We start from the raw sequence: 249,699 nt of genomic DNA, 5'->3' as shown, positions 1-249,699 counted from the left end.
TGCCATTGAGTATCATTGAAGCTCTAATGTAAGTCTATACCAGAGGGGAGCTGAAACAATGTATCTGTTTGTGCAGAGCTTCTCCACTCCACCCCTCCCACTAAAATGTTCTAGTCTAGCTAAAAGCAGAGCAGTCAGAGCCCCTAGTGTTCACAAGTTAGGGACCAGTGCTTGGAGCAGAAGACTCATACCAGCCTGCTTGAGTGACCAGAAGAAGACCCTGAGATGGGGATGCTGAGCCACAGACCATGGGTCACTAGCCCTGTGACTAAGGAGCCACCCGGACTACTGAGCTACAGACCATGGGCCCTTGACCAGGATGTCAGCTTGAGAGAGAGAGAGGGACAGCTAGCTCGGGCCTTTCCTTAGCATCAAACCCTTCTTCTGCCAGGGAGAAGACTCTGCCAGACTACTGAGTGACCAGAAGAAGACTCTGAGACCAGGATCACCAGCCCTGGAACAGGGTACCAGCCTTCTGGGAGAGAGAGGAACAGCTATCTCAGGCCTTTCCTCAGCATCAAACCCTTCTTCTGCCAGGGAGGTGACTGGAGAAGCTAGCCCAATGCCTCACCTGTATTGTTTTGTACCTGAATTCCTCCAATAAAGAACCCCCCTGGTTTACTGCAGACCCTGACTCTCTGGACTTAGATCCCATTGGGGTGCCATCCCTTCCGGAGAGCAGCAATACGTGGTGACACCTCGACGGTGTCTGGGGGACCCAGCGTAGCTTTGGGGCCACCCAAACCCGGCCACTGCATACTACTTGGACTTTTCTTTATTATTTCGCTTTCAATTCGTATAATTTTATAGTCAGCTATCATGAGATTGTAAAATATTGTCTAGGCTTGTTTATTGCCATAGATGCTGTGCTCTACAAAGCAATTTTGACTTATCATAAAAGTCTTGTGATGGCGCCTTCTTGTGTCTTCTTGGGTGGATACAAACTGAAAAGAATGGCATGGCATTAACCAAGCAGGAAATGCTCAAACCCACATGCAGTTGTGCATATATATAGGGGAGCAAATCCTGCACTTGTGGCCCGTTGCTAATGACGATCCCCAGCAAAAATGCATACAGTGGAGGATGCCCGCAGCGAACCGCAAGTACCACAATAGACATCATACACAAGATAGCAATTATGTGGATGTGGTAATCAATATAGCAATATAACAAAATAATAGCAAAGACAGGTGCACTCTGCGGTCTTACTAAACCCTCAAACTGATGTTAAAATTGAGAGATTAGCCAACATATCCTACGGTGTAGGACATGTCTGAGCCCGAGCACCGCGCCAAGGTCTGCTGCAATATATTTATTGTCATTTTGTATTAAGAATTTACTACTAAAGATGCATTTCTATAATTTGTTACAAGGTGTCTTTTTGGTTACTTTAGCCTGACTCTACTAATGGCAGGTCTTATAACGGCACTGCAGCACGAAAGAGACTCCTGTTAGGCCTCTTTCACATGAACGATACGGATTGTGTCAGGGTGCGTTTAGTGAAACTCGCACCATTTTGCAAGCAAGTTCAGTCAGTTTTGTCTGTGATTGCGTTCAGTTGTTCAGTTTCATGCGTTTTTCACGTGCATGAAAAAAATGGAAGGTTTACAAACAACATTTCCTAGCAACCATCAGTGAAAAACCCATTGCACTGCATTCGGATTACATATGGATGTAATGCGTTTTTTCACTGAAGCCCCATTCACTTCTATGGGGTCAGGGCTGCGTGAAAAACGCAGAATATATAACATGCTGTGATTTTCACGCAACGCAAAACTGATGTACACAGACCCATTGAAATTAATTGGTTAGGATTCAGTGCGGGTGCTATGCGTTCACTTTACGCAACGCACCGGTGGGGACAACTCACGTGCGTGAAAGATGCCTTAGAGAGGGACACTTTGAAAGTCTTTTGAACATTGAGAGGGAAATCCACATTTTATAACTACAACCATGTGTATTTAGAACTACTGCAGCCATCTGTGTCAAGAACCACTACAGAAAGGGGCAATGCTAGGGCTTCAAAAGATCCGGGGCCTAAGCCCCAATGAATATGGCCCAGTTCTCTAAATCGACCCTCCACCCGCACTTTCCTGTACTTGCTATACAGCAGCACCTACCTCTCACATCTAGAGCCTCCCAGGTGACGTCTCCTCCGATGTAGATCCTGTAGAGCAGGATAATGCACCATGTCACAAAGCTCGAATCATTTCAAATTGGTTTCTTGAACACGACAATGAGTTCACTGTACTAAAATGGCCCCACAGTCACCAGATCTCAACCCAATATAGCATCTTTGGGATGTGGTGGAACGGGAGCTTCGTGCCCTGGATGTGCATCCCTCAAATCTCCATCAACTGCAAGATGCTATCCTATCAATATGGGCCAACATTTCTAAAGAATGCTATCAGCACCTTGTGGAATCAATGCCACGTAGAATTAAGGCAGTTCTGAAGGCAAAAGGGGGTCCAACACCGTATTAGTATGGTGTTCCTAATAATTCTTTAGGTGAGTGTATGTCTACGTACTCTTGTTTTAATTGAATTGGATGTACATCCTACATATTGGAGATTACACGCTGTACATGTGATAAGATAAACGGCATATTCTGTATTACAATTTAGGTATGACTTGATGTTATAAATCTTTTCACTAGCCGTAGAGGTGTAAGTTTTACCCATTAGCATGTGATTGCAGCAAATACATTTATTATGACCGCATTTATAGCTGCCTTTATGTTTTAACCAGGTTGTTCCTTTTGTTTCTTTGATGATGTCTCATTAGGGAAAACTAGGGAGCGTCTATTTAGGGGAAGTATCCAATCTATCGCCCCCTGTACAGACTGTGCGGTATATTTTCTCAGGCATAATCTCTTTTTGATGCTCTCTGCCTCCAATAGAACGGTATCCCTGCCAGAGCAGTTCCGTCTCGCCCTAATTAATTCCCCCTTGGGTTTATTACGTGTGACATTAGGTGGATGGCAAGATGTTGCCAGAAGTGTAGTATTACCTGCTGTCTCCTTTCTATACGTTATGGAGCATACTCTTGAATTTAAATCATCACCTGTCAACCTGAGACCCAAAAAGGAGATAGTACTAACATCAAAATGTAGGCTAAAGGAGAGGAAGCTTAAGCAACTATTGAGGTAGTTTTTAAAACCCGATATATGTGAAATATCATCTGCCCAAACAAACAGCAAGTCATTAATATATCTTCCATACCATTTAATGGCATGGAAATAAGGGTTAGAATCAACAAACAGGAACTGTTTTTCCCACCACGCCATGTAGATGTTAGCAATGGATGGGGAGAATTTTGCTAAAATTGATCGTTAAACTATAAAAAATTATGTTTCATAAGAAAATCTACAGACATAAATAAATTCCTGGAGTATCGATGTATAGTTACTGTACACCTGAAGGAACCATTGAAGGGCTATTATGGCTTGATCATGTGGTATATTGGTATATAAGGAGACTACATCCGCAGTAATCCAAATATAACCACTATTCCACAGAAAATTTGTGAACGGATTGCAAGACCCTTCTGGTGTCTTTCATATAACCAGGGATAGATGGAACAAGGGGTTGGAGGAGGGAGTCCACCCACTCACAGAATCTCTCAGAGTAAGCACCAATACCGGCGACAATTGGTCTCATGAGTAGTGGGAATCCCTCCTTATGCACCTTCCGTAACGAGTGGAAAATAGCAATCACTGGATGTTTAACATATATGTCATCCATCTCTTTCTGACTCAAGATACCCAATGAGAAACCTTTTTGCAACATCTGCAATAGTTTGCTTTGAAAAGAGGGGAGAAGGTTGCATGTTAGTGGATGGTAGGTAGACATATCATCATCCAACATATGAAGAACCTGCATTTTATACACCTGACTGTCCAACACCACAACTGCGCCCCCCTTATCAGCCCTTTTTATTACCAAGTCAGATCTCTGCATCAGGTTTTTAAAAGCGAGATGTTCCTTGAGGCTCATGTTATTCAAAATTTTAGACTGTTTATCCGTCATTTCCTGAGGAATTTTTCTTTGTAAAGCACTCAGATCTTTCTCAATTAGATCTTGAAATCTATCTAATGCTGGAGACCTGGATTGCACAGGATAAAAATCCTTGTTGGTAATTCTGAAAAAGATGGATGAATTGACGCATTCCTCAGGTTCTTGCTCACATTGCAAATGCTGAAGGTTGGGAGACTTGCATTATTTCTTTAAAATCCATTGAAAAATTTTATTCACCTTGTTCTCCGCTATTGGTTTCTTGTTGAAAGTCCACATTTTCTTCCAATGCCATTTGAAAGAGTTTTTTCACTGTTAGGTTCCGTGCAAGGCAGTGAACATCAATAATAGTTTGATATAGATCGAAGTGGTGGGTTGGAGAAAAGGAAAGGCCTCTTTTCAGCACTTTTTATTGTTCCTGAGATAGTATAGTTGTTGTTAGATTTATGACTTGTAGATCTTCTCTTCCTTCCTGTGGCGGGACGGGTACCGACTATTTCCTTCAGTGTTTTTTGAAGAAGATCTTTTATATTGAGAATTTGTTGATAACGAGGCATTAGTAGTTACACTTTGCTGGTGTATCCTTCTGGTGTACAGTAACTATACATCGATACTACAGGAATTTATTTATATGTCTGTAGATTTTCTTATGAAACTTTTTTTTATCTTTAATGATCAATTTTATTTACAAGTTTCTGGAGTATCGATGAGAGCAAAATTCTCCTCATCCACAGCTAAAATCTACATGGCGTGGTGGGAAAAACAGTTCCTGTTTGTTGATTCTAACCCTTATTTCCATGCCATTAAATGGTATGGAAGATATATTGATGACTTGCTGTTTGTTTGGGCAGATGATATTTCACATATATCGGGTTTTAAAAACTACCTCAATAGTTCCTTAAGCTTCCTCTCCTTTAGCCTACATTTTGATGTCAGTACTATCTCCTTTTTGGATCTCAGGTTGACAGGTGATGATTTAAATTCAAAAGTATGCTCCATAACGTATGGAAAGGAGACAGCAGGTAATACTACACTTCTGGCAACATCTTGCCATCCACCTAATGTCCCACGTAATAAACCCAAGGGGGAATTAATTAGGGCGCAACGGAACTGCTCTGGCAGGGATACCGTTCTATTGGAGGCAGAGAGCATCAAAAAGAGATTATGCCTGAGAAAATATACCGCACAGTCTGTACAGGGAGCGATAGATTGAATATTTCCCCTAGATAGACGCTCCCTAGTTACCAGTGGAGTACCTCAGGGATCTGTTCTGGGACCCATATTGTTTAATATCTTTATCAGCGAAATTGCAGAAGGCCTCGATGGTAAGGTGTGTCTTTTTGCTGATGACACAAAGATTTGTAACAGGGTTGATCAACAGGGTTGATGTTCCTGGAGGGATACAACAAATGGAAAAGGATTTAGGAAAACTAGAGGAATAGTCAAAAATCTGGCAACTAAAATTTAATGTTGATAAGTGCAAGATAATGCACCAGGGGCGTAAAAACCCAAGAGCAGAATATAAAATCAGTGATACAGTCCTAACCTCAGTATCTGAGGAAAGGGATTTAGGGGTCATTATTTCAGAAGACTTAAAGGTAGGCAGACAATGTCATACAGCAGCAGGAAATGCTAGCAGAATGCTTGGGTGTATAGGGAGAGGCATTACCAGTAGAAAGAGGGAGGTGCTCATGCCGCTCTACAGAGCACTAGTGAGACCTCATTTGGAGTACTGTGCGCAGTACTGGAGACCATATCTCCAGAAGGATATTGATACTTTGGAGAGAGTTCAGAGAAGAGCTACTAAACTAGTACATGGATTGCAGGATAAAACTTACCAGGAAAGATTAAAGGACCTTAACATGTATAGCTTGGAAGAAAGATGAGACAGAGGGGATATGATAGAAACTTTTAAATACATAAAGGGAATCAACAATGTAAAAGAGGAGAGAATATTTAAAAGAAGAAAAACTACCACAAGAGGACATAGTTTTAAATTAGAGGGGCAAAGGTTTAAAAGTAATATCAGGAAGTATTACTTTACTGAGAGAGTAGTGGATGCATGGAATAGCCTTCCTGCAGAAGTGGTAGCTGCAAATACAGTGGAGGAGTTTAAGCATGCATGGGATAGGCATAAGGCTATCCTTCATATAAGATAGGGCCAAGGGCTACTCATAGTATTCAGTATATTGGGCAGACTAGATGGGCCAAATGGTTCTTATCTGCCGACACATTCTATGTTTCTATGTTACCTAGACAACTTCTTTAAGCTGCACCTCGTCTCTGCAGAGTGTGACACATGGATATCTTAGCTTCCTCACATTTCTATCATCATCCCCCAACCTGGAGTCCCAACAGTGTTATCCTGCTGATCACTGTGCCCCCCCCCCCCCCCCCCAATACACCAAATACTATCTTGAAGGAAAATGAGTGCCCCCCATAGTAATAGTGCTCCTCAAAGTCCCACCAATAGTAATCCCCTTCTAGAATTCCCCCACTACTAATACTGTCCCCTACAGTGCCCCTAACAGTGATAACGCTCCCCAATAGTGCCTCCATTAGTAGAAGAGCCCTCCGCTATTAACAACACCCTCACAGAGCCCCCAGTAGAAATAAGGCCCCCTATTGTTCCCCCAGTGGTAATAAAGCTCTCTACAGATACCTCAGATCCCAATAAGGCCCCCATAGTGCTCTTAGTAGAAATAAGGCGGAGTCCCTCCTATAGAGCACTCAGTAGAAATAAGAATGCCTATAATGTCCCCTGGATTTATAATACCCCTACAGTTCCCCCAGTATTTATACTGCCCCCTACTGTTATAATGCTCACCCTGAAGTGCCCCCAGTATTTATAATGCCCCCTGCAGTGCCCCCTGTAGTTATATTCCTCCCTCCACCATACAGTCCTATGTAAATAACATCACACCATCTCTCCTGCCCCCTCCAAAATACAGTCCCATGTAAATAACACTATTTACCTCCCTCCGCCATAGAGTCCCATGTAAATAACATCACACCATCTCTCCAGCCCCTCCAATATATAGTCCCATGTAAATAACATCCCTCTCTATCTACAGCCCCCTCCAAAATACAGTCCCATGTAAGTAACATCACCTCCTCCCCAGCCAACTTCAACATACAATCCCATGTAAATAATATCACCCCCTCCCCAGCCGCCTGCAACATGCAATCCCATATAAACATCCCCCCCTCAACATTAAGTCCCATGTAAATAACCTCACTCCCTTTGAATGTTTTAACCTAGCAATGCCCCTGACTACTCTATATATTACCATTGTGTGTCTCTGGATGGAGACGGGCTCTCTTTATCACTGATAACCCTTTGATGGCCGACCTGTTTTTGCAACATTTAAAGTGTACCTAAACTTTTATAAAGTTTTTTTTTTATAAATTATTACAAATGCAATAAAAAATACTTTTTGTGATATATTTTATTAATTAATTTCAAGGTTTTACTAGTAAAATGGGCTGGCAAAGTTTGGGCCTTTCTCTGGCACTCTCCCCGTAGCCATGTATGTGTTGTATGGATTCTGTGTTCTACAATAGGCACTGCAGTGAGCACCATACGCAGGAGCACACATAAGGCCCCTTTCACACGGCGTTGCGGGAAAAGGTGCGGGTGCGTTGCGGGAACACCCGCGTTTTTCCGCACGAGTGCAAAACATTGTAATGCGTTTTGCACTCGCGTGAGAAAAATCACGCATGTTTGGTACCCAAACCCGAACTTCTTCACAGAAGTTCAGGTTTGGGATCGGTGTTCTGTAGATGTTATTATTTTCCCTTATAACATGGTTATAAGGGAAAATAATAGCATTCTGAATACAGAATGCTTAGTAGGTGATCAATTGAGGGTTAAAAAAAAAAAAAATTATTAACTCACCTTCTCCTCTTGTTCGCGTAGTTCCCGTTCTCTTTTTTACTTCTTTAATGATGAGCTATGTGCTAAAGGACCTTTGGTGACGTCAGATCACATGCTCCAATCACATGGTCCATCACCGTGGTGATGGACCATGTGATTGGAGCATGTGATCTGACGTCACCACAGGTCCTAGCCGGTAGTTCATCATTAAAGAAGTAAAGAAGAGACCGGGAACTACGCGAACAAGAGGAGAAGGTGAGTTAATTTTTTTATTTTTTTTTTAACCCTCAATTGATCACCTACTAAGCATTCTGTATTCAGAATGCTATTATTTTCCCTTATAACCATGTTATAAGGGAAAATAATACAGTGAATAGACTGTCACCTAGCAACCATGCGTGAAAATCGCACCGCATCCGCACTTGCTTGAGGATGCTTGCGATTTTCACGCAACCCCATTCACTTCTATGGGGCCTGCGTTGCGTGAAAAACGCTGAATATAGAGCATGCTGCGATTTTCGCGCAACGCACAAGTGATGCGTGACAATCACCGCTCATGTGAACAGCCCCATAGAAATGAATGGGTCGGTATTCAGTGCGGGTGCAATGCGTTCACCTCACGCATCGCATCCGCGCGGAATACTCGCCCATGTGAAAAGGGGCCTAACTGTCCCAGTAGCAAGGACACACCTTCCGCTGTCCTCCTCTTCCCAGCGGGTCCAGATGTCGGGTTTGCTCTGTCGCTCCACGCAGACTGCCGACGGCTTGCCAGCAAGGCCTCTTCTCCAATCCTGTGGGAAGGTGTCTGAGCAATAGGTTCCTAGCTTGCTAATATCCTGCAAGGGTGTGCTGTATTTGATGTCTTCCCATGTACGAACTGTGGGGTTTCGCTCTGGTAGATATGGTAAGCGGGCGCAGTACAGAGGCAAAATACAAGTTCTTAACTCAAAACGTCAGTGTTTATTCACACTTGAAGCAATTGCACAAAACAGCACGTAACTTTGCAGTCTTGGTGTTAATTCACATACAATGGAAAGTTCATATAACATAAGTCACCTTGCTGGCAGTTCTGTCTCCAGTAGTCCACAGCAGGCTTTAGGGGGCCTGTTTCACCAGCAAATAACTGAAGTATCAACCCAGCCTTACAGGTCGATGTTAGCGCCAAGAAGAAGTGCACTCCTTTTACACCGTCATCAGCTGATTCCACATAGATGTCTACAGAACCTGTTCTATTAAATTATTATAAAAGTACAGCCCCCCCCCCCCCCCCCCCCCCTGGACAGAGTGGAGAGGGTGTCAGAAGTAAGTTTGTGTTGACGTCACTGATTATTTTGCCCTTCCTCTGATCCGTCACAACAATAACCCCTCAAAAAATGGATCCTGTCTGTTGAGCATTTGTCTTCACTCGGTCAGCATTTGGTCAGTAATCCATCAGTATTGCTAATGCCCAAAAAAACCAGGAGTGGATCTAAAACAGAGATGACACGTGAACCGAATATTTGCATGTCTTCTGTGTTTTGTACCCACTCCTTCTTTTGGCTGCCAATTCATAAGCCAATTCTGATGGGACCATACAGGCCTTAAAGCTGCTACAGACAGGATCCGTTATGGGTCTCTTTTTTCCTTCCTTCTGACAGATCAGAAGAAGTGTCTGTCACGGATGATGTTGCAGATAGCTGGAAGTTATGAACAAACGTCCGACTGGCTTGATCCCAAACTAAGGAGCATATAGGTGACCCCTATAAAACTCTAAGAGCTCACCCTGACTGCTAAGCACATACAAGGGTCTCAAAGGTAGACGATTGTATGCCCCCGTACCTAGATTGTGTGACACCTGAAAACCCTATAATAGTGAGGGGACACGACCACCGGCTCCCTGCACTTCATACGGAGGGAGTCAGGGTCACCTAGAATCAAGCTAGCAAGGAAACACAATACATGAAAGGACTTATCTGAACAAGCAGCAGAAGCCTCCAGCAGTGAACACTTCAATCCAGGAAGTAGTATAAACCGCAAAGTGAGGCAGTATGGGAGGGAATATAAAGGAAAGAGGATTAGTCTGAATAGGTGACACCTGGGAGAAGAAAATGAGATGAGAAAGTGAAACCAAAACAAAGAACATCATGCAAGAGGAAGAGAATGACGTCTGTCAGACCTTCTCACAGAAGTGGCGGTGACAGTGTCAAATAAATGATGATATCCTCCAGGCCGAAAGACAAAATAGTGGACCAGTCATGAAGTGGGGAAGGGTGGGAACAGCATGAGAAGTCCACAGAGTGGACCTATGACATAGTGGTGAGGTGGAAGCAGTATGAGGAGGCCACTGGGTGGCACAATGACTGAATCTGGAGGTGGCAGCAGCATGAGTAGGCCACAGAGTGGCACAATGAAAGAGTCTGGAGGTGGCAGCAGCAGCATCAGGAGGAGGCCACAGAGTGGCACAATGACCAAGTCTGGAGGTGGCAGCAGCATGAGTAGGCCACAGAGTGGCACAACAACAGATTCTGGAGGTGGCAGCAGCATGAGAAGGCCACAGAGTGGCATAATGACCGAGTCTGGATGTGGAAGCAGCATGAGTAGGCCAAAGAGTGGCACACCGACAGAGTATGAAGATGGCAGAAGCATGAGTAGGCCACAGAGTGGCACAATGACAGAGTCTGGAGGTGGCAGCAGCATGAGTAGGCCAAATCACAGTTTCAGAGAATTAAACGGATCATTTCTGACCCACTTATGCAGGACCACAGACTACATGTAATGGTTGAGAGGTTTAGTGAAAGAGGTTACCCAAGGTCCATTTTGGAGAAAGTTAGATCTGACCCTCCATCTCAGGGTACTATAGGGACTAAACAGCAACGAGTGTGAATATAGACAATGTAGTCAGGAAACATTGGTGCATTTTAACTAAAGCGTGGAGGAGTTTAAAAATCCACCTCTGATCTGCAATAAAAAGAATCCCAGTCTTAGAGATAAACTGGTGCATGCAGACCTAGGGAGTAAAAAAGAAATATTGAGACAGAGTACATTGAGGACTGTGGAAAAAGGCACATTTCCGTGCCTGCATTGTATTCAATGTTCCCATATAATTAAAGGTTCTAAGGTTTATCATCCCCAAACAGGAAAAGCTATTAAAATAGAAGTTTTTTTCAAAGGTGAGTCAAAAAACGTGATTTATTTGATCAAATGCCCATGTGGGCTTGCATATGTGGGAGAAACGATGCAAATGGTGAGGGAGAGGATATGTAACCATAAGTCCACAATAAGGACAAATCATTTATTATTGCCGTTACCATATCATTTTGACAGATGTAAACATTCTGTGTCTCAGCTGAGGTTTCAGAACAGGTCATGAGACCAAGGAGAGGAGGAGATATAAAAAAAACTCCTACTCCGTAGAGAAGCTTTTTGGATACACACTCTTAACACATTACATCCCAGAGGTCTGAATCGCAACTATGAGGTTGCAAGGTTATAAGATTGTTAGCATATATATATATATATATATATATATAGCTTTACTTAAGTGCCTTTTTCTTTTTTTTTTTATTATAGACACTATCAGCTCGTTGATCTTCTACTTTCGATTTGTGATATCCTTTCTGTTTATGTGTCCTGGGGCTTGGTGCTGGTTTGCTCCCGCCCATAGGGGGGTGGATGATGTCACTTGTGTTTGATCAGATATACCTTATATAAAGTCGGTGTGAATCATATTATGTATCTATTGACAAAGGCTGTATGCCGAAAAGCATAAATTACTATTGAGTTATGAAATAAAGAAGAATATATTTGAAACATATTGGTGGCTTGCTGGAATCTCTTACTTGTTCACGTGGAGCGACGCTCCTTTCCGCTGCAACGCCAGGTAATATAGCGAGTGCCGCTTGAACTTATTTCCACAGAGTGGCACAACAACAGTGTCTGGAGGTGGCAGCAGCATGAGTAGGCCACAGAGTGGCACAATGACAGAGTCTGGAGGTGGCAGCAGAATCAGGATACCACAGAGTGGCACAATGACAGAGTGTGGAGGTGGCAGCAGCAGCATGAGGAAGCCACAGAATGGCATAATGACAAAGTGTTGATGAACTAACATACCTCTGGGGGAACCTGCCTGGCATGAACAGGCCTCTAGCAGCTACAGACAATGACAAGACAAAGGGTCAAGATAGCTTTGAGCCCGGAAGAGTCGCAAAGATCATCAAGATACATCGCTAAAGATTTTACCGCATTTAACCGCAGCGCTGACCACAGAATAAATTTTGTTTTTCAACCGAAATACTTCAATAAAGATTTTACCGCATATAACCGCAGAGCTGACCACTGAATTAATTTAGTTTTTTCGACCGACATACTTCAATAAAGATTTTACCACATATTACTACAGCGCTGAACGCTGAATAAATTTTGTTTTTCCACCAAAATAAGTCACAAAAGATTTTACCGCATATATCTGCAGTGCTGACCTCTGATTAAAATTAGTTTTTTCACCATAATTACATCACAAAAGATTTTACCGCATATTACTCCAGCACTGAACGCTAAATAAGATTTGTTTTTCCACCGAAATACGTCACAAAAGATTTTACCACAGAGAACTGCAGCGCTGAACGCTGAATAAAATTAATTTTTACACCGAAATGTCACAAAAGATTTTACCGCATATAATGGAGCACAGAGATGGAGAGGGTGTTCGGATTCCCCCACACACTATACGGACGTCTCAGAAATGAAACGTTGGCACCCGACAGCAGTTCCTGGGAAGGTCAGGAAGCGTCCCAGTCATCCGCCATTTATTCGCTCCGCTGACGGATGTTTTTGAAAGTCTGTAGAAGCCACACGGGACAGATTTATCATGGAGACATCATGGAGATTTTACCGCATATAACTGCAGCGCTGACCGCTGAATAAATTTAGTTTTTTGACCAAAATACTTCAATAAAGATTTTACCACATATAACCGCCGCACTGACTGTCTGCTACCGCCGCTACTTCTGTGAACCCCTGCACCACTACTTCCCGGGTAGGCTGCTGCTAACCAGGTGGTCTACCATGGGCAGGTTTGGCTCCCGGCCTCCCACTGCTGCCACCCTGCTGACTCCCAGCCATGCTTTCAACACATATAACCGCCAACGTGAACTGAGAATATATATATATATATATATTTTTTTTTATGTACTGAAATAGGCCAGTAAACGCTTCAGCAGAAATAAATGCACCAGTGAAGTGCGTATATATTTTTCTTTCTGTACTGAAATAGGCCACTGAACGCTTTTGCCACAAATAAGTGCACCAGTGAAGTGCGTATATATTTTTCTTTTTTTACTGTAACACGCCCATATAAGCTTTCAACATAAATAACTGCAGAAGTGAACTGAGAATATATTTATCTTGTTGGACTGAAATAGGCCACTAAACGCTTTGACCAGAAAAAACTTAAAGAGTGAAGTGCGTATATACACTGCCTGTCCAAAAAAAAAGTTGCCACCTGGATTTAACTAGGCAAATAGTTATGAGCCTCCTATTGGATAATTACTGCATGGGCGATTATCTTTCAGCTGGCAATAAGTTATTTAACCCCAACTGGTGCAATGAATTGCTTCTCATTTCTTAAACAACCATGTTGTAGATTGGAGGCTTGGGCAGATAAGTGGCAGATGAGGTTTAACACTGACAAATGTAAAGTTATGCACATGGGAAGGAATAATGCAAGTCACCCGTACATACTAAATGGTAAAACACTCGGTAACACTGACATGGAAAAGGATCTAGGAATTTTTATATACAGCAAACTAAGCTGCAAAAAACTGTGTCAGGCAGCTGCTGCCAAGGCCAATAAGATAATGGGTTGCATCAAAAGGGGCATAGATGCCCGTGATAAGAACATAGTCCTACCACTTTACAAATCGCTAGTCAGACCACACATGGAGTACTGTGTACAGTTCTGGGCTCCTGTAAACAAGGCAGACATAGCAGAGCTGGAGAGGAGGGCAACTAAAGTAATAACTGGAATGGGTGGACTACAGTACCCAGAAAGATTATCAAAATTAGGGTTATTCACTTTAGAAAAAAGACGACTAAGGGGAGATCTAATTAATATGTATAAATATATCAGGGGTCAGTACAGAGATCTATCCCGTCATCTATTTATCCCCAGGACTGTGACTGTGACGAGGGGACATCCTCTGTGTCTGGAGGAAAGAAGGTTTGTACACAAACATAGAAGAGGATTCTTTACGGTAAGAGCAGTGAGACTATGGAACTCTCTGCCTGAGGAGGGGGTGATGGTGAGTTCACTAAAGGAATTCAAGAGGGGCCTGGATGTATTTCTGGAGCGTTATAATATTACAGGCTATAGCTACTAGTGAGGGGTCGTTGATCCAGGGAATTATTCTGATTGCCTGATTGGAGTCGGGAAGGAATTTTTTATTCCCCTAAAGTGGGGAAAATTGGCTTCTACCTCACAGGGTTTTTTTTGCCTTCCTCTGGATCAATTTGCAGGATGACAGGCCGAACTGGATGGACAGATGTCTTTTTTCGGCCTTATGTACTATGTTACTATGTTACTATGTTACATGTCGAAAGACACATCTCGTGGTCGTGGAAAAGATGTTAGTCTGTTTGAGAAGGGTCAAATCATTGGCATGCATCAAGCAGAGAAAACATCTAAGGAGATTGCAGAAACTACTAAAATTGGGTTAAGAACTGTCTAATGCATTATTTAAAACTGGATTGTGGGGACTTATCGTATTCGAAGAAATGTGGCGGGAAAAAAATCCTGAATGATCGTGATCAGCGATCACTTAAACGTTTGGTGAAATCAAATCGAAGCAAAAGAACAGTAGAACTCAGGGTTATGTTTAATAGTGAAAGTAAGAGCATTTCCACACGCACAATGCAAAGGGAACTCAAGGGATTGGGACCGAACAGCTATGTAGCTGTAAGAAAACCACTAAAATCAGAGGCAAACTAGAAAAAAAGGCTTCAATTTGCTAGGGAGCATAAAGATTGGACTCTGGAGCAATGGAAGAAGGTCATGTGGTCTGATGAGTCCAGATTTACCCTGTTCCAGAGTGATGGGTGCATCAGGGTAAGAAGAGAGGCAGATGAAGTGATGCACCCATCATGCCTAGTGCCTACTGTACAAGTCTGTGGGGGCAGTGCTATGATCTGGGGTTGCTGCAGTTGGTTAGGTCTATGTTCAGCAACAGTATGTGCTCCAATAATGAGGTCAGATGACTACCTGAACATACTGAATGACCAGGTTATTCCATCAATGGATTTTTTCTTCCCTGATGGCATGGGCATATTCCAGGATGACAATGCCAGGATTCATCGGGCTCAAATTGTGAAAGAGTGGTTCAGGGAGCATGATGCATCATTTTCACACATGGATTGGCCACCACAGAGTCCAGACCTTAACCCCATTGAGAATCTTTGGGATGTGCTGGAGAAGGCTTTGCGCAGCAGTCAGACTCTACCATCATCAATGCAAGATCTTGGTGAAAAATGAATGCAAAACTGGATGGAAATAAATCTTGTGACATTGCAGAAGCTTATCGAAGCAATGCCACAGCGAATGCGTGCCGTAATCAAAGCTAAAGGCATTTTTTTTGTGGCGACTTTTTTTTTGGACAGGCAATGTATTATTCTTGTAGTACTAAAATATGCTCCTATACACTTTCACCAAAAAACTTAAAGAGTGAAGTGCGTATATATTTTTCTTGTAGTACTGAAATACAACCTATACGCTTTCACCAGAAATAACTGCAACAGTGCAGTGTGTATATATTTTTCTTTTCTTTTTCTGTAATACGCCCCTATACGCTTTCAACAGAAATAACTGCAGAAGTGAACTGAGAATATATATCTTGTTGGACTGAAATAGGCCACTATACGCTTTGAACAGGAAAAACTTAAAGAGTAAAGTGCATATATATTTTTCTTGTAGTACTGAAATACGCCCCTATACGCTTTCACCCCAAAAACTTATAGAGTGAAGTGCGTTAGAGATGGCCTTGCGGTTTGCCCGGCGGTCGTTTCGCGGCAAACTTTGCTTGTTCGCGGTTCACCGAACAGGCGAACATATGGCGAAGAACTTTGACCCATGACACATCCATCAGGTGGGACAAGACAGCCAATTAAGACGTTTCAGGACATGGACACCCCCCCCCCCCCCTACCCTATAAATAAACCCGATCTGGCAGCCATTTTACATTCTGTTTTTTGCCAGTGTAGGGAGAGGTTGCTGTGTGGAGCAGGGACAGACTGTTAGGGACACCAAATGCTAGCTAATAGGACCACAAAAGTCCTTTTAAGGACTGGTATAGGTGTGCTATTGATAGGTGTGACATACAGAGGGGTGTGATATACTTATAATATATTTCGAACATAGAAAGTATATTATAGTGCATTTGTATTATGCCGCAGTTGTGTGCGGTTCTGCTGAGATACCGCAGCTATATAGAGGGACAAAAGCTATTCGAAAAACTAATTGCAACTGATGTGATATACCTGTTGCCGCCCCCAAAAAAAAAAATTATTAAGGGGTGTGATATACCTATAATATACCTTCTAACATAGAAAGTATATTATAGAGCATTTGTATTGTGCAGCAGTTGTGTGTGTTCTGCTGAGATACCGCAGCTAGATAGAGGGACAAACTCTATTGGAATAAGTAATTGCAACAGGTGTGATATACCTGTTGCCCCCAAAAAAAACTGATAGAGGGGTGTGATATACCTATAATATACCTTCTAACATAGAAAGTATACTATAGTGCATTTGTAATGTGCAGCAGTCGTGTGCGGTTCTGCTGAGATACCGCAGCTTTATAGAGGGACAAACGCTATTCGAATAACTAATTGCAACTGGTGTGATATACCTGTTGCCCCCAAAATAACAGATTAAGAGGTGCGATATACCTGTTTCGACAAAATACTGATTGAGCGGTGTGATACACTGGCTTCCACAAAATATTGATTTAGGCCTGCAATACACCAGCTTCCACAAATATTGTTTAAGGGGGTTTGATATACCAACTTCCAGCAAATACTCATTATTGGGTTCTATATACCTGTTTCCACAAAATACTGATACAGGGTATTGATATACCGGCTTCCACCAATTATGGATTGAGGCCTGCAATACACCAGCTTCCACCAAATATCGATTAAGGGGTTTGATTTGCTGGCTTCCTGCAAATACTCATTATTGGGTTCTTTATACCAGTTTCCCCAAAATACTAGTAGAGTGGATTGATATTGATTAAGGCCTGCGATATACCTGCTTCCACAAATACTGCTTTTCTATAGGGACTTTGTCACAGGGTCATTTTGAAAATGACAGGTAGAGGAAGAGGCAGGCTATTCCGCAGGGGTGGTAGGGATTGGACAGGTGCAGCAGGCCGGAGCCTAAGTGGGAAGTTGAAGAAGGTGCGTGCAATTATGTCAAAAGACGCACCATACTTGGTTGAGTGGCTCACTCAGCCTTCCGCTTCTGCAGCATCTTCATCCTCTGTATCCGCACCCTCCTCACTCTCTGCTTTGTGCACCCCCAAAGACACCACTACCACCACCATAGCCCCTCCACTCGAGTCAGAGGAATTATTTTCCTATCCATTCCCAGACCTTACCGATGCGCAGCCATTCTTCGCATCGGATCAGGAAGAGGAGGAAGCAACGGCCGCCACCCAGCGGTCTGACGACAATACCCAGATCAGCCCAAGGAGGGTGGTTCCCACTGTTGCTGCCTACTCCGAGATCTCTAATGTCAGTGGTGGTGAAGGTGACGATGATGACGTGTCGATGGATGTCACGTGGGTGCCCACAAGAGGGGGGACTTCAGAGGGAGAGACGGAGCAGCAGATAGGGAGGAAAAGGTGGAGAAGCAGGCAGAACTCGCAGTGCACAGGAGGCAAAAAGCAGACTGCAAATGTATCTGGAGCCATCCACCATGCACGGTCACATCTGGCGCTCCCAGGACGACGGCACATGGCTCCGCAGTGTGGGCTTTTTTTAACGTGTCAGCTGCTGACAATAATGTTGCCATCTGCAGCCTGTGCTGTCAACGCATAAGTCGCGGTAAGCCCAACACTCACCTAGGGCCAACCTTAAGAAGGCACTTAGCCTCCCATCATTGTGTCCAGTGGGAGCAACACCGTCAGAACCCACAAAACCACACTCCAGGCACTCAACGTCCTGCCTCTTCTCCTCTCTCCTCCCATTTGTCCTCCAGTCCACCTTCCACCGTGCCGTCATCGCGTTCATAACCCTCTTGCCGGATAACCCTCTTGCCCAATGGCTAACCGCTGGCTTGTCGGAACTGCTAGTCTGCCAACTACTGCCATATAAACTGGTGGACTCGGAGGCCTTTTGAAAATTTGTGCATCGCAAGGTCCCTTGAAGGAAATATTTCTCCCAGAAGGGCATCCCAGAGCTATATGGCCATGTTCAGTGGCAAGTGAATGTATCTCTAGCACACAGTGTTGGTGCCAAGATACATCTGACCACAGACACGTGGTCTAGCAAACACGGGCAGGGAAGGTACATAACTTTTACTGCCCACTGGCTGAACCTTCTGACGGCTGTCAAGCATGCAAACCGTGGCACCCGTGTAGATTTAGTGTTACCGCCACGGATTGCATGCAGGCCTGCCTCTTCTTCTCCTCCTCCTACTCCATCCTCCGTTTCGTCCTCGGCTGACTCCTCCTTTTCCACTGCTAACGCTTCTTCCGCTGCACCCCCGACCTAGCTCCCCAGAACCTATTCGACTTGCCAGGTGAGACGTTGCCATGCTGTGCTGCGGCTGTTGTGCCTGGAAGCCAAGAGCCACACCGCTCCTGCACTCCTTTCAGCTCTGAATTCACAGGCTGATCAGTGGCTAACACCGCTCAATTTGACAGTTGGTAAAGTGATGTGCGACAACGGTGCCAATCTGCTAAGCGCACTGAGACAGGGCAAAATGACCCACGTGCCGTGCATGGCACATGTCCTGAACTTAGTCGTGCAGCGATTTGTTGTCAAATACCCTGGGGTCCAGGACGTCTTGCGGCAGGCCAGGAAAATCTCTGGCCATTTTAGAAGATCTTACACTGCCACTGATTTGTGACTGCCCGACGCGCTGGAACTCCACATTGTATATGCTTGATAGGCTGCTCCGGCAGAAACGTGCCATTAACGACTACCTGTACGAACTCTGCGGCAGGACAGGTTCTGGGAGCTTGGTTTTTTTCACTGTGCCAGTGGCTGCTCATGCGCGATGCATACAGACTTCTGCGACCATTTGAAGAGATCTCCAAACTGGTCAGTCGCAGCAAGGCCGCCATCAGTGACATTGTACCTTACGCCTTCTTTCTGGAGCGTGCATGCCGTCGTGTCATTGATCAACCCATCGAGGAGCAGGAGCAGGAAGATAAGGAAGTCGCAATGCTGGACAGAGTGGAGAGGGTGTCAGAAGTAAGTTTGTGTTGACGTCACTGATTATTTTGCCCTTCCTCTGATCCGTCACAACAATAACCCCTCAAAAAATGGATCCTGTCTGTTGAGCATTTGTCTTCACTCGGTCAGCATTTGGTCAGTAATCCATCAGTATTGCTAATGCCCAAAAAAACCAGGAGTGGATCTAAAACAGAGATGACACGTGAACCGAATATTTGCATGTCTTCTGTGTTTTGTACCCACTCCTTCTTTTGGCTGCCAATTCATAAGCCAATTCTGATGGGACCATACAGGCCTTAAAGCTGCTACAGACAGGATCCGTTATGGGTCTCTTTTTTCCTTCCTTCTGACAGATCAGAAGAAGTGTCTGTCACGGATGATGTTGCAGATAGCTGGAAGTTATGAACAAACGTCCGACTGGCTTGATCCCAAACTAAGGAGCATATAGGTGACCCCTATAAAACTCTAAGAGCTCACCCTGACTGCTAAGCACATACAAGGGTCTCAAAGGTAGACGATTGTATGCCCCCGTACCTAGATTGTGTGACACCTGAAAACCCTATAATAGTGAGGGGACACGACCACCGGCTCCCTGCACTTCATACGGAGGGAGTCAGGGTCACCTAGAATCAAGCTAGCAAGGAAACACAATACATGAAAGGACTTATCTGAACAAGCAGCAGAAGCCTCCAGCAGTGAACACTTCAATCCAGGAAGTAGTATAAACCGCAAAGTGAGGCAGTATGGGAGGGAATATAAAGGAAAGAGGATTAGTCTGAATAGGTGACACCTGGGAGAAGAAAATGAGATGAGAAAGTGAAACCAAAACAAAGAACATCATGCAAGAGGAAGAGAATGACGTCTGTCAGACCTTCTCACAGAAGTGGCGGTGACAGTGTCAAATAAATGATGATATCCTCCAGGCCGAAAGACAAAATAGTGGACCAGTCATGAAGTGGGGAAGGGTGGGAACAGCATGAGAAGTCCACAGAGTGGACCTATGACATAGTGGTGAGGTGGAAGCAGTATGAGGAGGCCACTGGGTGGCACAATGACTGAATCTGGAGGTGGCAGCAGCATGAGTAGGCCACAGAGTGGCACAATGAAAGAGTCTGGAGGTGGCAGCAGCAGCATCAGGAGGAGGCCACAGAGTGGCACAATGACCAAGTCTGGAGGTGGCAGCAGCATGAGTAGGCCACAGAGTGGCACAACAACAGATTCTGGAGGTGGCAGCAGCATGAGAAGGCCACAGAGTGGCATAATGACCGAGTCTGGATGTGGAAGCAGCATGAGTAGGCCAAAGAGTGGCACACCGACAGAGTATGAAGATGGCAGAAGCATGAGTAGGCCACAGAGTGGCACAATGACAGAGTCTGGAGGTGGCAGCAGCATGAGTAGGCCAAATCACAGTTTCAGAGAATTAAACGGATCATTTCTGACCCACTTATGCAGGACCACAGACTACATGTAATGGTTGAGAGGTTTAGTGAAAGAGGTTACCCAAGGTCCATTTTGGAGAAAGTTAGATCTGACCCTCCATCTCAGGGTACTATAGGGACTAAACAGCAACGAGTGTGAATATAGACAATGTAGTCAGGAAACATTGGTGCATTTTAACTAAAGCGTGGAGGAGTTTAAAAATCCACCTCTGATCTGCAATAAAAAGAATCCCAGTCTTAGAGATAAACTGGTGCATGCAGACCTAGGGAGTAAAAAAGAAATATTGAGACAGAGTACATTGAGGACTGTGGAAAAAGGCACATTTCCGTGCCTGCATTGTATTCAATGTTCCCATATAATTAAAGGTTCTAAGGTTTATCATCCCCAAACAGGAAAAGCTATTAAAATAGAAGTTTTTTTCAAAGGTGAGTCAAAAAACGTGATTTATTTGATCAAATGCCCATGTGGGCTTGCATATGTGGGAGAAACGATGCAAATGGTGAGGGAGAGGATATGTAACCATAAGTCCACAATAAGGACAAATCATTTATTATTGCCGTTACCATATCATTTTGACAGATGTAAACATTCTGTGTCTCAGCTGAGGTTTCAGAACAGGTCATGAGACCAAGGAGAGGAGGAGATATAAAAAAAACTCCTACTCCGTAGAGAAGCTTTTTGGATACACACTCTTAACACATTACATCCCAGAGGTCTGAATCGCAACTATGAGGTTGCAAGGTTATAAGATTGTTAGCATATATATATATATATATATATATATAGCTTTACTTAAGTGCCTTTTTCTTTTTTTTTTTATTATAGACACTATCAGCTCGTTGATCTTCTACTTTCGATTTGTGATATCCTTTCTGTTTATGTGTCCTGGGGCTTGGTGCTGGTTTGCTCCCGCCCATAGGGGGGTGGATGATGTCACTTGTGTTTGATCAGATATACCTTATATAAAGTCGGTGTGAATCATATTATGTATCTATTGACAAAGGCTGTATGCCGAAAAGCATAAATTACTATTGAGTTATGAAATAAAGAAGAATATATTTGAAACATATTGGTGGCTTGCTGGAATCTCTTACTTGTTCACGTGGAGCGACGCTCCTTTCCGCTGCAACGCCAGGTAATATAGCGAGTGCCGCTTGAACTTATTTCCACAGAGTGGCACAACAACAGTGTCTGGAGGTGGCAGCAGCATGAGTAGGCCACAGAGTGGCACAATGACAGAGTCTGGAGGTGGCAGCAGAATCAGGATACCACAGAGTGGCACAATGACAGAGTGTGGAGGTGGCAGCAGCAGCATGAGGAAGCCACAGAATGGCATAATGACAAAGTGTTGATGAACTAACATACCTCTGGGGGAACCTGCCTGGCATGAACAGGCCTCTAGCAGCTACAGACAATGACAAGACAAAGGGTCAAGATAGCTTTGAGCCCGGAAGAGTCGCAAAGATCATCAAGATACATCGCTAAAGATTTTACCGCATTTAACCGCAGCGCTGACCACAGAATAAATTTTGTTTTTCAACCGAAATACTTCAATAAAGATTTTACCGCATATAACCGCAGAGCTGACCACTGAATTAATTTAGTTTTTCGACCGACATACTTCAATAAAGATTTTACCACATATTACTACAGCGCTGAACGCTGAATAAATTTTGTTTTTCCACCAAAATAAGTCACAAAAGATTTTACCGCATATATCTGCAGTGCTGACCTCTGATTAAAATTAGTTTTTTCACCATAATTACATCACAAAAGATTTTACCGCATATTACTCCAGCACTGAACGCTAAATAAGATTTGTTTTTCCACCGAAATACGTCACAAAAGATTTTACCACAGAGAACTGCAGCGCTGAACGCTGAATAAAATTAATTTTTACACCGAAATGTCACAAAAGATTTTACCGCATATAATGGAGCACAGAGATGGAGAGGGTGTTCGGATTCCCCCACACACTATACGGACGTCTCAGAAATGAAACGTTGGCACCCGACAGCAGTTCCTGGGAAGGTCAGGAAGCGTCCCAGTCATCCGCCATTTATTCGCTCCGCTGACGGATGTTTTTGAAAGTCTGTAGAAGCCACACGGGACAGATTTATCATGGAGACATCATGGAGATTTTACCGCATATAACTGCAGCGCTGACCGCTGAATAAATTTAGTTTTTTGACCAAAATACTTCAATAAAGATTTTACCACATATAACCGCCGCACTGACTGTCTGCTACCGCCGCTACTTCTGAGAACCCCTGCACCACTACTTCCCGGGTAGGCTGCTGCTAACCAGGTGGTCTACCCTGGGCAGGTTTGGCTCCCGGCCTCCCACTGCTGCCACCCTGCTGACTCCCAGCCATGCTTTCAACACATATAACCGCCCACGTGAACTGAGAATATATATATATATATATTTTTTTTTTTATGTACTGAAATAGGCCAGTAAACGCTTCAGCAGAAATAAATGCACCAGTGAAGTGCGTATATATTTTTCTTTCTGTACTGAAATAGGCCACTGAACGCTTTTGCCACAAATAAGTGCACCAGTGAAGTGCGTATATATTTTTCTTTTTTTACTGTAACACGCCCATATAAGCTTTCAACATAAATAACTGCAGAAGTGAACTGAGAATATATTTATCTTGTTGGACTGAAATAGGCCACTAAACGCTTTGACCAGAAAAAACTTAAAGAGTGAAGTGCGTATATACACTGCCTGTCCAAAAAAAAAGTTGCCACCTGGATTTAACTAGGCAAATAGTTATGAGCCTCCTATTGGATAATTACTGCATGGGCGATTATCTTTCAGCTGGCAATAAGTTATTTAACCCCAACTGGTGCAATGAATTGCTTCTCATTTCTTAAACAACCATGTTGTAGATTGGAGGCTTGGGCAGATAAGTGGCAGATGAGGTTTAACACTGACAAATGTAAAGTTATGCACATGGGAAGGAATAATGCAAGTCACCCGTACATACTAAATGGTAAAACACTCGGTAACACTGACATGGAAAAGGATCTAGGAATTTTTATATACAGCAAACTAAGCTGCAAAAAACTGTGTCAGGCAGCTGCTGCCAAGGCCAATAAGATAATGGGTTGCATCAAAAGGGGCATAGATGCCCGTGATAAGAACATAGTCCTACCACTTTACAAATCGCTAGTCAGACCACACATGGAGTACTGTGTACAGTTCTGGGCTCCTGTAAACAAGGCAGACATAGCAGAGCTGGAGAGGAGGGCAACTAAAGTAATAACTGGAATGGGTGGACTACAGTACCCAGAAAGATTATCAAAATTAGGGTTATTCACTTTAGAAAAAAGACGACTAAGGGGAGATCTAATTAATATGTATAAATATATCAGGGGTCAGTACAGAGATCTATCCCGTCATCTATTTATCCCCAGGACTGTGACTGTGACGAGGGGACATCCTCTGCGTCTGGAGGAAAGAAGGTTTGTACACAAACATAGAAGAGGATTCTTTACGGTAAGAGCAGTGAGACTATGGAACTCTCTGCCTGAGGAGGGGGTGATGGTGAGTTCACTAAAGGAATTCAAGAGGGGCCTGGATGTATTTCTGGAGCGTTATAATATTACAGGCTATAGCTACTAGTGAGGGGTCGTTGATCCAGGGAATTATTCTGATTGCCTGATTGGAGTCGGGAAGGAATTTTTTATTCCCCTAAAGTGGGGAAAATTGGCTTCTACCTCACAGGGTTTTTTTTGCCTTCCTCTGGATCAATTTGCAGGATGACAGGCCGAACTGGATGGACAGATGTCTTTTTTCGGCCTTATGTACTATGTTACTATGTTACTATGTTACATGTCGAAAGACACATCTCGTGGTCGTGGAAAAGATGTTAGTCTGTTTGAGAAGGGTCAAATCATTGGCATGCATCAAGCAGAGAAAACATCTAAGGAGATTGCAGAAACTACTAAAATTGGGTTAAGAACTGTCTAATGCATTATTTAAAACTGGATTGTGGGGACTTATCGTATTCGAAGAAATGTGGCGGGAAAAAAATCCTGAATGATCGTGATCAGCGATCACTTAAACGTTTGGTGAAATCAAATCGAAGCAAAAGAACAGTAGAACTCAGGGTTATGTTTAATAGTGAAAGTAAGAGCATTTCCACACGCACAATGCAAAGGGAACTCAAGGGATTGGGACCGAACAGCTATGTAGCTGTAAGAAAACCACTAAAATCAGAGGCAAACTAGAAAAAAAGGCTTCAATTTGCTAGGGAGCATAAAGATTGGACTCTGGAGCAATGGAAGAAGGTCATGTGGTCTGATGAGTCCAGATTTACCCTGTTCCAGAGTGATGGGTGCATCAGGGTAAGAAGAGAGGCAGATGAAGTGATGCACCCATCATGCCTAGTGCCTACTGTACAAGTCTGTGGGGGCAGTGCTATGATCTGGGGTTGCTGCAGTTGGTTAGGTCTATGTTCAGCAACAGTATGTGCTCCAATAATGAGGTCAGATGACTACCTGAACATACTGAATGACCAGGTTATTCCATCAATGGATTTTTTCTTCCCTGATGGCATGGGCATATTCCAGGATGACAATGCCAGGATTCATCGGGCTCAAATTGTGAAAGAGTGGTTCAGGGAGCATGATACATCATTTTCACACATGGATTGGCCACCACAGAGTCCAGACCTTAACCCCATTGAGAATCTTTGGGATGTGCTGGAGAAGGCTTTGCGCAGCAGTCAGACTCTACCATCATCAATGCAAGATCTTGGTGAAAAATGAATGCAAAACTGGATGGAAATAAATCTTGTGACATTGCAGAAGCTTATCGAAGCAATGCCACAGCGAATGCGTGCCGTAATCAAAGCTAAAGGCATTTTTTTTGTGGCGACTTTTTTTTTGGACAGGCAATGTATTATTCTTGTAGTACTAAAATATGCTCCTATACACTTTCACCAAAAAACTTAAAGAGTGAAGTGCGTATATATTTTTCTTGTAGTACTGAAATACAACCTATACGCTTTCACCAGAAATAACTGCAACAGTGCAGTGTGTATATATTTTTCTTTTCTTTTTCTGTAATACGCCCCTATACGCTTTCAACAGAAATAACTGCAGAAGTGAACTGAGAATATATATCTTGTTGGACTGAAATAGGCCACTATACGCTTTGAACAGGAAAAACTTAAAGAGTAAAGTGCATATATATTTTTCTTGTAGTACTGAAATACGCCCCTATACGCTTTCACCCAAAAAACTTATAGAGTGAAGTGCGTTAGAGATGGCCTTGCGGTTTGCCCGGCGGTCGTTTCGCGGCAAACTTTGCTTGTTCGCGGTTCACCGAACAGGCGAACATATGGCGAAGAACTTTGACCCATGACACATCCACCAGGGGGGACAAGACAGCCAATTAAGACGTTTCAGGACATGGCCCCCCCCCCCCCCCCCCTACCCTATAAATAAACCCGATCTGGCAGCCATTTTACATTCTGTTTTTTGCCAGTGTAGGGAGAGGTTGCTGTGTGGAGCAGGGACAGACTGTTAGGGACACCAAATGCTAGCTAATAGGACCACAAAAGTCCTTTTAAGGACTGGTATAGGTGTGCTATTGATAGGTGTGACATACAGAGGGGTGTGATATACTTATAATATATTTCGAACATAGAAAGTATATTATAGTGCATTTGTATTATGCCGCAGTTGTGTGCGGTTCTGCTGAGATACCGCAGCTATATAGAGGGACAAAAGCTATTCGAAAAACTAATTGCAACTGATGTGATATACCTGTTGCCGCCCCCAAAAAAAAAAATTATTAAGGGGTGTGATATACCTATAATATACCTTCTAACATAGAAAGTATATTATAGAGCATTTGTATTGTGCAGCAGTTGTGTGTGTTCTGCTGAGATACCGCAGCTAGATAGAGGGACAAACTCTATTGGAATAAGTAATTGCAACAGGTGTGATATACCTGTTGCCCCCAAAAAAAACTGATAGAGGGGTGTGATATACCTATAATATACCTTCTAACATAGAAAGTATACTATAGTGCATTTGTAATGTGCAGCAGTCGTGTGCGGTTCTGCTGAGATACCGCAGCTTTATAGAGGGACAAACGCTATTCGAATAACTAATTGCAACTGGTGTGATATACCTGTTGCCCCCAAAATAACAGATTAAGAGGTGCGATATACCTGTTTCGACAAAATACTGATTGAGCGGTGTGATACACTGGCTTCCACAAAATATTGATTTAGGCCTGCAATACACCAGCTTCCACAAATATTGTTTAAGGGGGTTTGATATACCAGCTTCCAGCAAATACTCATTATTGGGTTCTATATACCTGTTTCCACAAAATACTGATACAGGGTATTGATATACCGGCTTCCACCAATTATGGATTGAGGCCTGCAATACACCAGCTTCCACCAAATATCGATTAAGGGGTTTGATTTGCTGGCTTCCTGCAAATACTCATTATTGGGTTCTTTATACCAGTTTCCCCAAAATACTAGTAGAGTGGATTGATATTGATTAAGGCCTGCGATATACCTGCTTCCACAAATACTGCTTTTCTATAGGGACTTTGTCACAGGGTCATTTTGAAAATGACAGGTAGAGGAAGAGGCAGGCTATTCCGCAGGGGTGGTAGGGATTGGACAGGTGCAGCAGGCCGGAGCCTAAGTGGGAAGTTGAAGAAGGTGCGTGCAATTATGTCAAAAGACGCACCATACTTGGTTGAGTGGCTCACTCAGCCTTCCGCTTCTGCAGCATCTTCATCCTCTGTATCCGCACCCTCCTCACTCTCTGCTTTGTGCACCCCCAAAGACACCACTACCACCACCATAGCCCCTCCACTCGAGTCAGAGGAATTATTTTCCTATCCATTCCCAGACCTTACCGATGCGCAGCCATTCTTCGCATCGGATCAGGAAGAGGAGGAAGCAACGGCCGCCACCCAGCGGTCTGACGACAATACCCAGATCAGCCCAAGGAGGGTGGTTCCCACTGTTGCTGCCTACTCCGAGATCTCTAATGTCAGTGGTGGTGAAGGTGACGATGATGACGTGTCGATGGATGTCACGTGGGTGCCCACAAGAGGGGGGACTTCAGAGGGAGAGACGGAGCAGCAGATAGGGAGGAAAAGGTGGAGAAGCAGGCAGAACTCGCAGTGCACAGGAGGCAAAAAGCAGACTGCAAATGTATCTGGAGCCATCCACCATGCACGGTCACATCTGGCGCTCCCAGGACGACGGCACATGGCTCCGCAGTGTGGGCTTTTTTTAACGTGTCAGCTGCTGACAATAATGTTGCCATCTGCAGCCTGTGCTGTCAACGCATAAGTCGCGGTAAGCCCAACACTCACCTAGGGCCAACCTTAAGAAGGCACCTAGCCTCCCATCATTGTGTCCAGTGGGAGCAACACCGTCAGAACCCACAAAACCACACTCCAGGCACTCAACGTCCTGCCTCTTCTCCTCTCTCCTCCCATTTGTCCTCCAGTCCACCTTCCACCGTGCCGTCATCGCGTTCATAACCCTCTTGCCGGATAACCCTCTTGCCCAATGGCTAACCGCTGGCTTGTCGGAACTGCTAGTCTGCCAACTACTGCCATATAAACTGGTGGACTCGGAGGCCTTTTGAAAATTTGTGCATCGCAAGGTCCCTTGAAGGAAATATTTCTCCCAGAAGGGCATCCCAGAGCTATATGGCCATGTTCAGTGGCAAGTGAATGTATCTCTAGCACACAGTGTTGGTGCCAAGATACATCTGACCACAGACACGTGGTCTAGCAAACACGGGCAGGGAAGGTACATAACTTTTACTGCCCACTGGCTGAACCTTCTGACGGCTGTCAAGCATGCAAACCGTGGCACCCGTGTAGATTTAGTGTTACCGCCACGGATTGCATGCAGGCCTGCCTCTTCTTCTCCTCCTCCTACTCCATCCTCCGTTTCGTCCTCGGCTGACTCCTCCTTTTCCACTGCTAACGCTTCTTCCGCTGCACCCCCGACCTAGCTCCCCAGAACCTATTCGACTTGCCAGGTGAGACGTTGCCATGCTGTGCTGCGGCTGTTGTGCCTGGAAGCCAAGAGCCACACCGCTCCTGCACTCCTTTCAGCTCTGAATTCACAGGCTGATCAGTGGCTAACACCGCTCAATTTGACAGTTGGTAAAGTGATGTGCGACAACGGTGCCAATCTGCTAAGCGCACTGAGACAGGGCAAAATGACCCACGTGCCGTGCATGGCACATGTCCTGAACTTAGTCGTGCAGCGATTTGTTGTCAAATACCCTGGGGTCCAGGACGTCTTGCGGCAGGCCAGGAAAATCTCTGGCCATTTTAGAAGATCTTACACTGCCACTGATTTGTGACTGCCCGACGCGCTGGAACTCCACATTGTATATGCTTGATAGGCTGCTCCGGCAGAAACGTGCCATTAACGACTACCTGTACGAACTCTGCGGCAGGACAGGTTCTGGGAGCTTGGTTTTTTTCACTGTGCCAGTGGCTGCTCATGCGCGATGCATACAGACTTCTGCGACCATTTGAAGAGATCTCCAAACTGGTCAGTCGCAGCAAGGCCGCCATCAGTGACATTGTACCTTACGCCTTCTTTCTGGAGCGTGCATGCCGTCGTGTCATTGATCAACCCATCGAGGAGCAGGAGCAGGAAGATAAGGAAGTCGCAATGCTGGACAGAGTGGAGAGGGTGTCAGAAGTAAGTTTGTGTTGACGTCACTGATTATTTTGCCCTTCCTCTGATCCGTCACAACAATAACCCCTCAAAAAATGGATCCTGTCTGTTGAGCATTTGTCTTCACTCGGTCAGCATTTGGTCAGTAATCCATCAGTATTGCTAATGCCCAAAAAAACCAGGAGTGGATCTAAAACAGAGATGACACGTGAACCGAATATTTGCATGTCTTCTGTGTTTTGTACCCACTCCTTCTTTTGGCTGCCAATTCATAAGCCAATTCTGATGGGACCATACAGGCCTTAAAGCTGCTACAGACAGGATCCGTTATGGGTCTCTTTTTTCCTTCCTTCTGACAGATCAGAAGAAGTGTCTGTCACGGATGATGTTGCAGATAGCTGGAAGTTATGAACAAACGTCCGACTGGCTTGATCCCAAACTAAGGAGCATATAGGTGACCCCTATAAAACTCTAAGAGCTCACCCTGACTGCTAAGCACATACAAGGGTCTCAAAGGTAGACGATTGTATGCCCCCGTACCTAGATTGTGTGACACCTGAAAACCCTATAATAGTGAGGGGACACGACCACCGGCTCCCTGCACTTCATACGGAGGGAGTCAGGGTCACCTAGAATCAAGCTAGCAAGGAAACACAATACATGAAAGGACTTATCTGAACAAGCAGCAGAAGCCTCCAGCAGTGAACACTTCAATCCAGGAAGTAGTATAAACCGCAAAGTGAGGCAGTATGGGAGGGAATATAAAGGAAAGAGGATTAGTCTGAATAGGTGACACCTGGGAGAAGAAAATGAGATGAGAAAGTGAAACCAAAACAAAGAACATCATGCAAGAGGAAGAGAATGACGTCTGTCAGACCTTCTCACAGAAGTGGCGGTGACAGTGTCAAATAAATGATGATATCCTCCAGGCCGAAAGACAAAATAGTGGACCAGTCATGAAGTGGGGAAGGGTGGGAACAGCATGAGAAGTCCACAGAGTGGACCTATGACATAGTGGTGAGGTGGAAGCAGTATGAGGAGGCCACTGGGTGGCACAATGACTGAATCTGGAGGTGGCAGCAGCATGAGTAGGCCACAGAGTGGCACAATGAAAGAGTCTGGAGGTGGCAGCAGCAGCATCAGGAGGAGGCCACAGAGTGGCACAATGACCAAGTCTGGAGGTGGCAGCAGCATGAGTAGGCCACAGAGTGGCACAACAACAGATTCTGGAGGTGGCAGCAGCATGAGAAGGCCACAGAGTGGCATAATGACCGAGTCTGGATGTGGAAGCAGCATGAGTAGGCCAAAGAGTGGCACACCGACAGAGTATGAAGATGGCAGAAGCATGAGTAGGCCACAGAGTGGCACAATGACAGAGTCTGGAGGTGGCAGCAGCATGAGTAGGCCAAATCACAGTTTCAGAGAATTAAACGGATCATTTCTGACCCACTTATGCAGGACCACAGACTACATGTAATGGTTGAGAGGTTTAGTGAAAGAGGTTACCCAAGGTCCATTTTGGAGAAAGTTAGATCTGACCCTCCATCTCAGGGTACTATAGGGACTAAACAGCAACGAGTGTGAATATAGACAATGTAGTCAGGAAACATTGGTGCATTTTAACTAAAGCGTGGAGGAGTTTAAAAATCCACCTCTGATCTGCAATAAAAAGAATCCCAGTCTTAGAGATAAACTGGTGCATGCAGACCTAGGGAGTAAAAAAGAAATATTGAGACAGAGTACATTGAGGACTGTGGAAAAAGGCACATTTCCGTGCCTGCATTGTATTCAATGTTCCCATATAATTAAAGGTTCTAAGGTTTATCATCCCCAAACAGGAAAAGCTATTAAAATAGAAGTTTTTTTCAAAGGTGAGTCAAAAAACGTGATTTATTTGATCAAATGCCCATGTGGGCTTGCATATGTGGGAGAAACGATGCAAATGGTGAGGGAGAGGATATGTAACCATAAGTCCACAATAAGGACAAATCATTTATTATTGCCGTTACCATATCATTTTGACAGATGTAAACATTCTGTGTCTCAGCTGAGGTTTCAGAACAGGTCATGAGACCAAGGAGAGGAGGAGATATAAAAAAAACTCCTACTCCGTAGAGAAGCTTTTTGGATACACACTCTTAACACATTACATCCCAGAGGTCTGAATCGCAACTATGAGGTTGCAAGGTTATAAGATTGTTAGCATATATATATATATATATATATATATATAGCTTTACTTAAGTGCCTTTTTCTTTTTTTTTTTATTATAGACACTATCAGCTCGTTGATCTTCTACTTTCGATTTGTGATATCCTTTCTGTTTATGTGTCCTGGGGCTTGGTGCTGGTTTGCTCCCGCCCATAGGGGGGTGGATGATGTCACTTGTGTTTGATCAGATATACCTTATATAAAGTCGGTGTGAATCATATTATGTATCTATTGACAAAGGCTGTATGCCGAAAAGCATAAATTACTATTGAGTTATGAAATAAAGAAGAATATATTTGAAACATATTGGTGGCTTGCTGGAATCTCTTACTTGTTCACGTGGAGCGACGCTCCTTTCCGCTGCAACGCCAGGTAATATAGCGAGTGCCGCTTGAACTTATTTCCACAGAGTGGCACAACAACAGTGTCTGGAGGTGGCAGCAGCATGAGTAGGCCACAGAGTGGCACAATGACAGAGTCTGGAGGTGGCAGCAGAATCAGGATACCACAGAGTGGCACAATGACAGAGTGTGGAGGTGGCAGCAGCAGCATGAGGAAGCCACAGAATGGCATAATGACAAAGTGTTGATGAACTAACATACCTCTGGGGGAACCTGCCTGGCATGAACAGGCCTCTAGCAGCTACAGACAATGACAAGACAAAGGGTCAAGATAGCTTTGAGCCCGGAAGAGTCGCAAAGATCATCAAGATACATCGCTAAAGATTTTACCGCATTTAACCGCAGCGCTGACCACAGAATAAATTTTGTTTTTCAACCGAAATACTTCAATAAAGATTTTACCGCATATAACCGCAGAGCTGACCACTGAATTAATTTAGTTTTTCGACCGACATACTTCAATAAAGATTTTACCACATATTACTACAGCGCTGAACGCTGAATAAATTTTGTTTTTCCACCAAAATAAGTCACAAAAGATTTTACCGCATATATCTGCAGTGCTGACCTCTGATTAAAATTAGTTTTTTCACCATAATTACATCACAAAAGATTTTACCGCATATTACTCCAGCACTGAACGCTAAATAAGATTTGTTTTTCCACCGAAATATGTCACAAAAGATTTTACCACAGAGAACTGCAGCGCTGAACGCTGAATAAAATTAATTTTTACACCGAAATGTCACAAAAGATTTTACCGCATATAATGGAGCACAGAGATGGAGAGGGTGTTCGGATTCCCCCACACACTATACGGACGTCTCAGAAATGAAACGTTGGCACCCGACAGCAGTTCCTGGGAAGGTCAGGAAGCGTCCCAGTCATCCGCCATTTATTCGCTCCGCTGACGGATGTTTTTGAAAGTCTGTAGAAGCCACACGGGACAGATTTATCATGGAGACATCATGGAGATTTTACCGCATATAACTGCAGCGCTGACCGCTGAATAAATTTAGTTTTTTGACCAAAATACTTCAATAAAGATTTTACCACATATAACCGCCGCACTGACTGTCTGCTACCGCCGCTACTTCTGTGAACCCCTGCACCACTACTTCCCGGGTAGGCTGCTGCTAACCAGGTGGTCTACCATGGGCAGGTTTGGCTCCCGGCCTCCCACTGCTGCCACCCTGCTGACTCCCAGCCATGCTTTCAACACATATAACCGCCAACGTGAACTGAGAATATATATATATATATATATTTTTTTTTATGTACTGAAATAGGCCAGTAAACGCTTCAGCAGAAATAAATGCACCAGTGAAGTGCGTATATATTTTTCTTTCTGTACTGAAATAGGCCACTGAACGCTTTTGCCACAAATAAGTGCACCAGTGAAGTGCGTATATATTTTTCTTTTTTTACTGTAACACGCCCATATAAGCTTTCAACATAAATAACTGCAGAAGTGAACTGAGAATATATTTATCTTGTTGGACTGAAATAGGCCACTAAACGCTTTGACCAGAAAAAACTTAAAGAGTGAAGTGCGTATATACACTGCCTGTCCAAAAAAAAAGTTGCCACCTGGATTTAACTAGGCAAATAGTTATGAGCCTCCTATTGGATAATTACTGCATGGGCGATTATCTTTCAGCTGGCAATAAGTTATTTAACCCCAACTGGTGCAATGAATTGCTTCTCATTTCTTAAACAACCATGTTGGCTGTCCCCTAACTCCCTATGCAACCTCCCGCATGCCCAATCTGATATGCTCCTCCCTACTTTAGCAGCCTCATGGATAAAGTTTGCACCTAAACTGAATTTGGCTAAGATCCCAGGTCCCCTCTCAATGCTCACTGACCATCCAGATTTACCTATGGGTCTAAGACAGGTGCCCGCCTTCCGAACTACCCACACATCTACTGTCAGACTGAGAGACGTCTGTTCTTCTACTGGGATACGCCCTCTTGAGGACCTATCGCACATATTCCCATCATCTCCTGGAAGATGGTTCCTCTATTTTCAACTCAGGGGATTTGTTGGATCTCTGATGCCTGGTTTGCGGTCCCATACATCTCTAACAGATTTTGAAAAGCTATGTGTTGCTCAGGCTGCCCCTGGCCATGCTATTTCCTTGCTTTACATCATGCTGAACACCGAGGTCACTGAGGGCAGCCAATCAGGAGATTCCTACCCCAAACTCAAGTTTATGCTTGATTGGGAGACGGAATTAGGTGATACTTTTACTGGGGATCAATGGAAACGCTCTTTGCTTTTCACGCATAAGATCTCTATATCGTGTAATTTACAAGAACTCAACTATAAAATACTTACCAGATGGTATCGGACACCGGAGAAACTGCATCGGTTCTACCCCTCGGTTTCTGAACTATGTTGGCGATGCCATGGTGCTAGGGGGACTATGACCCATATATGGTGGGATTGTCCGAGGCTTAACCCATTATGGAAAGATGTCTTCAAGCTTTATAATTTTCTATTCCGGGCCTCCATTGCATTTTCCCCTTCCATCGCTCTGCTTTCTATTTTCCCGGGGCGAATCTCACATGTTAAGAAAGGTTCATTGCGGCTCTTTATGCTGGCCATGAGGCAAATTATCCCACGCAATTGGAAGTCAACCGAGAGTTTGAAAAGGATCACTTGGGCCTCTGCACTGGATGAGCTGTTACACAGGGAAGAGATGTATGCCTCTGATCACAACAAGATTCCGGCGTTTCTTAGGAGTTGGGAGCCATGGTCCAGGTTTAGATCATCTATGTCGTTTTCGGTTTGGTTGGCATCTGGGGTTCTCCCTGATTCTCCTCCTTAATAGTACCTAGCTATTCTCTAGATATGACCTATGATTTCACCCCCCCCCTCCCCTCCTCTTGTGTGTCACCCTGTCTTCCCCCCTTTTATGTCAAGTTTGTCTAGAATTATTGGCCTATACATCATTTGTTTGAGGCCTTATTAAGCCCTTTAGGGCCTTTGTTTCCTCTGACTTTTTGTCAGCTGACTGTTTGTTATACAGATACAGATACATGCTTATACCTTGTCCTTTATGCTGTACTGCTGTTCATGATGGCATGTCGCAATGTATCTTTGTATGCGGTATGTATACTGCAATTTGGGATGTTCTCTTATGATTGTATTTGATAATAATAATAATAAAATCTTATTGAACCATTAAACAACCATGTTGTAGATTGGAGGCTTGGGCAGATAAGTGGCAGATGAGGTTTAACACTGACAAATGTAAAGTTATGCACATGGGAAGGAATAATGCAAGTCACCCGTACATACTAAATGGTAAAACACTCGGTAACACTGACATGGAAAAGGATCTAGGAATTTTTATATACAGCAAACTAAGCTGCAAAAAACTGTGTCAGGCAGCTGCTGCCAAGGCCAATAAGATAATGGGTTGCATCAAAAGGGGCATAGATGCCCGTGATAAGAACATAGTCCTACCACTTTACAAATCGCTAGTCAGACCACACATGGAGTACTGTGTACAGTTCTGGGCTCCTGTAAACAAGGCAGACATAGCAGAGCTGGAGAGGAGGGCAACTAAAGTAATAACTGGAATGGGTGGACTACAGTACCCAGAAAGATTATCAAAATTAGGGTTATTCACTTTAGAAAAAAGACGACTAAGGGGAGATCTAATTAATATGTATAAATATATCAGGGGTCAGTACAGAGATCTATCCCGTCATCTATTTATCCCCAGGACTGTGACTGTGACGAGGGGACATCCTCTGTGTCTGGAGGAAAGAAGGTTTGTACACAAACATAGAAGAGGATTCTTTACGGTAAGAGCAGTGAGACTATGGAACTCTCTGCCTGAGGAGGGGGTGATGGTGAGTTCACTAAAGGAATTCAAGAGGGGCCTGGATGTATTTCTGGAGCGTTATAATATTACAGGCTATAGCTACTAGAGAGGGGTCGTTGATCCAGGGAATTATTCTGATTGCCTGATTGGAGTCGGGAAGGAATTTTTTATTCCCCTAAAGTGGGGAAAATTGGCTTCTACCTCACAGGGTTTTTTTTGCCTTCCTCTGGATCAATTTGCAGGATGACAGGCCGAACTGGATGGACAGATGTCTTTTTTCGGCCTTATGTACTATGTTACTATGTTACTATGTTACATGTCGAAAGACACATCTCGTGGTCGTGGAAAAGATGTTAGTCTGTTTGAGAAGGGTCAAATCATTGGCATGCATCAAGCAGAGAAAACATCTAAGGAGATTGCAGAAACTACTAAAATTGGGTTAAGAACTGTCTAATGCATTATTTAAAACTGGATTGTGGGGACTTATCGTATTCGAAGAAATGTGGCGGGAAAAAAATCCTGAATGATCGTGATCAGCGATCACTTAAACGTTTGGTGAAATCAAATCGAAGCAAAAGAACAGTAGAACTCAGGGTTATGTTTAATAGTGAAAGTAAGAGCATTTCCACACGCACAATGCAAAGGGAACTCAAGGGATTGGGACCGAACAGCTATGTAGCTGTAAGAAAACCACTAAAATCAGAGGCAAACTAGAAAAAAAGGCTTCAATTTGCTAGGGAGCATAAAGATTGGACTCTGGAGCAATGGAAGAAGGTCATGTGGTCTGATGAGTCCAGATTTACCCTGTTCCAGAGTGATGGGTGCATCAGGGTAAGAAGAGAGGCAGATGAAGTGATGCACCCATCATGCCTAGTGCCTACTGTACAAGTCTGTGGGGGCAGTGCTATGATCTGGGGTTGCTGCAGTTGGTTAGGTCTATGTTCAGCAACAGTATGTGCTCCAATAATGAGGTCAGCTGACTACCTGAACATACTGAATGACCAGGTTATTCCATCAATGGATTTTTTCTTCCCTGATGGCATGGGCATATTCCAGGATGACAATGCCAGGATTCATCGGGCTCAAATTGTGAAAGAGTGGTTCAGGGAGCATGATACATCATTTTCACACATGGATTGGCCACCACAGAGTCCAGACCTTAACCCCATTGAGAATCTTTGGGATGTGCTGGAGAAGGCTTTGCGCAGCAGTCAGACTCTACCATCATCAATGCAAGATCTTGGTGAAAAATGAATGCAAAACTGGATGGAAATAAATCTTGTGACATTGCAGAAGCTTATCGAAGCAATGCCACAGCGAATGCGTGCCGTAATCAAAGCTAAAGGCATTTTTTTTGTGGCGACTTTTTTTTTGGACAGGCAATGTATTATTCTTGTAGTACTAAAATATGCTCCTATACACTTTCACCAAAAAACTTAAAGAGTGAAGTGCGTATATATTTTTCTTGTAGTACTGAAATACAACCTATACGCTTTCACCAGAAATAACTGCAACAGTGCAGTGTGTATATATTTTTCTTTTCTTTTTCTGTAATACGCCCCTATACGCTTTCAACAGAAATAACTGCAGAAGTGAACTGAGAATATATATCTTGTTGGACTGAAATAGGCCACTATACGCTTTGAACAGGAAAAACTTAAAGAGTAAAGTGCATATATATTTTTCTTGTAGTACTGAAATACGCCCCTATACGCTTTCACCCAAAAAACTTATAGAGTGAAGTGCGTTAGAGATGGCCTTGCGGTTTGCCCGGCGGTCGTTTCGCGGCAAACTTTGCTTGTTCGCGGTTCACCGAACAGGCGAACATATGGCGAAGAACTTTGACCCATGACACATCCATCAGGTGGGACAAGACAGCCAATTAAGACGTTTCAGGACATGGACACCCCCCCCCCCCCTACCCTATAAATAAACCCGATCTGGCAGCCATTTTACATTCTGTTTTTTGCCAGTGTAGGGAGAGGTTGCTGTGTGGAGCAGGGACAGACTGTTAGGGACACCAAATGCTAGCTAATAGGACCACAAAAGTCCTTTTAAGGACTGGTATAGGTGTGCTATTGATAGGTGTGACATACAGAGGGGTGTGATATACTTATAATATATTTCGAACATAGAAAGTATATTATAGTGCATTTGTATTATGCCGCAGTTGTGTGCGGTTCTGCTGAGATACCGCAGCTATATAGAGGGACAAAAGCTATTCGAAAAACTAATTGCAACTGATGTGATATACCTGTTGCCGCCCCCAAAAAAAAAAATGATTAAGGGGTGTGATATACCTATAATATACCTTCTAACATAGAAAGTATATTATAGAGCATTTGTATTGTGCAGCAGTTGTGTGTGTTCTGCTGAGATACCGCAGCTAGATAGAGGGACAAACTCTATTGGAATAAGTAATTACAACTGGTGAGATATACCTGTTGCCCCCAAAAAAAACTGATAGAGGGGTGTGATATACCTATAATATACCTTCTAACATAGAAAGTATACTATAGTGCATTTGTAATGTGCAGCAGTCGTGTGCGGTTCTGCTGAGATACCGCAGCTTTATAGAGGGACAAACGCTATTCGAATAACTAATTGCAACTGGTGTGATATACCTGTTGCCCCCAAAATAACAGATTAAGAGGTACGATATACCTGTTTCGACAAAATACTGATTGAGCGGTGTGATACACTGGCTTCCACAAAATATTGATTTAGGCCTGCAATACACCAGCTTCCACAAATATTGTTTAAGGGGGTTTGATATACCAACTTCCAGCAAATACTCATTATTGGGTTCTATATACCTGTTTCCACAAAATACTGATACAGGGTATTGATATACCGGCTTCCACCAATTATGGATTGAGGCCTGCAATACACCAGCTTCCACCAAATATCGATTAAGGGGTTTGATTTGCTGGCTTCCAGCAAATACTCATTATTGGGTTCTATATACCTGTTTCCCCAAAATACTAGTAGAGTGGATTGATATTGATTAAGGCCTGCGATATACCTGCTTCCACAAATACTGCTTTTCTATAGGGACTTTGTCACAGGGTCATTTTGAAAATGACAGGTAGAGGAAGAGGCAGGCTATTCCGCAGGGGTGGTAGGGATTGGACAGGTGCAGCAGGCCGGAGCCTAAGTGGGAAGTTGAAGAAGGTGCGTGCAATTATGTCAAAAGACGCACCATACTTGGTTGAGTGGCTCACTCAGCCTTCCGCTTCTGCAGCATCTTCATCCTCTGTATCCGCACCCTCCTCACTCTCTGCTTTGTGCACCCCCAAAGACACCACTACCACCACCATAGCCCCTCCACTCGAGTCAGAGGAATTATTTTCCTATCCATTCCCAGACCTTACCGATGCGCAGCCATTCTTCGCATCGGATCAGGAAGAGGAGGAAGCAACGGCCGCCACCCAGCGGTCTGACGACAATACCCAGATCATCCCAAGGAGGGTGGTTCCCACTGTTGCTGCCTACTCCGAGATCTCTAATGTCAGTGGTGGTGAAGGTGACGATGATGACGTGTCGATGGATGTCACGTGGGTGCCCACAAGAGGGGGGACTTCAGAGGGAGAGACGGAGCAGCAGATAGGGAGGAAAAGGTGGAGAAGCAGGCAGAACTCGCAGTGCACAGGAGGCAAAATGCAGACTGCAAATGTATCTGGAGCCATCCACCATGCACGGTCACATCTGGCGCTCCCAGGACGACGGCACATGGCTCCGCAGTGTGGGCTTTTTTTAACGTGTCAGCTGCTGACAATAATGTTGCCATCTGCAGCCTGTGCTGTCAACGCATAAGTCGCGGTAAGCCCAACACTCACCTAGGGCCAACCTTAAGAAGGCACCTAGCCTCCCATCATTGTGTCCAGTGGGAGCAACACCGTCAGAACCCACAAAACCACACTCCAGGCACTCAACGTCCTGCCTCTTCTCCTCTCTCCTCCCATTTGTCCTCCAGTCCACCTTCCACCGTGCCGTCATCACGTTCATAACCCTCTTGCCGGATAACCCTCTTGCCCAATGGCTAACCGCCGGCTTGTCGGAACTGCTAGTCTGCCAACTACTGCCATATAAACTGGTGGACTCGGAGGCCTTTTGAAAATTTGTGCATCGCAAGGTCCCTTGAAGGAAATATTTCTCCCAGAAGGGCATCCCAGAGCTATATGGCCATGTTCAGTGGCAAGTGAATGTATCTCTAGCACACAGTGTTGGTGCCAAGATACATCTGACCACAGACACGTGGTCTAGCAAACACGGGCAGGGAAGGTACATAACTTTTACTGCCCACTGGCTGAACCTTCTGACGGCTGTCAAGCATGCAAACCGTGGCACCCGTGTAGATTTAGTGTTACCGCCACGGATTGCATGCAGGCCTGCCTCTTCTTCTCCTCCTCCTACTCCATCCTCCGTTTCGTCCTCGGCTGACTCCTCCTTTTCCACTGCTAACGCTTCTTCCGCTGCACCCCCGACCTAGCTCCCCAGAACCTATTCGACTTGCCAGGTGAGACGTTGCCATGCTGTGCTGCGGCTGTTGTGCCTGGAAGCCAAGAGCCACACCGCTCCTGCACTCCTTTCAGCTCTGAATTCACAGGCTGATCAGTGGCTAACCCTGCTCAATTTGACAGTTGGTAAAGTGATGTGCGACAACGGTGCCAATCTGCTAAGCGCACTGAGACAGGGCAAAATGACCCACGTGCCGTGCATGGCACATGTCCTGAACTTAGTCGTGCAGCGATTTGTTGTCAAATACCCTGGGGTCCAGGACGTCTTGCGGCAGGCCAGGAAAATCTCTGGCCATTTTAGAAGATCTTACACTGCCACTGATTTGTGACTGCCCGACGCGCTGGAACTCCACATTGTATATGCTTGATAGGCTGCTCCGGCAGAAACGTGCCATTAACGACTACCTGTACGAACTCTGCGGCAGGACAGGTTCTGGGAGCTTGGTTTTTTTCACTGTGCCAGTGGCTGCTCATGCGCGATGCATACAGACTTCTGCGACCATTTGAAGAGATCTCCAAACTGGTCAGTCGCAGCAAGGCCGCCATCAGTGACATTGTACCTTACGCCTTCTTTCTGGAGCGTGCATGCCGTCGTGTCATTGATCAACCCATCGAGGAGCAGGAGCAGGAAGATAAGGAAGTCGCAATGCTGAATGAATTCCCAGGGGGAACAACTCCATCTGAGACAAGTCAGCAGGAGACTGAAGAGGAGTCACAGGAGGATGGTGCCTGGGGGGAGGAGGAGAAGGAGAAGCAATAAGAGCAGGCTTTAAACCTTTCTGGGATCTCTGGTGTTGTCCGTGGCTGGGGGGAAGAGACCGAGGACGACATTATCCTGGGCGATGAGCAGGAGCCAGGCTTCTCCACCGCTTCCAATTTAGTGCAAATGGGGGCCTTCATGCTCCGGTGTTTGAAGAGCGACCCAGGTATAAAAAGCATAAAGGGTACAAACCAGCACTTGGTGGCAACGTACTTAGACCCCCCGGTACAAGCACAAAATGGCGGACATGTTACCAGCATCACAGAGGGCTGTTAGAATGCAGCATTTCCAGGCCTTGCTTTGAGAGATGTAGCATTCTGCTGTTGCGGGCGCCGGCAGAGGAATTTTTACCCACAGAGAAACAGTTGCGGGTACCAATCCTACAGCGCACGCAAGAAGAGGGCAGTTTGAAGATGTGTGGGTCACTTCAGATATGAGATCATACTTGCAGCCAACCCATCGACAGCCGCCCTCCGCATCCAGCCTCACGGGAACGCCTAGACCGACAGGTGTCTGACTACATCGGGTTAACGGCCAATGTGGATGCTCTGAGAAGCGAGGAACCCCTTGACTACTGGGTGTGCAGGCTTAACCTGTGGCCACAGCTGGCACAATTTGCCATGGAGTAGTACAGGGAAGCAGGGAAAGGAAAAATGCAGCGGCACTACGTACATACACCTATGTATCTGTAAGTCCGTATCAAACCCAGGGGAGGCAGCCGTTGATAAAGACCAAGCGGGAGATGGTGCTCAGCGTGACAAAGTGGTATGTAGGTGAAAATAGAGAGAGACGCGGCACTCACCAAACTTCTTATTGCTGGTTGCTGTTTATTGCAGGTGGAGGAGCATACTGCGCAGGCAGGGGGGCGGGATAGCCACAGTGTGCCGGATATTCTTCTTATCCGGCCAGAAGAAGCGCTATCCCTGCGCGAAACGGCCGTCGCCGCCGACGCACACTGTGGCTATCCCGCCCCCCTGCCTGCGCAGTATGCTCCTCCACCTGCAATAAACAGCAACCAGCAATAAGAAGTTTGGTGAGTGCCGCGTCTCTCTCTATTTTCACCTACAATTTGCCATGGAACTCTTGGCTTGCCCCTAGTCCAGTGTCCTGTCCGAAAGGACATTCAGCTCAGCAGGGGGGATCGTGACCGATAAGCGTACTCGCCTAGCTCACGACAGTGTGGACTACCTCGCATTTCTAAAAATGAATGAGGCATGAATCTCGGAGGAACTAAACACCTGTGACACCCACGTTTAATTGAATTTCCTTATGCTAGCCAACACATATCCGCCACCACCCAGAACAAAGAATGGTCACTGTCTTATGTAAATACAGCGGCATAAAAGGCTTTTTCTATCCGGTGAATGCCTAATGTTTGGGGCCACGGAGGAATTCAACACTTGTGACGACCACGTGTTATTGAATTTCAACTATTATCATTTGGGTTTTTTTCAAGAGAGGGGATTTTGTTAGCCATGCTTTTAATCCAATTTTATATTTTTAGTTATTTTAAACATACCGTATGTATTTGACATGTATTTGTACTGGCCTGCAGTAAAATTGATATCCAATGACCTAATATACCTCCAACTACATAATCATTTGATCTTTTATGTAAGTTGAATGCATAATTTTTGGGGCCTGTAATCTAATTGTTATACAGTGACCACCTAATGTACCTCCAGCTACATAATCACTTGATGTTTTCTGTCCGATGAATGAATAATTTATGGGGCCTGTAGTCCACTGGCCTGCAGTAAAATTAATATCCTTTGACCGTCTAATATACCTCCAGCCACATAATCACTTGATCTTTTCTGTGCAGTGAATGCATAATGTTTGGGGCCTGTAATGTAACTGGCCAACAGTAAAATTGTTATACAATGATTGCCTAATGTACCTCCAGCCACATTATCAATTGATCTTTTCTGTACGTGAATGCCTAATGTTTGGGGCCTGTACTCCACTGGCCTGCATTAAAATTGATATCCAATGACCGTCTAATATACCTTCAGTCCAGGCACATAATCACTTGATGTTTTCTGTACGGTGAATGCATAATGTTTAAGGCCTGTACTCCACTAGCCTGCAGTAATGTCACGGGGTTCCGAAGGTGCACTCGGTCCCCCATTGCCTGCAGAACTGTTGCTTAGCTTTTGGAATGAGGTTCTGTGTTTGACCTCATTCCCAGGGCGGCTTGACTAGCTGGGTGGCTCCCTGCTCCTAGTCTGCCTTGAGCGCCGAGCTGATCACTCGGTGTTCGACTGGTTGGTCTGTCGGTCATGTGACGCTGGCCACGTCACATGACCCTCACTCCCCACTATAAATACAGGCAGCCTGCTGGCTACAGGTTGCCTGTTAATTTCTAGGTTCCTGGCTATTTGTTGGACTGCTGAATACTTACCTGATCCTGTTCCCTGACCATCCTTTTGCCTGCTCCTCCTGTACTGTGCATCCATCCTGGTATTGTGACCTCGGCTCCCACCTGACTACTCTCTTAGGACTCCTCTTGTACTTCTCTGCTCTCCTGGTATTTATGACCCCGGCTTCTCCTGACAATTCTCTGCTTGCTCCATTTGTACTTGCAGCTTTCCTGGTATTGACTCGGTCCGTTCACGTCCTGTTGTTTGTCTGTCTGTCATCCCTGCACTTATTCCAAGTTAGGGATTGCCGTCCAGTTGTCCCCTGTCATTAGGACTCGCGAGGCAAGTAGGCAGGGCCAGGGGTAAGGGTGGAGCGCAGTGGTCACTTCCCTCCCCCCTGTGTGTGTGTGTACGGGACCGTTACAGATTAACAGGCCCAATAACCACTGTATTATGAATCCTCTGGTGACCCTGACTGACCATGTCTCTAATCTGACGCAGAGGGTGCAGGAGTTAGGGGGAAAACTCAGTTCTTTTGAGTTAGGGCAAGGTTCTTCCACTCCTCAGGCCTCCAGTCCGCATTTTGAGCCCCAGATTAAGCTCCCAGAACCCTTTTCTGGAGACCAGAGGAAGTTTCTCTCTTTTAAGGAGAGTTGCAAACTTTACTTCCGTTTGCGCCCCGTGTCCTCTGGCCCCGAGAGTCAACGCGTGGGCATTATCATTTCCCGATTACAGGGTGATCCCCAGGACTGGGCGTTCTCTTTACCTGCTGGCACCAGTTGTTTATATTCTGTGGAGGGGTTCTTTCAGGCCTTGGGTACCCTCTATAAAGAACCAGACAGGGCTCTAGTAGCCGAGACGGCTCTAAAGGCACTGGTTCAGGGCAATTTACCAGCGGAGGATTATTGCACCCAATTCAGAAGGTGGTGTGTCCCCTCAGGATGGAACGAACCAGCCCTGAAGAGTCAGTTCAGGTCAGGTCTGTCTGATAAATTAAAGGATCTTCTGGTCAGTTATCAACTTCCAGAGACCTTAGAGGAGATGATGACCCTTTTTGTCCAACTTGACCGACGGCTTAGAGAGAGACGACAGGAACAACAGTTCTCTTCCCAGATGGTGGTCCAGCCAGAGGCCTATCCCAGAGACAATGCTGAGGTCTCCACCGAGGAACCCATGCAGGTTGGCATGACCCGAGGGAATCTTCGCCGCAGACGTGGAGAATGCTTTTACTGTGGAGATCCTGACCATTGGATCAACCAGTGTCCTAAGAAGGTCCTCTCTGTCAAGTCTCCTAAGACAAGGCAACCTAAAGACCAGGTACACCCTGAATTTTCTAAATGTAAGCTTTCGGTACCCATTACGATTTCTCTGGGAGTAGATAAATGGCCGGGTAAGGCCTTTATTGATTCTGGCTCAGCGGCTAGCTTTATTGACTCTGAGTATGCTGTAAGATTGGGTATTCCTATGTTTGCCTTACCAACTCCTATCCATGTCATGGCTATTGATGCTACTCCTCTTATTGGTGGTACGGTGAGCTTATGTACCTCAGAGATTTCTCTAACCGTGGGTGTGTGCCACTCAGAGAGATGTTCGCTTCTAGTCCTGGAGAACCTACCTGCTGAGGTGGTACTAGGGTTGCCTTGGCTCCGACTACATAACCCCACTATAGATTGGTCCAATGGGGAGTTGGTGAGATGGGGGCCTAAGTGTGACTCGTGCTTGTCCGTGGTACAGGCTGGGGTCTCAGTAAAGTCTGATACTTTACCCTCTGTTGTTAGAGAATATTCTGATGTATTCTCATCACCAACCCCGGAGGTTCTACCCCCCCATAGACCTTATGATTGTACCATAGAGCTAGTAGAGGGGGCCAAGTTTCCTAAAGGACGAATTTATAATCTTCCTATGCCTGAACGCAAGGCCATGGAAGATTATATTAAGGAGAGCCTTGGTAAAGGGCATATTAGACCTTCTGTCTCTCCTATGGGGGCGGGGGTTTTCTTCGTTAAGAAAAAAGATGGTGGTCTTAGGCCATGTATCGATTACCGGAGATTAAATAAAATCACTGTCCAGAATAGATACTCCCTCCCATTGATTCCGGATTTATTTAACCAGGTTCTGGAGGCAACCTGGTTTTCCAAAATTGACGTGAAAGGGGCATACAATCTAATCCGAATCAAGGAGGGAGACGAATGGAAGACGGCGTTCAATACTCCGGTAGGACACTTTGAATATCAAGTGATGCCTTTTGGACTCAGCAATGCCCCAGCTGTGTTCCAAAACTTCATGAATGACATTCTTAGGGAGTACTTAGGTAAATTTGTTATTGTCTATCTTGACGACATTTTGATATTCTCTCCTGATTTCGAATCCCATGTGTCTCATGTTAAACAAGTATTAGAGGTGTTGACGGAGAATCAGCTATCAGCTAAACAAGAGAAATGTGTCTTTGGTGTACAGGAGATTCTGTTTCTAGGGCATGTTCTGACTCCTCACGCCTTCAAGATGGATCCTGGTAAGGTACTAGCAATTAAGGAATGGGTAAGACCTTCATCCTTAAAGGCCTTACAACGGTTCTTAGGTTTCGGCAATTACTATCGTAAATTTATTATGAATTTCTCCATAATTGCTAAACCGTTGACCGACCTTACTAAGAAAGGGGCGGATTTGGAGAATTGGTCTACTGAGGCCATTTCTTCATTTGAAAAATTAAAAAAGGCATTCAGTAGCGCTCCCATTCTGATCCAGCCTGATCAGGAGAAACCTTTTATTGTGGAGGTGGATGCGTCCGAGGACGGCGTGCAGGGCCGGTACAAGGCAGGGGCCGAAGGAGCGGGTGCCCTGGGCGCTACCATTTGCGGACAGGAGGGGGGCGCAGGTGAAGTGCCAGCAGCAGTGGCGTCGCCAGGGGGGGGCCAGAGGGGGCCACGGCCCCCCCTACATCATGCTGTGCCCCCCCATGTGCCCCCCCAACTAAAATGACCCCCCCCCCAAGTGAGCAGCCGCCGCCGGGCACAGGGAGATGAGCGCTTCCATTGCGCTCATCTCCATTGTAAACTGTCTGTGCCAGCGGAGGTGCAGGGGAGGGAGAGGTGTGTCCCTTCCCTTTCCTCTGATAGGCTGCAGGCAGGCACCGAAGTGGAGGAGAGGCCCCGCCCCCTAATTACTCCTGTTTACCTTTCTAAAGCTAAAGGACCTTTGATGATGTCATCACAGGTCCTGTAAGGGAACTGCACAGTGTAAAGTGTAGTTCCCAGGTTAGAACAGTGCATCTGCCAGGACCTGTGATGACATCATCTTCAACATCACAGGTCCTGCAGAATCTAGCAAAGGAACTGCACCAAAAATGGTGTAGTTCCTAGGTTTCAAAGGTACATCTGCCAGGACCTGTGATGACATCATCACAGGTCCTTCAACCCCTAACAGCAAGTATTAAAAGTTCACAAGCAGCTCTGTATTGATCCATACAGACTGGAATGGAGAGGTAAGAGGAGGTCCTCCACTTTTCATCATTTACCCCCCCCCCCCTTCCTCCATGCCCTGTTTTTACTCATTGCTCACTTATGTATACTACTTCAGACAGTTACCACTACCTCATGTACCTCACAGTGACTATAATGCATAACTGACCACATATTTCTATAAACACTGCATCTACAGTATTATACCTTCTATGTGTCACATCAATACACTGCTCTGTATATATATATATATATATATATATATATATACACACACATACATGCACACACACTGCATATATTACACAGTATTATACATGCAATATGTACAGATATATAGTATATACCGCAGTGCACTGATATGTGAGGTATGAGGTATAATAGATGCTGTGTGTACAGATATCAGTACACTTCTGTATATACTATATATGTGAGGTACGAGGTATAATAGATGCAGTGTGTACAGATATATAGTATATACAGCAGTGTACTGATATGTGAGGTACGAGGTGTCAATACACTGCTGTATTTACTATATACCTGTACACACTGCATCTATTATACCTCGTACCTCACATATTACACTACTGTATATACTGTATACACTGCATATATTATACCCCGTACCTCACATATCAGTACACTGCTGTATATACTATATACCTGTACACACTGCATCTATTATACCCTGTACCTCACATATCAGAACACTAGGGAATATACTATATACCTGTACACACTGCATCTATTATACCGCGTACCTCACATAACTGTACACTGCTGTATATAATATACATCTGCATCTATTATACCTCTTTTGTGTGCCAGGGCTGTTTTGTAATCCCATTCCGGCCCTGATGGCATAAATTATAAAACGCAGCAGCAAGAATAGTTCATGGAACAAAGGGAGGGGCTATAAAAGGGGAATGGGGGCCCAATTTAGATTCCTGCTATGGGGCCCAGTGATTTTTATGTACGCCCCTGGCTGCAGGCACTAGGCCGGCAGCCTATCAGAGGCCGGCGCAATGACGTCATCGTGCCGCCTGAGCCTTACATTACAGCGTGGGACACAGGAAGAGGCTGCATCGCATCGCTGACACTTAGGTAAGTATAAGTGTTTTTTTTTTTTTTACAATAGTGTTACTGGCACATTGGGGGGGCTTATTACAAAACTGGCACATGATGATGGGGGGGACTTTATACTGGCACATGATGATGGGGGGGAACTTTATAGTGTCTGTGACTTTCAAAGTCCCACAGTCCTTTGTTCTATTGCTTTAAGTATATTCTTGTTTTGAAACAACATTGATTCTTTCTTAAAAACGGGGGGGGGGGGGGGGGGGGGCGCAGTTTGCCATCTTCGCCCTGGGCACCAAATGGCCTTGTCCCAGCCCTGCGTAGGAGCAGTCCTTTCACAAGGTCCTGCTAGCCTCACTAATCTGAGACCATGTGCCTTCTTCTCCAGGAAATTCTCTCCCACGGAGAGAAACTACAACATAGGGAATAGGGAGCTGCTGGCCATTAAATGGGCATTTGAGGAGTGGAGGCATTTCCTGGAGGGGGCAAGACATTGTGTAACTGTTGTCACTGACCATAAAAACCTTATGTTTCTCGAGTCGGCTAAGAGGTTGAATCCCCATCAAGCCAGATGGGCTCTGTTTTTTACTCGTTTTGATTTTTCCATCACGTTCAGGCCGGGAAGTAAAAATGTGAAGGCGGACGCATTATCTCGGAGCTTCCAGGCTTTTCAACCTACTGAGGTACCACCTGAATCCATCCTACCAGCAAAAATCTTCTTAGCAGCTCTTACCCAGGATATCTCAGCTCGCATTAGGTCTGAACAACATCTGGCACCGGTATCCACCCCAACAGATAAGTTGTTTGTTCCCGTACAATTTCGTCTCCAGCTGTTGGGTGAGTGTCACGATTCTGCCTTTTGTGGACATCCGGGTGTTGAGGGCACTAAGGATCTGGTTTCTAGATCTTATTGGTGGCCCACTCTAACTAGGGATGTCAAGTCCTATGTGTCAGCCTGTGAGGTTTGTGCCAGGTCCAAGACACCTAGGACTCGCCCTGCTGGTAACCTACGACCCCTACCCATTCCCAGTAGACCCTGGTCCCATATCTCAATGGACTTTATAACTGACCTACCGCTGGCGGAGGGTAAGACTGTGGTTTGGGTAGTGGTAGATAGGTTTAGCAAGATGGTTCATTTCATTCCCCTGTCTAAACTTCCGAATGCTAAAACCCTGGCATCTATTTTTGTGAGAGAGATTGTTCGTTTACATGGCATCCCGGAAAATATTGTTTCTGACAGGGGTGTGCAGTTTGTGTCCAAATTCTGGAGGGCCTTCTGTCAAAGATGTAAAATTTCATTGTCTTTTTCTTCCGCCTACCATCCTGAGAGTAATGGGCAGACTGAACGCCTTAATCAGTCTGTGGAACAATTCTTGAGGTTGTATGTTGCTGATGACCAGCAATTATGGGTCAAATTCCTTCCGTTGGCTGAATTTGCTTTGAATAACCGTGTCAATTCTTCTGCTGGGGTCTCCCCTTTCTTTTGTAACCATGGTTTTCATCCCCGTTTTCATTCTGGGTCGTCCGTCTCCTCCTCTAACCCTGAAGCGGATAAACTCTCCTCCGAACTGTGCACAGTTTGGGCCCGGGTTCAATCGAACCTAGAAAAGGCTCAATGTTCTCAAAAACTCAAGGCCGATAGGAGACGTTCAAGGGGGGTAAACTTTCAGGTTGGGAATAAAGTATGGTTGTCCTCCAAGAATCTATCTCTCAAGGTAACTTCTAAAAAATTTGCTCCTCGTTTTATTGGACCATATAAGATCACGGAAGTGATTAACCCGGTATCTTTTAGGTTGGAGCTGCCTGAGTCATTCCACATTCATAATGTGTTCCATAAATCTCTGCTAAAAAAATATTTTGAACCGGTAGTACCATCAAAAGCCTCGCCTCCGCCGGTTCTTGTTAATGATGCTGTCGAGTATGTGGTGTCTAAAATAGTGGATGTCAGGAAGGTGCGTAATTCCTTGCAGTACCTGATTCACTGGAAGGGGTATGGACCTGAAGAGAGATCTTGGGTACCTGCCAGGGAGGTTCATGCTGCTAGACTTGTTCGTAAATTTCATTTAGAACACCCTGAAAAGCCATCGCCTGAAGTCTTGGGTCCGGTGGCCCCTCGTAAAAGGGGGGGTACTGTCACAGGGTTCCGAAGGTGCACTCGGTCCCCCATTGCCCGCAGAACTGTTGCTTAGCTTTTGGAATGAGGTTCTGTGTTTGACCTCATTCCCAGGGCGGCTTTACTAGCTGGGTGGCTCCCTGCTCCTAGTCTGCCTTGAGCGCCGAGCTGATCACTCGGTGTTCGACTGGTTGGTCTGTCGGTCATGTGACGCTGGCCACGTCACATGACCCTCACTCCCCACTATAAATACAGGCAGCCTGCTGGCTACAGGTTGCCTGTTAATTTCTAGGTTCCTGGCTATTTGTTGGACTGCTGAATACTTACCTGATCCTGTTCCCTGACCATCCTTTTGCATGCTCCTCCTGTACTGTGCATCCATCCTGGTATTGTGACCTCGGCTCCCACCTGACTACTCTCTTAGGACTCCTCTTGTACTTCTCTGCTCTCCTGGTATTTATGACCCCGGCTTCTCCTGACAATTCTCTGCTTGCTCCATTTGTACTTTGCAGCTTTCCTGGTATTGACTCGGTCCGTTCACATCCTGTTGTTTGTCTGTCTGTCATCCCTGCACATATTCCAAGTTAGGGATTGCCGTCCAGTTGTCCCCTGTCATTAGGACTCGCGAGGCAAGTAGGCAGGGCCAGGGGTAAGGGTGGAGCGCAGTGGTCACTTCCCTCCCCCCTGTGTGTGTGTGTACGCGACCGTTACAAGTAAAATTGATATTTAATGACCATCTAATATACCTCCAGCCACATAATCACTTTATATTTTCTGTACGGTGAATGCATAATTTTTGGGTCCTTTAATCTAACTGGCCAACAGTAAAATCGTTATACGGTGACCACATAATGTATCTCCAGCCACATTATCAATTGTTCTTTTCTGTACGGCGAATTAATAATTTGTGGGGCCTGTAGTCCACTGGCCTGCAGTAAAATTGATATCCATCGACAGTCTAATATATCTCCAGCCACATAAACACTTGATTTTTTATGTACGGTGAATGCATAATTTTTGGGGCCTGTAATCTTACTGGCCAACAGTAAAATTGTTACATGGTGACCGCCTAATGTATCTCCAGCCACATTATCAATTGTTCTTTTCTCTGCGGTGAATGAATACTTTTTGGGGCCTGTAGTCCACTGGCCTGCAGTAAAATTGATATTCATTGACCGTCTAATATACCTCCAGTCCCATTATCACTTGATGTTTTCTGTCCGGTGAATGCCTAATGTTTAGGGCCTGTACTACACTGGCCTGCAGTAAAATTGATATCCAATGACCATCTAATATACCTCCAGCCACATAATCACTTGATGTTTTCTGTCCGGTGAATGAATAATTTTTGGAGCCTGTAGTCCACTGGCCTGCAGTAAAATTGATATCCATCGACCGTCTAATATACCTTCAGCCACATAATCACTTTATCTTTTATGTACGGTGAATGCATAATTTTTGGGGCCTGTAATCTAACTGGCCAACAGTAAAATTGTTATATGGTGACTGTGGCAAACCCAGCCACTGTATATTGTCATTCCTGTATGTACGATGTTATTGCATATGTGTATGCCACTTTAAAGAACCAAGCGTATATATGTTTTGTGTAAAAATGGTTCAGGTGGGCTGTAACGTTCCTATGCTGGCTGCATGAAAACCGCCAGCATTCATGCAATTGTATGTTGTTATGTGAGGGGACCCAGATAGCTAATTGTATTGTATTTGTGTATTCTGAGCGGCATTCACCTAATGATATGCCCTCAGACTGGAGCTATCTGGGATATGTTAATGTCTGTGTTTGCTGGGAGGGTGTGACATTGTGTGTTTGGGTGGGGATTCCCGTCCTGTTGTCTGCACATGTGTATTGGCGATTTGCCTTTGTCCTGAGAGATAATTGGATTGCTCCTCGGTTGTCTCCGGGACAGAGAGGAGGAAACCATGATGCATTGTGGGGATATGTTGTATCTGTCCTGTGTCGCAGTCTCCCTTCTGGTCCTCTGGGGGCGTGAACGATTGGTTGCTGTACTTACATTGTATGTGTTGTAACATATTGATTGGTTGTATTTCAAAACCCTGTGGGCAGTACTATGTTTTTGGTTTGTGAATAAAAGAGGCTGTACGTGAAGTACAGTCAGTTCCTGTTTTACACTCAACATAGAGCCTCGTCTCATGTGTATGGGGATTGCTATACGCTGTATACTCCCCTGGCTATAACTCCTAGCTCTTGTAAGAGCTTGCTCCTGGTTCCTGTCTCTGGATTTAGGAGAGGTTCACCCACTTGAGCCTTGTCATAGGTCCAGGGTGGGTAGGAGACAGCGAGACATCCACCAAGCTTCGGCGGTTCGTGGGGTCTGCAGTGCTGACGGGGTCAAGTGGAGTGCTTGGAGTCCTCTGGAAGCACTAGGAGCATCCATCGACGGAGGTACCCGGTCGGGGTGCTAGGCGTTCCGTTACAGTTCTTGGGAGGGAAGGATTGTATGCTGTACCGGCCTATTTGGATCATTGCCTGCTTTTCCTGTCTACCAGCGGAGACCTTGTGGATCGTGCTACCCCTCCGCTACAGTGACCACCTAATGTACTTACAGCCACATTATCAATTGTTTCTTTCTGTATGGTGAATGAATAATTTTTGGATCCTGTAGTCCACTGGCCTGCAGTAAAATTGATATTCATTGACTGTCTAATATACCTTCAGCCACATTATCACTTGATGTTTTCTGTCCGGTGAATGCCTAATGTTTGGGGCCTGCACTCCACTGGCTTGCAGTAAAATAGATATCCAATGACTGTCTAATATACCTACAGCCACATAATCACTTGATGTTTTTTGTCCGGTGAATGCCTAATGTTTGGGACCTGTACTCCTGTGGTCTAAAATAAAAATGTTCTAGGCTCCAGCAGGACACAATTTTTACAGTTTCCCTTTAAGACGCATAAAAATGGCCCTGACAATTTCACCAAAAAAACTTGGTGCGTATATATTTTTCTTGTAGTACTGAAATATGCCCCTATACGCTTTCGACAGAAATAACTGCAGCAGTGCAGTGTGTATATATTTTTCTTGTTGTACTAAAATATGCCCCTATACACTTTCTACAGAAATAACTACAACAGTGCATTGCGCATATATTTTTCTTTTTTTACTGTAATACGCCCATATATGCTTTCAACAGAAATAACTGCAGAAGTGAACTGAGAATATATTTATCTTGTTGGACTGAAATAGGCCACTATACTCTTTGACCAAAACAAACTTAAAGAGTGAAGTGTGTATATATTTTTCTTGTAGTACTGAACTACGCCCCTATACGCTTTCACCAGAAATAACTGCAACAGTGCAGTGCGTATATATTTTTCTTGTTGTACTGAAATATGCCCCTATCGCTTTCAACAGAAATAACTGCAGAAGAGAAATGTGTATATATTTCTCTTGTCGTACTGAATAAGATACTAAGATATAAACCACTAAAGGCTTTTCAACATAACACTTGCAGCCCAATAACAAAAAGCTTGAATGACAGAGCTGTCTAATGACAATTTGGATCCCCAAATAATATTTCCCTGCACTTGTAAATCACTTTCCTATCAATGTCCTTAGCACCTTCTGACGTCTCTCCCTGCACTAAGATGCTGTGAAATTATTCCTATCCTTTCCCTGCACTTGTAAATCGTTTTTTCTGTATTTTTTTTCTTGGTGTCCCTAGCACCTTCACAAGTCTGTCCCTGCACTCTGAACGCTGGAAAATGGCAAAATCTAAAATGGCTGCCGTATTTATAGGGCTGTGACATCACAGGGCTGGCTGCTGATTGGCTGCATGCAGGCATGTGAATCTGGGTGATCCCGCCTTCCTAGAGTTCCTTGCCCCATGTCCTCAGTCCTCACACGTGTAGCCGTCATTTTAGGAAATTGCAATTCATTACCAGGAAGCACGAGGAAATTTGCATTCGTTGCGAATAGAATTTTTCCTGAAATTCGGATCGAATTCCACTTCGTCAACTTTGATTCGCTCATCTCTAGTGACAATCTTCTGGCTGACCTGACCTATGCCTGACCTCTATATTGACCCTTTGCAACACGCCCTGACCTGTCCCTGACTATGATTTATCCTGACCCTTCGGTGCTCGGCACTGGTGTCTCTGAACCCTGTGGGTCAGCTGTCAGTCAGACAGAGACTATTCCAGGAGGTAGCGGCCTGGCAGTTCCCCTGCAGTGAAAAGGGTGAAGACCAGGGGACTGCCAGGATAACGCCCTTAGAGTAGCCCAAAGTCAAATCTGTTGCTTGACACAGTGGTTCTACACCCACTGCTGTAACAATCATCTGTTGCGGTAGAGAAGCATTGGATCGGGTCAGAGGCGTGTGGCAGCATCTTTCTTCTCTCTCCATTGAAAACACATATTTGCTTGGCCAAACCATACACAATGTGTATGTGAGAGTCGGCAGAAATAGCTCAGCTGTACAAGCTATTATTGTGTTGATTGCCACTGTTGTTCTGGGACATTAACAACTATATTCATGCCTGATGCTTTCTCTGAAGTTGTCTGGATTCTCTTCCTCAGACATCATACAAGATACAAGTGCTCTTACTACTGGTATGTTTAAGACATTCAGCACCATAAAGACAGACACTGTATTGTATAACATCATTTATGGAGAGGAAACTTTTAAAGAACCAAATAAATAATTTTTTTTCTCCATATTATGTGTGTCAAACCAGTGGATGCATAATATAGACCTGGTTTTGTGTAGTAAGTGTGATAACCATAATCAAGAAGCCATGGCTCTATTCATACTGGTATGTCAGCTGAGATTTTGAGGATTTAGCAGAATCGTCCTCTATAAAGTGATATGGTGGTTACATAAAGTTATTCCAATAAAAAAGAGAAATTGGACGTTATAGATCTATTTTTTAAAAAATACAGAATTTCTGTAAACTGTGTTTCAAAAATTTCTGACAATATTGTCCTATGGCCCCAGGCTTATAGGCATTGTTGGCCCCTGCAAACCATACAGCCTTTAAAATAAAATATTCGCACATTGGGGTTGTACCCTATGGTTGAAAACAAGAGGTCTGCTGCTGGAAAGCCCTATTACCACCTGAACCCCCAACAAAGTGAATACAGGGATGTCGGAAAAACGAAATATCTTAGAGCATCCATTGACACCACGTCGCACAGCATGAGGTCACAGAGCGCGCCTACTTCTTCACGCTGTGTGCAGGTCACAGCATAGTGCGGCACCTGCAGGAGAAGACCAGGGAGCGCTAAATGCAGAGCCTGCACAGGAGTGCTACATTAACCGCTCCCCGGTCCTTCTGGACTAATGAGCACTTCTATAATGAGAGTATTCACCCTATAAGACGCACTAATATTTTTCCCCCACTTTGGGGGATAAAACTGCGATTTATAGCACAAAAAATATGGCATATAAATATAAATATTAATATAAAAATACAATATTAACTACTTCCTGGGGCAGCAACTGTCCATTTTTTTATTTTCTTAACTTTTTTATATTTTCCTCTGTGAAGCTATGTGAAGGCTCATTTTTTTTAAGGGCAATCTGTATTTTCCTTTGATACCATGGGGTGTGTATGAATTTTTTGTTCACTTTTTTTTATGTTTTTGTTGCAAAAAATTGTGAATCGGCCATTATTATTTTTGTAAAATGATGGTGATTTCAATATTTAATTTTTATTTTATACCTTTTTTTTTTTTACACTTATTGTTAGGGGTCTTTATCATGCAATCATCTTATCACTTCTCCCATTCCAGTCTATGAAAGAATTGCTGCCTTCCTATCAAGCATAGGAACTTCACTATGGCAGGCCTCAGAGCCTAGTAGTAGATGTCACCTGCATGTCTGAGTACAGATAATGTAGTAGATGACACCTGCAGTGCTATGTAACACCACAGATAACACAGTGATACTTCTCCTCCATGCCCCGCAAATCCCACTCCTGCGCCGTCCATTTTAGTATTAGGCGCAGTGAGTGAAAAACAGTAGCAGGCGAGCTTCCCAGGTGGAAAAGGACCTGTGGTGACGTGTTATAAGGGAAAATAATAATGATCGGGTCCCCATCCCAATCGTCTCCTAGCAACCATTCGTGAAAATCGCACCGCATCCGCACTTGCTTGCGCATGCTGCGATTTTCACGCAACGCACAAGTGAAAATCACCGCTCATGTGCACAGCCCCATAGAAATGAATAGGTCGGGATTCAGTACGGGTGTAATGCATTCACCTCACGCATTGCACCCGCCCGTGAATCTCGCCCGTGTGAAAGAGGCCTTAGAGTTGCCATGTCAACCCGGGATGCTTACTAGTATAGACATCTGTTAAGATCAACTTAAAACAACAGCAATATATAGCAAAAACAAAGACAATCTTTTCCTTATATAAATACACTCAGATCGTTCCTGTCATTAAAACCCAGAGGGCCCATCGCTCTCGCACTTATGATCCACTTAGCTTCTTTTTGTAATAGGAGGTGATGTCTATCGCCCCCTTGTGGTGGATTTGGTACCAGTTCAATGCCTGCAAACCTGAGGGACTTGGAATCACCTCTATGCTCTCGCCTCACATGTTCTTGGGCAACCGTTCCCTGTCCTGACTAAATTAACATGCTCTCTAAATCTCTCGTACATACATCTAATTGTTTTGCCTATGTAAAAAAACGCCCACATTGGCATAGTACTATATAGACTACGTATGTACTTCTACATGTACTCAATTGTGTCACTTTGTGATGTATGCCCCCAAATTCCAGGGTTTTTCCGTGAAGGTTCTGTTTGCAAAAGGAGCAGGTCTCACATTTATAATTACCTCTCGATCTAGCCAATTCTTACTCTTCTCTTCTACATACCGACTACTCACTAACTTGTCTTTGATAGTATGATTTCTTCTAAAGGATATTAAGGGTCTTTGTTCTACATACTCCGATAAACTGGTCTCATCTTTTAGTATGTCCCATTTATAAAAATTTTTTTTTTTTTACGAGTTCTGCTTCAGGGCTGAATTTAAAGGAGAATGCAAACCTTTATTTTTAACATATTTTTTGATTTTTTAAATAATTCACTCTGTTCATATTCCCATGCTTTCGCCATGGCTCTCTCCAAGATTTTCTCTGGCTAACCCCTATCTAAAAGGCTTACCTTCAGATCTAAGGTTTGTTTACTGTCACCCTCCTCAGTCTTGTTAATCCTCCTTAGGCCTCGTGCACACAAATGTTGTTTTGGTCCGCATCCGTTGCTCCGTTCCGTGGTCCGCAAAAAAAAATAACCTGTCCTATTCTTGTCCATTTGGTTGAGTGCATGTAGCCTTAATCTCACAAATTGTCCATATGGTACTGATTCCTTTACACTATGGGGATGAAAGCTGTCGTAATGCAGTAAGGAGTTGGTCACCGTGGGCTTACGATAGACCTCCGTGACCAGCCCCCCCACCAGTCACCCAGACAGCCACATCCAAAAACTCGAGGGTAGTACCCCCAAAATTGATAGTGAACTTTATATTCATATCATTATTATCGTTCAAATACATAACAAATTCCTCACATGGCAGATGGATTATTGCCATATGGGAGGAGTGTCATTGGTTATTGGAATGAACCACACAAATCATTTCCCCCAACTTGACCCAAATTCATCATAGCTAATAGGTCCTTTTAGAGAAATAATTACGGTAGTCTGAGTCGTTATTGCAATTGTTTATAGTTGGAACTACAACAGTATTACCAGACAAATCGCTCCACCAAATGGACCCAAATTTATCATTCCTAGCTAACATGTTCTGTTACCGAAAATTTTATTCTGTGCCACTCTGATAGCACAAATTTGTGCAGTGCAATGTAATTTTAGACCATGTAGATCCCTCCTTAGGGTCTGGGATCCCTCCACACTATAAACTTAAAGGGGTCGTCCGGGTGCAGAGCTGAACCAGGACATAGCCCTTTCTTCACCCATTCAGCCCATAAGAGTGGAGCTACAAGAAAATTTTGACTAGAACATTCAGAATCACAGGTGCATATCCATCAAGCAAACATGATTGATAAAAAAGAAAATAGCTGCACACCATTATTGCAACGTGCCAGTCCGCAGGGGTAGAACGCGCAAGGTTCACGGTGGGCCAAAGTGTACAAACAGTTCATTGGTTACTCACGGTTTAGCAGACGCCTCCCTGGGCCAGCAGTGCAGTGAAGGGGAGTTTCTGAGTGCTTGGGCTTCTGAGTGCTTGTGCGGCTGGGCCATTGACTTGGGTAGTGTCGTGACGCCAGCACCTTGATGGTGCAAAATGTTGAGAATGGTGGTGGTATGAAGTTAGAAGAACGAGGCAGGTTTAAATCCAACTGAGAGCTTTACTATAACCAGGTTCTTGATAACAGTTTACATTCAGTAATAAAGCAGTCTCTGATACACATGCAAGTTGGATGTGATTAATCCCAGTAACAGGCTGTGCTGGTGGTAATGTGTCAGGCTAGGGTAGTTAGTTATGTACTCACTGATATTCAGCTCTTTGACTGGTTCTGTTTTCTCCAGCTCTTTAATGGTGAGGCTGCCGGAAGCTAATAGGTCCTTCACCTTGAATCCAAAGGTCCTTAAAGCCTGATAAAATGGCTGTTATCCTTTGTGTCTTTATCCACTCTTTTTCCCTTGAATTGGCTTCCATTAAATACAGCTAGCAGCTGCACTCCAACTCCTACTCTTCCTCTCAACTGACTAACTAGGCCTGAAAACTGAGGTATATATATCCTAGTGCTATCCCCATCCAGTGGTGAAATGTATGTACTGTACCTTACCAGCCTGTTAACAGGGATTAAGAAGCAAATATATGCAGTATACAATACAACAACTTGGCAGTCCCCACGTTCACTTGTGGGACACTGCATAACCCCCTAGTTTAATCTGTTTTGCCCTCGACACATTTTTGACTCAATGTTTTCGTCCTGAAATACATAAAAACAGAGAAAGCATGCATGCATAGAAAACAAAACCATAACCCCATTCTCGTACTTCTTTGACTGCAAGAGAAATGGGTTAGGCACAAATATCTCAGGCAACATCAAAATGTGACAGTAGGTGACAAGAGGACATAGTTTTCCTTTGAAGACTGGTGTTCTGGGGCACTGACCTGGCACAGCGAACAGTCAAAACCAGGATAGTCCATAATGAGACCCAACAACAATCTTACCGGAGGCTCACAGGGCATGAGTCCATTCCCTGAGCAAAATGTCAATAGTGGAATATCACGGAGGCTCAGGTACATTAACCCCTTAGGGAGCCATGACGTACCGGTACGGCATGGATCCCGAGTCCTTAAAGGGACACTGACAGGCCCAAAAAGCATATTTAGGTATATATATGACAGTACAGGTCTTATAAGTGTATTAGAATCATCTAAGTATCCCCCCTGTCCACCTTATAAATACAGTAAAATGAAGTTTTATAACCTGCTTGAATCGTGTTCAATCTGCCCAAGGGGCGGCGTTTCATCTCCACTTGCGCCCAGCCAGCCTCTCCCCAACTGCCGTTTGAAGCGCCACCCAGCTCATCAATATTCACTTCGCTGGGCGGCTACTAGTGTCCCCGACGTAAGATCCGGCGCATGCGCAATTAACCCCTTTTGAGATATAACAGAGCAGCGCTCTGAAGCGCTGCTATGAACTGTGCCCGACGCATGCGCATAAAGCAGAGGCTGCATCGGCCTCTGAGAATCAGACTGTGCGCAGGCGCGATGTGATCCCGGCCAGTGAGGGTGCCGGGCGCATGCGCTGAAGATGAGCCGGGGGCCGATGCCCATAGTATTGTATTGGGCATGCGCCGGATCTTGCGTCGGGGACACTAGTAGCCGCCCAGCGAAGTGAATATTGATGAGCTGGGCGGCACTTCAAACGGCAGTTGGGGAGAGGCTGACTGGGCGCAAGTGGAGATGAAACGCCGCCCCTTGGGCAGATTGAACACGATTCAAGCAGGTTATAAAACTTCATTTTACTGTATTTATAAGGTGGACAGGGGGGATACTTAGATGATTCTAATACACTTTATAAGACCTGTACTGTCATATATATATACCTAAATATGCTTTTTGGGCCTGTCAGTGTCCCTTTAAGGACCCATGACGTACCGGTACGTCATGTATAGTTCCGATCACCGCCGCCCGGCGGGCGGTGATCGGAACCTGATTCCTGCTCAAATCATTGAGCAGGCACCTAGGCTAAATGCCCGGGGGGGTCTCGTAACCCCCCCGTGTCCGCGATCGCCGCAAACCGCAGGTCAATTCAGACCTGCGGTTTGCGGCTTTTTATTGTGCGGCGGCGGCTGGCGGAGGTGCCATCGGGTCCCCATGGGGCTGTGGGGGGGACCCGATGGCATGGAAGGCAGCGCGATGTCTAAGGAAGGCATTGCGCTGCCTTCCAGTGAAGAGCCTGTGAGATCCAGCCCCCTGGATCTCACAGGCCGGAAGCTGTATGAGTAATACACACAGTATTACTCATACAGCCAATGCATTCCAATACAGAAGTATTGGAATGCATTGTAAAGGATTATACCCCCAAAAGTTCAAGTCCCAAAGTGGGATAAAAAAATTAAGTGAAAAAAGAAGTTGAAAAAATAAAGTTTTCCCCCCAAAAAATTAAGTTTCAAGAAAAAATAAACAAAAACGTCATTTTCCCCAAATAAAGTAAAAAAAATTGGTAAGAAATAGGGGGGGGAAAAAGTATACATATTAGGTATCGACGCGTCCGTATCGACCGGCTCTATAAAAATATCACATAACCTAACCCCTCAGATGAACACCGTAAAAAAATTAAAATAAAAACTGTGCTAAATAAACCATTTTTTGTCACCTTACATCACAAAAAGTGTAATAGCAAGCGATCAAAAAGTCACATGCACCCCAAAATAGTGCCAATAAAACCGTCATCTCATCCCGCAAAAATCATACCCTACCCAAGGTAATCGCCCAAAAAATGAAAAAATTATGGCTCTCAGACGATGGAAACACTAAAACATGATTTTTTTTGCTTCAAAAATGAAATCATTGTGTAAAACTTACATAAATAAAAAAAAAGTATACATATTAGGTATAGCCGCATCTGTGACAACCTGGTCTATAAAAATATCACATGATCTAACCTATCAGATGAATGTTGTAAATAACAAAAAATAAAAACGGTGCCAAAACAGCTATTTCTTGTTATCTTGCCTCACAAAAAGTATAATATAGAGCAACCAAAAATCATATGTACCCTAAACTAGTACCCACAATACTGCCACCCTATCCCGTAGTTTCTAAAATGGGGCCACTTTTTTGGAGTTTCTACTCTAGGGGTGCATCAGGGGGCTTCAAATGGGACATGGTGTCAAAAACCGTATGGCATTACGGGAATTTTACAAACGTCGTTAACCCTTTAGGTGTTCCACAAGAATTAATGGAAAATAGAGATACAATTTCAAAATTTCACTTTTTTGGCAGATTTTCCATTTTAATAATTTTTTTCCGGTCATACGGCAGGGCGCAGAAGGAAATTCTGCGCCCTGCCATGTGACCAGAATATTTTTTTTTAAATGGAAAATCTGCCAAAAAAGTGAAATTTTGAAATTGTATCTCTATTTTCCATTAATTCTTGTGGAACACCTAAAGGGTTAACGACGCTATGGGTTAGGGTGATGCTGGGGAATTTTACTTAATCGAAGGGTCCATTCACACGTCGGTAGTTCTGGGTCTGTATCATTCATTTCAATAGGGGCCGCAAAAGATGCGGACAGTTACGTTCCGCGGCCCCGCAAAAAATATTGAGCATGTCCTATTCTAGACATTTCTAGCCATGTGTGGTCCGCAAAATGTGGAAAGCTCATGGACAGCATCCGTGTTTTGCGGATCCACAATTTGTGGACCGCAAAGCACTCACGGACGTGTGAATGGACCCTTAATATGTATGGCACTCTTACAGGAGCTCCAGATGCCCTGCTCCCTATTTGCCTCTGCCTGCCACGAGAGGGAGCTCCCAACATAGGGATTTATAGGCTCCAACTGACCGTCCTTATGTCCGTTCTGCAAAGAGATAAAACATGTCCTATACCAGGCGGCAAATTCCGGACCACAGACCTATTGAAGTCAATGGGTTAAAAAAAACAGTGGGTGCAACAAGGACATCACATGGACGTCATCCCTATTTTGCAGGTCCGCATTTTGGCGTGTGAATGCCCCCTATATCAAAGGCACCCCATATAATACCAGCTCCAGGGAGTTCTCCAAGGGATGAAAGAATATGCCCTCCATTCACTGCATGGTCCAGAGACAGGGTAAGAATTGCCAATGTGAACTGAGAGTACTACAACCACCAGTATAGCCACAAGCACCCCTCCCATCTTCCTTGCCTCCCCTGTGGGTCAATGTAATGGCAAATACAATGGATCTCCCTGCTCTTTAGGGACCAACTTAGTCACCTGTTGGTGCTGCATGTAAGGGGGTATGCATGGTTCTCGCCTCTAGGATGGCATAAGAAATCAGTTTTTACTGGACTCCGGGGCCTGGGATGTAGGTGTACGTGATGTTATCATTGCGCCACCCAGGGCCGTTTGAAGGAATTTGGGGGCCCCAAGCAAAATAGACATGGAGGCCCCCCCCTCCAGGCCCTCCCCACCTTACGCACGCAAAGCCTACAGGAACCACAGTATAGCCATACAGTTTAAGTTCACCCACAGATCCCCCCCTAAACAGTGCCATCCACAGATCCCCCCTAAACAGTGCCATCCACAGATCCCCCCCCTCATAACAGTGCCATCCACAGATCCCCCCCTAAACAGTGCAATCCATAGATCCCCCCCTAAACAGTGCCATCCACAGATCCCCCCCCCTCATAACAGTGCCATACACAGATCCCCCCCTAAACAGTGCCATCCACAGATCCCCCTCCACGCCGCTCACAGCAGTATAATTATAAACTAATCAGTAACTACTTTAACTTTAATCATTGCTCATTGCTGAGCTCTTTACTTGGATTTTTTTGATATCTTACTCTGTAGGCTCCTCCGGTAACAGCAAGCAGTGCGGGGGGCGGCGCTCACTCACTGACGTCACGCGCCTGCGCCGCCTAGTGGGAGGAGCAGGCGCGTGACATCAGTGAGTGAGCGCCGCCCCCCGCACTGCCTGCTGTTACCGGAGGAGCCTACAGAGTAAGATATCAAAAAAATCCAAGTAAAGAGCTCAGCAATGAGCAATGATTAAAGTTAAAGTAGTTACTGATTAGTTTATAAATATACTGCTGTGAGCGGCGTGGCCCTGTATATTCTAACCCCCAGGCAAGCGTCCCTGTCACCATGGGAACGCCTGGGGGTTAGAATATACCATCGGATTTGAGTTCTTACAATCTCACTGAGCTCGTGAAAACTCAGATCCGATGGTATATTCTTAGAATATACTATCGGATCTTCTGAGTTCTCAGTGGCCTGGCTGGAGCCTCTCAGCCTCTGTGTCGGCCGGGCCCTGCGTGCACCCTGCTCCAGTCCTGACTCCTCCCCAGCCAGGCCCGAGCCTCGGACCGCCCGCGTCCCGCCCACTAAACTAGTCTAGTGTAGTGGGCGGGTGGTCCGCGGCTCGGGCCTGGCTGCCTGTGTGTAGTGTGTGTGGAAATTAAAAAAAAAAAAACGGCTCTGCTTGGGGCCCCGGGCCAGCTCGGGGCCCCAAGCAATTGCTTGTTTTGCCTGTCTGTTAGCGACGGGCCTGGCGCCACCTAGAGGTAGCAATGATGTAATTGCAACCGGCTACTCATCACGCCTCGTTCCAAATGCAGCCCTGCTGGTCTCTCATAACACAAACTTAAAGGGGTTATCCCATGGATAATGTAAGAAATGAAGATCAGATCTCCTTCTAACAAAGCTAGAACCAGCCCTGTGCCTCACATGGATCCAGAGATCTCCCCATTTATTGGTCTGCTAGGTTTATATCAAGCAGCGCAGGGGCGTGTCCTTTCAAAGAGGGTGTGTCCTTTCTGCTGTTGAGGGACAGAACTGAGCATATGCAGTCCACCTTAGTGAGCTGGACAAAGAATTTTGAAAAAGAGCAAACAGAAGGTGGCGCTATACAGATAGATTTCAGTGAAGACATTTTTAATTACATGCGATTGCAAAAGTATTCAGATCCAGGTGCTGGTTTGAAAAATGTAAAATATTTTTTACTTACAATAGGGCAACAGAGAAGGCCTAAACATACCTTCCAACCTTTTGGAGGGTTAAAGAGGGATGCTTATGGTTTATTGTGTGAAAGTCCATTTTTCATGTATCTACAGTCGTGGCCAAAAGTTTTGAGAATGACATAAATATTGGAAATTGGAAAAGTTGCTGCTTAAAGGGAACCTGTCACCTCAAAATCGCATATAAAACTGCCAGCATTACCTTATAGTAGCCCCCAGTCTGTTATTAATGATGTGTTTGATCCGGTAATCTGATGCTCCATACATGCCAAAAACGATGTTTTAATCGCCGTCAGCGCTATCTCGCCGGTCAGTTTGAAGTCAAGGGGGCAGCGGCCTCCTTGCTGCAAGTCAAGATAAGCACGCCCCCTAACCGTCCCCTCTTCTGTGTGATTGACATCCTGCAGTGCGGCCAGGGATCGCATTAGTCTCACGCATGCGCGGTGCGCTCCTTGTTACTGCGCGATCCCGGCTCCCGCAGTTAGCCGGGTTTCATCAGCACACCGCGCATGCGCGAGACTAATGCGATTCCCGGCCGCACTGCAGGATGTCAATCACACAGAAGAGGGGACGGTTAAGGGGCGTGCTTATCTTGACTTGCAGCAAGGAGGCCGCTGCCCCCTTGACTTCAAACTGACCGGCGAGATAGCGCTGACGGCGATTAAAACATCGTTTTTGGCATGTATGGAGCATCAGATTACCGGATCAAACACATCATTAATAACAGACTGGGGGCTACTATAAGGTAATGCTGGCAGTTTTATATGCGATTTTGAGGTGACAGGTTCCCTTTAAATTTTTAGAATAGCAATTTGCATATACTCCAGAATGTTATGAAGAGTGATTAGATGAATTGCATAGTCCTTCTTTGCCATGAAAATTAACTTAATCCCAAAAAAACCTTTCCACTGCATTTCATTGCTGCCATTAAAGGACCTGCTGAGATCATTTTAGTAATCGTCTTGTTAACTCAGGTGAGAATGCTGACGAGCACAAGGCTGGAGATCATTATGTCAGGCTGATTGGGTTAAAATGGCAGACTTGACATGTTAAAAGGAGGGTGATGCTTGAAATCATTGTTCTTCCATTGTTAACCATGGTGACCTGCAAAGAAACGCGTGCAGCCATCATTGCGTTGCATAAAAATGGCTTTACAGGCAAGGATATTGTGGCTACTAAGATTGCACCTCAATCAACAATTTATAGGATCATCAAGAACTTCAAGGAAAGAGGTTCAATTCTTGTTAAGAAGGCTTCAGGGCATCCAAGAAAGTACAGCAAGCGCCAGGATCGTCTCCTAAAGAGGATTCAGCTGCGGGATCGGAGTGCCACCAGTGCAGAGCTTGCTCAGGAATGGCAGCAGGCAGGTGTGAGCGCATCTGCACGCACAGTGAGGGGAAGACTTTTGGAAGATGGCCTGGTGTCAAGAAGGGCAGCAAAGAAGCCACTTCTCTCCAAAAAAAAAAAGTCATATTCTCCGATGAAGCCTCTTTCCGATTGTTTGGGGCATCTGGAAAAAGGCTTGTCCGGAGAAGAAAAGGTGAGCGCTACCATCAGTCCTGTGTCATGCCAACAGTAAAGCATCCTGAGACCATTCATGTGTGGGGTTGCTTCTCATCCAAGGGAGTGGGCTCACTCACAATTTTGCCCAAAAACACAGCAATGAATAAAGAATGGGACCAAAACACCCTCCAACAGCAACTTCTTCCAACAATTGACATTTTGGGTCCATGGCCTGGAAACTCCCCAGATCTTAATCCAATTGAGAACTTGTGGTCAATCCTCAAGAGGCGGGTGGACAAACAAAAACCCACTAATTCTGACAAACTCCAAGAAGTGATTATGAAAGAATGGGTTGCTATCAGTCAGGAATTGGCCCAGAAGTTGATTGAGAGCATGCCCAGTCGAATTGCAGAGGTCCTGAAAAAGAAGGGCCAACACTGCAAATACTGACTCTTTGCATAAATGTCATGTAATTGTCGATAAAAGCCTTTGAAACGTATGAAGTGCGTGTAATTATATTTCACTACATCACAGAAACAACTGAAACAAAGATCTAAAAGCAGTTTAGCAGCAAACTTTGTGAAAACTAATATTTGTGTCATTCTCAAAACTTTTGGCCACGACTGTATACACTTTAGGCTACTTTCACACTAGCGTTCGGAGCGGATCCGTCTGATGTTTCATCAGACGGATCCGCTCCGATAATGCAGACGTTCGCATCCGTTCAGAACGGATGCGTCTGCATTAAAACTTAGAAAATTTTCTAAGTGTGAAAGTAGCCTGAGCGGATCCGTTCAGACTTTACATTGAAAGTCAATGGGGAACGGATCCGTTTGAAGATTGAGCCATATTGTGTCATTTTCAAGCGGATCCGTCCCCATTGACTTACATTGTAAGTCTGGACGGATCCGCTCGCCTCCGCACGGCCAGGCGGACAACCGAACGCTGCAAGCAGCGTTCAGGTGTCCGCTCACTGAGCGGAGCGGAGGCTGAGCGCTGGCAGGCGGATGCATTCTCAGCGGATCCGCCTCCATTGAGAATGCATTGGGGCCAGACGGATGCGTTCGGGACCGCTCGTGAGCCCCTTCAAACGGTGCGCACGAGCGGACACCCGAACGCTAGTGTGAAAGTAGCCTTAATAGTTTTCTTAGTGCACAATAGGGCAAAAAATAATCTGAATACAAAAATGTCTAAAATCCAAATTGCATCAAATAATGAAATAATATACAAGACGGGCTATAATATGCAGAGTGGAACCAGACCAACACTTTCTGGATCAATCAAATCTATACCTTAGATCAGGGATGCCCAACCTGCGGCCCTCCAGCTGTTATAAAACTATAGGGCCTCTTTCACACACGGGCGGGATTTCCGCGAGGATGCAATGCGTGAGTTGAATCCGGACCCATTCATTTCAATGGGGCTGTGCAGATGAGCGGTGATTTTCACGCATCACTTGTGCGTTGCGTGAAAATCGCAGCATGCTCTATATTGTGCGTTTTTCACGCAACGCAGGCCCCATAGAAGTGAATGGGGCTGCGTGAAAATCGCGAGCAATTGCGGATGCAGTGCGATTTTCACGCACGGTTGCTAGGAGATGATCGGGATGGGGACCCGATCATTATTATTTTCCCTTATAACATGGTTATAAGGGGAAATAATAGCATTCTGAATACGGAATGCTTAGTAAAATAGGGATAGAGGGGTTAAAAAATAAAATAAAAAATAATTTAACTCGCCTCATCCACTTGTTTGCGCAGCCCGGCTTCTCTTCTGTCTTCTTCTTTGATGACCAGGAGGAAAAGGACCTGTGGTGACATCACTGCGCTCGTCACATGGTCCGTCACATGATCCATCACCATGTTATAAGGGAAAATAATAAAATCTACACAACACCTAACCCAAACCTGAACTTCTGTGAAGAAGTCCGGGTTCGAGTTTGGGTACCAAACATGACGATTTTTCTCACGCGCGTGCAAAACGCTTTTCACTCGCGCGGAAAAATCGCACATTTTCCTGCGACGCACCCGCATCTTAGCTGGCCCTCACACGCGACGCCCGTGTGACAGAGGCCTAACTCCCAGTATGCTTGGACAGCCTACAGCTGTTAGGGCATGCTAGGAATTGAAGTTTTGCAACAGCTGGAGGGCCGCAGGTTGGGCATCCCCGCCTTAGATAAAAAAAAGAGGGACATTTAAAGGGGTATTCCCATTTCAGACAATAGGGCATATCGCTATGATATGTCCCTATTGTACGATAGGTGCGGACCTGCACCTATCTCATAAAAGCAGCCGGCAAAGTCCCAGAGGGCGCACTGCGCATGTGCAGCCCTCCATTCATTTCTATGGGGCCGCCGAAAATAGCCGAGCGCTGGTTCAGCTATTTCCATCGGCCCCATAGATATGAATAGAAGCCGTGGCTGCGCAAGCGTGGTGTGTTCCCATTCACTACTATGAGGAGAGCGCTTGGCGGTGGCCTAACCTGGTGAAACCCGGGGTCCTCCAGCCACCACCTTCCCCGCTCCGTTCTCAATATAGAGACCCGCACCTATCAGACAATGGGGACATATCCTAGCGATTTGCCCCCATTGTCTCAGATGGGAATACCCCTTTAAGTAGAAAAGAGGGACTTGGGTCCAAAACAGGGACACTTGGGAGCGGAGGTCTGCCTAAAGTAAATAAGCACCCGTCCTATCTGTGGAGGACAGGGACTGCACACCTCTGGGATTTTACATTACAGTTTTTACGTCACCACATGGGGTTAACTAGTGACGTCAGTGAGGAGAAGTTGCTGGGAGCCAATCAGAGCCCGGCGCTGCTGACAATCCCCCTGACGTGCACCTGCCGTGTGAGAGATCCGGGCAGCAGAGCAGAGCGCCGCACCGCAGCATGCAGAACGGAGACGTCGTGAGGCAGCGGCCCCCCCGGGTCATCCAGATCTCCCGCACCGCGGCCTTCAGTGCCTGCCACCGGCTGCACTGGTGAGTGGGCTGTGTGGCATCACCGCGATGTGTCCTCGGCCAGCAGGACCAACCCTACTTACTGCATTGGACGAGCCCGTACTACAGGATGTTATCATTACAGGAGCAGTGGTGTGACATGGCATTATTTATCACACTGCAATAGGACATGTAATGCTGCTCAAGTGATATAATGTGACCCAATAAACTAAATAATAATATACCAGATATTACATTATATCAATATAGTACAGTGCACTGTGTTATATAATAGCATTTTGGACCACACTGTATTAATTATAGCATATAATAGTACTTTGCCAGCCGTTACATTATAGCATTATTATAATAGGGTATTGCACTAAATATTACAGCATGGCAGTATTATATTTCATAGCATTATAATAGTATATTGCATTAAATGATATTATAGCAGTATTATATTGCATTATTATAATAGTATGTTATAGCATTATTATATTATATTGCATTATTATAATAGTATGTTATAGCATTATTATATTATATTGCATTAAATGATATTGCAGCATAGTAGTGTTATGTTTCATAAAATATTATAGCATTATTATTCCACACTATGCAGTGATCTACTGTAATATGATATAGAGCAGTGGTATAATATGGAATGCAATGTAAAGCTGCTATATATTCTATTTGTAATATACAATAATGTAATATCTAATAGATAATTTTCTAGATATTACATTGTATTAGAAAATATTATAATACAGTGCCTTGCATTATGGTATGTAACAGTATATAAATATTACACTGCATTATCTATTGTAGCAGTTTTATACTACACAGTATATTATAATAGTTGCATTAGTGATATCAATTATAATCTTTTATATTTTATAATAATACTAGCTGATGACCTGGCGTTGCTGGGGTATTTATTCATTGCAATTTTATATTAAATAGCAGTGACTTTCACAATGGCCGCCCCTTTACCGGTGACCACCCCTTTAACAGTGACTTTCACAGTGGCCGGTCCTTTAACGGTGACCACCGTCCTTTCAATAGTGGCCCCTGCCCCCCATGCATGTAGCAGTGTAGTTGTGCCGTCATATGACTGAATATTTCAGGTCCTGCGAACTGCTAAAACCTGTGATCAGTTGTTATGGCAACTTGGAGTAGGACCTGCGAGCTTCTATTGGCGGATAAGGGACATGTGACCGTGTGTATGGCAGTTAGGATTTAAGTGAAAGGCTGGCAGGCTTGTATTGGCTAATATATATATATATATATATATATATATATATATATATATATATATATATATATATATATATATATATACTGCTCAAAAAAATAAAGGGAACACAAAAAAAAAACACATCCTAGATTTGAATTAATTTAATATTCTTCTGAAATACTTTGTTCTTTACATAGTTGAATGTGCTGACAACAAAATCACACAAAAATTTAAAAATGGAAATCAAATTTTTCAACCCATGGAGGTCTGGATTTGGAGTCACACTCAAAATTAAAGTGGAAAAACACACTACAGGCTGATCCAACTTTGATGTAATGTCCTTAAAACAAGTCAAAATGAGGCTCAGTAGTGTGTGTGGCCTCCACGTGCCTGTATGACCTCCCTACAACGCCTGTGCATGCTCCTGATGAGGTGGCGGACGGTCTCCTGAGGGATCTCCTCCCAGACCTGGACTAAAGCATCTGCCAACTCCTGGACAGTCTGTGGTGCAACGTGACGTTGGTGGATAGAGCGAGACATGATGTCCCAGATATGCTCAATTGGATTAAGGTCTGGGAAAAGGGCGGGCCGGTCAATAGCATCAATGCCTTCGTCTTGCAGGAACTGCTGACACACTCCAGCCACATGAGGTCTAGCATTGTCTTGCATTAGGAGGAACCCAGGGCCAACCGCACCAGCATATGGTCTGACAAGGGGTCTGAGGTACCTATCTCGGTACCTAATGGCAGTCAGGCTACCTCTGGCGAGCACATGGAGGGCTGTGCGGCCCTCCAAAGAAATGCCACCCCACGCCATTACTGACCCAATGCCAAACCGGTCATGCTGGAGGATGTTGCAGGCAGCAGAATGTTCTCCACGCCGTCTCCAGACTCTGTCACGTCTGTCACATGTGCTCAGTGTGAACCTGCTTTCATCTGTGAAGAGCACAGGGCTCCAGTGGCGAATTTGCCAATCTTGGTGTTCTCTGGCAAATGCCAAACATCCTGCACGGTGTTGGGCTGTAAGCACAACCCCCACCTGTGGACGTCGGGCCCTCATATCACCCTCATGGAGTCTGTTTCTGACCGTTTGAGCAGACACATGCACATTTGTGGCCTGCTGGAGGTCATTTTGCAGGGCTCTGGCAGTGCTCCTCCTGTTCCTCCTTGCACAAAGGCGGAGGTAGCGGTCCTGCTGCTGGGTTGTTGCCCTCCTACGGCCTCCTCCACGTCTCCTGATGTACTGGCCTGTCTCCTGGTAGCGCCTCTATGCTCTAGACACTACGCTGACAGACACAGCAAACCTTCTTGCCACAGCTCGCATTGATGTGCCATCCTGGATAAGCTGCACTACCTGAGCCACTTGTGTGGGTTGTAGACTCCGTCTCATGCTACCACTAGAGTGAAAGCACCGCCAGCATTCAAAAGTGACCAAAACATCAGCCAGGAAGCATAGGAACTGAGAAGTGCAGAACCACTCCTTTATTGGGGGTGTATTGCTAATTGCCTATAATTTCCACCTGTTGTCTATCCCATTTGCACAACAGCATGTGAAATTGATTGTCACTCAGTGTTGCTTCCTAAGTGGACAGTTTGATTTCACAGAAGTGTGATTGACTTGGAGTTACATTGTGTTGTTTAAGTGTTCCCTTTATTTTTTTGAGCAGTGTATATATATATATATATATATATATATATATTAGATTGCACTACAGTATATTATAGTATAGTAGCATTACATTGCATTATTATATTGCACTGTATAGTGGTAGATTAAGGGGATTATTCAAGAATTAAAAAGACCCCAGAGAGTTACTGACCTGTGTTGGGATTCACACTTACCTGGTCTCCACCACAGCGGTTCCGGCTCCATTGCTCCCCGGGCATCTCTGCAGCTCCGCGATGCTCAGCCATCAACATCCTGTTAACGAGTGCCCATAACTGCTGCAGTCAATCATTGGCTGCAGAGGTGACCTGTCACCCATTGGGGAATGTTGACACAGTGACGTGCTGCATGGGTAATAGGTCACCTCTGAGGCCAGTGATTGGCTGCAGCAGTCATGTGGCGCCCTTTAACAGGATGGTGATGCCAGAGTGTCACGGAGCTGCAGAGACAGCCGAGGAGCAATGGAGCCGAAACCCAGCGACGGGGACCAGGTCAATATGAACTCCACCACAAGTCCTGGATAACCCCTTTACTATTAAATGATGTGTAAGGCTAGCTGTTTCCATTGTTCTACAGAAATGCCAGATCCGGCACAAAACTGAAACTAAGGCCGAATGCACGCGGCCGTGTTCCGCGGCCGAGAGCGGTCCGTGGTATGCCGGGCTGGATTCCTGTTCAGAGCAGGAGCGCACGGTGTCATTGGTTGCTATGACGCCATGCGCTTCATGCCGCCGCTGCTGTACAGTAATACACTCGTATAGTGTATTACTGTAGTGCAGCGGCGGCATGAAGCGCACGGCGTCATAGCAACCAATGACACCGTGCGCTCCTGCTGTGAGCAGGAATCCCGGCCGGGTTACCACGGACCGCTCTCGGCCACGGAACACGGCCGTGTGCATTCGGCCTTAGAGTGATGGATGGTCCTGATTGATTTTAAAAGGGGTTTTCTGACTGTATTATACTGAAGACCTATGCTCAGGACAGTATCGGTGGCACCCAGGACCCCCTCTGATCAGCTGTTTGAGGAGGCCACAGCCTTAGCACAGCTTTTCCTAGGCCAGTGATGTCACGTTCATCGGTCACATGGCCTAGGCGCAGCTCAAAATAAATGTGGCTGAGCTGCAATACCAAGCACAGCCACTATACAATGTACGGCGCTGTGCTTAATAAGCTGTGAGGAGGCAGCGGCCCTCACCGGAGTGCTGTGGCCTCCTAAAACAGCTATTCAGCAGGGTCCCTGGTGTCGGATCCCCTTCCTCAATCACGTACTAGGTCAGTTAGAAGACCACTTTAATGGGGTCCATTGAGTTTGTCTTAGGGCATCCGGCCAAACAAGTGCACTATTCTGCTTCTATTTTGATGCATATGAGACCAAGCCCCATTATTAGGGTGCATTTACACGACCGTAAGTGTTTTGCGGTCCGCAAATTGCGGATACCAGCCGTGTGTGTTTTCCACGTTTTGCGGACCGCACATGTCCCGTGCTATATAGAAAACGCCTATTCTTGTCCAGGACTGAACAACGGATGCAGACAGCACACAGTGTGCTGTCCACATCTTTTGCGTCCCTATTGAAATGAATGGATCCGCACCCGTTCCGCAAAATTGCGGAGCGGATGCAGACCCAGAATTACGGTCATGTGAATGCGCCCTTAGGTTGTTTCAGGAACTGTTCCTTTCATGTGACTGGTGCAAAGTAAAACTGGCTTAGTTGCCCATAACAACCAATCAGATTCCACCTTTCATCTTTCAGAGTTCCTTTGGAAAATGAAAGGTGGGATCTGATTGGTTGCTATGGACAACTAAACCAGTTCTACTTTACACCAGTTTGATAAATCTCCCCCAGTGACTGACAGAACAGTGTCCATATGATTAAATTGCTGGAGAGTGCAGCTCCTCTTGTGGATTGGGTCTGGCTCTATTTTGGATCTTGTTAATTAGATTAGTCCATTATTTTAGGTTAGACATTATTGGGGGAGATTTATCAAAATTGATGTAAAGGAAAACTAAAGCAACCAATCAGATTCCACCTTATAGTTTTCAGAGCGCCTTTGGAATATAAAAGGTGAAATCTGATTGGTTGCTATGGGCAATTGAGCCAGTTCTGCTTTACACCAGTTTAATAATTCTCTCTCTTATTATCTTAAAGGGGATGTTCAGCTTTCAAACCCCCCTTCCCCTGGCCTGAGTCCACCAGAGCAACAGCTGCTTTATTAGGCAGCTCTCTGTTTGGATAACAGGGGTCCTGAGTGGACAAAATAGGGCATCTAGAAAGGTGTTGTAGCTGCCACAGACAGAAGAAATGTACCCTTACATGGCATCTATTGAAGTTCTTTAGAGTAGAAATTGCCTTTTGCTATAATTTGGAGACAGGGCTGGCCTTAGGTGTTCAGGCGCCCTGTGCGAGCTAATCTTGTGCCCCCCCCCCTTCCCAAGTGCAAACAAGTACAATCATATCCAGTGTCACCCAGAGCCAGTCCCCTGCCCCCCCTTAATCATACCCTGTCACCTTTGCTTAGTCCCCTGCCCTTCTTAATCATACCCAGTGTCACCCTTACCCAGTCCCCTGCCCCCTCAATTAGACAGGGGACTGGCTTTGGTTGACACTGGGTATGATTAAGGGGGGCAGGGGGGCAGGGGACTTGGTAAAGGTGACAGGGTATGATTAAGGGGGGCAGGGGACTGGCTCTGGGTGACACTGGGTATGATTAAGGGGGGCAGGGGGCTGGGCAAAGGTGACAAAGTATGATTAAGAAGGGCAGGAGACTGGCTATGGGTGACACTGGGTATGATTAAGGGCCTTATAATGTGCCTGTAAAAGAGGGACCCCCATAATGCCCCCCAATAATGTGCCAGTAAGTGTCCCCATAGATGCCCCCCTATCATGTGCCAGTATCAAGTGCCTCTCTCCTCCCCCCCACATGTCCCAGTATCATAGTGCCAACCCCCCCATGTGCAAGTATCAAGTGCCAAACCCCCCAATGTGCCAGTATCAAGTGCCTCTCTCCTCCCCCCCATGTCCCAGTATCATAGTGCCATCTCGAGCCCCCCCCCAAAAGTGCCAGTATCAAGTGCCTCTCCCCCCCCCCCCCCCATGTCCCAGTATCATAGTGCCATCTTCCCCCTCAAAAGTGCCAGTATCAAGTGCCTCTCTCCTCCCCCCTATGTGCCGGTATCAGGTGCCACCATCCTCCCCCATGTGCCAGTATCAAGTGCCTCCCGCTCCCCTCATGTGGCAGTAACAGTCGGGTATTTAAAAAAAACATTTATACTTACCTCCATGTCAGCGATGTGATGCAGGCCTCTTACGGCCTGTGTCCCAGTGCTGTTTGTCCATATATGGAGTCAGTGCTTGTGTATTTCAGAAAAGTTTCTGCAGGGACTCGAACCCACGACCTTCTGTATCAGAGGTAAGGCACTTAAACACACAGCTATAAGAGCTGCATAGCCACTGACTGAAGAAATATGAGACTTCTACTGTAGACTTGTTTAAAGCTTTAATAGCTAGTGTAAATCCATACACATGACAGCTGCCCCAGCGCACTCAGCTCTGCTATATCTCTATATATGACAGCTGCCCCAGCACACCCAGCTCTGCTACATCTATACACATAACAGCTGCCCCAGCACACCCAGCTCTACTACATCTATAACACATGACAGCTGCCCCAGCGCACTCAGCTCTGCTATATCTCTATATATGATAGCTGCCCCAGCACTGCTACATCTATACACATGACAGCTGCCCCTGCACACCCAGCTCTGCTACATCTATACACATGACAGCTGCCCCAGCACACTCCGCTCTGCTATATCTATATAAATATATCTACTGTATAGTAATACTTAGAGATATATAGATATAGCAGAGCTGAGTGTGCAGGGAAAGCTGTCATGTGTATAGATGTAGCAGAGCTGGGTGTGCTGGGGCAGCTGTCATATTTAGAGATATAGTAGAGCTGAGTGTGCTGGGGCAGCTGTCATGTGTATTAGATGTAGCAGAGCTGGGTGTGCTGAGGCAGCTATCATATATAGAGATGTAGCAAAGCTGAGTGTGCTGGGGCATTTGTCATATTGAGATATATCAGTGCTGGGTGTGTATAGATGTACACTGGCTATAACAGCTATAACAGAGTCTACAGTGGAAGTCTCATATTTTTTCTGTCAGTGGCTGGCTATGCAGCTCTTATAGCTGTGCGGGTAAGTGCTTTGCCTCTGATACAGAAGGTCATGAGTTTGAATCCCAGCAGAAACATCCTCTCCTGAGGACGGATTAGAATCAACGTGCAAGTTGTGACAAAGGCAGGGCGTCTATAAAGTATTAAGGGCGCCCCTGTTGCCATGGCGCCCTGTGCGGCCGCACAGCTCGCACACCCCAAAGGCCGGCCCTGGTTGGAGAGAGGAGCGTAGCTAAAAGCTTTGTGGCCAGGGGCAGGAAAGCACATAGCCTTCATGTTGCGTGGGGCAAAAACTTTAACGCCATAATTCTCAACCTATAAACGGGCCACAATAAAATGGAACGGACACGGAAAAAGCATATGTTCGTGTGCCTGAGCCCTAAGACCAAAAGGACCGAACCTGTTGAAATCCAACAGCCCGATCCTGATCTCCCCTAACATCTGCCCTCAGGGTGAGAGTTAAAAAGCCCACCCATACCAACCCTGAGTAAGCTTGTTAATGGACTTATGTAATAACTCTGTAAACATTGGATTGTATACAATGTATATGTCTTAAATTAATCAAAAATAAAAAAGTTTGGTTTAAAAAAAAAAAAAAAGCCCACCCATACACATTAGATGGTCAGCCAGTCCTGCCAAAAGCAGACCATACACAATAGATGTGACGTGTAGATATGTGCTTACGTGACGTGTCCCATGTCAGTATGCCAGCAGCAGCGACACTAGATCACCTGTTCGCCTCGGAAACTGGAAGCTCATTATCCCAGCAGTTGTAAATCCGTACTCGGTGCCAAGTCAAAACTTGGTAGCTTTCTCTTAACTAGGTGCAAAGCTATAGAGGTGCGGAGGTAGCAGTCACACCCAGGCCCTGGTGCCTAGGAGGGTTCACAGACCAGCTACTGCAGCACTCCATTTATTTTGCAATATTTCGGGCAACTGAACCCTTCATCAGTATAGGAGCCAGGCAGATTATTGCTCCAATTATCAAGAAGACACATTTATTAACAAACCCATAGGCAGAGGGTTTCCTTCTGAAAACTTGCACTCATCCAAAATAGTATGCGGGGTCCAAGTATATATAATGGCGGGTTTACACTGCCCGATTGTGGGGCAGATTATCAGGAACAAACCTTAGTACAAAGGCCTGTTCCTGATAATCGGCCCGTGAAGAGATGCCGCAGATCACCTTATGAACGAGCAAAATGCTCATTCATCTTTCACCTCAATCTGTGTTTCTGGGCAGCAGATCGTGCTGTGTGAACAGCGAGCTGCAGCCCAGAAACCAGGAATCTGTACGAGGATGAGCGACGGCTGTACCCATAGCTCATCCCCATACGGTGGAAGTGATTGATGCAATGCTACATGCACATGCAGCTCTTACCTCCACTGAGGAGCGAGCTGTTATTGGGAAGAAACAGTCCCTTCCCAAGGATTGCCTGCTCCATCGGGCTGTCTAAATCCACCTAAAATAAGGCGTATGGAAACTGGGCGACTGACAGACGGCCCTTTAAACAGGAACATCTGTCGCATCAGATAAGGATGTTTGCCGTAATTGATGCTCTGAGTAATGTGCACACGTAGAATAAATATCTGTTCACTACACTGGAGAATCATATAGGTTATTGTATGTTCATGGAAATATAAGCGATATTTACATGGTCACTTGAACACATTTGTCTTGGGGCTACTTCTAAGGGTGTTATCTAAGTGGCCCCTGGTCTTTACCCTTCTTAAGGACTCGGCCCTATTTCACCTTAAGGACTTGGCCATTTTTTGCAAATCTGACCAGTGTCACTTTAAGTGGTGATAACTTTAAAACGCTTTGACTTATTCAGACCATTCTGAGATAGTTTTTTCGTCACATATTGTACTTCATGACACTGGGAAAATGAAGTAAAAAAAAAATAATTTTTAATTACCTAAAATTTGTAAAAAATTGCAAATTTCCAAGTTTCAATTTCTCTACTTCTATAATACATAGTAATACCTCCAAAAATAGTTATTACTTTACATTCCCCATATGTCTACTTCATGCTTGGATCATTTTGGGAATGATATTTTATTTTTGGGGGATGTTACAAGGCTTAGAAGTTTAGAAGAAATTTTCAAAAACCCAATTTTTAGGGACCAGTTCAGGTCTGAAGTCACTTTGCGAGGCTTAAATAATAGAAACCACCCAAAAATTACCCCATTCTTTAAACTACACCCCTCAAGGTATTCAAAACTGATTTTACTAACTTTGTTAACCCTTTAAGTGTTCCACAAGAATTAATGGAAAATAGAGATACAATTTCCAAATGTCACTTTTTTGGCAGATTTTCCATTTAAAGCGAACCTGTCACCAGGATTTTGTGCATAGAGCTGAGGACATGGGCTGCTAGATGGCCGCTAGCACATCTCTGCGCTTTTATTGTGTTAAACCTTTTTGATCAATATGCAAATGACCTGATATGAGTCCTGTATCCGGAGATGAGTCAAGCGGAAAGGAGCCCAGCACCGCCCCGCGTCTTCCGAATCTCCTCCTTGCTGGCTGACGTCACAGAGCTGGAGCGCCGAAATCTCGCGATGCGCGAGCTAGCGCATGCGCAGTGTCGGCATCATGTTCATTCCCTGTGCTGTCATCAGCACAGGGAACGAACTACGCATGCGCTAGCTCACGCATCGCGAGATTTCGGCGCTCCAGCTTTGTGACGTCAGCCAGCAAGGAGGAGATTCGGAGGACGCGGGGCGGTGCTGGGCTCCTTTCCGCTGGACTCATCTCCGGATACAGGACTCCATATCAGGTCATTTGCATATTGATCAAAAAGGTTTAACACAATAAAAGCACACAGAGCTATGGGGACTGGGTATTGCAGATGTGCTAGCGGCCATCTAGCAGCCCATGTCCCCAGCTCTATGCACAAAATCCTGGTGACAGGTTTCCTTTAAAAAAAAATCTTCCAGTTACAAAGCAAGGGTTCACGTCGTTAACCCTTTAGGTGTTCCACAAGAGTTATTGGCAAATGGAGATGAAATTTCAGAATTTCAATTTTTTGGCAGATTTTCCATTTTAATCCATTTTTCCCAGTAACAAAGCAAGGGTTAACAGCCAAACAAAACTCAATATTTATGGCCCTGATTCTGTAGTTTACAGAAACACCCCATATGTGGTCGTAAACAGCTGTACGGGCACACGGCAGGGCGCAGAAGGAAAGGAATGCCATAGGGTTTTTGGAAGGCAGATTTTGCTGGACTGTTTCTTTTTTACACCATGTCCCATTTGAAGCCCCCCTGATGCACTCCTAGAGTAGAAACTCCAAAAAAGTGGCCCCATTTTAGAAACTACATAGGCAAGATAACAAGAAATAGCTGTTTTGGCACCGTTTTTATTTTTTGTTATTTACAACATTCATCTGACAGGTTAGATCATGTGGTATTTTTATAGACCAGGTTGTCACGGATGCGGCGATACCTAATATGTATACTATTTTTTTCTATTTATGTAAGTTTTACACAATGATTTCATTTTTGAAGCAAAAAAAATCATGTTTTAGTGTTTCCATAGTCTGAGAGCCATAATTTTTTCAGTTTTTGGGCAATTACCTTGGGTAGGGTATGATTTTTGCGGTATGAGATGACGGTTGTATTGGCACTATTTTGGGGTGCATGTGACTTTTTGATCGCTTGCTATTACACTTTTTGTGATGTAAGGTGACAAAAAATGGTTTATTTAGCACAGTTTTTATTTTAAATTTCTTACGGTGTTCATCTGAGGGGTTAGGTCATGTGATATTTTTATAGAGCCGGTCGATACGGACGCGGCGATACCAAATATGTATACTTTTTTTAAATTTATGTAAGTTTTACACTAACAGCTTTTTTAAAACAAAAAAAATTATGTTTTAGTGTCTCCATATTCTGAGCCATAGTTTTTATATTTTTTTGGGCGATTTTCTCAGGTAGGGGCTCATTTTTTGCGGGATGAGGTGACGGTTAGATTAGTACTATTTTGGTGGGCAAACGCCTTTTTGATCGCTTGCTGTTGTACTTTTTGTGATGTAAGGTGAAAAAAAAATGGTTTATTTAGCACAGTTTTTATTTTTTATTTTTTACGGTGTTCATCTGAGGGGTTAGATCATGTAATATTTTTATAGAGCCGGTCGATATGGACGCAGCGATACCTAATATGTATACTTTCCCCCCCCCACCCCTATTTTTTACCAATTTTTTTTTTTTTACTTTATTTGGGGAAAATTACGTTTTTGTTTATTTTTACTTGAAACTTTAAATTTTTTGGGGGGGAAACTTTATTTTTTCAACTTTTTTTTTCACTTTTTTCTTTTTTGTCCCACTTTGGGACTTGAACTTTTGGGGGTCTAATCCTTTACAATGCATTCCAATACTTCTGTATTGGAATGCATTGGCTGTATAAGTAATACTGTGTGTATTACTCATACAGCTTCCGGGGGGGTGGATCTCACAGGCTCGTCACCGGAAGGCAGCGCGATGCCTTCCTTAGGCATTGCGCTGCCTTCCATGCCATCGGGTCCCCCCTACAGCCGCATGGGGACCCGATGGCACCGCCACACGCTGCCGCAAACCGCAGGTCTGAATTGACCTGCGGTTTGCGACGATCGCCGACACGGGGGTTTCACGGGACCCCCCCGCCCATTTAGCCAAGGTGCCTGCTGAATGATTTGAGCAGGCACCGGGTTCCGATCACCGCCCGCTGGAAATAATGGCTGTAGTGTCCACTACTGGATACAGGTCTTAGGGGCTTGTCTGGCCAGGACATTAAATGTGATGGGTGTCTTAACTGTAATCCCTCACAAGCAGCAAAGTCTGTATAGCTGTAGTAGCAGCTTTGCTTGCTGCCTCCTATGCTTGGCCAGGCAAATTCTGAGTTCTTGTCTTTCCTTCTGTCTCTCTACTAGTTTTTCTGTGGCAGAAGCAGTAACTTGCACAGAGATCAATTGGTCTCTGGATCCTGAGCCGTAGGGATCAGGAGCACATGGACTTGCTTTCTCCCTCCAAAGGGAGCGTGAATGAGCTCTACAGCCAGTGAGAGGAAGTACCAGGAAGAAGCAAGCATCAAACTGCATGGGAGGCCATCAACGCCACTCTGGCAGCCTGGCCCACTGGGCATGAGAAGGGGGGCGCCAGCGGAACTGGACCGCTGGAGAACCAGAGACTGGGAGCAAGTGAGCAAAGTGCCAACTGTGTCCACTAGGAGGAGTGGAGTGGCTGTGGGCACAGACTGTTGCCATATTATAAGTCCTCTACCAACAGGAAGTTACAAAAATTGTACCCATCCATTTCTGAGAAAGCTAGGTGACTACCACCATTGGTAGTCACCTAGCTTTCTCAGAAATGGATGGGTACAATTTTTGTAACTTCCTGTTGGTAGGTTATCCAGAATCTAGCTAATTATACAGAGATGCATTCCCAGTTCAGGCATCTGGGAAAGCTGTGTGGAGCTGAGCGCACTGGAGGATTTTCTAATTGATTCGTTACCCGAAAGAATGAGAGAAATTGGCTAGGTCCACATGAGACAAAAATGCTTTCCATTTGGATTTGCAGATGGGAAATGCACAGCAGGATAAAGTAGCAGTTCTCATCCACATGTTGCAGAAATTTTCTTTTTGCCTAGAAATTGACCAGCATGCAGATTTTAGCATTTGAATTGAGTGGAAAGTCAAAATCTGAGAGTAAAAAATTCTGTTATGGATTCCTCTACCACGGACCATAACTTATGGTCCATGGTAGCTGAATCCATAACAGAATTCTTAGATAATCCGAACCTTGTACGCCGAACTTGAAAACACAAGTTCGCTTATCCCTAATTGTGAGCCAAAACCAGGACTGGAGCCTCCACAGACATAAGATACAGTAGCAAGAAAAAGTATGTGAACCCTTTGGAATGATGTGGATTTCTGCACAAATTGGTCATAAAATGTGATCTGATCTTCATCTAAATCACAACAATAGACAATCACAGTCTGCTTAAACTAATACACAAGTTCGCTTATCCCTACTCTCAATCACTGACCAAAACACTGACATGTGAATGAGGCTTAAAGGGATCCTGTCATGTGGATATTTGATTATAATCTAACTAATTATATACAATCATTAACTACTAAAAATTACCTTAGATGTATTCACTTACTGGTGTGACAGATGGTTACCTCATAATATACACACAAAGATGCCGCATGCTAATGAGCTGATTTGAGTCCAGCGTGATGTCAGTGAGTCCAGCATTTTTTTAATTCAGAGCTATAGCCACTCCCCCGCCCACCTGCTGCTGATTCATATGGAAAAAAACTGTCAATCAGCAGCAGGTAGGCGGGGAGAGTCAGGAGCTCATGAATATTCATGACTCATCATTATCAGCTGGAGCTTTTTAATACAAGATGTTGGCAGATTGACTGGGTTAATTAAAGAAAGTGACGCAGCATTTTGCTAAGAGAATCGGTCACTTATTTATGTTGCCCTTAGTTAGGACACCATAAAACTGGTGACAGGTTCCCTTTAAAGAGGACTTTTCACCACTCCTGACATGCCTGTTTTAATAGCGTCTTATGTTCCCCATGTAATAACCATTCTGGAGCATCTATTCTTGTGACTCTATACTATGCCATTCCTTTATTATTTCTACTAGAAGTTATGATTGAATTGCTAGCAGTCTGCAGTAAGGGTACAGAGGGTTTGTAATAAATTGGGGGGGGGGGGGTACCTGCACAGTCTGAAAATGGCAGCACTGATTGGATAGAGAAAGACTATGCAGGTACACCCCCCCCCCCCCCAACTGGTTACCACCCCTCTGTACCCTTACTGCAGACTGCTAGCAATTCATTCATAACTTCTAGTAGAAATAATAAACAAATGGCACAACATAGTCATAAGAATAGATTAAAACAGGCATGTCAGGAGTGGTAATAGGTCCTCTTTAAAGGGGTTCTCCGGGAATTTAGAGAGTGAAAATACTTAAATATTACTTTATTGCAAATATATTCCCATATACCTTTCATTATTTATAATGGCTCATTTTGTTTAGGGAGCAATCATTTGTAAAAACAAAATGGCTGCCGTCCTATTAATTCGCTCAAAACCTGTCCTAATCACACAGCAGGACAAGTTACTTCCGAGCACTGAGGTAAAGAGCTGCCTCATCCTCCTCTCTGCTTTGCTTGTCAGAGGTTACGATCCTGAATACAGATTATAAAAACTTTAACTAAATCTCTATGGGAATGGAGTTCATGAGTAGACATGAAGTATAGAGAGGATGGTCAGGACAGACTGTGGTAATGGAGACTGCATACAAGTTCTGCTGCTCATTATCCACATCCACACCATCCCCCTCTCTACTTCATGCCTCCTCATAAACTCCATTTCTACAGAGTTTAGCTGAAGATGATATTAAACTGTATTCATGGTCATAGAAGAAGATGAGGCAGCTCTTTGGCTCACTGCTCTGAAGTAACTTGTCTTCCTGTGTGATTAGGACAGGTTTTGTGTGTACTAATAGGACGATTGCTCCCTAGACAAAACGAGCCATCATAACTAATTAAAGGTATTTGGGAATATATTTATACTAAAGTAATATTTAAGTATTTTCATTTTCCAAATTCCCGGAGAACCTTTTAAAGAAAGCTCTCTTTCTCAGGAGAAGCCTCTATCATTGCCAATAAGTCTCCATAACATGGAACATTTTTAGTAATTCTCCATACAGGACTGATCTCTTAAAAAAGATTCAGCACCCTGCTCGAGCTATATCCAAGGCATTGCACCCAGCCAGCCAAAATCCTACTCTGTACTGATGAAGGGCAAGAACCCAGGAACAGCTGTCTACGGATGGTTATCTGCCTTGGCATTTACCCTTGTCTTATAACAAGGCTTGTTTATAGAGACAGATTTTGACTCCTAGGGAGCCACCTCCACAAGGTGATTCTAGCAAAATGGTTCTCTTTTAGGCTTCAGCGAATCGACCTTTGCATCATAGATCCGAAGTCGATTTGTTCGCATTCTTCCATTTTAATGCTGTTTCTGTACGACATTAAATTGTATTAGTTCCAAGGAGCCAACGTTCTTAAAGTCTTGCGAGACTTTGGTGATTTCCTAGTGTATTCATATCTGCGTCTTTAAAAACAATTTAAAATAGGAAGTGGGCTTTGGTATCGAGATACCAGCAAGTACCAAAGCCCAATTCAGATTGCTATTTTAAATTGTTTTTCAATGCACAGATAGGAATACAGAAGAAATTCACCAAAGTCTCGGGAGAGACTAACTTTGGCTCCACAGAGCCGACAGCATTAAAATGGAAGTATTTGAATGAATCGACTTTGGATTTATGATCCAAAGGTCTATTTATTTATTTTTTCCCTTGTGAGACACATCTTTGTGTATTTTTCCTATGGGGCAAAGTCTTAATACACAGTTGGTGTCTGTGTGTATATCTCAGATTCCCCACCAGGCACGTTACCTCCATTGAAGTCACTTTCTTCCTGACACTTGGCAAACTTTAAAGTTTGAGATAATCTGTTGGTGGCAAAGGACCTGCTCCAGGAGACCATCAGCATGTCTGCAGGGAAGATATGAAGGGAGACTGCATCACTGGGGCTCTCCGCAGTCTGGGTGAGGACCACAAGATATTTGAGCATTGATATTTGTGGACCAGTCTAGTCCTTCTAGTTCGTCTAATGAGATAATCTCTAGACTAGATGAGGTGTTGGACATAGCTGGGGTCATTTCCAGCCCTTGGCACAGATTTGATCAGGTTATCTGTGAACCAGGCTTATGTGATATGCATCATTTTTTTGATCATCTGTCGTCTTATCTCATTTTACAGCAATTCTCTCAGTGACGAGGACAATAAAAAAATCTTCGGCAAGTGTAACCACCCTAACGGACACGGTCACAATTACCGAGGTGAGGAGATGCAAACAACTGACCAGTGTGAACAGACCCCCTTGATGCATATACACTTACACCACTGACTTGGCTATTTCCTGAAGTGCTATTAAAGTGAATGGAGAGCGCCACCTCACCATTCCTGGCTGAATGCATTGAGGCCCTGATCATTGAATGGGAGCGAGTCCCAGAGGCCGGACCCTTAACTTTCAGGTATTTAACGGGTTATTCCCATCTCCTACATTGATAGTATATCGCTAGGATATGCAACCAATGTCAGTTAGGTGCAGGTCTCGCCTCTGGGACCCACTCCTGTATCCATAACCGGGCCCTCAAAATGAAGAAGAGCGCACCATGCGTGCACGGAGTGCTCTCCATTCACTGCTATGGGAGTTCTGAAAAAGTCAAGATCTTGCTCGGCCATTTCCAGTGATCCTATAAAGGTGAATGGAGAGGTGGTCGTGCAACTATTTTTGGAACTTCCATAAAATTGACTGGAGCACGTGTGCGGTGTGCTCTTATTTAACTTGGAGGGCCCTGTTCAAGAGACAGTGCAGGTCCCACAGGTAACGATATGCCACGAACGTCTCGGATGACACAACTCCTTGAATAAAAGTTAGTCAACAAGTTGTGTTTACCCCAAAATGTTGCCATTAAAAACCTACAACTTGTCCGGCAAAAAAAGAACACAGAAAGAAAATATGTTTGTGTGCATGAGGAATAATGGGTTAAAAAAAGGGCTAGCTTATCTAATAAATGGAATTTATTGCTGTAATGAACAATTAATGTAGTAGCATTGATCTGAGAAGGGTTGCACATGATAGAGCCGTGATTTTTTTTGTTTTTGTTTTTTTTGTAACTACCGGTATATGTGACTGCCCCTGTGTGAGGCTGAACAAACATCTCTATTGAACCCAACTGTGTAACATCTGCCGTAGTCAAGGCTCATTATAGAGCATCATGTGGTTTGGCTTAGATGACCACCTCCTACGTCATGGCTTGAAGGTCATGAAGCCAAAGAGAAGATAAAAGAATTCTGGTGGAACTGTAGATGAAGGGTTTGTGAAATGAGAAATGTCAATAACTCAGGTTATCGGGAGGAGTGGTAAATTGGTGTGAATAAAGCCATTTTGTTTTGGACTATTAGTGGTCAGAGAAGGAAACAAGGACATTTTCCTCTGAAGGTAGAGAGACAGCGAGTCTGGAACAAATGTTTGAAGAAGGAAACGGCGATGTTCCACTTGGAATGCAGAGAGACAGCGAGTCTGGAACAGGCTCCGGGGCCTGAATGTTCCGTTTTTAGACTATTGGCAGGAAGGAATGTAGACTGCATCTGGTAGCAATAATCCTATAGGAATTGTGCAACCGACTAAAATAATTACTTATTTCTGTTTTTTTTTTTCTTCTAGTGATCGTCACTGTACGAGGAGAAGTAAGTGATCCATTTTTTTTCTTTTTGCGAGTAGAATCGTGTATCTACCAGTATAGACACAACCATGGGATTTTCTACCTTGTGGAACCATTACATTGTTAAACGGGTTGTCCCACAAAAAGAATATTGTATATTTTTCAAGCCAGCACCTGGATCTGAATAATTTTGTAATTGCATGTAATTAAAAATGTATTATAGCCCAGGGGAAATAAAATAAAAAAAACTACTTGTTGAAGGACTAAAGCAGGGGCTCGATCTACTTGTTCCTCATGACAATCTACTTGTCCTGATACAAAAAATAATTTTAAATCAAAACCATATTTCAATGCACCGCCACGCTTCCTTATGCAGGGAGGTGGCTGGCTTGCGTACTAGTCTTTGTGGTGTGAAATGACTCTAAGTTTAGTCCTCGTTCACACCAGATGATTCTGTCCAGAATGCACTACATCGCGGCCGGCTCACTATGTTGTGGGGCAGGAGGGGGCATGACGATCCATTGAAGTGAAAGGCACCGTAGCCACAGCCGCAGGCAATCGGATGCACGGGATCGCAAGGCACAATTATGCCTGAGGTCCGGTCAAAATGCAGCTTGCAGCATTTTGTTTGGACTGGACCGCAGGCATAATATGCCTTGCGATCCTGTGCAGCCGATCGCGTTGCAGCCGTTTGGCATGGTTATGGTGCCAATCACTTCCACAGACCACTACGCCCCCTCCTGCCCCACAATATAGTTAGCCGGCCACAATGCGGTGCAGTGCATTCTGGACAGAATTGGGCCGGAACGCACTGCCTGGTGTGAACGAGGCCTTAATGTGATCACAGCAATTAGTTTAGTGCCGACTCTTGCTCTTAGCACATTACTACCTGTACCTTTAGGTGATTTAGGCAAATTAGCTGCTGATGTGGCATGGAAAGAACCCCCCTCACCTTCCCAGTTTGACAACACCTGCAGAAAGGGGGTCCTCTGAGGGACGCTGGCAGAGTTGAGAGTTCTATCAATGCCCCTGGCTCTGTAACGGCTCTGTCACTGCTCCTCCCCCTGAGCCGGAGACATGACAGAACCTTTCATTGCTCCAGCTCTGTCATTTCTTCTTCCCCACGATGTCACTACACCACGCGCCCCCCCCCCCTTCCCCGCTCTGTCACCGCGACTGCGTCACTGCTCTACGCCTACTGCTCGCTGTCAGAGGTCGGGTGCCGGGAATGTTTCTACAATGTCTGCATTGGTGGGCAGTGCTTATAGCAATGCGCCGCACAGACCTGTAAGTTACAAGAAGAAGGAGCGCCGGGCGGCCACAGCGCATGTAAGTATAATGCTGCTGAGTAACTGACCATGGCAGACAGGACTTCAGTAGCGTCCTGGCTGCCGTGGTAACCGATCGGAGCCCCAGCATTACACTGCTGGGACTCCGATCGGAACTGCCGCTGCCACCAATGATGGAGGGGGGAGGGCGCACTGCCCACCAATGATTTTAATACTGGGGGGGGGGATAACGTCGGCCCGATATCCACTTTTCATGTCCGCTGTTTGGAAGAGCTGAATCCTCTGTGTAAATCCAGTTACTCAAATCACTGAATGGAATCGACGGTTTAAAAGTAAAATAACAAAACTTTATTAATATACTGGTTAAAAATGACTAATTCGGGGGGGGGGGGGGGGAGCTGGACGCAGATAACAAGAGCTCCGCGGCCAAGGCTATATTTCAGGACAAATCCTGCTGTTACTACACCATTTTAGCACAGTACCACCCTTCAAAGAGCACAGCTGAAGTACTGACTGATCGCCAGTGTCTCTCATCTTGTGGAGCACACGAGGCAGCAGCGCTGTGAGCCGCACTGAGAGATCGGCTGGAGAACCGAGCGATCCTCCTGCACAGAGGACCGGGAGGTCCAAAAGGAATCCGGAGCCGGTAAGAGGCAGAAGTGAGGTCCGGGAGTCAGTGGGGAAAGTTGGAAGACGAGGGAGCGGGAATCGGCGCATCACAGGGGCTCTTCCACTTTCCCGCCAGTCAGCCATCTTGACCTCGCTGCCACAGCGCGGTGAGGAGAGAAGAAAGACAGACAGCGATACGCTCCTGCACAAGATAGGAGCACAAGTCTCCCACTGTTTAAAACAACCTCTGTTTATACCAGCTAAGAGATAGCATATATATCCTGATGTAACAATGGGGCCGGAAAAAGCGCAGAATGCTGCCGAAAAACTGTGTGAATTTGCCAGACAACCAGATGATGGAACGAGGTCACCATTGCCGCAGCGAAATGTTCACACAGGGGAAAGTACAGCGTCGGATTTATCAGCGCCTACACTCCCCTCTGAGAAGGACCAAGAAGAACTCACGCTCAAACAAGTCTTTGCACAAGTTTTAGAAGCCATATCAGCATGTAAAACCTCTCTCGCAGGGAAACTAGATGAAGTTAAAATTGACCTAGGACTGTTACGTCAAGATATAGAAAATCTCTGGGAGAGAGTCCAACATGCTGAAGAATGTATTTCACTCATAGAAGATGTTACGGCTACAGTCCCACGGTCCATATCTGATCTAAATACTAAAGCAGAAACATGGAAGCAGAAAGCAGATGACTTAGAAAACAGGCTTCGTAGAAACAACATCAGAATTATTGGTCACCCTGGAAGAGTAGAAGGACGCAAGCCAGGCGAGTTCATAGAAAACTGGATAAAATAACTTTTCCCAGAGGCAGAATTCTCCTCAGCCTACGCTGTAGAACGGGCGCATAGAATACCGGCAAAACCTCCACCGCCAGGGGCCCCGCCTCGACCCACGCTCGCCAGGCTTCTCAATTGCACAGATAGAGACAGAATATTAGCCCTGGCCAGAAGAAAACAAGAAATTAAATACGACTGTGCAAAGGTTTCCATATTCCCAGACTTCTCTATGGAATTACAAAAACAACGAGACACATTCATGGATGTAAAGAGGCACCTGAAAGAAGCAAGCATCCCGTATTCTATGGGCTATCCAGCAAGACTCAGAGTGGCGGACGGAGACAGAGCGAACTTCTTCACCTCCCCTGCAGAAGTTCAGGAATGGCTGGCCCTACGGAGAAGATCCCCAAGACGCTGAGAATCTAGCCACATCTGGAGACTGGTCGTCGGCTGAAGATATCGACTGGGTTCGATTTATTTGATATGTGCCAGACAGTTTAATGACTATATTTAGTTGCATCCTAAGTAAGGGCTCTTTCACACTTGCGTTCTTGTCTTCCGGCATAGAGTTCCGTCGTCGGGGCTCTATGCCGGAAGAATCCTGATCAGGATTATCCTAATGCATTCTGAATGGAGAGAAATCCGTTCAGGATGCATCAGGATGTCTTCAGTTCCGGAACGGAACGTTTTTTGGCCGGAGAAAATACCGCAGCATGCTGCGCTTTTTGCTCCAGCCAAAAATCCGGAACACTTGCCGCAAGGCCGGATCCGGAATTAATGCCCATTGAAAGGCATTGATCCGGATCCGGCCTTAAGCTAAACGTCGTTTCGGCGCATTGCCGGAGCCGACATTTAGCTTTTTCAGAGTGGTTACCATGGCTGCCAAGACGCTAAAGTCCTGGCAGCCATGGTAAAGTGTAGCGGGGAGCGGGGGAGCAGCATACTTACCGTCCGTGCGGCTCCCCGGGCGCTCCAGAGTGACGTCAGGGCGCCCCAAGCGCATGGATCATGTGATCACATGGATCACGTCATCCATGCGCATGGGGCGCTCTGACGTCACTCTGGAGCGCCCCGGGAGCCGCACGGACTGTAAGTATACTGCTCCCCCGCTCCCCGCTCCTACTATGGCAACCAGGACTTTAATAGCGTCCTGGGTGCCATAGTAACACTGAACGCATTTGGAAGACTGTTCCGTCTTCAAATGCTTTCAGTACACTTGCGTTTTTCCGGATCCGGCGTGTAATTCCGGCAAGTGGAGTACACGCCGGATCCGGACAACGCAAGTGTGAAAGAGGCCTTAATGATATAGGGCTGTAATATTTGCATATACAGTCAATAGCTAAATGGACATGCCATTATAGTAGCCTGCATGCTTCTGCCAAACAGTTATTGTAGGCAAAGGCATCCCGGTATCACTGGCCTATAATCTGAGGTGGGGCCTGACTTCAGAGCAATACCTATATGTAAGGAAAGTTTAACATTAATCTTTCCGGATTGTGTTCTAATGTTAAATTTACAATCTTTCATTGGTTAAATGCAATTATTAATGTTGCACTGTTGCATATAATTACACCCATAGAAACATTGCACTAAGCTCCACATATGTCAACACATGCCTGCCTTGGAATCCATGGCTGAGTTAAAAATATTATCTTGGAATGTCAGGGGTTTGGGTACACCGCAGAAACGATCTATGGTCCTTGCCTTTATTAGAAATTCTAGTCCACAAATTCTGTTTCTCCAAGAGACACATCTCACTGGTACTACTTCCAGGATCTTGCTAAAACACTGGGTCCAGTGGGCAGCACATACATGCCATATATGTGCCAAATACATAAATATTATCTACAGCAGAAACACATTATAATAATAAAAACACACACCCAGAGAGTGGAGGTAAATGGCCTGTTTATTAAACAAAATAACAACTTTAACTTTAAACTTACAACATGAGCCTAGTCATAAACTCAGACTCCACTAGATATTAAAGAGGACCTTTCACCAGAAGAAAGCCTCTAAACTGACTATACAGAAGTGTAGAGCGGCGCCCAGGGATCCCGCTGCACTTACTGTTATCCCCGGGCGCCGCTCCGTTCTCCCGTTATAGCCTCCGGTATCTTCATAGTTAGGCTCCACCCACTTGATCCTGCTGGCGTCTTCTTCTCCTATGCTGTAGCGCTGGCCAATCGCAGCGCTCAGCTCATAGCCTGGCTATGAGCTGAGCGCTGCGATTGGCCAGCGCTACAGCATAGGAGAAGAAGACGCCGGCAGGATCAAGTGGGTGGAGCCTAACTACTTACATACCGGAGGCTATAACCGGAGAACGGAGCGGCGCCCGGGGATAACAGTAAGTGCAGCGGGATCCCTGGGCGCCGCTCTACACTTCTGTATAGTCAGTTTAGAGGCTTTCTTCTGGTGAAAGGTCCTCTTTAACTGTACATCCGAGTCCATCCCATCACGGGATGACTATTAAAAATCACCTTTACAACAAAACCATGGGCTTTTTTTTTTTTTTAACATATAAACCATATGTATAACAAAACCACAACTTGAGGGATGGGCCGGCGGGGCACGAATTATCCAGCTCCACCGGCAGGATGCACATAACAGGCACCCTGACCCGTGGAGCATGACTTCTTATAGCCTAGACCCCTCCAGACCAACCAATCATAATATTGTCTCCAGGGTTCGGGCAAACTTACCCAGACCCTGGGTACAAGATTGGTCAGTTTATCTGGCCTATCAAACAGCTGATCACCAGGCAGAGCAAATTCTGCCCAGAGATCTTGAAAAAGGCGGGAAGAATTTTCCCTCCAAAACGTCAGGCTAATAATAGCCAGACAGTCACTGGGCAGAAAAACCTTCTCACCCAGTGAGGGTCAAAAGGAGGTCAGCAGCAATGTCAGTATTGCCATGTTTCCCCCTCATAAATGTCTGCGGGCTATTTATTCTTACCACATCTCTTCTTCACAAGGAGTGTCCTTATTAATCCATAAACAATTGCGCTGGGAGGTAAAAGACTTGACCATTGATTCGGAAGGCAGATATGTCTTGGTCCCTGCTCTTATTGACAATGTACAATACACACTATTAGGTATCTATAACCCTCCCCCCGGTTCTATGTAAGTACTACATCTAGCAGCCACTTATCCGCATTCCAGACTAATTTGCATGGGGATCTAAATATGATGCTGGACTCCTCACTAGATCGATTTTATGGACATGGCAGACCCAATAAGTGCAGGGGTCCGTCTAGACTTAATCAGTTCTTGTCTGAGTTAAGATGGACTGACCTCTGGAGGACCAAACATCCTAGAGACAGGGTCTATTCCTGCCATAGCGGGGGTCACAACTCCCTAACTCGAATTGACTATATGTTAGGCAATGAGACAGCGATGTTAAACCTCCGCTCCATAATGTAACTACCTAGGGAGATATCGGACCACTCCCCAATGCTAGGCATTCTATTACGTGGCACGTCTTCAGTAATGTATCGAATGAATATACATCCGTTTTTTTGGCTGAATCTGACGGGATACCTTACCAGCTAAAAGAGTTCCGGAAAATACATGCGAATGAGCCCAATAAGGCTCTGGTTTGGGATACTTTAAAAGCTTTCCTCCACGGGTCATTACATTCTAGCATTTCATACATTAAAAAAAGATACCAACCGGCTGGAGCTGAAGCTGAAATCTCAGTGTAATACACTGGAACAGCAATATATCCATCACCCGACAGACTTTAATAGAAATGCCTGGCTCCAAGCGGCCAGGAAATACTTAATGATACTCAGGGACAAAGCTGACAGGAAAATGTTTTTTCTAAAACAGACAGCCTTTGAGCTGGGGAATCAATCAGCTAAATTGCTGGCTCAATGAATCCGTCATAGTTTGCCCTCCCTCAACAATATTTAGCAATCAAGAACCCTACTGGTCAAGAATCCCGCACCCAAGAAACTATTCTTCAAACCTTCACACAATTCTACCAATAGTTTTATAGATCTAGTAAAACTAAATCAGAATCAGAGATTGCCACGTACCTAGAGAATATATCCCTTCCTACACTCACTACATCACAAAGAGCCCAATTAGATCAACCAATTAGGCTGGAAGAAATAACACCGGCCATATTAGACCTCAACAACGGGAAGTCGCCCGGCCCGGATGGGCTTCCTAAAGAAGTCTATGCCAAATATGCGGAAGAATTAGCCACACAACTATTATCCACCCTTAATGCAGCCCTGAAAGCAGGACGCTTGCCGGAGTCTTTTTTATGGAAACTACAATCCTACTACTACTCAAACCTGACAAGGACCCCCTAGAATGTGGCTCTTATAGACCCATCACATTATTAAACATAGACTACAAAATCCTGACTAGGGTCTTTGCTACACGTTTGAACCGGGTGATTCTGTCACTGGTTCACCCGGACCAGACAGGATTTAAGCGTGGAAAGTCCACTACTGAAAACATCAGAAAGGTTCAAGTGGTCACACAATTGGGGTATTCCCTGAATGTAGATTGGGCCTTGGCTTCGTTAGACGCAGCCAAGGCATTTGACTCCTATAGAATGGGCTTATTTGCTTCAAAGCCTGAAGAGGTATGGCTTTGGTCCACTGTTTATCAGATGGATCAATCTTTTATATAGCAATCCGAGAAGCAGTTTATTAATAAACGGGGAATTATCAGAAACCTTCCATCTACATAGAGGCACAAGACAAGGATGCCCTCTATCACCACTCCTGTTTGCCCTGGCGTTTGAAACATTGGCGATTAGGGTAAGAAGCAGCAATAACATAATTGGAGTGACCATGGGAGACAAAGAAGCCCGCATAGGATTATGCACAGACGACATGATTCTATACCTTTCTTCGCCCAATACATCTCTCAGAGGTGCAATAGACTTGATAGATGAATTTGGGAACTTCTCCGGCCTTAGGATTAATCGGTGTATATGCCACTGGGCAAAGCAAATTGGTCAGGCCCTTCTCATGTAGAGAGATTGAAGGTAGTGGACACTTTCAAATATCTTGGGGTAAATATCACTTGTCACTTAATATTTATCCCCTGATTGGTCATATACGGTATAAACTTCAAAACTGGAAGACTCTGCCTATTTCGGTGAAAGTCAAAATGATTATACTCCCCAAGACCCTCTACGCTCTGCAACATTCAGAGGTACGTATACCCAAATCAATATTTAGAGAATTAGACTCCCTGACCAGGGTTTTTATCTGGGGCAGATCCCGAGCTAAGTGAAGTCTTGACACATTAAAACGTCCTAAAACAGAGGGGGCATGGCACTGCCGGATTATTATACATATTATCTGGCAGGTCAGCTAAGGCTCATTAGCACCTGGTACTCATCTGATGATCTACCCATTTCAGAATACTTTCTAAAACATTACCTTAAATGTTGCACACTATGATCAGTTTTGGAAGTACCCCGTAAATGCCAAAGACCGTTGCTGCCACTGCACAAGTTGGCGCAAATGACATGGAGGGACACCAAATCACTAACCTGTTTCACAGAGGTGGTTTCTGACATACCTCTATGGGCTAATCAATCGCTGCCGCAGATGCAGGCGTCATGGGAGCAGAGAGATGGCATACAGCTGGAGTTAAAATCTTAAGAGATCTATATGACCAGGGAGTATTTATGACGTTTGAAGCACTGTCCCAGAAATACCACATCCCCTGAACTCAACTTTTCTCCTATTTGCAGCTTCGCTCAGCTATACAGAGTAAATTTCCAAGTAACAACATCACAATTACTAAATACCCACTTACAGGGGTTGTTAGAACCCAGAGGACTGGTATCAGCAATTTATTCCCATCTCATGCAAGCAAAGGTCAGTGCCAATCCCCTTATGATAATAGATAAATGAAAAAGACAGATACCAACTCACAGAAGAATTAATAACAGATTTATTAGAATCGCAATTACAGGTGTCGCCAGCAGCTAATAACAAAATAATACAACTATACATCAAGCATATCTCACACCAACTTGGCTCTACAGAATGGGCAGGACGTCATCTACGGCATGCCCGAGGTGTGGGGAGTTGGAGGCGGACTTCTGGCATATGATGTGGAGGTGTGGTCCGATTGCTACTTTTTGGGAAGAGGTGACGTCCTTCCTGTCAGGCTTTTTGCCGGTTTGGGTGGCATGCAATCCAGAGATCTGCCTACTGGGAATATTAAAGGAGGATAGTTAGGACCATTATCCCCCAACAAACACTGTAGACAATCGGCAAACTGTTTATGGTGTGTACATTGAGCCACAAATAATCCACAGTGGAAAAATCCCACCAAGAGGGTGGTGGCAGTCACTAATCTGGGACTATTATATTGTGCAGTCCCAGCGCTGTCATCACTACAAAACACATCTAGGGTCCATGGTGTATCCTTCGAGACCTAATCTAGGGTATCAAGATATTAGACCTCCCAGGACCCTAAACTACCATTATGCTCAAGTCTGGCTAATAACAAATCCCCCTGCTCAACGCGTTTCTAGTGGCCCTGTGGCGGGCACTTCATCAGGAGCTATTAGGGCACAGGTACTGAAAGTTATATACATAGCCTAAAAGACAGAAAGAGCTTGCGATGAATACTGCACGTGAACCGTGCAGCAGCACCGGCACTAGTATGCTCATACCAAACTCATGTAACGTATGGTTAAGGCCGAGTTCACACTTCAGTTATTTTGTCCATTATTTCCATCAGTGATTGTGAGCCAAAACCTGGAGTGAAGCCTACTCAGAGATAAGGTATAGGGATGTGATGGCTAACCTTCGGCACTCCAGCTGTGGTAAAACTGCAACTCCCAAGATGCACATTTGCTTGGCTGTTCTCAGAACTTCACAAAAATGAATGGTGCATGCTGGAAGTCGTAGTTTCACCACAGCTGGAGTCCCGGAGGTTAGCCATCACTGGTATAGGGGAAAGATCTGCACCTGTTCTGTATTTAGACCCGCACCTGGTTTTGGCTCCCAATAACTGATGGAAATAACAGACCAAATAAGTGAAGTGTGAACTCGGCCTAAGGCCTCTTTCACACTTGCGTTGTCCGGATCCGGCGTGTACTCCACTTGCCGGAATTACACGCCGGATCCAGAAAAACGCAAGTGTACTGAAAGCATTTGAAGACGGAGCCGTCTTCAAATTGCGTTCAGTGTTACTATGGCAGCCAGGACGCTATTAAAGTCCTGGTTGCCATAGTAGGAGCGGGGGAGCGGTATACTTACAGTCCTTGCGGCTCCCGGGGCGCTCCAGAATGACGTCAGAGCGCCCCATGCGCATGGATGACGTGATCCATGCGATCACGTGATCCATGCGCTTGGGGTGCCCTGACGTCACTCTGGAGCGCCCTGGGAGCCGCACGGATGGTAAGTATACTGCTCCCCCGCTCCCCACTACACTTTACCATGGCTGCCAGGACTTTAGCGTCCCGGCAGCCATGGTAACCATTCAGAAAAAGCTAAATGTCGGGTCCGGCAATGCGCCGAAACGACGTTTAGCTTAAGGCCGGATCCGGATCAATGCCTTTCAATGGGCATTAATTCCGGATCTGGCCTTGCGGCAAGTCTTCAGGATTTTTGGCCGGAGCAAAAAGCGCAGCATGCTGCGGTATTTTCTCCGGCCAAAAAACGTTCCGTTCCAGAACTGAAGACATCCTGATGCATCCTGAACGGATTTCACTCCATTCAGAATGCATTAGGATAATCCTGATCAGGATTCTTCCGGCATAGAGCCCCGACGACGGAACTCTATGCCGGAAGAAAAGAACGCAGGTGTGAAAGAGCCCTAAGAAGTATTTTACTATACTGACTTGATAACGTGTTGTAGAAGAAATGTCGTGTATTGTACAGTACTTTGCGCTATTTTTGAGAACTAATCAGTTTTAGTGTATTTTATTTTATTTTTTTTTAACATTTCTTGCACCTACAGTATATAAGAAAGGTGTGGGTCCCACTTCTAGGACCCACTACTATCTCTAGAACAGGACTCCCGAAATAAATGGAGAGCAATCACCCCTCTATTCACTGCTATGGGAGTTCTGAAAATAGTCATGCGCTGGCTCGCTTGGCTATCTTCTGAACTTCCGTAACGATGAATGGAGAGCGCATGCGCAATGTGCTCTCCTTTACTTCAGGGGTTCCGTTCTGGACATAGGTGCGGGTCCCACCTCTGGGACCTGCTCCTATATGACATTTGTGGAATATCTTTTCAATATGCTACCAATGTCCTAGATGGGCCGAATCCCTTAAAGAGGTTTTCTCACTAGAGACATTGGTGGCATATGTCTAGGATATGCCACCAATGTCAGATAGGTGCTGGTACCCACAACTATCTCTGGAACGGAGTCAAAATGAAGGAGAGCACACTGCGTGTGTGTGTCCACCCTCCATTTCTTTAGGAGTGCGGAAAATAGATGAGCAGCATGCTCACCTATCTTCTGAAGTCCCATAGAAATGAAAATGTATTGCAATACATTGAGTCTATCCTGTTAAAGTCTCTTGCCAACCTCTGAACTTCCTGTTTTACATTGATCCCTAGAGCTTTCTTTTTGATCTCTTGGTCTGATATATTTTTATGTTCTTTCATTTGTAGATTGACCCGATCACTGGGATGGTCATGAACCTGACAGATCTGAAGAAATACATGGAGGTAATGGTCTCCTAGGGTTGTCAATAAGATTCTATAGCTTACTCTATATGTGCAGGTTTAACTGGGCGGCTAAGGCTAGATGACCTCTGGGGCCACTTTTTATATAGTCAGGGTTTGATCAGTGATTTCCACTTTGGGGGCCCCGTTCTAAAGAAAGGTGCGAATTCCACAGGTAGGACCCGGGATTCCATAGGTAGGACCCGCTCCTATCTGACATTGGTGGCATATCCTAGCGATATGCCACCTATGCGGGAGACGGGTCAACCCCTTTAAAGTCAACTTGATCTACAGGACATGTGGGGTAATGGAAGCATTGGTCGTCGATTTAGCTCTTGGAGAATCGGCATTATCTTCAAGGGATGAAGATCCATCTAGGTTTTAGCATTTGTGGGTGTGGCCACCCAGATGGCCCTTTATGGCAAGCTGCCAACAATTGATTCAGAAATTCTAGCAGGAATAATAAAGGAATGGCTTAACTTAGTCATAAGAACAGATGCTCCAGAATTGATATTACAAGAGGAATGCAAGTACCGTATTTTTACCCATAAAATGCACCTAGGTTTTAGAGGAGGACAGACCTCATCAAGCCCCTTAATCAGACCTCAGATCAGACCCCCATGCCATTTATTAGCCCCCATGGCAGTTATGAGCCCCAGTGCCATTTAATATGCCCCCAGTGCCACAGAGCAAATAAAAAAAAAAAAACACTTACCTCTCCTGCTCCTGGACGACGACGCTCCTCACCTCCAGCGCACTCTCTCTTCTTCGTGCTGTGACCCGGTGTGCACAGCGTGAGGTCACAGCGTGCCCTCACACTGTGCGCAGCCTTCACAGCCAACAGCCGAGGACCAGGAAGCGGTGAGTACAGAGCCTTAACCGCTTCCCGGTCCTCCGGTACTAATGAGCGCTTCAAAAATGGAAGCACACCATTAGTATTCGCTCCATAAGACGCAGGGGGGGGGGGGGAAATGCGGTAGTTACTAAAACAGACATGTCAGGAGAGGGGACAGGTCCTCCTTAAGATGTCCTCTACCATAACATCTTCACATAAGGTGCCCTAATATGATGTAATGGGCACCTTGACAGGTTCAAAAAATAGTATAGTTCCCAAATTTGCAATTTCCTGGGACAAAATTGTGCGGCACTTACCCAAACCCTGAGTCCAAGGCATCCCCGGGGCTTAGATGCCCCAATTTTGCCAACTGAGATGTTGAGAAGTATGAAATGGGTTGGGCTTGTTGGATTATATATGGTCAGCTCTGTGGGCCAGGTTCTGTTTACGCCTCATGAATGAAAGAAATAATGCTACTCCCTCTACAGGAGGCCATTATGATTCCTTTGGATCATAAAAATTTGGACCTTGACGTTCCTTTCTTCCAATCCGTTGTAAGGTGAGTGCCTGAGTTAGAAGTATTATTTCATAATGGATTAGGTTATGTAAGTTGCTGGAGATAATTCAGATGTGTACATTATGGGGGGAGATTTATCAAAAGTGGCTTACTTGCCTATAGCAACCAATCACATTCCACCTAACATTTTCCAGAGCTCTTTTTGAAAATGAAAGGTGGAATCTGATTGGTTGCTGTAGGCCACTAAGCCAGTTTTCCTTCATGCCAGGTTTGATAAATCTCCCCCATACTTTTCTATCACACTGCGTTATAACAAATGCAGGGTCTGAAGAGTTTCAAACCACCATCTTTTCTCATTTTTCCATCCAGTTCCGTAGAGAACGTAGCTGTATTTATTTGGGACAGCCTTAAGAAGAAGCTTCCGCCCGGACTACTTTATGAAGTGTGCGTGCACGAGACAGACTGCAACAGTGCCACGTACAGAGGGGAGTGAATCTGCACCTGCAGAAATCCAGAGTGCCAGAGGCTTCCTCTGACTGAATGGAGTTTAGCCCCAACTGTATGACTGCGCACAAAATACAACCTCTAGCCATAAAACTACGAGCTTCTCAATGTGTTGAGATACAACTTCAAAGGTCCAAATAGTTTTAGTGCCCTCTATAGCTAATTTTTTGAGCATACATTGCTACCAGTGAGTATTTTCAAGGTAAAATTCTATTTTGCAGAGAAAAAATATATTTAAAAAAAATTTTTAAAAAAATTCTATATTTCTGAAACTGTTTTAACATACTCTTTATATTTAATATGAGACAGAACCAGTAAGCTGTGTCTCCCACCAGGCGTCATATCATATGTAGGTAGATCTTCAGTATTATGGGCATGCAGGATATTTCATGAGATAGCACCGGTTCCTCGATCTTGCAGTATTTCAGAGTGAACATATAGTTATAATCATTGTATGTATTGGATAAGGCTAATGTGAACAGTAGCGTATGTCCTGGGGTAATATTAGCTCAGAGATATATACTATGCATCTCATTAGCATGTATCATTGGCATATCTTTAAAGGGAATTTGTCCCCAGCGACCTCCCTATCCAACTGTTGCATAGACACATAGCTGTGGTTCCTGATTAACCCCTTTGCTACCAGCGCCGTACATGTATGAAGTGCAAACATGGCATCATGGCCGGCGGCTCTCCGCTGTTTTCAAACAGCAGAGACCTGCAGCTAATGACCGCGACCGGCAATAATGCCAATCGTTGTCATTAAAGCCTTTTAGATGCCGTGATCAAGTGAGGTCACGGCATCTAAAGGGTGAAAAACGCGGAAGTTCGCGTTTCCTGGCTTCTAATAATCGGCAGCTTCTGCAGCCAATGAGGATGCCGGTAATTGAATTAAATGCACTGGGTATCTCTGAAGAGACCCAGGGTATTGAAGCTGCAATTCTTATTTTGGCCAGCAGGTGGTTGGCCAGCATAAGAAATGAACAATTCTGTACAAATAATGGATCTAAAAGATCCATGGTTGTTCAGAATACAAAAAATATATAAAATTTTGTAGGCTCAAAATTAAAAATATAAAAGTTTAAATCACCCCCCTTTCTGTAGAATAAATTTAAAAAAATATAAACATCATGGGCATTACCGCACCCGTACTATTAAAATCTAAAAATATTTTTCCAATACGGCGAATGGCGTAATGGGGAAAAAAAGGTCAAAATTTGCCTTTTTTTTTTCATTGCTTCACTTCCCAAATTTTTTTTATACATTTTGTGATCAAAAAGTCACACACACTCCAAAATAGTATCCATAAAAACTACGGATTGTTCTGCAAAAAAATAAGCCCCCACACAGCTCAGTATATGTAACTATAAAAAAAAGTTATTGGGGTCAGAATATGGTGATGTAAAAAAAAAGTTTTTACACTATTTAGACATAAAAAAACCTATACATATGTGGTATTGTTCTAATCGTACTGACCCAGAGAATGAAGGGCGCAAGTTTTGCCGCAAAGGGAACGCTGTGGGAGCAAAACCCATAAAACGGTGGAATTGGGCTTTTTTCACATTCCACCCCATTTGGAATTTTTCTTCCTGCTTCCCACTACATTGTATGGCATGTTAAATGGTGGCATTAGAAAGTACAACTTGTCCCACAAATAAATAAGCCCTGATACAGCTATGTGAATGGAAATGTTAAAAAGTTATGGCTCGGGGAAGAAAAATCAAAACGAAAAACCTCCAGTATCCTAAGGGTTAATACGCTGTTTTTCTTTAGTTGATCCGAGGTTCCATTTCTGAGTTATAATTTTCTTAATATGCAAATTAAGCCTTTGGTGCAAAGAGGGCATTATCATAGCTGCTGTTGCACCTAAGCTCCGCTCTTTTCTGTGGCCTGCTCCTCCCTCACTGCTTTGCCAATCCCTGACCCTAAGCAGCCAGGGAGGGGCTGGCCACAAAAAGGAGCAAAGCTTGGGCTCAACAGCAGCTATGGTGACTCCCTCATTGCACCTAAATTACAAATTAGGAAAGAGCATTATAAATCAAAAACAGAGCCTCAGATCAATTAAAAGAAAACAGCGTTTTAATCAGGTGAACCACAGCTACGTGTCTATGTAATAGCTGGATATGGAGGTCGCTGGTGACAGATTCCCTTCAAGGGTTGATGGTAGGGGTTGTCCAGGCTTGGGTAACTAAACCCTCAAGGAAAACTCCAGGAAATCCAGGTATGTTGTGTTATCCATCGGGCAAAGTATGAGGCCTGACACTGGGATTCAGGGAGCACCAAAGTGGGAGTCTGTCATTTACCGCCCCCTACGTCCTGCATAAGGCGGTAAATATCTTTTGTTTGCAGTGTTCCAGTAATTAATGTATAATGAAGTTTTACAAGCATGTTATAGTTGCTGGGTGTTTGTTACAATGTGTCCAGTCTTGGCAGTTTAAAGGGAACCTGTGCCTTAGTTTGAGGATCCTAAACTACCACCATGGCATTACACTGCTTGTCTGGGGATGATGCCTTTGTATAAACCGTCCCTTTCAACATTATGTATAAAATGTACATATGGGGGTGGCGTCACAATCCTGAAGAGTCACACAGTCCAGGCTCCAAAGCCTTTCTTTGATTGCCACCCCCCATCTTGCAGATTGGCCATGTTATGGAATATAATGGACATTTGCTTATCACTAACAAAATGGTGTCTGTCCGAGAGACAACTCCCAGTATGCATTCTATGATTGAAACTATTTGCAGCAAAAACTTGAAACTGTCAGGAATTCCTCTAAGTCTATTATACATATGCCTTAAACGTATTTCCTGTTTACATTCCTTCTTGCTAAAAGACCAATCATGTGAGCCCACTCCTCCCACTTATATGGAGGGTATATAATGTGAAGCCCCCACCTAATAAATTAGAGTTATGCTTTGACCTTATCTAGTTTCAGTGTTATTTCTCTCGCCGTGCATGCACGTATCTATCTATCTAATTTGGAGCAGTGTATCAACCTACCTGACCATTGATCAAAACCAGAACATTTTGGCGCCCAACGTGGGGCTCAAAGGTTGGACCCCCTGTTCCCGTACCCCCGGAGATCAGACGTAGGAGGGGTGCACCAACGGACACCGGGATTGCTACCCGTGATATGAGGTAAGAAAACAGAGTAATCTTGCCTATACTGTGTCCCCTGGTGTAGCCTCTTGTCATCTGTCTGAGGAAGTGGTGCGGAAGCAGTTGGGGCGCCTTTGAGGGCACGTAAGTAAGAACCCCACAGTAATTGATGATATTTTGATACACTGTGTTTTATGTGTTGTGCTCTGACGTCGTTATGACCTTGAGCACCTGTGTATAAACTACCGAGTTACAAAATAAGGAAGCCTACCTCATTAGCCTACATCGCAGTACAGCCAGAGGCGTCTGTCCGGAGAGTAGAAGGGGAGGAGGCAGTTAGAACTGGTCCAAAGGTGTACTACGTGTCTGACTCATAGAAGAACTCAGGTAGTTCAGGAACACAGGGTGCAAACACAGGTTACGGACTAGACTGCTCCAGGAGATATTACATTATGGGAAATGTTGAAAGTGTCCTGAAGGGAATGCTGCTCACCTGAGCAGTACTTGGCGGACAAGAGAGAAAAACGCTTCGTAAAGTGTTTACCCAGGTTGGAGAAACATTATGAGATGTGTAAAGGTGGCACTCTTTGTGTTGATACATGGAGAGCATTGTTAAATGGAAAAAAAAAAAGGCAAACTTGCTGATAATAAGATAGTAAATGCAGTGGAGGAGTGGCTCGACTGTAGCAAAGAATTTGAACGGACGGGGGGAGAACAGAAATATAATGAAAAGACAGGAAGATATTACTGTATGCCCAGGCAGCAGCCACCTTATAATTATGGTGTTATCAAGAAGAAGGGGGGGGTGGACCTGTGCCATATGTGGGCAACAGAATCCTCCCCCCAGTGTTATGTGCCTCACATGTGGTGCTTTACGCCCACATAGCCACATTCCTGTAGCTCCCCGCCACCTCCCACCCACAGCTCTGCATGAGACACCGCCATATTCCCAGCCGATGCCCACGGCTGGACTGTTAACCCCCGGTAACCCAGATCCCTTCGTCCTGCCTGTAAGCCCACAAGTTCAAGCACTCTATCCCATGATAAATCCTGATGGCACATTCAGTCTGCCACCGCAGGTTGTTCAAGTCATGGTCGGGAAAAAGGAGGAGGAGGATATGTGTCATTCACACCAAATCAGCTGTATTCAATTGTCAGTCAGTTGCCGGACCCCGAGACCCACCCCATGCCGTTTTACTGTAAATTAGCTCAATTATACAAGACATATGGGTGTACGCGGTCAGATCTACAAAGTATAGTAAAGAAAAAAACTGGAGAATACTCGGCTCTCATTCTGGAGAAACTCAAAAAGCATTGTGTGCCCCGCACAGTGTATGTCTCTGTTGATCAGTGAATATAGCGTGAGAGACATGGGGCCATAGCTGGAAGGGGGGAGTGACGTCATGACATTGGCATGTGTGATAAGTGAGAACACTGTCTGCAAGGCCAAAGAGAATTAAAAGAAGATTGTCGCATTCACACATGCAGGCAAGCAATACACTTGGACTGTGATGCCTCAGGGAGCACAGAATAGCCCCTCATGCTTTAGCAAAGCCCTGTCCTCCATGCTCCTACTATGGCAGGCAGACAACCCGGAGGTTGAACTCCTACAATACGTGGATGACCTCCTCCTTTTTGCTTCAAGCTTTCAGGAATGTCTGTCCAGCTCAATCTATCTCCTACAGTTCCTGGCCGAATCGGGCTGCAAAGTATCTCAAACCAAACTCCAATTGTGTTTACCCAAGGTAGTCTTTCTTGGCCACTGTATTGCCTAAGGTAGTAAACACTTGATGGATTCCAGGAAAAAGGCAGTTTCAAACATACGAATACCAGACACTCCACACCAATTGCAGACCTTCCTAGGCCTCATTTCCTACTGCCGACCCTGGATTCCTGATGCCTCAGTGCTGATGCAGCCCCTATATGACTGTATTCCCTGGAATGCAACCTCTCCGTTACAGTTAACAAGGGAGGCTAATGAGTCCTTTGACAAGTTGAAGACAGCAATTGCAACTGCTCCGGCCCTTGGGATTCCTAACTACAGCCTTCCCTTTAGGCTGTATGTCATGGAACGTCAAGGTCACGCTACTGGAGTTCTTGCCCAAACTCATGGTGGACGCAACAGACCGCTGGGCTACTACTCTAAGCGCCTTGACCCTGTAGCCAGAGCTGCCCCTTCCTGTGTCAGAGCTGTCCATGCTGCCAGCTCTCTTCTGGACGTCACATCTGACGTTGTGCTTGGGCACCCTCTCACTATTTTGGCTCCGCATGACATCTCTGCCATCCTCCAGCAGACACAACCCAAACACCTCACTGCACAACACCACCTCCGGCTCCAGTGTAGTCTGCTCCTGCCAGATAATGTCACCATTCAGAAATGTCACATCCTTAACCCTGCTGCACTCCTTCCTCTTCCAAGTGGGGAGTATACTAGAGATTCAGGAGAAGCTTCTGAAGATTTTATTGATCTGCATGCTGAAGAAGATCTTTAGGAAGAAGAACTATGGACCTCAACTGACTCTCTTTACCAGGAACAGGATCATGATTGCATCACAATGATGGAAGCTGAAGTAGGGACACCACCATCGGTCCAAGACACTCCTCTGACAAACCCTCATTGGATTCCCTTTGTGGATGGCTCAAGGTACGCCGATGACAAAGGGAAATTTCATACAGGCATGGCAGTCACTAGTGAGCATGACGTGCTGTGTGCAAAACAATTGTGCCCAGACCAGTCAGCACAGGAGTCTGAACTCATTGCTCTCACTGAAGCCTGCCTCATGGCAAAAGATTCCACCGCTAATATCTACACGGATTCCAGATATGCCTTTGGAGTGGTTCGTGACTTTGGACTAATATGGAAGGCAAGGGATTACATCACAGCCACAGGAACCCCAATCAAAAATGCCTCAGCAGTAGCGGCCCTAATGGCAGCAGTACTCCTGCCCACTCAAGTGGCAGTGATCATAGTAAAGGCCCATACACGAACTGACACTCCTGAGGCCAGAAGAAATGCCCTAGCTGATCAAACAGCGAAGAGAGCAGCAATGGAAGAGGAAGGAGCCCAGACAGAACAGACTTTCGAGTCACCGGGAGTGCGGTCACCGGGAGCAGGCAGTTCCGAGAACAGCCCGATGAAGGCCCCCGGTGGCTGTTCTCGGAACTGCCTGCTCCCGCTAACCGCACTTGTTTTCAGACCAGCTCGCGCAGAGGCACAGGTAAGGGCTTACCTGTGCCTTCGCTGGACTTGTGAAAAAAGATGGCAGCCCGCTTATGTTCACGGGCGAACAATGCGAACTGACCATCACTAATCCCTGGTATGCGATAAATAGGCCCAACACCGTAGTATGAGAAATATCCCCATATCATGATGCTTGCGCCACCATGCTTCACTGTCTTCACAGTGTACTGAGGCTTGAATTCAGTGTTTGGGGGTCGTCTGACACACTGTCTCCGGCCACTGGACCCAAAAAAAACAATCTTACTTTCATCAGTCCACAAAATGTCTCTTTAGGCCAGTCAATGTGCTCTTTGGCAAATTGTAACCTCTTCAGCACATGTCTTTTTTTCAACAGTGGGACTTTGCGGGGGCTTCTTGCAGATAGCTTGGCTTCACATAGGTGTCTTCTAATTGTAACAGTACTCACAGGTAACTTCAGACCTTCTTTGGTCTTCCTGGAGCTGATTGATGGCAGAGTCCTTGCCATTTTGGCTATTCTTCTATCCAATCGAATGGTAGTTTTTCGCTTTCTTCCACGTCTTTCTGGTTTTGGTTGCCATTTTAAAGCATTTGCGATCATTTTAGCTGAGCAGCCTATCATTTTCTGCACTTCTTTATATGTTTTCCCCTCTCCAATTAAGTTTTTAATCAAGGCACGCTGTTCTTCTGAACAATGTCTGGAACGACCCATATTCCTCAGAATTTCAGAGAGAAATGCACTGTAACCAGCATGTACAACATTTGCTGCCTTCCTTCCTTAAATAAGGGTAATAATTGCCACCTGTTTTTCAAAGAATAAATGACCTGAACAATGCGAACTGGCGAACAATGCGAACTGCCCAGGGATCATGGATCAGTTTGAATACATCAGAATACTTGAAGAGGTCATGCTTCCTTATGCTGAAGAGGAAATGCCCTTGAAATGGTTGTTCCAACAAGACAACAACCCCAAACACATGGGTTCTGCCTCTGCTCTGCAGCTGCTGCACAGCGCAGCGCCGCAGAGTGAGGAGCGGTATCTATCAGGAGCATGCACGCGCCCTAATGAATCACCAGGGCCGGGCGCGCACGGCAGTACGAAGCTCCGCCCACCTTCCGGGCGGGAAAGACATTGCGGAGCCGGAGCAAGAAGAAGAGCTGCCCGCAGTGTGCCGGCCGCTTCAGGACTCCACAACCACAGGCAGCCTGAATGAATGAGCGAGAGCGACACTAACACAGTGAGCGACAGTCAGTGTCACAGACCAGTCAGTGTGACAGTACTCCCTGAGTATTAGGTGTGGGGTGACCAGGCGGTATATGAAGGGGCAATACTGCCTGGTATTATATGGACAGCAGATATGGCATCCTCTGGGCAGTACTGTCTATGGTCAATTCATCCTTCACAAGCACCCTGACTGCCACCTGCTTGGGTATCAGTAAATGACAGTCAGTTAGTGTCACAGTGTGACTACCGAGTCACTCCCTGACCCTGAGTGTTAGGTGTGGGGTGAGTCACTGATAGCCAAGCAGCAGGCAGGGAAGTGCCATGAGAGCCAGGCCAAGCAGGTGGCAGTCAGGGTGCTGGTGAAGGATGACCATAGACTGCCCAGAGGATGCCATCTCTGCTGTCCATATACCAGGCAGTATTGCCCCTTCAATCATATACCGCCTGCCCGCCTGGTCAGGGTGACCAGGCAGGCAGGCGGTATATGAAGGGGTAATACTGGTGGTAGGCCTGGTATTCTGCAGACCATCTGTTTTGTAAGTTACCGTATTTTTCGCCCTATAAGACGCACTGGCCCATAAGACGCACCTAGGTTTTTGGGGAGGAAAATAAGAAAAAAAATTTTTTTAACCTGAAGGTGTGCTTTTGGTGGGTTTGGAACTAATGGTGGTCTGTGGATGACGGACACTGTTATGGGGGGGATCTGTGGATGACGGACACTGTTATGGGGGGATCTGTGGATGACGGACACTGTTATGGGGGGATCTGTGGATGACTGACACTGTTATGGGGGGATCTGTGGATGACGGACACTGTTATGGGGGGATCTGTGGATGACGGACACTGTTATGGGGGGATCTGTGGATGACGGACACTGTTATGGGGGGGATCTGTGGATGACGGACACTGTTATGGGGGGATCTGTGGATGACGGACACTTATGGGGGGGATCTGTGGATGACAGACACTGTTACAGGGGGGGGGATCTGTGGCTGGCACTGTTACAGGGGGGGGGATCTGTGGCTGGCACTGTTACAGGGGGGGGGGGGGTCTGTGGATGGCAGTGTTATATATGTGCTATCCACAGACCCCCCACCCCATAACAGTGCCATCCACAGACCCCCACCCCTTAACTGTGCCATCCACAGATTCCGTGTAAACACCCCCCCCCCCCCCCGCCGCCGCCGCAGTATACAAATATAAAATGTATTATTGAATTAAAAGTTATTAAACATGCCCCCCTCACTCCTAATTGTACCGTATATCCTAATTGCTTGTGTATAATGCCGGCAGGCAGGACGGGCGGCCGGCGCGTCACTCACTGATGTCACTTGCCTGCGCTGCCTGCTTCATTCATAAAGGAGGCAGTGCAGGCATGTGACATCAGGGAGTTACGCTGCCGCCCGCCCGTCCTGCCTGCCGGCATTATACACAAGCAATTAGGATATACGGTACTATTAGGAGTGAGGGGGGCATGTTTAATAACGTTTAATTCAATAATACATTTTATATTACAATACCGGAGCGGTGGGGCGGGGCTATAGTACAGTGACCGCCCCGCCCCACCGCTATTGCCATCCCCCAGCTCCTCCTCCCAGTCCCTCCCCCGACCCCCCTCCATACATCGCATCCAGCGATGTAAAACTGCCAGCATTCGCCCCATAAGACGCATGGGGCATTTTCCTCCCATTTTTGGGGAGGAAAAAGTGCGTCTTATGGGGCGAAAAATACGGTACATATGACAAAAGCCTGGAAGCGTTCAGGTACAGAACACAACATTTCATTTGTTGGCGACAAAATGCAAATTAACATATTGCTGAATGCTGAGACTATAACAAAGGGGTGCAAAAATAATATAGAATTAATAGATGCAAGTGAAATAAGAAGAATTGGTCTTTCCTTTTGTGGTGGCTTCCTATTTTAAAGTTTAGTCCCTGTACACAAACGGGGTTCCGTTCCACCCTCTGCAGTTAGGCTTCATATCTGCAGTTAGGCTTCATACATGTGCCCGTTTTATAATTCCATGTAGGAGGTTGCATTCTGCATGAAAGTTTTTTTTCCCCAAAGCTCGTTTTTGGAAACCATTTTTTGGTTCCACTTATAGTATAGGAAAGCATTATCGGTAATTAAGAAATATCTACTGTAGCTATCTATCAAATAAATTATGGGAAATGATCATGGGTGTATGTTGTGCACTGAATAATGTTTACATTAAAGGCACACTATAGTCACCAGGTCCAGAACAACTACAGCTTATTATATTAGTTCTGGTGAGTATAATCAGCCCCTTCAAGCTTTTTGGAGTAAACCCTTTGTTTTCAGAGAAAATCCAGTGTTTCCATTACTGCCTAGGAATACATCCACTGACCACTCCTCATATGGCAGCTAGAGGTACTTCCTAGGGCAGTGCTGCCCACTGTGACTGCAGACTGGAATAAAAGTACCATTTTATTATATACGAGGGGGCAAGGAGGGAGAGGGGAGGCAGAGGGAGCTATAGAACCAGGGATACAACTTTGTATTCCTGGCACTTATAATATACATCTAAGCTTTTCATCACGTTGCACAGCTCATGTGTTATTATACTTTGTGATAAAGAATATGCCCCTTCCCTTTATTACATTCTCAGAAACAAGCAGAGCATGGATGTCAAAAAAATTTCTGCGGACGCCCATGCCCAAGCACACCAGTAAACGTGGAACATCTTGGTTCCAGACCAACAAGATTGACGTTACGGAGCCGCCGGCCCAATCCCCGGATCTTAATCCAATAGAAAACTTGTGGGGTGACATCCAAAATGCCGTTTCTGAGGCAAAACCAAGAAATATAGAAGAACTGTGGAATGTAGTCCAATCCTCCTGGGCTGGAATACCTGCTCACAGGGGCCAGAAGTTGGTTGACTCCGAGCAACACGGATGTCCAGCAGTTCTCAGAAACAGCGGTTATACAACTAATTAGTTAAGTGATTCAAAGGAAAGCTACATCTTCAAACATGTTTCAGTTTATATAGTGAATGTTTGAGTTTGTAAAGAAGAATACAAACACTGCTATTTTTTTTAAACAGTCTAATATTCACTTTTCTTAAATTTTTTTAGAGGAACAACACAAATTTCATATATTTTTCTTCATGTTTTGATTTGGAATAGAATGTGTAGTGTTCCCAATGCATTTGTGTGTATGGAAATAGAAGCTATTAGAAGGATTTTGAGATTTATTCACTTTTTTAAACACACTGCTATTATTTTGAACACAACTGTAGATGATATTCTCATCATATGGCAGGGCGCACGGTCTGGATTCAGTCAATTTGTGGATACCCTGAATAACAACAATCTTAATATCAAATTGACTTAGGCTACTTTCACACTAGCGTTTCTATTTTCCGGTATTGAGATCTGTCATAGGGTCTCAATACCGGGGGGAAAAAAACGCTTTCGTTTTGTCCACATTTATTGTCAATGGGGACAAAACCTAACTGAACAGAACAGAGTGCTCCAAAATGCATTCCGTTCCGTTCTCATACCGGATAGCAAACCGCAGCAAGCAAGTCAATGGGGACGGATCCGTTTTCTCTGACAATCGAAAACGGATCCGTCCCCCATTTACTTTCAGTGGAGTTTATGACGGATCCGTCTTGGGAATGTTAAAGATAATACAACCGGATCTGTCCATAACAGATGCAGATAGTTGTATTATCAGTAACTGAAACGTTTTTGCTGAGCCCTCAGGATCTTGGTAATGATGATGGATTATGGAAATGCTCATTAGCACCAGAGGACCAGGAAGCGGTGAATGCAGCACTACCCGGGCCCTGTACTCACCTCTTCCTGCTCCTTTGCTGTTGGCTGTGCAATGACTGCGCACAGCGTGAGGGCGCTCTGTGACCTGATGCTATGCATGTTGAGTCACAGCACAGCCAAAGGCAGGAAGAAGAGAGAGGTAAGGAGCAGCGGCGACTGTAGCAGGAGAGGTAAGTGGAATTTTTATTTTAGGTAAAGCTGGGGGCCTGATATGAAGTATGGGGGTCTCATCTGAGGTCTGAATGGGGGGGGGTCTTATTTATATTGGGGCTGTTATCTGAGGTCTGATTGGGGGTCTGATCTGAGGTCTAATGAAAAATATTTATTGATTTTTTCTTATTAGCAGAAGGACCCGGCTTCGCACGGGTATATTTCATTTAATAGTAGAAAACAAGATGCGAAGATAAGCCGCACTCACCATTCGTGTTCACGCTTCTTTATTGCAGGGTATGTTTCGGGGGCAGACTCACATGGAGTATCAATCTACAGCGTATATTTCATTTAATGTTTGTGTGTATCGTTAAAAGATAGACAGTATCCCTCATAACAGTGACCTCTACAGCACCCCGCCCCTTTAACAGTGAACTCCACAGTCCCCCACCCCCCAACACTGACCCCCCCACTTTAAAATGGGACCTCCACAGCAGCCTGCCCCTTTAACAGTGAGTTTCGCAGCACACCACTCCCTTGACAGTGACCTCACGGTACCCTGCTGCCTTAACAGTGACCGCCACAGCAGTTGCCCCCTTAACAGTGACCTCCACAGCAGTTGCCCCCTTAAGTGACCTCCACAGTGTCCGCCCCTTTTACAGTGACCTCCACAGCGGCCTGCCCCCTTAACAGTAACATCCACAGTGAACGCCTCTTTAACAATGACCTCCACAGTGCCCACCACTTTAACAGTGACCTCCACAGCACCCTGCCCCTTTAATTTTAGGGCTACACGACATGTGTTGTGCGATATTTTGTCTCAACAATTTTTATAATGATAGGCTATGGTGTCGCACTGCTATATGCTGCGACTGTGACACAACAATCGAAAAAAATCCATTCCAAGACGGATTTTCTGCGACTGTCGCAGTATGTCACGTGTCGCAGTGCAACACCATAGACTATCATTATAAAAATTGTCGCGCGACACATGTCGTCGTGTACCCCTAGCCTAAAGCTGACCCACAGCAGTGAAAAAAATGGCTGGGTTGTTATGGAAACCTGGAGTAAAACTGTGTGTATGTGGAGACTAAGAGCCTGCGAGCTTCTATTGGCTGATAAGGGACATGTGACCGTGTGTATGGCAGTTGGGATATGAAGAGAAAGACTTGCAGGCTTGTATTGGCTAATGCAGGTAAGTTTTGGGAATATCTTACGAACGGTACGTCCTAGAGAGCTGAGACCCCCACAAAATTTATTTTCAGGTAGCAACGGATGTGTATACCAAGTTTCTTTGAAATCGATGGTTGAGTTTTTGAGTGATCGCGGAACATACATACATACATACATATATACGGTACGTCTTTCTTTATATATATAAATATATATAGATTGTCCTTCTCTAAAACCTAGGTGTGGAAAATACGGTATATATGGTTATATATATATGGTTTAGTATGTTTATATTGGCATAGGTTATCACTATGAACTGACCTTTTCATTTTTTTTTTACATTTTTTCCAATAACACTTTATTTTTCACTTATTTTAAACAAGGTTCCAATTAATTAATTGTCATATGAAATTTTGCACCTTATGTATAGCATATGGATTTTCTAACATATTTATGATTTGATATATGATCACTGCACTGATTATACTATGTATGATGCTAAAATTATGCACTTTATTGTTTACTTATATGAATACACTATATATGTGATCATAAGGTTTTGTTTTTAATTGGTTTCAGAATATATATGGGTCTAATCCCCATTGGCATCATATGTACTTTAGATGGAGACAGATCTGTATTCATTGTGAATGCTCTCAAATTCTGATGCATCCAGTTGCTCTTTTGAGCTTGGACGCACCATCACATTTGGTGCCGAAGCCAGACTTCCGCTGGAACACAAGTGACGTGGGCGTCAGGTCTCTTTTTGGCTCCTGGGACGCACGTCTTGGCGGGATTTCTTTTGATGTCCGACTTCCTTTTTCCGGCACTAGTTGATAATACACCGGATGCGATCAGAGTCTCCATCTCCTCCTCTTCACATGTGCGATTAGGGTAGGTTCATTATAAAGACTATCTACTATTGGTTGGCCTAGATTTTTACCATATAAAAAGGAGTGACGTTACACAGTTACCATTAACCCCCAGAGGAAGCCTAAGGGCTGACATATCTGTCGGTAATCTATTTATTTTCTCTTTGCACTGCTTTGCACTCCTACAGGCGTTTATTTATATATTCAATATTTTGTCTTTTTACTATATATTTGTTTGATGTCAGTTATTATGACCTGATATCTCAGCGCTCTCTTTGGGTAACTATATGTAGCCACTGTTCATGACGTTTTATATTGATATTATTTGGACTCCATTTTTCCTTTTTGGCAGACCCATTATCAGGTAATGGAATATTTTTTGAAGCCAGATACGCCACACACGAGTCCAAACTATTTAGGTCTTATCCCCATGCATCTGTCCGTTTTGCAGATCATCTGCAAAGGTCCACTTTCAGGATGTGAAAAAAAACAAACCGCAACTATTTACATACTTTATCCATTTTTTATACGCAATGGATCGGTGAAAGACTGACCACACAGGGATGGCATCTGTGTACGGTACGTAGTTTTACCTGACCCTTTCCATAGAACCGACGCATTCTGCATGCAAAATGGACTTCTCCCGCAATGTCTGAATACACATAGAATTCAATGACTCCATGTGCTGTCGGCTTTCTACAGATCAGGCCTCTTTCACACGTCAGTGAATCACAGATGTGTGACGTCCATGCCCTCCACTGACCGCTCACATATCCATTGACTTTAATGTGTGTATTCACATATCATGGATTTCCATGAACCTGAGAGCTGATTCAAAGAATGATGGCCACATCTCTAAGAAAGCTCCCATATACTCCAGCTCTCAGACAACACCTTATCCTCTGCAAAGCACGAAGGTTTCATTCTACCGAAGAGGACATGCCTCCTTACTACGTCATATATGCTTTTCGTGAAGACTCCATTACAAGAGGGCGAAAAATGGACACATGGATTCTTCAGACATCTTCATGATGAACCACTGACCATCTTGCCATAGATGTCATCATGGACGTGTCAATGCCCTTATAAAATAAATGGAGGCACATTATGAATATTTAAAAATTTTATTTAAATAGAAATTGCCAGATATATACACACTCTACAACTGTGCTTCCTACCAATCTGCTAGGAGTTTGCTCATTTAAATTAAAAAAATAATAAAAATATCTCGGATAATTCATCAGTCCAAGCTGCTGCTGCTGAAGAAAAGTGTAAAGTGCCAAGATCCTCTTCAGCTTTAAATCAAGCCAAAGACCCCTCCCCGCCTATGGGTCACTGGGTGTCTGTACATAATCAATGTCTTTAGGTTAATGTCCATCACGTGCTGGCGCGTGACACGAGATAATATAGAACAATGAAGAGTCCGACAAGACCGGCTGACACGTAGCACAAGAGCTTACGATTATCCCGTCCAGAACGAGCCATTCCTGTGAATCGTTTCACGCTCCCGCTCAGAAGGCCAGTCACACTCATAAAGTCTGAGTCCTAGAGGAGGAGAAAACTGAATAGAATTAGAAATGAGCAAATCTACTTCGGATGAAACATCCGAAGTCGATTCGCATAAAATTTCGTTTCAATACTGTACGGAGTGAGTTATCCATACAGTATTAGAATGTATTGGCTCAGATGAGCCGAAGTTATTACTTCGGGTAATAACTTCAAAAATTAATTTCTACTGTTAAAAACCTCTTCCCGAACACTGGTTTGGTTCCAAGTTGGTACCGAACCAGAGTTCGGGAAAAGGTTTTTAACAGTAGAAGTTATTTTCAAAGTTAATTACCCGAAGTAATAATAACTTCGGCTCATCTGAGCCAATACATTCTAATACTGTACGGATAACTCACTCCGTACAGTATTGAAACGAAATTTTATGCGAATCGACTTCGGATGTTTCATCCGAAGTAGATTTGCTCATCCCTAAATAGAATATACAAGCCTGTATAAAAATAATAGTAGTAATAATACGGGGCACATTTACAATTGTGGAAAATTCTGAATTGTACTTTGTGTCAGATGGTGGGACCTGCACCAATCTCCTGAACGGGGGCCCCCCTAGAGTGAAAGAGTACACTGCGCAAGCATGGCCACCCTCTGTTCACCGCTGTGGGAGTTTAGAAAATAGCTGAGCGCTGGGTCGACTATTTCCAGCAGTCCTATAGCGGAGAATGGAGAGGTTGCCGCTACTGCGTGGTGTGCTCTCCTTCAATTTGGGGGGGGGGGGCGTTCAGGAGACAGGAGCGGTCCCAGAGGTTAAACCCGCAACTATAGGACATTGATGGCATATCCTAACGATATGACATCAATGACTGAGATGGGAATACCCCTTTAAGGACATTTCAGACCTGGTCATTAAGGGGTTAACGTGAGCTAGAAAGTGTCTAACCATACACCAAATTGATCACCCAGACTGAGCACATAACTTTTTATTTTCAGTCGAACATAACAGAGTTTTACTTTTTTACAGAACCATTCTATAGTATAACTGTCCCTATGTACAGTAGAAGAGCTTCCCCTGCAGTGAACACTTACCGCTCACACAGGCATCACCCCCAGCGGCTGCTTCCTTACTCAGCGCGCCAGGAGTACAGAAGAGGAGTTCACTGACAGCGCTGGCCACGCTGATCAGTGAGCAGGAACGAAGTGTATATATTTAATCTAGTTATGACTGTATGGTCCCCACTATATGAGAGCACAGTGAGGGCAGACACCCAGCCCCTCTTCCTAGTCAGCACAGCTCTGCGCTGTTAGGGCTCATGCACACGAACATGTGCCGGCTGTGCCAGTACTGCAGTCCACAAACAGCGGGTCCGCAATATACAGGCACTGGCCAGGCGCGCACCCATTCCCTTGAATGGGTCCGCAATCTGGAAGACACGGTGCAATGCCGAACGGAGGCACGGATCAGAAGCACTACAGAGTGCGGCCTGTCGGATGCGGAACGCGGACCCCATTCAAGTGAATGGGTCCGCAGGCACGTTCAGTGTCCTTGCATTGCGGTCTGCAGCACAGGCACGGCCTGCACACGTCCGTGTGCATGAGCCCTTGGGAAGACGGATGTCCCTTAGCAGCGCTCTGAAAAAGATGACTGCTAAGGGACATTTCAGCCCCAGTTTTCTAAAATATATATATTTATTTAAGATTACACTAATTTATATTAGTTTTGTATCTTAGAAAATGAAGGAAAAAAGCAATTCCGTCATCATAACCTGTACATGTTGTTACAGTTATGAGGACTGGCTTCTTCAATGGACACTGGGCTGTGTGCCCACATGTGGTATGGAAATCGGTCTGGTCACAGTGAACTAAAAGGGACGGGGCCTCCTATTTGGTTCCAAACTGTGCTGCAATCCACCAACTCTCACCCATAATGAGCACTCTGGTCATAAGTCAGGGAGTTTTTAAAGGGGCTGTCCAGAATCAGAAAGAAATTCCCTGAACAGCACCACCTCTGTCCACGGACTGTGTCTGGTATTGCAGCACATCCCAATCTATTTATATTGATTCCCCCCTTAAAGGGGTTGTCCCACCAAAAAATATTCTACAGTTTTCGAACCAGCACCTGGATCTGAATACTTTTATAATGGCATGTAATTGGAAATTTATTGAAGCTACTGGGGCTCATGCACACAACCGTTGCCTGTTTTGTGGTCTGCAAATTGCGGATCCACAAAACACGGATACCGGCCGTGTGCGTTCCGCATTTTGCGGAATGAAACGTCCGGCCCATAACGGAATTGTCCTATCCTTGTCCATAATGCTAGCAAGAATAGGACATGTTCTATTATTTTGCGGGGCCATGGAAGGGACATACGGATGCGAACAGCACGCGGTGCGCTGTCCGCCTCTTTTGCGCCCATATTGAAGTGCGGACAAAAAAAAAAATTATATATATATATATATGCTTGTGTGCATGAGCCCTTATTCAATGAACTCTATCTGTATAGCGCCATCTGCTGTTTGCTCTTTTTCCAATTTCTATGTCCTGCTCACTGAGACAAACACATGCTCGGTTCCATCAACTGCAGAAGGCAGGACACGCTCCCTGATCTGCCATCCCAAAATAAATCTAGCAGAGCAATGAATGGGGCGATCTCTGGATCCATGTGAGGTACAGGGCTGGTTCTAGCTTTGTTAGAAAGAGCTTGTCATGTCCTATATCATGTCTGATTTTACATCTATCATGGGATAACCCCATTAAAGGGAGTCTGTCACCACATTTGGGCATATTAGACTGATCAAATAGTGTTATATGTGCCACCCAGAACTTAAAAACAGTACCTTTGTTGTGGAAAACGGACCTTTCTTTTAGCCGAAAATCAACTTTTAACATTATGTTAATGAGCCCTCTCAAGTGCCCAGGGCGGCGTCTCAATCCTCCGAGCCCCAGGCAGCACCTCCTCAACGGCTCATAACCCCGCCCTCCGTGTGCCTCTCCCCGCCCGTTTACTCCCCTCCTCTGTCCTTTTCCACTGCAGCTGCGCGGTCAAATTCGTAGCGGGCGCATGCGCAATGCGATGCCCGCTCCTGGCAGGGCATCGCAATACCTACTGCGCATGCGCCCGCTACGAATTTGACCGCGCAGCTGCAGTGGAAAAGGATAGAGGAGGGGAGTAAACGGGCGGGCAGAGGCACACGGAGGCCGGGGTCATGAGCCGTTGAGGAGGTGCTGCCTGGGGCTCGGAGGATTGAGACGCCGCCCTGGGCACTTGAGAGGGCTCATTAACATAATGTTAAAAGTTTATTTTCGGCTAAAAGAAAGGTCCATTTTCTACAACAAAGGTACTGTTTTTAAGTTCTGGGTGGCACATATAACACTATTTGATCAGTCTAATATGCCCAAATGTGGTGACAGACTCCCTTTAAGGATGCCTATAAGAAACACACATGATGACAAATGTACCTTGGCTCTCAAGATCTATTCACATCTCACTTTATGCTTCTATCGGAGGTATGTGTTAGAGGTGTTCCTTGGCATCTACCTCTGATGGAAGCCTCCGACCTATGCCACTATATAGAAGTACGTTGGACAATGACTTCCATCGTCCATGATATACGGACAGTCTTATATTCTACACTCTCATATGCTGGCTGCATGGGGAACAAACTGAACATGTGACCAGTGCCCAAGTCTGCACAATACATCACTGGTTAGATAGTGGACAGCGGAACCTCACCATTCCATCCAGATATTGGTTTTGGTCGTCCGCTTCTCTGTCAATGTCCAGAGCGAGCTGCAGAAAGCACAAGAGTCTGTTATCAATGTGCAACCAACGCAGTGACTATGTAGAATACAAAATTATATGCATAAAACTGGCCAGAGAAATGCAGTAACTATTGGCTGTAAGATCTTCATTTGAGAAAAAAAAAAAATATAAACATCTACCTTCTCCTGTCAAAAGGATTTGCCTCCAGAAACAGCGCCACTCTTGTCCACTGGCCAAGCCTGGTATTGAAGCACCGCACTTTGCAGTTGAAAGGGACTGGGCGGCCATACCAGACTCCGTCCACAGACAGAATGGTGCCTTTTCTGGACACTTTGTGTTCTCACACAGTCTTTTGCAGGTAAAATAAATCTGGCACAGAAGCCATGTTATAAAAAATAATAATAATAATAAAATAAATAAATAGCACCTGTTTTTATGTGGCTTTTAACACAAGGCACTTACTAATGTATTGTGATTGTCCATATTGCCTCCTTTGCTGGCTTCATTCATTTGTCCATCGCATTATACACTGCTCGTTTCCATGGTTACAACCACTCGGCAATCCAGCAATGCTGGTCGTGCTCGCGCGCTATAGGAAAAAGCGCTGACCTCTCTGGTGGCCGGGACCATGGGCTAGTGCTTTTTCCTATATAGTGTGCAAGCACGACCACCATTGCTGGATTGCAGGAAACATGCATGGAAATGAGCGGTGCATAATGTGAACTAATGCAGCCAGTGAAGGAAGCCATATGGACAATCACAATACATTGCTAAGTGGTTTGTATTAAATTTCTCTACATGATGAATTCCACTTGCTGAAGTGACACAACCCCTTTAAGTGCCCCGTCTGGGACTTCTGGCATTTCCTTTGTTCTGTTCATCAGAAATAAATAGTAGTAGTGTGAACGCACCCTCCCATCATTTTTTTTCCAACATACAGGCCCATGTAAATAACCACCCCCTCACATCATACAGTCCCATGTAATAATTGCTCTCCTCCCTCCAGCATAGGGTTACTAAGCCCCTGGGGGGTCTGGAGTGAAAGCACTGCAGGCAATTATAGCCAAGTCCAATATAGTGGCTCTTCCCTGTATCTTATCACTTGGCTATAATAACCTGCCTGCATTCACTCCAGACCCCCACTACCAGGGGCCGAGAAACTCCAGGCAGCCACCTGTCCAGCATTAAAAAGTAAGTACACTTTTTTGGGTGTCATAGGGACATATCAAAAGTGCTGATAGCGGGGGTCCCAGCTCTGAGACCCCCGCTGATCTCTATAATGAGCAGTCCGAAGTGCTCAGTTGAGCACTGCTTCTCCTCTCTGGTCCCATAGAATTTCTATTGAGGCCGTCTTCACTACAGCACTCCGCTCCAGACTGCTCATTACAGAGATCAGAGGGGGTCTCAGAGCTGGGATCCCCACTGCCCACCAGGGACCCCTGCTCAAGTCCCCTGCCCAGCAAGCAAGGCCGCTTACCCTGCCGGGAACCCCCCGCTGAAGATCCTGTGCCGCTGCAGGAGCCCCCCCACTCCACATCTTCAAAGCGGTGTGCCGAATGGTCCAGCATCACGCCCAAACCAACCAATAACAAAGCTCCCTGCTGTAAGGAGCTTTGTTATTGGTTACTGCAGGCGCAAGACGCATTGCTGCGCTCTCTCTGCACCATTGACATTGCGCCCTGCGCTGATGAATGGCAGGAAAAGTCGCAGGCGTATTGGTACGTGTTAGTCTTGTTCTTAAGGCGTAAAATAGCCTGAACAGGTGTCTATGAAGTTTTCCCCCCCCCCCCCCCCCCCCCCCACAACATTTAAAGCCAAAGTGCGGTGGATTGGAAGCGGTTTCCGAGCGCAGAAACTGCACTGAAATCCGCTCTGAAAAAAAATTCCATGTAAACATCCCCTTGGCGCCCATGGATATGTATAGACACAGCAAATGATTTCTAATAAGGACACTTCAGGATTGGCGCAATCACAGCTTCCATGTCCCGCGTTCACTGCACTTACTGACTTCAGCCGCGTCACTTTGTTGGTGAGATTTTCCGCAAGGCGTTTATTCTCGGCGTCCAGCATCTCATCCACTGCTCCTGTATTGGAACCTGCAGACAAAGAAAGGGTTAAAGAGAAAATGAGAGTTATGGTATCGGCACTAGAGTCAGAGTTCAGCACATTAGCTATCCCTCTGCAGACAATGTATGAGGATTTCCGTTCTCCCTCCCTCCCCCCCTAGACAAGGATGATGGGTTCGGCTGAGCATGCACATGCTCTAAATTGGGAGAGGGGAGTAGGCTGCTGCCAGACACCTCTGTAAACAAAGGATCGGGCCTTCTGAAACCCAACCGCCCGATCCTTTTCTCCCCAACATCTGTCAGCAGTTTTGTCCCTATGACACTGGCTGACCTGTTACATGTGCACTTGGCAGCTGAAGACATCTGTGTTGGTCCCATGTTCCTATGTGTCCGCATTGCTGAGAAAATGATGTTTTATTATATGCAAATGAGCCTCTAGGAGAAACGGGGGCGTTGTCATTACACCTAGAGGTTCAGTTTCCTCTGCAACTGCCACTGCTTCACACTGTGATTGACAAGAGGGCCGGGCCTGAAGACATTTTCCTTGCCTGGCCCTGTCAATCAAAATGGAGAGGGCGTGAGAGTTTCAGAGAGAGCAGAGCCTCTAGGTGTAATGGTAACGCCCCCGTTGCTCCTAGAGGCTCATTTGCATATATTAAAATATCATTTTTCTCAGCAATGCGGCCACATAGGAACATGGGACCATCACAGATGCCTTCAGCTGCCAAGCGCACATGTAACAGGTCAGCCAGTGTCATAGGGACAGAACTGCTGACAGATGCTTTTTCTTTTCCCCCCCTTTATTAATCATTTATTTTATTTAACAAATAGAATAGACAGCTAATTACTGCCAAATAAGACCATTTCATAAAACATTAACCCCATATTACCCCTGGTGGAGAGAGGTTAAAAAAAAAATAAAAAATTATAATAATAATCTGATTTATTTTGGGAAGTGTATCTTCGGGTACTTTCACACTAGTGTTTTTCTTTTCCGGTGTTGAGTTCCGTAACAGGAGCTCAATACAGGGAAAAAAACTGATCAGTTTTACCCTAATGTATTCTGAATGGAGAGCAATCCGTTCAGGATGCATCAATTCAGTTCCTCTTACGTTTTTTTGGCCGGAGAAAATACCGCAGCGTGCTGCAGTTCTCTCTTTGGCCAAAAATCCTGAACACTTGCCGGAATGCCGGATCCGACAATAATTTCCATTGAAATGTATTAGTGCCGGATCATTAAGTGTTTCAGCAAAATGGATCTAGTATTCTGCGCAAAGATGGATCCGGTATTTCAATGCATTTGTCAGACGGATCCGCATCCGGATCCATCTGACAAATGCCATCCGTTTGCGTCCGGATTGCCGGAATCCTCTGCCGCAAGTGTGAAAGTACCGTAATCTTTTCATATGCCTTCACTTTGTTGACCAAGCTGAGCCAGTTGTTAATGTCAGGAGCGGCTCTGGCCGTCCACCCACGAGCTATAATCACTCTAGGCCGATGCCTCTTAATACAGGGTGTATGGTCAGTTTAACAAGTCTTGCCCCAAAACCGATGTCTTAAAGGGTTTCTATCACCCCTTCCTGGCCAGAGGTAGGAGACCTGAACCTGTCAATCTAGCGTGGCCACAGGTGGGAAAACAGAGTCTCTCGGAGCAGGAACACCCCCCCCCCCCCCCCCCCTCAGATTTCTGGCGTAACGGGGGCATAGTTCAAAGTAGGAATAGGCTAGTTAGGTTCAGCAGACATTAGCACAGCGCTGATGTCACCTAGCTTAATAGGGGAGATTTATCAAAAGTAGTATAGTAGGATTGGCTTAGTTGCCCATAACAGCCAATCAGATTCCACCTTTCATATCTCAGAGCCGTTATGGAAAATGAAAGGCAGAATCCGATTGGTTGCTATGGGCAACTAAGCCAGTTTTCCCTCTATGCCAGTTTTGATGTGATCTGAAGGACCAGGAGATAGTCGGTGCTGGTATCCTACATGACCAAACCAACTGAATGAGGGCACCAGATACATCCAGAGGCACAGACAGACGAGATTTAAATAGGAAACCGGACATAAGTCTTGTTCTGGTGAGAAACTACAAATCCCAGCATGCTTTTACAGCCACAGACTGCCAGGGCATGTCGGGAGCTGTAGTTCCAAAGAAACCACTCTGAATATGGGAACCAGTAGTAGGGCTCCCACCTCACATGACGTCATCCCATGTAAAGTGCGACGACAGCTCAGGAAGTTATTTCGCACAGATACAGAGTCAGACCAAACAACAGACAAGTCTCCCGTCCGTCCGTATAAACCTACAGCCAGGTAATAAGGCCAGTCCAACAGAACGGACAGGCAGCGCAGACACCACGTACCTCGGCCCCAGTCCGCCATCTTTGTTTCTTTCCACTCACTGAGCTGGCAGGATCTGAAGCGTCACACTCCCAATCCCTCCCCCTTTGACGTCAGCGTGAATCTAAAAGCCACGCCTCGTATGCAAAGAGCCTCGCTTCGCGTTGCTATGGTTACTCATAAGCTGGCTGTGTATTATAGAGGGCGCCCTCTGCTGTCCATTCCCCAAGAATATGCCTCAATTATTTCAAATCACTGGGATGAAGAGAAACAATAAAAAAAAAAATTAACTATTAAATCCACCGAAAGTTGACAACAAAATCTCAAGCAAACAAGGACAATTCAACAGCGCCCAACTACACAGTTTGGTTAAAGAATTCTATACAGTTTTTGCTGCTCCTTTACGGTGCACTTAAAGGGGTTGTCCAGGTTCAGAGCTGAACCCGGACATTCCTCCATTTTCACCCCGGCAGCTAAATCGCGCAGGGCAAAGGCATTTTCAGGAGTTTCGGTGATGTACCGGGCTCTCCATGGGGCTGCCAAGAAGCCTGGTGACGTCACCGGCACTGATGGGCGGGCTTTAGCGCTGCCCTAGCCATACTGGCTAGGGCAGCGCTAAAGCATGCCCATCAGAGCCTGGCTAAAGCACACTGCCGTGCGGAAGCTCCTGCCCAGCAGTGTGTTATTGTGAACAAAAGAGCCCTTGCCCTGCGCGATGAAGCGTATCAGAACATGAGATGCTCCGATGCCAACATCAGGGGGGCTGCCTGGGTGAAAATGAGGGTATGTCCGGGTTCAGCTCTGAACCCGGACAACCCCTTTAAAGGTGGAATGCAATGACTAGATAACGAGTGGCATAGTGTGCCCTTTGATTACATTCACATGACTGTGAAAAAAACACCAGTTAAAAACACATAAAGGGCTCATGCACACGGCAATAAAAAATTTAAAAATAAATACTCACCTCTCTTCATCACCTCTTGTAGCCTTTGCTTGGGCGTCCCGGCGCAGGCAGTCAGGAACACATCACCATGCCCTCCGGCGCCGCGTCATCACGTCATCTCACGAGACCCGGCGCAGGAGGTCGCGGTGATATAATCATGATCTCCTGCGCCATTCTATTGATTCATAGGCTTCAGGCCTGGCCTGAAGCTTATGAGGCAGAACGGAGGGGATGGGAGCCATAGGCTTCCATCACCCTCATTATACTGCTTGCTGCCTGGCACCCCCTGCAATTTGGCGCCCGGGGCAACTGCCCCACACACACACACACACGCTACGACACTGCCCTCTTGAACTCTTTTAGTGAACTCCCCATCACCACCTCCTCAGGCAGAGAGCTCCATAGTCTCACTGCTCTTACCGTAAAGAATCCTCTTCTATGTTTGTGTACAAACCTTCTTTCCTCCAGACGCAGAGGATGTCCCCTCGTCACAGTCACACTCCTGGGGATAAATAGATGATGGGATAGATCTCTGTACTGACCCCTGATATATTTATACATAGTAATTAGATCTCCCCTCAGTCGTCTTTTTTCTAAAGTGAATAACCCTAATGTTGATAATCTTTCAGGATACTGTAGGTGCCCCATTCCAGTTATTACTTTAGTTACCCTCCTCTGAACCCTCTCCAGCTCTGCTATGTCTGCCTTGTTCACAGGAGCCCAGAACTGTACACAGTACTCCATGTGTGGTCTGACTAGTGATTTGTAAAGTGGTAGGACTATGTTCTCATCACGGGCATCTATGCCCCTTTTGATGCAACCCATTATCTTATTGGCCTTGGCAGCAGCTGCCTGACACTTTTTTACAGCTTAGTTTGCGGTTCACAAAAATCCCTAGATCCTTTTCCATGTCAGTGTTACCGAGTGTTTTACCATTTAGTATGTACGGGTGACTTGCATTATTCCTTCCCATGTGCATAACTTTACATTTGTCAGTGTTAAACTTCATCTGCCACTTATCTGCCCAAGCCTGCAATCTATCCAGATCCCTCTGTAGTAGTATACTGTCCTCTTCAGTGTTAATTACTTTACACAGTTTAGTGTCATCTGCAAAAATTTATATTTTTCTATGCAAGCCTTCTACAAGATCATTAATAAATATATTGAAGAGAATAGGGCCCAATACTGACCCCTGAGGTACTCCGCTAGTGACAGTGACCCAATCTGAGTATGTACCATTAATAACCACCCTGTTTTCTATCACTCAGCCAGTTACTTACCCACATACAGACGTTTTCTCCCAGTCCCAGCATTCTCATTTTATATACTAACATTTATGTGGTACAGTGTCAAATGCTTTGGAGAAGTCCAGATATACGACATCCATTGATTCGCCGCTGTCAAGTCTAGAACTTACCTCCTCATAGAAACTGATTAAATTAGTTTGACATGACCGATCCCTCATGAAGCCATGATGATATGGGGTTATTTGCTTATTTTCATTGAGGTACTCCAAGATAGCATCTCTTAGAAAACCTTCAAACAGTTTACCCACAACAGAAGGTAAACCTACTGGCCTATAGTTTCCGGGCTCTGTTTTTGGACCCTTTTTTTAATATTGGCACCATATTTGCTATGCGCCAATCCTGTGAAACACTCCCTGTCAGTATAGAGTCCTTAAATATCAGAAATAAGGGTCTGGCTATGACATAACTTAATTCTCTTAGGATACAGGGGTGTATGCCATCTGGTCCTGGCGGTTTGTCTAGTTTAATCTTTTTAAGACTCCGCTGTACTTCTTCCTGGATCAGACAGGACACCTTTAATGGCGAATTTACTTTTACAATCTGCATTTCATCAGACAGTTTATTTTCCTCAGTGAATACATTGGAGAAAAAAATATTTAATAGCTTTGCTTTCTCCTCATCGCTCTCTGCAACTCCCCCCTCATTACTCTGTAGAGGGCCGACACCTTCAGATTTATACTTTTTACTATTTATATAATTGAAGAACATTTTAGGGTTAGTTTTGCTCTCTTTGGCAATTAATCTCTCAGTCTCTAGTTTGGCTGTTTTTTTTTTTTTTACATAATCTATTTTTTTCCTATAGTTTTTCAATGCTTCCCCGCTACCCTCCTGTTTTAGTGATTTAAATGCTTTCTTTTTGTCATTTATTGCTTTCTTTACCATTTACGTTCTATTTATCCACATTTTTCTTGTTCTTTAACGTTTATTCCCATAAGGTATGTATAGGGCTGGCGTCAGCACCCAGCATACCTGGGCAAGTTCCGGGGTCCACTGCTCCTTGGGGGGCCCACTGTGGAAGCCACTGCTTTGGGCCCTGAGGGCAGAAAGGGCCCAGGAGCAGTAGCAGGGCTGTAGCGTCAGAATGGAGCAAAGGAACATCAACAGCATGCAGAAGCCGGCTGCTGCTGTCCCCCTTACAAGCTCCTGTGCTGCGGAGCTCCAGACACACCCCCTCTTCACTCTTTCCAGCAGAGCAGGACATTTTGCTTTACAAGCTATAGACACGCTTCCTCTACACAGGACTGCTGCCTGAGGAGGAGAGACCGCAGGGCTGGAGCAGCAGTGTGAAGACAGTCTGTGAGTGAGTCTGTACTGTGACTGTCTCTTCTCTGTGGCTGTCTTTTCTCTGTGAGACAGGAGGGGGAGGTCAGGGAACTCTTTAAGCTGCTGCTGGATGCTGTAAACCAGCAGCTTCATGCTATTTAGTTGTTTTACTGCCTCATTAAGCAGTTTGCCTCCATGACACCTGCCCCTACCTCCCCTATATCCTGTCCTATCTCATCCTCATGGAGCCCTTGCTGTCTCCTTTCCTCCCTCATGTATTCAGAGCTCCTGTTCCACCCTCCGATCTCCTATTGCTTCCCTGCACAGACCTCCTGCCACTACTTCTTGTATGACCCCCCTTAGAGCCCCTTCCACCTACTTTCTGTGTCCACCGCTTCTGTCCATCCAGGACCCCGGGCCCCTGTCTCACTCCTCTGCCTCTCATTATGGTAGTTTGTAAACTGCATGCACCAAGGACCTTTGACGTCACAGGGTCACGTGACTGTGCCCCCCACCCCGTACTGTGCCCCCTTATACCCTGCATTCTACCCTCTTACCATACCCTGTACAGTGCCCCTTGACATTCCCTGTACTGTGCCCTCTTATACCCTTTTATCCAGTTACTGTATGGTGGTGCTATCCAGTTACTGCATAGCATAGTTATCCAGTTAATGTATGGCGGTTTTATCCGGTCACTGTATGGAAGTATCCAGTCACTGTATGGAGGTGTTATCCAATAACTGTATGGCAATAACTGTATCCCCTTCCCTGCCCACACCACCTTTTTTAGACCTGGCATGAGTGGGGAAAAGTTGCAGATTGCGGGGCAAAGGACCCTTGCGCCACAATCTTTGTCAGAAATACGCTTAATATAGGCGCGATGTGATGTGAACCCACCAGGGGGGGGGACGTACAAAAATTTGCTGTGGGGCCCAGTCAGTTCTAGCTAGTGAGGTCCTCTTATACAGTATAATGCCCCCAGTGCCCCCCAATTAGTATAATGATCCCCAATGACCCTCCATTCAGTATAATGACCCTCAGTGACCCCATTCAGTATAATGACCCTCAGTGACCCCATACAGTATAATGACGCCCAGTGCCCCCTCCATCCAGTATAACCCCCAGTGTGAGGGCCACTGGAGGTCATTATTCTAATTGGTAGTGACTGAGGGACATTATTCTGAATGGAGGGCCACTGTGGGGTCATTATACTGTGTGTGGGGCCACTGGGGGGTCATTATACTGTGTGGGGTACCACTGGGGGTTATTATACTGTGTGTGTGGGCATTGGGGGGTCATTATACTGTATGGGGGCCACTGGGGGTCTTTATATGGTGTGGGAGCCACAGGGGTACATGTAAATGTAAAAAAAATGCCACAAAGAGGCCCACTGCGATTTATCGCCCAAGGGTCCGCATGAACCTGGAGCCGGCCCTAGGTATGTACCTCTCACAATGAGATTTTAGGATGCTTTTAAAAATATCCCATTTTGTGGATGTATTTTTATTTTTGAGGACTTTGTCCCAGTTAGTTAGGCCTATGGCCTCTCTTAGTTGGCTAAATTTAGCTGTTTTGAAGTTTGGTATTTTTGTTCCTCCCTGAAGAAACGCTCTTTATGAAAATTGGAAGGTTATTACTTTATGGTCACTATTTCCCAGGTGTCCCCCAACCTGCACATCTGTTGTTCTGTCAGGTCTATTGGTTAATACTAAGTCCAGTATAGCCGTCCCTCTAGTCGGGTCCTGAACCAGTTGGGAAAGGTAATTGTCTTTGGTTATTGCCAAGAACCTGTTTCCTTTATGAGATATACAGGTTTCAGTTTCCCAGTCTATATCTGGGTAGTTGAAGTCTCCCATAATAACCACCTCATTATGATCTCCTGCCTCGTCTATCTCATTTAGTAGCAGATTTTCTGTTGACTCTGGTATATTAGGTGGTTTATAGTAAACTCCTATTAGTAATTTATTATTGTTTTTGCCTCCATGTATTTCTACCCACAGTGACTTCACATGTTCATGTCCCTCACTTATATCTTCTCAGACTGTGGGCTTTAGACAGGACTTTACATAAAGGCAGACCCCTCCCCCTCTCCGGTTTTGGCGATCCAGAGGCAGCTCTACCTCACTGTTCTGAAGTAACTTGTCCTGCTTTGTGATTAGGACAGGTTTTGTGTTAACTAATAGGACGGAGGCCATTTTGTTTCTCCTAATGATTGCTTCCTAGACAAAATGAACCATTATAGCTAATGAAATGCATGTGGGAATATATTTATACAAAATTAATATTTAAGTATTTTCATTTTCTTAATTCCCGAAGAACCCCATTAAGACCTGCGTTTTAGACGCTAGTCTTAATACCCCTTTGCGCTGGTGCATGATGCACCTAAGCTATGTAGAGGCGCCGGCTGACCTAAATCTAGATTTAGATAATGTTTATACGCCTAAAACAGCCAGCTGGCCCCTTTCCCCTCCCACACAACACCCCTTTGTTAGACCTGGCGCGAACTGGGAAAAGTCGCATATTCAGCTGCCAATCCCCTTTGTGACCGAATCTGCAACAGATATACGCCAAAAATTGGCATACCGTATATCTAATAATAAATGACCCTCATAGTTGCCAACTGTCCTGAATTTGACAGGACTGTCCCTGATTGTCAGAGACAGTCCCAGCAAATTCATAATGTCCCGGGCCCAAAATGGGATAGGCTTATACAAACCACTCCCACAAGTGGGTGTTCTTGGATGGGTCAAGGCATTCACAGGGGCGGAGCTTATATGCCCCTATTTTACAAAATGAAATGTTGGTAAGTATGCAATAAATAGCGCCTTGTAGTGCTCATATAGTGCCATAAAGTGTTTCTAAATGCATAATTACAAGCAGATAGAGAGCTTGGCAAGATACCAATCTTGTGGGCAGCAGGGTGGCTCAGTGGTGAGCACTGGTGCCTTGCAGTACTGAGATCCTAGGTTTGGATCCGACCAAGAACAACATCTGCATGGACTTTGTATGTCCTCCCTGAGTTTGCGCGGGTTTCCTCTCGGTACTTCAGTTTCCTCCCACACTCCAAAGACATACTGATAGGAAACTAAGATTGTTAACTCGATTGAAGCCAGCCAGCGATGATAATGTCTGACATGTCCTATCATTTTGCGGAATGGACATACGGAGGCATAAAGTACACGGATCATCCTTGTGCTTTCTGCATCCATATGTCCGTTCCACAAAAAGATAGAACATGTCCGCAAAATGTGGAACACGGACGCTTTGAAAACAATGTGTCTGCAAATAAAATGTGGACGGCATACGGACCGCATCTGTATTTTGTGGATCTAAGATTTGCAGACACAATAGGGATACAGTAGTGTGCATGAGGCCTAAGAGCGTGCACCCGCGGTAGATGCCTTCCTCCCCAAAACTTGCATTATCAAAGAATAAAGGTATCATACTATTATTACTGCATGGTAAATGGTGTAAATAAAATGGCAACAAAACAAATGGCAGAATTGTTTTTTTTCCATCCACCCCCCTCAAAAAAATAAATAAATTATTATATATGTAGCCCAAAATGGTTCCAATAAAAGCTGCAACTCATTGTGGAAAAAAATAGCAGGCCATCGTACAACTAGGCCAATGAAAAAAAGTTTTAAAAATAATGGTTTTTGGAATGCGACGATCAAAAAAACTAAGTTTGCTTCGTCCTGAAAGCCTAAAATAGGTCAGTCCTCTGGGTTCTCCTGGAATAAAGCATTGATGACCTATTCTTAGTCATCTTGATTGAAGATCCCGCGTGAAATATTGCATGGTTTGTGATGACGTCCTCACGGTGGCAGGCGTGGTACCATCATACGTCACTGCGCATGAGATTTCGCGCGGGATCTTCATTCAAGATGGCCTCTCTGAGCTCAAATGGATAAGGTGAATAGTTGTTTTTTTTACGCCATTTCATGAAAAATCAATACGTTACCATGAAGCATGAGGAATTCCGGCTTCACGGCGAATCAAATTTTCCCTGAAATTTGGATTGAAGTCCACCTCGGATACTAAGATTCGCTCAACCCTAAATATAACTTTCAGAAAGTTCAGAATCTCAGCACATCTGCTTCTGGCTTTCTTCTCTCTCAGCTCTCTGTCTGTACATGTGCAGCAAGGCTCCGCCCCTTCCTGCCTTTTCTTTTTAGCAGTACTTCATTAACAACATAACACTGTGTCTGGAAACAGGCAATCACATAATGTAGTTGTTGCAATACGCAGAATAACTAGACTTTTGTACTTACCGTAAAATCTGTTTCTCTTCCGTTCATTGGGGGACACAGGCATTGGCCATGGGTATAGCTGTTGCCGCTAGGAGGCGGACACTAAGCGCACACAGTGTAAGCTCCTCTATACCCTTTCTGCAGGGACCAAGCTAATCAGTTTTATCTTAGTGTCTAAGTGTAAGATCCTCCCTCTTCAGCTATACCCTTCCTACAGGGACTAAGCTAAATCAGTTAGTGCAAGAGCAGTAGGAGAAGCCAGACACAAGAAAAGCACACTATGTACAAACCCAGAACCACACAGGCCCAAAAAGGCCCTTAAACAAAAGAATGGGTGGGAGCTGTGTCCCCCAATGAACAGTAGAGAAACAGATTTTATGGTACGAACAAAAATCTAGCTTTCTCATCCGTCTCATTGGGGGACACAGGCTTTGACCATGGGACGTTACAGAGCAGTCCCCAAGGGTGGGCATAACAAGCAACCCTCCCGTCAATCAGAGAACCGCCGTCTGCAAAACTCCACTCCACTCCTCCAAAGACGCGTCAGCAGACGCAACGGTGTGCACTCTATAAAACTTGGGGAAAGTATGCAAAGACGACCAATTAGCCGCCTTGCACACAAGGAGGGCCGAAGCCCGATGATGCACCGCCCAAGAGGCCCCCACTGCCCGAGCCGAATGAGCAGTCACCCGGAAGGGTGGGGCCCGGTCCTTAACGCGGTACACTTACACAATAGCCAAATGAATCCATCGGGAAATGGAAGTCTTCGACACTGCCAGCCCTCGTCTCAGCCTCTCTGGAATCACGAACAGATCTGAACGGCTCGTACCAAATCCAGGGTATGGAGCAACTGCTCCTGAGGATAAGACAGGTCCGGACAAAATGAAGGGAGAATAATCTCCTCATTTAGATGGAATGCCGACACCACCTTCGGCAGGAAGTTGGGCACAGGGCGAAGGACCACCTTATCCTGATGGAGGATCAGAAAGGGCGACCGACATGACAGAGCAGCGAGTTGTGACACTAAGCTAAAACTGATTTAGCTTGGTCCCTGTAGGAAGGATATAACTGAAGAGGGAGGAGCTTACACTGTGCGCTTAGTGTCCGCCTCCTAGCGGCAACAGCTATACCCATGGTCAAGGCCTGTGTCCCCCAATGAGACGGATGAGAAAATGAGCATTATTCCAACAATAACAGAGTCATAAAATACTAAGGAATCCACAACTTTATTGTAAAAAGTGCATTTGTGCTTTTTACATTTAAAACATACCTTTGAGGTAGAAGTTACAGCATCCACCATTGAGTCACAGTATATTGGCACAAGCACAGAGGCGTTATTTAAAGGGATTCTCCAGTATTATTGTGGGTTTTATCGGATCTGATCATGTAGCTTCTTGTACATCTTTTCCAGCCTTTTTTTTTACAATTTGAGCTTTCCTGACCTTTGAACATGTAAACAATTTACTCTGGTTTGTTTCCATCCAATATGTAGCATTTCCTGTTGCTGTATCCAACCAAACCCATGATGCACTTCTCCTTTCTCTGCCACGGCTCCAGCACCGCCCCTAACAACACCCAGCTAGTTTATAGCTCCTCCCACAAGCTAGTTACATAGACACTCCCCTATCACTGCACCTAACAATGTGCAGCTAGTTTATAGCTCCTCCCACCAATCTATTTTCATAAACACTCCCCTATCACTGCAAGCCCATGGACATGACATCACAGGAAATAAGAAAGAGCTGCATGGACATGGTCATGTGACCACAGCCCAGAACGGGAGATAAGCAGTAATAACTGTATAAGAAATACATTACAAAGTTACTGCTATCGTCAGAAATGATGCAAACTGGAAAACACCTTTAAAGCTCCTGTGTGAAAATGAAAAATCTTTAATAGGGCACCCACCTACCAAGTCCTATTTATAATAATGGTGGCCCTTGGGCCCCCTCAGGCACCAGGAAGACAACAATGTCTGTGGCTTAAACTCCTTTCCTCTCTTTGTGACTCTATATATTTGAACCCTACAAATACGTCTGGACATGTCATGGTGTATCTTATCCTCAGCAGGCTGGTCTCAGATTCATGCCGAGGTCAGGGATGAAGGTCTTCAGTTGTATTATCAAAGTTCTGAAATGAAAAGAAGACGCCCAGTATCATATAATGTGTGAACGGTTTGTGGCGGTTGACGTTGGTATCAGTATAGTGTATTATTATCAGATGAATTTTTTTTTTTTTTTTTTACATACCTTGGTATTTTTTTCTAGTTCTTCCAGTTCACGTTCCCAACCCAGTAGATGCACAAGGCGCTTCACCCCACTGGTGACATCTCCTAGCTCCATCACATTGAGCCCATCTGATTTGTCCAGAAAAGGTCCAACAGGGTCACGATTGATAAGGACTCGTGGTGTAGAGCTACGAACTGCGTACACCAGACTGGCAAATGGTTCCACCTACAAAATCATATATATATTTTACATACTTGATGGTAATATGCTTCAAAGTAGACCTTAACTGTCTGATCTTCCATTAAAGGGAACCAGTCACCAGGGTCATTCTTCCCTGAGTGACCAATCAGCTTCCAGTGGGTGCAAGAGCCCACTGCTCATGAATGTGAGGACTTCATGATTGGCTTCTGCTGCACCTAATTAAAGGGGTCATCTCACTTCAGCAAATGGAAATGATCATGTAGAGAAAGTTACTACAAGGCACTTACTAATGTTTTGTGATTCTCCATATTGCCCCCTTTGCTGACTTGATTAATTTTTCCATCACATTATACACTGCTTGTTTCCAGGGGTCAAAACCACCATCGGTGGTCGTGCCTGCATACTATAGGAAAAAGCGCCAGCCAATGCGCACTCCCACGGGTCTTTTCATATCATGTGCAAGCACGACCACCACTGCTGGATAGCAGGGTGGTCGCAAGCCCTGGATATGAGCAGTGCATAATGTGATGGAAAAATGAATCCAGCCAGCAAAGGAGGCAATATGGACAATCACAATACATTAGTAAGTGCCTTGTATTAACTTTCTCTACATGATAAATGCCATTTGCTGAGGTGGGCAACTGTTAACCTGATGAAGGGGGTTGTCTGCCCCCGAAACGCGTTGTTTTTACTACTCTGAATAAACAAGAAGATCCACCTTATCACGTCGTGTTCCTCTGTTTTTTGCACCAAGGGGTCCTTTTTTATTTTATTTTACTTACTAAAGTTAGACAACCCATTTAAGCGTGATTTAATAAATAAAAACTACTGCAAGAAAACAAGTAAGTGACACAATGCTATAATCAGGGTGTCTGTTACTACTGTACATCATACTCAATTTACCAATCCCACACCAATCGTCCTGGTCCCCCACCAGGCTCTACTTCCTGCAGCGTTGACTCACCTCACCAAATGATTGGCCAAGAGGGTTTTTCCTGTGTATTTTCCAATAAGTGGAGACAGGAGGAGGGAGCAGGGCGATTAGGACTTATTTTACTATTTTACACCATTCGGAGCTTTTTTTAAAAAGTGTTTATCAGCCAGACAACCCTGTGAACATGAAACTTGGAAATATTCCATAAGGTATGCTGTACAGAATTGTACTAGAAGTGTAGCAGGATTAGTTATTATACTTTCTACTTTGTCTATATAACCTCAAGTGAGGTGCCCATGACAAACAGGAGATCCGCCCTGGGAAAATCAGTCAGGTGGAGAAAGAATCGGGCAGGTAGCTGCTCTCCAAAAAATACGATGTCGGGTTTGATGAGACCGCCACAAGCTGAACAGCGAGGAACTTGAGACTTTGTTACAGCGTCCTATAAAAATGCAAAATAAATACATAAAATAATTAGTGATGAGCAAAGTTTTCAAAAATTCAATTCAGCTGCTTCGCCAAACTTTGACAAGAAATTTGATTCATTACAAAGTATTTAATCACGAATTGCATTTAATTGTAGGTAGCCCCCGTCATGGAACGCCTCAGATTCCATGTTCAATGCTGATCGTGGCATCTGAGAGTCACATTTAGGCCTTTCAGGGGTTAAAAAAAAAATACTAACTCACCTCATCTATTCGATGGCGGAGAGGCCATCGTGGCCATCTTGATTAAAGAAAATGCACCAAATCTCTCTTGCGCTGAATTGATGATGTCACCACGTCATCACTGATGACATCACGCCTCATCGGCAGCCTCTCCGCGAACAAATGGATGAGGTAAGTATTTTTTTTAACCGCCATTTCAAGAAAAATTGATTCATTACCACGAAGCGCCGAATTCGTGGTGAATTGAATGTTTCCTGAAATTCACAAAGAATTCCACTTCGTTAACTTTGATTCGCTCAACACTACAAATAAAAAACAATAAAAATGTCATAATGTGATGTGAACCAGTAAAGACAAAGAAGGAGATTTGGTTGCTCTGGGCAACTAAGCCAATTATCCTTTACACCAGTTTTGATCAATCTCCCCCATAACATCCAAAAATACGCATTGCCAACCCCTTCATCATTAACCACTTACACAGAAGGTTTCTCCAGGATACTCTTTAAGGCACATGGTACACGTGGATGATGCAAATGTGCCATGGGCTTCTACCAACTTCTCAGCAGGAATGCCGGCAGCTGAAAAACCAAAACCTAAGATAAGAGTATAATCCATAACCACTGAGGCTGACATTTTGTAAAATCCATTGACATGTAGAGAACTGACAAGAGTCCTTCAACCCAGAAACATTGTGATAATATAGATTGTGTTTTGAATTTTTTAAACTTTTAGATACCATGATCAAGTGTGATCACGGCATCTAAACAGTGAAAAACCCGGAATCGCACACTTCCAGGTTATTACTGGATTCCCCGTCCGACCAGAGGGGATGCCGGCAATTTACTTTAATACGCTGGGTCTCTGTGAAGATTCCTATGTTGGCCAGCAGGTGCCAGGCCAATATAAGAAATCTGCAGTTCACATATTGCCATGCTCCTATGTGTGGAGTGTGGTAATATTGAATATAAAAAAAAATTGTGAAAAAAGTAAAAAAAAAAAAATTATATATATATATATATATTAGTCAGGTCCATAAATATTGGGACATCGACACAATTCTAACATTTTTGGCTCTATACACCACCACAATGGATTTGAAATGAAACAAACAAGATGTGCTTTAACTGCAGACTGTCAGCTTTAAATTTGAGGGTATTTACATCCAAATTAGGTGAACGGTGTAGGAATTACAACAGTTTGCATATGTGCCTCCCACTTGTTAACCACTTCCCATCTGGGCCATTTGCCCCCTTCCTGACCAGGCCAAATTTTGCAAAACTGACATATCTCACTTTATGTGGTAATAACTTTGGAACGCCTTTATTTATCCAAGTCATTCAGAGATTGTTTTCTCGTGACACATTGTACTTCATGATAGTCATAAATTTGAGTCAAAATATTTCACCTTTATTTATGAAAAAATCCCAAATTTACCCAAAAATTTGAAAAATTCGCAATTTTCTAAATTTCAATTTCTCTGCTTTTAAAACAGAAAGTGATACCTCATAAAATATTTATTATTTAACATTCCCCATATGTCTACTTTATGTTGGCATCATTTTGGAAATGTCATTTTATTTTTTTAGGACGTTAGAAGGCTTAGAAGTTTAGAAGCAATTCTTCAAATTTATAAGAAAATTGCCAAAACCCACTTTATAAGGACCAGTTCAGGTCTGAAGTCACTTTGTGGGGCCTACATAGTGGATACCCCCATAAATGACCCCATTGTAGAAACTACACCCCTCAAGGTATTCAAAACCGATTTTACAAACTTTGTTAACCCTTTAGGCGTTCCACAAGAATTAAAGGAAAATGGAGATCAAATTTTTAAATTTCACTTTTTTGGCAGATTTTCCATTTTAATCAATTTTTTTCTTTAACACATCGATGGTTAACAGCCAAACAAAACTCAATATTTATTACCCAGATTCTGCGGTTTACAGAAACACCCCACATGTGGTCGTAAACTGCTGTATGGGCACACGGCAGGGCGCAGAAGAAAAGGAACTCCACATGGTTTTTAGATGCCATGTCCCATTTGAAGCCCCCTGATGCACCCTTACAGTAGAAACTCCCAAGAAGTGACCCCATTTTGGAAACTAGGGGATAAGGTGCCAGTTTTATTAGTACTATTTTTGGGTACATATGATTTTTTGATCATTCATTATAACACTTTATGGGGCAAGGTGACCAAAAAATTGGTTGTTTTAGCACAGTTTCTATTTATTTATTTTTACAGCGTTCACCTGAGGGGTTCAGTCAAGTGACATTTTTATAGAGAAGATCGTTACGGACGTGGCGATACCTAATATGTATACTTTTTCTCATTTATTAAAGTTTTACACAATAATAGCATTTTTGAAACAAAAAAATTATGTTTTAATGTGTCCATGTTCTGAGAGCTATAGTTTTTTTATTTTTTGAGAGATTTTCTTATGTAGGGGCTCATTTTTTGCGGAATGAGGTGACGGTTTTATTGGTACTATTTTGTGGGACATACGCATTTTTGATCACTTGGTGTTGCACCTTTTGTGATGCAAGGTGACAAAAATTGCTTGTTTTGACACAGTTTTTTTTTTTTTTTTTTACGGTGTTCACCCGAGGGGTTAGGTCATGTGATATTTTTATAGAGCTGGTTTTTACGGACGCGGCAATACCTAATATGTATACTTTTTTTTATTTGTTTCACTTTAACACAATAATAGCATTTTTGAAACCAAAAAAATGATGTTTTAGTGTCTCCATGTTCTAAGAGCTATATTTTTTTTTATTTTTTGAGAGATTTTCTTATGTAGGGGCTCATTTTTTCGGGATGAGGTGACGGTTATATTGGTACTATTTTGTGGGACATACGCGTTTTTGATCACTTGGTGTTGCACCTTTTGTGATGCAAGGTGACAAAAATTGCTTGTTTTGACAGTTTTCTTTTTATTTATTTTTTTACGGTGTTCACCCGAGGGGTTAGGTCATGTAATATTTTTATAGAGCTGGTTTTTACGGACGCGGCAATACCAAATATGTCTATTTTATTTTATTTTTTCTATTTTAAATTTTTTTTTTTATTCCTAACTTGGGAACTTTTTTTTTTTTTACATGTGAAACTTTATTTTATTTTATTTTTTCAACCCTTTATTTTTTTTATTTTTTTTTTACACTTTTCGTCCCCCATAAGGTCATACAAGACCTCTGGGGGACATTTGCTTCACTTTTTCTTTTTTTTTTTCAGAGTTGATTTCTCCTGTAACTGGGGCTGACATAGTAGCCCCAGTTACAGGACAAATGCACCCCTAGAGAGGCTGTACAGCAGCAATCCAGCGCTGTACAGCCTCAGTGCAGGGCTGATCGAGGTCTCTGAGAGACCTCACACAGCTCCTGCACACTCCGGTCACGGCGGTCACATGACCGCCAGGCCGGAACAGGAACAGGAAGCGCACAGCGCTTCCTGCTCTGCAGACACAGCGCTCGGTGAGCGCTGTGTCTGCAGCGATCGTGAAGGCAGGGACACCTGGGAACTGTCCCTGCCTTGTCTTAGGGTTGCCCTGCTGTCACTGACAGTGGGCAACCCGATCAGCAGCTGCACGATTAGCGTGCAGCTGCTATTTCTGACAGGACGTTTTAAAACGTGCTGTCAGAAATAGACGTCCACCCATAGGACGTTTATAGTCTATGGGCGGACGTGAGGCGGTTAAGGGACCAAAACTAATGAGACAATTTGCTTCTCAGTTGTTCCATGGCCAGGTATGTGTTATTCCCTCATTATCCCAATTACAATTAGCAGATAAAAGGTCCAGAGTTTATTTTTGAAGTGTGATATTTGCATTTGGAATCTGTTGCTGACAACTCTCAAGATGAGATCCAAAGAGCTGTGACTATCAGTGAAGCAAGCCATAATTAGGCTGAAAAAACAAAACAAACCCATCAGAGAGATAGCAAAAACATTAGGTGTGGCCAAAACAACTGTTTGGAACATTCTTAAAAAGAAGGAATGCACCGGTGAGCTCAGAAACACCAAAAGACCTGGAAGACCACGGAAAACCACTGTGGTGGATGACCAAAGAATTCTTTCCCTGGTGAAGAAAACACCCTTCACAACAGTTGGCCAGATCAAGAACACTCTCCAGGAGGTAGGTGTATGTGTGTCAAAGTCAACAATCAAGAGAAGACTTCACCAAAGTGAATACAGAGGGTTCACCACAAGATGTAAACCATTGGGGAGTCTCAAAAACAGGAAGGCCAGATTAGAGTTTGCCAAACGACATCTAAAAAAGCCTTCACAGTTCTGGAACAACATCCTATGGACAGATGAGACCAAGATCAACTTGTACCAGAGTGATGGGAAGAGAAGAGTATGGAGAAGGAAAGGAACTGCTCATGATCCTAAGCATACCACCTCATCAGTGAAGCATGGTGGTGGTAGTGTCATGGCGTGAGCATGTATGGCTGCCAATGGAACTGGTTCTCTTGCATTTATTCATGATGTGACTGCTGACAAAAGCAGCAGGATGAATTCTGAAGTGTTTCGGGCAATATTATCTGCTCATATTCAGCCAAATGCTTCAGAACTCATTGGACAGCGCTTCACAGTGCAGATGGACAATGACCCAAAGCATAGTGCAAAAGCAACCAAAGAGTTTTTTAAGGGAAAGAAGTGGAATGTTATGCAATGGCCAAGTCAATCACCTGACCTGAATCCGATTGATCATGCATTTCACTTGCTGAAGACAAAACTAAAGGGAAAATGCCCCAAGAACAAGCAGGAACTGAAGACAGTTGCAGTAGAGGCCTGGCAGAGCATCACCAGGGATGATACCCAGCGTCTGGTGATCTCTATGCGTTCCAGACTTCGGGCTGTAATTGACTGCAAAGGATTTGCAACCAAGTATTAAAAAGTGAAAGTTTGATTTATGATTATTATTATGTCCCATTACTTTTGGTCCCTTAACAAGTGGGAGGCACATATGCAAACTGTTGTAATTCCTACACCGTTCACCTGATTTGGATGTAAATACCCTCAAATTAAAGCTGGCAGTCTGCAGTTAAAGCACATCTTGTTGGTTTCATTTGAAATCCATTGTGGTGGTGTATAGAGCCAAAAATGTTAGAATTGTGTCGATGTCCCAATATTTATGGACCTGACTGTATATAAAAATTAAAAAAAATCTCAAAAATTTAAATCACCCCCCTTAGAATAAAAAAATAAATACATAAATAATAAAGAATGTAAACATCATGGGCATCACCGTGTCCGAAAACACCCGTACTATTAAAATATTTTTCCAATACGGCTAATGGCATAACGGAAAAAAGGATTCATATGGCTGATTCGCCATTATTTTTCATTGCTTCTCTTACGCCAAAAATGTAATAAAATGTGATCAAAAAGTCACACACACTCCAAAATAGTATCAATAAAAACTACAGATCGTCCCGCAAAAAATGAGCCCCCACACAGCTCAGTAGACATAACTATAGTATGTATTACAGTATTTAGACATATAAAACCTACACATATGTGGTATCGTTCTAATCGTACTAACCCAGAGAATAAAGGGCGCAGGTCAGTTTTGCCACAAAGGGAACGCCGTAGAGACAAAAACCGCAAAACTACATTTTATGCCATATTAAATGGTGGCATTAGAAAGTACAATTTGTCCCACAAAAAAAAAAAAAAACAGCCCTTATATGGATATGTGAACGGAAAAATTAAAAAGTTATGGCTCCAGGAAGATAGGGAAGAAAAATGAAAACAAAACCTCGGTATCCTAAGTGTTAATGGCGGTTGTCCGAGTTAAATAAAAACTCAGGCAACCCCTGTAAACCGCCTAACATAACAAATAAATGAAGACTTATCTCCTCTGCTTCTTCCTGCGCTGTGCTCCGGCCTTTAGTTTTTTCTGGCTGCAGCGGTGACGTTCTGTGCAGACAGGTCACTGCTGCAGCCAATCACTGGCTTCAGCAGAGACGTCCCATACACGGCTGAGGCCAGCGATTGGTTGCAGCTGTGACTTGTGCGCCGAACATCAATGCCGCTTTCAAGAAGATGATGCAGCAGCGGGAGGACTGGAGCACACTGCTCGAAGGGCAGAGAAACCAGGTGAGTATCCATTCATTTGTTATATTAGGACATTTACAGGGGTTGCCCGAGTTGTTATACAACTCGGACGACACCTTTAAAGATTCCCGTCATCATAAATCTTCCCCCTTGAGTATTAATGCAAAACAAGATGCAATGTTGTCACAAAAAGACAAAGTGTAAACCCAGCTTTCCAAGTCACTTTTAGAGTGCTTTCACACCTAGGTTTTTTGTGGCCTTTTTTTTTTTGCACTTTTTTCATTTTCAATGGCTTTTTTGCACTGGCAGGTTTCGTTGTGTTTTTTTTTTTTTTGCTGTAAAAAATACCAGCTTTAGATGTTATCCTTTGAAAAATATGAAACGTAGGACACGCAAGTTTTTTTTGTTCCTGATACTTTTGTTCATTAGATGGCATTTTTTGTCTTTCCTGCTTCTCTTCAAAAAAACAAAACATGGAGCTCTTGGTAATAAAACGCTGGTGCTAAATTCATGCGTTGTAAGGATCCGAAACCACCTCACCTCTCTCCAGTCCATCAATGTTCTGCGTGTAGAGACGTAGCAATATTCCTTTGTCATGGAGAAGGCGTAGAAAGTAATGCGCTGAATTGGGAGGATGACGCCCTGGGAGCAGCTCTTGGGAAAGGCGTAAAAAGGGACTGGGTTCATGTAAAAAGTAGCTTAGATCAAATATAGCTTCAGGGTATGGGAGGGAATAATCCTGCAATTTACTGTACAGTCCACTAGTAGGAGACCTGGAGCAAGACGGGAGCAAAGGAGATAAAAGGTCAGTTAGATCCACTATAGGTCATCTACAAGCTATCAATGATCTAAACAACCACACGTGTAATACATTTATATAGACAGCCAGAATAATTTCTCAGAGCTCAGCGATCAGTTACTTTATGTAGAGGACAAAATATTAAAGGGCATCTGTCAGCAGTTTTGTACCTATGACACCGGCTGACCTGTTACATGTGCGCTTGGCAGCTGAAGACATCTGTGTTGGTCCCATGTTCATATGTGACCGCATTGCTGAGAAATATGATGTTTTAATATATGCAAATGATCCTATAGGAGCAATAGGGGCGTTGTCATTACACCTAGCGGCTCTGCTCTCTCTGCAACTGCTGAGCCCTCTTCGCTTTGATTGACAGGGCCAAGCAGTGATCATGTGTACACTGTTTGGTCCTGTCAATCAAAGTGCATGGGGTGCGGCAGTTGCAGAGACAGCAAAGCCTCTAGGTGTAACGGCAACGCCCCCGTTGCTCCTAGAGGCTCATTTGCATATATTAAAACTTCATTTTTCTAAGCAATGCGGCCACATATGAACATGGGACCAACACAGATGTCTTCAGCTGCCAAGCGCACATGTAACAGGTCAGCCGGTGTCATAGGTACAAATCTGCCGACAGTATTCATTTATATGTTTATTAGATATTACTTATATTGTGCTGACGTGGGGGAAGTTATAAAGACTGGTGTTTCTTTCACGCATGACTCTTTAAGGAGTTGTCAAATCAAGTCCGTGTTTATTTTTCACCCAGCGTGCAACGTTTCGACTCCACTGAGTCTTTATCAAGTCGAAACATTGCACGCTGGGTGAAAAATAAACACGGACTTGATTTGAGAAGTTGGAGTGTCGCGGTTTTTCCTTCTATTTCTACATCCTGGGATCCGACACCACAGGCACCGCCACCGAATGGACTCACTGAGACAACTCAGAAGGTAGTGCTGTTCTACTTTATTTTTTCTATCTTAAAGGAGTTGACCCTTTAAATATATTTTAACAGTTTTCAAACCACTACCTGGATCTGAATACTTTTGTAATTCCATGTGATTAAAAATGTTTTTTTTTTATTTATTATAGTCATATTTATTCAAGAACATCAATCTGTATAGCGCCACCTGCTGTCTATTGTTTTTCCAAATTCTCTGCCCACCTCACTGAATTGGATCCACATGCTCAGTTCCATCCTTCAACTGTCAGCAGCCCTACTTCCTGTTAGAAGCTGTGAAGTTATAGGGTGAAAGTTGTAGCAGAAAGGACACACCCCCTGACAAAGGACACACCCCCTGAGAAAGGACACACCTCCTGAGCTGCCAGCTTGAAATAAATCTAGCAGAGCCACTGGAGCAATGAATGGGGAGATCTCTGGATCCATGTGAGGTACAGGGCTGGTTCTAGCTTTGTTAGAAAGAGATTGTCATGTCCTATATGATGTCTTTTATTACATTAATCAGGGGATAACTTCTTTAATAATTTTGGCACAGCTCAGGAGGTCCATGCGCTAGAAACTGACATCTGCGCTCCTAGAGTGGTGAAAACCATCAAAAATTTGTAAATTTCTGCTCAAGAGGAGCTTGATAATGTCCCCTCACTATGTAGCACAGGGTGCGGTTTCCCATTCCCTAGGAGGATCAGAATCTTATGTCTATATCAAACTTGCACCAGGCTCCATATTTTCTTATATTTACCTGAAATCTGGAATCCCACTGTCCGTACTGATACCAGCGCCAGCCATGACTAATATACGGCGGTAAAAGCCCTCCTTTATTTTCTCGGCCACATCAGTGATGGACAGAGAGCTGCTCTTTGTGCTGTGAGCCCGCACCCAGCTGTGAGAAAGCACAGACTGAAATGAATTCTGGTAAAATATACACTTCACATAATATACATTCTGTATTTGTATAGCGCCACCTGCTGTTTGCTTTTTCTTATTTCTTTGACCTGCTCACTGAGATGGCCGCACATGCTCAGTTTCCTCTTTCAACAGCCTCCTGAGCTGTGATAGGGTGAGCATGGACACGCCCCCTGAGCTGCAGCAGAAAAGACACACCCCTGAGCTGCCAGCTTGATATAAATGTAGCAGAGCAATGAATGAGGAGATCTCTGGATCCATGTGAGGTACAGGGCTGGTTCTAGGTTTGTTAGAAAAAGATTGCCATGTCCTATATGATGTCAGATTTTCATTTTTACATCAATTATGGGATAACCCTTTTAAGTATCAAGGTAAATTTATCAAAGCTTTGACGCCAAAGTCTCAAGTTTGAGACTTAATTTGCAACTTTTTATGTTTCTCGACCCTTTTCTAAAGTAGATAGAAATGGGGTGGGGGGGGGGGGGAGCCCCAGACCTCTGAATTTAGTATCATTTACGCCAGAAACTGTTGTAGATTTTAATGTCTTGCTTATGGAGGGCAACAGATGTGCCCTGAGGATAGGTCATCAATATTAAATTGGCGGGGGGTTCGGCTCCCATCCTGATGATCAGATGTTTGAAGAGGTTGTGGAGCTCCATAAGCGCTGTGCCCTCCTTTTAGGCCAGTGACATCACGTTTTTCAGTCACATGGCCTAGGCGCAGCTCGGTCCTTTTCAAGTGAATGGGGCTGAGCTGCAATAGCGAGCACAGCTGCTATTCAATGAAGCTGCAGCGCTCACCAGAGTGCCGCTACCTCTTCAAACAGCTCATCAGCAGGGGTATCGGGAGTCAGACCCTCACCAATAAGATATTGATGAACCATCCTGAGGATAGGCCATCAATATCAAAATCCCAGACAGCCCCTTAAAAGGAGTAAGGTTAGCACTTTTAGATCCAGCAGGCTGCTGGATCTCTCTGCATTCCGGCATTGCCGTCCGGACCGATTAACTATGATGAAGACCGGTGGAGATTCGGCCACAACCTGGAAAATATGCCTAGAATCAGCCAGTCCGGCCAATTCTCGGCATGTCTGTAGGCTTGTGGCCGGACCTCCCCTGGTCCCCATTATAGTGAACAGGGCCGTGGTTGGGTATCAGGTAGCGTCTGGCAGTGCCGCATCCAGATATCTAACACTAGTGTGAAATTAGCCTAATCCCATCTCAGTCATTCATAACGGACATGGAGCGCTGTGTCCGCTTTTTTTAAAACAAAAATATGGGCACCCTAGTTATTTTATATTTTATGGCGATTAAGATCTTATTTCTGGACCCTTTAAGATATGGACCCCCCCCACCTTCCAAGTAAGTTTTATATTCGATAATCCAGAACATTTGATAATCCAGCATCTGGATTGATGGAATTTTACAGTACATGCTACTTGCCTTGGGCGTGATTGAAGTCTAGATTCGCATCCATTGAGCAGCGATGTTCTGTGCCCACTAGTATGTGACGGCAGCTGGAATGGGCTGTCATTGATCCTTCGCACTGAATGAAAGAGTTAAAGATTAAAACGGTGCTGAAGTAACAACCTAAGGACCTGGCTGGTCTCTGTAACACGCTGGGGGTCATTTATTATAGTGCTTTGCACCTATTTTAGTCTATTTTTTTCTATTTTACACGGTCTAGTTTTTTTTAGGCGCATTTACTAATGAAAGTAAGAGTGTTTTGGAGGCATTTGCTTTTTTTTTTTTTTTTTTTTAATCAATTTTCAGTTTTAGATGAATTCTGGTGGCATTTTTTCCCCGATTCTCTTTCGGCCTATTTATGTAGGTGCCTTTTACACATGCATTAGGAGCAAAAACATTCACATTTTTTTACTCCACTCAAGGGATGGGGTATTCCTATGCGTCTGCTTTGTGTTAGGCAGGTAGATGTGCGCCTTTTCACAAACACACGCATATAACTATGCCTTTTTTTATATACCGGTAAGATGCAACTTTTGAAATACAACTGCAACTTTTTATATCTAATTTGCAATTTTTTTTATGTCTAATTTCCAACTTTTTATATCGAATATGCAACTCTTTATGTCCAATATGCAACTCTTTATGTCCAATATGCAACTCTTTATGTCCAATATGCAACTCTTTATGTCCAATATGCAACTTTTTATATCTAATATGCAACCTTTTTATATCTAATATGAAACTTTTTATATCCAATATTCAACCTTTTTATATCTAATATGAAACTTTTTATATCTAATATAAAACTTTTTATATCTAATATGCAACCTTTTTATATCTAATATGAAACTTTTTATATCTAATATGCAACCTTTTTATATCTAATATGAAACTTTTTATATCCAATATTCAACCTTTTTATATCTAATATGAAACTTTTTATATCTAATATAAAACTTTTTATATCTAATATGCAACCTTTTTATATCTAATATGAAACTTTTTATATCTAATATGCAACCTTTTTATATCTAATATGCAACCTTTTTATATCTAATATGAAACTTTTTTATGTGTAATATGCAACTTTTTATATCTAATTTCAAATTATATATAAAAAGTTGCATATTAGATGTAAAAAAATAAAATAAAAACATTATATCTAGTGTTGAGCGAACTTGTGTTTTAAGTTCGGCGTCTAAAGTTCGGGTTATCGAAGAATCGCGTTATGGATTCCGCTACCACGGACCATAACGGAATTTAGAATCCATAACGCGATTCTTCGATAACCTGAAACCGAACTTTAGACGCCGAACTTAAAACACAAGTTCGCTCAACACTATTTATATCTAATATGCAACTTTTTGGCTGCACTTTTGCACCTAATTCATGAGCCGACCAATGAACAGTCTAACTGCACAAGATCCGCCTGCGCCCTGACAAATGCAACGATGCATCACCTCATTCATCGCCTGCTGTGTGACTCCTTATAAATACCACCGCACCGATCTGATCGCACTCTTAAAAAACAGATGAGCGTGATAAATAACCCCCCCCCCCCCCCCCCCACTGTCTTCAGGTACTTCAGGAATACTGGGAATCGCCCTTACCTCTCTGTAGTTGTGATGATGCCACCAGAACCATCTTCTTAATGGACGATTGGTAGGAAACACAAAGCAGAGCCATGTTATCTCACCCCGAGACTGTGCACTATACCCTAAACTGCGTATATTACTGCAAAATAGAGCCCTATAGCTGCTTGCTGTGAATATAAGTACATATAACGGTGCCTAGCAGGTGACGGGCATCAGCCACTGCGGGGGACACCTATGCATGGAGCTGGTACATGTTCTGTGCTCTGTATGCTTCCTATGCTGGGTTGTGGTGTGTCAGCCGCCCGGGTCCTCCTCCTTGTGTACACACCCCAATAGGCTCCCAGTCCAGTCAGTCTGGTGGGCGTGTCCTCTGGAAGCTCTAACCTTGACTGCAGGCTGCCTTGTTTAACCTCTGTGCTGCTGGAAGAAAACAACCAGACAGATAGCTGCCATAGCTCCTGGGCACGTCTGTCAAGCCAACTTAAATATGGAGGAGATTGATCAAAACTGGTGTGAAGTAAAACTGGCTTAGTTGCCCATAGCAACCAATCAGATTTCACCTTTCATTTTCCAAAGGAGCTGTGAAAAATGAAAGGTGGAATCTGATTGGTTGCTATGGGCAACTAAGCCAGTTCTTCTTCACACCAGTTTTGATAAATCTACCCCAGTCTGTGTGAGCGAGGCCTTTAAGTTCACTTACCTGTAGGCTGATATATGTTTCTGTTCAATGACAGTAAGTGCAGAAATGAGATGTAAAGTAAGGCTACTTTTACACTTGCGTTGTTGTTTTCCGGTACTGAGATCCGGCAGAGGATCTCAATACTGGAAAAAAAATGTTTCCGTTTAGTCCTCATAAATAGTGAATGGAGAGAGATCCGTTCAGGATGCATCAGGATGTCTTCTGTTCCGGCAGCATTCCGTTTTGTGACCGGACATAGAACCTCTGCAAGCTGCGGTTTTGTGTCCGGTCATAAAAACGGGAAAAAAAACGATCAGTCACTGAAAACATTGTAAGTCAATGGTGACGGATCCGTTTTTTTAGGAGCCTAAAAAAACTGATCCGTCACCGATTGACTTTCAATGTATTTAGTGTTGGATCCGTTTTTTTTCCATTTTGATTTCACACAATCGCATACTAACGGAACGGATGCATTCACATGGTCAGGTTTCCTGATGTAGTTATGGAAACCTATACCAGGAGTGAATTCAAAAAAGAGGAGAAGTTGTATCTGTCCTTTATACTTTCTCTCCTTTTATGATCCACTCCTGATTTTGGCTTTTAAAACTGCATCAGGACACCTGACCGCGTGGTCGTACGCTTAGACTATGCCCTTAGTCTTTCATTGCATCACACGTGTCTGTAAACAGAGTCCACTGCCATTTGTTGTTCCAGGTTTCAGACAATGTTCACACAGCGAAATCCACAACATATTTTGGTATGTAGAACAGCGGTTATAACCGTATTAAGCTTCAAAATCTCTATTGCTTTCAATGGGAAATACGCTCTACAGTTCACACAGGAGCATATTGACAGCAGTTTTTGAAGCTTTCTGTTATTGTGATCCATGAGAAGAACAGAAAAATAATTAAAATAAAAAAAAGATGCTTCCCCATTTGTTTGACACAGTTATTTTGAGCATCTACACTGAACAAAAATATAAACGTAACCCTTTCGGTTTTGCTCCCATTTTGCATGAGCTGAACTCAAAGATCTGAAACATTTTCTACATACACAAAAGACCCATTACTCTCAAATATTGTTCACAAATCTGTCTAAATCTGTGTTAGTGAGCACTTCTCCTTTGCCGAGATAATCCATCCCACCTCACAGGTGTGGCATATCAAGGTGCTGATTAGACAGCATGAATATTGCACAGGTGTGCCTTAGACTGCCCACAATAAAAGACCACTCTGAAATGTGCAGTTTGATCACATAGCACAAATGCCACAGATGTCGCAACGTTTGAGGGAGCGTTCAATAGGCATGCTGACTGCAGGAATGTCTACCAGAGCTGTTGCACGTGCAATGAATGTTAATTTCTCTACCATAAGCCGTCTCCAAAGGCGTTTCAGAGAATTTGGCAGTACATCCAACCGGCCTCACAATCGCAGACCATGTGTAACCACACCAGCCCAGGACCTCCACATCCAGCATGTTCACCTCAATGATCGTCTGAGACCAGCCACCCGGACAGCTGCAGCAACAATCGGTTTGCATAACCAAAGAATTTCTGCACAAACTATTCGGGAACCGTCTCAGGGAAGCTCATCTGCATGCTCGTCGTCCTCATCGGGGTCTGGACCTAACTGCAGTTCATCGTTGTAACCGACTTGAGTGGGAAAATGCTCACATTCGATGGCGTCTGGCACGTTGGGGAGGCGTTCTGTTCACGGATGAGTCCCGGTTTTCACTGTTCAGGGTAGATGGCAGACAGCGTGTGTGGCGTCGTGTGGATGAGCGGTTTGCTGACGTCAACGTTGTGGATCGAGTGGCCCATGGTGGCGGTGGGGTTATGGTATGGGCAGGCGTATGTTATGGACAACGAACACAGGTGCATTTTATTGATGGCATTTTGAATGCACAGAGATACCGTGACGAGATCCTGAGGCCCATTGTTGTGCCATTCATCCACGACCATCATCTCATATTGCAGCATGATAATGCACGGCCCCATATTGCAAGGATCTGTACACAATTCCTGGAAGCTGAAACCATCCCAGTTCTTGCATGGCCAGCATACTCACCAGACGTGTCACCCATTGAGCATGTTTGGGATGCTCTGGATCGGCATATACGACAGCGTGTTCCAGTTCCTGCCAATATTCTGCAACTTCGCACAGCTATTGAAGAAGGGGGGGACCAACAATCCACAGGCCACAATCAACAACCTGATCAACTCTATGTGACGGAGATGTGTTGCACTGCGTGAGGCAAATGGTGCCCCCCCCCCCTAAGGCAAAACTGTGCACATTTCAGAGTGGCCTTCTATTGTGGGCAGTCTAAGGCACACCTGTGCAATATTCATGCTGTCTAATCAGCACCTTGATATGCCACACCTGTGAGGTGGGATGGATTATCTCGGCAAAGGAGAAGTGCTCACTAACACAGATTTAGACAGATTTGTTAACAATATTTGAGAGTAATGGGTCTTTTGTGTATGTAGAAAATGTTTCAGATCTTTGAGTTCAGCTCATGCAAAATGGGAGCAAAACCGAAAGTGTTGTGTTTATATTTTTTGTTCAGTGTATTTACCTATCGATCTAAAAAAGCTGCAGCACATCAATTTTTCTGTAAAAAAAAGCGTAGTGTCCTTTATTCACCCATATAGCGATGTTCCAGTCCTCTTGCTGGGACTGTTCTCAAGTTGCAGCAGGAGGACTGAAACGTCGCTGGCACTCCATCCACTTCAATACTTACAGTGCTGCCCCGATTCCTCTATCTATCTAATCTAAGCTCTGCTGCAGTTAACAATCTGACCGGACAATATTACATTGTGGACAGACCACAGCATTTACAGCAATCAATGTACATATCTTTATATACACACACATCTGTAAATTCCTAAAGCCTACTATTTGTCAGGAAAGAGGTCCTTGCCTTAAAGGGGTTCTCCGGTCCCTTCTTTAAAATTTGTCCTTAAAAATAATCTGTGTAGAGAACATTATTACAATTAGGCCTCATGCACACGACCGTATGTATTTTGCGCTCCACAAAAAAACGGATCAGCAAAAAATACGGATGACATCCGTGTGCATTCCGTATTTTGCGGAACAGAACAGCTGGCCCCTAATAGAACAGTCCTATCCTTGTCCGTGATGCGGACAATAATAGGACATGTTCTATTTTTTTGCGGAACGGAAATATGGACATACGGAAACGGAATGCACACGGAGCAACTTCCGTTTTTTTTTGCGGACCCATTGAAATGAATAGTTCTGCATACGGTCTACAAAAAAAAATGAACGGACACGGAATGTAAATACCGTATTTATCGGCGTATAACACGCACTTTTTCCCCCTGAAAATAGGGGGCAAATCATGTATGCGTGTTATACGCCGATATTCATTGCGCTGTATGAGCCGGGAGAGAGGAGGGGCTGGAGTCCGTAACTAGGGGCGGGGCCCGGTGCAGTCACTGTACTCTTACACCGGGCCCCGCCGCTCACCAAAGTATTTATAAACGTGAATCCTTATCCTGTTATTAAGCTGCCCTCTCCCATGTTCCCATGTTCCCCCTGTATCCCCATAGCACTTACTTAAGCTTCAATAGCAGGCAGAGCAGACGGCAGCAGTAACGTCACTCACTGACGTTGAGCGCCTGCTCCGCCCACTTTATGAATGAAGCAGGCGGAGCAGACGCGCGACGTCAGTGAGTGACATTCCTGCTGCCGTCCGCCCTGCCTGCTATGGTAGCGTGTGAATCGTAAGTGCTGTGGGGATACAGGGGAACATGGGAAAATGGGAGAGGGCAGCTTAATAACAGGATAAGGATTCACGTTTATAAATACTTCGGTGAGCAGAGGCCCGGTGTATTGGGGGACACTGTTATGAGGGGGATCTGTGGATGACATATAGCAGTGTCATCCACAGATCCCCCCCATAACAGTTCCATCCACAGATCCCCCCACCCCATAGCAGTACAATTTGAAATTTAATTTTTTTTCCTGAAATTTCCCTTAAAATGAAGGGTGCGTGTTATACGCCAGTGCGTGTTATACGCCGATAAATACGGTACGTTTGTGTGCATGAGCCTTAATACTCTCTACAGCTCTTATGTTTCCACGATCCTCTTCACGGTTATGTGACCGCTCCTACAGTGTTTCCAGCGCTTCTGCTCCAGCACGGCCTTCTTCTTTTCAACACTGACATTGCTGCCTCCTGCCAACCTTCCTTGATCCCGACGCCTGAACACTAGTACGCATGCGCCAGGACTGCCGGGCTGTCTTCTGAGTGTACAGACTTCTATGTGAAACCTGTACTGACTCATACACAGCACAATGTAAGCGCTGGGTATGAGTCACAGCATAGCGATCAGCCACAGAGGCTGATCGCTATGCTGTGCATGTCAGTTGGGGGGCACTGTGCATGTCAGTTGGGGGGCACTGTGAATGGCACTTGGGGGGCACTGTGAATGGCACTTGGGGGCACTGTGGATGGCACTTGGGGGGCACTGTGGATGGCACTGTTATTGGAGCACTGTGGATGTCACTGTAATGAGGGGCACTGTGGATGTCAGTGTTATAGGTGCACTCACCTCATCAAGTATACATATCCCCCAATTATGGTATGGGGGCACTACTGTAATGAGGGACATTGTGGATGGCACTGTTATTGGAGCACTGTGGATGTCACTGTAATGAGGAGCACTGTGGATGTCAGTGTTATAGATGCACTCACCTCATCAAGTATACATATCCCCCAATTAGAGAGAGACTGGCTGTATCATAAATTACTGCCATACAGTCAGTTTGGGTCAGAAGAGCGTGGTTGGCCTGATCACGGTCGTATCACACATGATAGGCCAAAATAAACCCTTCAGCAGGACCAAATAAAGATAGAATAGGCCTCATGCACAGGACCATATCTGTTTTGTGGTCTGCAAGTTGTGGATCCAGAGTAGGACATGTTCTATCCTTTGCAGAACTGACATACGGATGCATTTAGTACACTAATGACATCCATGTGTTTTCCAAGACAGGATTAGGTACACAGCTCAGCAGGCAGTATCACACATGAGAAGTGATATAGGAACAGTAGACTGTATCGCAGACCATAAGTTTAGATACAAAGGCACAGCAGACAGTATCTGACATGATAAGCTTAGATACACACCACACCAGACAGTATAGTACAAGAGGGGGTTAGAGACACAGTCAGAGTTGCCAACCAGAATTTTTGTTTTTTTCTGGACAACTTGCCAATATTTTTTACGGACAATTTGGAAAACCGTAATAAATAATAAAGATTATAAGCAATACATGTGTATAGCTCAGTGTACTGATACGATCTCATTACCAGCATTTACTGTGATCTGTAAAATGATGTTAATTACCACCAAAATATCTAGTCAAGTACCACCAGCCTGAAAAAAATCATGGACGCATCTATTTTTTTTCACGGACACAGGAAAAGAGTGGCCTATTTTTGTTCAGAAATTTCTGGAGGATTAGATACACAGCTCAGCAGGCAGTATAGTACAAGATAGGATTAGCTACACAGCTCAGCAGGCAGTATAGTACAAGATAGGATTAGATACACCGCTCAGCAGGCAGCATCGCACACAGCAGGCTTTGCATTAGGCACAGCAGGCTGTTTCGTACATAAGATTAGATACAGATGTGTTTGGATGTGCTTGCTGTTTATTGCACTCCTAGATGGTGAGGGAAGAGCCTGTGGATTGTCAGTGATGTGATGTAGAGACACTAGCAGGATTCATGTGTGGGTGTAGTAAGATGGCCACAGGAGGTGTAGTGGGTGTAGCTCCTGCATACTGATCAGTGTGGGGACGGGGCCAGCCTGTGACTCATCACTGCAGTGGAGCCAGGCTTGTTTTATCAATAAAGTTAGGTATTCAACAAAACAGGAAGTGAAGAATATAAATAGATCTTCCAGGATAGTCTGAAGCCCAGACAGGGGGAAAGAAATCACAGACATGAAAAACAGGTATTGGGGGCATATATATGCATGATGAGGGGTGTTAGGAACCCCTCTTTAAAGGGACTGCCCAACCAATGAAAAATCTGTAATACTCAATAAAACTGTAATGTGCTTTAAAGGGGATCTGTCGCCACATTTATGGATTATTATCTGCAGTATTATATACGTAGTACTACAGATAAGGAGTTCAGATAACCATTTTTTTTTCTCCTACTACCCCCTTGTTACGGCAGTAGGTGTGGATAGGTCATCGATATTAAAATCCTGGATAACCCCTTTGAACGCTAATAGCAGGGGAGCACCTATAATGGAAGCAGGAGAAGCAGCTGCTACTGGGCCCAGTCAGTTCTAGTTATGCCACTGACTGATCGCTATGAAATGGGAGCAGTAGGGTAACAAAAAGTAGCAATCTGGACTCCTTGGGGGGTCATTTACCAACCTTTTACGCCCTTGGTGTAAAAATGTCACCCGTCCCCCTTTCTTTTTTTTCCAACTTTTTGAATATTTTATTGCATGAGTTATTTGTCGTACTCAGTGCAAATACAGAGTGTTGATGCTGGGGGCCAGGCCGGAAGCGACAAATTTACCAACATTTATGCCTGGAAACAGAAGTAAATGTTGGCAAAAAACTACTCCAGCCAGGGCTGGTCTAGTTTTTCCAACGGGCAAACAGTCTGCTGAAGCTGCACCTAATTTATGACGAGGCACACGCCTCATCATAAATTAGGCATTCCCTCTAGCCAAGCTAGCACAAAAGGGGAGGAAGATACTGGTGTAAAAAGTCAGTATTTGTAAATGACCCCCTTTGCGTGCAGTACTAGTCATTTATTACTGCACATAATAGTCCAGGATCCTGGTGACAGATTCCCTTTAAGTCTTGGTGCTACTGAGTGCAGTTTTGTTGCTTTTTCTGCCACAATGAGTATGTCTGTATGTTTCCATAAAGTGTTTGGGCATCACCCAGCGTATCCATATTATAATCCACCATTGCTAACCACATCACCACATAGACTGACCACATCAATTACCACTCAAGACCAGGAGCTGATAAGTCATGGTGAATTTATGACTTATCTTTTCTTTTTATATTTTTCAGTGTGGGAGGAAACCGGAGTACCCAGGGAAAACCCACGCAAACACGGGAAGAACATAGAAACTCCATGCAGATGTTGTCCTGGGCAGATTGAATCGAGGACCCCAACGATGCAAGGCCACAGTGCAGTAAACCGAGCCACCGTGTTGCCCATCAGACCAAGATGGATGATGGTCAAAGTGATGAGGATTCTTGAGAATCGTGATGATTAGATCTTCATAACTGAGGATTATGATGATGAGGGCGATGTTTTGGATGAGAAGGAAGATATTGATGATGAGGACGAAGATGAAGAAGTGGAGGACGATGATGAGGATGATGTCGATGACATCTGCTGTGAGGAAATGAACTGAGGTCTAAGAGCTTCAAGTGTCTACTTTATATCTGTATATTGTGTCAAGAAGCGATCTCCAACTTGTGGTCTTCCAGTTGGTGCGAAACAGTAACTCTCAGAATGCCACAACATCCACATTCTTAGAGTAAGGGTACGGCTACATGGCGATTTAGGGTGGGACATGTGTCACGCTCCCAAGTATCACAGTGTACCGGGGCAGCCATAGAAATGAATGAGGTTGCAGCGTGACTTGCTCGCTTGCCACAACTGCGACCCTAGAATTGCAAAAAAATCCAACACTGCTGGAATTTTTGCAATTCTGGGGTCGAAGTGGCAGCAAACGTGACAGTTACGCTGCGACCCCACTCATTTCTGTGACTGCCCTGCTACACTGCGATACTTGGGTGTGCAACAAACAATATCACCGGACCCAAGAGAGTCACAAGAACCACCCCATATATGCACATCCGACAATAAGTCAATATAAACCTCAATCCACTTGGGTGTGCAACACATCGTGCCCAAAATGAATGTGCCCTTACAGTTTTACTAAAGCCACAGGTTGGAGACCATTGCTATAAAGAGGAATATGTTCCTCACAAGATCTGGATGTGACATGAGCACTACTAGATGTCATACTAGGCATTAAGGTTCAAGAGAACTCACCCGGACTTCCAGGACTCTTATCTTTCTGGGTGGTACGATGGACTGGGAAGCTGATCTTACTTGATGTTGGAGCTGTCTCCACCTGTCGCTGGTGTATGAGAAGCCCCAGAAAATCTTCTGACTTTCAGGCATTATGGGAGGTTTCTGAGCTTCTCTTTGTGACAGGAAATGCCCCAAAGGAATGGAGTAACTGGGATCCATGACCGTTGTATATGACCCTCATATTGTTATGGACTGTATATGGGATTCTATAGTACACATGGGTAATGGGCTGTGAGGAATCCATAATGCATGAGGGCTGATCACTTACAGCTGTCTGGAAGGTGGCGTACGAGAAGGTCAGGAATGGGCTACCCCCGGCCAGCTCCAGCACCCTTTTTTCATTCATCGCTTGTTCTATGCGGTTGTTTTTCAGAACTGGACGCTTTTTCACCACTTTCACTGCCACTTGATGTCCTCTGGCGCAATCTGAGGCCAGAAACACCTAAGGGCTCGTTCACACGAACGTTTTTTGCGTTCCGTATACAAGACGTTTTTTGAGTTCCGTATACGGTACCATTAATTTCAATGGATCCGCAAAAGAACGGAATGTACTCCATATGCATTCCGTTTCCGTATTTCTGTTCTGTTCAAAGATAGAACATGTCCTATTATTGCCCACAAATCCCGTTTCCGTGGATCCATTTAAGTCAATGGGTCCGCAAAAAAACGGAACACATACGGAATGTACTCCATATGTCTTCCGTATCCGTTCCGTTTTCGCGAAACCATCTATTAAAAATTGTATGCCCACCCCAATTTTTTCTATGTAATTACTGTATATTCCATACGGGAAAACGGAACGGAACCGGAAACACTACTGAAACAAAAAACATCCGTTAAAAAACGGCCCGCAAAACACTGAAAAATCCATATGGTTGTGTGAACGAGCCCTAAAAAAGATACAGAAGCAAGACACATGAGAAAATATTCACTATTGGATAGGGTGGGGGGGCAAACAGCTCCATATACAAAGCAGATCACCAGTAAAAAAAAAAGATGGATTACCTAAGCTACATTTCAGCAATCTTTAGCACCCCAGCTGTTGTGAAACTTCAACTCCCAAGATGCTCCTTTCACTTCAACAGGAGTTGCAAGAACAACTGAACAAGTGTGCATGCTGGGAGTTGTAGTCACACGACTTTGGAGTGATGGTGGTTGCTGATCTTTTATCTAAGGAGATGAACACACAAACCTTCCCAAAAGATCCTTGTCCAAGTTTCTTGTGGAAAATGAAGCTATCCAAGGACAGTGGCTTTAAGACGTTATGTAGAAGGGTGGTTGACTGGACTGTGCCTCCTCCAGAAGCTGGTGTTGGCTTAGAGGGTGAATCTTGGATCTCTCTCCTAACCTTTCTTGATTATTTTATAGGATAGACTGAACCTTTCAACTCTGGAGGTGCAATGAGCAGGACCGTGGTACAGTTACATGGACGCCAAATTATGCAGGATCAGGATATGTGTATTATAGTCTATTGTTTGTTCGTGAAGCCAATTGCTCACGTACCAGGTTAGGAATGCCAGAGTGGTGTAATGTCTCTGTGTGGTAGTGGCAATAGTGTCAACGGTGTCTCCTACCTGGGTACGGCTGGACTCCTGGATCCTGGCTCACTTGCAATAAAATGAGTGTTGTGCTAGTAGGAGTAATAGAGGAACTGGTAGCAGAAATTGAGATCCAGACTTTGGGTGAAGTACAAACTTGTCTTTACTGGTTGTAGCTTTCATCCAAACAAGGTACAGCAATAGTCTTTGGTCCCAGCAGGTATTGGCAATGTGTGGCAGGAATATATCTTCTGCTCTATCATGTACCTGGAGATTTTGCAGGAAAAGGACGTCTGCTTGTTAGCTCTGTAATGTGGCAGGAATTTGGCTTCTGCACTTACTACCTTCTGCTGAATTGGGACTGACTAGCTGAGGAGGAATAAGGCTTCTCCTGGGGTCTCTGACTCACAGTTATTGTCTCAGGGTATGCTTCTTCCTGTAACTGGAGGTGGCTGCTTGCTTCTACCAGCTGAGGCTGCAAGGCTTAGGCTGGGGATGATGATCAATTGTCTCAGCCGAGACAAGATCCTGACTTTGGATCCCTATATCTGGCAGCTCCTACTCGCACAGCCTTCCCCTAGCAGGGGTGGCTGGCACACTAACTTTAACTTCCTTCTCCACCCATGAGGCAGGATGTGGGCGAGCCCATTTCTGCTCACAGAGGGGGGAGCTAAACTGGAATGTACTATTCCAGTTCAGAAACACTAAACTGGCTTACGTCCCTGCTAACATTGCTGTCACCTGCTGGTGAACATGAAGAATGACAACAATATACTGTATATTTACAAGGCTTAGAATGCACATTTGTGAGAATATGATGTGAAATTACATTAGATGACAAAGTTAATGCCCTTAACAGGTTGTAGCGGGGTAAAAGAGTTTCATAACACAACTCTGGGGTGTTACAGAGGCACAATCTTGATGTTTTATCTCCTCTAATTTGTCTCTTTTCCTTTTGATTTTATTATTCATCTCCTCATTGGTTTTTCTGGGTTTCTTTGTGGCCAAGATTTGAGATTTCGCCAAACCCTCTTCTTCGATGTTACACTTCCTCTTCCTACTTGGAGTCTAATCCCTTATCCTCTGATCCTCATTATTTCCCTTTCATTTCTGAAGGGATTCGAGGCCACCACATTAAGCCCATTAGTTGTTTCACTGGGCCGGTGCCTCTTTCTGTTGAGGTCCTTTCTGATGTTATGAGGGACAATGTCCTCTCTGCTATCATGAGGGACACATAGAAGACTCAAAAATTCTAGTTTGAGCACTCATGTTCAACAGAAAATGCCAGACAAAAATTTGCCAAGCGCAAGAGAGAAAACCTACTACACACTTCAGTTGGCGTAGACACACAAGTGAGATTCTAGCCAGTGGACAATGACAGGGAGCCTAAAACCGGATGTCTGGCCACCCTATGTGGCATAGTCTGGGGCCATGAGGGTGAGGAGCTTTAGGGGGTGTAAATCTGTGAGGGAGCGCCAGAATCGACAGAATGTAACTGTGATTATTATTACAAGATTTGGGGCCCTACTTTTGATTTTGCCATGGGCCACATTTTGTCTAAAACCGACCCTGCATGTTCTAGCCCCAGGGACCATACAATGGAGCCATTGAACACCTAGAACCTTATCTATCACACTGCCAAAGCTTTATTGTTCAGATGGAATACAAACATAACACACGAGCTCAGGTAATTTGTCCCACAACAGCCCCTGTAGTTACCAGACGTCCCCTCCGACGTCGCATAGTAACAGTCGCTATGGCCGCGGAGAGGCTTGCCGCACAGAACGCCGGGAAATGTAGTTTATCGCTGATGCTTTACGACTCTGTGCAGCGGAAGTGAGTGTGCAGGTTGCTCTGACACTTCCGGTAGTGGCGGCCGGTGTTTCTTGCACGCTCTTTTTTTCCCTCACCTTTATCCAGATTTGTCTTCATTCAGCGAAATGAAGGACGTGACCGCCTTCCTCCAGCAGCAGCAGAGTCAGAGCTCAACGCCCGAGACGGCGGCAATATGGCACCGAATGGAGGAGCTGTACAACAAGAAGTGAGTGCAGGGTGACAGAGGCTTACGGCACAATGGCACTCGCACACTGAGCTCGTTTATAAACGCAGACTAATGGTTTCCTTACCTAGCAGCCAATCAGAATCCACCTTTTATATTTCCAGCTCAGGTTAAGAGATGATAGCAGTGATCTGATTGGCTGCTGGGGGCCCTCCGTTTGCCCTCAGTAATGAGACCTGTTGGCTGTATTTACACTGCCTCCCTGTCTTCTCTTTGTAAGGTAGAACATGGCGCGGGGCCCCAAGCCTCTGCTGGGCCCCTCATGGACATATCATGAGGTGTGGTGGGTTTCCAGTGAGGTTTCGATCATTTTGACAGCAAGAAGAGCTCTGCTCAGAAGTGACAAGAAACCCTGCAGCACCCAAACTGTGGTAGAACTACAACTCCCAACATGCGGCAGAACTACAACTCCCAACATGCACACTTGCTTAACTGTTCTTAGAACTTTTATAGAAATGCATGGAGCATGCTGGGAGTTGTAGTTTCACAATGGCTGACCCCTGGCCGTGTCCAGGTAACCCTAAGTCTATAGTGTTCTGGGTCACAACACAGCAAATCAATGTATTTAATGTTGTTAAAGGGGTAATGTCATAGTGACATATCAAATCTTTTGATTGGTGGGTGCCGGAGAGCTGAGACCCCCACTGATCGCTAGAACGAGGAGAGAGAAGCGCTCACATAGAGCGGCAGGAGACAGACTGGACAGAATCATACACTTTCTAGTGAGTCTGTCTCCTGCAATGAGGAGACGACGCTCTTCTATCGATCAGTGGGGGTCTCAGCGCTCAGACCTTCACTGATTAAAGGGAAGCTGTCACCGGGAATTTGTGTATAGAGCTGAGGACATGGGTTGCTAGATGACCGCTAGCACATCCGCAATACCCAGTCCCCATAGCTCTGTGTGCTTTTATTGTGGGGAAAAAAAACTATTTGATACATATGCAAATGAACCTGAGAGGAGTCCTGTCCCCGACTCTTGTCACATACAGGACTCATCTCAGGTTCATTTGCATATGTATCAAATCGTTGTTTTTCCCCCCCCCCCCACAATAAAAGCACACAGAGCTATGGGGACTGGGTATTGCGGATGTGCTAGCGGCCATCTAGCAACCCATGTCCTCGGCTCTATACACAAAATCCCGGTGACAGGTTCCCTTTAAAACCTCTGATGTGTTGCTATAACACGTTAAAGGGGTTGTGCAAGAATGGGGGTGGGTTTGGCAACCCCCCTCCCCTTCCCGGCGCTGGCTCCCCGCTCTTTCTCCTCCAGGTCGGCGATGCTCCTTAGGCTCCATCCATGTCAACATCATTGGCAGAGGCTGCATCCTATGATTGGAGCCCAGCCGAGCACCGCAGGCCTGGAGGAGCGGGGAAGCAGGTAAGTAATCTTCCCTTACAGGTCCGACCCAATGGGAGACCCATTCTTTCACAACTCCTTTTAAAGGGGTTTTCTAACTCCATGAAATTTCTGACAAATCTCTTAAAATGATAAAACAAAAGGAGTCGGATGAGTGAATCGATTTGTGTGTTTAGCAAGAGCTCTTCAGGCTGTCCCCACCGGTGAAGAAACGCCCGGACGTCTCGCCAGTCCCTGACAATCTTGCGGTGTTCCTCAACTCCAGTCCTTAGGGCTCATTGACACGACCGTATATGAATGGGGTCCACATCCATGCCGCAGTTTTGCAGAACGTGTGCGGACCCATTCATTTCAGTGGGGCTGCAAAAGATGCGGACAGCACACCGTGGCATCCGTATGGTCGTGGTTGTGTGAATGCACCCTTAAGCAGGTGATATAATTACTGTCCCTGCATCAAGACTTACCGCAGGTATTCATTTTGTGGGATATTCACAAATCCTGACCGCCAGGTGGGCCCTGAGGAACGCTGCTATACAGGACAAATGACTGTGGATGAACCACCACACTTCCCGGTAGCCGCGCCTGAACAGTCGCTGCTCAGGAAACAGAGGCGCAAGATGTCTATTCCTGTCTATCAACAAGCAGGCGAGCGATTCTTCACCTGTGGGTCCTCACCGGTGAAGAACACCTGCTAATGAGACAAATTTATTTGAATTGATTTGCTCATCCCTACCACCCTTTTGCCAACACATCCATCACCCCCCTGCTGGTCTCCGTTTACTGGTCTGCAGTGATTACATCAAGTTTTTAGCACCACCGAGGCCGCTGGTTGGCTGCAGTGGTCATGTCGTAATGATAGAAATCAGCAGAGGATCCAAGTGTCAGCATATGAGTGGCAGGGGACTGGAAAGGTGGGTTTTGTGGCTTTTATTATAAGCAGTTTGTAAAAAAAAAAAAAAAAAAAGTCATGGGTTGTAAAAACCCTTTAGGTTTAGGACCACAACCATTGCAACTGGGGTCTAGCTTTCCAAAGATATCCCGGTAGCGATGGACGTTTTAGCATTATATTGTAAAATAATTTCTCTCTTACCTGAGATGGGTTGGGCACTTGCACAGGCGAAGCAGAGAACAGAGTACCTGCGCAGTGTAAAGCCTATATTACACCTGCCATCTTTTCGGGAGATGATCGCTAGCGAGCGTTCGTATGATCCCTCGTTGGCGATCATCTTGCAATGTAATACTGCCGCCGATTGGGCAATCCAAATGTTAAAAAAAATATTCATTTGCAAGCGGCAGATCGTGATGTCTAATAATGATCTGGCAAACCACTATACAGCAATGGGGACAAGCGATGGCATAGTGATCATTACTCGTCATGCTGTGGAGGAGATCGCTGCATGTAATAGCACTGGTCTCCTCCACTAGCGAGCGGACGATTGCTGGGAAGGAACACTTCCCTCTCGACAATCGTCTGCCACATCGGGCTGTGTACTACAGCCTTAAGGCTAGGTCTACATGACGACATTTCTCGCGCAACATTTTGTCGCACCAATGTAGCGCAGCAATTTTTATAATGGTAGTCTATGGTGTCGCACTGCAACATGCAACTGCGACACGACAGTCGCCAAAAAGCCATTCAAGATGGATTTTTCTGTGACTGTCGCAGCATGTCGCAGTGCGACAACATAGACTACCATTATAAAAATTGCCGCGCGACACATGTTGCAGTGTAGTTGTGCCCTATGTGTCGCGCAGACCTAGCCTAAGGAGATGCGCTGTCCTCAGCTTCATCTGCACATGCGTCTGAAGTTGCCAGACTCCTTTCAGGTAATAATTGTTCTGGCAATTGGCAGGGTAATAACCAGGGGCCGGCCTCCAAACCAACCAAGCATTGTCGCACATCCAGTGGATAGGATCTGCCTGTGCCCATACAGGGTTAGCTTGTCAGCAAAATGACAGGATGCTTATGGGAGATGTAGAGATCTCGATTCAGTATCCTTTGTGGATCTCGTTCACAGGCTCTGGCATCAGTTGACTCTTCAGCTTCTGGATTTTGTAGAGGATCCTGAATGTGCAAAAGGAGATGGACTTATCAAAGTAAGTGTATACCTGTCGGGGGGGCCCCTGGCACCATGAAACCAAATCCATGCTTAGTAACAAGTCTGTGATGCCATCAGTGACAAAATGGTCGGTGATTCATCCATGACGATGTCCGTGAAGGACCTGTGTGTCTGTTTTTCCTTTTCGTCCTCCATGACGGCATTACTATGAGTGACACCTTCCTCCAACCAGGCGGGGACAGGAAGAAGACTACGTTTGACTCTCCTTGACGACTCCTCAGTGTCGTCCTGTCCCTCGTGGCTGGGGAGGTCATTTGCTGTGAAGGTGTTCTCTGTGTGGGCAGCAGGAGCGTTTGTTGGATACAGCCCTAAGAGAACACGTGGGGCTGATATGTACCTGGTCCATGGACACAAATAAGAGTTTTCTGAGACTTTTAGGTCATCAGTATCTGATCGGTGGGGGTCCCACACCCGGGATCCCCAGGGATCAGCTGTTTGAGAAGGCACCGGCGCTCGCAGTATTGCCACGGCCTTCTCTCTGCTCACCAAGCACAGCGCTGTACATTGTAAAGTGGCTGTGCTTGGTATCAATATCACATTCTCGGAAAATCCCTCTTAATTTCAGTGGCCAGCATATAATTTTACATTTGGCTGTAGGCCTGGGCGAGGCAAACCCCAGTTAGAAAGAAAATATTAGCAATTTCTTGGGTAGGGTCTTTAAAGGGAACCTGTCACCTGGATTTTAGATATAAAGCTGAGGACATGGGTTGCTAGATCGCTGCTAGCACATCCGCAATACCCAGTCCCCATAGCTCTGTGTGCTTTTATTGTGGGGGGAAAAAAACAACGATTTGATACATATGCAAATTAACCTGAGATGAGTCCTGTATGTGACAAGAGTCGGGGACAGGACTCATCTCAGGTTAATTTGCATGCTTGAGAGACGAGTCCTGTCTCCTCCATGCTTGAGAGACGAGTCCTGTCTCCTCCATGCTTGAGAGACGAGTCCTGTCTCCTCCATGCTTGAGAGACGAGTCCTGTCTCCTCCATGCTTGAGAGACAAGTCCTGTCTCCTCCATGCTTGAGAGACGAGTCCTGTCTCCTCCATGCTTGAGAGACGAGTCCTGTCTCCTCCATGCTTGAGAGACGAGTCCTGTCTCCTCCATGCTTGAGAGACGAGTCCTGTCTCCTCCATGCTTGAGAGACGAGTCCTGTCTCCTCCATGCTTGAGAGACGAGTCCTGTCTCCTCCATGCTTGAGAGACGAGTCCTGTCTCCTCCATGCTTGAGAGACGAGTCCTGTCTCCTCCATGCTTGAGAGACGAGTCCTGTCTCCTCCATGCTTGAGAGACGAGTCCTGTCTCCTCCATGCTTGAGAGACGAGTCCTGTCTCCTCCATGCTTGAGAGACGAGTCCTGTCTCCTCCATGCTTGAGAGACGAGTCCTGTCTCCTCCATGCTTGAGAGACGAGTCCTGTCTCCTCCATGCTTGAGAGACGAGTCCTGTCTCCTCCATGCTTGAGAGACGAGTCCAGCGTTCTTTGACTCTGAGCCCAGCACCGCCCCGCATCCTCCGAATCTCCTTCTTGCTCCCTGACATCTCAAAGCTAGAGCGCCGTAATCTCGCGATGCGCGAGCTAGCGCATGCACAGTTCGTTCCCTGAGGCTGTTGCCAGCACAAGGAAGGAACTCTATGCCGACACTGCGCATGTGGAGCAAGGAGGAGATTCGTAAGATGCGGGGCGGTGCTGGGCTCCTTCACACTGGACGTGGCTGGGCTCCGTAAATGTTAGTAGCCTCATTTACATATATAAAATCTTTTTTTTACACAATAAAAGCACACAGAGCTATGGGGACTGGGTATTGCGAATGTGCTAGCGGCCATCTAGCAACCCATGTCCTCGGCTCTATACACATTCCAGGTGACAGGTTCCCTTTAAAATAGTGACATCATTTAGTTGTTGTTTTTTTTACGTCATTAGAGAGTATAATGATTGTGTTTGTTTCTTGCTTTACAGCTTTATGAGAACTTCATCAATGATTTCGAGCACAGGTAAAAATAGGTTTTTATTTCTGTTTCTTTTCCTGCTCAGATGAGCTGTGATTTTCTGTTCAGTTTATTTGGTGTTTTTGAAGCATATGGAAAAAAAAATACCAGAGATGGCCACAGCTATTGCAAGCAGCATTTGGAAATAAAACTCCTGTCTTGAAAAAAAATACACAGGTATATAGATTTTACAGTATCTCTGATGATAAAAAAAACTACCATAAATCAGTGGCACAAGCAAAGACAAAAAACTATGTCATAAATCTTAATAAAATGGCGCTGTCTTTTTTTCCTCCTCATCTCCTTCACTTCACTGAGAGATCAGGTAACACTTGCCTATGGAGAAGGGACAGGGAAACAGTGGACTGTCATGTCTCCCATACACCGCCCATAGAGAAGAGGACATTCTTCTCCCCCTTCTCTCTGTAGCTCACTCATGAGCAGCAGCATCCAGAACTTTATACAGCAGTACTGGGGAGTGTATCTGTGAATCCAGCTCTGGGGTGAGAGAGAACTTACCAGAGCCTTTAGTGTCCTCTCTGTGTCTCGGCCTCCATCTCACTGCAGTTGATTCTCCCTCCCCTCTCCATTGTCATATATCTTCTATATGAAAAAGAATCTTCATATAAAAGAGAGGATAAAAAATAATAATAATTATATTATTCTTCAGGCGGACGTAAAAAAAACGCCTCTAAGTTCTTTTTATCAAGTATCTTAATTTGATTTGTGCAAGCAGTGAAACAAAGGGACAATTGTATATGCAAAAATATATAATCGTTTATTATAAAAACAAAGAATATAAAAACAATACAATTGCAAAATAAATGATGAAGTTACAAAGTAACACCCAAAATGTACCACACGGTGGTGTTCACACACCCCTATCTGATCAGCACAGTATGATTTAATGATTTATGACAACCAGTGTCATACTTTTAACAAACGGACTCATATACCAAGAGAAACTTAGGATCTTCTGTTATCAAACAGGCTATAACAATAAAACACGGATTTACAGGAAAATAACTGTTATCCCTTGACTCTGTTTTCCTTTGACCAATCAGAAATATATGATATTAATATGATAAAATATTCAGCTCTGCAATCAGACTAGGGAAAATAACTTTCCAAGGGTTTAGTCCTCTTTTCAAATAATGTCAGATCTTCCATTAACAATATGCATCTTTGCTAAGAGAATAATCAGCATTATGGAGGCGCCTAACACTATATATTCCCACAATATGGGAACTCTTGGCTATATACCGAGAGAAATATCTTATTAATATCACGAGTAGTAGACAAAATATACGTTACCGGGTCAAAGGTAGACAGAGTTCAGATGGGACCAGTTCTGAAGAACTTTCCTAGTAATACAAAAGGAATAATCCAAGTTTCTTCTGGTAAAGTTTTTCTTTTTTGATTGAATGGATGGATCAATGGATATATGGATCTTTTTCTCTAGCTCCCCTTATGCTACTCCGCACACGAGTAATTATTCCCCCCCTTATCTAAGAATCATCCCCTTTAGATTAGGGATTCCCAATCAGGTAAGGTGGGTGTATTCGCATGCTAATAACATCATGATGTCATATCAAACTCCTAATATGGTATAGAACAAATAATATAATATTGTCCATCTGCCTCCAGATGGCACTGCGGTACTGTAGATGAACATCACAACTTTTAAGCATTAAAATTAAATACCTAATACGTTCTCAGGACCTCGTTGACCTTTCTATATAAATCATTGAGGAAGGTCTTTCCCTGACACTTTTAATTACCTATATCCTGGACTTGTTGGAGTTGACTGTCTTCTCCTATCTTTTTGAAATATAGGTTGACTTGATGAAAATTTTATATAGCGGCTTTGATGCTTGGCATCGGAACTTGTACATTTCACTTATTTACATCCATGAATAACTATTGTTTTTTTCAAACTGTAGTATTTCCTGGGAATGGATTTTTTTCAGGCTTTTTCCTATAGAAGTCATTATTGGGGGGGTTTCTGAAAAAAATACCTAAAGCACTTGGTGTTTTTAAAACGCCAAAAATGTGTGGCTGTGCCTCCTATATTACTTTTCCTCTAACTCAAGTTTTTCATTTCAGAATTAACCCTTTATCTCTGGTTGAAATAGTCCTCCATGTGGTGCGGCAGATGACAGGTAGGGATGGTTGGATGTGGTGATGATGAGATGGGAGGCTTGTATGTTTTGGTTTTTTTTGTTTTGTTTTTGAGTGTCTGAACTTTTCTTTTTGATTTTGCTTTCCTTCATAGATCCCACCGTGGCTCTCAACTTTCTAGAGAAAACTCGGGAGAAGGTGGCATTTTAATCTAAGTGATGTGATTGAGCTCAGGCCATCACCCTAACTACACTGTTGCATGTCATTGATTGATTGCCCCCCCTTCCCCTCATAGTTAAAAGACGTATGGGCTTTTTTTTGTATTGTATTTGTACTATTAAACAAAACAGCCCTTGGTTGATTTTATCAGCCACACGAGCGGCCATTCTGCAGACTAACCAAGCTTGCCGCCAAGTGCTGCCTGGCCATGTGAGCCACAACAGCATCATATTAACTCGTTAGAACTGCATTGTTTATTCGGCCTTCATTGTTAGAGGGGATGTCCGGTTTCTGATATTGATGATCTATCCTCAGGATAGGTCATCAATATCAGATCAGTGGGGGTCCGACTCCCGGCACCCCCGCCAATCAGCTGTTTGAACAGACCACAGCGCATGTGCGAGCACTGCATTCACTTCACTGTTTACCTGCTCTCTGCTGACATTGCCTTCGCTGCAAATGGACGTAGCTGTACGTCCAGATAGCATGTAACTTTCTGCAGTCAGACGTACAGCTACATCCAATTAGAGCAATGTAGGGATGGACAGCACTCCTTAGTATCAATGTGGTGGGTGCACGTCTCCAGGTAGTGGTAAAAAAAAAGCCCCCTATCCAGCATACATATCAAAGATTTGGACGTGCTACATCCGACCTGTTAAACGGGGCTGTGACACTATAAAGGGTCACAGCCCCGGAAAATTGCTTTTTCGCATATCTGCTCGTTTATAAAAAATGAACTAAAAGTGTAGTTTCCAAAATGGGGTCACCTTTTGGGAGTTTCTGCTGTTGGGGTACCTCAGGGTCTTTTCAAATGCAACATGGTGCCCAAAAACCATTCCTGCAAAACTTGCCCTCCAAAGACGATATTGTGCGGCTTCCCTTCTGAGCCCTGCCAAGTCCCCATACAGCAGTTTACAACCACATATGGGGTGTTTCTATAAACTGCAGGATCAGGGTAATAAATATTGAGGTTTGTTTTGCTGTTAACCTTTGCTGTGCTACGGGAGAAAATGGATTATAATGGAAAATCTGCACAAAAAATTACCTTTTTAAATTTCACCTCCACTTTCCTTTAATTCCTGTGGAGCACCTAAAGGTTTCAAAATGTAAGTTTTGAATAATTTGGGTGGTGTCGCTTTTAAAATGGGGTACAATGATGCCAACATAAAGTAGACATATGGGAAATGTAAAGTAACGACTGTTTTGTGAGGTATGACTCTCCGTCTTGAAAGCAGATAAATTCAAATTTTGAAAAATTGCTAATTTTTATCAAATTTTCTGTAAAATTTTGATATATTTTGATATTTTTTTTTAAATAAAGGTAAAACATATCAACTCAAATTTACCACTAACATGAAGTACAATAGGTAAAAGCATTCCAAAGTTTTATTACCACATAAAGTGAGACCTGTCAGATTTGAAAAATAGAGCTTGGTCATTTATGGCCAAAACTGTCTGCAGAGGCAAAGAGTTAATTACAGCTCCTGCGTCCCACTCACTTAGGCTGCAATGTCAATGGTGAGCAGGTACACAGTGAAGAGAATCCAGTGCCTGCACAAGCGCTGTGGTCGGACCCCAGCTGATATTGATGACTTATCCTGAGGATAGGTCATCAATAGCGGTAACCTGACAACCCTTTTAATGGTCGCACAGTTTTACCCAATAAATGCTCAGCCACAAGGCGGCGACATTCCAACAGCAATGCTGGTGCTTCGTGTAGACGAACCCTTAAAGGCACCCGGTCAGGTCATTTTACAACCATAAGGCCTCTTTTTACACGGGCGAGATTTCCGCGCGGGTGCAATGCGTGAGGTGAACGCATTGCCACCCGCACTGAATCCTGACCCATTCATTTATATGGGGCTGTGCACATGAGTGGTGATTTTCACGTATCACTTTTGTGTTACGTGAAAATCGCAGCATGTTCTATATTGTGCGTTTTTCACGCAACGCAGGCCCCATAAAAGTAAATGGGGCTGCGTGAAAATCACAAGAATCCACAAGCAAGTGCGGATGTGGTGCGATTTTTCACGCACGGTTGCTAGGAGACTATCGGGATGGGGACCCGATCTTTATTATTTTCCCTTATAACACGGTTATAAGGGAAAATAATAGCATTCTGAATACAGAATGCATAGTACAATAGGGCTGGAGGGGTTAAAAAAAATAAAAAATAATTTAACTCCCCTTAATCCACTTGTTCGCGCAGCCGGCATCTCTTCTGTCTTCTTCTTTGAGGAATAGGACCTTTGATGACGTCACTACGCTCATTACATGGTCCGTCACATGATCCATCACCATGGTAAAAGATCATGTGATGAGCGCAGTGACGTCATCAAAGGTCCTTTTCCTCAAAGAAGAACACAGAAGAGATGCTGGCTGCGCGAGCAAGTGGATTAAGGGGAGTTAAATAATTATATATATTTTTTTAACCCCTCCAGCCTTATTGTACTATGCAGTCTGTATTCAGAATGCTATTATTTTCCCTTATAACCATGTTATAAGGGAAATAATACAATCTACACAACCTTGACCCCAAACCTGAACTTCTGTGAAGAAGTTCGGGTCTGGGTACCGCATTCAGTTTTTTATCACGCGTGTGCAAAACACATTGCACCCGCGCGATAAAGACTGAACAACGGAACGCAATCGCAGTCAAAACTGACTGCAATTGGGTACCTACTCGCGCGGGTTTGCCGCAATGCACCCGGTGCACATCCAGGGCCAAAACGTGACGCCCGTGTGAAAGAGGGCTAAGGCCTTATCCGGACACGCTTGTGTGATGAAAGAGGCCTAAACCTCCACCTTGACTAACGCACCTGACCCGACAGGACAGTCGTTCCAGAATATTGTAGTAAAGCAAACATAGGCTGTTTGGATTAACTTGGCTCCATAAGATCTATCGTTTATCTTTTCATACAGTAGTGCTCCCAAGAACCTGTTACTGTTATCTGAAATTGCATACACATGAACATTTAATATCACTGCCAGTGATCTCTTACAGCTTTTTTATTTGTTTTTCCAACTCTTGCTCCCAGGTAAAAAGCAGTGATGAGGCCGTGATACTCTGCAGGACGGCCATTGGAGCTTTAAAGCTGAACATTGGAGACTTACAAGCCACCAAGGTAGGGGAAGAAAATTCTGCAACGCAGTTCTTTAAATCTTGCGTTGTTACCATATGAGAGAAAATAAAGCCAAGATCCTATTTTCCGTTGTCGGAAGTTTGCATATTCAGACACCTTTTATTAGTTCAGACTTTTATCTGAAAACAAAAACTCTAGGTTTAGCAGTACATTTTTAGGTTCTTAAAGCGGTATATTGACCACAGATCTTTATCATCTATCCACTGGATAGTTGATACATGCTAGATAAGTGATGGTCTGACTTCTAGGACACTCAGCAGTCGCTTGGACAGGGGACTCCAGTTTCCCTCCAGCAGTGAAGAGGAGTACAATGGAGCAGCCGTCAGATTCTACTGAAGTTATTAAAACTGTGCCCCATTCAGAGTCCTCACCAGGGATGTGCGTCTGTGGGTTGGTGATTGGTGAGGGTTACAGCCATCAAACTCTTACCGAACTAACATTAATCAACTATCTGGAGGATAACTGATTGATTGTTATGACCAAAATACCCTTTGTAAGGATATCTGTCAGTAGACAAATGCTCCATAACAGTGGTCTTCACCTTTTGGCTTGTAGTTTCACAAAGGCTCCAGATCAGCAGGTTGATGATGATTTTTAAAGGGCATCTGTCAGCAGTTTTGTCCCTATGACACTGCCTGACCTGTTACATGTGCGCTTGGCAGCTGAAGGCATCTGTATTGGTCTTATGTTCATATGTGCCCGCATTGCTGAGAAAAATGAAGTTTTAAGATATGCAAATGAGCCTCTAGGAGCAACGTGGGCGTTGTCATTACTCCTAGAGGCTCTGCTCTCTCTGCAACTGCTGCGTCCTCTTCACTTTGATTAACAGGGCCAGGTGTGATGACGTTTCCACTGCCTGACCCTGTCAAATTGCAGAGGGTGCAGCAGTTACTGTGAGAGTGAAGCCTCTAGGTGTAATAGCAACGCCCCCGTTGCTCCTAGAGGCTCATTTGCATATATTATATATATTTCTCAGCAATGCGGGCACAAATGAACATGGGACCAACACAGATGTCTTCAGCTGCCAAGCGCACATGTAACAGGTCAGCCGGTGTCATAGGCACAAATCTGCTGACAGATGCCCTTTAAAACATTGTAACAGAACAAAAGGCTGTATAAAATAAATTTAAGAAGCCTTTTTAATTGTCCTGCCGCTCTGATCCACGTTGTGGGCCCCCAGCACCCATGTGACGTTCAAGTGACTGCTGCAGCCAGTCACTGGCCTCAGTGGTCATGTGTGCAGGAATAGCACGTGACCTCTGAGGTCAGTGATTGGCAGCAGTCACGTGGACTATGCATGTGAGATCATTGCTTCTGACACAGTGGGGAACAGAGTAGCAAGACGTTTAAAAGGTGGGTAAGGCCTTTTCTTTACTTTAGATAGCCCGCTGCTCCATGCCAATTTTTAAGTCTCAGAAAATGCCTCTAAGATCTTTTAAGAATATGGCAGGAGTGTCACCTGCACCAGTTAAACAAGCATTTGAATAGATCACGATTTGAAAAGCCATTTATCTGTACCCAATGAATTCTTTGTTTGTCATTAGTGTCTGTTTGGTGACAGATGATATATGATGTGCTGCAGCCACTAGAGGGCGTGTATGTCCATATTCTACAAGAGCACTCCATTGCAGAAAGCAAGCCTTGTACCACTATTTGGTTGAATATTCTCGATAAAACATTAAAGTTTACCTAAACATTCAATTAAAATGTTTTCAAAGTGTTAGAAACGCCCTAAAAATAATTTTTAGTAATATACTTTATTGATCTCATTTTACCGCTGAAAGCGGCCCCTGACGTTCGGGCCTCCTGAAGCGCTCATCACAACATTGCATCCAGATTCTGTACACTGCAGCCATGTATGCAGTGTGTGGATTCTGATTTGTACAATATGGCCGCGGTGTGCGCTGTCCTGGCAGGAGCGCATATTGCTGCTCCTGCCTGTGCCCTCCGAAAAAAAGCTGTGCCCTAGAAGAGTAGCGCACCAATGTACTATGCAGAGGATTCAGGACAGCGCTCACTGCAGAGCATATTGTACAAATCAGAATCCGTACGGCTGCAGTGTACAGAATCTGTATGCGCTGTATTGAATGGCGCTTCATTAGGCCTGAATTTCAGGGGCCTCTTTTGGTGGTAAAATTTGAATATCACTAAATAAAGTATATTAGAAGAAATATGTTAGGGTATTTCTAACACTTTTTGAAAACCTTTTAGGCTACTTTCACACTCGCGTTTGGTGCGGATCCGTCATGGATCTGCACAGACGGATCCATTCAGATAATACAACCGCATGCATCAGTTCAGAACTAGTGTTGATCACGAATATTTGACTTGTGAATTTTTATCGCGAATATAGGTACTTCGAAAATTCGCGAATATTTAGAATATAGTGATGTATTCGTAATTTCGAATATTCGAGATTTATTTTATTGCAGATTTTTATTGCAAATTTTTCAATTGCCGAGTAAAAACATGATTCCTCCCTGCTTCTTGCTTGTGGGCCAATGACTCATTGGCCCACAAGCAAGAAGCAGGGAGGAATCATGACTTTAAATAAGAAAAATGATAAATATTCTAAAAAACGAATATATAGCACTATATCGAATATATTCGTTTTTTTCGAATATTCGTAATATTCTAAAACAAGAATATATATATATATTCGCTAATATAGAGTAATTTAGCTAATATAGTGCTATAATCTTTGTCTAATAGTTGTAATTTTTTTCTCATCTGAAGTTCAGATTGGAAAAAAAATTCAACTATTGAAAAAAATAAAAATTTCAAATATTCGCTATATTGCTATATATTCTTGTTTTAGAATATTACGAATATTCTAAAAAACAAATATATTCGAAATAGTGCTATGACTCATTAGCCCACAAGCAAGAAGCAGGGAGGAATCATGTTTTTGCTCGGCAATTGGAAAATTTGCATTATGAAAATTCGCATATTACGCGATCATTACTTTGTCGATATATTTCGAGTAAGAAAAATTGTGAAATATAACGAATATTCGAATGTGCGAATATTTGCGAAATATCGCAAATTCGAATATGACCCCTGCCGCTCATCACTATTCAGAACGGATCCGTTTGTATTACTGTATCTTTAACCTAGCCAAGACGGATCCGACTTGAACACCATTGAAAGATAATAGAGGACGGATCCGTTTTCTATTGCGCCAGATTGTGTCATAGAGAACGGATTCGTCCCCATTGACTAACTGTGTGTCAGGACGGATCCGTTTGGCTCAGTTTCGTCAGACGGACACCAAAACGCTGCAAGCTGTGTCCGCCTCCAAAGCGGAACGGAGGCAAACTGGTGCATTCTGAGTGGATCCTTTTCCATTCAGAATGCATTAGGGCAAAACTGATCCGTTTTGGGCCGCCTGTGAGAGACCTGAACGGATCTCACAAACGGAAAGCCAAAACGCCAGTGTGAAAGTAGCCTTTTAGTTGAACATTTAGGGGAACTTTAAGATGATATTGTAACTAAGTGACAAGTTCATTATGAGTTTGGGCAAGTAATGATGGGTGTTGGTCGAGCTTTACAAACCCACCGTCTCTGCACTCATCAGGAGTTCTTGGTGCGTATGGCCTGTACTTCACTTTGGATTGATGAATCTTGGTAGCCGTTGCCTTTCAGATTCATTCTCTGCTTGTTTTGTTATCAATCTGCAGGAAACAATAGAAGCTGTGGACGAGATGCTTGGAGGGTTGCCCGGTGTGACGTCTGTGCACAGCCGCTTCTATGACCTGTCTAGCAAGTATTATCAGACAATTGGAAACCATGCCTCCTATTATAAAGATGCTCTTCGATACTTGGGTTGCACAGAACTAAAAGACCTGCCAGGTAAATTCCCCAAACTCTTCTTTGCTAGTGTTGAGCGAACTTGTGTTTTAAGTTCGGCGTCTGAAGTTCGGGTTCGGGTTATCGAAGAATCCCGTTATGGATTCTAAATTCCGATATCGTCCGTGGAAGCGGAATCTATAACTCGATTCTTCGATCACCCGAACTTTAGACACCGAACTTAAAACACAAGTTCGCTCAACACTATTCTTTGCTTCTCTCCAAGAAAATTGTCCAACCTCCTGCGTTCTAGAAAAACCCAGTAAAAGAAGATCTTTGCTCAGAAATCAGAACCTGGCTGTTCTTGTTCTACCACCGTGTGCTGTCAGCTAGTTATTCCCCGGGCCTCCTCTTGCTTTTCTAGTCGAGTTTACGAAGTAGCACCATCACAGAAGCTGAGATCTTTTACTATACATTTAGTACCTCTGGAAGTCCCGATACAGAGAAATCAGCCGCAGTGTATTAATACATTGTTACAGCAGTACCTGAAGATCTTTCCTTACATGTTCTATGTTTAATTGCAGTGTCAGAACAGCAGGACAGAGCATTCACTCTCGGCCTGGCTGGTTTGCTTGGAGATGGGGTCTATAACTTTGGAGAACTGGTGAGTTTCTTTTGCAAAACCTTTTGCTATCCGGAAGCTGCTTTTATCAGAATAACTGTATTTAGCAATCTGTATTCCTGATGTAAGACCTGCACCCCGGATAGATCAATGTACTGAACTGAACATATAACGCCATAAGACTCCTAAGGGGCTGTATTTCTCGCTCATATCATTGGAGGACACAGAAGGCCATGGGTATAGCTGTTGCCACTCGGAGCCAACACTAAGCAAAAAAGTGTTAGCTCCTCCTCTCGGCTATACCCCTCCTGCAGACACTGAGCTAATTAGTTTTAGCTTAGTGTCTGTAGGAGGCAGACATGTTTTCCTGCAGTCGCTCCGTTTGTTCTGGTGACTGACTTGTTTTCTTTCTGGTCTATCTGTGGATATTCCGTATGCTCTCCACTTCTTCCGAAGTCTCCTAAGCCGTGGCTTATGCCCCCTGTGCTGTTCTTCTTCTGCCCAGCCGGGGTCTCTGTGTATTCAGCCCCCCTTTGGCTGGCCTTCCTGGGAATGGCTCTTCCTGCCCATTTTTTCAGGGTTTTTTGGTGTGTCCTTCCCCCGCAATTCTGTGCGGGTCCTCATGAAAGGTTTTGGATTCATTCTGGTCTTGTTCCCTCCCCATGGTACTGCTCTTCTGTGTCCCCCAATGATACAAGCGAGAAAATAGGATTTTTTGTGCTTACCTGTAAAATCCTTTTCTCGCTAAGTTCGTTGGGGGACACAGTAAGTACATTGCTGGCTCTCCTTGATGGGTCCCTCCGTTTCTTGGTTCTGACCCATCTCCGTTTTACTTTTTATTGTTGGCTGCTCCTACTGCTTTCGTACAATCTGATTAGCTCAGTGTCTGCAGGAGGGGTATAGCTGAGAGGAGGAGCTAAAATATTTTTGCTTAGTGTCGCCTCCTAGTGGCAACAGCTATACCCATGGTCTTTACAGGTGAGCACAAATAATCCTATTTTTGGATTAAGTATAACTCGGTAGAATAGTAACCCTGGCAAAATACACCTGTCAGAATTAAGGCTTAGAATGCTTACAATGCTGTGTGTTTTTTTTTTTTTTGTTTTTTTTTTTTGTAAGGGACCTGCTACACCGCAACATGTGTTGTGAACATTTGATTCAATTCATTTCAATGGTGTCGCTGTGGGACATGCTGCGACACAAGCATCACAAAAAATCCATACAAGTCGGATTTTTCTGCTACTGTTGCAGTGCAAAATGTGGCGTGTCGAATTGTGACACCAGTGAAATACGTTATATCCAATGTTGTGCAACACATGCCGCCATGTTGCCATATCCCTCTGTAACGTGCGACTTGATGTCGCCGTGTAGCAGGACACTAAAACACACCTTGAAATATGGGGGGTTGAGTCCGCACAACCCGTATGTAGGTGCATATCACTATGGCGAAATACATATACAAACGGAAAATGCAAATGTGATCGCACTCTGCATCCAGCATTCTGCCCTGCCTCCATGCTGGATGAAACATTGGTGTACATTTTGGCCAAAGCGTAATAAGCCACTCACCGCGTCAAGGTCGTCTCATTTGAGTGGTCCCTAACACTTGTTCCACCTTGAAATATATGCATATTTTTTTTCATCCTTTTTTTTTTTTTTTTTCCTATTGAGAAGTAAGTGGGAAAACATCTGATTAAAAAAGGCCGTACTGAGAGTATAAAGTGAAACTGCCCTTAAAGGGATTTTCTGGGATATTGTTGGGGGTGAGACTCGTGGCATCCCCATTAATCTGCTCACTGAAGATAACCTCCTGTTATCAATAAACGTGTGTGAGACTCTTTTCCGTCGAATTCGAGTTCCATGGTTTCTTTTTCATATTTCTGTGGCTGGGAGAACCGCAGCAGCACCCATCCCAAAAAGGTGTGTGGTTCCGCTATTCGACTTCTGACTGCTGGGACTATGGCACTCTAACAAGCGCCATGTCTCCTTTATTGTTGACCAGGCACGGATCCTGTCCCTGCTAAATCATGATGTGGTTCTACAGCCCCGTCAGTCAGTCTATGATGTGATTGCCAGGAGTCTGACCTCCACCAGTCTAAGGCCTATTGCACACGAGTCGACCGTATGGTTTTGCGGTCTGTTTTAAACTGATCTTTTTTTTTTTTTTGTTTCAGTAGTTTTGCCGTTTCGTTTTTCCATTTGGTTTCCGTTTTGTGATCTGTTTTTTGCGGATCGGAAACGGAAGCATACAATAATGTTTAAACAGTAAGTACATAAAAAAAATTGGGCTGGGCAAAATATTTTCAATAGATGGTTCAGCAAAAACGGAACGGATACGGAAGACATACAGATGCATTCCGTATTTATTTCTTTTTTGCGGAACCATTGACTTGAATGGAGACACGGAACGTGATTTGCGGGCAATAGGGCATGTTCTATCTTTGAACCGAAATACGGAAACGGAATGCATACGGAGTACCCTCCATTGTTTTTGCGGACCCATTGAAGTGAATGGTTCCGCATACTGACTGCAAACGGAACCGAAACTGAAAAAAAAAAAAAGTTTGTGTGCAGGAGGCCTAATATTGATGGATTTTCCTGAGGTCTCAGAAAACCCCTGAGAACAATGTTCAAATGACAATGTAATTATACAATTCCTCCAGTCGTTACATCAGAATTCGGCCTCCTGCACACGAACGTAGGTGTCCCGTTGCCGTAATACACAGGCACCATTCCGTATCACTGATGCGGACCCATTCACTTCAATGGGTCCGCAAATCCGGAGATGCGGAACGGAAGCACTACGGAGTGCTTCTGTGGCTTCCGTTCTGGGCCTCCGCACCGCAAAAAGATAGAACTTGCTCTATCTTTTTGCGTAACGGAACAATCGCTGACCGCATTCAAGTGAATGGGGTCGCGATCTGCATGCGGCTGGCCCACGGTTGTTGCCCGTGCATTGCGGACCGCAATTTGCGGTCTGCAGCACGCGTTCGTGTGCAGGAGGCTTTACATTTTAGAAATCGTTACGTACTGTGACATTGTGATTTCTTTCTTCAGCTGATGCACCCAGTTTTGGAATCCCTGCGTAGCTCTGAGCGAAAGTGGCTGATAGACACCCTTTATGCCTTCAACAGCGGCAACGTAGAGACCTTCAGAGCCTTGAAAACCGCCTGGGGACAACAGGTTTGAAACCAGTTTTGCATTTCGTCTATAGTCTACAGCTACTCTATTACTGACCTATGTTGTCTCTTACCATGTTTCGTTATTCCTTCAGCCTGACCTGGCTGCCAATGAAGATCTTTTACTTAAGAAGATTCAGCTGCTCTGTTTAATGGAGGTGAGGGATTCTGTAAATGTTCCTGGTATTCATCAGATGTCTACCAAACTTTTACTGCAAAATGTTAATCGCAATAATGTATACTGATTCACAATCTTTGACTGTAGTATGTTTAAATGACTGCCTGGTGCTCGTATCTTCATAGATGACATTCACGCGGCCGGCAAATCATCGTCAGCTGACATTCGAAGAGATTGCAAAGAGTGCACAGGTCAACGTAAATGATGTGAGTAGAGTAACTGCACAATTATAGTAGGGAGGATCTTTCATGGTTTATCTTTCAACGCAAGCCACTTTAATAAATGAGTTTCCTCTTTAGACTGTCTCATCTAAGTATCATCTGCCCCAATGTCTAAAGGAAATATGTCGGCTCTGAGCGGTGTATAGTGTAAGTGACGCCAAGTCCGGTTATGTCATTTCTATCTTCATGCTCACTTGCATTCGGGAGTTGGGCTTTCACAAACCAGCAAGAAAATGCACTCCATTATGTGCATGAGCTCGGGGGTCCTCAGTGCATCTTACTGCTGGTTTGTGGGGAGCACAGCGACTATGAAGATAAAAATGACGTAACTGGCAGCACTTAAACTATTCCCTGCTTTCTCTAGTTTCAGAGATGACCGATTCCTTTTAATTCTGCAAATGATCTTTTCCAAATTGCCAGTTTGCCTCATAAATGAACGCGCTAAATCCAACCATTTTGCACACATTTGATCATCTCCGTGATGCAATTGGTACTGTACCGTGACTAAGATCATCGTCGGTAAAGTGACCCATGAAACTGTAAAACCTGGCCAGAAAATGAAAAGGGGTATTCCCATCTGTAATATTGATGGCAGGGATGGCCAACCTGCGGCTCTCCAGCTGTTGTAAAACTATGATTCCCATTATGCCCTACTGTAGGCTGATTGCTGTAGGCAGTCTGAGCATGCTTGGAGTTGTAGTTTTGCAACAGCTGGAGAGCCGCAGGTTGGCCATCCCTGACATATGGGCTAGGATATGCCATCAATGTCAGATAGCTGCAGGTCCCACCATCTTCACAATGGGACATCCGAAGTGAGGGGAGTGCAAACGCTCGTGGGAGGCCGCCCTCCATTCATTTCTAAGCGCTGGCTCGGCTATCTCCAGCAGTCCCATAGAACTGAATGGAGTGGTGTCCGCACTTGCAAGGTACGCTATCCATCCGTTTCTATGGGACTTATGAAGATAGCAAAATTAATGGAGAACACAGTGCACTCTTTTTTACTTTTGGGGTCTGTTCTGGAGATAGGTGCAGGTCCCAGAGGTGGCTGCTTGTTTTCTAGGGAAATCTCTCATAGTAGCAATATAATGTACATAGGGGAGGTAAAGTGGGTCCCATGCTATTCTACCTCTTTGTTTATCCTAGGTGGAGCTTCTTGTCATGAAGGCGTTATCTGTGGGTTTGCTGCGGGGAAGCATTGACGAAGTGGATAAGAAAGTACACATCACATGGGTTCAGCCTCGGGTTCTTGATTTGCAGCAGGTATATTCAGCTTCTCCCAATATTGAAAATTCTGCCATTTTAACTTGTTCCATGTCCGTTCTCAGGATTTGAACGTTGCGTGTGGTGTCACAGCTCAGCTTCACTGGAGCGAAGCTGCAATACCAAACACAACCCATGGGCAGGTGTTAGGCTGTTTCAGGGTTAAAAATCAGCGTGTTTTTCCAGTTTTGTACAACCGTTTGGAGAATGTGAAAGCCGGTCCGCGTTTTGTATAGAAATAGTGCCATTTTATTGCAGCTCAACCTCATTTCCCAGATATACATATCCGGGCTTATATACAGTATACAGATGTAGCAGAGCTAAAATTTACATGTTAAGTAAAAAATGGCAAGAAAATATTGATTTTTTTTCAGTAGCTTTTAATGTTTTTTGTCACGGGATTTCTCTGTGACGTGTTATCACTAGGGATGAGCGATCTTGTGTTTCAAGTTCACCGTACAAGGTTCGGATTATCTAAGAAGTCCGCTACCATGGACCATAACTTATGGTCCGTGGTAGAGAAATCCATAACGGAACCATTAGATAACCTAAGCCTTGTACACCGAACTTAAAACACAAGTTCGCTCGTCCCTAGTTATCACACTTCTTTTTAGTTCTGCTATATCCGTATCCTCACATCATCTACTTCAGAATGAAAGATGTTATTGCTTTCATTGTATGCTTTAAAGCAGTGGTTCTCAACCTTTCTAAAGCCGTGACCCCTTAATACAGTTCCTCATGTTGTGGTGACCCCCAACCATTACATTTTTTTCCTTGCTACGTCATAACTAATTTTGCTACTGTTATGAATTGTAATGTAAATATCTGATATGCAGGATGTATTTTTATTGCTACAAATTGAACATAATTAAAGCAGAGTATTTAATCACAAAGACAAGATAAAATAAATAATAAACAACAAATACCCCCTAAAAAATAAATCAGTGGTGCGCACAGTACCCCTCAAATAAATAACTCAGTGGTGCTCACAGTACCCCCCCCCCCCACAAAAATAAATAAATCAGCTGGGCTTCAAGTCCCCCCCAAATAAATAAATCAGAAGTGCTCAGGGTCCCCCAAATAAATAAATCAGCGGGGCTTCAGGTCTCCCCCAAATAAATAAATCAGCGGTGCTCAGGGTACCCCCAAATAAATAAATCAATGTCGCTCAGGGTCCCCCAAATAAATAAATCAGAAGTGCTCAGGGTCCCCCAAATAAATAAATCAGCGGTGCTTCAGGTCCCCCCCCCAAATAAATAAATCAGCGGTGCTTCATGTCCCCCCAAATAAATTAAGCCTTGCTCAGCCAAATAATTAAAATAAAATTAGCCAGGCTCAATTAAATAATTGGTGGCAGTGGTTTTCAGCGGCGGTGTCATTAACGAAAAAACTCGGACCTCAGCAGACAGGCGGCCCGACTTACCCGTCCAGACGTCAGGCTCCTTCAAGCACAGGCAGTGATAGGACATCACTTCCTGTGCGCGAGGATAAGGGGCCGCTGCCGTTGTGCGGGCGACCCACAATAGGAAGCCTCAGGCGACCCCCCGGAAATGGCCGATCGACCCCCAGGTTGAGAACCGCTGCTTTAAAGGGTTGTCCTCTTTGGACAATCTATTTTTTTTTATTTATTTTTTTATGATTTAAAAAATCTGAGCACAGAATATTCTTGCTACAGGGACCCCCAAAAAATCAGCTGTAATCTGTGGGAAAGCAGACAGACATTGTCCAACTCCCTTGCAGTGTCACCACAGAGAAAGTGGTAACAGACATCTATGGCATAAATGTGGATCCCACCTGTGGTACCTGCACATATGCCCTCTGGCCCGCCCGGTGAGGTGGCTGCCGCATCTGGGCAGAGATTGAATTACAGATTTTCTCGTATCCTATGGATATGCCATAAACAATTCCATTGGGAAACCACTTGTTAACATTATTCAGTTCTCACTGAAAGCAATAGACAGTGGGGCTCGATTTATCAAAGACCAGCGTCCCTGCAATACCCTGTGCCACCAGAGAAGGCACTGAATTTATGACCAGGTGCATCCTCTGGCAGTCTGTGAGCCTAGATTAAAATCTAATCCAGCTCATAGTTGGGTAGATTTCTGTAGTCATTTATGCCAGTAAACTGGCATAAAAGTAAATATTTTGAGGTCGATCGCCCACCGTTTGGCACTTTCTGAAAAGGGGCAGTGGCACAATTGCATTTAAAATATTTTTTACACCAGTTTCTGGCATAAATGATCCCCAGTATGTGTAAGACATAGACTTGTAGGGTCCTCTAAAGTGGGAGGTGCTCTTTACAATGTGTCCCACCCCCCGTCATTTAATTTTAAAGCAAGACAATCCCTTTAAAGGTAACCTGTCACCTGTACTATGCTGCTGTCACTCAGGGCTGCATAGCTTAGTGGTGGACCCGCAGATTTGTCACTTCTGTACTTTTTATAGTACTCACATGCTGAACCCCACAGGAGGGAGAGGCGTCCAATAAGGGCTGGCTGCTCCTGCTTCAAGAAGATGGACAGGTTTCTATCCCATGCACAACAGGAAAGAAACCTGCCAGTCATTGTCCGATGGTGGGGACAGCGAACCTCATTGTAGTTATCTCCCTTGCAGCGGGGTGTCAGTACTATTATACGGTCTGATTTATAATTTATCGTCGGCCTCTGTGTTAAATCTGGTGCAGTTTAAGACTATTTATCTTAGGCCTCATGCACACGACCGTATATATTTTGCGGTCTGCTAAAAATACGGATGACATCCATGTGCATTCCGTATTTTGCAGAACGGACCAGCTGGCCCTTCATAGAACAGTACTATCCTTGTCCGTAATGCGGACAATAATAGGAAATATTCTATTATTATTTTTTTCGGCACGGAAATACGGAAACGGAATGCACACGGAGTAACTTCCGTTTTTTTTTTTTTTTATGGTCCCGCATACGGTCCGCAAAAAAAACCCCGGAACGGACACTGAAAGAAAATACGTTTGTGTGCATGAACCCTGCGGTTTACACTGTCTTGCTTTTAGACAGTATTAGGAAATCTTTACCATTAAGTTTTAGTTAATTTTATGCTTTTTGTTTATCTTTTATTCAGATCAAAGGCATGAAAGACCGCTTGGAGTTCTGGTGCACAGATGTGAAGAGCATGGAGATGCTGGTAGAACATCAAGCCCATGACATCCTGACGTAGAATTCCTACCACTTTCCGTTCGGAGATCGCACCAGTCCCTCCTCCATCACCGTTTGCTGCTGCCTTAGTGAGCACAGTGTAGGGGTTATAGCAGGACTCGTTTGGGAGGGATTAAAGCTCCCACTGCCTGACACATCTGACCTGTTCTCTGGTTTTATCTAGAAGATGCAGCCTCTTATGTTATGTTCTAGGGTTTGTGCCCGCCCTGATAATGGCAATTCGCAAATAAACCAATTTCTGTAAACTCTTAACTGATGTTCTGACGTCTTTTAGTTTACCAGTCAAATCGTAAAAAATAAAAAAAACTCACCTTTTGACGTTTCACATTTATTTGTATAAATCCTTACTCGTCATTCTCCATGTACAAGTTCAGATCTTTTACATTGAAAAAAAGTAATAATACTCTAAATACACGTACAATGCAGTAGAACTTGCTGAATACAAAAAATGTATCTGCTTTCATTTACAAAAAGAAATCAAATCTGCCAAATTCCCACCATCTAAAGCTGTTTACACCTCGTTTTTTTTTTGTTACATTGGAGGTATATGTTCTGAATATTCCCTGATTTATCCCACCAATGTATGCTGTTGTATAGACATAGTGGCATGCACCAGCCATAGACTCCTATTGTAAAAAAAATAATTTACAGGGCAGTACAATATTCTTTCATACAGTGTAGGGGGGAAAGGTATGACGATGCATACCGCCAAGCCTGTGCCACAAGGACACTACTACTTTCCTGTATTTTTCTCTTTGAACGTTGAAAATGTCTGTGGGCAAGAAAATCTCGCTAATTTGACTTGATACTTGATTTGCTTCCATATAACTTAACAATAATTAAGATATGTGGAATCAAAGAGGAAGCTGGATAGAAAGATGGATGATGGCCCGGAGAAGTTTGCCGCAAGTGGAATTCCTGCGCCGTTTTCTGAAAATGGCCGTGGCAAGGGTGGGCCTTATTTATCTTCATTTGTGCCTGTTTTCGGGGCACAAATGAAGAAAGAAATATAAGACTGCCCTGAGCCTCCTCAAATCAAACAGCTGATTAGCTGGGGACATGAGTGTAGGACGCCCACAGATCAGATGCTGCTAAGTATAAAAAAGTAGGAAAACCCCCTTTAATATTTCTATAGTCCCCCAGTCTTTTTGGCCTCCATCTGGTCAGTTTGCGTCTGCAGACCATTCTATTTTCAGCTGTATAGTAACGCACTGCAGACTGTGCTTTATTATACAAAGGGCAACCACAAAAAACATATCCCATACACTAAATCTTATATGTTAAGCGTCTCTCTGTAGTAAGGGTCCAGTTGCTTCTGTAACCTGTGTACAGGACATGCAGTGAGATCAAAAACTGAGCAGTCTTGTTCGTCCAAGTTCAGACTGCAGGACGTGAAGGGGCAGCGGCTTACACATTGGGGGTCGCCTGTTATAGGGCACTACAGCCTACTTTCTCGTGCATGGCATTGGGGGACACAGCACCATGGGTATATGCCCAGCTGCCACTAGGAGGCTGACACTAGAAACAAACAAAAAAAGTGTTGGCTCCACCCAGATAGGCTATACCCCTCTGCCAGAGCCGAGAGAGACCAGTCTTGTTCTAGTGTCCGTAGGAGGCAGACATGACCTGCTATCTTTTTTTCGCAGGTCATCCTGCTAATTTTTTATTTATTTTATTTTTTCTTCTCTTTATCTCTGCAGGTTTCGGCCTGCTGCAGGGGTGGCTTCATCGTGTTCCACTTTAGTTGCCCCCCTGCGGGTGCGTACTCAGGTACCTGGCAGCCACCCAGTCCCCAGTTAAAGCTGCTTCCGCATTGGAATTCTGGTAGTCCCACGGTCCCTGTGTTGAGTCCGCCGAAGGGGTGGTCACTGCTGCGCCTGAAGACTTCGGAAGGTGAGTAGGGATCTAATCCGTTGCGGGGGCCCTGTGGTTCCCCTCTCTCCCCCCCCCCCCCCTCTCTCTCCTCCCCTTCCCCCCCCCCCCCCCTCTCTCTCTCTCCCCTCTTCCCCTCTCTCTCTTTCCACCTTCTCCTCTCTTGGCTAGTAGCTGGAGGAACATGGTGTGGGGGGCGCTTCTTCTGCTCTACCCCCCCCCCTTTCTCCCATGGACCGGGGTACCTGCAAGGTGGCTCATCTCTCCGTTCTGGGGCCGACTCCGGAGTTCATTTGGGGTGCTTCTTTGAGCAGGGCTCCTGTTCCCCTCAGCGCTGTGTCCCTCCCGTTCCGCGGCTGCTTCCGGTCACTTCCGCGATCGCGGGCGTCCGCTCCCGGTAGCTCCGTCTACTTTAGGCCCCGGCCTGCTAGGCCGCAGGTCACGTGCGGCGGAGCTCTCTCTCCGCCCACTCCTCGCTTCCCGGGCTCACCTTTTTTCCCTTCCGTGGGGGGAGCCCTGGGAGGCGCTTGTTTTCACTAATCCTCTGTCAGCGCGGGCTTCTGCCGGTCATGGAGGGCGTTCCCATCTTCTAACTGCCGACTCTTTCCTCTCCTGCAGCCGGTCGCCATCTTGCTGCTCCTTTCCTGCGCTGCGGCTTCTTCTTCTGGGACACAGCACCTTTGGGTCTGGTAGGCGGCCCTCCGGCTGACTTTTTTTTCCTTGCAGGCTCCATTCTAAGCCACATGTCTTCCTCTGGTTGGGACCCCACTCCCCCTGCCGGGATTTCTACTCATTATGCATGTTCTCTGTGTAATAACTCTGTGGCCATACACCGCACCATCTGGCTTCGTTCTTGGGCGGTGGAATCCGCCTCCAAGAAGGCTCTAATCTCCCTTCCCTTCCTCGGTGGGAAGCGTTTGGAGGAGCTAATCTCTGAGGCCACTGGCGGTAAGAGCTCCCTTCTCCCCCAGAACCAGCCTCGCCGCAGTCTCTTTCCTGGGTCGTCCTTTCGGGCGCAGTCTTTTCGTTCCTTTCGGGCCCCTTCCGCCCGACCAGACAAGCAGTCCACTAGGCCTTCCTTTTAAGGCCAAGCCCTCCTGGCATGCCAAGCCCAAACCTGCTCGCCCCAGTCCACTAAGCCACCTTTCGCATGACTCGGCCCCGGTCAAGGTGGGGGGGGAAGGGGCGCCTGCTCGCTTTTTCAGGATATCTGGCAAGCAAGTGTGGAGGACGCTTGGGTTCTGGAGGTGGTCTCCGGATACAAGATCGAATTTTCCGGTTTTCCGTCGGGTCGGTTCTTCCTGATGTCACCCCTCAAGTCCCCCGCCAGGGCAGACGAGTTTATTCGGGCCATTCGTTCCCTTCGCTCTCTCGGGGGTCATCGTTCCGGTTCCGGAATCAGAACGCTTTCAGGGGTTCTACTCGAACCTGTTTACGGTTCCCAAGAAGGATGGTTCGCTCCGCCCAATCCTGGACCTGAAGGCGCTCAATCACTTCGTCCGTGTCCGTCATTTTCGCATGGAGTCCCTCCGGTCGGTGATCGCTTCCTTGGAGGCGGACGAGTTCCTGTCGTCCAAAGACGTTCAGGACGCTTATCTCCACGTCCCCATTGCCCTCTCCCATCAAAGGTTCCTTCGCTTTGCGGTGGGTTCTCTTCATTTTCAGTTCGTCGCCCTGCCCTCCAGCCTGGCCTCTGACCCGAGGGTTTTCACAAAGGTGCTAGCGCCTCTCGTGGCACTTCTCCGTGCCATGGGGGTCGCATTGGTGCCTTACCTGGACGACCTGATCCGGGCTCCGTCCTTGGAGGACAACCTGTCCAGCCTACGCATCACCCTCTCGGCTCTTGCCCAATTCGGGTGGCTCATCAACCACTCCAAGTCCTCTCTCAACCCATGCCGAAGGATGCCCTTTCTGGGCATGATCTTCGGTACTCGCCTCGGGCGGGTGTTCCTTCCCTCAGAGAAGATTGCCTCTCTTCAGGCGGGGGTGACTCGTCTCCGCGACCCGTCTCCCTTGACCATCAGGATGTGTATGCGCGTCCTGGGCAGGATAGTGGCCATTCCCTATTCCCAATTCCACTCCCGGGACCTTCAGTTGTTCATCCTATCCAGGTGGGGCAGGTCTCGATCGCCGGACCTGCCTCCCTCCCGAGTTGTGCTAGGATCTCTCCTGGTGGCTGGATCCTTGGACTGTGTCCCTGGGCCGGTCTTTCCTCCCCCCCCCCCCGTTGGCGGGTGATCACCACAGATGCCAGCCTCTCGGGTTGGGGGGGGCGGTCCTCGGGTCCCTCACTGTCCAGGGTCTTTGGTCTGTTCAGGAGTCTTCCCTGCAGATCAACGTCCTCGAACTCTCACTGGACTTCCCGATCCAGATTCAGACGGACAATTACACCGCTGTGGCCTATCTGAACCACCAAGGGGGCACCAGGAGTGTGATGGCCCTACAGGAAGCCTCCCGTATCCTGCGGTGGGCGGAGGAGCACGTTCCTGTCCTCTCCGCCGTGCACATTCCCGGGGTTGACAGTTGGGCGGCAGACGTTCTCAGTCGTCAGCTGGTCAATCCGGGCTAATGGTCTCTCCACCCAGAAGTGTTCCTCCAACTTTGTCACCGTTGGGGAACTCCGGACGTGGATCTCTTTACGTCGCGCCTCAACCGCAGGCTCCCGTGCTACGTTGCGCGGTCCAGGGACCCTCAGGCTCTCGCGGTCGCCGCCCTAGTTCTGCATTGGTCTCAGTTCGATCTTCTGTATCTTTTTTTCCCCCCATTCCTCTCCTTCCCCGAGTGCTCAAGCACCTCAAGGCAGCTCGAGTTCCGGCGATCCTGGTGGCTCCGGATCGGCCCCACAGGGCGTGGTACGCGGATTTGGTGTTTCTGCTCGCCGACGTCCCGTGGCGACTTCCTCCGAGCCACGATCTCCTTTGCCAGGGCCCTCTGTTCCACCCGAATTTACCTTAGCTTTGTTTGACGGCGTGGCTGTTGAGACCGCGGTCCTGAAGTCCCGTGGTCCCTCGGACTCTGTCATCCGGACGATGCTTCACGCTCGCAAGCCCCAGTCGGCCCGCATTTACTATCGGACCTGGAGAGCGTATTTTGCTGGACGAATCTGGTCGTTTTCGCCCTCTCCGTTTCTCTGTCCCTAACATTCTGGCTTTCCTTCAGGCCGGATTTGATAAGGGTCTTCGCCTGGCTTCTCTCAGGGGGCAGATCTCGGCCCTCTTGGTCCTCTTCCAGCGTCCTGTGGGCTCGCGGGCCCAGGTTAGGACTTTTCTCCAGGGTGTTGCTTGCCGAGCCCCTCCCTTTCGCTTTCCGGTGGAGCTGTGGGACCTGAATCTTAACCTGGACGCCCTTCAGTCATCGCCCTTCGAGCCCTTGGCAGAGATCCCTCTGTCGTTTTGTGTTGTTTATTGTGGCCTTCCTCATGGCTGTCACCTCCATCCGCCGGGTTTCCGAACTTGCGGCGCTTTCTTGCTGTTCGCCTTTCCTAGTGTTTCATAAGGACAAGGTGGTATTGCGTCCTGTTCCCTCCTTTCTCCCGAAGGTGGTTTCCTCGTTTCATATTAATGAGGAGATTGTCCTTCCTTCCTTCTGCCCCAATCCTTCTCACTCTCGGGAGAAATCCCTCCATTGCCTGGATGTGGTTCAGGCTCTTCGCCTGTATCTTCGCCTCACGGAACCCTTCCGTCGTTCGGACTCTTTTTGTGGTCCCGGCGGGCCCTCGTAAAGGTTTGCCTGCCTACAAGGCCACCATTTCTCGCTGGGTTCGGTCGGCCGTCAAGGAGGCCTATGTCGCGAAGGGGCGGGCTCCCCCTTCCAGGTTGACCGCACACTCGACTAGGGCGGTTGGGGCTTCTTGGGCGGTGCGTCATCAGGCATCAGCTTCCCAGGTCTGCCGTGCCGCCACCTTGGCATCGGTTCATACTTTTTCTAAGTTCTACCATATTCATTCCTTGGCTTCTGCTGATGCCAGTCTGGGACACAAGGTTCTGCAAGCTGCTGTGCTTTAGATTGTTTGCATTTGCTTTTTTCTTGTTTCCCTCCCTCGGGGACTGCTTTGGGACGTCCCATGGTGCTGTGTCCCCCAATGCCATGCACGAGAAAAAATTTTTTGTACTCGCCGTAAAATCCTTTTCTCGTAGTAGGCATTGGGGGACACAGATCCCTGCCTTCTTGAGTTTCTTCTTGTTTGAAGTTCCGGCTTTTGCCTGGTTTGGTTGTCGGGTTTCCCCCGTTGAAGACTTGTTGGCTTTTCAGTTTTTGTTTCAGGTGTGGCGTTCCTACTGCTTTTGTACCGACTGATCTCTCTCGGCTCTGGCAGAGGGGTATAGCCCATCTGGGTGGAGCCAACACTTTTTTTTGTTACTAGTGGCAGCTGGGCATATACCCATGGTGCTGTGTCCCCCAATGCCTACTACGAGAAAAGGATTTTACGGTGAAAATCTAATTTTCTAGCTGGTGCACTTCAAAATGGGCCATGTGTGCATGTTGTCTTAGGAAAGGGCTGGCCTATTTTTCACGTCAGAACATTAGAAGATTCACTGGACGTGTGGGTATTTGTTTTATATTTTTTTTGTTTTGTATATTTTATGTTTTGTTTTGTGTTTGTACTTGTTTTTTTTTAACCATTGGTGCCTTTTTTGGTTCTCGATAACATGTTGGGAAGTAAAGCTCCATTCCACCACTAGGTGGCGCATTTTCATGTGCATTTATGAATGCTTGTGCATGAATATCCACCTAACCACAATGCTAAACCATCTGTACCAGGGCACACAGAGTGGACCAGATTTACTAATCCTTTAGATGGTGTAAACTCCTACAGGCTATCTAGACCTGCACCATATTGATCACAGGGGCTCAGGCTGGATGATAAATGTGGTTGACTTACCCTGAGATAGAATTGTGGCGCAAAATGTTCACTCCCCATAGTGAGCAAGTTGGGAAAAGAAGTCCAGAAGCCCTAGTTGTGCCAAATTGCTCCACTTGTTAGATTCTAGATGCGGACAAATTAGTATATCTAGGCTACTTAATGGATTCTGATCTTCAAAATTTTTTATAGCATCCAAAAAAAACAATACACTACCAAAACTTTGCACACATATAAAAAGATTTTATCAGAAATATACATTTAGGGGGATATTTATCAAGGCCGGTGTTTAATGCGCCGGTCTTGATCCCTTCTGAGCTTGTGTAGGATGCAACAAATTTATGCTGAGGTGCAGGCTTCATGAATTTGTCGCATCTTCTGGTAGGCTGTGCGACATAATTAAATCTACGGCAGCCTCCTAGCTACTGTAGGTCTCTATTATTATTTATGCTAGAAAACTGGTGCAAATAAAGACAGCTCTGTATGTCCTGACCCGCCCTCACTATGGCCCTCAAAAGTGACGTGAGGGCCAAAAAGCCGCAAACTTTGCCAGCGTGCAATGATATTTGCGAGTTTTCAACAACAGAATTCTGACGTAAAAGGCATAGTAAATGCTTCCCTTAATCGTTATTATACTTAAGGGTACTTTCACACTAGCGTTATTCTTTTCCGGTATTGAGTTCCGTCCTAGGGGCTCAATACCGGAAAAAAAAAGTATCAGTTTTATCCTAATGCATTCTGAATGGAGAGCAATCCGTTCAGGATGTCTTCAGTTCAGTCATTTTACCTTTTCAGGACGGAGAATATACCGCAGCATGCTGCGGTATTTTCTCCGTCCAAAATTCCGGAACACTTGCCGGAATGCAGGATCCGGCATTATTTTCTATCGAAATGCATTAATGCCGGATTCGGCCCCAAGTGTTCCGGCAAAATAGATCAGTTTTTGCGGTCTGCGCATGCTCAGACCTTCAAAAATGTGAAAAAGATAAATACCAGATCCGTTTTTCCGGATGACACCGGAGAGACGGATCCGGTATTTCAATGCATTTGTCAGACGGATCCGGATCCGCATCCGGATCTGTCTGACAAATGCCATCCGTTTGCATACGTATTTTCGGATCCGGCAGGCAGTTCGGGCGACAGAACTGCCTGCCGGAATGCTCTAACGAAAGTGTAAAAGTACCGTTAATAAACAACAAAGGGCCGGATGAAAAACACTTAAAACCCACAGCAATATGTAACAAGTATAAATGACTAAAAAAAATACAAAACTCTGTGTGGCTTACAGCTACTGGTAACAGGGCAAAATACAAATCTGAGGGATCAGCTTTAACCTTTGAAATTATGAAGAGCGTAATAAAATTAGCTAAAATACATCATGAAAGGAAAACCAATCCAAAAAAGGCTAAAAATCATATCGGAGAATGTAGGACCTCTCAATAATAGTAATGGGGAGATGACCACTGGGAATCATGAGAAAGCAGAGCTACTAAAGTGGTTCTCTAGTTTTGTATGTCCAAAAGTAATTGATGTAGGCGCTGCCAGTAATGTTATTGCATGAAGTTACTTACAAGAAGTTTCTGGTGCTTAGATATTGATGACCTGTTATCAGATTGGTGGTGCCCATACCCTGGCTGTTCGGGGAAGCCACTGATGGCAGAAGGCTCCATTCACTGTGTAGTTTCTAGCACCAGCGCGTACTTCAGCTCTGCTCCTATTCATTTGAATGGAAGCTGGGCTGCAGTACCCCACCATAACCACCACATAGTGGACGGAGCTTTCTGCTTCTGACTCCATCCAGTGTATAGTTTCCGGTGCTGGCGGCTTCCCTGAACATCTGATGGTGGGGATGCCGGCAAAATGCTCATTTGTTGAGTGATCTGTCATTTATGTGGCATATAAAATCATTGTAGGCAGTATATCGCTCTGTGTAAACAGGGATGTGCTGCCGACAAACAATGAATCTGTATGAGGATGAACAACGGAAGTAACGATCATTGATCCCCATACAGTGGGGATAATTGCATGGAAATGCACTGGACAAGCGGGCAATCATTGGGGACATTACCCTTTGTATCGTCCCATGTAACTTTCCCTTGAGTTTATCATCACCACCTACTCACAGCCAAACACTTGGTGTGTCTTTCTCATCACGAGGAATTTTCTATTGACCTGAGCTGTAGCTACGTTCTGAAGATGTTCCTCTGAGATGTTTTGAGACTTTCTGGATGAGTCCTCTTTCCTTGAGATAACTCCTTGGAAGATGCCCCACTGTTCCAAGTCTTCACTTTATTGAGGTAGTGACTCTGTGGTTTAGGGGAACCCTAGAGCCCTGACATAGGGCAGCAAATTCAGGTGTTTCAGCTTTTTTTTTGTATATTTTTTATGTCCATCCAAGTCTGCTCCCTGGCTCTCTTCACTGGTTGTCTTCCAATCCGCATCTGTAAAATTCCTAATGGACGGAATCACGTGCACTGCCGCAACCAATGACTGGCCTGACAAGTGACGTGTCCCCAGACGACATGTGAGGCCTGTCTTTGGTTACGCTATGTTATTGCTGCCCCGGGCTACTTGTTTTGCCCCTATTTCTGTCAGTTGGGGCCTGCCTACAACATGGGGCCACTTTAAATTCCAGAGAAAAGAGCCAGGGAACTGGAAAGGAGCAGGGGATTATGGAGTTTTCACAGGTACTGCAGACTGGGGTGGAAATGAAAAACAAAAAACCCTGGAAGGCCCATGTAAGGTTTAAATCAGGTTGTGCTAAGCCGGTACTGTAGACAAAGCTACCTCGTGATGAAATATTAGTTGGCCTGGTAGGGAAAAGGCATAGAGGATAGAAACTAGCATTAGGATGACTGGTTCCCCTGTTTAGATTATACCTTTTAAGAAAACACCCCAACACTAGTCCTGACCCCCGACCTTACTGTTCTATACCAGGTAAATCATCTCTTCTGTAGACTTCAACCTACCACAGTGCCTCCTTATATAAAGGAGATCTCTCACTCGCAAACACTAAAGGCCCCTTTACACTTGCCGAGCATCAGCCAGATAATTTCTAACAAGGGTTCGTGGGAACGCTCGTAAGCAATTATCTGCCGGTGTAAAGGTGACTCCGATTACCCGATGAACAAGCAGAATGCCCGTTCATCTGGTAATATGATCTTTTATGTGCTCACCAAAATCATTATTTGTTGGCAGCAGATCATGGTGTCTAAACAGCCTATGCTGCCGGCAAATTATGATTCTGTATGGGAAAGAGGGATGGCATTAGCAATCGCTCCTCCCCATACCGTGAAGGAGTTCACCTCATGTAAATGTGGCGGTCTCCTGCACTGACGAGCAGGCAATTGCTGGAAAGGAACACTGTCTTCCCAACAATTGTCTGCTTAATATATCAGTGTAAAGGGGCCTTAAAGGGGTTGTCTCATCATGGACAATGGGGGCATATCGTTAGGATATGCGCCCTTTGTCTTATAGGTGCGGTTCCCACCGCTGGGACTCACAACTATATTGAGAACAGAGGCCCCCCGCACCCATTCATTTCTATGGGGCCGACGTAAATAGCCGAGCCAGTGCTCGGCTATTTTCGCCGGCCCCATAGAAAATGAATGGAGAGCGGCTGCGCATGCACAGTGCGCCCTCCTTCACTTGCGGGGCTCCGTTCTCGATATAGGTGCGGATCCCAGCGGTGGGACCCGCACCTATAAGACAATGGGGGCATATCCTAGCGATATGCCCCCATTGTCCATGATGAGACAACCCCTTTAAGGGTGCATGCACCCGTTGCGGATTACGCAGGGTAATATAGTACCAGCAAAGTGTATGGGATTAGACAAATCTCGTGCACTTTAGTTTTTTTTCTTAGGTGCAGAAATTGTTCTGCTGTGTGGATTTTGATATTTGCAGCGTGTCCATTGTTGCATTTTCTGTGCAGATTACATCCTTTTCAACGGAAGGGTGAGATCTGCGGAAATTCTGCATTACATCTGCAGCAAAAAATGCCTAAAAATACACAACAATGTGCCAAAACTGCAATAAATAGTGCAGATTTTGCTGCAGACTCTCTAATATGCATACTTCAGTACGAAAATGTAGATTTAGAATAATTTTATTAAGTACAAAATACACAAGAGGGACAGGACACCCCAGGAGCAGATATGGACAATGCAGTTTATTCAGCCCCAAGCGGTCAACATTCCACCGTCATCCAGTGCCATAGACTGATCCACATAGGACAGGTCGCTTCCTTTATTCTGGTCTTTTCTTGTAGTCTTCAAAGTGGGACAGGATCCAGCCGGAGGGAATCAGGAAAACCGAGAAGAGCACGCCAAGGCCGATCAATTGCTCCTGTAGAGACATTAGTATCCATGGGGTTAGTTTACGACACTTGCCCTTGAGTCATGGAGATTAGACGGGGGATGACAATATGGCATCAGAATTCATCACGTTTTAAACCATTTTTTATTGGACCCTCGCTGATCGGCTGTTTTGAGAAGGCAGTGTGCTCGCAGCAGTGCCGTGGCCTTCTCCAGCTTCTCCTAGGCAATGTGACATCACATTCATTAGTCACGTGGCCTAGGTGCAGCTCGGCCCCATTGAAGGGAATGGGACTGTGATACCAAGAACTGCCACTATACAATGTACGGCTCTGTGATTGGTAAGCAGAGAGAAAGCCATGGTGCTACTGTGAGCGGTGGTGCCTTCTCAAACAGCTGATCGGCAGGGACTCCGGGTGTTGGACCTCCACCGACCACATACTGATCACCTATCCAGAGGATAGGTCATCAGTAAAAAAAAAATACTTGGAAAACCCCTTTTAGACTACATTTTCACAGAACAGGATTAATAGAACCATTTCTATTTTTGCAGATGACACTAAGCTATGTAGTACTGTACGGTCTATGGAAGATGTCCATAAACTACAAGCTGACTTGAACACTCTGAGTGATTGGGCATCAACTTGGCAAATGAGGTTCAATGTGGACAAATGTAAAGTTATGCATCTTGGTAGTAATAATCTCCGTGCTTCATATGTCCAGGATGTAACACTGGCAGAGTCACTTATAGAGAAGGATTTGGGTGTCCTTGTAGATGGTAGATTAATTAACAGCACAATGTCAATTAGCTGCTTCTAAGGCCACCAGGATATTGTCATGCACTAAACGAGGCATGGACTCGCGGGGCAGGGATCTAATATTAACACTTTACAAAGCGTTGGTGCAGCCTTATCTGGAACATGCAGTTCAGTTCTGGGCACCAGTCCATAGAAAGGACGCACTGCAGCTGGAAAAGTACAGAGGAGAGCGACTAAACTGAAAGGGGCATGGAGGGTCTTAGTTATGAAGAAAGAGTAAAATATTTGAATTTATTTAGTCTTGAGAAAAGACGTCTAAGGGGGGGACATGATTAACCTATACAAATATATAAATGGACCATACAAAAAATATGGTGAAAAACTGTTCCTTGTAAAATGCCCTCAAAAGACAAGGGGGCACTGCCTCCGACTGGAGAAGAAAAAGTTCAGTCTCCAGAAGCGTCAAAGCTTCTTTACTGTAAGGCCCCTTTCACACGGGCGTCGCGTGTGAGGGCCGGATAGGATGCGGGTGCATCTTGGGAAAATGTGCGATTTTTCCATGCGAGTACAAAGCATTTTTATGCGTTTTGCACACGCGTAAGAAAAATCGGCATGTTTGGTACCCAGACCTGAATCCGGACTTCTTCACAGAAGTTCGGGTTTGGGTTAGGTGTTCTGTAGATTTTATTTTTTTCCCTTATAACACGGTTATAAGGGAAAATAATAGCATTCTTAATACAGAATGCTTAGTAAAATGTCCATGGAGGGGTTAAAAAATAATAAACAAATTTAACTCACCCCATCCACTTGATCGCGTAGCGGATCTCCTCTTCTTTCTTCAGGACCTGGGTAAAGGACCTTTGATGACGTCACTGCGCTCATCACATGGTCCATCACCATGGTGATGGACCATGTGATGAGCGCAGTGACGTCATCACAGGTCCTTTACCCAGGTCCTGAAGAAAGAAGAGGAGATCCGCTACGCGATCAAGTGGATGGGGTGAGTAAAATTTGTTTATTATATTTTAACCCCTCCATCTCTATTTTACTTAGCGTTCTGTATTAAGAATGCTATTATTTTCCCTTATAACCATGTTATAAGGGAAAATAATAAAGATCGGGTCCCCATCCCGATCGTCACCTTAGCAACCATGCATGAAAATCTCACCGCCTCCGCACTTGCTTGCGATTTTCACGCAGCCCCATTCACTTCTATGAGGCCTGCATTGCGTGAAAAATGCACAATATAGAGCATGCTGCGATGTGAAGTGATGCGTGAAAATCACCGCTCATGTGCACAGCCCCAAAGAAATGAATGGGTCCGGATTCAGTGCGGGTGCAATGCGTTCACCTCACGCATTGCACCCGCGCGGAAAACTCGCCCGTGTGAAAGAGGCCTAAGAACTGTGAATCTGTGGAATAGACTTCCTCAGGACGTGGTCACAGCAGGAACAGTGGACAGTTTTAAAAAGGGTTTAGACGAATTCTTAAAAGTAAACAACATTAATGCTTATGAAAATTTGTAGAAATCTTAGTTTCATTAACTTCTGGGATTCGCGTCCCCACCGATCCCTTGGTTGAACTTGATGGACTTATGTCTTTTTTCAACCGTATCAAGTATGTAACTATGTAAACGTATGAATGGGTCTGCATCCATTCCGCAATTTTGCGGAACAAGTGCGGACCTATTCATTTCAAGTCCTTTCCGTGGCTCCGCAAAAATGAACAAAATTTGGCATTTTCTGTATAGCACTGGCCCTGTGCATTCTGCAAAATGTGAAACGCACATGGCCAGTATCCACGTTTTGCGGATCCGCAATTTGCAGACCGCAAAACACGGCATGGTCGTGTGAATGTACCCTTAGTCAAAGGCAGGAACATCTGGAATTCATAGGTCTCCTTGGCCAAAAGTCCTCCACCAGTATACCGTAGGAATGGAAACAGCAGTGCCAGATAATAGAGCGAAAGAAAAAAAGCCACCATCGTGTTTCAAACAGGAAAGAACTTCAAGCACAGATGCAAGCTTTTAAAGGGGCTTTCCAAATTCATTGATGCGAGTGACCAAGATCACAATGCCTCCATACTCACTTTGCTAAATTACAGATTTTTATTTTTTTTTAAAGGGTGGTCTGGTGGTTAGTGACCATATCCCTGGTGGTCAAGAGTGGTTAATATCTAATATCTCTGGTCTACGAGATATGTAACGGGTAAGATCTGTGGTGCCCCATGGTGGTTAAAACCTAATATATCTGTGGAAGGGTATCACCGCTACGATATGTACAACGTGCAGGTAGATGGTCTGAGGTCAGCAGCAATTGGGGGCAATCGGTGGGATCCCAAGAGTGGGCTTCCCACCGATCTGATATTGATGGGCTGTGTTCCAATCCTGAATTTTAGAGCAATTTTACATGATCAAGGAGAAGAGCGTTGGTAGGAATGCTTGTTCCCAATAATTGCCCCGTGTAAAGGTGCTGCTGATCACCGACAAATGAGCTCGTTCATTGGGTGATCACATAAAATCCTCGCTCGGAGGCAGCACATCATCTTATGTGAACGGGGATCTGCTGCCGCAAAACAATGAAACGGTATGGGGGATGAATGATCATAGTGAAGATCATTGAGCCTTATACAGCCATGATCATTACTGGATGTGAATAAAAAACATTCATAAGAACGTTTGTTACCGATCATCGCCCATAAATACAGAACTACACTGTGTCTTAGGGCTCGTTCACACGCCCGTTGCCGTATTGCGGACCGCATTTGCGGATCAGCAATACACGGGCACCGTTCCGTGGCCATTCCGCATCACGGATGCGGACCCATTCATTTCAATGGGTCCGCAAATCCGGAGATACGGAACACTACGCAGTGCTTTCTGGGGTTCTGTTCCGTGCCTCCGCACCGCAAAAAGATAGAACTTGCTCTATCTTTTTGCAGAACGGAAGGATCGCGGACCCATTCAAGTGAATGGGTCTGCGATCCCCATGCGCCTGCCCCACGGACGGTGCCCGTGCATTGCAGACCGCAATTTGCAGTCCACAGCACGGGCACGGGCTTCACACGTTCGCGAACGAGCCCTTACCAAGATTATCTGAGGCTCCTTGTACAGAATACACTTAATGAGCGTTACCTTCCTGTTCTGTAAACATGAGGCTTCTGTCAGGAAGTCTTTTCTATATGTGGCCAAGTTCATGTATCTGCTTCTCGTCATACGTGTCCTGCTGATTATCTGAGCGAATTGGTTGGTTTATGCTTCCTGTTTGGAGGGAGACGGGTAAAGTCACTCATGCCTCCACTTTATAACTTGTCTTATTGGATTCTGGGGTAGTCTGTCTCCTGCATCTCCAGAAGCTTCCAATGATGATCTGTCTCTCGCCATACTTTACACTGCAGTCGGAAGTGTTTTACATAATATGGGATCACAAGTGTGGGAAATAAAATTCCCTGTGCGTGCACACTCACCCTTGCACCCATGTGCAGTCACAAGTAGAATGTAATTTGCCTTCATCAGGCCTCATTCACATTTCCTTGTCAGTGACACGTCCGTGAAAAAATACGTACATGTTTCATCCGTGAAGATGTCCGTGAAGGATCCGTGGTTGGTCCGTGTGTCCGTTTTTACCATCTGTGTGCCATCCATAATTCTCTGACGTTGCTCAGCTAAAAATTTATTTCCAAAGAATCTCCTATCAGGCTCCATTTACACGTCCGTGGTGTGTTGCGGACCCGCAAATTGCGGGTCCACGACACACCCGCCTGGCACCCCTATAGAAATGCCTATTCTAGTCCGCAGCTGCGGACAAGAATAGGACATGCTCTATCTTTTTGCGGAGCTGCGGACCCAAAGATCGGGCCCGCGCTCCGCAAATGCGGATGCGGACAGCACACTGTGTGCTGTCCGCATCCATTCCGTCCCTATAGAGAATGAATGGGTCCGCACCCATTCCGCAAAATTGCGGAACGAATGCGGACCCATTTTGCGGACGTGTGAATGGAGCCTTAGTCTTCAGTGAAAAACAGATGCAACACGGACACAACACGGATGTGTGTCAGTGATTTTCACAGACCCATAGACTTTAATGGGCATGCTTGGTCCGAGTAGTGCATGTCTCCACAGGGGCGTTGCTAGGTTAAAACATTCGGGGCCTGGGGCCCTGATGTTTTGTCCCCAGCCCCGAATGTCCTGCCTCCAAACTTTATTGCCATCCTCAGGACGGCAATACAATTTAATCTAAAGCACTGGAAGAGCTGAAGAGGACCTGTGGTGACATCACAGTCCATGTGATCAGTTCTTAATGCAGTAGCTGAAAAGGACCTGCGATGATGTCACCATCATGTGACCGTTGGAGGAGAGGAGGGCTCAGCAGTGAAGTCCTGGGAAGAAGCTGTGGTGAGATCTGATACATGAGGAAGGAGAGGCAGAGCAATGCTGGGAGCTGTGGTTATTTAACTGGGACTGTATGTTAGGGCTAAAGGGAGGGAAGTTATTAACATGGAACAGTGGGGTGAAGTGATGTTATTTACATGGGACTGAAAGTCGAGCGAGTGATGTTATTTACATGAGACTGCTTGTTGGAGGTGGCTGGGCCAGGGTGATGTTATTAACATGGGACTATATGTTGAAGGCGGCTTTGGGAAGGAGTGATATTTATTACATGGGACTGAATGTTGAGGGGTAATGTTATTTACATGGGACTGCTTGTTGGAAATGGCTGGGGAGGGGGTGATTTTATTTACACGGGCCTGTATGCTGAAGGTGTCTGGGGGAGGGAGTGATGTTATTTACATGGGACTGAATATTGAGGGGGTGATGTTATTTACATGGGACTGTATGTCGAAGGCGGCTGGGGAGGGGTTCATGTTATTTACGTGGGACTGTATTTTGGAGGGGGCTGTAGATAGAGAGGGATGTTATTTACATGGGACTGTATATTGGAGGGGGCTAGAGAAATGGTGTGATGGTATTTACATGGGACTGTATGGTGGAGGGAGGGAAATAATGTTATTTACATGGGACTGTATGGTGGAGAGGCTGAGGAATTATAATTTCTGAGGACACTAAACGGAGGAATATAACTACAGGGGGCATTATAACAGTAGGGGGCAATAGAAGTACTGGGGGCACTTCAGGGTGAGCATTATAAAAACTGTGGGGGGGGGGGGGGGGGGCTTTTAAATCCAGGGGACATTAGGCATTTTTATTACTACTGGGGGCTCTATAGGAGAGACTTATAGATCCGCCTTATTCTTACTAAGAGCACTGTGGGGGCCCTTATTACTACTGAGGGGTCTCTGAGGGTATTGTTAACAGTGGAGGCTCTTCTACTAATGGAGGCCCTCTTGGGGAGCACTATCACTGTTGGGGGTACTGTAGGGGGCAGTATTACTAGTGAGGGCATTCTAGAAGGGAATTACTATTGATGGGACTATGAGGAGTACTGTTATTATGGGGGGCACTCATTTTTCTTCAGGATAGTATTTGGGGGTACAGAAAAGTGAGGAAGCTCAGCTGTCTGTGTGTCACACTCTGCAGAGACGAGGCGGCTGAGAGAAGTTGTTTGTCTGGACCCAATGGAGAAGATGATGACAGAGAAGATCTACATCGGAGGAGACGTCACCTGGGAGGCCCTGGATGTGAGAGGTAGGTGCTGCTGTATAGCAAGTACAGCAAAATTATGTCTTCAGTGCTAGTGTTTGCGAGGTAGGGGGGGGAGGTGGGGTGCTTTTGGTCGACTTAGAGAATTGGGCCATATTCATTGGGGCTTGGGCCCCTGATCTTTTGAGACCCTAGCAATGCCACTACCCCCATTCACTGAAGGGGGGACTGCTGAAAGGGGTTAATAACTACTGTGAAGGGGGGACTGCTGAAAGGGGTTAATAACTACTGTGAAGGAGGGACTACTGAAAGGGGTTAATAACTACTGTGAAGGGGGATTGCTGAAAGGGGTTAATAACTACTGTGAAGGGGGGACTGCTGAAAGGGGTTAATAACTACTGTGAAGGGGGGACTGCTGAAAGGGGTTAATAACTACTGTGAAGGAGGGACTACTGAAAGGGGTTAATAACTACTGTGAAGGGGGATTGCTGAAAGGGGTTAATAACTACTGTGAAGGGGGGACTGCTGAAAGGGGTTAATAACTACTGTGAAGGGGGGACTGCTGAAAGGGGTTAAAGTACAAGTGGGGTCGGGGGATGATCTGTGGGGTTGCCCAGAGGTCTAGGCCCTTCACAGTAGTTATTAACCCCTTTCAGCAGTCCCCCATTTACTGAAGAGGGGACTGCTGAAAAGAGTTAATAACTACTGTGAAGGCCCCCCGATAGGGGCGTGGCTTAATGGGGTGGGGCGTGGTACAGTGGGCTTGTGCTCCGGATGTTTTCAGACCCTAGCAACGCCCCTGGGGTTCGCAGTGTGGCTCAGAAGTTCGCTGCGACCACGAATCGCAAAAAATCTAACACTGCTTGAGTTTTTGTAAGTTGTACTGCAATTCCATTTATTCCTGTGACTGCGCTGCCACACTGCAATACTGGGCGCAACATGGGTCGTGCCCATAATCACTGTGCAGCCGTAACCTTAGGGATTGGATGTCGACGAATGGTAAAAGGCCCCAATTACTGTAATATAATATATTTATTATTCCCTTTTTTGATGTTTTGCTGATGTATTAGGTAGTGCCGTTCAAGCAGACACCTTATTCCCTGCTCTGCCATTAGCACATCCCCACAGGCAGCACTGATGCAATGTAATTGGATGGCAATCCTCACTGACCATGGGGAATATACAATATTCATGAAGATAATGCTCCAGAACAAAACTGAATGCAAGTCCTTCTTCATTGATCAATAATTCAAGTGGCAACGCATGAATTTTGCAAGGATCATTATGATTAATGTTATAATTCAGTGTATGACATAGGTGATAATGATGTCATAATTTAGTGTATGATAGGAGTGATAGTGATGTCATAATTCAGTATATAATAGAAGTGTAGTGATGTCATAATTCAGTATATAATAGAAGTGATAGTGATGTCATAATTCAATGTATAATAGAAGTGATAGTGATGTCATAATTCAATATATAATAGAAGTGATAGTGATGTCATAATTCAATGTATAATAGAAGTGATAGTGATGTCTTTAGGTGATCCAAAAGCTGGCATGGATATAGCTCTACCTATACCTTTAATACCTGTTGGATCTGTGATCTGCTAAAAGGAATGTCTCACCAAATATTTTTTTTCCAGTTAAAGCCAGATAGTAACATATATCCTTTTTTTCTAATCAGTTTATTTTTTCTGATTACAGATTTTTTATTCTATTTCCTGAACATTATTATGGGGGCGGCCATCTTGCCTGAGCTGTTCTTAACAGCATTTAGAAAGCATTAGGAAAATTGCTTTACGGCAGCCCCATGGACCATAGACACAATAGTGACCTCAGTGACTTCTATAAGAGTTTTCTAGGCATGCTCTGTGCCCTGTGCAGAGGGGGGAAGGGAAGAATAGATGAGCTCTGACAGTCACCTATTGTGAATGGTGGATCCCGTCTTATCTACACACAGAGGTGATATCATTACAGGCAGGATTACAATGACAGATAAGCAGATAACTGAAGTAAAGTGATCTGAACAGACCAAGAAGTGGCGCCTATTATTAGGCTTAGTGGCCAGTGCGAAAACTGCAGGATTTTATGTTGTTTTTTTCAATACAGATAGTGACATGGAAAAAAAAATAATAACATCACCAAAAATTCTTTAAAAATATGTTTAACATAAAAATGTGATTTGAACAACAGGTCATTTTCTGATGACACATTCTCTTTAAAGGGGTTATCCAAAAATATTCTACATTTTTCATACCGCCACTAGGCTCTGAATACTTATTTATTCAATAATATGTATCTGTATATGGCTACCTGCTGTTTGTTCTTTTCCTTATTTCTGTGTCTACCTCGGTAACATCGCTGTAGTGGATGCACATGTTCAGCTCCATCCTTTAACTGCCACCAGCTGTATCTACTGTTTGTAGGCAGCTGTGACAGTTACAGGGAGAGAGCTGCAGCAGAAAGGACACGCCTCCTGAGCTGCCAGCTGGAAATAAATCCAGCAGAGTAATTGGAGCAATGAATGGGGAGATCTCAGGATCCATGTGAGGTACGGGGTTGGTTCTAGCTTTGTTACAGATTGTCATGTAGTATATTATACTGATTTTCATTTTTTACATTTACCATGGGATAACCCCTTCAATTGCTATAATACACAAGGCAAGGCATGTAGCCAGGAAGCACTAAATAGGGCGTCACAATTATATGTAAATGAAAAGTTATGTATTGTATATATTGCATTACCATCCTCTACACGTGTTTGCTGTCAGTGAATGAAAAAGCTCTTGTTTACACCCAGGGCCTAAAAAAAATCAATATAGACTTAAGACTTTATACACATAAGAGAAAAGTCAGCTGAACCCGGCACCTGACTATCTGGTGTTCTCAGGAAAGATATGTACGGCAGCAGTTTACTCCCCATCGACAGCACAGGCATACTCGGCCAAGCTGAGCAGGTATGCATGTGGGGAGATTGGGAAGAAGTGTGCAGTCAGCTGACAGCTATTGAAGGTGTATGGGCATCTTTATGGCCCTCATACACATTATATTACAGAACTGCTGGATGAACCTGTTTCCGGTGGATCCGACCAACAACTCTACACGTATGGGAAGCTCCAGTAACGTCCCCGATAAATAATGAAAGATGGATCGGGTGCTTTGAATCTCAACTCCTGATCCTTTTGTTCTTCTGTGAGAGGTGTTTCTGAGTCCGTCCGTCCCATTGAAATACACATGCATGCTCGGCTGAGCTTTGGATCCACGCAGCGTCTATGTGGCCGCACTTAACTGCTTATATGAGGAAAGAGGAAATTGCATTTATAACCATTACCATGGCCTCATATTTTCCTCATAAGATGAGTCAATGAGACGTGCATGGTAAAATCAGAGTCTCTCCCCGCCCTAGTAAATGCAAAGAGCCATAATGTCAACCAGCACATGACAACAGTAATGCCCCTTTCACACGGGTGAGTTTTCCGCGCGGGTGCAATGCGTGAGGTGAACGCATTGCACCCGCACTTAATCCGGACCCATTCATTTCTATGGAGCTGTGCACAGGAGCGGAGATTTTCACGCATCACTTGTGCGTTGCGTCAAAATCGCAGCATGTTCCTCTTTTTGCGTTTTCCACGCAACGCAGGCCCCATAGAAGTGAATGGGGCTGCGTGGAAATCGCAAGCAAGTGCGGATGCGGTGCGATTTTCACGCACGATTGCTAGGAGACTATCGGGATGGGGACCCGATCATTATTATTTTGGGAAAATAATAGCATTCTTAATACAGAATGCATAGTACAATAGGGCTGGAGGGGTTAAAAAAAATAAATAATAATTTAACTCCCCTTAATCCACTTGTTCGCACAGCCGGCATCTCTTCTGTCTTCACCTGCGAGGAAAAGGGCCTGTGGTGATGTCACTGTGCTCATGACATGGTCCATCACATGATCGTTTACCATAGTGATGGATCATGTGACGGACCATGCCATGAGCGCAGTGACGTCACCACAGGTCCTTTTCCTCGCAGGTGAAGACAGAAGAGAAGCCGGGCTGCGCGAACAAGTGCATTAAGGTGAGGTAAATTATTTTTTTAACCCCTCCAGCCCTATTGTACTAAACATTCTGTATTCAGAATGCTATTATTTTCCCTTATAACCATGTTATAAGGGAAAATAATACAATCTACACAACCTTGAACCCAAACCTGGACTTCTGTGAAGAATTTCGGGTCTGGGTACCACATTCAGTTTTTTATCACGCGCGTGCAAAACACATTGCACCCGCGCGATAAAAACTGAACAACGGAGCGCAATCGCAGTCAAAACTGACTGCAATTGCGTACCTACTCGCGCGGGTTTGCCGCAATGCACCTGGGGCGCATCCGGAGCCAAAACGTGACGCCCGTGTGAAAGAGGGCTAAGGCCTCGTTCACATTTCCGTTTTTCACTGACGTGTGCTGTCCGCATTTTCTGAAAAGGACGTGTGCTGTCCGCATTTTCATAGCACACATACCCATTGATTTAAATGTGTCTGTTCGTATTTCAGTATTTCTTTTACTGACCGTAGATCAGTAAATAAAAATCACGGAGTCTGCCGAACCCATTCATTCCTATAGCCACCTTGCCACACTGCAATTCTTGGACACGACACGTGTAGCACCCCAAAACCGCCATGTAGCCATACCCTAACTCAAGGAATCACCAGGTGTCAAAAAATTGTTCAAAACTCAATCATAAAGGGGCTGTATGTGATTAGGGGGCTGCCTTCTTCCAAAAACAGTGCCTCTCTTGTCCATGGAATATTTGTGGTATTGCAGCCCAAGCCTTGTTCACTCGAATGGGTCTAAGCTGCAGAGGCAGACAATGGACAGGAGCGGCGCTGTCTAAGGAGGAAATTCAATCATTTCTTCCTAATCTAATACAACTCCTTTAATGCAGGGTCTGGACTTGCAGCATCCAAGCCTCATAAAGAGGACATGGTTGGAGAGGACGTGGTGGAGAACGTCTGGCGAGATTACAGGTCAGACGTTAAATGAATGAGCTTTTCTGGGAGCTAATATGGATGACATATCTGTAGGATAGCTATTGGAAGGGGCCGCAGCACTCAGACAAACGCTGCAGCCTCTTTTTCGGTATGTGCCATCGCGTCCATCAGTCACATATGGTGACATTTACTTTAGGCCTCCTGCACACAACCGTATGGCTTTTTCAGTGTTTTGCGGTCCGTTTTTCACTGATCCGTTGTTCCGTTTTTTGTTTCTGTTGTGTTTCCGTTTCTGTCCCGTTTTTCCGTTCCGTTTTTCCGTATGGCATATACAGTATACAGTAATTACATAGAAAAAATTGGGCTGGGCATAACATTTTCAATAGATGGTTCTGCAAAAAACGGAACGGATAAGGAAGACATACGGATGCATTTCCGTATGTGTTCCATTTTTTTTTGCGGACCCATTGACTTGAATGGAGCCACGGAACGTGATTTGAGGCAATAATAGGACATGTTCTATCTTTCAACGGAACGGAAATACGGAAACGGAATGCATACAGAGTACATTCAGTTTTATTTGCGGAACCATTAAAATGAATGGTTCTGTATACGGACAGTATACGGAAGGCAATAAACGGCCCATAAACGGGGAAAAAAAAAGGTCGTGTGAAAGAGGCCTAAGACCGGCGATCTAGACGCCAGTCTTAGTCCATATCTGCTGGCGCTAAGTTCTAAAACATAACTTTACATATAGACATAACTTAAGCGCTGGTCATACAACTTGCTTAAATCTACACCAAAAACAGGCATAGAAAATGATAAATGAGACAGGCCGGCCAGCCTGCCCCTTTCCCCGCCCACACCACATCCCCGTAGAAAAAATAGCGCAAGCGGGGAAAAGTCCTTTTCCGAATCTGCAACAAAAGTACGCCAAAAAGTGGCGTACTTCACATCATAAATGACCCCCATGGTCTTTTTGCAGCTCAGTCCCGTTCAAGTAAGGACCCATTCACGCGACCTTATTTTTGGCCCACGCCCAATCCGCATTTTATGTAGATGGCACAAGGACCTATTAATTCCTAGGCGTCCGCAAAAAAAAAAAAACAGACATGTAAGCATTCGTATGCCCGTTCCATAGTCCCGCAAAAAAGATAGAACATGTTCTTGTCCATTTTGCGGATGCAACGTGTATGTCACACGGACATCATCTGTATTTTCGCAGATCCGCAAAAAAACATACGGTCATGTGAAGGCACCCTCAATGATATTAAGCTGCAATACCGAGCACAGCCACTATACGATGTATGGCGCTGTGCTGAGTATAAAAACAAAGACGTCACCTCTTCACGCAGCTGAATGGCCAAGGAAGACGCCCACCAGTCTGATATGGATGACCTACCCGATAGGTCATCAGTATTTAACTTCACGTAAACCCCTTTAAGGCTGCATGATTAACCCTAATGTCCATTAATTCGGCACCTTGCTGCTCCTGCAGAATACACAGCATCGGCAGTGGACGAGGCATCCCTTCTAGTTACCATAATTGGATTGTCTGCATGTTATGTATGACATAAATGAATAGCCGTGACTTGCTAATTAACACATGTCTTCCTGGAATAAATTAAATTACAATGCCTGTAGCTGCCGTCTATAGGGATTTATCACGACTGTGTCCCGTGGCAGCTGCAGGCCTCAGCTCGGTGACCAGGACACTTCCCAAGGTCGTTAGCCTTGTGTCCTACACCCTCCTCCCCCCCCCCCCCCCATTTCCATTGAACATTAACAGAGACTTCTGGGGGAGGATTATACGCGGCGTGTTGTGAGAGTTTATTATAAGGAGACTGTGGGGATCTGAGGCTGCCTGGTATATAGAAAGCGTAATAATATAGAACCACTGGTGGTATTAATTGGACGGCTGTGTATAAATGATATTCCCCTACGTAGACCAACGTATCGGGGGTTTGCAGCTCGCAGCTCTATGAGCAACCACAGATACCACATGTTGATCTCAAGATGACAAACATCATCTCTGTAAGCAAAATGTTTACGATCGGTCTGGATAATTATGAAATTACATAGATTAAGGCCAGGAATAAAGCATCCTTCCGTACCGGGACATTCTCACAGACGTGCGGGCCGAAGGAAAAGCTACAGTTGGGTTGCATGTGGTGGTGGTTGCACCAGTTGACCTTAGAATGACTTCTTACAAACCGTCTCAGACCCTTATCTTAACCTTACCATGAGACAGAACTTCTTAAAAAGACATGGACATAAAGCACACTCCATGATGTGAGGGACTACAACCCCTACAGTGGAAAACGCCAAGCCCATATGCCTGGACGGAAGCTAGCGTTGGTTAGTCGTGGTGGCCCTCGCATAGAAGAACATTTTTCAGAACAGTATAAGCTCTCACAAATTATCAGCCAGAAATATTTTATAAAAAAAATAAAAAATTCTCTAATGACTAATAAATAAATTTGCAGGGAGACAAAAAAAAGTGGTTTTTGAAACTCAAAAATGGCCTTTCGACCCACTTCAACGGTCCAATCAATGGTTCAATCTCCCATGCCAGTTCTACTTACCCCGGCGGAGATTTCATGAGTCTGGGCTTTCTTGGATGACCAAGCCTTGTTCATAACTTGGGGGGATCTTGCCTGGCGCAGAAGGCCGAGGGCGCGGGTAAACAGTGGCATGGCTGCGCTCTGTGGGTGTAGGTTCTGCTCTCTACGACGGAGACAGGTGTAAAGTCCACTCTGCAGCTCTCGAGGCTTGGAGAAGGGAGTGGTTTTGCTTGTCCTAGTCTCCAATTGGTGAGTGGTATCCTGGCAATGCAGGGGTTAACGCGAGACGCTGTGTGCAGCACGTACATTGATCTCTATATTTATAGAATAGGGAGGGGTTAAAGTCAAGGGGAGGTTGATGATCAGCCCTTTATATCTGCTCCATGCACATCGGTGCATGCTACAAGTTTCACGCCTTGCTGATAAGCATGAATCATCTTCCTGGTTTTCTTCGCAGTTTTCTCCTTTTGGATACGTTACGTCTCTTTTAGATTGAAACGGCTTTGGGTTTTTAGTTGTTTTTTTTCTTCGCTGCAGAACAGGTTACGATGACAGCTGTGCCCGTCACTCAGCATCTCCTGCTGCTCCCATCTGTTATTATCTCCACGCGTTTCTATGCGCTTCCACAAGGCATTTGCTTTTTTTTGTGTGCTTATTTTCGCTTGCACTTTCTTTTAGTGTTTCTTCCTCCTTTGCACTTTACCGTGCCTGGGCTTGCTCAGTCCCTCACCCCCCCCCCCCCCCCCCCCCCCCCTCCCCTTCAAACCACCAGGAGTCTGTTTATTACCAAGCTACGTCAGGAGCTTCCTCTGGTGATGGAATCTGGTTGATTGCACTGTATGCAGAGCGGCGACGTCTGGAGGCTTCCAAAGAATGTCAAAGAATCTCAAGGGTTTCCTCGCACTTTGCATTCTGAAGCAAATAGCATACAGAGCTAATCATAGATGTAAAAATAAATAAATATATATATATACATACAGTACAGACCAAAAGTTTGGACACACCTTTTCATTCAAAGAGTTTTCTTTATTTACATGACTATGAAGGCATCAAAACTATGAATTAACACATGTGGAATTATATACATAACAAACAAGTGTGAAACAACTGAAAATATGTCATATTCTAGGTTCTTCAAAGTAGCCACCTTTTGCTTTGATTACTGCTTTGCACACTCTTGGCATTCTCTTGATGAGCTTCAAGAGGTAGTCCCCTGAAATGGTCTTCCAACAGTCTTGAAGGAGTTCCCAGAGATGCTTAGCACTTGTTAGGCCTTTTGCCTTCACTCTGCGGTCCAGCTCACCCCAAACCATCTCGATTGGGTTCAGGTCTGGTGACAGGTCAGGTCATCTGGCGCAGCACCCCATCACTCTCCTTCATGGTCAAATAGCCCTTACTTTCAAAGTTTTCCCAATTTTTCGGCTGACTGACTGACCTTCATTTCTTAAAGTAATGATGGCCACTCGTTTTTCTTTACTTAGCTGCTTTTTTCTTGCCATAATACAAATTCTAACAGTCTATTCAGTAGGACTATCAGCTGTGTATCCACCTGACTTCTCCTCAACGCCACTGATGGTCCCAACCCCATTTATAAGGCAAGAAATCCCACTTATTAAACCTGACAGGGCACACCTGTGAAGTGAAAACCATTTCAGGGGACTACCTCTTGAAGCTCATCAAGAGAATGCCAAGAGTGTGCAAAGCAGTAATCAAAGCAAAAGGTGGCTACTTTGAAGAACCTAGAATTTGACATATTTTCAGTTGTTTCACACTTGTTTGTTATGTATATAATTCCACATGTGTTAATTCATAGTTTTGATGCCTTCATAGTCATGAAAATAAAGAAAACTCTTTGAATGAGAAGGTGTGTCCAAACTTTTGGTCTGTACTGTATATATATAATCTATTGTATTAGTGCATCATTTTCCATGAATTTTTTTTTTTTTTTAATATCCATCTTTTAACCTGGGAAATAAATGTGCATTAATATATTTACTAAATTGCTCCTTCATAAACTATTTCTCACAATGGGCCTACATACTCCAGAGACAATGGATGGAAAACCATGCATCACAATTATCCAGAATCTTCCAAGACAATGGACAGAACACTGTGCATTTCACCATGGGCCAGCATCCTCCAGGGATAATGGGGGGCAGAAAACTGCATATGTCAAAATGGGCTAGTATCCTCCAGGGACAATGGGCCAAAGACTGTACAGTCAGGTCCATAAATATTGGGACATCGACACAATTCTAACATTTTTGGCTCTGTACATCACGACAATGGATTTAAAATGAAAGGAACAAGATGTGCTTTAACTGCAGACTGTCGGCTTTAATTTGAGGGTATTTACATCTAAATCAGGGGAACGGTGTAGGAATTACAACAGTTTACATATGAGCCTCCCACTTGTTAAGGGACCAAAAGTAATGGGACAGAATAATAATCATAAATCAAACTTTCACTTTTTAATACTTGGTTGCAAATCCTTTGCAGTCAATTACAGCCTGAAGTCTGGAACGCATAGACATCACCAGACGCTGGGTTTCATCCCTGGTGATGCTCTGCTAGGCCTCTACTGCAACTGTCTTCAGTTCCTGCTTGTTCTTGGGGCATTTTCCCTTCAGTTTTGTCTTCAGCAAGTGAAATGCATGCTCAATCGGATTCAGGTCAGGTGATTGACTTGGCCATTGCATAACATTCCACTTATTTCCCTTAAAAAACTCTTTGGTTGCTTTTGCAGTATGCTTTGGGTCATTGTCCATCTGCACTGTGAAGCGCCGTCCAATGAGTTCTGAAGCATTTGGCTGAATATGAGCAGATAATATTGCCCGAAACACTTTAGAATTCATCCTGCTGCTTTTGTCAGCAGTCACATCATCAATAAATACAAGAGAACCAGCTCCATTGACAGCCATACATGCCCACGCCATGACACTACCACCACCATGCTTCACTGATGAGGTGGTATGCTTAGGATCATGAGCAGTTCCTTTCCTTCTCCATACTCTTGTCTTCCCATCACTCTGGTACAAGTTGATCTTTGTCTCACCTGTCCATGGGATGTTGTTCCAGAACTGTGAAGGCTTTTTAGATGTCGTTTGGCAAACTCTAATCTGGCCTTCCTGTTTTTGAGGCTCACCAATGGTTTACATCTTGTGGTGAACCCTCTGTATTCACTCTGGTGAAGTCTTCTCTTGATTGTTGACTTTGACACACATACACCTACCTCCTGGAGAGTGTTCTTGATCTGGCCAACTGTTGTGAAGGGTGTTTTCTTTACCAGGGAAAGAATTCTTCGGTCATCCACCACAGTTGTTTTCCGTGGTCTTCCGGGTCTTTTGGTGTTGCTGAGCTCACCGGTGCGTTCCTTCTTTCTAAGAATGTTCCAAACTGTTGTTTTGGCCACGTCTAATGTTTTTGCTATCTCTCTGATGGGTTTGTTGTGTTTTTTCAGCCTAATGATGGCTTGCTTCACTGATAGTGACAGCTCTTTGGATCTCATCTTGAGAGTTGACAGCAACAGATTCCAAATGCAAATAGCACATTTGAAATGAACTCTGGACCTTTAATCTGCTCATTGTAATTGGGATAATTAGGGAATAACACACACCTGGCCATGGAACAACTGAGAAGCCAATTGTCCCATTACTTTTGGTCCCTTAACAAGTGGGAGGCACATATGCAAACTGTTGTAATTCCTGCACCGTTCACCTGATTTGGATGTAAATACCCTTAAATTAAAGCGGACAGTCTGCAGTTAAAGCACATCTTGTTTGTTTCATTTCAAATCCATTGTGGTGGTGTATAGAGCCAAAAATGTTAGAATTGTGTAGATGTCCCAATATTTATGGACCTGACTGTATATGTAACAATAGGCCAACATCCTCCAGAGACAATAGAAGGAACACTGTGCATGTCACAATGGGCCAGCTTCCTCCAGAGACAATAGACAGAACACTGCACATGTTACAATGGGCCTGCAATCTGCAGGGATAATAGATGGATAATACACTGTACATGTCACAATAGGCCAGCATTCTTCAGGGACAATGGTCAGAAGAACACTGCGTGTGACACATTAGTCAGCATCCTTCTGTGACAATGGGCGAACACTACATATGTCAAAATTGGCCTGTATCCTCTAGGAACAATGGTCGGAACACTGTATATGTCAAAACGAGCCAGAATGCTCCAGGGATATTAGATGGATGGAACATTGCACGTGTCACAATGGTCCAACATCTTCAAAGGACAACTGATAGAACCCTGCTCATGTAACAGTGGTCCAGCATACTTGAAGGATAATAGATGGAACACTATGCATGTCAAAATAGGCCAGCATCCTCCAGAGACAATGGATGGAACACTGAGTTTCGCAATGATCCGGAATCTTTCAAGAACAATGGATGGAACATTGCATTTCTCAATGGGCCAGCATCCTCCAGAGACAATGGACGGAACACTATATATGTCACAATGAGCCATTATCCTCCAGGAACAATGGACAGAACACTGTATATGTCACTATGGGCTAGCATCCTCTAGAGACAATGGACGGAACACAGCACATCACAATGATCAAGTATATTTCAAGAACAAGGGATGGACACAGTGCGAGTCACAATGGGCCAGCATTTTCCAGAAAGATCATTTTAAAAAGTCACTTTCTTTAGTTGATTAAATCCCCTTTGATATATACGTGACAGAGTATCCATTCAATAAATCCTAATGGTTTTTGGTATTTTCCAGCATTTTCCAGAGATGATAGATGGATGGAACACTGTACGTTTCACAATAGGCCAGCATTCTTCTGGGAGAATGGTTGTCGGAACACTGCATGTGCCACAATGGACAAAACACTGCACATGTCACAATGGGGCCAGTATCCTCCAGGGACACTGGACAAAACACTGCGCGTGTCGCAATGGACCAACATCCTCTAGAGACAATAAACGGAACACTGCGTATTTCACAATGGACCAGCATCTCCCAAAGACAACTGACGGAACACTGCATGTGTCACAATGGGCCATTATCCTCTTGTGACAATGGTTGAAATACTCCATATGTCACAATGGGCCAGCATCCTTTACAGACAATGGACAGAACAAGGGTCGTGTCACAATGGTCCGACATCTTCCAAAGACAATGAACAGAACACTGCGCCTATCACAATGGGCCCGCATTCTCTAGAGACAATGGATGCAACACTGTGCATGTCACAATGGACCAGTATCCTCCAAGGATAATAGATAGAACACTTTGCATGTCCCAATGGGCCAGCATACTCCTGTGGCAATAGATGGAACACTGCATATGTTACGATGGGCCAGTATCCTCCAGGAACAATGGTCGGAACACTGCACGTGTCACAGTGGTCCAGCATCTTTCAATGACAACTGTTGGAACACTGTACGTGTCACAATGGCCCAACGTCCTCCTGTGACAATGGAAAGAACACTGCATATGTCACAATGGGCCAGTATCCTTCAGAGACAACTGACGGAACACTGCAAATCCTATTAAGCCGCCATCTTCCAGGGATAATGGACAGAACACTGTGCCACAATAGGCCAGCATTTATTAGGGACAATGGTCATTGGAACACTGCAAGTGCCACAATGGTCAGCGTCCAAATGTGACAATGGACATAACGCTGCACATGTCACAATGGGCTAACATCCTCCAGGGACATTGGACGGAACACTGTGCGTCACAATGACTCAGCGTCTTCCAAGGGCAATAGACAGAACACTGCTCATGTCACAGTGGTCCAGCATAGTTCAAGGATAATGGATGGAATATTGTGTATGTCACAATGGGCCAGTATCCTCCATGGACAATGGACGGAATACTGTATATGTCACAATGGGCCAGCATCCTCCAGGGACAATGGACGGAACACTGTATATGTCACAATGGGCCAGCATCCTCCAGAGACAATGGACGGAACACTGTGCGTCACAATGATCCGGCATCTTCCTAGAACAAGGGATAGAACACTGTGTGTGTCGCAAAGGACCAGCATTCTCCAGAGACAATGGATGGATCACAGTGCGAGTCACAGTGGGCCTGCATTCTCTGGGGATAATAGTCGTTGGAACACTGTGTGTGCCACAACAGTCAGCATCCCCATTTGACAATGGACAAAACACTGCATATGTCACAATGGGGTCAGTATCCTCCAGGGACAATGGTCAAAACATTGAGTGTGTCACGATGGACCAACAACCTCTAGAGACAAAAAACAAAACACTGTATATGTCATCCTTCTGTCACCGCCAGATATCTGAGAAGTTCTGACAGACGTTCTTCAGTACCTCTTGCTTGAGGTTCTTTTGTTTTGCTTTTGTTTTGTCATTTTGTTTCCCTCTCTCAGCTGTCATCTAGTTGCACTGATTGCATCCCTTTATATTCCCTCCCATACTGCATCACTTTGCGGTTTATACTACTTCCTGGATTGTGCTCACTGCTAGAGGTTGCTACTGCTGGTTCCTCAGATAAGTCTATCCCTTTGTTTGTGTTTTCCTGTTGGCTTTATTCTAGGTGACCCTGACTCCCTCCGTGTTAAGTGCAGGGAGCCGGTGGTCGTGTCCCCTCACTATTATAGGGTTTTCAGGTGTCACTCAGTCGAGGTACGTGGACATGCAACTTTCTATCATTGAGATCTTTGCATGGGCTGAGCAGTCAGGGAGAGCTCTAGGGCTTTAATAGGGCTCACCCTTTTGTTCTTTAGTTTGGGATCAAGTCAGTTGGATCTTTATTTTGTTACTTCTTTTTTTCTGCAACACCATCCGTGACACCTTCAGAGACAATGGACAGAACATGAGGTGTGTCAGAATGGTCCGACATCTTCCAAGGACAATGGACAGAACACTGCGCCTATCATAATGGCCAGCATTCTCCAAAGACAATGGATGTGTGTGTCACAATGGACCAACATTCTCTAGAGACAATGGATGGAACACATGTCACAATGGTCCAGTATCCTTCTGTGACAGTGGACCGAACACTGTATATGTCACAATGAGCCATTATCCTCCAGGGACAATAGACGGTATACTGCATGTCACAATAGGCCTGTATCCTCCAGAGACAACGGACGGAACACTGTGCATGTCACAATGGGCCAGCATCCTCCTGTGACAATGGTTGGAACACTGCATATGTTACAATGGGCCAGTATTCTCCAGGAACAATGGTCGGAACACTACGCATGTCACAATGGGCCAATATCCTCCTGTGACAATGGACAGAACAGTGTATATGTCACAATGGGCCAGTATCCTTCAGAGACAATGGACGGAACACTGCAAATCACATTGAGCCGCCATCTTCCAAGGATAATGGAGAGAACACTGCGTGTGTCGCAATGGTCCAGCATTCTCCAGAGACAATAGATGCAATACTGTGCATGTCTCAATGGACCCAAGACTGTATTAGACAGGCAGATATTCTGCCAGATCATCCCCATCGAGTGTTCGTAGTAACGATCGTCAGCGATGATCTGGCAGTGTAATACTGCCGCCAAGCTCGTTCATTGGGTAATCCTAAGCTTTCAACAGGTTTAAAATCATTGTTTCCCAGCTGCAGATCATGGTGTCTAATCACGATCTGCTGCTGGCAAACAATGATTCAGTATGGGGACGAGGGATCGGATTAGCGATCGCTCGTCCATATAATGAGTAAGAGATCGCTGCATATAAATGCAGTGGTCTCCTCCGCTGCCGAGCAGGCGATTGCCGAGAAGGAAAGCTTCCCTCCCGACCATTGCCTGCATATTTGCCAGTCTAACACACCCTTAACATAATCCAGGAATAATGGCTGGAACTCTACACATGTCAAAGTAGGCCAGCATTCTTCAAGGACAATGGTCGTCATAACACTGCATGTGCCACAATGGTCGGCATTCTCCTGTGACACCCTGCCTGTCACAATGAACCAGCATTTTCCAGGGACAATGTTTAGAATACTGCGCATGTCACAACAGTCCAGTATCTTCCAAGGACATCTGGCGGAACAATGCACGTGTCACATTGGACCAGCATCTTCAAAGGACAATTGCCTCCTTCAGGGACAATGGATGGAACACTATGCATGTCACAATCGGCCAGCTTCCTCTAGGGATAATGGATGTGACACTGTCCAAATTCGTGAAGCGTTCCATATTTTTTATTGGATTCACACTTTGCAAACATTGGAACCCAAGGGCTTGAACCGCGAGTACGACCTCCACAGCTTTTTGTGAATCTCCAGTTCGCGTGAGATATATATATATTTTTTGTTGTATAACCCTTTTGTATAGAATAACATGTACCATTGTTGCAAACCAATGTATTAAATAACTTGTTTTCTCTTTACTTTTAGAAAACTTGAAGACATCCCAGCGGCATCATTATTTTGAAACTTCATTTAACCCTATCACTGCTATTATGGAATACTTACTATTTAAATTGTCAATTGATTGCGGCTGGGATCCTTTCTTCATTTTCTTCACCTGCTACATCTTAATTGTTTAATTATTTTGTTGATATCGTCACCATGGTAATGTGATGTCATTTCCGCCTTGGCAGGCTATTTAAATGCCGTGTGCTTATTTCTGTTTGTACCATATCCTATACGTCTGAGGAAGGCTCCAGATGTGAGTCGCAACGCGTCACGGATTATATGTAACATAGTAACATAGTAACATAGTACATAAGGCCGAAAAAAGACATTTGTCCATCCAGTTCGGCCTGTTATCCTGCAAGTTGATCCAGAGGAAGGCAAAAAACCCTGTGAGGTAGAAGCCAATTTTCTCCACATTAGGGGAATAAAAAATTTCTTCCCGACTCCAATCAGAATAACTCCCTGGATCAACGACCCATCTCTAGTAGCTATAGCCTGTAATATTATTACGCTCTAGAAACACATCCAGGCCCCTCTTGAATTCCTTTATTGTACTCACCATCACCACCTCCTCAGGCAGAGAGCTCCATAGTCTCACTGCTCTTACCGTAAAGAATCCTCTTCTATGTTTGTGTACAAACCTTCTTTCCTCCAGACGCAGAGGGTGTCCCCTCGTCACAGTCCTGGGGATAAATAGATGATGGGAGAGATCTCTGTACTGACCCCTGATATATTTATACATATTAATTAGATCTCCCCTCAGTCGTCTTTTTTCTAAAGTGAATAACCCTAATTTTGATAATCTTTCAGGGTACTGTAGTTGCCCCATTCCAGTTATTACTTTAGTTGCCCTCCTCTGAACCCTCTCTAGCTCTGCTATGTCTGCCTTGTTTACAGGAGCCCAGAACTGTACACAGTACTCCATGTGTGGTCTGACCAGTGATTTGTAAAGTAGTAGGAATATGTTCTCATCACGGGCATCTATGCCCCTTCTGATGCAACCCATTATCTTATTGGCCTTGGCAGCAGCTGCCTGACACTGGTTTTTGCTGTTTAGTTTGCTGTTTATTAAAATTCCTAGATCCTTTTCCATGTCAGTGTTACCGAGTGTTTTACCATTTAGTATGTACGGGTGACTTGCATTTTTCCTTCCCATGTGCATAACCTTACATTTATCAGTGTTAAACCTCATCTGCCACTTATCTGCCCAAGCCTCCAATCTATCCAGATCCCTCTGTAGTAGTATACTGTCCTCTTCAGTGTAAATTACTTTACACAGTTTAGTGTCATCTGCGAAAATTTATACTTTACTATGCAAGCCTTCTACAAGATCATTAATAAATATATTGAAGAGAATAGGGCCCAATACTGACCCCTGAGGTACCCCACTAGTGACAGTGACCCAATCTGAGTGTGTACCACTAATAACCACCCTCTGTTTTCTATCACTCAGCCAGTTACTTACCCACATACAGATGTTTTCTCCCAGTCCGAGCATTCTCATTTTATATACTAACCTTTTATGCGGTACAGTGTCAAATGCTTTGGAGAAGTCCAGATACACGACATCCATTGATTCGCCGCTGTCAAGTCTAGAACTTACCTCCTCATAGAAACTGATTAAATTAGTTTGACATGACCGATCCCTCACGAAGCCATGCTGATATGGCGTTATTTGCTTATTTCCGTTGAGATGCTCTAATATAGCATCTCTCAGAAAACCTTCAAACAGTTTACCCACAACAGATGTTAAACTTACCGGCCTATAGTTTCCAGGCTCTGTTTTTGGCCCCCTTTTGAATATTGGCACCACATATGCCACGCGCCAATCCTGTGGGACATTCCCTGTCAGTATAGAGTCTGCAAATATCAGAAATAAGGGTCTGGCTATGACATTACTTAATTCCTTTAGGATACGGGGGTGTATGTCATCCGGTCCTGGCGATTTGTCTATTTTAATCTTTTTAAGCCGCTGATGTACTTCTTCTGGGTCAGACAGGACACTTTTAATGGGGAATTTATTTTTGCATTCTGCATGTCATCTGACAATTTATTTTCCTCAGTGAATACATTGGAGAAAAAAATATTTAACAGCTTTGCTTTCTCCTCGTCGCTCTCTGCGACTCCCCCCTCATTACTCTTTAAAGGGCCAACACCTTCAGCTTTATACTTTTAACATTTATATAATTGAAGAACATTTTAGGGTTGGTTTTACTCTCTTTGGCAATTAATCTCTCGGTCTCTAGTTTGGCCGCTTTTATTTGTTTTTTACATGTTCTATTTTTTTCCTTATAGTTTTTCAGTGCTTCCGTGCAACCCTCCTGTTTAGTGTTTTATATGCTTTCTTTTTGTCATTTATTGCTTTCTTTACAGTTCTATTTATCCACATTGGTTTCTTTTTGTTCCTTAACCTTTTATTACCATACGGTATGTACCTCTGACAATGAGTTTTTAGGATGTTTTTAAAGATATCCCATTTTGTGACAATAAAGATTTCCTTTTCTTCAAGCTACAGTGAGTGCCGGTCTTTCCTTACTATATTTATGAGATCGTGATCTCGGACGCGAGCACCACGCCATTGGTTACGGAGTGCCGGCTGATCATCATTTTCATCGTGACACTGTCCATGTCACAAAGAGCCAGCATTCCCCTGTGAGAATGGACAGAACACTGCAGATGTCACAATGGGTCAGTATCTTCCAGGAACAATGGTCAGAACACTGCACATGTCAAAATGGTCCAGCATCCTCCTGTGATAATGGATGGAACACTGTATATGTCACAATGACCCAGCATCCTCCAAAGACAATGGAAATGGATGGAACAATGCATGTGTCACAATGGTCCAGCATCTTCCAAGTACATCTGGTAGAACACTGCGCATGTCACATTGGGCCAGCATTCTTTTGTGACAATGGATGGAACACTGTATATGTCACAATGGGCCAGCATCCTTCAGTCACAACGGACAGCATTTTCCAAGGACAACTGATGGACCACTGTATGTCTCAGAATAGGTCAGCATTCTTCAGGGAGAATGGTCGTTGGAACACTGCGCGTGCCACAATAGTCTGCATCCTCCTGTGACAGTGGACAGAACACTGCATAAGTCATTTGGCCAGTATCCTCCATGGACAATGGTCGGAACACAGTGTGTCACAATTGGCTAACATCCTTCAAGGAAATTGGATGGAACACTGTGCATGTCACAATGGACCAGCATCCTCCAGAGACAATAAACGGAACACCAGCATCTTCCAAGGACGACTGACGGAACACTGCACGTGTCACAATGGTCCAGCATCACTCTGTGACAATGGTCAAAACACTGTATATGTCACAATGGGCGAGCATCCTCCAGATACAATGAACAGGACATGGGGCGTGTCACAATGATCCAACATCCTCCAAGGACGATGGACAGAACACTGTGCCTCACACAATGGGCTAGCATTCTCTAGAGACAATGGAAAGAACTCGGGGCGTGTCACAATGGTCTGACATCTTCCAAGGACAAGAGATAGAACAAAGCTCCTATCACAATGGGCCTGCATCTTCCAGAGACAATAGATGGAACGCTGCACATGTCACAATGGCCCAGCATGCTCCTATGACAATGGACGGAACACTACATATGTCACAATGGATCAGTATCCTACAGGAACAATGGTTGGAACAATGATCGTGTCACAATGGTCCAGCATCTTCTTGTGACAATGGATGTAACACTGTGTGGGACAGCATACTCCAGGGACAATAGACCAGAATCAAGCTTCACTGCAAACATGAGCTGATGGGTTTGAGTTTGGCACACCACATATGCAATGGCCTCCCAATTCAACTTGAGGCTATCTGCTCCCCTTGTGGCCTTGTTGCACACTATTTGTCTTTCAGAAAGCGATTTTTGTCCTCTTAAAAACTTCTCCTTTAATTCATAATATTCAACAGCAGATACAGTCACTTCATATGCAGTGCTCGTTTACGCGTTTCAGACAATACGTCCTTAATCGTAACATGGTATCATGGTGGAAAACATGGTTTAAATGTTACACTTGTCCCACCTCCCTGCAGGAAGGGGGGGGGGGGGGGGGATATCCTTCATTGGTTAATCCACCATGGTAACACCTGTTATCCATTTGCATATTGGATTTCATGTTTCCTTCACACTGGGATTTCATCCTGCACCCTATTAACCTCTGCCACTCTTGTTCCTCTACGTAACACATTAAGGGCTTGACATGCACAAATTAGTGCATGGTCAGGACCAGAAAACGCGCAGTGTGAACGGCTACATGTTACATAAATAAAATCACAGGTAATAACAACCCACATTTGGTTTTCCACCACATTGGGTTTTGGGGAGTGGTGGTTGGGGGACATTTTAACTACATTGGACATGACATGATGTCGCAATGCTGGGGGGGATCCATACCAAATATTGCAGTCATTGGTATATATACATTAATTCAGGGGATGGCCAACCTGAGGCTCTCCAGATGTTGCAAAACTAACAACTCCCATCATGCCCGGACAGTCTACAGCTATCAGCCTACAGCAGGGCATGGTGGGAGTTGTAGTTTTACAACAGCTGGAGAGCCGCAGGTTGGCCATGCCTGCATTAATTCCTTCTTCAGGTTCAGGCCCGCAGAAACCCTCGTGTTTAACCTAAAAATCCAATATGCTTCACGGAGGAGAAGTTTTTGACGAAAATCTCCTCCGCGTAGGGGTGCACTCACTTTTTCTATCCCATAGGCACAAAAGGATCTAGTTCGGCGGGCGTGAACCTGACCAAAGTGTTTGGCCGCATTAGAGATATTTATCAGAGCGGAGTTAGCAATATAATTGAGGTGTTCTAATACCCTATTTTTTTATTTTCGTGTGGTGCTTCCCACATACAGTACAGACCAAAAGTTTGGACACACCTTCTCATTCAAAGAGTTTTCTTTATTTTCATGACTATGAAAATTGTAGATTCACACTGAAGGCATCAAAACTATGAATTAACACATGGAATTATATACATAACAAACAAGTGTGAAACAACTGAAAATATGTCATATTCTAGGTTCTTCAACGTAGCCACCTTTTGCTTTGATTACTGCTTTGCACACTCTTGGCATTCTCTTGATGAGCTTCAAGAGGTAGTCCCCTGAAATGGTCTTGCAACAGTCTTGAAGGAGTTCCCAGAGATGCTTAGCACTTGTTGGCCCTTTTGCCTTCACTCTGCGGTCCAGCTCACCCCAAACCATCTCGATTGGGTTCAGGTCCGGTGACTGTGGAGGCCAGGTCATCTGGCGCAGCACCCCATCACTCTCCTTCATGGTCAAATAGCCCTTACTTTCAAAGTTTTCCCAAATTTTCTACTTTACCGTACCTGGGGACTCACCCAAGGCTCCTGAATACGGGCAGAAAGGCTAGATACAAGGTGAGCTGGAAAAAAGTGTGCTTATTTGTCTTTCACCTGTAATCAGAACTCTTATTCTCTATGTAAGAGCGAGCATTTGAGGGCTCAAGCAACTAGCCACCAGATCATTAATTTCTTCTACAAGGTTCCTCAATGCTTGGAACATTCATTCCTCCTCTTTGGTGCATGTTGGCATCATAAAATGTTAAAAGGCAGCACTGATTTCTCCTGAACATCTTCAGGAATGGAGAATATCCAGTAGGGGAGTGGACTGCATTGTGGTACAGCAATACCAGTTCTGCTACATAGTCTAGCAAGTTGTCTTTCTTCTGGTAGTAGAATCTCTGTACCTACCTTGAAGTCTTTTCTGAGCAAAAATGTCCCTCTTTCTCATGAACTCCAGTCACCATTTCTCAGTCCATCTTCTAGTTTTACAATCTGCTATGTCGACCCCCATCTCACTCAGGAGCTAGAACACCATCTTGGATTCCAGTTGGAGGCATCTCCTCTCTCCATATGGCTCAGCTCAAAACAGTTAGGCCTCTTTCACATGGGCGTCCCGGATTTGCTCCCGATGCATCGCGTGTGCATTGCAGGAAACCCGCGCGAGTAGGCACGCAATAGCAGTCAGTTTTGACTGCTATTGCGTTCCGATGTTCAGTTTTTTCCGCGCGAGAGCAATGCGTTTTGCACGCGTGTGAGAAAAAACTCAATGTGTTACCCGGACTTCTTCACTGAAGCTCAGGTTTGGGTTAGGTGTTCTATTAATTTTATAACATGGTTATAAGGGAAAATAAGAGCATTCTTAATACAGAATGCTTACTAAATTGCTTGCGGATGCTATGCGATTTTTACGCATCCCCACTCATTTCTATTGGGTCTGCGTTGCGTGAAAAATATTACAGAATATAGAACATGCTACGATTTTCACGCCACGCACAAGTGATGCGTGAAAATCACCGCTCATGTGCACAGCCATATTGAAGTGAAGGGGTCCGGATTCAGTGCGGGTGCAATGCGTTCACCTCACGCATTGCACCCGCGCGGAATTCTTGCCGGTGTGAAAGGGGCCTTACACTTCAAGCCCTTGCCACCCCAGACAGTTTCGGTCCATACATCAAAGCTCCACTTTTTAAATCTGATGTTAATCTGATGTTAATTTATGTGGTAGTAACTTTAGAATGTTTGTATCTACATGATTTAGATTTTTTCACCACTTAATCATACTACTGAAAAAAACTAAATAAGTACGGTATATATAAAAAAGATTACAAAATACGAGAGTATTGCGGTATGCGGAGATACCTTTTTATTGTACTAACCTAATACTTAAAAGACAAGCTTTCAAGAGTTTTCCTTTCTTCCTCGGTTTTGCTTCAGACCTGAGAAAGAGAGAAACACTCTCGAAAAGTTTTCTTTATAGTTTAAAGCAGTTTCAGCAAACACCAGGGCTGTGTAAATAATCCCATATGTTAAACATGTCACTGAAGAAGACCAATGAACAGACGCTCACAAGCTTATTCACAAAAGGGTGAAGAGTTTGGAGAAGGGAACAATCTAGGACAACATAACTGAAACGGAAAGTGAGCTGAACTGGAGAATTATTTTCAAACCAGCCATGTTGTCCTTTATTGTTCACTTCTCCTTGATTTTGGGTATAGAGCTGAGGACATGGGCTGCTAGATGGCCGCTAGCACATCCACAATATCCAGTCCCCATAGCTCTGTGTGCTTTTATTGTGTAAAAAAACCGATTTGATACATATGCAAATTAACCTGAGAGGAGTCAGAGCTTGAAAATATGACTCTTCTCTGGTCACACAAGTAAGATATGACTCTTTTAGGTTAATTTGCATATGTATCAAATCGTTTTTTTTACACAATAAAAGCACACAGAGCTATGGGGACTGGGTATTGCGGATGTGCTAGCGGCCATCTAGAAGCCCATGTCCTCAGCTCTATACCCAAAATCCTGGTGACAGGTTCCTTTTAATATTTGGCTGGAGAATAATACAGTAGGCAGACATGCCCACACCATGTACTGACAATCATACATGACGTACTGGACATGGACACAGAGCAGTGGATCATATAGAATAAGAAGGATATTATGGAAGATTGCAGAGACACGTAAGGTACATGCTAACGCATACATGAAAGAACAGATCCGGAAAATCATAATAATCATGCCAGAGGACTGGGACTTACAGGGGATACTGGGAATTATTTTCACTTTGTAACACTGAAGCCATGGAATTAGGTAACACACAAGCTTGTTGCTGCCAAGGCCAATAAGATAATGGGTTGCATCAAAAGGGGCATAGATGACATCTCAATGGGAGGCACACCTGAGGATCATGGAGTAGCCTCTTATACCCATGTAGACATGACCCTTCTTTGAATGGCCATGGCTTTAACCCGCCGCTCCTCGATCCTTAGCAATGCCTCCCATGATATGAATGGGCAGCAGAAAGGATATGGCCGCTAGCAGTTTTTTTTGTGAAGTTTCGGTGCGGCTGTCTGCATTAAAATTCTGCTGTAAAATCAGTTTTGTGAACGTCCATTAACAACACTGGTTGTACACTAGACTGGACTTCACCTATAGGAGTAGTCTTTCCCAGGAACTGACAGTGTCTCCTGGTACTCAGATACCACCAGGACTGACAGTTGTCACGATAGGTAGGTAAGCGGGGAAATAACCAAACACAGGAAAACAAACAGAACAAATGACTAGACCCAAAAGCTAGGGAGAAAAGGGTCACCTCCTAGCGATCCCTAAAAGTTTCCCCTAAACTGCTGTGCCCATGTGCATACCCTAATGGTGGATATGCACATGCCCTCGTGCCTAAACCTATACACCCTGGGCAAACCCTAAGCAGTAGGGAAAAGGGAAGAGGCAACCTGCTTCATCAAACCCGGAGGAAGCAAGCGTCTCCCTAGAGGCCTAGATAAAAGACACAATGGGAAATAACGGAGAGGACTTATCTTAGAGCAGAGCTGGAGCAGACGATCCACCAGACATCCAGAGCTCACAGGAAAGAACTATAACCCGCACAGGCCACTGGGGAAAGGAGGGATAAATAGCCTCACTAACAATCAAACCCAGTACACCTGAGGGAAGGTGGATCCAGCTCAAACCAAAACAAACAGAGAAGTCAGACATGTGCAGCCAGTCTGACAGACCTCCGCACATTCACAGGGCAAAGCGTGACAACAGTAGAGCCGAAATATATAACAACCGGACAGTCACAAGAATAATATTATGTAGGATGTACTAACAGTGGCACCTAACAAATATACAGATGTAATCTAAAAGATAGGCATCAGGAACAGAATGATGTTGGATGACTGCATAAAAGGGTAAAAGAGATGACAGTCTATGGAGCAGATGAAGATGGTGACCATTATACAGACTGAGAGTGGATAAATGATAGTGAACAGAGTATAAATGACAATGACAGAAACTGATCCGGATCTACTCTAGCAAGGCAACAAGAAGGATCTAGGACCAAGAGAGAAACCAAAAAACAAACCAAACAGGCAACAAAGAACAATGAGTACAACCAGGGCCGCTGATAGGCCAGTACAGCTGGCCCAGTTGTACCGGGCCCGGCTGGCAGGGGGGCCCGGGCTGCCGACTCCCGACTCGTAGGGTTGCCACCCGTCCGGGATTCACCCGGACAGTCCGGGTTTGTAATCCTGTGCCCGGGTACAAGCCTTTCTTAGACCCGGGCACAGGATTATTCATTCAAACTGCAGTGTGGTCCGACCGAGACTCCGATCGCATATTTAAGCTGTCACTCCGGGTGATCAGCTGAGCGCAGCGCTCCCGAGCCTCCCCTCCTCCCTCCTCCCTCCTCCCTCCTCCAGTCTACACACTACAGTACAGTGATGCCAGGCAGCGCTGTGTTCACTCACTGTTCAGGCTCCTCCCCTCGCTCCTCCCCTGCCTCCTAGTCCCTCCCTCCCTCTCTCTGATAAGGAAGTGATGACATCAGAGAGAGAGGCAGAGGGAGCTCCGTGGGAGAAATCATTCTTCTTCTCCTCTCCAGTCCAGCTCCAGCAGCCTGCCCTGTAGTGCCCACTGTGCCCTGCCTGCAGACAACCTGACCAAGACAGTCCTGACTCCTGAGTCCTGACACCTGTCCTAGTCTGTCACTCACTTCTAAAAAGGTAGAAATATAAAACATTTGAATTGTGTAATTGTATGTAACAGTGTGGGCTTCTGTCACCCCACTAAACTCTTTTTTTTTGCCTTCTTATAATCCCTATACTGCGATATATGAATACATAATGTTATTAGTCATTTTGGTTCAGTAGATAATGAATAAAACAGATTTTTATAATATGTAAATTACCTGTCTACCAGCAGGCAGGGCGGTTACTTGCTGGTAGCATCCGCATCCTCCTATCATAATGACGCCCCCTCCTCATGTTGATTGACAGGGCCAGCGAACGCGATCGTCCTCTGGCTGGCCCTGTCTGCTATCAAGTTATTGCGCCTGCGCCGTAGCGGTCTTCAGTCGGCACAGGCGCACTGAGAGGAGGACGCTCGCTCGGCCGCTCCTTCCTCAGTGCGCCTGCGCCGGGTGTAGATGTGACGTCATTGGTGTAGGCGCAATAACTTGATAGCAGACAGGGCCAGCCAGAGGACGATCGCGTTCGCTGGCCCTGTCAATCAACATGAGGAGGGGGCGTCATTATGATAGGAGGATGCGGATGCTACCAGCAAGTAACCGCCCTGCCTGCTGGTAGACAGGTAATTTACATATTATAAAAATCTGTTTTATTCATTATCTACTGAACCAAAATGACTAATAACATTATGTATTCATATATCGCAGTATAGGGATTATAAGAAGCCGAAAAAAAAAAAAAAAAAGAGTTTAGTGGGGTGACAGAAGCCCTTTAAACAGGTTTCTGAATCTGTCAATCATCAGAAAAAACGTTATGTTATGTAGCTGACTGACATTAGCGATGTGCTGATGTCAGCAGTACATAACTCCCTGCCTGCCGCTGCCGCCGTTCTCTTAAAATAAAGACTTATCATATGCTAATGAGCCTCTAGGTGCTATGAGGGCGTTCCTGCAGCACCTAGAGGCTCCGTCTATTCACCCTTTGGCAGTGGCACGCCCATGTCCAGTTGATTGACGTCCGAGTTCTCCTCTTCGTCCCGTAAATCCCGCGCCTGCGCGAATACTAAACGGGACGGCGCCAGGCCGTGGGATCAGGGGCATAACGATCGCGGTGCGACAGCGACCAAGGGTGGAGACGGGACCATGGTTGGAGGCGGGACATGGGCGTGGCTGGAGGCGGGGCCTGGAAGGGGGCCCTCCCTCCCTTCTGTTCGGGTTTGGCTTGAAGAAAAGGTGGCAACCCTACTCCCGAGCCATTTTAATTTTTTTGCTGTCAGTGGGCTGGCTCCCGTAACAGCAGGCAGTGTGGGGGCGGGCGCTCACTCCTGACGTCACACGCCTGCTCCCTCCCACTAGGCGGCGCAGGCGCGTGACGTCAGTGAGTGAGCGCTGCCGCCCGCACTTGTTACTGGAGGGTGGAGGAGGAGGCAGGAGCTGAATGTAAGGTAGTATTTTAGTAAAGAGATGAGCGCTGTGCCTGTGCTAAAATTAAGTTACTGTCTGCAGCCTGCACGGCTGCACCGATTTATAATGTATACTACTGTGAGTGGCGGGGGGGGGATCTATATGGATGACGTCATGACGGCACTGTTATAGGGAGGGGCGGGGGATCCGTGGATGGCCACTGTTAATGGGGGGGGGGTCTGTCATGTGGATGACCACTTATGGGGGGGGGGCCGGGGGGTCTGGGATGACCACATATGGGGGGGATCTGTGGATGGCACCATTATGGGAGGGGGATCTGTGGATGACACTGTTATGGGGGGGGATCTGTGGATGACACTGTTATGGGGGGATCTGTGGATGACACTGTTATGGGGGGGATCTGTGGATGACTGTTATGGGGGGGATCTGTGGATGGCACTGTTATGGAGGGTATCTGTGGATGGCACTGTTATGGAGGGGGGATCTGTGGATGACACATAGCATAAGATGCTATATACGGTATGTGTCATCCACAGATCCCCCCTCTATAACAGTGCCATCCACAGATCCCCCCATAACAGTGCCATCCACCAGATCCCCTCCATAACAGTGCCATCCACAGATCCCCCATAACAGTGCCATCCACAGATCCCCTCCATAAACAGTGCCATCCACAGATCTCCCCTCCATAACCAGTGCCATCTACAGATCCCTCCCCATAACAGTGCCATCCACAGATACCCTCCATAACAGTGCCATCCACAGATCCCCTCCATAACAGTGCCATCCACAGATCCCCTCCATAACAGTGCCATCCACAGATCCCCCTCCATAACAGTGCCATCCACAGTCCCCTCCATAACAGTGCCATCCACAGATCCCCTCCATAACAGTGCCATCCACAGAGCCCTCCATTAAAAGTGCCATTCACAGATCCCCTCCATAACAGTGCCATTCAACAGATCCCTCCATAACAGTGCCATTCACAGATCCCCTCCATAACAGCGCCATTCACAGACGACCCCCCAGCGCCATAAATATCACTTGTAGACAAATCTGCATGTTGTTTCAAGGCGGCGTCTGGGGAGGGGCCAAGGGCGGGGCCAGGGGTGTGGCTGAAGGAGGGATCAGGGGGGTGGAGCTGAAGGGGGCCCCGTCATGTATGCTGTACGGGGCCCCATGATTTCTATCAGCGGCCCTGAGTACAACCAATCAAGACCTCCTCCGTAATATAAACCAAGCTGAGCAAGGTGATCATCTGACCCTGGAATAAGGTGCGTGTTAGGCAGTTGCATAGCAACTGCTCTAAACAATGCTAGTAAACAGGAGAAGACAAGACAATAGGACAATCCCTGCTGTCTGTAACATAAGTTTAGACAGAAACATGATTCACTTTGGTTAAGCCATCAATATTAGATCAGTGAGGGTTCTGACGTTTCTAACCCCCTCTGATCCGCTTCACCTCTATACTTTCTGTAGAGACTGTAAATGTTATTACAGTACACTTCCATTATTTTAAAAGCTGTAGATAGCTGTAATACCAGGTACTATTGCTACTAAAAGTATGGAGCTGTGCCTGGTATCAATAAAAGGGGATATGCCACTGACCAGGGCACTACGGACCCTTTTAAAAGCTGTTCGGCATGAGGTTATAAGAGTCCGGCACCCACAATTAATATTGATGGTTTCATCTTATGGACATTTGTTTTTAAAATCTTGGAAAACCCTTTTAACCTTATGCCAAAATGTAGAAGAAATCATGCATCGATCTATTGCTGCTAAGCATAATTTATAAACCTGTGTAGGAAGCCCATTGTATATGTTTGCATCAAAATGCATAGACCTAGTCATCGAGTCAAGGTGGCTCCTTTCAAGTGGGTCCCTACACTAATGTGGCCTGACACCACATGTCAACCATGTCACAGCAACTGCAAGGTGGTGAGAGCCCAGCAGCCTGACAGTAACTCTGCTGTCAGGCTAAGTCTTTTTGGGCATTGGGCCACCCCACAGGCATAGCACTACAGCATACCATACAGCACCATGTGCAATGGACAGTGGGCCCAAGGTGTCTGAATCCAGAAGCGCTTTTTGGATACCTAATCTGGTATTGAGATTCCTCCAGGATTGGAAGTATTATATCCCAAGCTTCTGGGGTCATGAAAACTGAATTATAGGACTCTAAAATGCAGCCACTATCAGCTTTATACGGAGGCTCAGTGGTTAGCACTGGTGCCTTGCAGCGCTGGGGGTCCTAAGTGTGATCCGACTATGGACAACATCTGCATGGAGTTTGTATGTCCTCCCTGTGTTTGCGTGGGTTTCCTCCCGGGTTCTACGGTTTCACTCCCACACTCCAAAGACTCCAACAACCTGTAAAAGTTCTCCACTGCTAGAATTGCTGAATGGGCACACAGCACCCTCTAATGTTTAAAGCGGGAAGCTAAATAAAAGACAACATTATAATAAAAGTAATGATTGTAATAATAAATATGCTATGGATTTTTCTGTTTCCTTTCACGGTTGTTTGATTTTTCTTGCCTGTACATAACAGGCACATAAGAAAAAATAAAATCAAGAGGATCATTGTTGGATATACACTCATTTACGTACAGAAAACTGACAAAGAGATGTTAGGACATAACATTTACCAGAGTATTAGATGATTCTCCAGTGGGCTCAGACTCTGATACCATCGTAGGCCCCCAAAGATCTAGGTGAAAATAACAAACTATTGGCTGCATTTGAAGCCAATCACTTGCCATTGAGGATATCTACTTTGACTAAGGTGTGTACCACCAATGAGGCCACGGTGTGGCAAACGCCAAGAGGGGGGGCAGCAGAAGGACCAGTGGGGTGATATGAGCGCTTTCATTGTGGCAAAGGGGTTTAGGTTAAGAAATTGGCAATGGGGGGGCCTGCAGTTCAGTTTTTTGCCTTCAGGCAGCAGAAAGGCTAGGTGCACCCTGCTTTGACTCAAAACAATATTAAACTAATTGATGATATAGAGTGCTTTTGTCTCAAGAATAATTTCCTCTTTGTGGGCCCTCAGGAAACCCTAGTCTTCACCCCAGTTTATTTTGAGTAGTTTGGGGTTTCGCTCTGGTAGATAGATAGGTAAGCGGGCGCCAGTACAGAGGCAAAAATACAAGTTCTTAACTCAAAACATCAGTGTTTATTCAACTTGAGGGGCAATTGCACAAAACAGCACGTAACTTTGCAGTCTTGGTGTTAATTCACACACAATGGAAAGTTCATATAACACAAGTCACCTTGCTGGCAGTTCTGTCTCCAGTAGTCCAGAGCAGCTCTCAGCCCTCCAGCACGGCACAAGCCTCAGATCCCAAAAACAGAGACATCTCTGTTGAGCCCAGCTGCCTATTTAAGAACAGCCAGGTGCTGCCAAAACCCGGACCAGCACTTAAACTCCGGTCCGGTATTTGACCTCACCAGCTGCACATGCTGGGAGGAAAATACCTCCCTTGCCTGACACAACCCCTCACTGTGTCACAGTAGTTTGTTCCTCCTACACTCCAGTAATATACTGGTAGGCAAAAATACAGCTAGACGTCTAGCCGTGTGTGCAGGTGATCTCAGTAGGAATAGGGGAAAAAATCTCTGCAAGACTCCTCCGTTGGGGCACTTACCTCCCTGAGAAACCCAACTGGCAAATCCTTATCTGCCCCAACATTAAGAGGACGGCCATACATATTGGATAACTTGCGGGCTAGGTCTATATCTAATGTGTATGGCCAGCTTAAGTTGGTCAATCCAACATGGATATCCAGTGAACAAGCCAATTCAGAATAGTTTGTAAAAGAAAGTATACCATCTGGTATAGTTTTTTTTTGTGAGATAACCTTGAAGTTGTATTATGCCCCGCTGTAATGTCACAGGTGCTTTTTGGTGAAACAGGAAATTAATATTGTTCTTGTTGGTTACTTTCACCTTAGTTGTAGCACAAGCTTGAAGGTTACAGACTCTAGAAGAGGCACAATAGCTCGATGTTAACTCTCATACCTGGGTAACTTTCTTTTGTACAGAGGAAAAGTAGAACATTGGGAGAAATTTACGTAGAGTTTTACTGCACCTAGAGGACTGCGTCACACCATGAATCTTACAGGGGTCAAGTTGTGCCCAAGATGGCTCTTGACCCTTATGTGCCGCTATGGGTCTAAAGGAAGCTACCCCCTACCACATTTACCTCATTGGGTTGCACAAGCCTCTTATAATAATGATATATGACTCTACTGGAGGTCTCGGTGACCACTAGGCCACTCAACTGGTCCCGGAATACGGTACACAGTTACATGCATATAGCGTGCATGCCATCTACACTTGCATTTGTCGAAGAAAGCAGTCTTTTTTAACCCCAGATTCATAGTAACATAGTAACATAGTACATAAGGCCAACAAAAAAAGACATTTGTCCATCCAGGTTCGGCCTGTTATCCTAACAAGTTGATCCAGTGGAAGGCAAAAACCACTGAGAGGTAGAAGCCACTTTTCTCCACTTTAGGGGAATAAAAATTCCTTCCCCAACTCCAATAAGGCAATCAGAATAACTCCCTGGATCAACGACCCCTCTCTAGATGCTATAGCCTGTAATATTATTACGCTCTTGAAACACATCCCAGGCCCCTCTTGAATTCCTATATTGTACTCACCATCAACCCACCTCCTCAGGCAGAGAGTTCTATCGTCTCACTGCTCTTACGTAAAGAATCCTCTTCTATGTTTGTGTACAAACCTTCTTTCCTCCAGACGCAGAGGATGTACCCTCGTCACCAGTCACAGTCCTGGGATAAATAGCTGATGGGATAGATCTCTGTACTGACCCCTGATATATTTATACATATTAATTAGATCTCCCCTCAGTGTCTTTTTTCTAAAGTGAATAACCCTATTTTGATAATCCTTTCAGGGTACTGTAGATCTGCCCCATTCCAGTTAATACTTTAGGTGCCCTCCTCTGAACCCTCTCAAGCTTGCCTATGTCTGCCTTGTTTACTGGAGAGCCAGAAACTGTACACAGACTCCATGTGTGGTCTGACTAGCGATTTGTAAAGTGGTAGGACTATGTTCATATCACGGGAATCTATGCCCTTTTGATGCAACCCTTTATCCTTGTTGGCCTTGGCAGCAGCTGCCTGACACTGGTTTTGCTGTTTAGTTGCTGTTTATTAAACTTCACATAGTTCCCTTTTCATGTCAGTGTTAACGAGTGTTTTACCCATTTAGTATGTACGGGGTGACTTGCATTTTTCACTTCCATGTGCATACCTTACATTTATCAGTGTTAAACCTCATCTGCCACTTATCTGCCAAGCCTCCAAACTATCCAGATCCCTCTGTAGTAGTATACTGTCCTCTTCAGTGTAAATTACTTTACACAGTTTAGTGTCATACTGCGAAAATTGATACTTTACTATGCAAGCCTTCTACAAGATCATTAATAAATATATTGAAGAGAATAGGGCCCAATACTGACCTCTGAGGTACCCCACTAGTGACAGTGACCCCAATCTGTATGTGTACGTTAATAACCACCCTCTGTTTTCTATCACTCAGCCAGTTACTTACCCACATACAGATGTTTTCTCCCAGTCCGAGCATTCTCATTTTATATACTAACCTTTTATGAGGTACAGTGTCAAATGCTTTGGAGAAGTCCAGATATACGACATCCATTGATTCGCCGCTGTCAAGTCTAGAACTTACCTCCTCATAGAAACTGATTAAATTAGTTTGACATGACCGATCCCTCACGAAGCCATGCTGATATGGCGTTATTTGCTTATTTCCGTTGAGATGCTCTAATATAGCATCTCTCAGAAAACCTTCAAACAGTTTACCCACAACAGATGTTAAACTTACCGGCCTATAGTTTCCAGGCTCTGTTTTTGGCCCCTTTTTGAATATTGGCACCACATTTGCCATGCGCCAATCCTGTGGGACATTCCCTGTCAGTATAGAGTCTGCAAATATCAGAAATAAGGGTCTGGCTATGACATTACTTAATTCCTTTAGGATACGGGGGTGTATGCCATCCGGTCCTGGCGATTTGTCTATTTTAATCTTTTTAAGCCGCTGATGTACTTCTTCCTGGGTCAGACAGGACACTTTTAATGGGGAATTTATTTTTGCATTCTGCATGTCATCTGACAATTTATTTTCCTCAGTAAATACATTGGAGAAAAAAATATTTAACAGCTTTGCTTTCTCCTCGTCGCTCTCTGCGACTCCCCCCCTCATTACTCTTTAAAGGGCCAACACCTTCAGCTTTATACTTTTTAACATTTATATAATTGAAAGAACATTTTAGGGTTGGTTTTACTTCTTTGGCAATTAATCTCTCGGTCTTAGTTTGGCCGCTTTTATTTGTTTTTTACATGTTCTATTTTTTTCCTTATAGTTTTTCAGTGCTTCCGTGCAACCCTCCTGTTTTAGTGTTTTATATGCTTTCTTTTTGTCATTTATTGCTTTCTTTACAGTTCTATTTATCCACATTGGTTTCTTTTTGTTCCTTAACCTTTTATTACCATACGGTATGTACCTCTGACAATGAGTTTTTAGGATGTTTTTAAAGATATCCCATTTTGTGTCTGTATTTGTGAGGACTTTGTCCCAGTTAGTTTGGCCTATGGCCTCTCTTAGTTGGCTAAATTTAGCTTTTTGAAGTTTGGTATTTTTGTTCCTCCCTGTTGAAACGCTCTTTTGAATGATAATTGGAAGGTTATTACTTTATGGTCACTATTTCCCAGGTGTCCCCCGACCTGCACGTCTGTTGTTCTGTCAGGTCTATTGGTTAATACTAAGTCCAGTATGGCCGTCCCTCTAGTCGGGTCCTGAACCAGTTGGGAGAGGTAATTGTCTTTGGTTATAGCCACGAACCTGTTTCCCTTATGAGATATACAAGTTTCAGTTTCCCAGTCTATATCTGGGTAGTGAAGTCCCCCATAATAACCACCTCATTATGATTTGCCGCCTCGTCTATCTCGTTTAGTAGTAGATTTTCTGTAGACTCTGGTATATTAGGTGGTTTATAGTAAACTCCTATTAGTAATTTATTGTTGTTTTTAGCTCCATGTATCTCTACCCATAGTGACTCCACATGTTCATGTCCCTCACTTATATCTTCTCGGACTGTGGGCTTTAGACAGGACTTTATATAAAGGCAGACCCCTCCCCCCTCTCCGGTTTTGACGATCCTTTCTAAACAGACTGTAACCTTGTACATTAACTGCCCAGTCATAGCTATCATCCAGCCATGTCTCAGTTATTCCCACTATGTCATAGTCCTCCTCACACATCACTAATTCCAGTTCACCAGTTTTATTAGTCAGGCTTCTGGCATTAGTATACATACATTTGAGAGGTTTATGTATATTTTTTACCCTACACCTTTCCTTCTGAATTGTTCTAGTCCTCCTTCCATTCCTCCCCCATTCTTATTACCTTGCCCCCGGTCTCTATCTGCACTATCTTCCCCTCCTATAACGTAATTACCCCCCCCCCAGTCCCTAGTTTAAACACTCCTCCAACCTTCTAGCCATCTTTCTCCCCAGCACAGCTGCCCCTTCCCCATTGAGGTGCAGCCCGTCCCTACGATAGAGCCTGTTGCCGATAGAAAATCGGCCCAGTTCTCCAGGAACCCAAACCCCTCCATCCTACACCAGTTCTTGAGCCACTTGCTAATCTCCCTAATCTCCCATTGCCTTTCTTGTGTGGCTCGTGGTACAGGCAGTATTTCAGAAAATACTACCTTAGAGGTCCTTGCCCTCAGCTTTTGACCTAAATCCCTGAAATCATTTTTAAGGACTCTCCACCTACCTCTAACTTTGTCATTGGTTCCGATATGGACCATGACCGCTGGATCGTCTCCAGCCCCTCCCAGTAATCTGTCAACCCGATCCGCGATGTGTCGAACTCTAGCGCCAGGAAGACAGCACACTGTTCGGCGATCACGGTCTTTGTGACAGATTTCCCTATCTGTTCCCCTAATAATGGAGTCTCCCACTACCAGCACCTGTCTGGCCTGCCCTGCTCTCCTGGTTCCCTGCTTACTGGAGCTGACATTCCCCTGACTGGCAGAGGAAGTGTCTGGCTGCAGCAGTGCCGTCCCCGGACTGACATCCCCCTCATCTGCCAAACGTGCAAACTTGTTGGGGTGTGTCAGATCAGGGCTAGCCTCCCTGGCACTCTTCCCTCTACCCCGCTTTCTAACTTTTACCCAGCTAGCTACCTCACTTTCCTCAGCCTCCTCTCTGTCACCCTCCCCCTCATCTACCCCAAAGAGTGCTTGCTCGGTGAGAAGCAAACTCTTTTGCAAATTATCAATGCCTCTCAGTGTTGCAACTTGCCCATTTAGAGACTCGATCTGCGATTCCAAACGGGTAATTTGCTCACATCTAGAACAAAGATATACACCCTCGAACGGCTGTTCCAGGACTGCATACATCATGCAAGATGTGCACTGGACCGCGTTGTAAATTGTGCAACACATACTAAATGGGGATTACAACAGTAAAAAAGTAAAACAGTATAAATGATTTAGATTTAGACCCTGTCTGCTGTAGTTGAAGGACCACGTAAAATTAAGCCAACAACACACAAGGAAATTATATCCAACCTTAGTTTCCAAACTCCTTTTCTTAAACTCCTTATTTTTTAACTCCACTTAATAAGAAGCCACTTAGTAGAGCAAGCCTCAGAAAGAGCAGGCTCTGAAGAGTATAAGTGGCTCAATTTATAGCACCTGGTTGCCCCAGGCACTCGCCTTAATTAAGCAGAGAAAAAAAAATTATATTTATGATCAAGGTCATCGATAACTGATCGGTGGGGGTACAACTTCTGGCATCCCCGCCAATTAGCTGTTTGAAGAGGCTGCTGTGCTTGAGTCTGTACATGGCAAGTATTTAAAAAAAAAAAAAAGTATCATCATTTAGGGGTAAAAGCTTGCAAAACACCCTCATCTTAAGAACTTACACTGTACATAAAGACATATTGTGAAGAGCAATCAGTCACGGGGCCCCATAACTACTAAGGAGACATAAAATAATCAAAGTATTTGCAATATATCTTACAGCCCCAATTTGATTTTTGGACTGCAAAACTAAAAATTCACTTTCTGGCTGAGGTCCCTCCATCTGTCTAACCACTAAGATGCTGTAGCCACTAATGGGATCAGAGTTTTGCATTTAATACTGAATGTTAAAGGGGTTCTGCAGTTTTTTTTAAATTGATGATCTATCCTTTGAATTCACTTGAATGGAGCTTGGCCCCGCCCAGGCCAGTGATACTAGCCGTGATGTCACTGGGCCTGCGGTAAACAGCGAGAAGGCCGAGGTGCTACTGCCAGCGCCGCTGCCTTCTCAAACAGCTGATCAGCGGGGGTCCCGGGTGTCGGACCCCCGCCGATCATCAGTTTAAAAAAACTGCAGAACCCCTTTAAAGGGGTTCCCTGGGATTACTCTTTGATTTTTAACAGATCTGCTCATGTAGTTGCTTACCACACAAACTGACCCGTTTTCACCATGCAAGCCACCCCATCTGGTTTGTTTACATCCTATATGTAGCACTTCATGTTGCTGTATCTAACCAAACCCATGATGTACTTCTCCTTTCACTGCCACAGCTCCAGCATCACCCCTAACAATGCCCAGCTAGTTTACAGCTCCTCCCACCCAGCTAGTTACATAGACACTCCCCTATCACCGCCACTAACAACGCCCAGCTAGTTTATAGCTCCTCCCACCCATCTAGTTACATAGACACTCCCCTATCACCGCCACTAACAATGCCCAGCTAGTTTACAGCTCCTCCCACCCAGCTAGTTACATAGACACTCCCCTGTCACCGCCTCTAACAACGCCCAGCTAGTTGACAGCTCCTCCCACCCAGCTAGTTACATAGACACTCCCCTATCACCGCCACTAACAACGCCTATCCAGTTTATAGCTCCTCCCACCCATCTAGTTACATAGACACTCCCCTGTCACCGCCACTAACAACGCCCAGCTAGTTGACAGCTCCTCCCACCCAGCTAGTTACATAGACACTCCCCTATCACCGCCACTAACAACGCCCAGCTAGTTTATAGCTCCTCCCACCCATCTAGTTACATAGACACGCCCCTATCACTGCCCCTAACAACGCCCAGCTAGTTTATAGCTCCTCCCACCCAACTAGTTACATAGACACTCTCCTATCACCGCCCCTAACAACGCCTATCCAGTTTATAGCTCCTCCGACCAGCTAGTTACATAGACACTCCCCTATCACCGCCCCTAACAACGCCCATCCAGTTTATAGCTCCTCCCACCTTCTATTTACATAGACACTCCCCTATCACTCCCCCTAACAACACCCAGCTAGTTTATAGCTCCTCCCACCCAGCTAGTTACATAGACACTCCTCTTTCACCGCCCCTAACAACGCCCATCCAGTTTATAGCTCCTCCCACCCAGCTAGTTACATAGACACTCCCCTATCACCGCCCCTAACAACGCCCATCCAGTTTATAGCTCCTCCCACCTTCTATTTACATAGACACTCCCCTATCACTGCCCCTAACAACACCCAGCTAGTTACATAGACACTCCCCTATCACGGCCCCTAACAACGCCAATCCAGTTTATAGCTCCGCCCATCAGCTAGTTACATAGACACTCCCCTATTACCGCCTCATAGACATGGCATCACAGGAAATAAGAAAGAGCTGCATGGACATGGTCATGTGACTACAGCCCACAGCAGGAGATCGGAGTTATAAAGGTAAATGATTATTTTACAGGATGTTGATTCAAACGGGAAAACGCCATTAATTAAAATGTCTGCCAGGCTCTCAGACAATCCTATGCAGCGTGTGCTTTGGTAGTCCAAGACACGCCCTCTTCGGAGAGACAAGCGGTGATGTCCCTGTTCAAAAGACACATGCTTGGTGACTGCAATCTTTGAGGCAGGGTGGGCCCTACATTTTTGGGTCATACGGTGCAGACAAACATTTTTGTAAAGTCCAAAATTAGACTGGTTCTTTAAAGGGTAGGTACTATTTTACTGATTTATACTATGTGCACTACATATGTATATATGAACCTTTGGAGAAATTGGGGTTCACAGGTTTGAGGACAGTCAACATTTTCTGTGCTGTTCTCATATTCTTCTCCACTAAATCACTTTAATCTGGATTAAGAATCCAAGAAACATAGAATCAATCTTCCTCGTAAAAAAATAACCATACGCTGTGGCGAGTAGACCACATGTGGGAGCACTTACAGAGGGAATATATAGCTTTGACGGCTCTTTAATTACAGAACAGGCATCCATGGTCTTCATAGTGTGCACCCTAAGACAACCACCAGCATGAGACCCCTCCTAAAATACCGGGTACAGGACCAGTTTGAAACACGCAGGAACAAAAAAGAAAAAATGTTTACAAGCTTCTTCACCTATAATCACAGGGCTCCCATCTTGGTCAGTTTTTCTGAAGACTTCAATCATCTATTTGCAGAAACTTCACACTTGGTGGGATCCTGGCTATAAATATATGGTACATAAGGTATGTACCGCAGTATAACTACTATCACTTTTATATGGATTTTTGCCTTTTATTTCAAAAAGAATAAAAAGAAATTAAAAAAATTTAACTGGATGGGTTTGATTTCTAGAGATGCCAGAAAAAGGTGCTCAACTTTCATATGCAGAATGGTGGACCTGTAGAGTAGTCTGGTCGCCCATTACTAAAATACTCGCTTGGGCAGAGGTATAAATAGTGGGGGGAGCTAGCAGGGTGTGTGTCCTGGGTGATGGGTACCAGGGGGTAGCTACAAGGCACTTACCTCTGTCCAGATATTTACATACTGGGCTAGGACATTGAACTCAAGCTTTGTCTTGGTGAAGGAAAAGCCTATTACAACTGCACCCAAATGCCATACACAAGCCGACTCACTGGCCTAATGCAATAAACTGATTTGATAGGATCTGACAATAGTACATATCCCTCAAGACCTACTTTATTCAACTCTCATGTTCCTCTGGGGTCCAGCTCTCCTCAGAGTACACTGCCCTCAGGGATCTCATTATACCTTTTTAAAGGGGTTTTCCAGGCTATAGATATATAGAGGAACAATGCTTAGGATAGGTCATCCATATCAGATTAGTGGGGGTCTGACACCCAGCACCCCCCATAAATCAGCTGTTCACAGCAGCTAACAGGGCCACAGAATCTGATTGTTTAGTTAGAGGGAGGGTGTAACGGGGTGCCGAAGGCGCACTCGGTCTCCCATCAGCCGCAGACCTGCTGCTTAGCTTCGGGAGCGAGGATCTGTGTTTGACCTCGTTCCCAGGGCGGCTTTGCTAGCTGGGAGGCTCCCTGCTCCTAGGTCTGCCTTGAGCGCCGAGCTGATCACTCGGTGCTCGACTGGTCGGTCTGTCGGTCATGTGACGCTGGCCACGTCACATGACCCTCACTCCCCACTAGAAATACAGGCAGCCTACTGGCCACAGGTTGCCTGTTAATTTAGGTTCCTGGCGTTTGTTGGATACCTGTATACTTACCTGATCCTGTTCCCTGACGATCCTTTGCCTGCTTCTCCTGTACTGTGCATCCCTCCTGGTATTTTGACCTCGGCTTCCACCTGACTATTCTTTGCGGACTCCTTTGGTACTTCTCGACTCTCCTGGTATTTATGACCCCGGCTTCTCCTGACCATTCTTTGCTTATCCCTCTGTACTGCGTTGTCCTCTTGGTTTTGACCCGGTCCGTTCACTATCCGTTATTTGTCTTGTCTGTCCTTCCCGCACGTATCCTAAGTTAGGGACTGCCGTCCAGTTGTCCCCTGTCATCAGGACTCATGAGGCAAGTAGGCAGGGCCAGGGGTGAGGGTGGAGCGCAGTGGTCACTATCCTCCCCCCTGTGTGTGTGAGTGTGTACGTGACCGTTACAGAGGGTGCTTCCTCAGACCCTCGATGGCTCTATCCTCTCCACCATGAAATTGAAGGGTGCCGATAAGTTGTTATGGCAGCCTGGGCCTTGTGAAGACTCTCAGGTCTGCCATAGTGATCTCCCTGTGGTAGAGTTCAAGAGGAGCAAATAGGGAAGATCAGCACTCGACCTATTGCCCGCACGAGAAAAGAGCGAACTCCAGACCAATAGAAAAGGAATCTTAGCGGACTGCGGCTTCTTCAATTCATATGCTTAGTATTTATTCCATAAATCCTTACAGTAATTGGACGCATTTTGGCCCCTTCCAGCCTTCGTCAGCAAACATTTCACAAAGTGATATACATCTCAAATTATAGTAGCTACCCCACACACACATGGGATGACGTCAGACGCCTTACAAGTATCCTGGGGATGGGGCTAATAATAAAAGTTTAAAAAAAAAAGTAAAAGAGAATATTAAACAAAATAATTAAAAATTTAAATAAAAATTTTAAATATACAAATCAATAAATAAAAAATAAACATAATTGGTAGTGCTGCATCTGAACATATCCAAGCTATTACAATATAAAAGTATGTATCTTGTATGGTGCCTGCTGTAATGGAAAAAAAAAATTCTAAGCCAGAATTGCTGTTTTTGATCACCACACTATATGTACTATAAAATGATCAAAATGGCGTATGCCTCCCAAATTGATGCTTGTCTTGCAAAAAATAATAATAAATGAGATGGTAAAGCAAGAACATGGAAGAAGGAGGATTTTCGGTCACACACAAATTTATAGCTGTCAGTACGGGGAACTGGGGCTGTCACTATTCTCTACTATTGAAATTGATGGCGTCCATGATTGAGATTGGTGAATACTGTAATGTTGGCATGATGGGAAGTCCAGCAGTAAAGCTGCAGCTATTGGTACAGCTAGAGCTGCTGCACTGGCAGAGGTAGAGCCGCAGCACGGGTAGAGCTAAAGCCACAGGACTGGTAGAGGTAGAGTCACAGGACTGATAGCGGTAGAGCCGCAGGGTTGGTAGAGGTAGAGACGCTGAATTGGTAAATGTAGAGCTGCAGTGTTGGTAGATGGCATAGCCAAAGCATTGGTAGAGGTAGGGCTGCAGCATTGGTAGAGGTAGAGCTGAAGCTTTGGTAGAGATAGAGCAGCAGTGTTGGAAGAGATAGAGCCAAAGCATTAGTAGAGGTAGAGCTGAAGCATTGGTAGAAGTAGGGCTGCAGGACTGGAAGAGGTAGAGCCGCTGCATTGTTAGAGATAGAGCTGCAGGACTGGTAGAGGTAGAGCCGCTGCATTGTTAGAGATAGAGCTGCAGGACTGGTAAAGGTAGAGCCGCTGCATTGTTAGAGATAGAGCTGCAGGACTGGTAGAGGTAGAGCCGCTGCATTGTTAGAGATAGAGCTGCAGGACTGGTAGAGGTAGAGCCGCTGCATTGTTAGAGATAGAGCTGCAGGACTGGTAGAGGTAGAGCCGCAGCAGTAGAGATGCATTGTTGGTAGAGATACAGCTGCAGCTTTGGAAGATTTTAACATGGATTCAATAGGAATTTTTTGTAGAGCTGATTACTGGACTTGATTCGACTGTTTCCTTCAGCCCTATACACTTTGAATGGAGCAACAGAGGGCTTGATTGCCACTCCATGCAAACTCTTCCGAGCCCTTTCTTTCAATGGGGGCAAATGAGGGGCTCATTCTAGAGATTGTTGGGATTCTAGCATTCACCACCTATCTAGTGGAGAGGTGATAAATGCTTCAGGCTGGAACACCCCTGTATGGACTTGATACTTTCCTGGTCTGGGTCTGTGTAGTTATTTTCATGGCAAAGGGCAGGCAGCAAGAAATCCCAGGGTTGCAGGAAAACAAGGGGCAGCCATCATAAGTTGTAATCAGTTTCTATCTTTCTAATACTGATGGCCTATCCTCAGGAAAGACTGCAATGATGGGATATCTGTTTTTGGTCAACCTTCATAACCATATCTAAAGGGGGTTATTTCTATTGAGGGAAATGGCCATCCTTATAGATATGACATTGTTAGCAGATCTCTTTATAATTGACCGCGGTGGATACTGACCACTGGAAGCCCAACCGAACACAAGAATAGACGACCAGTGTTCCTCATTTGAACAGAGCTTTGGACGACCATGCATACTCCTTTTTCATTTCTCTATGGGACTTAACTGAAGTCCAATAGGCTTTAAATGGAGAAGTGGTGCGCATGCATTTGGATCTCTACCAATCTAACATTATCCCCATCCAGTGTATAAGACTAGAGTGAAGACTGGTGGGGGTATAACCACTGGGACCTTCACTGATCACAAGAACAGAGGACCAGTGTCCCACATTGAATGGAGCGTTGGTCTAGCCCCCCCCCCCCCTTCATTTATCTCCATGAGAATGCTGGAGATGCCAAGCTCCTTCTCCCACAGTCCCATAAACTTACTTTGTATGGAGCGGTGGTGCTCATGCCTCCGAGAATCCGAGCCTCCATCAAACTAACAGTTATCCTCCTATCCAGTGTATAAGACTTGAGTGGATTGTTCTAACCAGAGTATTGCAATGATTTTTATTATTAGTAGTATTATTATTGAAGACAAATGTGCGGGAAGTATTTCTGCAGCAGTAGAAGGGTGATGCTTTTTTATATGCCTTGCTCTAACCAAAAGCTAACAGATAGAGGACATGCGGAAGGATGAGCAAACTAGATGTCAATGGTGGAACAAAGGAAGACGTGAATCGCGCTTTGGTCATTCAGGGGCATGTACTCTAAGATGTGCAATATCATCCATTTTAAATTATAAACTTCTAGTATTTCATAGAAACAATGCTGGCACATTGTCGAGAGGTTAAGGAGTGTTTTTGGGACTCCTATATTGATGACCGATCCTCAGGATAGGATAGATGATAAGTGTTGTTTGTGAGCCAACCCCTTTAAATACTCATTCAGGTTATAACAGGTGGACGAAGATTTCGTCATGAAGGTTCTAGTAGTTACAGGAATACTGCTGCAGTTATCGTCATGTCTTTCATGACCCGGAGATCCAGTGACCACTTCCTTGTCTGTCTCTGTCCATCATATACTGTATACCCAATCATATACACTCACCTAAAGAATTATTAGGAACACCTGTTCTATTTCTCATTAATGCAATTATCTAGTCAACCAATCACATGGCAGTTGCTTCAATGCATTTAGGGATGTGGTCCTGGTCAAGACAATCTCCTGAACTCCAAACTGAATGTCAGAATGGGAAAGAAAGGTGATTTAAGCAATTTTGAGCGTGGTATGGTTGTTGGTGCCAGGCGGGCCGGTCTGAGTATTTCACAATCTGCTCAGTTACTGGGATTTTCACGCACAACCATTTCTAGGGTTTACAAAGAATGGTGTGAAAAGGGAAAAACATCCAGTATGCGGCAGTCCTGTGGGCAAAAATGTTTTGTGGATGCTAGAGGTCAGAGGAGAATGGGCCGACTGATTCAAGCTGATAGAAGAGCAACGTTGACTTAAATAACCACTCGTTACAACCGAGGTATGCAGCAAAGCATTTGTGAAGCCACAACACGCACAACCTTGAGGCGGATGGGCTACAACAGCAGAAGACCCCACCGGGTACCACTCATCTCCACTACAAATAGGAAAAAGAGGCTACAATTTGCACGAGCTCACCAAAATTGGACTGTTGAAGACTGGAAAAATTTTGCCTGGTCTGATGAGTCTCGATTTCTGTTGAGACATTCAAATGGTAGAGTCCGAATTTGGCGTAAACAGAATGAGAACATGTATCCATCCTCTGATGGCTACTTCCAGCAGGATAATGCACCATGTCACAAAGCTCGAATCATTTCAAATTGGTTTCTTGAACATGACAATGAGTTCACTGTACTAAAATGGCCCCCACAGTCACCAGATCTCAACCCAATAGAGCATCTTTGGGATGTGGTGGAACGGGATCTTCGTGCTCTGGATGTGCATCCCTCAAATCTCCATCAACTGCAAGATGCTATCCTATCAATATGGGCCAACATTTCTAAAGAATGCTATCAGCACCTTGTGGAATCAATGCCACGTAGAATTAAGGCAGTTCTGAAGGCAAAAGGGGGTCCAACACTGTATTAGTATGGTGTTCCTAATAATTCTTTAGGTGAGTGTAGATGAGTCTTGGATATTTAGGTACTTTTATCTCAACTTGTATGGAAGACTACAAATATAGGCTTAGCATACCTGTACAGTAATTTGTGTACTAAAACAGATAGTATATGCTTTGTTGTCAACTGTGAATGTCAAAGTGTATAGTTAAAAAGGTTGTTAAATATAATAAAGTTAAATAAAAACACAAGCCCCCCTGTACATGTAGTAAAATAATAAAGTCTTTTTCTCCCCTACTGCTTTCAGCATTGTGCTGCGTTCCTCCCCACTGCTGTTTGTTTTCCTGCCTGCAGCGGTGAGGTCCCATGTGAAGGCCAGTGATTGACTGCAATGGTGACATCTCGTGCACTGCTAATGCCAGTAAATGGCTGCAGCAGTGACATCCCCTGCACTGTGACATCCTGTGCACTACTGAGGCCAGCGATAGGCTGCAGTGGTGAGATCCCGCGCACTGCTGAGGCCATGATGACATCTCATGTGTAACACCCCAGAGGTGCATTACCACCTTTTACACCCCCACTATCTTCTATGGTTGATTTAATGTCATCATGCGTATTTATTCCAGGTCCTGCACATTGTGTATCTGCATTCCTGATTTTGTAACTGTTAACATGTAATGTGCCTCATCAGGTTCATCAGCAGGTGGTAGCAAGCTTGGCAGAGCTGTTTTTATCTGGAATGGAGCCTTTCTTTTCCATTCTAGCCCTCTCTAGAGAGGGAGGAGTTTAGTTAGTGAAGTTCAGTTGAGACTACCCCATCTAAGGGGAAGGAAGCAGGCCCTTGTCTCTGCTGGACAAGCCCTGCTAAAGCCAGCAGAGCACCATCAGCTCTGCTGGACCTGAAGGCCCAAGCTACAAGCCTCAGGAGCCAGGAGTAAACGTTCCCTGGATAAAGCTAAAGATAAAGAGAGAAAGTCAGACTACAGAGAGTTGAGCATACAGCAAAGGAAAAGTTCCCATTTAACCCTGTTAGCACAGCAGAGCCAGATAGCAACTGAAGTAGCAGAGCCGAGTGTGTTTGACTGCCAGAATTTATGCCAAAGCCTGCTGGTGACCAAGATAAAGTTGGAAGATTGTTGCCTGATGAAAGTTTATTCAGGTAAAGCTGTTATCAAGTTCATCACAAGGTCTGGACTCATTCAACTATCCCTTTTTCCTGCAACGGACGACAACACCTGGGGTTCCCGGATATCCAGGTAGGAGCACCGTTACAAGTGGAATACCACTAAGGGACATTAGGCCACCCTACACCACTCTGGCATTCCTATACTGGGTACCCACCACCAACACCATCTACTTAAGGGGGCCTTGTGCCCTCGTTGCTGCAATGTAACTGGCGTCACGACAAACACTTATACCATCATCTTAAAAAGGGACCCCTTGCCGCTGCAGTGCATCGTACATGCACTGCTGAGGCCAGTGATTAGCTGCAGGATTGACATCACATGTACTGCTGAGGCCAGTGATTGCCAGCATGGTGACCCAAGTACATGGAACCTCACTGCTGCTGCCAGGAAGATGATGTTATTGGCAAGGAGGACTGGAACTCAGCATTGATTTTTTTGTTATGTTATCACGTTTACAGAGGCTGCCCGAGTTTATGTTTAACTCAGACAACCCATTGAACACCATTTTACATTAAAGGTGTAGACAACCAATCCAATCCTTGGAACCTGTGCCCAATAAAAAAAAAAAAGCGGGGGGAGGGGGGCTTGGTCCCACACCAGTCAAAGGACCAAGCCACTTCTGGTTCAGTGGGCACCCAAAGCAGCTGAGGATTGGGTTGGTCAATATTACATCATATTTAACATTCCCCACATTCGCTCTGGAGGACCCAATACATCTGTGCTTTGCAGGGAAAGCCCATAGATTTTAATTGAAACTGTGTGATGATTAATTTCCCCTGTGGTGCCGCTACAGGGGAATTTTTATGATTTTCGCAGCTGATTGCAGCTACGGACAACTGGTCATCAGCTTATTGTTAGAGGAGCCGCCTCACAAAAAAAGTGTTCTCCAAGTAGACAACCACTTTAACCACCTTAGCCCCCAGTGCTTAAACACCCTGAAAGACCAGGCCACTTTTTACACTTCTGACCTACACTACTTTCACCGTTTATTGCTCGGTCATGCAACTTACCACCCAAATGAATTTTACCTCCTTTTCTTCTCACTAATAGAGCTTTCATTTGGTGGTATTTCATTGCTGCTGACATTTTTACTTTTTTTGTTATTAATCGAAATCTAACGATTTTTTTGCAAAAAAATGACATTTTTCACTTTCAGTTGTAAAATTTTGCAAAAAAAACGACATCCATATATAAATTTTGCTCTAAATTTATAGTTCTACATGTCTTTGATAAAAAAAAAATGTTTGGGTAAAAAAAAAATGGTTTGGGTAAAAGTTATAGCGTTTACAAACTATGGTACAAAAATGTGAATTTCCGCTTTTTGAAGCAGCTCTGACTTTCTGAGCACCTGTCATGTCTCCTGAGGTTCTACAATGCCCAGACAGTACAAACACCCCACAAATGACCCCATTTCTGAAAGTACACACCCTAAGGTATTCGCTGATGGGCATAGTGAGTTCATAGAACTTTTTATTTTTTGTCACAAGTTAGCGGAAAATGATGATTTTTTTTTTTTATTTTTTTTTTCTTACAAAGTCTCATATTCCACTAACTTGTGACAAAAAATAAAAAGTTCTATGAACTCACTATGCCCATCAGCGAATACCTTGGGGTCTCTTCTTTCCAAAATGGGGTCACTTGTGGGGTAGTTATACTGCCCTGGCATTCTAGGGGCCCAAATGTGTGGTAAGTAGGTAAATGACCTGTGAAATCCGAAAGGTGCTCTTTGGAATGTGGGCCCCTTTGCCCACCTAGGCTGCAAAAAAGTGTCACACATCTGGTATCTCTGTATTCAGGAGAAGTTGAGGAATGTGTTTTGGGGTGTCTTTTTACATATACCCATGCTGGGTGAGATAAATATCTTGGTCAAATGCCAACTTTGTATAAAAAAATGGGAAAAGTTGTCTTTTGCCAAGATATTTCTCTCACCCAGCATGGGTATATGTAAAATGACACCCCAAAACACATTCCCCAACTTCTCCCGATTACGGAGATACACGATGTGTGACACTTTTTTGCAGCCTAGGTGGGCAAAGGGGCCCATATTCAAAAGAGCACCTTTCGGATTTCACAGGTCATTTTTTACAGAATTTGATTTCAAACTCCTTACCACACATTTGGGCCCCTAGAATGCCAGGGCAGTATAACTACCCCACAAGTGACCCCATTTTGGAAAGAAGAGACCCCAAGGTATTCGCTGATGGGCATAGTGAGTTCATGGAACTTTTTATTTTTTGTCACAAGTTAGTGGAATATGAGACTTTGTATGAAAAAAAATAAATAAAAAAAAATAAGCATTTTCCACTAACTTGTGACAAAAAATAAAAAATTCTAGGAACTCGCCATGCCCCTCACGGAATACCTTGGGGTGTCTTCTTTCCAAAATGGGGTCACTTGTGGGGTAGTTATACTGCCCTGGCATTTTCCAGGGGCCCTAATGTGTGGTAAGTAGGTAAATGACCTGTGAAATCCTAAAGGTGCTCTTTGGAATATGGGCCCCTTTGCCCACCTAGGCTGCAAAAAAGTGTCACACATGTGGTATCGCCGTATTCAGGAGAAGTTGGGGAATGTGTTTTGGGGTGTCATTTTACATATACCCATGCTGGGTGAGAGAAATATCTTGGCAAAAGACAACTTTTCCCATTTTTTTATACAAAGTTGGCATTTGACCAAGATATTTCTCTCACCCAGCATGGGTATATGTAAAATGACACCCCAAAACACATTCCCCAACTTCTCCTGAGTACGGCGATACCACATGTGTGACACTTTTTTGCAGCCTAGATGCGCAAAGGTGCCCAAATTCCTTTTAGGAGGGCATTTTTAGACATTTGGATACCAGACTTCTTCTCACGCTTTGGGGCCCCTAGAATGCCAGGGCAGTATAAATACCCCACATGTGACCCCATTTTGGAAAGAAGACACCCCAAGGTATTCAATGAGGGGCATGGCGAGTTCATAGAAATTTTTTTTTTTTGGCACAAGTTAGCGGAAATTGATATTTTTAATTTTTTTCTCACAAAGTCTCCCGTTCCGCTAACTTGGGACAAAAATTTCAATCTTTCATGGACTCAATATGCCCCTCACGGAATACCTGGGGGTGTCTTCTTTCCGAAATGGGGTCACATGTGGGGTATTTATACTGCCCTGGCATTCTAGGGGCCCTAAAGCGTGAGAAGAAGTCTGGAATATAAATGTCTAAAAAATTTTACGCATTTGGATTCCGTGAGGGGTATGGTGAGTTCATGTGAGATTTTATTTTTTGACACAAGTTAGTGGAATATGAGACTTTGTAAGAAAAAAAATAATAATTCCGCTAACTTGGGCCAAAAAAATGTCTGAATGGAGCCTTACAGAGGGGTGATCAATGACAGAGGGGGTAATCAATGACAGGGGGGTAATCAATGACAGGGGGGTGATCAGGGAGTCTATATGGGGTGATCACCACAGTCATTGATCATGCCCCTGTAAGGCTTCATTCAGACGTCCGGATGCGTTTTGCGGATCCGATCCATCTATCAGTGCATCCGTAAAAATCATGCGGACGTCTGAATGGAGCTTTACAGGGGGGTAATCAATGACAGGGGGGTGATCAGGGAGTCTATATGGGGTGATCACCACAGTCATTGATCACGCCCCTGTAAGGCTTCATTCAGACGTCCGGATGCGTTTTGCGGATCCGATCCATCTATCAGTGCATCCGTAAAAATCATGCGGACGTCTGAATGGAGCTTTACAGGGGGGTAATCAATGACAGGGGGGTAATCAATGACAGGGGGGTGATCAGGGAGTCTATATGGGGTGATCACCACAGTCATTGATCATGCCCCTGTAAGGCTTCATTCAGACGTCCGGATGCGTTTTGCGGATCCGATCCATCTATCAGTGCATCCGTAAAAATCATGCGGACGTCTGAATGGAGCTTTACAGGGGGGTAATCAATGACAGGGGGGTGATCACCACAGTCATTGATCATGCCCCTGTAAGGCTTCATTCAGACGACCGGATGCGTTTTGCGGATCCGATCCATGTATCAGTGCATCCGTAAAAATCATGCGGACATCTGAATGGAGCTTTACAGGGGGGTGATCAGGGAGTCTATATGGGGTGATCACCACAGTCATTGATCATGCCCCTGTAAGGCTTCATTCAGACGTCCGGATGCGTTTTGCGGATCCGATCCATCTATCAGTGGATCCGTAAAAATCATGCGGACGTCTGAATGGAGCTTTACAGGGGGGTAATCAATGACAGGGGGGTAATCAATGACAGGGGGGTGATCAGGGAGTCTATATGGGGTGATCACCACAGTCATTGATCACGCCCCTGTAAGGCTTCATTCAGACGTCCGGATGCGTTTTGCGGATCCGATCCATCTATCAGTGGATCCGTAAAAATCATGCGGACGTCTGAATGGAGCTTTACAGGGGGTTGATCAATGACAGGGGGGAAATCAATGACAGGGGGGTGATCAGGGAGTCTATATGGGGTGATCAGGGGTGATTAGGGGTGATCAGGGGCTAATAAGGGGTTAATAAGTGACGGGGGGGGGTGTAGTGTAGTGTAGTGGTGCTTGGTGCTACTTTACTGAGCTACCTGTGTCCTCTGGTGGTCGATCCAAACAAAGGGGACCACCAGAGGACCAGGTAGCAGGTATATTAGACGCTGTTATCAAAACAGCGTCTAATATACCTGTTAGGGGTTAAAAAAAACACATCTCCAGCCTGCCAGCGAACGATCGCCGCTGGCAGGCTGGAGATCAACTCTCTTACCTTCCGTTCCTGTGAGCGCGCGCGCCTGTGTGCGCGCGTTCACAGGAAGTCTCGCGTCTCGCGAGATGACGCGTATATGCGTGACTGTGCGCAGGGCTGCCACCTCCGGAACGCGATCCTGCGTTAGGCGGTCCGGAGGTGGTTAAAGGGCATCTATCAGCAGTTTTGTACCCATGACACTGGTTGACCTGTTACATGTGCACTTGGCAGCTGAAGACATCTGTGTTGGTCCCATGTTACTATGTGCCTGCATTGCTGAGAAAAATTATGTTTTATTATATGCAAATGAGCCTCTAGGAGCAACGGGGGCGTTGCCATTACACCTAGAGGTTAAGCTGTCTCTGCAACTGCTGTGCCCTCTGCGCTTTGATTTATTTTAGGAGAAGTCAAGGCCAGATGTGATGATGTTTTTACTGTCTGGTCCTGTCAAAGTGCAGAGGA

The 249,699-nt window shown here is 44.9% G+C and overlaps 4 protein-coding genes and 1 long non-coding RNA gene across 6 annotated transcripts; 2 read left to right on the top strand and 3 right to left on the bottom strand.

The window, feature by feature from the left end:
- The first annotated feature begins 68,779 nt into the window (after window positions 1–68,779).
- Window positions 68,780–99,664, top strand: PTS (6-pyruvoyltetrahydropterin synthase). The gene is made up of 6 exons (XM_040409403.1): window positions 68,780–68,871; window positions 84,743–84,822; window positions 86,214–86,236; window positions 97,514–97,570; window positions 98,891–98,961; window positions 99,289–99,664. Exons 1-6 carry the CDS (start codon window positions 68,780–68,782, stop codon window positions 99,410–99,412), a joined length of 447 nt encoding a protein of 148 aa, XP_040265337.1. The 3' UTR covers window positions 99,413–99,664.
- Window positions 99,665–114,056: 14,392 nt separating this feature from the next.
- Window positions 114,057–122,717, bottom strand: BET1L (Bet1 golgi vesicular membrane trafficking protein like). The gene is made up of 4 exons (XM_040409402.1): window positions 122,632–122,717; window positions 120,211–120,302; window positions 118,177–118,233; window positions 114,057–114,487 (listed from the first exon to the last, which is right to left on the bottom strand). The coding sequence occupies exons 1-4, from the start codon at window positions 122,648–122,650 to the stop codon at window positions 114,320–114,322; spliced, it is 336 nt and encodes a 111-aa protein (XP_040265336.1). The 5' UTR covers window positions 122,651–122,717; the 3' UTR covers window positions 114,057–114,319.
- Window positions 122,718–132,148: 9,431 nt separating this feature from the next.
- On the bottom strand, window positions 132,149–155,454 carry LOC120980350. The gene is made up of 3 exons (XR_005774509.1): window positions 155,414–155,454; window positions 146,563–146,567; window positions 132,149–132,323 (listed from the first exon to the last, which is right to left on the bottom strand). It is a non-coding gene; the product is annotated as an uncharacterized LOC120980350 (long non-coding RNA).
- On the bottom strand, window positions 132,207–146,465 carry SIRT3 (sirtuin 3). Of its 2 annotated transcripts, none has more exons than XM_040409401.1 (8): window positions 146,362–146,465; window positions 144,560–144,662; window positions 142,954–143,094; window positions 140,998–141,230; window positions 134,883–134,983; window positions 134,018–134,179; window positions 132,624–132,827; window positions 132,207–132,504 (listed from the first exon to the last, which is right to left on the bottom strand). In XM_040409401.1, the coding sequence occupies exons 3-8, from the start codon at window positions 142,998–143,000 to the stop codon at window positions 132,469–132,471; spliced, it is 783 nt and encodes a 260-aa protein (XP_040265335.1). In that variant the 5' UTR covers window positions 143,001–143,094; window positions 144,560–144,662; window positions 146,362–146,465; the 3' UTR covers window positions 132,207–132,468. The 2 variants fall into 2 exon arrangements, with proteins under 2 accessions (XP_040265335.1, XP_040265334.1); XM_040409400.1 differs by having other exon boundaries at window positions 132,209–132,504; window positions 146,194–146,438.
- A 2,883-nt stretch (window positions 155,455–158,337) lies between the features above and the next one.
- Window positions 158,338–182,268, top strand: PSMD13 (proteasome 26S subunit, non-ATPase 13). Its single transcript, XM_040409399.1, has 13 exons — window positions 158,338–158,550; window positions 161,944–162,022; window positions 164,002–164,036; window positions 166,137–166,192; window positions 166,306–166,349; window positions 169,409–169,495; window positions 173,194–173,365; window positions 173,887–173,966; window positions 176,982–177,107; window positions 177,199–177,261; window positions 177,407–177,487; window positions 178,646–178,762; window positions 181,859–182,268. Exons 1-13 carry the CDS (start codon window positions 158,450–158,452, stop codon window positions 181,952–181,954), a joined length of 1,137 nt encoding a protein of 378 aa, XP_040265333.1. The 5' UTR covers window positions 158,338–158,449; the 3' UTR covers window positions 181,955–182,268.
- Window positions 182,269–249,699: the final 67,431 nt, after the last annotated feature.

This window comes from Bufo bufo, chromosome 10 (genome assembly GCF_905171765.1).
Source record: "Bufo bufo chromosome 10, aBufBuf1.1, whole genome shotgun sequence".
Taxonomy (NCBI): domain Eukaryota; kingdom Metazoa; phylum Chordata; class Amphibia; order Anura; family Bufonidae; genus Bufo; species Bufo bufo.
This window is presented reverse-complemented; position numbering and strand designations above follow the sequence as displayed.

What these genes read in the sequence shown, in the direction of transcription:
- PTS (XM_040409403.1), top strand. Translation starts at nt 68,780, where the DNA reads ATGCAGAACGGAGACGTCGTGAGGCAGCGGCCCCCCCGGGTCATCCAG. An exon ending in ACACGGTCACAATTACCGAG is followed by an intron (nt 84,823 to 86,213) that starts GTGAGGAGATGC and finishes TTTTTCTTCTAG; the next exon opens with TGATCGTCACTGTACGAGGA. An exon ending in TTCTTCCAATCCGTTGTAAG is followed by an intron (nt 98,962 to 99,288) that starts GTGAGTGCCTGA and finishes TTTTCCATCCAG; the next exon opens with TTCCGTAGAGAACGTAGCTG.
- BET1L (XM_040409402.1), bottom strand. An exon ending in AAGTGACGCGGCTGAAGTCA is followed by an intron (nt 118,234 to 120,210) that starts GTAAGTGCAGTG and finishes TGCTTTCTGCAG; the next exon opens with CTCGCTCTGGACATTGACAG. An exon ending in ACCAATATCTGGATGGAATG is followed by an intron (nt 114,488 to 118,176) that starts GTGAGGTTCCGC and finishes CTCCTCCTCTAG; the next exon opens with GACTCAGACTTTATGAGTGT.
- SIRT3 (XM_040409400.1), bottom strand. Translation starts at nt 146,269, where the DNA reads ATGGCTCTGCTTTGTGTTTCCTACCAATCGTCCATTAAGAAGATGGTT. An exon ending in ATCATCACAACTACAGAGAG is followed by an intron (nt 144,663 to 146,193) that starts GTAAGGGCGATT and finishes TCTTTCATTCAG; the next exon opens with TGCGAAGGATCAATGACAGC. An exon ending in AGACTTCAATCACGCCCAAG is followed by an intron (nt 143,095 to 144,559) that starts GCAAGTAGCATG and finishes GCTTTCTCACAG; the next exon opens with CTGGGTGCGGGCTCACAGCA.
- PSMD13 (XM_040409399.1), top strand. Translation starts at nt 158,450, where the DNA reads ATGAAGGACGTGACCGCCTTCCTCCAGCAGCAGCAGAGTCAGAGCTCA. An exon ending in ATCAATGATTTCGAGCACAG is followed by an intron (nt 164,037 to 166,136) that starts GTAAAAATAGGT and finishes TTTTCATTTCAG; the next exon opens with AATTAACCCTTTATCTCTGG. An exon ending in AAACCGCCTGGGGACAACAG is followed by an intron (nt 177,108 to 177,198) that starts GTTTGAAACCAG and finishes TTATTCCTTCAG; the next exon opens with CCTGACCTGGCTGCCAATGA.